At 55.5% G+C, this 271,440-nt stretch overlaps 4 protein-coding genes across 12 annotated transcripts; 1 reads left to right on the top strand and 3 right to left on the bottom strand.

Annotated features, from left to right (window-relative positions):
* Window positions 1-22,115: 22,115 nt before the first annotated feature.
* STMN4 (stathmin 4) lies at window positions 22,116-44,662 on the bottom strand. 4 transcript variants are annotated; one of them, XM_045008524.1, is made up of 6 exons: window positions 44,566-44,662; window positions 34,010-34,080; window positions 32,872-32,967; window positions 28,206-28,411; window positions 26,392-26,583; window positions 22,116-22,352 (listed from the first exon to the last, which is right to left on the bottom strand). In XM_045008524.1, the coding sequence occupies exons 1-6, from the start codon at window positions 44,607-44,609 to the stop codon at window positions 22,293-22,295; spliced, it is 669 nt and encodes a 222-aa protein (XP_044864459.1). In that variant the 5' UTR covers window positions 44,610-44,662; the 3' UTR covers window positions 22,116-22,292. The 4 variants fall into 4 exon arrangements, with proteins under 4 accessions (XP_044864459.1, XP_044864458.1, XP_044864461.1 ...); XM_045008523.1 differs by having other exon boundaries at window positions 22,117-22,352; window positions 28,206-28,414; XM_045008526.1 differs by lacking the exon at window positions 44,566-44,662 and adding an exon at window positions 43,665-43,734 and having other exon boundaries at window positions 22,117-22,352; window positions 28,206-28,414.
* Window positions 44,663-67,964: 23,302 nt separating this feature from the next.
* Window positions 67,965-90,873, bottom strand: TRIM35 (tripartite motif containing 35). 3 transcript variants are annotated; one of them, XM_045010931.1, is made up of 7 exons: window positions 90,461-90,873; window positions 82,863-83,301; window positions 80,523-80,618; window positions 78,499-78,729; window positions 76,669-76,691; window positions 75,665-75,786; window positions 67,965-68,781 (listed from the first exon to the last, which is right to left on the bottom strand). In XM_045010931.1, the coding sequence occupies exons 2-7, from the start codon at window positions 83,295-83,297 to the stop codon at window positions 68,216-68,218; spliced, it is 1,473 nt and encodes a 490-aa protein (XP_044866866.1). In that variant the 5' UTR covers window positions 83,298-83,301; window positions 90,461-90,873; the 3' UTR covers window positions 67,965-68,215. The 3 variants fall into 3 exon arrangements, with proteins under 3 accessions (XP_044866866.1, XP_044866865.1, XP_044866867.1); XM_045010930.1 differs by lacking the exon at window positions 90,461-90,873 and adding an exon at window positions 83,733-84,020; XM_045010932.1 differs by lacking the exons at window positions 78,499-78,729; window positions 90,461-90,873 and adding an exon at window positions 83,733-84,025.
* A 9,261-nt stretch (window positions 90,874-100,134) lies between these two features.
* PTK2B (protein tyrosine kinase 2 beta) lies at window positions 100,135-223,845 on the top strand. Of its 4 annotated transcripts, none has more exons than XM_045009035.1 (31): window positions 100,136-100,288; window positions 163,694-163,941; window positions 178,756-178,934; window positions 179,226-179,313; window positions 180,400-180,479; window positions 182,361-182,423; window positions 183,425-183,479; window positions 190,783-190,923; window positions 196,005-196,079; window positions 196,352-196,453; window positions 198,619-198,736; window positions 199,495-199,534; window positions 199,856-199,902; window positions 200,497-200,550; window positions 201,348-201,445; window positions 202,108-202,192; window positions 202,779-202,879; window positions 203,480-203,595; window positions 206,218-206,318; window positions 206,627-206,716; window positions 207,568-207,772; window positions 208,368-208,476; window positions 210,240-210,305; window positions 212,032-212,157; window positions 213,447-213,593; window positions 216,067-216,102; window positions 218,690-218,717; window positions 219,273-219,319; window positions 219,799-219,942; window positions 221,294-221,374; window positions 222,672-223,845. In XM_045009035.1, exons 2-31 carry the CDS (start codon window positions 163,735-163,737, stop codon window positions 222,885-222,887), a joined length of 3,045 nt encoding a protein of 1,014 aa, XP_044864970.1. In that variant the 5' UTR covers window positions 100,136-100,288; window positions 163,694-163,734; the 3' UTR covers window positions 222,888-223,845. The 4 variants fall into 4 exon arrangements, with proteins under 4 accessions (XP_044864973.1, XP_044864972.1, XP_044864970.1 ...); XM_045009036.1 differs by lacking the exon at window positions 100,136-100,288 and adding an exon at window positions 104,619-104,808; XM_045009038.1 differs by lacking the exon at window positions 212,032-212,157 and having other exon boundaries at window positions 100,135-100,288.
* Window positions 223,846-226,086: 2,241 nt separating this feature from the next.
* On the bottom strand, window positions 226,087-248,822 carry CHRNA2 (cholinergic receptor nicotinic alpha 2 subunit). Its single transcript, XM_045010653.1, has 6 exons — window positions 248,750-248,822; window positions 240,788-240,939; window positions 237,299-237,343; window positions 236,310-236,419; window positions 233,452-234,520; window positions 226,087-226,279 (listed from the first exon to the last, which is right to left on the bottom strand). Exons 1-6 carry the CDS (start codon window positions 248,820-248,822, stop codon window positions 226,154-226,156), a joined length of 1,575 nt encoding a protein of 524 aa, XP_044866588.1. The 3' UTR covers window positions 226,087-226,153.
* Window positions 248,823-271,440: the final 22,618 nt, after the last annotated feature.

Raw genomic sequence — 271,440 nt, 5'->3', positions numbered from 1 at the left:
AGCTCCGCTATTCCCTTATGGAAGAGAGACTTGCATGGATTTGGAGTTGAAAGTCCATCATGCATCCCACTGCCTCCGTAATGCATGGGGCTATGCTTTCATCTCCCCTGGGGAGAGCTGGGACGGCTGCCTCCTGGGGCCCGGGTCCTGCCTCACACATGTTTGTTTGTACACAGCACGCAGAGAACTGTATGTTAGATGGGGTGGGGGGAAGTTTTGCTACTGTGCCCCCCAGCCAGCGCTGCCCTCGGTGTCTGGCACCCTGACATTCTGTAGCTGAGTTTCCTCAGGGATTTGCACCACAAATAAAACAGACGTCAAAAGCCTCCCAGTGCTGCCATTTCAGTCCCATTTTCACTGTGGCTGTCCCTTCTCGGGGAAGAGAACGTGTCGTGTGGTAAGGTGGGTTTCTGTTTTCCTCAAAGGCAGCCTGCCGGGGATGGGAGCGGGGGGATTGGGTTTGTGCTCACTCTCATAATTTGGTGGTGGGTAAAGAAGGGGGCACAGGGAGATTGGCCCTTTAATTACCTGCGGGCCAGCGGGGGCTTAAGGGAAAGCCCCTGGGCTTTATAAAAGAGGGAATCCTGCAGGGGGCTGCTCCCTGTGGACCATGCGCCCAGCCCTGAGAGGTAAGGGAAAGGATTCCCCGGGACCTGCTGTGAGCTGGTGTTACGCAAGTCTCCTGCAAGACCCATAACCATGGAGAAGAGTTTTGGCCTGAAAGCCAGAGCGTCCCCTCTTGAGAAGAGTGCGCTGAGATTTGTATTTACTTAATAACAGAGTCTGGCTGGCAGGTATCTGTTGAGGTGTGTATGGGGGAAGCTGTTACCCCTTAGGCGTATGGGGTGAAGGCTGGAAGTGATTTCTGGGTGGCTTTTCCTTGGGCCGATGTTGGCCCAGGGTTCAGGCATTTGGCTGATGCAACCGTTTCCACCACAGGAAATGCAGTAAGGCTGGGTGCATTGGGAAGGAAAGGGCAGGGTGGGGTTAAACAGAAGGGGGAGGGAGGGTGACAGGAAAGAAGGGGTTAACAAAGAAGGGGGGTTGTGGACCCACATGATGACAGAGGCTCCTAGGTAAAGTGCCTCAGAGCTCGCCTGTTTCCCACTCCCCCGTTCAACGACGCTCTCCCCCACGGCTGCCCGACCTGCCTGCACCCCTGTCAAAGCTACACCCACACCCTTCTGACCCCCCTGAATCCTCCCAGCTATCACCTGACACCCCCTCAATGAGGAGCAGCCCCAGCTGAGCCCCCTGCCAGCTGCCAATCCCTCTACCATCCCCGCAAGACAACTGGCTGTGATGTACGACCCCCCAGAATGTCCCGCCCCCCCCCCCGCAAAAGGTTCTTGCCATTTTGGCATGTGATGACTAGAGCTACTGGCCATCTATTAATAAATAGCCAGAGACAGGGGAGCGGGACCGTACCCAGTAGAATATAGGATACCCTGTGGACTGGCTTTGGGGTGAGCTGGCTTGGGGGCGTTTAAATAACACCTGGCTCTTTCCATCCGTAGATCGCCAGGTTCTTGGCGAGGGTGGTAAATATTATCCCCATTTTACAGAGGGCAAAGGTGAGGCAAAGAGCGGACTGACCGGTCCCAGGGTGAGACAGCGGCTCTGCTGATTCCTGGTCCACTGCTCTGTCCGCTCCACCCCGCGCTCTCCCCCTTGGCACCAGCCTGCTCCAGGGTCACTGAGCTCGGTCTGCCGCTCTGCAGTCCATTGATCGGGATGAGGGCCTGGGAGGGCTGGAGAATTTGGAGCATCAGCAAAGAGGAGTGTGATGGAGGGGGGGAAATGTTCAATCCCCTGAACTGGAGGTGTTGGGGGTTGTAGCGAGGCGGCATGGCCCCCCTCAGATGCAGACATGGAGGGATCGCCGCAGGCCGCCTGGTGGGAGAAGCCAGGAGAGCCCACCCCATACGATGGAAGCAGAGGGGTGGGGCAGGAAGGGGGATTATAAAAGGCCGGCCCAGCTGCTCAGTTGGGAAGAAGCCGCCGGAGGCAATAGACCCTTCTTCCCCGCTGCTAGAGGTGAGCACCAAGGGGAACTGCTGATGCCCCAGGGACCAGCAGAAGCTTCCAGAGAGCCCCGACACTCGATGCAGAGGAGCTGCTACCGCTACCCTTGGCAGTGTACCCAGAGGAGATTGAGGACAACCCCTGGATCCAGGTATGCCGGAGGGGGAGAGAAGGAAGCAACCCAGGAGAACCAGGCAGTAGTCTGGTGGAGAAAGAGCCTGAAACCAGGTCAGCGTATTGTGGGCGGACCCCCACTGACCCAGTGGCGGGCTGCTCCACCATAGATAGGGCCCTGGGTTGGGACGCAGTGGAGTTGGGTGGGCCCATGTGCCCCTGCCACCTCACCCCTCGAGTGGCAGTACTCCCCCTCCATAGGCCAGGAGGCCTGTGCTCCTCAGCTCAACCCCAGGCAGCCTCTTCACCTCGGAGTCTCTCCTGCTTGCCCGGGAGCCGCTCCTCCTTTCAGGCTTCCCGGCCGTGGCTGCCGCGGCCACGCAGGAGGACATGGGTGGGTGGTGCCGCCGCGGAGGAGACTCAAGGGGCCGGGCTCGGCTGGGGCCCCGCACCTGCCGGCCGAGAGCAGCTGGAACCGGGCGCCACTGAAGGGGAGCCGGGTGGCCTGAGCCCAGGGCGGCGGCAGCCTCCACGGCAGCAGGGGCAGGTGGGGAGTGTAGCCCGCCATGGGGCAGGAGAGGCCACGCTGCTGCTGCTGCTTCCCACCTACAGTCGTCCTTTGCGCTGCGCGGCAGGGCCGGGAAATAGCAGCAGCAGCACGGCCTCTCCTGCCCCATGGCGGGCTGTGCTCCCCACCTGCCCCTGCCTGGGCTCGGGCCGCCCAGCTCCCCTCGAGCGGCGCCCAGTTCCTGCTGCCCTTGGCCTGGATCCCTGCCATGAATTTCCCTGCTTCTTCCATGGGTGGGACAAAACCCTCTCCCCATGATGGAAGAATTCAGAAAAAACTTGGCCAGGGGAACCGCGGAGTTCCTGCTCCCCCTCCCCACCCCCACAAACCAGCCTCCTCCCCACCTTTTTGGCACGGCTCTTCTCTCATTCTTTAGTACCACTAGAATCCCTGTCTCCTTGTTTCCCCTTCTCCTCTTGTTTATTCATCAGCCAAAGCCTTATTCCTCCCTTGCTGTGGCATGGTTGTCCCCAGAGCAATTGGCTGGGATGTTGCAAGCAGGGGGTTGTGTCTCCAGGTGCTGGAGGAGCAGGCAGACTCCTAATAAACACAGACACTGCTTAGGACAGCGTAGTCAAAAGACGAGGCTCCTGGTCTCTGCCCCTCAGTCATTATAATCCCCGTGACAATTCCTGTTAGTAGCCATGTCTGTTACCCGGGGTTTTCAAAACCAACAGCAGTGGTAACGTAACCGTTTCACTCCAGGCGGTGTCAGCAATAAATCAATGGGAGCACAGCACTTCTGGCTGATGAACGATTAACACAAGGAAGTGTGCTCTTATCTAAAGCTACAATTTATTGGATGTAAGCGCACATGGACATAAGCAATAGGTTTAGAACATCCCACATATTTACCTAACATCTGGGACAGTATTGAGTAAATTGTGGTAGTTCAGCAAGGGGCAGTTGCTTCCTCGCTGCGGAGTAAGATTTCAGGAAAAACGCCTCTCAAGCTAGCTTCCAAGAACTGCTCCAAAGTGCCCTTTATTATCTAGTCCTTTTTATAACTAACTTTTACAAATCACGCAGCTCATAGTGACCCCTGCTGGGTCATCACTTCTCCTACTATCAACAATCATTCCTAGTCATAATAAACTTCTCCATCAAAGGCGCCCAAAACTCCATGTTCCAGTCCACTTATCTTCTTTCGGTCTCAAATTGTTGATTCTTTTTCTCCCATTCTGAGGCGCAGAGACTGCCAGCCTGCAAATGTACTTCACCTTGCCTCCAGAAGCTCTGCTTGTTCAAATTAACCCTTAACTCGGTGGTGGTCTATTTTATTCATTCATGGTGGCTGAATGCATATAAGATGGTTGCAATTAGCTTAATCAAAATCTGCACACACCCAGGGGCGGCTCTAGGATTTGCGCCGCCCCAAGCACGGCGGCACGCCGCGGGGGGCGCTATGGCGGTCGCCGGTCCCGTGGCTCCGGTGGACCTCCTGCAGATGTGCCTGCGGAGGGTCCACTGGTCCCGCGGCTCCGGTGGGCCTCCCGCAGGCACGACTGCGGAGGCTCCACCGAAGCCGCTGGACCAGCGGACCCTCCGCAGGCACGTCTGTGGGAGGTCCACCGGAGCTGCCTGCCTCCCTCCCCGCGGGACGCCGCCCCAAGCGCGCGCTTGGCGCGCTGGGGTCTGGAGCCGACCCTGCACACACCGCTCAAATCCAGGGCAACATGTCCTGGGAGTCGCATTGTGAGTCGGGTGAGCACAGCAAGAAAGAGTCTGGAGATGAGTACAGCCCTGGGATCCTTTGGCATGAGGGTCAGACAGGACAGCTGGCAAGAGGGAGGTGATTGTCAAGCCTAACAAGCTAGCCATGTTCTTAATGTGTTAGTCTGCTCTGAAGCAGGAGAGGCAAAACCAGCTCCCTCTCCTTCTATCACTCAGAGCTGCTGGCTTAACCATTTAGCCTGCTGCAAACCAAGAGGAAGGCAACAGAGCTGCCCAGGTGTGACTGAGGGCAGAATTTTCCCTGCAGCAGCTGGTGCTGAGGCAGAAGTGAGAAAGAGCCCAGCTTGACTCTCAGATCCCAGGGGGAGTTTCATGGTCGGCGAGTAGCCCATTTGATCTGGTGTCACGGAGACACATTAGCCAGGATGCCCACGCTGCTGTCTCACAGCCGTCTTTCAGAGCCGAGCTGCATTTTAAAGCTAGCGGCCAAAAATCACCCAAGTGCTGTAAAACGCAGGTAAAGAACATATTTGATACACAATGCTGTTACCCAGAATCAGTGACTCATTTCCAGACACCTAATGCCTCCGCTGTACAATTCTAACTCTAAAAATACACTGTGGGCCAGATTTTTCGCTGCTGTAATTTGGCTTCACTCCACTGAGGCCAGTGGGGTTACCCGGATTTCCACCGGCTGAGAAAATGGCCCATCCAGCAGTAAGGTGCAAAGAGCACCTTGCAGCTGAAATGAGCTTAGCACAGCTACAGATGCGGGGCCCCACAGAGAGCAGGGACTGCGTTTGTATCTGGTCTGTCAATAGGCCGGGCAGAGATGGCTTTTTGAACTCTCCCCCGCTGTGCACCTGCGTAAGGACCAGCCCCATTCCCGCCCTGTGCTTTGATAATCGAGGATGCTTTAAAATGGGCCCTCACCTCCTGGGCCGATTTGAAAAGTGCATTGACAGGCCCTATAAATTTGGGCCCAATAGAACAAGGTGAAATGGTATGTTTGGAATGTGGGAACCAGGTGGCTCCTAGGGTAAAGCCTCTGCCATTATTAGGGGTGTCTGGTCTCCCCCACTTTCTCTCTGCTGGCACCGGCCTATTTCTCTTTGGAAAATTTCCGCCCTACTAAGCCTACCTCCCCCTTCCCGCCCCACTCATTTGTCCTTCACTTGGAGAACAACATCGGTCGCTATTACATCCCCTGCGCTGTGGCTAGTGGCTGGACGAGGCCTGAGGTCCCCTGGGTCCTGGCTCCGGCAGACGAGGCCGGTTAGAAGAGGGACCGTGAGCGTCAGGCCCTTGGGGTCCTTTTTTCAGCACCGTGGCTGAGTGGCGGGAGTGGGGGCTCCTGGATTTTGCAACCAGCCTGAGCCTCTGTTCTTCCCACCTGTAAAGGGGAATTCAATTCTACTCGCCCCCCTCACAGGGGAGGTATGGGAAGGAACTGCAAAGCGCCGAGATCTCCTTGGATGAAAGGGGATCTGTTGCTGGGCCCAGCATGGCAATGAGGTTCTGCGAGGGTGGGTGCTGTGAGGCAGTGGGGGAGCCCTGGGGGGCTGCAGGGGTGGGAGCTTGCCTGTTCGCCATGCACCCCTCTTGGGCTGATCTGTCCTGAGCCTTTCTCCAAGCAGCAGTGGGACGTCTCATCAAATGTTTCGCAGCTCCCTGGTAATTAGCACCCGTCAGCACATCAGCAGGGAGGGAAGAACAGTTATAATGTTAGTGCACTTTGGGCTTCGCTTTTCCTGACACCGCAGAGACGTGATCGGGGCTAAAGATAGCTCCTCGCTGGGCCAACCGGGGCTCTGCTGCCAGTCACGGAGCGGCTTGCCGGCTCCTGCTCATCCCTCCAGTGAACCGCCCCCGGGCTGTCGGCGTGACACAGAGCTGCAGGGCTGGAACGAGGTGGGTAGCTAGGGGCTGGAGGTTTGTACACACTGGCCCATCTGTCGCCCAGCACCTGCAGCATCCCTGTCATCTCCCCAGCTACCCTGCAATTACACCCACTGGGATGATCGCTGCCACAGCAGGCATGATTAAAACAGACCCAGCAACAGTGGAGGAAACCTTCCCTGGCTGGGAAGTCTGTAAGACTGTCCCATGAGTTCCCAAGGGAAGGAGTGGAAATTCCATCGCTGGAGCCTTTTTGAAACTAGCCAGGACAAAGCCCTGGATAATATCCCATAGGAGCCAACCCTGCACTGGCTGGGGAAATGGAGCAGGTTCCCTAATGGGTCTTTTCACAGTGATGCATGAGGATTGAGAGCTCTCTTTTCTCCACGTGCAGCAGCTTCCATTCCTGCACCGATAAATGTCTAATCCAGTCCTGAGTCTTAAGCTATTTGCCTCAGTAACACCCTGCAGCAGGAAGTTCCACAGGCTAACAATGTAGGCCTGATATACACTTAAAAGTTAGGTCAACCTAACTGCATCACTCGAGGTTGTGAAAAATTTCACACCCTGAGTGCCATAGATAGGTTGACTTAACGTGAATGTAGATGCGGTTAGGTTGACAGAATAATTATTCTGTCAACCGAGCCGCCAGCTCTCGGAACAGTTGATTCACTGCAGGGACAGAAATTCCCATAGTTGTGCCGCTCTACTGTGAACATTGCCATAGTCAGCTTTATATATATGTCCAGCAGGTTTCCCCTTGACCGTGTCAGCGGGCGGCCAAGGACTGGCAGACCATAGAGAGCTAATTCACCTCTTTCCCTGGAGGCTCTCCCGGCAGGTCTGTACTGAGGCATGTTGTGTCCTCAGCTCCATGGATAAACAGAGAGCTTCCATCTTCGGGGAGTCATTCTGCACCAGCTCCTGAGTCATGCATGCTTTACCCCTTTCAATCGATGGAGAAGTCTGTTGTCTTGGAATCGACCACCCCAGTGTCCTGGTATTTTCTGAGATGGGGTAAATCAGAGAAGCCACTTGGCTTTCTTAAGACCATCCACACTGGGTCAGACCAGTGGTCCACCTAGCCCAGTATCCTGTGATCTGACAGCGGCTGCTGCCAGGTGCTTCAGAGGGAATGAACAGAACAGGGCACTTATTGAGTGATCCATCCCGTCGTCCGGCCCCACCATATGTCAGTTGGAGGTTGCATCCCTGACCATCTTGGCTAATAGCCGTCGATGGACGTGTCCTCCATGAACTTCTCTAAGTCTTTTTTGAGCCCAGTTATACTTTTTTCCTTCACAATATCTCCCGGCAACAAGTTCCACAGGTTGACTGTGTGGTGTGTGAAGAAATACTGCTTTCTGTTTGTTTTAAAACTGCTGCCTATTCATTTCATCAGATGACTCCTGGTTCTTGTGTTATGTGAAGGGGTAAATACCACTTCCCTATCCATTTTCTCTGCACCATTCATGATTTTAATGGCCTCTATCACATCCACCCTTAATCATCGCTTTTCTAACCTGAACTGTCCCAGTCTTTTAAATCTCTTCTCATATGGAAGCTGTTCCATACCCCAATCATTTTAATTCCCCTTCTCTGCACCTTTTCCAATTCAATCTTTTTTGAGATGGGGTGACCAGAACTGCACACAATATTCTAGATGTGAGATACCATGGATTTGATTATATTCTCTGTTTTATTATCTATCCTTTCCCTAATGGTTCTCAACATTCTCTTAGCTGTTATGACGCCACGGCACAGACTCCAAGATCTTTCTTGAGTAGTAACAGCTAATTTAGACCCCATAATTTTGTATGTATAGTTGGGATTATTTTTTCCAATGTGCACTCCTTTGGATTTAGCAACATTGAATTTCATCTGCCATTTTGTTGCCCACTCACCCAGTTTTGTGAGATCCCTTTGTAACTCTTTGTAGTCAGCTTTGGACTTAACTATTTTGAGTAATTTTGTATCATCTGCAAATGTTGCTGCCTCACTGGCCACTCACTTTTTCCAGATCATTTATGAATATGTTGAATAGCACCGCTCCCAGCACAGATCTTTGGGGGACCCCGTTATTTACCTCTCTCCACTGTGAAAACTGACCAGTTATTCCCATCCTTTGTTTCCAATCTATTAATCAGTTATTGATCCATGAGAGGAACTTTGCTCTTATCCCATGACTGCTTATGAGTCTTTGGGCAGGAACTTTGTCAAAGGCTTTCTGAATGTCCAAGTGCACTAAATCCACTGGTTCACTCTCAGCCACATGTTTGTTGACCCCCGAAAAGTTTTCTAATAGAATCATAGACTCACAGAAGATTAGGGTTGGAAGAGACCTCAGGAGATCATCTAGTCTAACCCCCTGCTCAAAGCAGGACCAACCCCAACTAAAGGGAGGTAGTGGAATCTCCTTCCTTAGAGGTTTTTAAGGTCAGGCTTGACAAAGCCCTGGCTGGGATGACTTAGTTAGGTTTGGTCCTGCTTTGAGCAGGGGGTTGGACTAGATACCTCCTGAGGTCCCTTCCAACCCTGAGATTCTATGATTCTATGAAATCATCCCAGCCAGGGCTTTGTCAAGCTGGGCCCTAAAAACCTCTAAGGAAGGAGATTCCACCATCTCCTTATGTAACCCATTCCAGGGCTTCACCACCCTCCTAGTGATATAGTTTTTCCTAATATCCAACCTAGACCTCCCCAACTGCAACTTGCTCCTTGTTCTGTCGTCTGCCACCACTGAGAACAGCCGAGCTCCATCCTCTTTGGAACCCCCCTTCAGGTAGTTGAAGGCTGCTATCAAATCCCCCCTCGGTCTTCTCTTCTGCAGACTAAATAATCCGTTCCCTCAATCTCTCCTCATAAATCATGTGTTCCAACTCCCTACTCATTTTCGTTGCCCTCTGCTGGATTCTCTCCAATTTATCCACATCCCTTCTGTAGTAGGGGGACCTAAGCTGGACACAATACTTCAGATGTGGCCTCACCAGTGCCGAATAGAGGGGAATAATCACTTCCCTCAATCTGCTGGCAATGATCCTACTAATGCAGCCCAATATGCCTGTTGTGTATTTGGTTGTCATGGTTTTTGTTGCTATGGCAACTGAGTTAGATTATTATGGGTTAGCTCAGCCAGCTTCAGCCGGCTGAGTGAGCTCTCTGTCTCTATAAATAAAATGGTGGTTTTGTTAGCTGTCAGCTCTCTGGCCTCAACTGATTTCTTCCTAAACCAGCTCCCCCCAAGGATATAACAAGTGACGACGAGGGTGGGATTCCGGTGCTGCTCCAGTAACAGAAGGAAGTAGAAGTCAAGGTAAAGAACAAACAAACAAAAAAGCTGCTTGTTTGCACTGACTGTGAAAGTGAAACTAAAATCATGGCTACTCTGACCAGGCCACTGGAACCTTTTGATGAGAATCTGGAGCAGTGGCATGTGTATACTGAGCGTTTTGAGCTTTTTGTTATTGCAAATGACATTACAGAAGCGAAGAAGGTGCCAATATTCTTAAGTGTTGTAGGGGCTAAAACCTACTCCCTGCTACGCAGCTTACTACACCCTGTTAAGCCAGCAACTAAATCTTACAGTGACATTGTGGAAATCCTGGGGTCCCATTTTTCCCCAAAACCACTGGTAATTGCTGAAAGATATAGGTTCCACAAAAGAGACCAAAAGGAAGATGAAACAGTTATACAATTTGTAGCCATTTAAAAAAAAGCTAGCAGAACACTGTGAATTTAAAGAAATGTTAAATGATGCCCTGCGTGACAGGTTAGTGTGTGGCCTCTACAGTGAAGCTATACGGAAGCGCCTACTGATAGAGGCTCAGCTTACCTTACAGAAGGCTGTTGATATTGCTGTCTCCATGGAACTGGCTACAAGGGAGGCGCAATACATCGGTGCATCCCCTAGGGTGCAAAAAGTGTCACAAGAACCGACCCACAAAACTGTGCAGAGTCAAGAATGTTACCGCTGTGGTAAGCCGGGTCACCAGGCATCGGAATGCTGGTGTAAGGACCTGGTGTGTCGACACTGTGGCAAAAAGGGACACATTGAGTGTGCCTGTAAACAAAAGAAAAAAAGGCCTGTGGTCTGGCCGACAAAAAGAGGAACCCTGCATACCCTAGAGCAGACCCAGGATGATCAAGGTGACACCTCATCGCAAGAGGAAGTGCTACTGCATGTTTTGTCTTTGGCAATGGGCTCACATGAATACTGGGTAACCCCGTTATTGGATGGCAAACCTATACGCATGGAACTGGACACCGGTGCAGCCGTCTCGCTGGTCTCAGAGACTGTGTATAAAGAAAAGCTACAGCATCTTCCACTTAAGGCAACAAAAACTGTTCTGAAGACGTATACGGGAGAAGCTGTGCCCATGTTGGGCACTATTGATGTTAAGGTGGAGCTCAATGGACAGGCTGCTAAATTGCCACTGTTTGTGGTGAGAGGTAACTACCCAGCCCTAATGGGTAGGTCTTGGCTTGGGAAGATTCAACTGAACTGGGCAGAAGTGCACCGGATGACTAAAGAAGAAACCAGTCTAACCCCTATACTAAGGAAACATGCTGCTGTTTTTGGAGATGATTTGGGAAGTATGAAGGGAATCACTGTGACATTGAACATTAAACCTGACAGTCCACCAAAATATCTGAAAGCCCGAACTGTGCCATATGCCATCAGGCCAAAAGTTGAAGCAGACCTGGAGCGCCTGGTCACCAATGGAGTCCTAATACCAGTTACCCATAGCTCATGGGCCACTCCTATCGTTCCAATCGTGAAGAAAGATGGCTCTCTCTGGATTTGCGGTGATTTTAAAGTCACTGTCAACCCAGTGTTGTGTGCAGAGCAATACCCGCTTCCCCGCATCGATGACCTCTTCGCAGGCCTGGCTGGGGGACAAAAGTTCAGTAAGATTGATCTGAGTCAAGCATATTTACAGATGCACGTCGATGAAAAGTCCCAAGAGCTGTTGACTATTGCGACTCATAAGGGGCTTTATCGATACTGTCGCCTACCCTTCGGAATAACATCTGCTCCCGCCCTGTTCCAGAGGGCTATGGACCAGATCTTGTGTGGCTTGTCAGGAGTTCAGTGCTATCTGGATGATATCCTGGTCACTGGAAGAAATGAAGAGGATCACTTAAAGAATTTAGAGGCTACCCTTCAAAGACTGGAAGAGTATGGCCTACAAGTTCGCAAAGACAAGTGTGAATTCTTCAAGCCCTCTGTTGAATATTTGGGACACATCATTGATTCTGCAGGTCTTCATAAGGCCCCTGCAAAAGTTAAAGCTATTGTGGAGGCTCCCCCACCTCGAAATGTAAGCCAGCTGCGCTCGTTTCTAGGACTCCTGAACTATTATGGAAAGTTCATCTCACAGTTAGCCACACTGCTAAAACCACTTCATGAGCTCCTTGGGCAGAACAAGGCCTGGAAGTGGACTGAAGCCTGTGATGTTGCATTTAACAAAGCTAAGGATGCATTGCTAAATTCTGAAGTTCTAACGCACTTTGATCCATCCTTACCCCTGCAATTGGCCTGCGACGCCTCCCCTTATGGAGTGGGAGCAGTCGTGTCACATATTATGCCTTCAGGAGAAGAGAGACCTATTGCTTTTGCTTCATGCACTCTAAGCAAAGCAGAAACTAACTACGCCCAAATCGAACGTGAGGCATTAGGAATTGTTTTTGGAATTCGGAAGTTTCATCAGTACCTGTTTGGGCGAAAGTTTACTCTTCTCACAGACCATCGACCTCTGACATAAATTTTTGGACCCTACACAGGCATTCCCCCATTAGCTGCTAGTCGTATGCAACGTTGGGCATTGTTACTTTCAGCACACACATATGAAATCAAATATCGGAAAGCCACTCTGCACGGCAATGCAGATGGCCTCTCAAGGTTGCCTTTGCCGGTCAAACACCAAGATAGTGCCCAAAAGGAAATCTTCTACTTTGAACAGGTAGAGAATACACCCATCACTGCTACTCAGATAAAGAAGGCAACTCGCGTTGACCCAGTATTGTCCCAAGTTATGGACCTGGTGATGCATGGAAAATCTCGACAAACCTCTCCGGTCTCATCCGACCTTGTTCCCTACATGTCCAAGCGGACGGAGTTATCGGTCCAATCTGGTTGTTTGTTGTGGGGGAGACGTGTCATTATTCCACCACCACTGAGATCACAGATGTTAGAACAGCTACATTCCGGTCACTGTGGAATAATGCGCATGAAGGAAATTGCACGAAGCTATTTTTGGTGGCCTGGATTGGACAGCGCTATTGAAGAGAAGGCAAAAGCTTGTATGTCATGTCAGGGTGTGAGGAATGCACCCCAGTGGGCACCCCTACACCCAGGGGACTGGCCTGAAAACCCGTGGCAACGTATTCACGTTGACTTTGCTGGCCCCCTTGAAGGAAGCATGTTCTTGGTGGCAATAGATGCCCATTCTAAATGGCCAGAAGTCTCTATAATGCAGTCCACTTCTGCAGAGAGTACTATCCAAAAACTACGAGGACTCTTTAGTCGTTTTGGTCTGCCAGAACAACTTGTGAGCGACAACGGACCGCAGTTCGTTTCTCAGGAGTTTCAAAATTTTATGAAGGCAAATGGGATACACCACATCACGTCAGCACCATATCATCCGTCCACCAACGGATTAGCTGAAAGATTTGTGCAGACAATGAAAAACGCTTTGAAATCAGCAAGGGGACAACACTCCATTCAAAAGCGTCTGGATACCTTTTTACTTTCCTACAGAAACACACCTCATGCTACGACCCACGCATCTCCAGCCTTTCTAATGATGGGACGACAGCTGCGCACTTGCTTTGATCTGCTGAAACCTTCTGAACCCCGACAAATTGTGCAACATCAGCAGCAATATCAAGTCATCAGACGGGCACCCAGAGCAAAAGACCGAACCTTTAGCCCGGGACAGCCAGTTTTGGCTCGGAATTATACTTCCAGAGCTAAATGGGTCCCAGCCACAGTCATCACTCAAACAGGACCTGTTTCCTACACAGTCCGGACTGCAGAGAATCTTACCTGGCGGCGACATGTAGATCAGCTGTTGCCAGGTCATGCCAGTCCTCAGGACCCATCTGCAGTTGAGGGGTCTGACTTCACCCCTCCTGGTGAGACACCGAATCACGAGTCACCTGTTCCTGACTGTTCTCCTCCATTACTGCCGGCGGCTGAGATACCCCTTTGCCCAGCACGAGCTGATACCACCTCCTCACCCGTTCGTGCTGCGGACCCTGAGCCCCTAGTGCTTTCGGGTGCAATAACACCAGAAGTTCGCCGTAATCCGCCTAGAGACAGAAGGCCTCCTCATCGGCTGGATCTTTAGCTAGGGCAAACCCACGGTTATGGGGCAAAATAATCCCCAGGGTTTAGCCGGGAATGGAGGCAGTCTACCCTCCTTCTCTAGTCTAGTGTGTGTTTTATTTAGGGGATGTTCTTATTAGGGGGGGAGGAATATGTTGTGTATTTGGTTGTCATGGTTTTTGTTGCTATGGCAACTGAGTTAGATTATTATGGGTTAGCTCAGCCAGCTTCAGCCGGCTGAGTGAGCTCTCTGTCTCTGTAAATAAAATGGTGGTTTTGTTAGCTGTCAGCTCTCTGGCCTCAACTGATTTCTTCCTAAACCGGCTCCCCCCCCCAAGGATATAACAATGCCGTTAGCCTTCTTGGCAACAAGGGCACACTGTTGACTCATAGATTGATGATGCATGACTTCCCTTTACAAAAGCCATGTTGACTCTTCCCCAACAAATCGTGTTCATCTCTGTGTCTGATAATTCTGTTCTTTACTACAGTTTTAACCAATTTGCCTGGTACTGAAGTTTAAGCTTATTGGTCTGTAATTGCCAGGATCACCTTTGGAGCCTTTTAAAAAATCGTTACAATCGCTACCCTCCAGTCTTCTGGTACAGAGGCTGATTTAAGCGACAGGTTACATTCCACAGTTAGTAGTTCTGCAATTTCATACTTCTTATTTTCTAGCCCTCTGATCCTATTAATCTCTGCACTCTCTGGCTAGACATTTGTACTTCTGGGACTAGAGTGCCAAAGCTTCTCCCACTCTTCTCTTACAGCCCAAGTCTTGCTGAGTTCAATGACTCATTACCCTGCTGTATAAAGGGACAACTGAGAGCAAATTGTACTGACAGGTCCTTATTGCCTGTAATCACTAGACAGAAGCTGTGTCACTATCCGCCTTCGATTGTTGCAGCAGGAATTTTATTTCTGACGGTTTGCCCGATTTTCCTGCCTTGGTGTATTACTGTTGTCAAAGGCGCGCGCTTCGCTCCAATGACTGAAATAAGTGCTCAGCCTTACGTGGGTTAGTGAAGGCGATTGAACATGCCTTGAGCCTGCAAAATACCTCACAAGACCTGGCCTGGGGCCTAGTGAAATTGTATGTTGCTGTGTCATAAATGACACGTGGGGCCAGGAGAACACCTGTGTCTGTCTCATGTCATGGGCTCTCTGGCAGCTCATTGTAGCGTCGGTGAATCCGTGGCAGGTATCATTGGACAAGGTCTGTTAGCTCCTCCAGTCCATTCCCAGGCCTTGTGCGGCCCATTCACAAGGCACTAGCCTGCCTCGTTCCCACTTGCTGCCCCAGACGCTGTCCCACCCACACAAGTGGTACCCAGCTGTTAGCAGTTGCTAGGTAACAGTGTCCCAGCCTCTGGATATATTCAGCCACTCGGCTCTGATTGGGTGAGGTGATTCTGTTAGGCTGTGATTTATTAACTGGGACGTGTGTGTGTGTGTGTGTGTGTGTGTGTGTGTGGTTTTCTGTGCAGCCTAGCGAGCGAGAGCCTCCATCTCGAGTTGGGGTTTAAATTCATCTCTCTTAATAAGCAGGGTGATTATTTTTCCCCGACTTCCCTTCCTGCTCTTCAATGCTGTTATTCCAAACAGCCCGCATGTGGCAGAGGGATCGGAGAGGGGCAACCCATGCCCAAGGCTTCCCGTCCGTCAGCTTGGCGCGCCCCCCTGGCCCTGCTGAAGGCAATGCTGATCAGACCCCCATTCCCGTTCCCACGAGCACCTTCTCTCCATTGCACAGGTGTATCTTCAGTAACGCTGCCTTGCCAGCTCCCTTGGGAGATTAGCCAACAACCCTGTTGCTTTTACAGTCAAGAACTGTGTGTTGCTTAAACATTCCCTTCCTTAGAGTCCAGCCTCTGCGCCTCCGTTTTACCATCTTCTGAGTCTGCCACTAATCTCCTTCCTTGATTTCTGCTTCCTTGCAGGTCTTTATGGATGTGATCTTCCTCCCCCGCTCCTGGGGCCTTCCCTTTTCCAGGCTCTATGAAATTAGCTTGCGCAGTCCTTCCTCACCTGCTTTGTCCCTCTGTCCTTGGATCAGTTTTGTTGCCCAGCTTTGGGGACCAGAACTGTGCACACTAGTATGGCACCAGGGCTCAGCAGCATGGCACAGTGACCTCCCTGGATTTAGAGGCCCTCTCTGTGCATACGTACCTGAGAAGACCATTGGGCTCTGCTTTGCAGTGGTGCTGTCCTGCCACCTCGTTCTTAGTTTGCTGATGATGGACCCCAAGACTCTCACTCCAGAGAAGTATGGCTCAGTGTAAACCTGGGCTGGGTTTTTGCCCTGGGGCAGGGGAGTACAGAATGGCCAAAAATTTAAAGGGACAGGACATCACATTCCTTCACCCTGTTTTAAAAGACTTTCCATGATATACAGATAAATACAGTAAAAGCCTTTTTATCTGGCATGTTGGAGGAACGGGGGGTGGGTGCCAGTAAGTGGAAAAATTCCGGTTCACTAAGAGGAAGGGAGATTGGGTGCGGGAGGGGGCTTGGGGGCAGGGGTGCAGGATGGGTTTTGGGGTGCTGGATCCGGGGGGCACTCACCTCAGGTGGCTCCCTACAAGTGTTGACCTGTCCCTGCTGCTCCTAGGCGGAGGTGTGGCTAGGCGGCTCTGCGCGCTGCCCCTGCCCTGGCCCAATCCAGCACCCTGTGTCCCAGCTCCCTGACCTGAGCCCCCTCCTGCACTCCGAACCCCTCATGGCTGTCCTCTGCCTAGGAGCAGCAGGGACATGTCACCGGTTCCAGGAAGCCACACAGAGCCAGGTAGGGAGCCTGCCGGCCCTGCACCAACTGGACTATAAACCGGACTTTCTATGAAGATTAGAAAAGCCGGTTTACAGAGTTTTCTGGTTGGCACAGGGCTGGATAAAACAGCTTGTACTGTATATACACATTGCCGTTTACATGACTACCCTAAAACACTGTGTAACCTAACTAAAAGTTGTGGGTGGACTACCGCGGACTTTAAAATTGCAAGGGATTATTCTGCCCTGGAAAAGCAACTCACTAACTAAAGAATTTATAAATCCAGGTGCACCCCTAGTTTTCTCACTCTCTGGATGATGGCGGTACAGCCCGGCCATGAACAACAGCACCAATCAGTGGTAAGGAATCGGCTAGATCTGGTATCAACATTTCCTCCCTCAAATCATTGAAATTAGGAGTTGTAATGGGAGGAGGAACAGAAAGTCCGACTGGAATATCCACTGGGCTTGTGACAAAGTCTGGTGGTAGGTAGATGCAGGAATCAGTGAGATGGCAGCTCTAGTATCAAACTCCATTCTTGTAGGAACTGCTTCAGTCAAAGGTGGGATCCGAATGCCGTCTGTGAGTCCAGTTCTGATAACACATGCAGCGCCAGGTCTGGGTCAGTGTCTTTTTCCATATTACGAATTCCTGACTTCCATCCTTTTTTTAGGGTCAATCTTCATAGGTGTCTTCTTGGCTGGATGTTGGACTGTGTGACAGGGCAGGGCAATGTGTCCTTTCTTCTGGACCTTTCTGCAAAAAAACCCCCGGTGTGTCCAGCAATCCTTAGCGACAGTCACAGGGAAATTCCTTATGTTCCCATGGTTCTCGCCAATTCAGGAGGTGAACGTCTTGGCTCACACTAAATTCCAGAGACTCCTTCTCCGCCATTTCCATGGCAGTTTCCACGTCGGCAGCCTTCTTGAATGCAAAAGCTGATCCAGTCTGTAGCTATACCCAGATCTGGTCAGTGCATATTCCCGGGACAAACTGATCGTGTGGCCCATCCCTTGATGTTTGTCTGAATGGACAATGCTCTGGCAACTCCCTTAGAGCAGAAGGAGCGGTGCTACCGAGTCTCTGCTCCCTTGCTGCCGTGATGGAACCGGTACCGTTCGGCTGCTGTTGATGGCGTGGGAGAAAAATGCCTGGGAATGTGGCGTACGTGGCAGTTCTGGGCACAGTTAGAGGCAACAGGCCACACGGCAGCAGTCTGTGGGCCTTCTCGCCCAGCACGGCCAGCAAAGTTGAAATCTGTCTGGAATGGAATCGCAAGTGACAAATGGTTCAAAATGGTTGAGGGACGTTGGATCTAGACTGTTCTCAGTGGTACCTGATGATAGAACAAGGAGTAATGGTCTCAAGTTGCAGTGGGGGAGGTTTAGGTTGGATATTAGGAAAAACTTTTTCACTCAGAGAGTGGTGAAGCACTGGAATGGGTTCCCTAGGGATGTGGTGGAATCTCCATCCTTAGAGGTTTTTAAGACCCGGCTTGACAAAGCCCTGGCTGGGATGATTTAGTTGGGACTGGTCCTGCTTTGAGCAGGGGGTGGGACTAGATACCTCTTGAGGTCCCTTCCAACCCTGACATTCTATGATTCTATGACGTTGCCCATGACACGATTTCCATCGCACTCACCACCATGGCCCACGGAAGTTGCCATTTCTCTGCTCTCCTTTTCGATATCACCCCCCCTTACGCCTCTCTCGATCTCTGGCATGTCCAAGCGTGGTGTTTGACAGCGGTCTCCTGTGTGGTGCACTCATGTTTATTGGAACTCCAGCCGTTGTGAAGTCGAATCGAATCCCTTGACTGCTTCCCTGGATTCGAAAGGGGCTTTCATTCCGCAAGCCTTGGGGTAACAAGTGGTGTTCCCCAAGGGTCAGTCCTAGGACCAATCCTATTCAGCTTATTCATAAATGAGCTGGAGAAAGGGGTAAAAAGTGAGGTGGCAAAGTTTGCAGATGATACTAAACTGCTCAAGATAGTTAAGACCAAAGCAGACTGTGAAGAACTTCAAAAAGATCTCACAAAACTAAGTGATTGGGCAACAAAATGGCAAATGAAATTTAATGTGGATAAATGTAAAGTAATGCACATTGGAAGGAATAACCCCAACTATACATACAATATGATGGGGCCTAATTTAGCTACAACGAGTCAGGAAAAAGCTCTTGGAGTCATCGTGGACAGTTCTCTGAAGATGTCTACGCAGTGTGCAGAGGAGGTCAAAAAATCAAACAGGATGTTAGGAATCATTAAAAAGGGGATAGAAAATAAGATGGAGAGTATCTTATTGCCCTTATATGAATCCATGGTACGCCCACAGCTTGAATACTGTGTACAGATGTGGTCTCCTCATCTCAAAAAAGATATACTGGCACTAGAAAAGGTTCAGAGAAGGGCAACTAAAATGATTAGGGGTTTGGAACGGGTCCCATATGAGGAGAGATTAAAGAGGCTAGGACTTTCCAGCTTGGAAAAGAGGAGACTGGGGTGGGCGGGGGACATGATAGAGGTATATAAAATCATGAGTGATGTTGAGAAAGTGAATAAGGAAAAGTTATTTACTTGTTCCCATAATATAAGAACTAGGGGCCACCAAATGAAATTGTTGCAACCATGCCAACGTGTCCATGATACACGTCTGACTCGGGTCCGTGGCTTGACCTGCGTCCATGCTGCAAGATGGCAGAGCTTAGACCTGCATCACAGCGGGACTTAGACTCTGACCTCCCTTCACCCTCCCATTCCCCAAACAGGGTCCTTGGACCCCACTCCTGAGCGTTTGCTGAGCTGTGTCAGACCGATTTGTGTATAGATGGAAAAGGGGCTTGGGCTCAAACCGGACTGACGGGCCTTTGAAGTCTCATGCACGGCACAGCTACCCGTCCCTCACAGCAGCGGCAAGCAATGAAGCCCTGGCCCCAGCACTGGGGTGATAGGTTGGGGAAGGGGCACTTTACCCACGCAGGCCTTCACCAGGGATAGGGAAGCTGTGTAGGATAAACGCCAAGAGCACTTCCCCCAGGGGAAGGCAGGCAGCCCCATCCGCTGGCTCCCTTGGTCTTTAGTGACACACGGTCAGTAGGGCTTTGAACCCACAGCTCCTGAGGCGAGGGACCATGGCTCAGGGCATAGGCCCCTGAAGCCAGTCAGTTCTCTGCCTCCTGCCTTTTCCTAGTCACCACCCGCTGATGGGCTCGGCGGATGCCGCAGCCAGGGGGGTCTCCTGATGCGTTAGCAGGGAGCTGCTCCAGTGTCTGAATGTGGGATTGCAGGGGCGGGTACCAGGAAGGGCAGGTGACCTTCAAAGAACCCTGTGGTTCTGTCCTCACGTTTTGTGGGTGGATGCAGACTATGGCCCCGGTTTTGAATTCCAGTCACCACCGGCTGCCAACCGTCCTCTCCTGAATCACACTGGGAACTGCCACAAGAGCAACTTGCTGTCCCTTTGGTGACGTGTATGGGCTTTAAGCTGCCTACAGCTCCATGCTGAACAGCTACGGCTGTTTGGTGGGGGGGTCTGGGCTTTGCACCGCCTTGAATGCACAGTAGGAGGGGTCTGGGTCGTAGCCCATGGGCAACTCAGGCCAGGCCCCAGGGGTCCCAGAAAGAAAGAGGTTCCACTAACAGCTGGCTTTGAGTGATGTCACAGGCAGCCAGATACCGGCAACAGCCCCTGTGCAAGTGAAAAACCTCACGGCCACAGAGCTGGGACAGCTCCACTGGCCGACTCATTGATCTGGCCATGAGCTCTTTAAACACCCACGCCCCACTCACTCACTGCACGGGTATGTATGTGTACACACACACACACACACACACACACACACACACACACACACACACACACACAATCTCTCCCTTTGAACGGACACACACACACACACAATCTCTCCCCTTGGACACATACACACACACACACACACACACTATCTCTCCCTTTGAACGGACACACACACACACACACAATCTCTCCCCTTGGACACACACACACACACACACACACACATCCCTCTCTCTCTCTCTCTACCTGCAGGAGAGCCAGAAGGCCATGGCACAAAATGCACCCGAGACACTGCACAGATCACGAGAAAGGAAAGAAATGCCAAGGCAGTTTATTTACAATGGTTGTATACAAAAAGACAGCTGGTGCCACAACTGGAACAGACCCTCTTCCCCACCCCCTCCCACCAGCTCCCACAGCCAGGTCCTGTGCCGAGCTGTTCTCTGAAGAGATGGGCCCTGATTAATTGCTCTCATCCTAAAAGCTCCAGAGAGGCCATTTTATCAAGGCCTCTCAGTTAATCAATGCCCTAAAAGCCTTATCCGGCTGTAGTGGCCAGCGAGACCTCACTTGCTGGAAATCGATGTGGTGTGTAGGGCTCGGTCTAGCTGGAAGGCTCTGTCTGCAGGCCAGCCGCTCCAGCTCTCTGCCTTCTGGCTCAGAGCTGGATGGACTGCACCTCAGCCTTTCTGCTTTTTCCAGGAGTGAGAGGGCAGCTCAACCCCACACATGGGGCCGTGAACACCAGCATTGGCTGGTCTTTCAGTGCAACCCGACCCAGGGATCTGGCGGTCGCTCCTTTCCACTATCTTCCTTCCTAATGTGCCCTTGGAACTCTGTAACAAGGAGGCTTCCGCCATCGCCTCCGGGAGCCCACTCCACCGCCCAGCTGGGACAAAACCATTCTGAATATCTAGCTTCAGTTTTTCCTCACTTCCCTTCGGGACGTCACTCCTTGTCCTGCTGGCCTTAGCGATAATTCACCTCTCCATGGGCACAGCTAGCTTGAAGCTAGTTATAACCTGTGATCGGATACCCTCCCCCGTCTTCCCTGGCTCTATCATCCGGGCTCCCTCAGCCCCTCCTCTTCTCTACTCCTTGCATCATCATCACTTCCGCTGCCCTGCACTGGACTCTCTGTGGCTCACCACAGAGCTGAACGTCTCTTCTCCCAGAAATCCCAGCCACAGGTGCCTTCTGCCCTCCCACCGCTTTCCTCACTCCAAACTGCAGCAAGATTTTCTGCTGCTCCATACCTAGAAAAAGGGATCTCTCATTAGAAGAGACATCCCGGGCTTTATCTGACAAATCCTCACTCTTAGGGAGATCAGAGGGATTTTGAACTTCACTTCACTGCAGCCAAACAAGTGTCTCCTACAATCAGATAACACCAGCCTAGGAAGCTATTGTTTCTCATCGATGGGGGGAGAGGGTGGGAAACCTGTTAATTAATGTCTGACAATACTGAATTGCTGGCCAAGCATTATTTCCAAAAGACTGCAAGAGCTTCTGGGAAGAACAAAGCCAAACAGCGCCAGGCCCCCAACAGGCCTGCCGTTAGAGACAGAAAGAAGAATAAGACCGAGACACCGAGAGGAGATGTTTCATTTGTATTAATGACCAAAGTTCATGGCAAACACAGAACAGGCTACACGCACCCCCGAGAGACGACTTTCCTGCCCACAGTTACAGAGAGATGCAGACAGGGCAGCCCCGTCCGCTCAGCCCTGATCCCCAAATTAAAGTCACCCACGCTGTGCATCCCTCTCCCACCCCGTCGTGTCACCTCCCCTAACAGCCAGCGTCACCGACCCTTTGTTCGTTTGGACTCTTTCTTGGACACTAATGATGAGGAAGTAAAAATGAAACCGTGGAGAGGATTGTAGACTTCCCAAATGGGGTGTGTCTATTCCCCCCCAGCCCTCCCCATCCTCCCTCCAACAAACACCTCCCTGCCCCATCTCTCTCCTCCCCATCTCCCCTCCCTCCCCCAAAACAAATAGGATGGCTTCACTGGTCAATTCTTTACATTCACAAACAAAGCAAGCAGAGGAACTCCCCATCATCGGTCGCAAAGCTTCACCGGCGCTGTCAGTCCAAACCGCCACCGTCCTGGCCTCTCTACCTGGAGGCTTCTTCCTTGAGCTCCTTGTTTTTCCGCACCTCTTCCGCATGTTTGTCCTGGGGGGAGGTGGAAGGGGGACCCTGTTAGTGTGCTGGGCTTCAGGACTCAAGGATGGGTAGCGACAAGGGGACTACGGAGGGGTTTGACTGAGAGGCAAGGACAGAAAGAGTGTGGTGGCCCAGGTTCCTCCCTGGCGTAACAACACCAAAGCCACCGGTGTCATACCGGGGGTGTGATTATTAAGGTCTGCAATGGTGCCCAGACACAGATAGTCCTTGGCCCCGATCTAGAAAGGCAGAGCCGATCAGACAAGACCACACTGAGTGTCCCAGAGACTGCCGTGAACGTAGGGCATGTCCACACTGCATTTAAAAATCCATGGCTGGCCCGTGCCAGCTGATTCAGGTGCGCGGAGATCAGGTTCCAGGACTGTTTAATTGCAGTGTAGACATCCAGGCTTGTACTGAAGGCCGGGCTCTAGGAGCCTGCAAGGTGGGAGGGTCCCAGAGTTCAGGCTGCAGCCTGAGACAAAACATCTACACAGCAATTAAACAACCCTGTGAGCCCGCGTCAGCTGGCATGGGCCAGCCGTGGGTTTCTCACTGCATTGTAGGCCTGTTCTTAGATTGGCCTTCTTTGTCTCACTCTCTTGGTCTCTGATACAAGGTGAAGGTTGCAGAAGGTGTTTGGAGGAGGCTAGTGAGGAGGGGAGTTGGTGGAGGAGCAGGACCAGTTTCACCGGCGTTGGAATGGATTTATTTATATATCTTCCAGGAGATATAAGAGGCCTAATAATGTTCAACAGGTGTGGCCCACGGGGGAGTGTGTCTGCCAAGGCCTCCTCGCTGGGTTGTACCAAAGTGCTGTCCTCTGTGGATGGCGCCCGGAGGGGGCGCTGTAACCCAGGAGGCAGGGGAACTGCATATAGGGGAGCCCAAGGCACTGGGCTTAGGAGACAGGAGATGAAACTGAGGAAATGAACTTTAGAATGAGCCAGTTCCCAGGCCGTGGAATCTCCCTAGGAAAGGGCTGGGCACTGCTTTGCTCGGGTCCTTACAAACTGGCCTGGACAAAGCAGCGGGCAAGATTCTAAGGAGGGACCCGTGGTGAGGGTGCTCCTCTGAGCCTCGGGAGACCTGGGTTCAAATCCCTGCTCTGCTCCAGCCGCTCTGTGCCTCAGTTCCCCCATCGGGACAATGGGGCTCATTGCACTGCCCTGCTGCCCAAAGGGAAAGGCAGTAAAGACTGTGATGTGCTCAGATATGGGGCCGTCGAGGTACCTTAAACCGAGGAAACGGGGGTCAGCAGCTGCCCTTGTGAGCTAGCCGACAAGCCCAGCTGTTTGTCCGTCCGCCTGGCCTGGTCTCTGACTCCTGTCCGGAACCTCCTGCCTGTCCCCCAGGGTCACCCTACTCTGCCAGCCTATTCTGAGCCCAAAGCCTTTCAGAGAGGGATGGGAACCGCCATTTGGAGAGCCCCATCCCAGTGGTGGGTTTCTGGGCCTGGAGTCTCCCTCCCGGGAAGGAAAGGAGAGAGATGGTGGGGTTACCAAGGACCCCTCCCTTTCCACGGGGACAGGGGCAATTACTTCACACCAGCCCAAGTCAGATTAACAGGCAGGCAGGCGGTGGAGGGAAATGATCATCACTGAACAAAGGCAGCTGCCTTCGCCGGCCCTCTACAGCGCAGACCCCGAAATCTGTGCTACCGTAGTGACAGGAGTCAGGATCCCAGGCAGCTCCCCCAACACCCCAATTCCTGCCTCAGTCCGTGATTATCTTGCTGCTACCCAGCAGCTGGAGGTGCTGATTGGGCCCAATGAGTCACGTGATGCAGCCTCCCACAAAAAACACACCCCATAACCAGCAGCTGGAGCTGGCCCCCTTGCAATTAAGAATAAAGCTGCCGAGATTAAAGAGAGCTCGGAGGGAACCAGCCCCAAGGGGAGCCAGGGGAGCAGGGGCCGGCCTGGCGAGGGCGGGGGGCAATGCACTGGGCTGGGTCTCAGGAGAGCAGGATACACTTCCCAGTTCTGCCACAGACTTGGCCTCAAGCAAATCACCCTGGGCCAGCTTTGGAAAGGGGGTTAGGTATTGCCCGGCAGAGCAGAACAAGGCCCAGCCCCTGGGTGACCCGTTGTCTCGCAGAACTTTCGGCCCTGATTTCAGGGCCCCAGGGGATCGTTAGGCCCCTAAAAAGGGGATTTTCTGAAGCAGGCCAGCCAGGAGTGCAATGCGGAGGAGGGGGCGGGCAGGGGTAGGGGCTGAGCTGCTGTGCCTGGCGGATGGGACCAAGGTAGCCACCTCCGGGTGGGATCCTCATCCGTGCACTCTCTCCCAGAGTCAGGTGCCTGAGCCAGCTTGGCGGCGTAGATAGGGGCCCTGGCAGCTGAAAATCCACCCCTCCTCCGCCTGTCTCCCGCTCACACGCTCGGCCTGCATTTCCCTGAGCGGCTGTCCTTCCTCCGGGTCATTCCCACCTTAGCTCTGGGCGGCCTGGCTAAGGCCCTCCTGCTGCGGGGTCCGACGGGTACCCGGTCTCAGGCCTGGTGGACCAGGCCCTGCTGGCGAGCCAGGCAGGCCCCTGCCTCCTCGGGGAATCCCGCTCCGGGGCTGCAGCGGGCCCCTGCCTCCTCGGGGAATCCCGCTCCGGGGCTGCAGCGGGCCCCTGCCTCCTCCGGGAATCCCGCTCCGGGGCTGCAGCGGGCCCCTGCCTCCTCGGGGAATCCCGCTCCGGGGCTGCAGCGGGCCCCTGCCTCCTCCGAGAATCCCGCTCCGGGGCTGCAGCGGGCCCCTGCCTCCTCGGGGAATCCCGCTCCGGGGCTGCAGCGGGCCCCTGCCTCCTCGGGGAATCCCGCTCCGGGGCTGCAGCGGGCCCCTGCCTCCTCCGGGAATCCCGCTCCGGGGCTGCAGCGGGCCCCTGCCTCCTCCGGGAATCCCGCTCCGGGGCTGCAGCGGGCCCCTGCCTCCTCCGGGAATCCCGCTCCGGGGCTGCAGCGGGCCCCTGCCTCCTCGGGGAATCCCGCTCCGGGGCTGCAGCGGGCCCCTGCCTCCTCCGGGAATCCCGCTCCGGGGCTGCAGCGGGCCCCTGCCTCCTCGGGGAATCCCGCTCCGGGGCTGCAGCGGGCCCCTGCCTCCTCGGGGAATCCCGCTCCGGGGCTGCAGCGGGCCCCTGCCTCCTCCGAGAATCCCGCTCCGGGGCTGCAGCGGGCCCCTGCCTCCTCCGGGAATCCCGCTCCGGGGCTGCAGCGGGCCCCTGCCTCCTCGGGGAATCCCGCTCCGGGGCTGCAGCGGGCCCCTGCCTCCTCGGGGAATCCCGCTCCGGGGCTGCAGTGGGCCCCTGCCTCCTCGGGGAATCCCGCTCCGGGGCTGCAGTGGGCCCCTGCCTCCTCCGGGAATCCCGCTCCGGGGCTGCAGTGGGCCCCTGCCTCCTCCGGGAATCCCGCTCCGGGGCTGCAGCGGGCCCCTGCCTCCTCCGGGAATCCCGCTCCGGGGCTGCAGCGGGCCCCTGCCTCCTCCGGGAATCCTGCTCCGGGGCTGCAGCGGGCCCCTGCCTCCTCCGGGAATCCCGCTCCGGGGCTGCAGCGGGCCCCTGCCTCCTCCGGGAATCCCGCTCCGGGGCTGCAGCGGGCCCCTGCCTCCTCCGGGAATCCCGCTCCGGGGATGCAGCTCGGGCTTGGTCTCCGAGCAGCTCGTTAGCTGCAGGGTGGCGCTTTGAAACTTCGGCACCCGGCGGGGGTGGAGGGGGTTAGGCGGGACCTGAGCTGTAGCTCTGACCAGGTCAGTGGCACCGGTTTGATGGACTCGAGTGCCCATTTGCCTGTTTCGGTACCTACATCCCTTTAAAAATCTGGCCTGTCATCACTTTGGGCCTCAGTGTCCCCTTCTGTCCAATAACCCTGCCTCTGACTTTACAGTCTGAATAGACAGGGCCTGCCTCGTATTAAGTGTTTGTGCCGCACACATGGGGCCTTGACCTTGGCTCCTCTGGGTGCTGCTGAGATATACGGGACACCCCAGGGCACCTGTTGGGTGCATCGATGGCCTCTTGCCCTGCCCTTTCCTCACAGCCCCGGGTCCGGCGGCCGGCACTCACCTTCTCCTGCAGGCGTTCCAGCATGGCGGCTAAGTGGGCCTCCCGGTTCTCCTTGTTGGACTCCATCCTCTGCGCCAGCTTCAACTTGGCCGCCTTGATGAAGTTGTTGTTCTCCTCGATGGCTTTCTGGATGACCTCCCGCCCGTGCTCCCGCTTCTCCGCCAGGTGCTTCAGGAGCTCCGCTTCCTGGTACTGCATCCACAAAGCAAACAGGACAAGCCGGCTGAGCGCCGGGCGAGAGCCACGCAGAGTCCCGGGCCCGCTGGGGGCAGGGAGGTGCCTGAGTCACGAGTGGAACCAGCTGTTCAGCTTGCGATACATAACCCCCGCTCCACCCCAGCCACAGCTGCTGCCTAGGAGATTGAGGCCCACAGCGTCAAAGGTATTTAGGCACCTAACTCCCTAGTGGTTTGAGCATTGGCCTGCTAAACCCAGGGTTGTGAGTTCAATCCTTGAGGGGGCCACTTAGGGATCTGGGGCAAAAATTGGTCCTGCTAGTGAAGGCAGGGGGCTGGACTCGATGATCTTTCAAGGGCCCTTCCAGTTCTAGGAGATTGGTATATCTCCAATTATTATTATTATTATAAGTACCTTCGAGGATCTTGGCCTAGTTCTTTAGCTCAAGCTGCGGAGAGTCAGGCTCTTAGCTCCGACGGTTCAAAGCCCAGTGATGGCTAAGGAGCCAGTGATTCCACAAGCCCATGCTATGTGCTAATGTGTTTTCCTGCCTCCAGCTTTTCACTACAGCCCCGTTCTTGGGTTGGCCCATGCCAAGCGACGGGGGGAGCTTGCAGTTTTGGCTAGAAAGAATCAGTGCAAATTCTTCCCCCTGCCACTGCCCCCAATCCCGGTGCACCCATGGGGCCCCGCCGGACTCAGTGGAGTCGCCAAGGGGTGCTGAGGGCAGAGCTTGGCATGGAGTTAAGCCATGCGAAGGGAGATTCAATCCGCTGCCCGGCAGAGCTCCTGGTGGCTGGGTCAGCGGTGGGTAGGGCTGGTAATATTTAAAAACCGGACACTCCTGCCGGAGCCACCCCTGTCCCACCACGTCCCCCTGAGGCCCCACCCCTGCCCTGCCTATTCCCCCCACCCGCAAAGCCCTGCTCCTGCCCCGCCTCTTCCCCTGAGGCCCCGCCCCCATCCACTCCTCCTCCCCCTCTCCCTGTTGCTTGCTGCTTTCCCCCTCCCCCAGGGATTCCTCTGCAGAGCCAGGGCTGGGAGCTGCAGCCGCCCGACGCAGGTAGGAGGAGGTCCCGGCTGAGTAGGGGCCGGCGCAGGTGATGACCTGGCGCCTCCCCGCCTCCCCCGCCTGCAGTAACCGGACTTTGAGTGTCCGGTCAGTAGAGCTGACTGGACACTGTCAGGTCCCCTTTTCGACCATCGAAAACTGGGCACATGGCCACCGTAATGGTGGGGGATGCTGAAGGCTGATCAATAATTCACACGCCGGCAAACCACACGAGGTAGCCAGGTGGCAAACGCCCACTCCGGGATGCCTGCCCGGGCTGGACGAGTGCCCTCAGCAGAGCGGCCCTGGAGATGGCGGACGGCGCTTGGCCGTGGCTTTGCGCGGAGCCTGCCCTTTCCATCCTACAGCCTGGGCCGTCCGGAGGAGGACGCGGGGCCGGGCGTCGTGAGTCTTCACCCCGTGAGCTCACTGCATTCAACTGCTTCTCCATAAACCTCTCAGATACCTCCCAGAATCTCCTGCACCTGTTCCCACGCCATGACGCACCAGCGCCCCAATGTGCTACGTTTCCCCGGGGGTGTCTCCAGCCACACGCAGCGTGAGCCCCGGGAACCCGTCTGCCTACCTTCCGCCGCTCCTCAGCCGCCTCCAGCTTCTTCTGGATCTCCTCCAGGGAGGGGTCGCGTCGCCGGGGCAGGGAGGCGTTGAACTCGGGGATCCCGTCGAAGGACGGCGGCTTTAGGATCACCTCGAAGGACTGGCCTGAGGTGCGCTTGTTCAGCTCGATGACTTCCATGTCCGAAATGACGCACCAGGTGAGGTCGACGGTGTCTGCTGGGAGAGCGAGCGAGCAAAGGAGGAGTTACCGCTCGCACACTCACACTGCCCCCTGCAGCCACTCACACCCGCTCGCACACTCACACTGCCCCATGCAGCCAAGCACACCCGATCACACACTCAACCCCCCACCTGCTTGTATATTCACACTGCCCCCTGCAGCCACTCACACCCACTTGCACACTCACACTGCCCCCTGCAGCCACTCACACACTCACTCTCCACAGCTACTCACACCCGCTCACACACTCACACTGCCCCCTGCAGCCACTCACACCCACTTGCACACTCACACTGCCCCCTGCAACCACTCACACCTGCTCACACACTCACCTTCCACTGCTACTCACACCTGCTCACACACTCACACTGCCCCCTGCAGCCACTCACACTTGCTCACACACTCACCCTCCATTGCTACTCACACCGCTCCCTGCAGCCACTCACACCTGCTCACACACCCACCCTCCACAGCTACTCACACCCACTCACACACTCACACTGCTCCCTGCAGCCACTCACACCTGCTCTCACACTCACCCTCCTCAGCTACTCACACCCACTTACACACACACTTGCCCACTCACACCCCTGCAGCTACTCTCACCCACTCACACTCACATTGCCCCCTGCAGCCACTCACACCCACTCACACACTCACAGCATCCCCTGCAGCCACTCAGTCACACCTGCTCACACTCACCCACTCACATGCACATCCACTTGCACACTTACTCCAGCTACTCACACAACTCACACTCTGCCCCCACCGCCATGCAGTCGCATTGGCTCACACACTCACACCCACTTGCACACTCCCACTCAACCCCTCTGCATCTACACACAGACAATCCCCCACAGCCACTCACACCTTCTTGCATACTCACACCCACTTACACACACACTTGCCCACTCACACCCCTGCAGCTACTCTCACCCACTCACACTCACGTTGCCCCCTGCAGCCACTCACACCCACTCACACACTCACAGCATCCCCTGCAGCCACTCAGTCACACCTGCTCACACTCACCCACTCACATGCACATCCACTTGCACACTTACTCCAGCTACTCACACAACTCACACTCTGCCCCCACCGCCATGCAGTCGCATTGGCTCACACACTCACACCCACTTGCACACTCCCACTCAACCCCTCTGCATCTACACACAGACAATCCCCCACAGCCACTCACACCTTCTTGCATACTCACACCCACTTGCACATTCACAGTCTGCCACCCTTAGCCACTCACTCACACTCAGTTCCCCACCAGCCGCTCACACTCACATCCGCTCATGCTTAATCCTCTGCCATCCGCTCACACCAACACACACATACTCAGTCCCCCAGCAGCCATTCACACCTTCAGTTCCCCTGTATTAACACACACACGTGCTCACGCACCCTGCATTCAGTCACCCAGGTTCACACTTCTCCTGGTTTACTCACTCCCCATTCACCACTCTTTTTCTCAGGCATTCTCCCACGCTTCCCCCAGCATTCACACACACGCCCCCTTGCACCAACGGTCACTCATCCATTTCCTCACCCCTTATCTTCTCATTCTCGCTCACATGCCCGCGCGTCTCAGGCTCCATCACCCGCTCTGAGCTGACCCCCACCCCTCCGCCAGTCCATTGTTCAAAGCACAAAACACAGCAGGGGTTACGGCTTGTCCCTGGCAAGGAAGCTGCGGCTGGACTGGCTTACGATGGGCAGTGTGAACTCAGAGCGGGCCTGGCTGGGGGTACCAGGAGAGTGCTTAGCCTGCCCGGATACAGGCAATGCTCTGCTGAGACATGGCCCTTCAGGGGCCAGGTTCAGCTTAGAGCAGATAGAAGTGAATCGTGGATTATTTGGTGGGGCGACTGGAGGCTGAATGGAAAAATCTGGGGAGAAAACTTGGTTTGGTTCAAACTGAAGCTGAATTATTTTGGTTTTTCTTGCTGAAATGAAGAACCGGGAAAAAAATAATTGAGTCACACAAAATGTTAAGTTTGACCCAAAAATGAAATGAGTTTTGTTTTGTTTCAGGTGTGTTTTGGGGGAGGTGTTTTTCATCTCTCTCTCTCTCTCTCTCTCTCTCTCTCTCTCATTAGCTAAATAACTAACCATTCCAACCTTTCAGAAAAGCTTTTTTCTGGCAGAAACTATTTGCTGAATCCAACCCAAATTCACTAGCCATTTCATTGACCTGAAAAATGTATTTTTGATGAATTTGCTGTGAATGACACAGTGGCTAAGGGGGTGATGTCCCATTCCAGGGACTGATTCCCCCTGGAGAATAACAGCCTACTACTGCTATTTGCCACACACACAAAATGCGCCCAGCTCTGGGAGTTGTGGTGGATCAGTCCCTCAACATGCGATGCTGTTGCCAAAAAAGCAAATGCAATTTTAAGTTGCATTAACAGAGGCATAACATGCAAGTCACGGGCAGTGATAGTACTGCTCTACTCAGCACTGGTCAGGCCTCAGCTGGAGAACTGGGTCCAGTTTTGGTCACCACAGCATAGAAAGGGTGTAGAGACATGGGAAGGAGCCGGCGGCGAGCGACAAAGACGATCAGAGGAACAGAAGGCCAGGCAGGTGAGCAAAGGCTGAAGGATCTGGGGATGTTTAGTTTGGAAAAGAGGAGATTGCGGGGGGGACATGATAGCGGTCTTCAAATACTAGAAAGGCTGCCATAGAAAAGCTGGAGAAAAGCTGTTCTCTCTTGCCACAGAGGGCAGGGCAAGAGGCAGTGGGGTCAAACTCCAGCATAGCAGGTTTAGATTAAATCTCAGGAAAAACGTCCTCGTTATAAGAACAGCAGGACGATGGAGCAGACGCCTGGGGAGGTTGTGGCAGCTCCTTCGCTGGAGATTTTCAGAAGGAGGCTGGGATAGCATCTGTCTGGGATGGTTTAGACACAACAAATCCTGCGTCTTGGCAGGGGATTACACTCGATGACCCTGGCGGTCCCTTCTAGCCCTGTGGTTCTATGACTCCATGCTTTGGAAACAGAAGATGAAACCAGGCAGGCTACAATGCAGCCAAGAACCCAGTTTTCAGTATGAGCCAATCCTCGTGGCAATCCGGAAAGCCAGGCTCTCTGCCGCTTGAGACCAGCGCCTTCCAGAGTGACGTAACACTGTGTGCCAACACAAGAACAGAAGGTGCAGGGGACATGGCTATTTGGGGGGGGGGGAGCCGGCCACTCCGAGGGCGGTGATGCCCGATTCCTGCGGATCCTTGCTGTCGAGCATGACTGGGTCTGCCGACGCGAGTCACCTGGAGTGACCCATCTAGTTGTGGCTTCCCTGAAATCAATCTGTGCAAACGCCCACCGTCTGCGCCTTGCGTTTCTGACTCCCCTGCCGGTGGGAGCTGGAGCCAACGTTATTATTATCCTCTAGCATCAGCCGAGCGCCTCAGGGAGCACAGTGCTATAGAAAGTAGCTAGGAAATCATGTGCCCTGCCTCTAGATCCTAACAATACAAATAAGATGAAGGGAGACTCAAGGAAGTTAGCTGCTGTCAGACAGGAAGAGACCAATGGGCTACCTGTTCCGGTAGCTTGTCTTTGACAATGGCCAATGCTTCATGCTTCTGACGCAGTGAAATTCCTTTGTACCTGAGGGAGGGGAAGGTGAATTTCTTCCTGATCCCATGTGGTGATCCGGCTGTACCAAGAAGCATGAGGGTGGATGGCCCTGATCATTGTTATCCTAGCCAGAGGCTGTTCTTCATCATGTAAATGCCCAGTGGATTTTTTTAAAACTGTGCTAAGCTAATAGCAATTAGCGAGAGTGGGCTCTGCAGGCTAATTATATACCAAGAAAGAAAGGCGTCTGAGGAAATAACAGCAGATCCGACTAATATCACTGATGTTAGTAATACACTAGCTAAAGGGATGATGTCCCATTCCAGGCACTGGCCTGCCTAGAGGATAACAGCCTCCTACTGCTACCAGCTCATGGAGTCTCTCCCTTAGCTGAAGCGGCTTTTGGAGCAGAAGGTGTGGAATTCAATCACCGCCCTGATCCGGGGTGCGGGTTGTGACGAGCCAGTTTGCTTTCCAGATGAGCTCAGTCTAGTTGATCTCCTGCCTCTGCTCTCGTTATTAAGGGATTTCCCAGCGGTTCCCATGAGAGTCTAGTGAATTCCTCTGGTGCTCAATGTTGTGGTGTAATCCTCCCAGCTGCCAGCAGGTGGCCCGCACCAGCTGCACGGCCCCAACCAGGTGTGGATCCTTCTGGGTCAGCAGGTGTGAACCTCGCCCTTCCTGATCCAGCCTGATGTTTGCTGTGTGGGATCCAGCCATGCAGGGTTCCAGGACGGGGGGGACCCCAGCTGTTTCCCCCACAGCAGGCCCTTGGTAATACCGGAAGGAATTAATGTGCACTGCTCCCCCAACACCGCCCCATCTCCTAACAGGAGCGAGCGTTGTGGGGGAGTGACCTACCTTCGTATTTATACGCTGGTTTGTTCAAGGGGTCGGCCAGAAAGCAGGAGCAGAACAAGGACACGAGGGGGAGCTCCTTCATCTTCTCTTTGTACGCTGCGAAAACACCATTGGGAGCGTCAGTCTCCGCAGCCCTGGCTGATGGCCAGAGACTCCTACCTGCTCTGAGTCGCCTCTGGGATGGAGCAGCTGCGGCTCGCTGATGCGTAGCAGCACTGCGGGGCAGCGGGGAAGTTTGCCGGGAAGGCCCCCAGAGCCAAACGCTCCTTGTCTGTCTCAAGGGGATGAACAAGTCCATCTGAGGGCAGGGATTCCAAACCCGCCACGCCAAACCCTCCCCTCCAGCAGTAAAGTGGGGGGGATGGTGGCTGAGACAGGTCATGGGCTGCTGAGTTTGGTAAACTTCTTTTATACCAATCGCTCCTCACTTTTCACGCCACTTGCCACGGCGATCACACCTGTTAGCCACTGGACCTACAGGCAGGCAAGTGTTGCTCTCCCAGGAGAAACTGAGGCACAGCATGGCCCAGGAACGGAGCCCCAGGAAGCCAGCACCCTACTCACTAGGCTGCCCTGCCCCCTGTTGGAGTTGTAGCAGCAAGGCTGGGTCTGCTGGGCTCTGCTGGGGTGCACCCCAGAACCAGGGGAAGCTGTGACCTGATCCCAGAGTGGTGGCAGCGGTGGGGAAAGGAGGAGGTGGGAGAGCGAAGCGGCACGCCTGGCAAGCTGGACTGCGTTGCGACACCCAGCCCTCCCCACGGCAGCCCCCCAGGAGCACGCTGGGAGCGTGGGCATTGCCCAGGGGGGCGCCCGTCCAGGTGGGTATGCTCAGGGCGGGAGGTTGGGCCCATCTCTATCTGGGCCATCTCCTGCATCTTATGAGCTGCAGGGGCCAAGTTAACCAGGTGACTCTCCCAGGGACCTCAAAGGAACAGGGGCAGGAGCAATTCTGGGCACCTGCCGGGGCTAGGGACGCCTCATCCCCCCACCCTGCCCCGCACATGGCTGATGGAGACGAAGGCCACTGCCTGTCCCGCAGGAAAGGGGTCGGGGCTAGATGCCAGCTGCGCTCTCCCCTCCGTGCTAGCGGGTGGAGCGAGGTGCCATGGGCTGGGGAGATCTCACGGCGCGTCCGTACCGGCCAGAGTCATGGCGCTCGGTTCCTTCTGCAGGCTGGGAATCAAGTGTGGCCAGAAGCTTTCTCGGGGCCTGGAGGAGCAAAGAGACGAGATGGTTAGTGCTCAGCAGGGCTCCCGTTAGCCCTTCGGGGGAGGCGCTCCAGGCAAGCAGGGTGCGCGCACGCACACACACACACAGAGCCACACACACACAGCCACGCAAGCCAGGCCATACGCACCCTTATGAACACAGATCCCACGCATTGCCACTCATAGGCACACAGCACCCACACATGATCCATGGACACACAATCACACGCAGTCACACCCGTCTGGCCAAAATAGACACTGACCCACAAGCGCACACAAACCCCTCAGCCCTGACTTGCAGCCCCCTGGAGCCCCACACCCCGCTGGGCCAGCGCCCCTCGGTCCTGATGTGCAGCTTGTGGGGCTATGCCGGTCCCCACCGCCGCTCCTTTTGCTGATGCACCTGACACGTGCCCTGGCCGAGCTGAGCGTGGGGAGCCCAGCGCTGCCATAACAGGGGCCATTGTAGGCCAGGCTTGAGGAGCGTCAGCGGAGCTGGGGCGGGGGGCCATCAGGACAATGCAAACGGTTCTTTCGGAAGCCAAACAAAACAAAGGAAAGAAAAAAATGGCCACTGGAGCAGACAAAGCTGCTTTTCTTCCCTCCCTGCAGCACAGGAGCCGCTGAAACAGGGCACAGGCCCCACAGCCAGAGCGTTACAGACGCCCGGCGCCCCGCGGCGACCACGCGCGTTCAGCGCGGCAGGGCCTAGACGGGTCTGGGGGTCACGCATTCCAGCTTCACTGGCCCCCTGCTTGAGACCAGTTCTCCCAGGTGGGGGGTGCCCAGCCAGGCCCCTTGTCCATTGTCCTGCCCGGCGCCCATCCCTGCAGGATCACAGCGCCGCGGGTGACCATGGGCCGGAGAGTCTAATACTCATGTCCCAGCTAACGCTCCTCGGTGAGATGTAGCCATCACACAAAGGATCCCTCAGACCAGTGCCCGGGAGCTGGGAGCCTGGCCTGGAAAGACCCACTCGACTACTGGGGCATGTGCCTCTGAAGTCATGTACCAGTGAAGTCAGCTCTCCTACAGGTCCTAGGGGCCCAGCAGGCGTCTCCTGGCCATTCAGCCCTGTGTGCGTGGCCCGCGAATCCCCGCCACGTTACACAGCTGGCGCCTCTTGTGTCTGGACTCAGCGCCCTTTCAGAGCCCAATTTCTTTTCCTTGTGATACAGCAGGAAGTGCCCCAATTAGTTCCCAAGGCCAAGAGACCCCTGGGGGCGAATTGGCTCAGGCCCTGAAAGGAAAAGGGGATTGATGATGGGACATGCTGAGGACGCCGCCTGAACCCGTCTGCCCGGGTTCTGGGGTGACAAGGGACGTAAACGAGCCTCCGTCGATAGCCCGAGGTAGAAACAGACGCACAGACAGAGCCCAGCTACCACAGGCATTGTGCAGTCATGGTCCAACCCGCTGCACCTTGCAGTTGGGACACTGTATTGTATGGGGCCGTGACTCTACTAAATAACCCAGTACACGGCCCTTTCCAGCTCTCTGCAAAGGTGGGTAAGTCGGATTATCGCCACATTACAGATGGGGAAACTGAGGCACCGGGCGGTGACCTGATGTGCCAAAGGTCCCACACAGTCAGGGGCAGAGCTAGGAGTTAAGCTGAGGTCCCCTGTGTCCTATCCCCACCCTTCCTACAGGCTCATTTATCACTGGTTGCACATTTTTCCTCAAAACAGTTTTCTGTCAGAAAATGGCATTTTGATTCACCTGAAATCGTATCGATTTTGACAACCTTTCGTTTTGAAAACACGACCCGTCCTGTTTTGGAAATGTTGCTGCAGCCCATTCTGACCTTTTCAGAATGGAAAGCTTTGCTTTTTCGTTTGGAAACGGCTTTGTGTCTCGAAATTTGCTTTAATTTATATTTTGAAAAAGAATAAATTAAAAAGGGTCAAAACTGAAACAAAATGTTTGAAATGTGCCGGAGACGAGATGTTTTGATTGACTAGAGTTTAAACGAAACTTCAGAATTTTGTTGTGTGAACATTTTCGATCTTTAGTCCTGATTCAGACTGAAGTGTTTGTTTCTTCAGTATTGCAGTGGTCTTCACAGAAAGGACGTCTGATTTCTGACAAGCTCTGAGGTGCCTCACAGCACAGACAGACAATACTTGGTCCCTCTCCCCGCTTATGTAACAAGCTGCACTGACATCATGTCCCGGTCTGATAAAAGATAGCAGCCTACTACCTCTACCTGCTATTGGAGTTACTCCCTTAGCTCAGTTGGTAGAGGCCTGTCCTGAGGTTCAAGCCCATCTGATGACCCCAAACTAGGATTCTGCCCCCCTTCCCCAGCACCAGTGCTTTCCCCGACCCCTAGTCTGTGACTGTGGATTGGATCCCGCAGGTTCTCTCTGCACAGGGGTTGCTTAAGCGGCCATGGCAAAGGTTGGGAAGAAGTGGTATGATTTCCCACCAAGAGCCTCACCCCGGAGCTCTTTAGATCAACTCTTTTCATTTTCAAAGCAAACACTTTCATACCTTTCTCCACCCTGCACATCAAAACAATTAGCGGCTGCGGCATCACACAGGCAACCCTACAGTGACAAACCAGCATGGAAAGCTCAGCCCTCACGAACAACCCTCTGATAAATAAATCAGCGAGGTCCACTCAGTAGATGACCCTACAATAATAACCCAGCAGGTGCAGCCCACCACTCATGAGCAGCCCTACCATAATAAATCAGCGTGAGCAACCCAATAGCAAACCAGTGTATGGAGTCCAACACTCGCAAGCAACCCTACAATAACAAAGCAGCAGGCACAGCCCAGCACTCTCACAGCAGCCCTACAATACCAGACCAAAGGTCAAATGTGAGTCTTGCTTACGGACAACCCTACAACAACAAAGCAGGGTGCAAAAGCACAGCAGGAGGGACTAGCTTTCCCCCAGGGAACTAGGTTTTGGTATTGATTGGCAACAGAAAGAGGGTTTTCAGCTATGAAAAATACCTCCTCCCTCTTCCGCCTGGAGCCTTTACACTCAAGAGCAGCTGCTTAGCCAGCTCAGCCCAGGGTGGAGTCTGATCTCCGGGTGCAGTTCTGTCTGTGCCCTGGGGTCTCCAGGAGGGCAGACGAGTCCCGTCTGGCCTTTAATCCGTGTTCTCGCACTGAGCAGATCTCCACAACAGCTGCTTCTCTGCCTGCCCGGCTCTGAGCTGTGACCCGCCCAACCCCCCTGATGGGAGGCCGGGCTGGCAGAATGGGAAGTGTCCTGTACTATCCCTGCCCAGGCACAGTGGATAAAATCAGGCGCTGGCCTCTCTTTAAATGGAACAGAGCTGGAAAAGGCGCCACAATTAAAATTCTTCCCAGTGGCCCCGGTTCATTCCCCAGCGCACAGGCCTTCATTCATCTACTCATCCCGCTGCCCCGCTCTCCCCAGCTCCGGCTGGTCTCTGACCCCAAAGTGGGGGGTGTTGGACTAGCACGTAGCCCTGCTGCAGATCCTTTTGAGGAGCTCAAAGCCTCTTGGATTGAATCAGCCCAGAGAGGTGGGGAAAGCGTTTCAGCGCCATCGTACACATAAGGGAAACTGAGGCACGGAGCAGTGACGGGTGGGTTTTCAATGTTAACCCAACGCCGTTCCCATTGAGGTCAGTTGTAAACATCCCGCTGGCTGCAATGATAAAACATCCATTGACTTGGGTGGGAGCGGTGCACGGCCAACGCTGAGCGTCGCTGGAAAGCCCCCGCCATGGCTAAGGAGTGGGGCCAGGACTTGAATTCCAAAGGAGGGTGCCCCATGGCTGTGCATGAAAAGCCCCGGCTCAGCAGCCTGGCACAGGCCGTTCCACCCAAGACAGGGCAGTGCAGCCAGCGGTCCCTTCCATGACTGGCCAGGTGGGAGGGAGGCGCTAGGCAGCACAGGCTGTGAATCAGCTGGGAGCCAGCGAGAACCACATGGTCTGTCTGTGTCCAGCAGCCTCCATAGAGAATCCCCATCAGAATCATTCCAGCCCATTCCCGTGTCTCTCTCTCTCCCAGGGGACGCCCAGGCTGTTCGGGCCGGGACAGCACCAGCGCCCCCCAGTACAGGCCCCCTGGTGTTTCTGGGGCTCCCACACTAGGGCTGGTGCAGCTTCCAAGTGCAGGGTGGCGAAAGGGTGGCTCACTTGGACGCATGGCCAGGGAAGAGCCTTTCGGGGTCAGGATGCTGCCCCCTGCTGGAGCGTCTCACCAGAAGCCGTTCAGGGCACGTGGCGGGCACCCAGGTGCTGCTCCGTTTAGCCAGCTGAGATCCCAGCAGCCGGCCCGGCGCACCCTACGCCTGGCAAACGCCAGCTGCCTTCCTTTGGTCGCAGCGTCACTGAGTTCAGGCATACAAGGGCTGTCAAGGGCTCCACCTGGGAGGACCCAACTAAGGGATTGAAGCGCCACTGTGATCCAGAGCAGCCGAATGCCAAAGGGCAGCCAGACCACGGGACCCCCGACCCCTGAGCTAAAGCCCCCGGTGGCTGGGCACCTGCTGTCTCCCCATTGTGGTAGGCGATTGCTAAGGGCAGTGCCACAGATCCACAGCCGCTTCCCCCATTCTAGCCCGTCCCTAGGTATCAACACGCATTTCTCTGCCTAGCTACGAGAGCCCTTCCGGGGGGGTTGGGTTTGACGCAGGAATCTCTTGGGGAGGGAGAGCACAGGCCGGACGAGATGGGCGTAAATGGTCCCTTCCGGCTGTGGATTCTAGGCTCGGGGTTCCATCCCTACCTCTGCCACTGAGTGCGCTCTGCCGCATTGGGCAGGCTGCGTGCCTCAGTTTACCCAGCTCTGAAAAGGAAGTAATGATCGTTACCTACCCAGAAGGGAGGCTAATAATAGATTGACTCTTATAGATCTCCAGCTCCTTGGGGCGGGGGCTAGACCATATGCTTGTAAAGCATCCGGCATAGTGAGGGCCCAGGCTTGCTGCGCTCTCTAGGCGCTACCCAGGAAGGCTAACAACAGTGTATAGTCAGCTAGTGTCTTTTGTGCAAAGTTCCCAAAGTGCTTTGCAAAGCAGGGTAAAGCTCCTCACCATCGTTGTTACAAATGGGGAAACTAAGGCAGGGAGCTGTTAAGCCTCTGGTGCCAGCTTACACAGAAAGGCCATGGCAGAGGCAGGCCAGGAGCCCCACCCTTCACCTTGCCAGGGCCAGGGCTGGACAAGACTTTCATAATAAGGACTAACTCAACCCCTAAGGGACAATCAAAGCCAGGGCTTGGCCCGGGCTCGGTGAAAGGTCCAGCAAGGTCTGCAAGCGCTGCCTGAGTGCCCGGCAAGGCTGGCTCAAGAGCTGGCTACTGAAATTCTACGGACGGAGTGAAGCCCTTGACAAAGCCCTGGCTGGGATGATTTAGTGGGGTTGGTCCTGCTTTGAGCAGGGGGTGGGACTAGATACCTCCTGAGGTCCCTTCCAACCCTGAGATTCTATGAGTTTATGACTCTAACCTGCTTTCCAAGAGCTGTCAAGCCAGGGATGGGCAGGCAATGCAATTCCCAGCCAGGTCTGCTGTGCCCTATTGAACTGACCTGCTCCAGTGTGTGCGACCAGGGTACCGGGGAGTCGCAGAGAAGTGCTGAGCCTCTGCAGCACATGGGAGCATGGAGGGGGCTGGTGCCGAATGGCCTGGAGCCTGGCCCAGTGGCACGCAGGGGTGTGCTGTATTTGACAACACCCATGTGTGTGTGGGCTGCAGAGGAGAAATCCATTGCAGTGGGCCGGATAGGGGGTCAGGTGAGGTGCCTGGGTCTGTTGATGGAGGACGGGGTGTCAGTCGCTGGGCAGGCGGTGGGGGGGGGGGAGGTTGCAGGAGAGATGGGGGCTGCAGATACATGTAGGCATTGCTCCAGGGTGTTAGCGGTTAAAGCAGCATCCTTGGTGCCACCCTCCTCTTGGCATGCAAAGTGCAGTAGCTAAGGTCACTGAGCTGGGATTGGCACAGGGATGGGATTGGCCCAGGGCCCCCGGTGGAGCCAGCTGTGGGCCCCCGGGTACCTCCTGGCATCCAGAACCAGCTCTAAGAACCAGCAGGTCCTGGGTCAACACTGTGCCACATAAACAAGCCCCGCAGCGGAGCGAAAGAGGAACCCAAACAATGGGCACTGCCTCGTGCCAGGCCCAGGGAGCCGGCCGTGACCTGGCGTGCTGACAATGGATGGATTGTTTCCTCCAGCTGGGGGAATGGCTGGGTTTGGAGCTGTGGCGGAATCACTGGGCCCCATCTGATCCCGCCCCTCGCCTGGGTCTGGGGCCGCACCTACCAGGCAGGTCCAGAAGCAGGGCCCAGATGGGGACAACTTTCCTCCTGACTAGCGAGGTACGGCCAGGAGGTGACAGGCCCGGCGGGAGAGGCTTTGAGCAGTGGCCTGTTCGGATCACGAGAGAACGTGGCAGGCGGGGAGCTAAGAACCTGCCTGCCAGATGCCAGCTGTTACCTGGGGAAGCAGCAGAACCCAAGTGGATCTGCCCCAGCAAATCTCCAGGAGTCACCCGACCTCCTTGCTATGGGTTGGGGTGAGGGGCTGTGGTGGTGTGGGGGGGAGGGAGGTCTCAGAGGAAGGGGTTTCCTCCCTGTTGCGAGGGCTCCTATCTTCCTTGGCCTTGTGGGTGGCACGTCCCGGTCACTAAGGGCCCTGCACATTGTCAGAGCGAGAGGACTAGGAAAGGACAGTAACCCTGCTGGCCACGCCGGGCTGGCTTCTAGCCATTAATGCCCAGAGATAGAGGATAAATGAGGTCACCTCCGTGCATCTCAGAGCAGGCCTGCAGCTGCCCCGCCCCCTGCTATCCCAGTCCTGGGATATCCCATTCCTCACACAGCCCTGACCAGGTCCCTCCCTCCTGACCTGCAGCCCCCCGGCTATCCCAGTCCTGGGCTCTCCACACAGCTCTGCTGAGGCATCGCAATCCTGACCTGCAACCCCTCCACCCCCCCACTATCCCTGTCCTGAGATCCCCCACTGAAGCTCCTCAGTCCTAGCCCGCAGCACCCCTTGCTATCCCAGTCCCCTCAGCCCCGCTGAGGGCCTTCAATCCTGAGCCACAGATGAGCGCCACCGATTCTCCATATTGCTCAGATCCCCATCGCCTTGTCTCAGGGGAAGCCCAATGGCCCAGAGCGATAGAGACCTAGTCACATCACACAGGAGCACTGGAACCTCGGTAGAAATGGGAGGGGGGGTCACTGGTGCTAGAATTGTGGCACTGCCCCCTGCTCCTACTCTCCTCCCCCCAGGCCCCACCCCCTGGCCAGGCCGGAAGCTGGAGCAGAGCCATGATAAGAGCTGCCCAGGGAGCCCCCGACCATTGTGGGGAGCCCCAGACCCCCCACGTGCCCTGGGTGGCGTGCCCCAGAGGGTAGGGACACAGGCCAAGGGCTGCTCTCAGCTACTACACCCATGTTAAAAAGTGGGTGGGCCATGGCCCCTAGGACCCCTCCCTTGGTTCCGGCACCCCTGACATCCCAGCAGGAGGAGAGTTTGCCTAACTGTTCTTTGATCCTCTGGGACTGGAGATCACAGCGGGCCCTGGGGCCACCGTCACCACGTCTGGCCCTCTCGCTCTCCCATCAGAACCCACAAGTACATGAGAAACCAATGGACTGTCCTAGGCTCCAATGGCAGGCGAGGCGGAGCGGCCAACACCTGACTCATCCAAGGTTCTTTGGGGGGAAGGTCCCTCTCTTTTGGAAGCACCTGGCCTCTCTCCATGGAAACCCCTTGTTAAAACGCTGTTATTTCCTGGACAGCCACCCAGCCAGGGCTTAGCAAAGAGCGCCCCTATCCGGGGATGTCACACTCACCGCGATAGGCTGGGCCACATGGGAAAGGGGTTAATGGTGGGGAGCGGGTTGTGCTGGTGTCTGAACACCAAACGGGTGTCATTGCTGGACTGAATCCTGCTGCTATTGCGACAGGTACTCTGGACAAACCTAGCCTAGCGAAATAGGTCAGAAGTTATTAACCCATCGTTCCCCCAACTCCCCGGCACCAAGCTAAGCCATCGTTCCCCCCAACTCCCCGGCACCAAGCTAAGCCATCGTTCCCCCAACTCCCCGGCACCAAGCTAAGCCATCGTTCCCCCAACTCCCCGGCACCAAGCTAAGCCATCGTTCCCCCAACTCCCCGGCACCAAGCTAAGCCATCGATCCCCCAACTCCCCGGCACCAAGCTAAGCCATCGTCCCCCCAACTCCCCGGCGCCAAGCTAAGCCATCGTCCCCCCAACTCCCCGGCACCAAGCTAAGCCATCGTTCCCCCCAACTCCCCGGCACCAAGCTAAGCCATCGTTCCCCCCAACTCCCTGGCACCAAGCTAAGCCACATGCTGCGGCAGCGTGGACTTCACAGTTACCAGACCTCCTGCCCCCCAACCCAGCCTGCTGCCTTTTCAGCTAAGGGGGAATTTCCCCCGCTGCAGCTGTGCGCAGGCTGATCCCACGGGTGGCTGTTGCCACTAGAGGCCGACATAGTTACAAGACGCGGGAGGGGCTCTGCCATGCCATGCAGCGTGGGGACAGCCTGGCCAAGCATGCATGGCCCGGCCACCTTGATTGCAACCCCTCTGCTCCGACTGAAACGCACGTTCCTCAGCTGCTAATGAAGTGTGCTGCAGGGGCCGCGGGCTGGCCCTTCTGAAGGCCTGATTGAAGTGAAACAATTCCTCCCAGTGGCTGTTTGTCCATCTCTCAGCACTGCCACACAAAGCTCCACATTGTACCTCTTTACTCAAGAGAGGCTAAGAACTGGGATAGCCGGGGGGCTGCAGGTCAGGAGTGAGGGGCACCAGCATCCCGGCTGGAAACAGCCCGTAGGCCAGGCAGGCTGCGGGGCAGGGAGCCCATCGGGACTGTGGAAGCAGGCGCTGGAGGTTAAAACAAGCCCATTTAGTTTTGCTGTGAGTGCTGCTGTTCGCTAGACAGAGGCAGCAGCCGCCCTGCATAATGCCAGATGAGCTCATCTGGGCTGAACAATGAGGCGCCCGTGCGTCTGGCAGGGCAGGTGCGATTTGCCAGCACAGCCCTCCCCAGGCGGGGACACCTCCACCCTCCCAGGGCTGGTTCAGCTTTTAAAAGCTCAATGCATTTCTGGGCCCTCCAGCCGCTGCCCAGTTCTTCTCTCGCTCACCTGCCCCTCCCCCATCTGAAATAAATATTTAAAGACATCACAAGGAACGAACGTTTCCTGCCTCCATCAATAAGGCAGACTCCCCCCACCCCGCTTTCCAGCACTGATAGCACCCACCCCCCATCCCCTGGCTGCTTCCTCACCTCTCGCTGCTTTCGTGCCTGCTGGTCCCATCTAGCAAGCCAGGGGACGCCTCTTTGGAACGCTCCGTCTCCGGGACGTCCCACCTGGGAACCCCCGGGCCAGACCCCTACAATCCCGCCCCACCCCAGCTGGCTGTCAGGTGGGGCTGCCCCCAAAGGCGACATCCTCGGGGCATGTTCCGGAACAGGGAGTGACCCTAACTCACCCCACTCGGGGCTAATGGAGTTTTCCGCCCAAAGGTTGGGTGGGATGCGTGGACAGGGAGGCAGGGATTTGCAACCCTCCTCTCTGCCAGATGGGAAGTGGAATCAGACAGACCCACCTGTGCTCTGGGTACAGCCGGCGAGCCTTGAACTCAACGGGCCTGATCCTGATCCCACGTACACTGACTACCCCATGTGAACTCACTTCAGTGGGGCGACTCCTTATTTACACCAGCTGGAGATCAGAATCAGGCCCAATGCACCTATTGTGGGGTTGAGAAGGAAAGAAAGAGAGAGAGATAAAACCCCATGCGGTCCAGGCTATGGCTAGCCACATTAGTATGAAAGAAAATGTCAAACACAGAGGATCCTGCCCCAGAGTAAAGACTGGCACCCACTTCTGACAGGAGAACCAACCAGTGCATTTAGATTTGGACTCACTGCACTTTCTCCCTGCCTGGGTGGATGCAACCCCAGCTGAGCAAAGGCAGCCCTGCTCTAAGCACAGATGAGCTCTGGGATGAGGAGGAGGAGGAGGAAGGAGCTGGCACCCAGCTGTTGGGGTGGAGCTGGGCGTCTCTCTCTTGGAGTGGTCCAGTGGCTACCAATCCTGGATGTGGCTACCTCACCTGCATGCTGCTACAGGCACCGGAGCCTGCGCCTCACCAAGAAGCAAAGCAAAGTGGGCCCTCCCGAGGCATGAGAGCGAGCCAGCAAGTGGGAGACAGACAGACAAAGAGGGAGCCTGCAGCTGGTCCAGTGACGGGGAGCCACTCTGCATGGGGGGATCGCGGCGCTTTCAGACCCAGCCCGGGCTTTTCGCAGACACGGACTAGAAAGACGGCAAACGGTGCCACTGGGTTTTGTAAAACTCCCTCGTGCCACTTCCTCCCCATGGGATTGTCCTGCCAACCCAATGCCAGGCACAATCCACCTGGGATCCCAGGGTTCAACCCCACCAGAGCAACAGACCCCCACGCTGGCCTCCCTCCCTGAGCTCCTCGCTGCTTTGCCACTTACCCCCAGCACCTGCTCTGGCTGCCGCTCCTCCCGGTGCTGCTCATTCACTTAATGCTGCTAAGGGCTCCTGCCAGCATCAGCCCTGCTTGCCAGCCTCTCACCATGACATCACCTCCCAGCCAGCCGATTGGCCGAGCCCAGGGCCGCTGCTGATTGGGCAGCCTCTTGTCAGGGAAGCAGGGATTGCCTGAGTAACTCCTTGCAGGCCAGGTACCCAGAGGATGATGTCACACAAAGAAGCTATTTTCAGCAGGGGGGGAGCAAAGCTGGCCGGAGGGATCCAGGGAGCTTTGGAGAACCCTATTAACGGCCATTACAGGGATGCCCAAATGCACCAGCCAGGATCCTGCCCGCACTGCGCCACGCAATGAACTCGCACCTCCAGCGAGACACTAGGGTGACCAGACAGCAAGTGAAAAATCGGGACGCGGGTGGAGGGTAATAGGAGCCTTATAAGAAAAAGACCCAAAAATCGGGACTTCCCTATAAAATCAGGACATCTGGTCACCCTAGGAGACATGATCCCTGCCCTGAAGAGACTCCAATGTCCATTAAACAAACAAAGAGACAGAGGATGAAAAATCAGCCACGTCTCACTCAGTCCGTCACACACCCAACAGCAGGGTCAGATTCTCAGCTGGTTTAATTCCCTTGCTGCCCTCAGGGGAATCTCACCCATACATGATGGAAAAGCCTATTTTGTCCAGGCTAGTTTTAAAAGTCTGAAACAACGAACCTTCCCCACTAGCCTACAGCCCCTACCACATCTCCCCAGGCGTTTTTCCTGCTGCGCAGGGTAAATCGTCCTTTTCTGAATTTCACCCCAGCCCTCCTAGTTATACCCTCCACTCTCCATCCTAAATCATTATTATTATTTGCATTCCTGTAGCCCTAGGAGCCCGCCCATTGTGCTCGGTGCTGTACTAACACAGGACAAAAAGACGGTTATTCCCCACAGTGTTCATAATCTCAGGATCAGGCAAGAGACCACAGACGGATGGAGACGGGCAGCTGGGGAGTACAGGGAAATGATGAGACAATACCTGGCAGGCCGTGGTGTCAGTGCACCAGCAGCCTGATTGTTCTCACTTGTTTTCCGCAGGCATCGCAGCACAGGAGCGTTCTGAGGGTGGATAATGAGTTCGTTTTGCAGGCGTTTATGAGGAGCTCCTCCCAAGAGGGAGGGGCCACACATATTTAGAACCCCTTGGGTTCCTTCACTGTCCTGCCAACACAGAGAGACGCGGTGCAGATTTTAAAGGGCTCAGCCTCCACCATCAGGGCCAGAAATTCAAAGGTGCTCAGCACCCAACATGCCAACCGCTTTGAAACTCTGGCCCTGGGTCATTTGCTTAGCTAAGGCCTGCCTGGTTCGCGCTCAGTCTCTGCGTCTGTGAGCCATTCCTCCTCCTAGTTCACAAAGCTGGACAGGAAACTTTGTGATCCTTTTTGACCAATCCCAGCACTGAAACGAGCAAGGATAGACAGCGCATACAGTTTTTACCAGGCCAAGCCAGTGCTGACTAAATGAGGCCGGAGCTCCCAAACTGCCCTGGCCTTGCTGAGCTAGCACCTATTCCCACATGGCCCAGCCAAATAGCTCCAAATCCTGGCATTTATTTTAAATAAACCTCAGAAATTCCACTGAAAACCACATGAAGGGACCGTTCCAGTCACGCAGTTAAGCACTCCAGAGTCAGATGCTGCTGGTTTTCTTACAGTTCTAGGTAAAGTTTGGGGTGGCTGCCTATTATTAATATTACAGTAGCACCGAGAGGCCATGACAGAGATTGGGCCCCCACCGTGCAAGGAGCTGTACAAATACAGAGTGAGAGATAATCCCAGGTCTGAAGAGTTTACAATCCAAATAGGACGTAAAGGAAGGATCATTATCCCCATTTTACAGCTGGGGAATGAAAGCACAGAAAGACCGTGTGAGCTGCTCAAGGTCACGCAGGGGGTTTGGAGCAGATCTAGGAACTGACCCTAGATCTCCTGAGTCCCTACCCAGTGCACTAACCACAGGCATCTCCTTCTCCTAGACCCAATCCACCCCGTCCTAACTGCAATCCATTATAGTCAGCCATGCTGAACAATGATCCCCAGCCCCACATCTCCAGGGGACTGTGTGTACTGCACAGAGCGCATCAGACCAGATTAAGTATCTTGTTCCCTCTGAATAGCGGAGGAGCTGCTTCTTTCCCTCCTCAAGGGCTGCATTTCTGGAGCTCGGGGTCATGGCTCCCATTTCCGATTGCCAGAGGTAAGTGGTTGGCTAACGAGTGTGATGCCTGTGTATCCATCCATGGAACATTGTGAATGGATCTGCAGAGCAGTGGGTTCAAGAGGAACTTGATTAATGGCAGGAAAATGCCAAACAGTCTAAAAACAATCAAATTGATAAACCCTGGGATGAAATGTAGCAAAAGCCATTCCTATCTGCTCCAGATTTCTGTTTGGAGAGTCAGAGGACCAGACAATGTAAGTGGGTGATTTAAATTATCTGCAGTGAATTTAACTCCATAGTTAATCCATGGACCACAAATCTTCAATTACGGGAAGAAACTCTTCCACTCAAGGGAGAAAAGTGAATGACGTGGGTGGAACTGAGACTGGATTGATTATAGCCTGATCAGGCGTATGTGTGACTTGGGTTTGAGGGCAACAGTCCTGAGGTTAGTTCTCATCAAAAAAATACCAGGCAATTTGGCAAGGTGATCCGTCCCCTGCGCAGGTCTAGAGTAGAAATAGGTGCTGCAGAGCAGAGCAGAGCAGGATGCAGCAGCAGAGCTCAGCAGAGACGGGCAGAGGAAAGGGCAGTGGCACGTCAGGAATGAGAGTTGTGTGTCCAAGCCCATCACCATCCAGGTGCATTGTCTGGGCTGGACTAGCAGGGGTGTGGCAGGCCACGGAGGATGGGTGATGCTTTGACACAGACCTGTGTTGACTGTGCCTGCCTGCACCACTCGTGCGCTGGTCAATATCATCCATCGCTCATTTCCATCAGCAGCGCCATGTCTGGTGCGGTTCTGTTGCAGAAAATGTGGTAGCAGGAGCCAGAGCAGGACGGGCATCTCCAGGCCCCGTGAGAACACAGCAAGCGCAGGAGTGGGGAGTCCCCGGAACGGCAGCCTCCTTCCCTGGCCTCTGCCTCCTCTGAGCTGATCACCCAGGCGGGCTCCTGGAGATGCTGGGCGAGGTCGCCCCATCTGCACCAAGAGCACCGGAGAAGGTCTCCACAGAACCACGGATGCCAAACCCATCTCCCCCTCCCCACCACCCGCCTTGATGGAGCTTGGGCTGGTTCCCACAGGTTCTGTCTGTAGAACAGCCCCCAGCCCCGCCTGGCTGGTGATTGCTGGAAAAGAACAGCCTCCCTGTGTGACTGTGTGCAAATCAGTCCATCTCTCCTTGCCTCCGTTCCCCACCTGTAAAGTCGGGTAGGAGTCCTGGGCCTCTCTTGTCTAGTTAGATTGGAAACTCTTCAGTGTCTTGTCTGGGCTCTCCATGGCTTTCCTTTCCACCTGCAACGGATCCCCCCAAAGCAATCCGCAGCCTCGCTTCACCAAACTCACGCCCAGCACAGATCCTCGACCGAGACCCCCCCGTGTCGGTCACAGTCACATTCCCAGATCAGCACATCTGGCTGGCCACAATCCGTGCTTCTGGGGAGTGATTTTCCTTTAACGTGGCTGTGAGCGCTGCTGAACCAGGGCAGAATTGTCCTCAAACACAGCCCGGGACGCAAGCCTGCAGCTAACGCGTTGGAAAAGTGCTCCCGGGACAAACAGCACCACGCTGTGCGCTGCAGTCCGAGCGGAGTTCAAGTCAGCCTCGTGCTACTGTCCCTGAACGCATGGGAAGAGCCAGTCACTCTGTCCACCCTTCTACTTTGAAAGGTCTCAAATCCAACAGCCCCTTTGATTGTCTTCTCCGTATCGCGTGTCCAGCTCTTTGTACAACCCCCTCTCACAGCTCCTACGGCTTGGACGGGACTCTGCAGCTCAAGGAATTCAACAACCTTCTGTCCCTGGAGCACCCGTCATCCTCAAGAACCACACAGAGCCGTGCTGAGGCCAAACTCTGGTGCTCTTGACATCAATGAGAATGTTGCCACTGACTTCAATGGAACCAGGATCTGGTTCTCTGTATCTCTAAAGTGCAGCCACCTCTGGGGTAGGGAGCATCAGTTGGGTGAATAAGTGGCATGTAACCATGGCAGGGGAGGTGAAGAGACCATGCAGACCAGCCAGGCTCTTGGAAAGACGGGCCAACCCTGCCAGAATTCAATACATGGGCTGTAGGGAGTTCAGAGGCTACAAAGCCATCCCCTCTGACACATGCCCTCCATGGACACGCAGGCCAGGGCGGTGCGACAGTAACAGATAGGGATGCTGCTGCCCTGGACCAGAGCAAACGGTGTTTGAATGTCACAGCTTGGCTGAGTGTCTGTTGCATCCACAGGTCCGGCACGCTCTCTCGCTGGGGTCAGCCCCTTGGCCTCACCACCTCCTAGGACCAAACCTCCGAGCCTTCAGCACCCCAGCTTCACGCCACGAGCTCCCAGCAGCGAGTCCACCTGGATCGGACACCTGGGGAAGACTTACACACCCAAAGGGAGCCAGGCACCCCCAGTTTAATCTGGCTCTGGGGTGACTCGCAGCCAGCGCTGTAACAGCAGCAGGGTGTATCAGATGTCTGGAACGTGGCGTATAAATACTTAGCTATCACAGAGAACAGAAAGTTACAGCGTAAGTCCACCTGCCTCAGTTCAGAACCCAGAGCTCCCTCTGACCCCTCCTGAGTCCCAGCCTACTTCCAGCAGCCCACACTTAACAACCGCAAGGGCCCCCCCTAGTCCTTTGTTCAAGGTCACCTGGCCTCCTTTTCAAGCCTTTGTTCTCCAGCTGGTCACCCCTGGCCGGCTTCCAGAGAGGGTGGGCCGCCTGGGTCGTTAGTCGCTCAGTACCCGATGTCGGGCAATTGTCTTCTGGGACTTTCCATAGGCAAGAGGCACCCAGACCCAGGCAGCCAGGCATCAGTCTCACCTGCAAAGATTAAACACCTTTCCCCCCGACCTTGTTAACCAGGCAGCTCACAGGGGAAACCGAGGCACACACAGTCGTCATCCAAAATGTTATGAAAAATTCCCAATCCATCACAGCTAGCAACCGAGACAGTGTCGTTACAGCATAGCATGGCTCGGCAGCAGGTTTGAACACGGGACCTTCAGCAGACCTGTCGCTTGCTCCAGCTAAAGGGATGACGTCCATTAGCTTTCAGCAGTAGGGGGCCTGTTCTACCAAGGTCTAACCAAGCCTGCAAGAAGAGAGGCCTACGTAACACAGGCCAGGCTGTTTCCATGGGATTCCTGGCCAGTTCACAAACTGGGAATCGGTTCTGGATTTTTCCGGTCTGTCTGGAAGCCTGAAGGACCAGAAATCATGAGAGAGAACAAGTTCCCATGACTCTTCCCACCCAGCGTTAGAAGTGCAAGACGTCTGGTGAGTCAGAGACAGAGCCCAACCGATCAAACGCTGAGCCTTCCGGTAAGAAGTGCCCATCCCATCTGCTCAGGCCCCAATCCAGCAAGCCATTAAATACAAGCGTCATTTCAAGCGAGTGAATAGTCCCGTTACTTTAATGACCCATGTACTTAAAATCAAGCCCATAGCTGGCCTGCTGGGGGCCTAAAGTCATGGAGAAGATGAGACAACCTTTCCCATCCCTGTCTTCACCCTGTGGCTCACAAAGCTCAGCTTAAGGGGGGAGGGCTAGCTCAGTGGTTTGCACATTGGCCTGCTAAATCCAGGGTTGTGAGTTCAATCCTTGAGAAGGCCACTCAGGGATCAGGGGCAAAAATTGGTCCTGCTAGTGAAGGCAGGGGGCTGGACTCAATGACCTTTTAAGGTCCCTTCCAGTTCTAGGAGATTGGTATATCTCCTATTATTATTATATTATACCTGTCCAACACCTCCGAGGAGCTCAGCCTAACCAACCAAGCCTGTCATCCCATGTGATGTGGAATGCCTGGCTGATTTCCTTGCAGGGGGAAAAGCCACAGGGACATATTTCTAATGAACCAAAGCTTCATTCCAGGACCTTCGTCATCTCCTGCCCAGCTGTCCCACGGACACCTGCATTGCATCAGTCTAGTCAACTGAGGTCCCATGGTCTAACTGGGTGACTCAGGCCTAGGATCGCAGGAAGCCTCCCACTGGACCAGCTCCCAGCAGGATCCCCTGGAGAAACAGAGAGGACAATGCCATGTAGGGGGAGGAGGGAACTGCCATGCTCTCCTGAGACAATACCCCGGAGCCAATCTCTTGGCAGAGGCCGGCAGGGGTGAGCCGCGAGGGAACCCGTAGAGGCTGGCCCTGGTCCCCATTGCTATGGCAACGAGATGTGAGTGATGAACAGAGGGAGAGGGAGGGAGCCTAGTTCATTGAAATTGACCATGGTACCTGAGCTGGCAATATTGCTCTAAAGGGGGAGGGGCAATAGATGGTTGATGCTGCCTCGTTCCTTAAAGGCTTTTAGCCTCATTCCAGTGGGGGCGTAACAGCTACACGGGGACGGGACGGCAGCAAAGCACCAAGCCCGCGCAGCGCTACACCACCCCTTGATATACACACACACACACACACACACACCCTGCCGCCCTAGTTCCACGCCCTCAGGACCTGAGCACCTCCCAAATCTTTGGAAAGGGACCAGCAATCCCAGTCTCTCTGCCCAGCCTGTAGGGGGAATGGGTTGACCAGTCGATAGGGCTGGTGCGTGTATGTGGGAGAACTAAGTCCAAGAGATGAGTTTTACATTTGGGTCCCGATGTGACGAGGCCCAGGCTCGCCCCCCTAGCTCTTGTGGCAGTGAGTTCCACAGTCCAGATCCATCCCCTGCGGCACGTCTACTTCCGGCACTCATGGGCCCAAAGGCAATATGTGTGTGGGTGTGGGGGGGCATATTCACATGGAGGGGCTCAGGAACATCTGCTGAAGCCACTGCCCTCACTCTGCCCCCACACTGTCGGCAGGGTCGTTTCTGCCTGGACCTCCCCCTCCTGGTGGCTAGTTTGAGGGTTCTGGTGGAACATAGGCTGTGGTGGGAGGTGATGGGTGCAGCAAGAGAAGTGATCTCTTTGGTAGCAGAGTCCGAGGCCCCCGCGCGCTAGGCGCTGTACATACACGTAGTAACGGACAAGCCAGACAAAGGCTGGCCAAGGGAAGGTTTGTTCTTCACATTTTACCGCTGGGGAACCGAGGCACAGAGCGACTGAGCGACACGCCCGAGGTCTGTGGCAAAGCCAGGAACCACAGGCAGATTTCCTGAGTCCCCACCCAGGGCGCACCTGGGCTGAGTCCCAGGCGCCCGTCTGAGGGCTGGTCCTACACAGGTGCAGCCTCGTCAGCTTTGCAACCCAGACAGATGCTCTTTTTCCTATTGCTCGGCGCTGAACAACCAGCTCCATTTCCCCGGCTGGTCCCCCAACGCCCCCCAATTCCCAAACAAGTTGCACAGAAGTGACCTTCCGAGAGCAGTATTTTTCAACCGCAAACACCCCATCAGAGCCTGGGAAATGGAGGGTGGGGGGTGGCTCGGGTGCAGTCTTGGATTCGCTAGGCTAGTTGGCACTGATGGTAAATGCCCATAAGCCGCCAGGCACATGGGCACTGCCACCCCTCCCCCCGGGGCCTGTACCATCCTTTCCTTCCCCTGGGAAGTGTCCCAGCCCTGGTGGTGATGTCCTGCCAGCAGAGTGGGAGCGGGAGGCATTGTCATGGGGGCGTCTCTTCCCGGCACACTGAACTCCACAAGGGGTTAATTCCTGCCAGACTCTTCTCACACTCCTGGATGAAGAGGAGTGGGGGGGGGGAGACAGAAAGGGAGCGGTCTGTCTCCTGATTGGATGGCAATGACATCATGCCGCCAACAGCGGCCAATAGGAAACCACCCTGCCTGTTTAAAGCTTCCCAGCTCTGTAACTCTCCAGCTGCGGGTGCTGCAGGGGGAGGAGGCTGAGCTGCCTTTAATTACAGCCTCATTAGCATCCGGGCCATGGGCCTAGGGGAGGACAAGAGGGATGGGGAAGTGATGGCTTTGTTCCAGATGGTGCTGGAGCAGCCCGCTCCGCCCACCCACCGGTGCTGGGGACTCCCGCATTCAGCTCACGGCCTGGCCCCATCATGTGCTCCAGCGGGGTGGTGGGGTGACATCACGGCAAGCGGGGCGTGATATGGCTGGGAACGAGCAAGGCCCCGTGCACGCTGACCCCGGCTCCCCGGGTGCGGCTGGGCCACCCCAACCTGCCCCAGGTGGGCCACCCGGCCTGGCTGCATGGGTGAACCCCAGCCCGGCCGGGCAACCCGTGGAAAGGGCAGGCAGGCCAGCGGGTCTGGCACAGCCAGAGCAGAGAAGCGAGACGAGATCATTAAAGCACAAAGGGGTCCCTAGCAGTCGGTAGGGGCTTGAGAGAAGGCGTCTCGTGCTGTTGGGCAGAATGTTCTCTGAACCTGGCCCTGACACGGGGGGAGAAGGGAGGGACAGGAGCAGGGGGGAAGCCCCGTGGGATCGGAGACTCTTGGCTCCTGGCTTCGCTGTCATTGGCACGTGCGTAACCTCCCTTCTCCCGTCACCGCGTTGAATAAGCCCTGCTGAGAGCACGTGGCTTCAGCAGAACAAGACGCTTTGGAGAGCAGGGAGAGGTTGTGGATGGGAATAACTGAGCCCAGGACAGACAGACAGACAGACGCCAGCCAAACGCGCTGCCTGATGCCTTTTGAAGAGAGACGCTCAGGTGGGTGAAGGCCTGTTGGGCCTGTGACAAGCAAACCCCGATCCAGGCCCCTTCCACGTGATTCCACGGTGACAGTCAGCCACACCGCGAGTGCACTGTGCGTGGGACATCCAGCAGCACAGCAGGTGCATTCGGCCTGGGCACTAAGCTCACCTGGGGTGCTCAGCCACGTCACAGCTAACTTGAGCCTTGGCTGCAGCAACACGCAGGCCCCAGGACCACAAAGCAGGTCTGGCCAGCGGCCGGGGGTCCTGACTGGGCCAATCCAATCTAGCGCATGGCTTCCCTCTGGAGCACCTGCAGCGTCAGTCACCGGGAGCTGGTCCGGGCAACTGGGAGCTGAGATGTCCACCTGCCAAGGAGCCGGTGCCTGGCTGGCGAGATGCAAAGATGCCGCTGTTGGCCTTAGCCGAGCGTATGGGTTGGCAAAGGGAGCTGCTGCTCAGCGGCAGCTGGCATCACCGTGCAGTGCCAGGCAGGAGAGGAGGGAGGGAAGACGATTGGTGCCCACCCCCTCCCTCCTGCTTCGGGGCAGGGCAGAGCTCAGGCCCAATGAAAATCCAACACCAAATCGCAGCAGAGAGGGAAAGTTCCTTGCCGCCTTCCTGAGCCCAGTGTCAATATCCTGAAATACACTGGCATAGCCGGTGGCATCACAGCTCCCTCTAGTGGCTGACCCCCATAACTACAACAGCCTAGTACTAATGCCCAGCTCCCGGAGTTGCTCTGTTAGCTCGGGTGGTAGAAGTGCCAGGGGCATAGGCGCCGACTCCATGGGTGCTCCAGGGCTGGAGCACCCACGGGGAAAAATTAGTGGGTCCTCTGCACCCACCACCGGCCAAGCTCCCCCTCCCGTGCCCCACCCCCTCCCCTGAGCGCACGCATCCCTGCTCCTCCGCCTACCTCCCAGTGCTTCCCGCCCAGCTGCCACCAAACAGCTGTTTGGCAGAGTGCTGGGAGGGAGGGGGAGGAGCAGGAACATGGCACGCTCAGGGGAGGAGGCAGGGCCGTGGCGGGGATTTGGGGAAGGAGTCGGAATAGGGGCGGGGAGTGGAGTTTGGGTACGGACTTTGGGGAAGGGGTTGGAATGGGGGGGGGCAGGGGTGGAGTCGGGGTGAGGGTAGAGGGGGGCCAAGCACCCACTGGCAGGAGCAGCAGTCGGTGCCTATGGCCAGGGGCTCTGAATTTGATGCCCACTGATGACAACGGTGTCCATTTAATGTGGGTCATTAAAACACTTTGTAGGGCACAGAGTGGTGCAGTCAGAACTGGGGCTATTCTGTGAATATCAGGACAGCTCACAACCCTGCCCACATGCTCTAATTCCTGCCGCTACTTCACTGGCTCGGGAAAAAGAAACGCTACGCAGAGAGACTCATTTCTCCAGATAAATCCGTGAATCCTCTGAGCTACTCCTATAAAAAAAAAAGAAGACCCTCCAATTAGTGGAAGTAGTAACATGTATTAGCTCCAGAAAGGTCAGGCCAGTAATTGGAGTTTCTGAGGGTTGGGGGTTTTTAAAAAATTTGATCAACCCGTTCAGATCCTAGCAGGGTGAGCAAGACCTGGGGTGGGGTGGGGGGTGGCCAAGTACCTCCCAGAACACCTGGCATGAACACCACAGGCAGGGCCCTACAGTAAACCACCCCTTCCCCAGAGATGTCTCCCAAGCTCAGACTGGACTTTGTGCATCAGTGAGGGTCGCACTATGGTGTAGACGCACTGACCTGGAACACCCCCTAGTGACGTGGCCTGGCATTTCAGTGACTCAACTTGGCTCTCTCCCTCTGGGCTGCAGTGGCCTGGCGAGGGTCACCAGGTGTCCAGTTTTCCACCGAACACCTGTTCAAAAAGGGATCCTCCCCAGCCCGGTGAAAATGAGCAAGTGAGTGAGGGTGGAGGAGAGCGAGCGGGGGATGGAGGGAGGGGGTGGGGCCTTAGAGAAGGGGCGGGTTTTGTTCGGTCAGAAAGTTGGCAACTTTAGCGAGGACATGGCCTTCCACCCGGGCCACCCTAGGGTTCCACCCCTTCTGGGCAATCGCCACATCTCTCGTGCTGCCTGGGCTGCTCTTCCACCTCACTCTGCCCTCAGAGCAGCGGCTCCCAGGGCTCCTCAGCAGATCCCAAGCACTGGACGAAATACCAACTAAACCACTTCCCGCCACCCCAGGCTTGAACCTTCAGTCCCTCTTTGGTGCTCCCCAGGTCTCTGCTCGTTACAGAACACTCGTCAGCAGGGCTGTCTTCATGGGCTTTTCCAAGGCGCCCCACAGGACTTGACTCCGCTCCGGGAGCTTCCCCATGGTTCTCTCTCCATGTGGCTCCTCTCAGGCCCTCTCCACAGAGGGACCTCCAGACCACCCCTCTCCTGGGTCTCCTCCTCCCAGCTGCTCTGAGCTCCTTCCTTTTAACTCCTCCTTGAGCCCAGCACACTCTCCAGGTGTAACCAGGTGGGGAGCTCTCAGTCTCCCGTTAACCCCTTCTTGGCAGGTGTTGGGTCAATACACCCCATTGCATGCTAATTCTGCATTTTCAACTGGAAGAGAACTTTTTTTTTTCCTAAATAGTACATTAATCACAAGTAAATATCAGCCTTGCTGGACCACAGAAGCCACCGAAGTGTTAACTCATTTTGGCATGCCTTCCGTTGAGAGGTAGCAGATGCAGGGGGCTTACAGGTCACTTTCCTGGTGGAAGAGAATCAATGATGTGGAATTTGTATCCTTTTTTGGTGTAACTTATCAAGCCTGAAACAGAGGTCAGTCAAACAACATGCAGGTAAACCCTCACTTCAGGATACTGAGCCCAAATACCACTGTATGGTTCCCAGGAAGCAACACTGCACTGAGAATTGACTCTAGTGAGAGAAATTAAGGCAGAGAGCAAACTCTCCTGGCTGTTTGCAACAGCTCCCCCAAAGATGCTATATCATAACACTAACAGCACTACAGCATGTCTGCAAAGAATGAGCGTTTCAAAAGAACTGGAAAGTCTGTGTGTAACAGCGCCATCTGGTGGCTCCTGCTAGGACACTACTTTTGTAACTCCACATCCAGACTCAATGGCCACATGCATTTAATCAATTAAAAAACTCTTGCTGCATGGACTTCCTAGTCAAGCACAAGAATCAAGGTAGGAAATGTTTGCTCCAGAAATACAGCCCTACTCCCACCCCTGTAACCAAATGGAAATCTTTGTTAGCAGTGGACGCCTTAGAGTTTATATTCTCATATGCTTACAAATACACGCCTGACATTCCGTCCCACAGAGGGCAGCAGTACCCCTACATGCCTGCCATTGCACCTACATCACACGCCTTTTAACAAACCGTGTACAATTCAACTTCCCTTTGTAATCACATCAAAGATCTAACTCTGCCTGGCTCTCTGATCAGTTCTTCTAGCAGAAGTGCTCCATGGAAACGAGGCATTGGGGTTGGGATAAGATTCCTGGAAGAAGGGATAGCCTTCATGTTGTTTATGACCACCTCTGTTCCATGACTGGTGTATCTGTGTAAATAAAAAAGTTACATGTAGAATATACCCTGGCTCCATGTCATTGATTTCTCCTCCAATGGAAAGCTGACCTTCTAATGCCCCAGATCTCTGCTATCACTCAGAGGGGTATCACTGTTGTCAGAACAGGACATTCAGTTGGCAGAAGGGGCAACAAATGGGAAATCAAAATAAAGAAATCACAAAGGATGCCAGAGTAATTATACTGTACTGGGCTGGGAAGAGTGGAATACCATACAGATCAGGGTTTGGGCTTGATGCAGGAATCATTGGGTGGATTCTCTGGTGTGTGTTATGCAGGACAAGATGACCATAATTGTCCCTTCTGATCTGAAAATCTGAACATACAGTGTTTTAAGAGTTGCCAGCTCTTGTGATTTTATCACAAGTCTTGGAATATATGAAGTTTTCCTTAAAGCCCCAGCTCCTGGGGGCATGAGATTATGTGGGAATCTCAGTTTTCACTGAAGAAAAGGTAAATTTCTGCCCTTTCAGTGATGGAGAAAAACCTGAGAACATGATCCCCTTGAAGGCTCAAAACTAGAGCGGGTCGGGAATTTTTACAATGGGGAGGGTGGGGCATCAAAAATGCTGATTCATCAAAACGGAAACGTTTCGCGAGAAAGGGTAGGGTTAGACAAATGTCTTGGCGCAACAAAATTTTGAGAAAAAGTTTCAGAATGGTTGAAATGTTTTGTTTTGACTTTTTAAAAAAATGATTCTCTAGTTCAAAACAATTGTTTGTTTCAAAATTTAAGCTAATTAGAAAGCCCAAGCTAATTAGAGTCAAACAAAAAAAAATAATTCAAACAAAATTCAATGGACTCAACATGGTTTTTTTTTTCCTCCAGATTTTGAGCTTGTGAAAATTTTGAAGATTTTTGACTTTTTGTCCCAATTCAGGACAGGAAAAAGATTTGAACTCTTGAAGGTTTTCACAGAATGGGACAAAATGTTTCCTGCTGAGCATTCCTCCTAACCTAACCCATAAGTTAAATAAGAAGCAGCCAGCACTTACTATTTTAAAATCTTATGATTCGGGGGGCCTGAGTCGTGGTTTTTTGAATGATTGGGATTGATAACACTGGAATCATTTAGGTCATATGCATCATGCAGGGCATCAGGATTTGATACCAATGTACTATCCTGCATCAGAAGGGAGCCAGACTGGCTATTTCATAGGTCTTTTCCATTGCTAACATCTATGATGCCCCATGACTGGGGTTCACCTGCTTTGATGGGAAGCCTTTAAGACACCCGCACAACCCCCTCAATTTGCTTCATTAAATGCTGCATTGTGTGTGTGTGTGTGTGTTCGTGTGTGAATCCAAGCTTAACAGCAATCTTCCAGGCTGCATTCTGCATCACCCTTTGTACTCCCCACTGAATCAGTGGCCTTGTCCAACCCTCTGGAGGAGCTTCCTCGTCCCCCTTAACGCTGCTCAACACCCACTTAATGCAGCTTCAACATCCTCCTTTTGTATTTTGGCTGGTGATTCCTGGGTTCCTGTTCCTAAGGAGAATCCTATGCAAATAGAGCAGGCGAAACCATGGAAACCAATTGTTAGTATCTTCCTCTTGTGAGCCCGTTCTTCTTGGCCAGCAGGAAGACTGTGCAATTGCACAGCAAACTATAATATGTTATGTGTTAGATCCGAATCAACTAGAACATGTTTCTCTCCAGATCATCATGTTTAAAAAATTCACAGGAGCAGAGAGACAAGATTTCAGCTGGTAAATACAAGGGTTAAGATCAATGGCAATTTGGTAACACGAGTGGAAATGGCTTATGTTTGCAGATCCCTTTGCAGAGAGACAGACTGGAATCCTGGCTTAACTGGCGTAAAGGCAGAATAACTCCCCTGAAGCCAAGACAGTTATGTTGATGTTTCAGTGGGATCTATACTGTAAGTGCTAAATATTAACATCTTTAGCTTAAAGGAACACAACATAGTTTAAGCCCCAAGTTCCAGCTTCCAGTGGGGTCTGTTTTAATAAAACCCACTATGAATAGAAATATTTTAAACAATACTAAAACAAACAAAAGGAAGTATTTAAAGTATTTAAAACAAATAAAAGGAAGTATTTTTCCCACACAACACACAGTTAACCTGTGGAACTCCTTGCCAGAGGATGTTGTGAAGGGCAAAACTATAAAGTTCAAAAAAGAACTAGATAAGTTCATGGAGGATAGGTCCATCAGTGGCTATTAGCCAGGATGGGCAGGGATGGTGTCCCTGGCTTCTGTTTGCCAGAAGCTGGGAATGGGTGACAGGGGATGGATCACTTGATGATTCCCTGTTCTGTTCATTCCCTCTGGGGCACCTGGCATTGGCCACTGTTGGTAGATAGGATACTGGGCTAGGTGGACCTTTGGTCTGACCCAGTATGGCTGCTCTTATGTTTTCATTTAGGGGAAAAAAACAAATGCAAGCAGTTGTGTGCCTTAGGCGGAGGGATTGGAAACATTCCCCTCCATTACTGGCAACTCAAACACAACAGTGCCTAAGAACCAGAAAGGAAATTGACTAGAAACAGAAAGCGAAACTGACTAAGGGAAGCAAAATGCAAAAAGCAAATAGTAAGTGATAGTAAATAACAAACAACACCCAGCACTTTCCCTCCATAGCGCTCAAAGCAGGTAACAAGGGAAGGATCAGCATCTCCATTCGACAGAGAGACAGGAAATGAGTTGCAGAGAGGCATGACAGAACCGAGGGTGCCTGATGCTTGGTCCAGGGCCGTATCCACTGGTAGCAGCAAACTCACAGAAACTTAAAAACTTTTTATAAAATCATGAGTGATGTGGAGAAAGTGAATAAGGAAAAGTTATTTACTTGTTCCCATAACATAAGAACTAGGGGCCACCAAATGAAATTAATGGGCAGCAGGTTTAAAACAAATAAAAGGAAGTTCTTCTTCACGCAGTGCACAGTCAACCTGTGGAACTCCTTGCCTGAGGAGGTTGTGAAGGCCAGGGCTATAACAGGGTTTAAGAGAGAACTGGATGAATTCATGGAGGTTAAGTCCATAAATGGCTATTAGCCAGGATGGGTAAGAATGGTGTCCCTAGCCTCTGTTTGTCAGAGGGTGGAGATAGATGGCAGGAGAGAGATCACTTGATCATTGCCTGTTAGGTTCACTCCCCCTGGGGCACCTGGCATTGGCCACTGTTGGGAGACAGGCTACTGTGCTGGATGGACCTTTGGTCTGACCCGGTATGGCCGTTCTTATGTTCCTCTTCTTATGTTCTTAATACTTGAAGCAGAGAGAAGAAACGTTTTTTAAGATCCACTGAAATCCACTTTCATGCCACTGACCGCACAGCAGCTACAACGAGCTGTTGCTCACCACGTGTTAAGATTAAATTATTTTTTGCTTTAGGATTTAGAAAGGAAACTCAGCTCTTAAAGAGCCGGTAGGTCAATGAATGACACCCCAGACAAGGAAAGTTTAGGACTAACGACTGCCTCAGCTATGGCAAATCCATGGAGCGATGACGATTTACACCAGGGGACGATCTGGCCCTTACGCTGTGTTCTATTAGATAAAAGTTCTGAAATGGATTTGAGGGGGTTAGATGCATATTTTTTATTTCTAGCGTGAGGATAAAATTTAAAATGGAAGGGCTAATCACTGCTTAAAGCCAGTTACAGACTTTGCTGTAACGTGTTTGGCTTCTCATCATGTGTCACATCACTTTCACTTTCTCTGGCCCACCCCCTGCTCCTCCCATTTTTTTTAAAGTGCTAATTGCATCCAATCTATCCGCCTCCTTTTAAGCAGGTACCATAAAGGCTCCTTGTAAACCGAGTCCCTTTCTGGAGTGACGGCCATATCGGAGTCAGACCTAGACCTGCTCTGTCTAAAAGGCGGCGGGCAGCTGTCATTAAACAATCTGACGGCGGCCTGAGAACCATTTCCATATTTCCCAGAGCGCGGCCTTGTCAAGCCTGGTGGATGATGCTCGGAGCTAATAAAAGCAGCCTGTCAGATTTTGAAACCCGCTCTGGGGTGATTTACTGTTCAGAGGTGGCGGCGGGGAGTGCAGGGCATCTGGCTGAAGAGGAATTAAGCATGGGAGCCCGCCATAGACGTTATTATTCAATAATAGCACCTGGCTGAGATCAAAGCCCTGCTGCCCCAGGTCCTGAACACAGAGATATTCCCCACCCCCAAAGAGCTTCCAATCCACCCAGACAAAGGAAACACCATCCCCATTCTGCCGGCAGGGAACTGAGGCACAGCCAGATTAAGGTCACACAGGGACGCTGTCGCAGATCTGGGAAGAGAACCCAGCTCACCTGGCTCCCCATTTAGTGCGTTACCCGCAGGACCAGCCGGCTGCTGAATCAGTTTGTGTAACGTGGGAAATCATCATGATTAAAATGATTAGGGAGTTGGAACAGGTGCCATATGAGGAGAGATTAAAGAGGCTAGGACGCTTCAGCTTGGAAAAGAGGAGACTAAGGGGGGATAGGATAGAGGTTTATAAAATCATGAGTGATGTTGTGAAAGTGAATAAGGAAAAGTTATTTACTTATTCCCATAATACAAGAACTAGGGGTCACCAAATGAAATTAATAGGCAGCAGGTTTAAAACAAATAAAAGGAAGTTCTTCTTCACGCAGCACACAGTCAACTTGTGGAACTCCTTACCTGAGGTTGTGAAGGCTAGGACTATAAGAGGGTTTAAAAGAGAACTGGATAAATTCATGGAGGTTAAGTCCATAAATGGCTATTAGCCAGGATGGGTAAGGAATGGTGTCCCTAGCCTCTGTTTGTCAGAGGACGGAGATGGATGGCAGGAGAGAGATCACTTGATCATTGCCTGTTAGGTTCACTCCCTCTGGGGCACCTGGCATTGGCCACTGTCGGTAGACAGGATACTGGGCTGGATGGACCTTTGGTCTGACCCGGTACGGCCGTTCTTATGATGTAACTAATGCCAGCTGCAGGGTGCCCCTTTGGTGAATGTAACAACGCTGCGCGGGACGGGCTTCCCAGGGACTGACACCCTGTTGAAGCTTTCCTCTGGCCTATATTCTTAGCGGTTTAGGGCAATAAACCTCACTGACCCTGGTTATTTGGGCACTTGAGTAGATTTCATAATGAACTGAAGTGTAATCAACCCACTCACTACACAATGGCTCAGCAAACCCCCGAGTTCACACATCTCCAGCGCTTCCTCAGCTCACTGCTAAGCCTCCTGCCTCTGGCGTTCAGTCTCTGCTACCCTCTCCACACCTGTCCCCCTTAGGCGCATCCCAGGGCAAGTGCTACCTGAAAGATTGTTTTCCCTCTCGCTTTCCCCCCACCCCGGTGTTGCTGGTGGCTTATTCCACTCCGCAGAAGCGCAGCTTTCCAGCCCAGGCTTCCTTCTCTGCCCACACGTACCCTGTTCTGCGAGGGGAGGCAGTAAATATACTGCCCTCCTTCCCAAAGCTTCCCCTGATTGGCCCAGGGAGCGGGACGTTCTGCCCCATCCTACCCTACAGGGCTCCTGATCCCGGGCCCTTAAAGTGACAGTGACCTGGAATCTTCCCACCCCCCCGGACCAGTTCCTCTCTTCCAGTTTCCACTGCATTGTGAGCCTGTGCTCGTGTTAACGTTGCTGGAACAGAGTCTCCTGCGGCCCTCCCCTCCGCCCCGGCTGAATGGGCCAGTACATCCCGTTACATTCCTGAACGGGAGGGAAATAAGCTATACCAGTCTAAGTCACCTTTATACCCGTATAACTGAGTCCGCAGTAGAGGGATCGTATGGCTGTGGCACTCTGTACCTCAAAGCAGACCCTTGGAGCCCCCATATTCTCCCTGTCATAATTATGATCTATTCCATACAACGCAGACCCTGTAAGAGATCACATGAAACATCACGATCTGCCCAAACCCATCGTTCTGTCCCAATACCTATATTGTTAGTGTGTATGCAGTTCTGAGATTTTACTGCATGGTTGTTACTGAAAAGTGTTGCCTGTCTGAGAGTCTTTACGGTTAGTTTCCCACTGATAACACAGGACGTGAGCCACTCCCTGGAGGGTGTTAAGCGACCATCAGGGGCAGCTCTAAGGATTTTGCCACCCCAAGCATGGCAGGCAGGCTGCCTCCGGCGGTTTGCCTGCGGGAGGTCCTCCGAAGCCGCGGGACCAGCGGACCCTCTGCAGGCAAACCGCCGGAGGCAGCCTGCCTGCCACCCTCACGGCGCCGGCAGAGCACCCCCCGCGACATGCCACCCCAAGCACACACTTGGCGTGCTGGGGCCTGGAGCCGCCCCTGGTGACCATTAGTCAGCAGGGGAGTTGTAAACCAGGGATTTACAAGGCTGTAAGAGAAGCACCGTACAGTGGGGCACTGCTCAAGTCTGTGACTCAGCAAAGCCCACCAGGACATATCTGAGTTAGTGTTTTCCAGGCACATGGACGGACGATATAAAATAGGCCACAGCCTGATGCCTCTGTCCCCTTGCTCCTCCCCCACCTACGCAGGAAGCAACAGGGACGCTGGGAACTCGACTTGAACTGAAGAGACTGGTCCCCGGCTCAAGGGGGAAGCCTGTGTATTAAGAATTATAACCAACCTGCAACATCTGGTGGAGTGAGAAAGTTGCTTGATCTGAATACTGCCTCGTCTAACAAGGGTTAAGATTTAGACTGGGCACCTGCCTTTTATTTTCTTTGGTAACTAGCACTGACCTTTTGTGCCAACTACTTAAAATCGATCTTTCTGTAGTTAATAAACCTGTTTTATATTTTACCTAAAACAGTGTGTTTTGGCTGAAGGGCTCGAAAAATCTCAGCTCAGTTTACAAAGGCTGGTGCGTGTCCTCTCCACATCGAGGGAGGGGTGCGCTGGGTAATAAATAAGGCTGCGATTCTGTCACAGAGATTGCGAAAGTCACAGATTCCAGGACTTTCTGCGACCTCCGTGACTTCCGCAGCTGCAGTGGCCAGCGTGGCTGGCCACCGGGTGCCCAAGCAGCTGGTCCCAGCAGCGGCTGGTGCAGCTGGCCCCCAAGGACCAGCCGAGCAGCAGCGGTCCTGGGGGCAGCCGGAGCAGCAGCCCCGAGGAGCTTCCCAGCATCAGTCCTGGGGGCCGCCCCAGTGACCACCGGAGAAACAGCAGCCCTGGGGGTGGCCCTGGAGGCCATCATGAGAATGGTCCCTGGAGGCCTCTGTGCAGGGGGCCCCCCAGAGCAGTGGGGCCCAGGAGCAGAGATTTAGTCATGGGTATTTATTGTCCAAGTCACGGACAGGCCGTGATTATTGTTTATTGTGACCTGTCCAAGACTTGGACTATAAATACCCATGACTAAATCTTAGCCTTAGTAATAAACTTACACTGGTCCAGCTTGTGACCAGGGCAGGATGGTACATTCCTGGGGTGCAAAGCTGGGGGCTTGGGAGATTTGCTGGTGACTGTGCGATTTGTGAGTGGCTCTGGGAGCATTCATGCCATCTAGCTGGCTGTGCGGCTCCACGTGCTCTTGTGCTGAGTGATCACAGCACCTGGAGGGGTTTGCTGCTTGTCACTAGCAAAGCATCGTGAGAGCCAGCCCAAGCTGGACAATTAAGGGGGCACAGTGTACCCCAATTCTAGGTTGCACCCCAGGGATCCCATCACAACTGTTATAACTATATAGGTAACAAAATCACACCCCTAACTGAAATAGTTCTACTGGTACACAGAATGAGTGCAGACCAGGCCTTTAAGATAAGTGTGGATGGAAAGACCGAGAGCCCAAAGCATTCAGAGGCACATAACGGATTTCAGGGGGATTCTTAACATCCCAAGCTACAGGAAAGCAACCAGCAATTCTTACCTTTAAATGCTTAATCCACCTCTTCTGTCTTGTCTCTTGGACTGAAAGCTCTCTGGGCCAGGAAGGGTCATAGGCTGTGTAAGTTCACAGCCCTGAGTTCTGCAGGTCGTCAGACTAGATGCTCTTTTGACCATGCACCCGATGAAGTGGGTATTCACCCACGAAAGCTCATGCTCCAAAACGTCTGAGTCTATAAGGTGCCACAGGACTCTTTGCCTCTTTTGACCTGGAAATCTATTAAACGTTGGGAAAGTTTGTACAGCACCTGACACCGCGGGGCCCAGACTTGGTCGGCCTCTAGATGCCACCACATTATACATGTTACATAATAAGAGAGAGCTCTTCAGGCTATTACTGTCCAGGCAGTAATTCTAGATGCTGCTAAAGTTATATAATAGGCAACACATATAAGATGCACCATGCGTTGTATCTTACCCAGGGACATAATGCAGTTTGAATCGGTGTCAATTTCAATTCAAATTCACCTCCACTCTCCTGATTCTCCCCAGGAATTAATGGACAGGCAGGAAAGGGCAGAGCTGGATTCAAATAGCTTATCATAGAGAGGAGGGTGGGTGTGTCTGATGTGGGCTCCACGGAGGAGCAGCCCCATTGCCCAGGAACGTGTATGTTTGTTGGGGGCGTGGAGGGGGAGGAAGGCTGGTTGAAGAATGGAAAAAATCCCCCCCGCCCCCATTCTTAACATACTTCCCTACTTTTCTCCACCAAAATCCGCTCACCTTGGCACTCAAGGGGTGGTGTGAAGGCGATTTGGAGTCTTGTCCTTCACGCGGCCGAAGGGAAATACCCGATTCGCGATTAACTCCTCCCCATCCCCTCCTTCCCACACACACACTTAACACCGGAGATTTCAGGCTGTAAATTAGGTGCCTGAGACCATGGTGAACATGAAAGTGGGACTCTTGGAATCAGCTCTCACGACTCACCGCATGGAGTCCCGCAGTCACACCCAGTTCCTCTGTCATTGTGGAGGTCTGGTTTCGGCTCCCAAACGGACTGTGACCTCTCAGACTGGAGAAGAGGCGTTAGAGCAGCTCGAGGCAGCTTTCATGACGCGAGAGGCTTAAAAATCGGTTCTGGGCGGTTAGAAAGGGGGCGCTGATGAGTTGTTCTCCATGGCCACGGAAGGCAGGACAAGCCGTAATGGGATCTGCCAATCAGGTGCGTTTCCTGAGTTCTCCACCAGCTGACCTGCATTCCCGGCCGTATCCAGTAGATAGGGACATCTTCCAAAGGCTGCTTAGCCCAGTTTGGGGGCTCAGAGGGAGGCAGTTCTGATTCCAAGAACATACTGGCCTAGATCTCCCCATGGCTGCTTACAAGAGCTCCAAACCACCTTTGAATCTTGGTAGGGTGACCAGACAGCAAATGTGAAAATTGGGGACGGGGGTGAGGGGTAATAGGAGCCTATATAAGAAAAAGATGCAAAAATCAGGACTGTCCCTATAAAATCAGGACATCTGGTCACCATAAATCTTGGGCACATTCCTCTCATGTCTTTGATTTAATACAGTTCATGTTACCCTCTTATACAGAGGGCCTGATTCTGATCTCAGGTACCCTGGGGGGAAACCAGGAGTAACTCCAATGAAAGCAACAGGGCTACACCAATCTAAAGCCTGTGTGAGGTCAGACTCAGAGCCACAGGCTCCAGAAGTGAACAGTCCATCAGAACTCTTCGAGGTTCGACAAGGCAGGGGTGAAAAGCCACTCGTCTCAGTCTGAGGTCCTTCTAGCGCCCAGAAGCGTCTGGGTCTGCGTTTTGTACACCTGGGCTCCCTGCTACAGCACAAGGCTCGAACACGCTCAGATGAAACACCGGAGTCATGCAGGACACAAGACATTGCGGGTTGTGGAAGTCCTGGCTGGAGCTCTGTGATCACGGGTGAGTTGAATTTTACACTTTATATAAAAATGGGAAGTGATCAGTTATCTAGGCGGAGTCTGGCTGGGGCACTTTGGGTTGAAAACGCGCCAAAGCCCTGCCATGCAGATCAGGTTTGGCTTACGGCCAACAGAGCCAGTTTGAGGAATCTCCCAGTCTTTTCGATTCAGTCACGTTCTGCACAGCCACTACTGCAGGTAGCCAGGTGGGTTAGGTGCGGTCTTACTTTCTCTCTCATCCACAGAAGACAACTCCCGGGGAGCACAGGCTAGTGGAGATCTCTGGAGACCTGCGTCCTATTCCCGGCACCGCCACTGCGTGCAAGTCAAAGTCAGCTCTGTGCCTCAGCTTCCAGATCTGTAAAATGGAGGCGACACGGACCTCCTCTGTGAAGCGCTTTAAGATCCACTGAGGAAAAATGTTTTGATTAGATGGCCTCATGTCAGCCTGGGTAGAGGTATCCAGTCATTTAGGACACAGAGCAGCTGGGGCCAGGGAGATGATGGGTTACTCAGAAGTTAACACTAAAGAAAAGGTGCAAAGTTGATCACCCGTTGATGATACTCAGTCAGGGATTATTCTCACCGTGAAGAGGATGGACAAGGGGAGTTCAGAGCCCCTGGCTACTGTGACATGCAGGAGTCTGAGATCAGGAACATTCGCTCATTTCCCCGCGGCCGCACAACCAGAACACAGGACGGGCTGCTGAGCTCTATTGACTTGGCCTGAATTTGAGCCTATTACCTTGGACGAAGAGGCTTTGTAGGTTATGACCAATCCCCTGAGGCTCTCAGTGCCCCCATTTTCATATCGGAAAAACAGCTACAGCCCTTCTGTCTTTCAAACTCATGAAACTATCTGTGCGAGAGCTAGGGGTTACTTTTATAGCAGCCGAGGGTAGAGTGAAGAAGAGGATCTATACATTGCACTGTAATGGACCAGGGATCTTGTCTCACCTGTGGTCTACACTAGCTACTCAAGGAGGAAGGTGCAAGAAACCTTACGCAGGGATAATTCTGAAATACCCCCTGCCCTGAGGGAGGGTCTTGAGTACCTGCTACCCTGCCCTCTGGTAGCTGGTTTATGTGCTGGGGGAGGAGGGGTTTAATAACAATAGTCTCATGAGCCACAGGCCCACGCCCATTTTTTGACTCCTGAGAAGCTCTTGGCCTCAGCATCATGTGACTATGAGTTCCACAGGCTCAGCCTGTAAAGGAAATGCTTTCCCAACTCAGCAGTGATTTTTTTCCCCAAAAAGGATGGGGAGGGGGATTCAGCAGCTAACTGAACCTTTGACGAAAATTCGAAGGGAGATGCTTGGAATTTGTGACCCAAAACACAATCCACACGAGACCACTGCTGTGTCCTGCCACCACCGACGTTTATTAAAAAGAAGGAAAAAAAAGCCACAATCTGTTACGGAGGCAAACAGTAGAAAATAAAAACCCACCAGTAACAGCTTCCCGTGAGAAACCCCAAGCAAGAAACCAGGGGTTGGAGGGGGTTAGTCCATTGGAGCACAGCCTGATGGCAGACACTGTCGAAAGGCTCTTGGAAGATGGGAAACGGGCAAGGCAGGAGGGGGAGCCTTTACCGGTTGTGTTGAGCAGCCTAGAGTGGAAGGTCCTCCTTGATCAGGACGCGCAGAGGGCAGATCCTGAGGGACCCGGGCGGCGTATCAGGCTTTGGGTTGCCCACGTAGAAATAGGGGAAAACCTCGCCACTGAACTGCTCATGGAAGGTGTAGATGTGGCTATTCTGGTCGGCGTCGTAGAAGGAGAGCTCGCCCTCGTCGCAGTCCAGTTCCACCCGGATCCGCTTGAGGTCCCGGAGCGCCGTCTCCGACCTGGCCGAGTTGGAGGCCCGGCACATCTCGCTGTCCGCGCCCTGCAGGCGGTAGATGTACCAGAAGCCCGAGCGGGCGTCGTGGTGGAAGTTCCACCGGCGGCTGCCGCGCTCCTTGGCCACGCCCACGCGCCAGTTCGTGAGCCCGCCCAGGTCCACCTCCCACGCGTGGGAGCCCTTGGAGAAGCCCCGGGAGCCCAGGATGCAGGGGGCCGAGGAGAAGCGCTCCGGGTTGTCCACCAGTAGCTTGTAGCTGCCGTTGGTGATGCTGGTGAGGTTGCTGGAGACGGAGAGCCAGCCCGCGGCAGAGTTGGGGTCAAAGCTGAAGGGAACTGAGAAAGGAGATTTGTCAGGTGCCAAGAGTGGCCTTCGGAGCTAGCATCGTGCTGGTGCGAGGCACAGCCCAGGGCAAACACCCCAGCTGCCAGCCTCCACCACCCAACCTCTCCCCCAGCCCACCCCTAGTGTCTGGGGAAAGCCCCAGTCCAGACTCGTAACCCCCACCAACACACCTTCAAGTCCCTCCTCAGAACAACCCCTAGTGGAGCGTCCACAGGGAACACCAGGTGTCACGTGGTTTGCGCTGCTCCCAACTGGCTGGGCACCACGCACCTCCTATTGTCTGCACGACTCCGGCTCTCCAGCCCGTCTTTAAGATTGTCAGGCCTTTGGGGCGGGGGCTCTCCTTGGCTGGGCGTTTGTACAGCCCCTAGCACGGCACCGCTGTGGACGGCCAGGCATTATGGCAATGGAAGTATTTGCCATGCCTAGGCCCTGCAAGGAATGGTCCCACCTAAGTATGTCTGATCTCCCTAGCACCTCAGAGCATTACTACAGGGTACCCTGCCTCGTTTCCCAGCCGAGCCAGACAGCTGGAAGGGACACAGCGCAGTCATGCGGGGAATCTGTAGCAGAGCTGAGAACGTGACCCTGATCCCCAAGTCCCAGAGCAGCGCCTAAGCCAGAGGCCATCTTCACGCCCTCCCTCCTTTCCGGCTCTAAACCCACGCCAGTGATAAGATTTCTAGGGCCTGTCCAAATGAGACCCCCCCCCACCCCCGTGTTTTTTTCCTATTAAGTGTTTCAAAGGGCAACACAGTCTCCGCCTTAATTCTATTTTACCCGTTTGGGGCATGGGAATGGCCGTCATTTATTTTAGAAACTGGCCAAGTGTTGGGCCCTCCCCCCTGCAGCGGCAGTGACGTCCGCGCACCATCGGCGCTGCTGGAGAGTTACCCGCTATGCCAATGGCGCCCGTGCAGAGCAACGGTTACAGCCCGTGGCTGGTGTGATCAGACCCTGGGAGGTCCCGTTCGAGTCCCGCCGAGTGAACTTGGAGCTGCACCGAACTCAATGTTTCTGAGGCCGGGATTGTCACCCTCCACGTCCCGGACAGCATGGGCCACGTGGCGTCGGCACTGGACAAGCCTTGAGCAGGGGCCTCTCCCCAGCGGCAGAGGGCTCCCTCCCTCCGTGTGACTCCTGGAGTCAGCGGGTTACACCCAGGATGAATCTGGCCCGTAGGGATTTTGACATGCTCTTATCACCCCTTCACCCGCCACCACCACCATCCCCGCTGTGACTGGACTCCAGCCGGCTCTGGCTGTTCACCCCCTTGCCCAGACAATCTGATCCTACTGGGCTAACAGGAGCTGTCTCCCCTCTCTCCGCCCTGCACCGCCCGATGCCACCAGCTGGTTGCAGGGCGTGGATCGGCCAGACGGCCCCCTCCTGCACCCAGCGCTACCCTGCGTGCGGTCGGGGGTGAGATCTGAGCAGGGGCCTTGCCCCTCCCAGCCCAGATTCACCATGACTGGCAGGCTCCTCCCCTGCTTATCATGACAGGCGCATGGGTGCAGCGTGCAGAACCGGCCACGCATGGTTAACCCCTTATGTGCCAAAGCAAGAACGGACCTGAGCCTGAAGTTGTGGGCAAGGTCCCCCACCCCAGCGCTCTCCTTGGGCATCCCCAGCTCAGCCCCTGCCGCTGCAGGCCTCAACCCGCTGATGAGCTCTGCCAATACATCTCGGTCCTGAGCAGCAGCACCCCCTGGTGGAAACCCCTGATATAACCCTGTGGTTATCCCATTTCCTCTTCAGCTGCAGCACCCCCGGCTAGCCTAGAGTGTCCCTAGCCTGTCCCTCCATCTCTGCCATTGCACCTGTCAAACCCACAGCATCCCCACCTCCTATGCCGGTTCTGAGCCCCACACATCACACCCCCCCCCAATATACTCAGTAAAAGGCAGAGCTAAGCTGCTGTGCAGAGAAGAAAGCCTCTCTGGGACGGACTGATGGGTGCACGGGGTAAGAGATTTAAGTCCAGGACCTCCATGGGAGCATTCTCTGAAGTGCTTCCAGATCCACGCGCAGGGCCAGTTAGACAGGCAGAAGTGCAGGGCCTCATGGGTGGATGAAATGATGGTGTTTGGAAGAGGGATTCGGGTTTAGTAAGCACAGGGGGACCTTTGGGAACAGAAGGAGCTGATACAGGAGGGATGGGCTTTGCCTAAGTCAAAATGGACCCAGATTTCTGGCACATAAAATTTAAAAAAAAGTCAGGGGAGTTTTTAAACTTAGGGCTGGGGGAAGCCAACAGACGCCACTCTTAGGGGAGGATTTATTAAAGGCGATTCTTCTCCTCTTGACTAGGATATAAAGTGAGAAGATGACAATACTGGTAGGAACGGAAGAGAAACAGTCAAAAGGAAAAAAAGTCCCATTCAATTACATCACATAAAGGCCGACAACTAAATATTGACAAATGTTATAAGTGCTTGTATACAAATACAAGAAGTCTAAATCCTAAGATAGGTGAACTTGAGGGCCTAGTATTAAAGGAGGATATTGATATAAGCAGCATCGCAGAAACTTGAATGGAATAACACTATTCCACTCAACATGGGGATACTAGGGTACAAAATGTAGAGCGGGAGTCTCAAAGTCCCAGCCGCCTTCAGTCCGAAATCCTCCCCACTGCAGCCTGTGGAGAGATGCAGGCAGCCATGCTGCTGGCAATGTCTGCTGCAGGCGATGCCCCCCACAGCTCCCATTGGCTGGGGGAGAGGGACAGAGACACCATCACTAGTATCTGACGTAGGAATGACAGAGGAGGTAACGCTGATGCGGGAGTGGCACTGTAGGTGAAAGAATCTACCATGTGAAAGAAACAGTACCATAGACTCTACAGACAGAAATTCCATGTCTGAATAATAAAGAGTCTAGCAGTAGGAATATACGACTGACCCAGACGCAGGATGGGGCAGTGATTGTGAAATAGTCAGGGAGATTAGAGAGGCTACAAAAAAACAAAAACAAAAACCAGAAAACCCAATAATGGGGGATTTCAACTATCCCCATATTGACTGGGTACATGTCACCTCAGGACAGGATGCAAAGATGCAGTCCTTGATAGTGTGTAGAAATTGTTTCTGGAAGCGGTTAGTCCCGGAAATCGCAAGGGGAGAGGCAATTCTTGATTTAGTCCTAAGTGGCACACAGGGTCTGGTGCAAGACAGAAACAGCTGAACCATGAAGTGATAGCAACCATAATGTAATTACATTTAAACAGCCTTGTAGGGTTGAAGAGACCACAGAAGCATTTAACTCCCAAAAGGGGAACTAGACAACATGAGGAAGCTAGTTAGAAATTAAAAGGCACAGCCACAAGAGTGAAATGCCTGCAAGCCGCATGGAAACTTCAAAACCACCAAACTACACCACGCAAAACTAATAAGAGGACCAAAAAAATAAAAATGCCACCATGGCTAAACAACAGAGTAGAAAAGGAGGTTAGAAGGAAAAAGGGATCCTTTAACAATTGGAAGTCAAATCCTGCGATAACAAAGAGAGGGGAGGGGACTCCCTTTTACGGACACCCAGCCAGTTAGCTATAAAGTCCCTCTTGGTGGCTGCTTGCTTTATCTGTAAAGGGCTAAAAAATCCTGCAGGTAAAAGGAAGGGAGTGGGCACCTGACCGAAAAAGCCAATGGGAAGGCTAGAACTTTTTCAAATGGGAAAAAAGCTTTTCTTGTGTGTCTCTGTTGTTCTCTCTGGGCTGGAGAGACGGGAGCAGCTGGAAAGCTGGGTGAAGTTTGGACCAGGTATGAAAATTCATCGCCCAGAAGGATTCATTGAGACCAGGAATGTTTAGATAGACGGGATTAGATTTATTTTATTTACTGTGAGGCTTGCGGACTCCTCGGTGCTAACCCCAGATGCTTTTGTTTGCTTTACGCTGAACCCCCAAGAAAGCTAGTTTGGATGCTTAATTTTTGGAATTGCTCTTTTAAAATCTAGCAAAAGCCGACGTTCCAGATGTATTTTCTTTTTGTTTTAATAAAATTTACCTTTAAGAACAGGATTGGATTTTTGCTGTATTTAAATTTTTAGAATCCTTGGGGGCTCCCACCTTCTGCACTTGAAGTGCCCAAGTGGGGAATCAGCCTTGACAAATCCCAACTGAGGAAAACAGAAAGGAGCATAAACTCTGGCAAGTCAAGTGTAAAAGTATAATTAGATAAGCCAAAAAAAGAATGTGTCTTTTGCTAGTTCTTGTCAAACTAAACAGCAAAAAAGTTAAGTACATCAGCAGGAGGAAGCTTGCCAAACAAGCAGTGGGGCCACTGGATGACTGAAATGCTAAAGGAGCACTCAAGGAAGACAAGACCAGTGCGGAGAAGCTAAACAAATTATTTGCATCGGTCTTCACTGCAGAGGACATGAGGGACATTCCCCCACCTGAGCCCTTCTTTTTAGGTGACAGATCTGAGGAACTGTCCCTGACGGAGGTGTCAATAGGGGAGGTTTTGGAACAAATCAATACATTACACAGTTATAAGTCACCAGGACCAGATCTGAATGAACTCAGATATGAAATTGCAGAACTACTATCTGTGGTATTTAATCTATCGCTTAAATCAGTCGGTGTCAGGTAACTGGAGGGTAGCTAATGTAATGCCAGTTTAAAAAAAAAAAAAGTTTCCAGAAGTGATCCTGGCAATTACAAGCCAGTGAGCCTAACTTCAGTACCAGGCAAATTGGCTGAAACTAGAATAAAGAATAGAGGAGGTCATGCTGACACAGAGATGAACACGATTTGGGATGGAAGAGTCAACACTGCTTTTGTAAAGGGAAATCATGCCTCAATCTATTAGAATTCTTTGCGAGTGCCAATAAACATGTGAACAAGGGTGATCCAGTGGATATAGTGTACTTGGACTTTCAGAAAGCCTTTGACAAGGTCCCTCACCAAAGGCTCTTTGCAAACTAAGCAGGCATGGGGTAAGAAGGAAGGTTCTCTCATGGATCAGTAACTGGTTAAAAGAGAACACGTAGGAATGAAAGGTCAGTTTTGACAGTGGAGAGAGGTAAATAGCAGGTTCCCCCTAGGATCTGTACTGGGGCCAGTGCTGTTCAACATATTCATAAATGATCTGGAACAAGGGGTAAACAGGTGGCAAAGTTTGCAGATGATACAAAATTACTCAGGACAGAGTTAAATCCAAAGCTGACTGAGAAGAGTTACAAAGGGATCTCACTAAACTGAGTGACTGGGCAACAAAATAGCAGATGAAATGCAATGTTGATGAATGGTAACAGCTAATTTACATTCCATCAGTTTCTGTGTATTATTTTTTCCAATGTGCATTATTTTGCATTTAAGAAAGACCTTCAAGTCATCCTGGACAGTTCTCTGAAAACATCCACTCAATGTGCAGCAACAGTCAAAAAAATGAACAGAATGTTAGGAATCATTAGGAAAGGGCTAGATAATAAGACTCATAATATCATGCTGCCACTATATAAATGCACAGTACGCCCACACCTTGAATACTGCGTGCTGATCTGGTCGCCCCATCTCAAAAAAAGATATATTAGAATTGGAAAAAGTACAGAGAAGGGCAACAAATAAGGAGATTGAAGAGACTGGGACTATTCAGCTTAGAAAAAGAGACGAGTAAGGAGGGATATGAGAGAGGTCTGTAAAATCATGACTGATGGAGAAAGTAAGTGTTATTTACTCTCTCTCAACACACAAGAACCAGGGGTCATCCAATTAAATTAATAGGCAGCAGGTTTAAAAGAAACAGAGGAAGTATTTCTTCACACAATGCACAGTTAACCTGTGGAACTGGTTGCCAGGGGATGTTGTGAAGGCCAAAAGTATAACTGGGTTCAAAAAAAAAAAAAAAGAGAACTAGAGGATTGGTCCGTCAGTGGCTATTAGCCAAGATGGTCAGGGGCACAACGCCATGCCCTGGGTGTCCCTAAGCCTCTGACTGCCAGAAGCTGGAACTGGCCAAAGTGGGATGGATCACTAGAGAGCAAACCTTGTTCTGTTCATTCCCTCTGAAGCACCTGGCATTGGCCACCGTCAGAAGACAGGACACTGGGCTAGACGGACCATTGGTCTGATCCAGTGTGGTCATTGTGTGTCCCACTGCCCTCTAGTGGATAAAATGAGGATCTGCGTGTGTGTAAGTCTCGAGATGGGACTTACTCTCTAGCTCAAACATAAGAGCGGAGAGTCGAGCTCTCTTCTCCACCAGTTTACAGTTCAGTTCAGCAGCACCTGGAGTCTGTTTATGCAGCACCTATGGCTGCTACCTGTAACCCGCTGTTCAAGGCGTGTTATTCTCTGCAGACCGGGGACAGAGGAGGAATCCGTTATAGCTCCCAGCCAGCGGGTTTGGTCAGGCTCTTAGCGCTGCGTCCTAAGACACAAACCGGCCTGAGTTCCATGTGCCAGCGTAACAACCCCACATCCAGGGCATCAGCGGGGTTTGAACCCACAGCCTTCAATGCCACAGGCCCCTAGCACCTGAGCGAAACAAGTAAGCGCATTAGCAGCAGTAGGCTGTTAGCCTCCAGGTGGACCAGCCCCAGTAGCTTTGAAGGCACGCCAAGCTCCACGGTGCTCCCAGCCTGGAAGTCTGAGCAGCCCTGTGGCTCTAAGTCAGTGGTCTCCAAAGTGGGGTGCGCGCATCCCAGGGGGTGCGCAAGAGGATCCTTTGGGGTGCGCGGCAGCAGGAGCAGCGCCGCTTTTATTTTTCCCCTTCAGCAGTTCGACAGTTCGGAGCAGGGGGTGTGTGCTCAAAAATTTTTTACTGATGGGGTGCGTGATCAAAAAAGTTTGGCCCTGCTCTAAGTTACCTGGTGCATTGGCCACCACTCGCCCACCCCACTCACTGCCCCGTGTCCGCACTGCCTTACCTACTGTAATGATGTCCAGCATCTTCTTCCACACGTCATACTGCAGGGACCCCAGGAACTTGGGGACATCAACCAGCATTCCCGGCGGGATGGCTTCCGGCTCCTCTGCCGTGCAGGCAATTCTGGGGAGATGCAGGAGAAGGTTACACAGAACCGGTCAGGAGAGGCCATGTTCCAGGGGGTTACTGCAAAGGATGGCTTAAGTCGGGGAGGAGGTTCTGTTCTGCCTGCAGGTGACAGCCACAGTCCAACATCCCACCACTGAGGCCAGGCCAGGGATGGAGATCTCCAAGGCACTGCTGAGTCAGGACAGCCCTCCGTTTTCAGGGTCAGCCCAGCATGAGACTGGGGGGCACTGTGCTGAGGGAGGGGAGCGTCTTTCCAACGGGGCTTTGAAACCAAATCCTCAGGGATTCCACAGCACTTTCCCTGGTTAGATTCCAGCTTGGGTGGTTACAGCCTGTCTGCAACCGTCCTTCGTTAATTTGGAGACGGGGCCCTTCATTTCCAGGCCTGAACAGCTGCCTAGGGTCATTCCCAGGAGGCGGGGGGAGCGGAGCTGCAATTCCTGCCTTGGGTACTGGAGATTAGTCCTGGACCAGACCTTCAGGGCCCAACGTGGAGCTTCGGAGAGTGAGATCAGAATGGTTTCAACCCCGATTTCGCACCTCAGGCTCCTCTTTACCACGTGTGATTTGTAAATTGCTCTGGGCCCCGAGGGATCACGAGTTGCATTGTCAGAGCTGCTTGGCACCGGCAGGAATTGCTGGTACTCTGCACCCTCTCTACCAAAGTACCACCTCCACCTATTCGTAGCCGCAGCCATACGTATCCTGCAGCGTTTTCATGTCCCCCCGCAGGAAGGTTTCGAGGTGGGGTCTGTGTTATGGACAAAGCCATTGCACTCAGGATTGGTAGCGCCGCGGGACTTGGCGTAAGAGGGCCACATTTGAGCCAATAAACCCCGGCTGCACATTCAAGATTTCAAACGCTCAGGAACCTACCTGCGCTTGCGGTTCTTGTGTTTCTGAAAGAGAGAGAGACGTCGCACGTTAAACCGGCACAAGGCGCTTTTGTAACGATCAAAGGAACTGACAACGGTGGGCGGGCAGAAATGTGCCCTGGAGACCAGGCTGTTATGCACTGGAGCATCTGACTGCACGATCCGGGGGGCAGGGGTTGCTATTCTCATGCCCAGGTTTGGGGCAATCCAGAGTGCAACCCCCCCCAACCAAGCCGCATGCTTCTGAGCAGGTTTCAGAGAGAATTTACATTGAACATGTGATTGTTTTGCCCACACAGCCTGGAAGAGGCAGGAGACAGGTAAGGTCTCCTTTCCTGGCTGCATCCCATTCCCTTCTAGTTATTCCCTCCCCTCCCAGTCCCTTCTGTAGCACACTAAGGGCTTGTCTACATAGGCACCCACTGGGGGTGCTCTGGGACTGGAGCACCCATGGGGAAAAAATAGTGGGTGCAGAGCATCCACTGGCAGCCCAGCTCCCCTCAACCCCCCCACCCGCCCCGAGCACGCTGCATCCCTGCTCCTACGCCTACCTCCCAGCGCTTCCCACAGCTGTTTGGCGGCACTTAGGACTTTCCAGGAGGGAGGGGAGAGAAGCAGGAACTCGGCACGCTCAGGGGAGGAGGCGGGGCCGGGGCTTGGAGGAAGCGGGTGGAACGGGGGCAGGAAAGGAGCGTGGACTTTGGGGAAGGGATGGAATGGGGGCAGTGCAGGGGCGGGGTCGAGCAGCCAGGAACAATGGAAGCCGGTGCCTATGCTTGGCTACACGTGAACCACTCCAGCAGCGCAGCTGCAGCTTCAGGGTAGACACTCGGGGGTTCGCCCATTGGCGTAGGCGATCCAGCTCCCAGAGAGGCGGTAGCGAGGTCGATGGAAGAATTCTTCCATCAGCTCAGCGCTGTCCACACGGGACTCGGGCTGGCTCGCCGCCGTCGCTCGGGCGGGGGATTTTTCTCACCCCGAGTGATGAAACTGGGTCGCTCTCATATTCTAGTGCAGACCAGCCCTAATGGGTTTGCTTTCAGCCCAAGCGATTAATCCTTCAAATACAGGGACAGATCCTCAGCTGGTGTCAATCAGGGGAGCACCACTGAAGACCATGGCGCTAGGCCGGTTTACCCCACCCGGGGGGGGAGGGGAGGGGACTGGCTCACAGGTTATAACACCCCTTAGCTGAGCAGCATGTATCTAGCTCTGGGAACCCTCTCGCTTGCTGCAAGCCAAGCCCCCAGCCCTTGGTCCTTTGTGGCTCTGGGCATCTTGTGTCCAAACCCTCTCGGATGCGCCAGCGTCCCTGGTGGAGCCGTGCTTGGAACGGATGCCGGCTACCCAGAGCCACGTGGAGAGGGACCCACCGCTCCTTACTACGAGAGGCTTCTGCCCAGCAAAGCCATTCTTCACTGCCACCTCACCCCAGCGCTGGGTCTCCCTGCCCCGCCCCCACCCAATTAATCACCATTTCAGATAATTGTTCCCAGACAGATTGCAGCCTGTGTCCTGCCTTGGTCTCTAGATCCTCCGTTACTTCTCTGGGGGGGTAACAGAGGCCCCCAGAGGCTCTGGAAACCTGTGGTTATTTGGTCCCAGGAGAGGCAGGCGGCTGCGTTAGTTGTAGCTGAAGACCAACGACGGCCATGTGTTAACCGCTGCACTGCTGATCATTTGAGCAGAAACCTCTAGCTCCCCTGGGGTGTGGGCGGAGCTTTGACAGTGGGCGGAGCTAGGATGTAGTTCGACCACTCCCCCAACCCCCCCATCTGAGTCAGGGGGGCGCAGGTGAGCACTGCAAGCCTAAGGGGGAGGGTGGCACTACCTTGAGGAAGGAGACATCGTCCTCCGTCAGGTCAGCCTGCAGCTGGTTGGCCTCGTGCAGCAGGGCATCGCTGTCCTCCGACAGCTTCGTGATCTTGCCGTCGATCAGGCCCCGCTTGTGCCGGGCCTCCTCGTGCAGCTCCGCCAGCACGGCCTTCTCCTCGCCCCGCAGGAACTCGTGCAGCTTCTCGAACTCCTTCCTGATCTGATCCTCCAGCCTGGCCACCTCCACCTGCCCGGCGGGAGGAAGGGCAGGACCATGGCAGCGACCGAGCTAGCCCTGGCCCTTCCCACCTCCAAGGGGTCCCTGCACCCAACAGCTACCCACAGGGCGACAAGACCCCACTCTAGGGCAGGAAGGGAAGAATGTTATTTGTATGGCAGTGGCACCTAGCTGGGGGGCCCTGCCCCAAAGAGTTTACAATCTAAAGAGAGACTCCTCAGAGTTTGTCCAATGACTCATTAAAAAGAGTCTGTTGTGTCCAAATCTTGGTTGCACAAAAAAACATCCGAGGCCGAAGAATCTTTTGATTTTTCAACACAAAAAACTGAAAGCAAAAAATGTGAGTTGTGTGTTTCCCAGATGGAAAACATTTTGGGTTTCGGGCATAGGCACCGACTTCCCCGCTGCCTGGTGGGTGCTCAACCCCCACCCCGCCCCCGCCCCACCTCCTCCCACCCTCACTCCACCCCTTCCCTTAAAATCCTTAGAGGTTTTTAAGGCCCGGCTTGACAAAGCCCTGGCTGGGATGATTTAGTTGGGGTTGGTCCTGCTTTAAAGCAGGGGGTTGGACTAGATACCTCCTGAGGTCCCTTCCAACCCGGATATTCTATGATTCCCCAGAGTGCCCACCCCATTCCTGCCCCCATTCCACCCCCTTCCCCGCCTCTTCTCCACCTCCTCCCCTGAGCATGCTGTGTCCCCGCTCCTCCCACTCCTCCCAGAAAGTGCTAAGCATTGCCCCACAGCTGTTAGGCGGTGACGGGGGTGCGTAGGGGGGGCAGGAAGTGCTGGGAGGGAGGGGGAGGAACGGGGAGGCAGTGAGGAGGGGGGAGCTTGGCTGCTGGTGGGTGGGGAGCACCCGCTAATTTTTCCCTGTGGATGCTCCAGCCCTGGAGTACCCATGGAGTCAACGCCTATGGAAAAAATGAAAAGGGAAGGGGAGAGCTGAAAACCCAAACAGGGGGAAGGGAGTTGAAAGCCCAAATCAAAACGTTGCCATTCAAAATGAAAATGTATCTAATTTTTTTCCTGAAGAAAGAAAAAAAAAAGGGGGGGGGGGGCTATTTTGACCAGCTCTGCTAAATAGGGCACAGGGCAGGAGCCCGTTGGGCTGGCGGGAAATGAACGCAGAAGTGGGGAAATGGCTTAACTAAGTTCCCCCAGAGTCTGCCTGAACCCAGATCCTGAGCCCAAGGGCATCCCTCTGATGACTGCCACATTATCGCTTGGTTCTTTGGACACCAGCAGAACCTCACTGGCCACCATCACCGGGAAGGGCCAGTGTCCCTCGGGTGTCCCAGCAGCAAGCCAGAGCTCTAGAGACCGGCCAGCACTTCCCATCCAGTACCAGCCTCCTGCATGCAAAGCGGCCTCCCTCCTGTGACCCCGGCCTGCCTCCCCACCACACTCCTGCCGTTATGTGGGATTGCTGGCACGGGATGGGGCCGCGTTCCACCGCAGAGGTGGCTGCATTGCTGCCATGGGAGTGGGATCCGCTAGGTACAGTTTGCAAAGGGCCTTGGATCCTGCGGGATGAAAGGCTCCATTGAGAGACGTTTTCAAACAAGGCCCAGCCTCAGGCACTGGTCACACAGGGAGAATAGGTGGCCCTGGGCTATGGCACCAACTCTAACTTGTGACTCAGCTCAGCCCCGCCCAGCAGCAGCGAGAAAGCCTCAGCAGCCAATTCCCTGTGGGTTGGGCCCCACAGCCGCCAGCTGCAGGCTTGCGATCAGCCAGCGCCTGTAGGACGATCTCCCCGGCTGTCCAATCCGCCAGCCCACTTCAAACTGGCCGTTTACCTGGTTGTGCTTGGAGATTGACTCGTACGACCGCCGGACTGCCCCGAAATCCTTCACCTTGTCCCGCAGGGAGTTCTCCATGTTCCTCCATTTGGCCTGCAAGAAGGAGATGCTCCTTATATAGCACGTTCCACAATGGCAGGCCTCTGTCAGGGACCACTTTTATTTTTATACATATACATACATCCATATATACACACACACATATATATTCACACATGCATACACATATACGTGTGTAATTTATTTTATATATACATACACACACACCCCCATCTACACACACACACTCTCTCTCTCGCCCACCCCCCCACATGAAGGCACATCAGCTCATGAACTGTTCCCTCTATTTTTCCCCCCAAGCATGTGTGGAATGAATTTTGTCATGTGCATCAATATGGAGCTGATTTGTGACATGAGGTAGGAGTGAGGCCGAGGGGTTTGGAGTGTGGGACGAGGCTCAGGGCTGGGGCAGAAGGTTGAGGTGCGGAGGGGGGAAGAGGGGGAGGACTCTGGCTGGGGGTGCAGGCTCTGGGATAGGGCCAAGGATGAGGGGCTCAGGGCTGGGGGCTCTGGCTGGGGGTGCACGCTCTGGGGCTACAACAGGGAGACAGGACTCCCCCCAGCTCTCTCCCTGCGCAGCAGCACCTGGGCAGGGGCAGAGAGGCACCTCTCTCCCAGCCGCGGCAGGGCCAGGCGGGGGCTGGGTTGGTGCCGGCAGGGAGAGGCATCTCTCCCCACCGCAGCTCTGAGCGCCTGCGTGGTGCTTAAGAGGCTGCTGCACGGCCGCGTGGCTTAGAGGGAACTTAGCTCATTAACAATAACAAGTTGCATTTCGCTCGCCCTTCCCCTCTGGGGACCTCCCGGCACCTTACAAACAGCAGTCTAGCCTCACGACTCTCAGGAATCGAAACGCTCCTGCTTCAGCGTGTAAGACAACCCCTAAGACACTGCCCCTGGGGGCAGGGGAGCCAGTGAACGCCTCTTGCAGGGTTTTTCCACCCCTTCCTCTGACGCATCTGGTCCTGGCCCCTGTCCGAGACAGGACCCTGGGCTAGAGGAGCCCTAGGCTTGATCCTGCCTGGAAATCCCCATGTTCCCAATGCTGATTCTCCCTGTTTTGCAGACAGGAAGCGTCCAACGAGAGGGTGAGTGATTCACGCCCGCTCACAGCACGGCTGGGATCAGAGCACAGGAGGCCTGACTGCCAGGGCTGTGTCTCAACCACTAGGCCATGCTACTCCCCCCCCCCCACCACCACCACCACCGCACACAGTCAGTTGGGGTTATAAACAGATTTCAGAGCCGGCCCCAAGGGCTGCTGCCATGTTTGAATTAAAGCACGGCCCCCTCCCAAGTGACTCACTCAGCCAGTGCCGACAGCAGCTCCAATTTCCCTTTTCCGGCTGCAAGAGCAAAACCACTGTCTGGAGATCGGCCCTGCTGCCCTGTTCCCTGGCTCGTGACTGGGGAGAGGCTCGGAGCATCACTGCTCTGCCACAGTGTGTCATCCTTCCCCCATGCCGGCGCGAAGCACACTTCACTGCCCTGGCTCCAGGCGTGGGGCCATGGCAGGATCATTGCTGAGACGGGGCCATTCACCGTCCAAGGACACACAAACGGTCTCCAGGCTGGAGATAGCGCGGGCCGGATGTCCCGGTCCAGAGCTCTCTCCAGCTCCTGCCATACTGCTAACAGGGCAAGCGACCGCCCCGGGTCTCCTGCCTGGGGACTGAGCAGGCAAGCCGCACGGCACACCAGCTTTTCAATGCATCCCAGCAACCAGGCGGTGCTGAGAGGAGAGGGGCTGACTCAGGCCTGCCCCCCCAAACACACAGTCACGCTACAGCCGGCTGCCTGCTTACAGCTGCCCCTACTTCCTGCTAGTTATTAATCCCAGTCCCAGGAGCCTCAGGCAGTTACCATGAAAGGCAGGGCTGCACATGCATGATATTCTGCAAGGGGTGGGGGGAAGCTCTGTGCACGCCCCCCATCTGAGGCCCCCCCTTCCCGCAGCAAGATACACCTCCCTCTGGGCGATCCGAGGTGCAGGCCACTCTTTGTGGAAGTGCCACTGGGTGCATCCCCGTATCCCAGCTGTGCACATCCCTGTATCCCACGTACAACCGGACCCACACCACGCGTGCGCCCCCAGGCCATAGGGTGCCCACCGAGGGCAAATCCCTCGTGCACGCAGTGCAGGGTCGCCAGGCACGCCAGATGTCCATGCTGCCGTGCACACACCCTCCCCGTCACCACACTCCCGCCCTCGCACGTGCCTCTCTTGCACGTCTGTGCCCGCGTGTTGCACGGGGGTGCATTCCGCCCCTGGCCACTCACCCTGTAGTCCTTGGCCGTCTCCGCCACCGGCCGCACCTTGTGGCCCTGGTGCTGCTTGGCGCTCTGGCACAGGGCGCACACCAGCTCCTTGTCGTCGTGGCAGAAGAGCTTGGCCTCCTCGCGGTGCAGGGCGCACAGGGCGGGCCCGGCCGGGGCGCCCCTCCGGCTCTCCTCCCGCAGGAGCATCTCCACCAGGTTGTTGAGCGTGTGGTTGACCCGCAGCTCGCCCAGGGGGGCCAGCTCCTTGCACACGGGGCACGCGTGGCGGGGCTGGTGCTCCCACGAGCGGCTCACGCAGGCCCGGCAGAAGTTGTGGCCGCAGCCCAGGGTCACGGCCTCGCGGAAGGGGTCGTAGCAGATGGGGCAGAGCAGCTCCTCTTTGAAGGTGGCCCCGGGGCGGGAGGAGGCGGCGGCAGAAGCGGCGTCGGTCTCCATGGCCCTGCGGCGGGGGGAAGGGGAGTCAAACCGGCGCAGAGAGAAACACCCTGATTGGGAAAACCACCGCGGCGGCTGCTGCTGCTGCTGCTGCGATCCCGGCCTCTGACTCACGGCGGGGGGAAGCTAAGCCCAGCCCAGCCCGGCCGGCGCTGAGTGACGCGGCGTCAGGCCAGTGGGAGCCGCCGCAGCGCCGCGGTGGTGGGCGCGGCCGGGAAGGGGCCGCTGCTCCGGGGGGATCGGACTGTCTCTGCCCCGCTGCTGCCCGGGGAGGGAGGGAACGATCTGCCTCTGCCCCGCTGCTGCCCGGGGCTCGCTCCCTCCTGCCAGCTGGGGGTCCGGGAAGATCCGCCCCCGCGTAACGCCCGCCCCCGGGTGGCGGGCGCCCGCCCCGGCTGCAGAGCGGCCCGCGCCCCTTGCCGGGCTGGGTTTTACCTGGGCTCGGTGCAGGCGGCGGGGCCCCAGGCCGGGAGGCACCGTTTGCAGCAGACCCGGGCTCGGCGCTGCCTGCGCGGGGTTCGGGCGGAGTCTCCGGGCATCGCTGGGGCGATCGCACCCCGGGAGAGAGGAGCCGCCGGAGCCGGGTCTTTCCTTTTATGTCCCTGGGCTGGAGCCAGGCTCCACCCCCGGCCGGCCCCTCCGGGCAGGGGCGGCTCTGGGCACCGGCTTAGGGCGGCATAAGGCTGCGGCCGCAGCTCATCCCGCCGCCGCTGCGAGCCGAGGAGCGGCCCGTCCCCTGCAGCCGGGGCAGGGTCGCGCTCCCGGCTCCGCTCGGGGGAGAGGGCTGCCCCTGACCGGGAGCGCGGCCCCGCCTGGCTGCAGAGGACGGGCCGCTCCGCCGCCGCTTGTTCGCGCCCGGGTCCTGCACAGCGCGGCGGCCGCGTGGTCAGGGGGCGGGGCGGGGCTGCGGGCCCCGGGCCGAGCGGCGCCTCCCCTGAGCACGCGGCTCGGAGCGGGGCGGAGCTCGGCCCCCCCGGAGCCCGGCGGCTGCAGCGCGGTGCAGGGCCGCCCCTCGAGGCGCGCGGGGAGAGAGCCGGGGGTGAGCGGCTGGGCCGGGGGGCTGGCTAAGGGGCAGGGAGTCCTGGGGACACTCAGGGGGCACAGGGTCTGTGGGAGGGGGCGGTCAGGGGCCAGGGAAGGGGGGTTGGATTGGGGGGGGTCTCAGGGAGGTGGTTGTCAGGCCCCCCCCCAACCCCATTACCCCCCCAGGCCCAGCCCTGACCCCCAGCTTATGCCCAGCCCCTCTGAGCCGGACACGCCCCTGACCCCATTACCCCCCAGGCCCAGCCCTGACCCCCAGCTCCGAGCCCAGCCCCTCTGATCCGGACACCCCCCTGACCCCATTACCCCCCAGGCCCAGCCCTGACCCCCCAGCTCGGAGCCCAGCCCCTCTGATCCGGACACCCCCCTGACCCCATTACCCCCCAGGCCCAGTCCTGACCCCCAGCTTCGAGTCCATTTATCAAATCAGATATTAGGAATGGCAATATACAAAAACCTGTAGGAGAACACGTCAGCCTCCCTGGCCACACAATAGCAGATCTTAAGGTGGCCATCCTCCAGCAAAAAAACTTTAGGACCAGACTTCTAAGAGAAACTGCTGAGCTTCAGTTCATCTGCAAATTTGATACCATCAGCTCAGGATTAAACAAAGACTGTGAATGGCTTGCCAACTACAAAACCAGTTTCTCCTCCCTTGGTTTTCACACCTCAACTGCTAGAACAGGGCCTCATCCTCCCTGATTGATCTAACCTCGTTATCTCTAGCTTGCTTCTTGCTTGCTTATATTTACCTGCCCCTGGAAATTTCCACTCTTGCATCCGACGAAGTGGGTATTCACCCACGAAAGCTCATGCTGCAAAACGTCTGTTAGTCTATAAGGTGCCACAGGATTCTTTGCTGCTTTTACAGAACCAGACTAACACGGCTACCTCTCTGATACCTACCCAGTGTGTGTGAGGAGCCGGGGAGGGAGGGAAACGGGGTCCCCTGGAGTCGAGCCCGGGCTGCGATGGCGGCGAGGGGCTCCTGGAGTGTGTGAGGAGGTGAGCGGCCGGCTGGGTTCGTCGGTGCTGAGCAGGTAGCCCCACAGCCGGAGATCCTCGCCTTCCCTCCCGCCGGGGCTGGGCCAGGGCACCGTGAGGCTGAAGAGCAGCAGGTCCGGGGGGCTCTCCAGGTCCTTGGCCGCCAGCATGTCGGGGGTGAGGGCGGTGAGCGCGAACTGATCCACCTCGGCCACCAGCAGTGCTGCGAAGCCCAGGGAGGGGGCCGTGTTCTTTGCGCCACCCCGTAGCCGTGCCGCCACCTGGAAGTACTCCCGCTCCGTGCTGCCCAGCAGCTCCACCCGCATGGGGACAGAGTCACAGCTGGGCCAGGGCTCGGCTGCAGTGTGCTGGTAGCGGATCCCACGTTTGGGGGGGAGCCCAGTGCTGGGGCAACAGGGGGTGTGAGTGGGGGGCACTGGTGGACGGGGGGGGCTCATGTCTGGGGGGTGGGGGCAGCCAACATTTTTTTTGCTTGGGGCGGCAAAAAACCTAGAGCCGGCCCTGCCTCCGGGGCTGGGGAGCGGCTCCCGCAGCCCACGCCAGGGTGCGGGGTGCGGCCGGGGAGCGGGGCGGGCTGTGGCTCGGAAGGGGGCGGAGGATGAGACAGAGAGTCGCTTTCTTCCAACCCTGAACAAGGAGATTGCTCGGGAGCGGGAAAGTGGCTTCGCTTTGCAGCAGCTCTGCAGCCACCCCGGGCTGAGACACACGGCACAGATCCCCAGAGAGACCCCACGGGGCTTGTCGCACTGTGATCCGGGGCGGAGGGGGGTAGTCTAGTCTTTGTCCCTGGGCCTGTGTCTGTTGCCCTTTGCACTGGCCCTGAGAGGGGGCGGAGTTGGGGTCATTAGTGCAATAAATTAATGATTGTCCAGCCCTTTGTTACCTACCTAAAATCCACGCTACAGGGGCTGGCTGGCTGTGGAGCTCCTGGAAGCAGCAGCACGTCCCCATTCTGGCCAGGCAGCTCTGCATGCTGCCCCGTCCACAGGCACTGCCTCTGCAGCTCCCATTGGCCCTGGTTCCGGGCCAATGAGAGCTGCTGTGGTTCCCAGCCAATGAGAGCTGCAGGGGTGGCGTGCGGAGCCCCCTGGCTGTCCCTACGCATAGGAGCCGGAGTCGGGACATGCCGGCTGCTTCTGGGAGCTGTGCGGAGCCACAGCACACATGGAATGGGGCAAGCCCTGGACCCCAGTCCTCAGCGGGAACTTGAAGGCCAGATTACAATGTCTGAAGAGCTGGATGTGGCCCACAGGCTGTAGTTTGCCCAGCCCTGTGCTAGCCACATCGCTCCCTAGCAAATTGATTCCTAAACAGGAATTACTCATTGAACTCACCCTGTGATTATTTTCAAAACAGGGATACATTTGTGTACCCTGTAAGCTTCTTACAGAGAATTTGTGAAGAGGAGAACGGGATACATTCACAGCCTAAATTATTCCCCATGAATTATTTGCTTGGCTGTAAAGATAAGTGCTTCCATATCCCCCACATATCGGCAAGTACTGCCGACCCAATACATTCAAACATTGTGAGTCAGGCCCGCAAAATCATGAGATTTTAAAATAATCTGGGGGATTCTTTTTATTTGCCTTATAGTTTTTGAACCGTTAGCGGGTCCATTTTCAAGCAGGAAGGGCTAGACATTTACTATTTTTAAAATGAAAGCGGAGAGTGTCGTGTGCTCACATGACTCCAGGAGCTGGGGCATTAAGAAAAGCCCCAAACATCACGAGACTTGTGATAAAATTGCGAGAGTAGAAAACACTGTGTTGGGCCTGATTCTCCATCGTCTTGCACTGTGTGTTCTCATTTGTGGCTGTGGAAAGTGAGTAAGAAGATTTTACACCCATGTGACCCTGGTGTAAATGACAATCCAAAGTGCAAGGTGGTGGAGAATCAGACCCTTGTTTTTACCTCTCTTGGCTTCCCAGTGCATCAGGTCTCATCTGTATTTTTCTAATTCAGACTGTAAACTCTTCAGGGCAGAGACTTATGGATCTTCTACACTGCCGAGTGCATTGCTGGTGCTTAATAAATATAATTAGCTGCTGGTGCTACGTGGAGCCCACCCAGCATGATGCCAGCAGGGTATGTGGTTGCATTTTGTGTGTGAGAGAAGCAGATGTGTGTCTACTAGGAACTGGATTTACTCATTTCACCTCTACCATGGGAGGGTAGCATCCTTCTATCACTCCCCAGCCAAGCCATGTACTGAGCAGGGAAGTTCTGGATCCTAGGGTCACTCCATTTCCTACGTGATTTGTTTGCGGAGTGCCCAACACCTGGATGGAACAGCAGTGGCTAGCACGGGGTACAGATGGGCAGAAGACAGTTTGCCTTTTCGCACGCTGTGTGTCGTATGCTGCAGCTTCCGTCAGCAGGGGTTGGGAGTGGCTAACATCTGGCAGCAGCGAGGTGGCCACTGTGCTGGTGTCACTAAGCACTGATCAGTGGGGTATTTTTGCAAATCCACAGCTCTGGTGTCCCATACTCAAATCTATATGCAGGTTGGTGTGACTCTGCATTGGGTTCTCGGTGTTTGTACATCACTGGCCACAATGGCGCCAGATCCTCGATTCCATGGCAGAGTGAATGAGGCCTTTTACCTCCTCTTGGGGGCCAATGGCCAAGCCTGAGAACCACCAAGGGTACAAACTGATGTTGGGAACCCCAGAGACTTCCAAGAGAGCTGCCCTTCATGGTAGCACCTAGAGACCCAGGCCTGGTCTAGACAGCACAGTTAAATCCACGTAGGACCGTTTATGTCAGTGTCTACACTACAGCCTTGCGCCCCGTGATGTAAGTGCCCTACTCCACTGACATCATAACTCCGCCTCCACGAGAGACGTGGGGCTTGTCGGTGTAGCTAAGGCGATGCAGTGTCTGTGTAGACACTGCGGGTCTTACAGCTGCTGTTGGCAGGAGCTGTGAAATGGACAAGAAAGCCGGGCAGCTAGAGTCAGCTGCCCCCTGCTACCCTGGCGAGCTGGGTGGCTGGCCCCTGCTCCCAGCTGGGCAAGAGGCCAGAATGGCTTCCCCCTCCCAGCTCCGGCTGGGAATGTTGACTGCCTTGTCAGTTTCACAGCTGAGCCATGAAATTGACAAGTCTGCCAAGAGTGTGTGTGTGGAATGGGGGGGAGCGAGAACTCAGGGCAGCTGGACCCTGCTCTGGGCACTAGGCGGCTTCCCCTGCTCCTAGCGGGTAGCGGATGTGGGGGCAGCCCACCGAGAGCGCAGGAGCCTGTGGGGCAGCCAGCCTGCCAGCGGAGCTGAGGGACCGGGCTCTCAGCTCCCCACACTGCCTCTCTTGGGCCGGTGGGAGCGCTCCTGGGGCAGACACTTACCACCGACCCAAGAAGGGTAGTGTGAACATGCACCTCCGCAGGCTGTAAGTGTAGACATACCCGCCAGGCCTGATTGTGCTGGGCACAGTCCAAATGAACTGGAAGAGGGGGCAGGGCCGGCTCCAGACCCCAGCATGCCAAGCGTGTGCTTGGGGCGGCATGCCGCGGGGGGCGCTCTGCCTGTCGCCGGGAGGGCGGCAGGCGGCTTCAGTGGACCTCCCGCAGGCATGCCTGCGGAGAGTCCGCTGGTCCTGCGCGGCTTTGGTGGAGCATCCACAGGCGTGCTTGCGGGAGGTTCACCAGAGCCGCAGGACCAGTGGACCCTCCGCAGGCACGTCTGCGGGAGGTCCACCGGAGCCGCGGGACCAGCGACCGCCAGAGCGCCACCCGCGGCGTGCCGCCCTGCTTGGGGCAGCGCAATTCCTAGAGCCGCCCCTGGGAGGGGGAGGAAATAGCCCTGTTCCCAAAGACCTTACAATCTAAGTAGGCATCACTAACCTCATTGAACAGATGGAGAACTGCAGCCCAGAGAGGCCCAGTTCCACAAAGCTACTTAAGATCCTAATTTCCAGAGTCCCAGGTCCAGGTCCATCCTGGGATGGGGCAAGTGGAGCAATTTGCCCTGGCCCCCGCAGGGGACCCCATGAGAGTTTTTGGGGCTCCTGGAGCAGGGTCCTTCACTCACTCTGGGGGCCCCGAAAAACTCTTGTGGGGCCCGGGGCCCCGGGAGCTTCTTCCGCTCTGGGTCTTTGGCGGTAATTCGGCAGCAGGCGGTCCTTCCGCCCCGGGACCCACCACCGAAGAGCTGGGTCTTCGGCAGTAATTTGACAGCAGGGCCCCCGCCGCAGATCTTTGCGGCACTTCGGCGGTGGGTCCTGGAGCGGAAGGACCCCCCTCTGCCGAATTACTGCCAATGTGGGGGCACCCCACTGCCGAGGACCTTAGGCCCCCTGAATCCTCTGGGCGGCCCTGCCCAGGTCAGTGACTTAACCACGGGGTTACCCCCATTCCCATTGCTCTGGTCTCTGGCTTGCTTGCCCCCACGCCGCACATGTCCATCGATGCTTGCGTTGAGTGGCTGCTGTCTTGAGAATGCTCACAGACTCATAGACTTTTAAGGCCAGAAGGGACCAGCGTGATCATCTAATCTGACCTGCATACTGCAGGCCACAGAGCCTCACCCACCCACTCCAGTAAGAGACCCCTCACCTCTGGCTGAGTCACTGACATCCTCAAATCCTGATTAAAAGGCTTCAAGTTACAGAGAATCCACCGTTTGCACTAGTTTAAACCTGCAAGTGACTCGGCCCCGTGCTGTAGGGGAAGGTGAAAACCCCCCAGGGCCTCTGCTAATCTGACCTGGAGGGAAAATCCTTCCCAACCCCAAATGCAGCGATGAGTTAGACCCTGAGCATGTGAGCAAGACCCACCAACCGGACAGCTGGGAAAGAATTCCCTGCGGTGACTCAGAGCCCTCCCCATCTAGTGTCCCACCACCGGCCGTTGGGGATATTTGCTACCTGGCGATGAGACATGGCCACCCTGCCCCTGTGCTTACATTGCGAACCCTCCGGCCTGGCCCTGGGCGACTCGCTCATTTCTTGGTACCGAGCTCCTTCCTCACCATAGCAACCCACAAACAAAAGTACCGCAGCGTTCCACAACCCTGTGGCTTCCGCCAGCCAGGAGACCAGTGCGCGTTGGCCCACGCCCTGCAGCCAGGGGCCTGCTGCTCAGTAGTGACTGGGCCTGACCCTGCCGACCCGTACTCACGGGAGTGATGCTCACTCATGGGAATAGTCCCGCGAGGCCTGCACGGTTATTCCGAGACCGCCTTTAAGTGGGAAGACAACTGAGCGCGTTCTCGTCCCTCCGCCCTCCTGTCCCGTCCGCCAGCTGCAGCCCCTCCCCGGCTGTCACAGGCCAAGCAAAGGATCAGCAGCAACTCCCTGGTATTTCCACACGTCGGCCAGGCCCTTCTGCACAGCCCGTGGGCTCTCGCTGGATCTCTTCAGGCAGATTCCTCCCGCTGCTCTTCTCTCGCTGCTCCACCCTCGGTTCTCACTTCCTTCCTTTGCTCCATCGCTGGGATCCCTTGTCCTTGCCAATCATCCCCTCGGCCCTGTCGCACGATCCAGCCCTCTCCTGCGAGTCCCTCCAGCCGGTTCAAACTGCAAAGAACCCCCAGCCTCCAGTGTTCCTCCCCGTCTCTTAAAGGGGCTGTGACAGGGTGCTGGGAATCGGCAGCTGAACCAGAACTCTGATCACTGGTTAACCAATTAGGCACCTGGGGGCTAGTCCGAGCTCCTGTCTTTATCCGTGCGGATGGAGAACCTGAAAGGGGAGTCGGTGTAAAGGTTCGGCAGGCTCAGAGATGGGGGAGATGTTACGGCAGCTGGCCGAGCAACAGAAGGAAATGCAGAAGACCTTGCAGACCTTCCAGTCATCCCACCTCTTGGAGAGACAGGCCTTGCTCACCTGGCAGGCTGAGCAACAAACACGCCCACGGGAATTGATAAGGGATCAAACCCAGGTGCAGCAAGAGCTGCTACACAGCATGGTGAGTCCGCGGTGGGGATCGGCAGTTGGCCTCAGGGGCTATGCCGCAGCCTTGGCAAAAGGGGCCCCACAGATGACCCATTTCTGGTCGCCTTTGAGAGAGTGGCTGTTGGGGGCAGGATCAGGGCTGGTTCTAGGTTTTTTGCCGCCCAAGCAAAAAACATTTTGGCTGCCCCCCGTCCCAGCCCTGGGCTCCCCCCCCCGCACCCCCTGCCGCCCCAGCCCTGGGCTATCCCCTTCCCCCCCACCAGTGCCTCCCACACACACCTCCTGTCGCTCCAGCCCTGGGCTCTCCCCCCCACCACACCTGCACCCTCTTCCGCCGCAGCCCTGGGTCACTGGTAACTCGCTCCCAGGGGGTCATTCAGCAGGAATTTTGGATGTGCACAAAACACAGACAAGATTGGTTCCCATATGGTTACAGAGCTGCAGTAAAGTGGAACAATTTTCAGCTTGGGTGATTGGAGGAGATCTGGATGCATATTATAAGACTGGCCTCCATAAATGAGGAAAAGTTGAGGTGCCTTTATTATTCTTTTGTTCCACTCTTTCTTTCTATGGGGAATTTGCCAATGCAATATCACTGTCTTCCTTTTAAACAAACAAACAAAAGGCAATGGCTGTTGAAAATAGCAATTCCAGTCCTAATAACTACTGGGGAGCATTTCTTGCTCAATTTTATCCAACTTTTTCTACAGCAAGTTACAGTGGATCAGTATATTTGATTTGGGAGAAATGAAGTAACAGCTGCCCAAACTGAGCTTGAGCCCTCCTGAATTCTGAGGTGTTCAAATCTGGAAGGCAGGTGCTGGGTGTGTGGGGGCGGGGGGGGGCTGTGGGCTCCGCGGGGGAGCACGGCAGCATGTATGCAGCAGTGTGTCTGGCGCTGTGCGGAGCCAGACACGCTGGTCTGAGTGGCACGGTAAGGGGGATGGGGGGGTTGGAGAAGGGGTAGGAGGTTCCAGGGGGCAGTCAAGGGACAGGGAGCAGGGTGGGTTGGATGGGGCAGAGGTTCGGGGGGCAGTCAAAGGACAGGCAGAGGTTGGATAGGCATGGGAGTCCCAGGGGTTTGTCAGCGGACAGGTAGGGGGAGGGGCCCTAGGGGGGGCGTTGGGGGGGTCTCAGGAGGGGGCAGTTGGGGACAAGGAGAAGGGAGGCTTAGATGGGGCTGGGGTTCCGGGAGGGGGCAATCAGGGGACAAGGAGCAGCAGCGCTTAGATTGGGGGTGGGGTCCTGGGGGGCAATTAGGGGCAGGGGTCCTGGGAGGGGGTGATCAGGGGACAGGGAGTGGGGGGGGTTTGGATGGGTTGGGGTTTCTGTGGGGGCAGTCGGAGGGAGTGGATGGTGGTGGGGGGGCTTCCCTCCCCGTGGAGTGTCCTGTTTTTTGAATGATAAAATATGGTCTCCCTACCATCCACAGTGCAGCTCTCCACTCACAGCAGGCTGCCACATGAGGTCCCCCTCCTTCATTTCCAGTTGGTAGTGGCCAAGGGAATGCTGGGAAATGTAGTTCTTTCCCTGCTCCAGGGCTGGCTCTATAGGCAGGGAGCTAACCAAGGAACTACAGCTCCCAGAGCCCCCTGTTGGTTCCTGCCACCCTTGCAAATGGGCTGCCCCAAGCAGGTGCTTGCTTTGCTGGTGCCTGGAGCCGGCTTTGGGCAGGATGGGATGGGGCAGCTGGGACCTGGGGCTGATATGCTGTTTAACAGGAGAAGATCATGTGGCCAATGTGGCTCTCAGCAATGAGCAAACATGGGACTATGAAACGGTTCAGGCGGCCATCCTAGACTGGGTGGGCCCTTTGATGGAAAAATATCAGCAAAAACTTCGAGCCGCAAGATGGACTGGGGGATTATGGTCCCAGGCATTTGCCCCAAAACTGCCAGGCTGGGCCACTCGTCGGCTGAGGCCAGACGCCCAAGTCGTGGCCGATATTATGCACACTGTCATTTTGGAACAATTCCTGCAGCGCCTCCCCAAGAATACCCGGTATGGGTAAGGCAGCATCAATCCGTCACCTAGAGGGCAGCTAAAGGACCAGAGAAGTTTGTGGAGACATTCCCAGAGGGGGTTTGGATTCAGGGAGGAAGACTGGTGCACGAGTGAAGCTTGAACGTATACATGGGGATAAGAACCTCTGCCCTGTGGTGCAGGTGCCCCGAGAAGTTCAGGAGAAGTTTAAATGGAAGTGGGTTGGCGTAGTGGCAGGGATGGCCTCAGGGAATATGATGCCCTGGGTGAATTTGGTTTTGGTGCCTGCAGGCCCCCCCCCCCCATCATCCCTGCACCCCATGGTCTCCACCCCACCTTGCCCATGGCCACCCTGGGCTCCCCACCCGATCTCCCCTGGCATCCATGGTGTAACCAGAGTCCCAGGGGAGCCAACTGAGGTCAGTGAATGAGGGTGAACTGCAAAGAATGGGACAGACAATCTCCAAAGCTGGTGGCTATTCCAATGCTTAGATTTACCAACCAGCACAAAACTGCTTCTGTAGGACCTCACTGGTTACCCAGAAGCCAACAACACAGTTCCCTTAAAGTAACCCACCCTCAGGCTCCAGCTAGGCACCCAAGTCAGATATGACGAGGATTACTGAAAATCTTATTCGTCATATAAAAAGGTTCTACCAATCCCAAAGGATTGGACACATTACCTCCCAGGTTAATGAATATTCCAAATCTTACCCAAATACACACTTACAGCCAATTCTTATTAAACTAAAATGTATTAAAAAAGAAAAGAGCGAGTTGGTGAAAAGATCAGCACACGTACAGACATGAGTACAATTCTTGAGACTCAGATTCATAGCAGAGATGGTGAGCTTGGAGATGCAAAGAGTTATTTTAGAAATAGTTCATAGGTTATAGTCCCATGTTTATATTCAGGGTGGTCCAGTCAGGACTGGGATTCAGTCCTCATGGCTTAGGCTTCCCCGGCATGAAACCTCAAGCAGATCTGAGATAAAAAGGATCGGGACCCAAACATCTTTGTACAGTTTCAGGCCTTCTTGTGACAGCTCGGAGTCCTTCGGTGAACAATAGGCACTTATGGGGACTTTTGAAGTAGATCCATTTCCTAGGCATCAATGGTAATTATCTACACAGATTAACATAAGGCAATTGCCTGTTTTTCCACCATTTCAAAGAGAGATGAATACAGCGATAGCCCATGTTTACGGTTCACCTCAATGTTAAGATGTCCTTTTGATCTCTGCATGAACAGAATACAGCACAGACAGGGGCTGTTTGATTACATTGTTAACCTTTAACACTAGATATGTAAATACACAAAAACACAAACATTATCTACCAAAATGTCTTTAGGGGTTGAATTTGAGTCATTTATCCTGCAGGATGCTTAACTTCCTAGGCATGCATCACACAGGGGCTCCTCGCCCATCGTCTGCGGGAAGGGTAGCATGGTGGGAGTTTCTGAGCCAGGGGACCCCCCGCCCCATACCACTGTGCCCGCGGGAAGCACGGGACACAGGGCTGTCTCTCTGGCTCTGCAGACACAAACCCTGCTGCCTGCACCTCCCCGCCAGGCTGGCAGCTCTGGGTGGTATCACCTGCCCCCTGCCCAGAGGCTCCAGCCCTGGGCTCCCCGCACTCACCTCTGCTCTGGCAGCCCAGGCCCGCTAGCTTGCGGCACTTGGATGGTGACCCCCCCCGACCACGGCGCCCTGGGCAGTCACCCATGTCACCCACCCCTAAGGTTGGCTCTGGGTAGTGGATGGGTGGCCCCGCCCCCTCTTGTTAGATGCAGACTGGAATCCCTTCCCATTAGGGAAGCAAAGGGGTGTCCAGAAACCCCAGAGGGAAGGAATGAAACCCACAGGGACGGGAAAAGAGCTGTTAAACTTAGAAGCACTGGGAAACGTAGACAGGAGAACCCAGGCCCTTGAGGACACAAACAAAGGGGAGCACCCCGAGAGCTGAAGATACGGAAATAGTCTCAGGGGGATAAAAATAACCTGAGCTCGTTAACAGCAGTCGAGAAGTTATCAGAGCTCCTATCTCTGGAAAGCCGGGGTGGGGGAGGGGGAAAGCCCGAGAGCAGTTGGAGAGTTGGGGTCACCAGGAGGACCCCTGCACCAGCAGACCCCCCCCCCAAAGCAAAGAGGGCGAGAACGAGGAGTGTGGAACCCCAGGGTGCCCGGGGTGAGGACCTGCGTGGGTGGAGAATGGACGGACCCTACCAAGGGATCCTAGCGGGCTGAAGGTGAGTTGTGGGTCCAGCAGCCTGGAGACAGAAACACCTGGGCGGGAGGTGGGTGGCAGAGTGCTGCGAATCAGCGGCTGAACCAGCGCTCGGATCACTGTTTAACCAGGGGCCTGGTCAAGGAGAGGGGCTCCTGATGGGCAGGTCAGATGGGGGCTGGGTAGCTACCCAGCTCATTAGCCCATTACCAAGGAGGCTGGACAAAGGGGCAGAGGCAGGAAGCGTGGGGGAGGAGCAGAAGAGAGAGAGAGGCCAGTGGGGCCTGAGACAAGGGAATTCTCTTGGAGGAGACACCTTTGGAGGAGGGGTCGTAAAGCTGAAGGATCCTGCAACTGCCGTAGTAGGTAGGTGGTGGAGTGACACACTAGATTAATGGCACTGACGGTGGCATCTATGCAAGAGAAGGTCTCTGGGCGGGTCTGGGCGAGGCCAGGAGAATGGAGCAAAGGATGCCCCATCACAGGGCCAAAATCTCCTTCTTGGTCTTTGGACAGCAATTCGGGGGAAAAGAACATGTCACCGTATGGACGCTGGAAGTCTCTTCGAGGTGCCCCTAGTGGCCCTCCGAAGCAATGCAGCTGCCATCCCGGCCTCCACACCAGCCATCGCCCCAGAACACTGTGGTGGAGTTGCTGTCACGTTTCAGGCCAATCACGTTCACGCCTTTTCTGCACACATTCGTGCAAGTGGAGCTCTGTTCCTCGGAACGCTCACAGGAAGCACATGTCCAGCCCACACACTAAGAAAAAGGGCCACGTTTCTGAAGAAATTGCTCATAATGTATTAGGCTCGAATCTCTGGGTTTTTTAGTCAACAGATCTAGCCCCGTCTTTCCCTTTTATCACCAGAGCGGGCTTTTTATGAATTCATTATTATAGAATCATAGAATCATAGACTATCAGGGTTGGAAGGGACCTCAGGAGGTATCTAGTCCAACCCCCTGCTCAAAGCAGGATCAGTTCCCAACTAAATCATCCCAGCCAGGGCTTTGTCAAGCCGGCCTTAAAAACCTCTAAGGAAGGAGATTCCACCACCTCCCTCGGTAATCTAGTCCAGTGCTTCACCACCCTCCTAGTGAAAAAGTTTTTCCTAATATCCAACCTAAACCTCCCCTACTTCAACACTGCAACACGGTTATGTACATGGCAGTATTACTGAGAGGTCCCATTGTACTGGGTCCCAGACACACACATGGCCAAAGACAGGCAATCTAACTACACAAGCCACACAAAGGAAGTGTTAGTATCCATAGTTTACAGGTGGGAAACTGAGGCACAGAGCGAACAAGTAACTTGTTTGATTCCATGCTGGGGGCAAAGGGCAGGGAGAGACCTGGCAGTTGCAAATGTGCTCTCTAGGCCTTTGACAAAAGTGCAGTGGTGCAAAATCCAGAGCTAGACACTGGACGTGTCAATTTGATTTGAAAGCAAACAAAACAAAGCCAACTATCCAGTCTCTGATGAAATGTGGCCTCTGATTGCCAGAGCACCAGCTCAGGATGAGAACCTGCAGAAAGCAGCTAATCCTTATTAGCACAGGGTGGCCGGAGCAGCATCTTCTCAGCCCCTATCACCAATTCAGCGGGGAGCTCTCAGTCCTAGGTGGGATTTTGTTTAAAGACATCAGGGTGACGATTCCTTAAAACGCTACAAAGGAATATGTTACAAAGGATACAGGAAGGACATTGAGGGACTGAAAAATCTAAGAGAAGGGCCAGAGATGTTTTATACTGAGCACAAATGAATAGCGACATTGAGGAAGTTGTCAAAGGCAAGTGAAAGTGACCACGCTGCTGATGGCTCAGGAAAAAAAATTGTCCCCGGAGCAAAACAGGCATAGACTGGGGGGAAAATGATGTACTTGTTCTAAACAATTATTCTCACTTCCCCTAGAGAGCCTTATTAGCAGTTACTACAGCCAAACAGGTGATTGTGCACGTCAGATCTGTTTTTGCTAGATGTTGTGTGCCTGACAAAGTAATGGCTGACGATGGGCTGCAGTGTAGCGGGCATGTGTTTAAGCAGCTTGCTGTGAAGTTTGGGTTTCCACGTCACCTCAAGTTGCCATTGTCCCCAGACCCATGGGCTGGTGGGAAACGGAGTTAGAATAAGAAAGCGGCTACAGGAAAAGGCTACAGTGTGAGACCGAGCTGTACTCCACCATGTTAAATTACAGAGCAGCACCAGTGAAATGTGGTTTGTCACCTTCCGACACTTTGTTTAATAGAAAACTTGAGAACAATGATGCCTGTAATCATAGAATATCAGGGTGGGAAGGGACCTCAGGAGGTCATCTAGTCCAACCCACTTGCAGGGTGCCAGGGTTGGGGAGGCACAGAGCAGGGCAGGCCTGGGGGGCAAGGGAGTTTGGGATAATGGGAGGTATTAGGGCCCAGGGGAGATGAGTGGGGAGCCCAGAGAGGCAACAGGGGCCTCAGACAGATTTTTGCTACAGATCCCTAAGTGGCCCCCTCAAGGATTGAATTTATAACCTTGGGTTGAGCAGGCCAATGCTCAAACCACTGAGCTATAATGCAGAAAGCTGATGATCAGAGGAATTGTGCCGATGTAGAAAGAGACAGACAATATGATTTGGAGTGACGCAGTGTGTGTCGGCCAGGAATCAACAGTTGCAAACAGCAGTGGGGTCACAAGAGAGGTAGACACGCCCTGAGAATATTGAGACTATAAAGAATAATAATGAAGGCAGAGAGATTTTTTTGGTTCTATGCAAAGTTGGTTTGTTCCTCTTTCCACACGGGGCAGCTGGTCTCTGATAAGCCAGGGGTGACTGGCTTTGCCTGCCCTCGTCAGAATGCACCGGCCCATGGAGTCGCTCGCCTGTGATCGCAGGAGAAGCCGCTAGATGGCATAGGAGCAGAGCCAGCAGTGAAAATGGACAGGGCCAGTCTTAGGGAAAAAGATGCTCTGGGCAAACTTGCCTTTTGGTGCCCCTGGCCTCTGCTGTCTCCCCAGACTCCCCCGCCCCGATCGCCCAGGCCCCTGTTGCCTCTCTGGGCTCCCCACTCATCTCCCCTGGGCCCCGATGCCTCCCCTCCCCCATTATCCCAAGCTCCATTTACTCTGTGTAATGTATATACACACAGCTAAATCCTGAAAAGACGACCCTCTGATCTGGGCCACAGCGGAGAGGGAAGCTGCGATACAGGAAAAGGTAAGGAGACATTTTGCCTAAGCGCGCAGGGCTTTCCCCAAGCCAGTTACGCAAACACTGGGCCAAGCCGTTCGGGTTTGCAGGACTGGGTTTGGTACATTGAGTTATGCAGAATGCGGAGCGGAGCTCATTATCAGTAATTCAGTATTGCCAAGCCAGAACATTCACAAATCGTGAGACTGGCCTAAAAAAGGCGCATTTTATGTTAAATAACTAACGTTGGGGCTTTTTTCTCTGCCTCCCACCGTTGAGCCCTCAGGATTTGCCTCTCAAGCTTTTCCCTGCAGCAGTGAGAGCAAGAAGCATACTGAAAAGACAGCTGAGCTCTCAGATGATCTCATGACTCCAGCAGCTGGGTCTTTAGGAGACTCACTAAAGATCCTGAGAGTTGCTCTAGGACTGGCAACCCTGAGCAGCAGTGTGACAGTAGCACTTGGAGAGCAGGACCCCACACCCCTAGCGAGAGACCCTCCCAGCCCGAAGAGCTTACCACGTAAATAGACAAGACGGGATGGGAAATAGAGGCACCGAGAGGGAAAGTGGCTTGCTCGAGGTCACTCAGCTGGTCAGAGGCCAAGCCAGGAACAGAACCCAGGTGTCCTGGCTCTCAGGCCATTTTTTTTTTTTACTAGTGTTCTCTATAGTTTTTTCTTTGATAAGATAAGCACAGCGCTTGGTGCTTCTGGGGGGAACAGACAAACCCAGACACACATTAGCGCCCCCCGGAGGCCAGGGGCACCTTAGTGCCTTTGACTTGCATCAGTGGACAGTGTGGACGTGATTGGGCAAAGCACACTTCAAAAGTGGGTGCGACTGGGCAGCAGTTTGTGCCCTCTTCGTGCTGGGGTTCACAAGGGCACCAGGTGCGGCTGGGGACGCATCAGGCCCCCGCCTCTGCCATGTTATCTTCGCCTTCCTCGTCCATTGTTTTACCGCCATCCCCTGAGGCCAGAGCCGCTCGCTTCATTTGTGACACCCAGCGCCCTGGGCTCTCAAACCCTCCAGCCCAGCAGGCCGCCCCAGGTTTGTGGATGGGCCGGACGGAGCTGGCCCTGGGCACTGCACAACGCCTGGTGTCACGGGGCCTCAGCGGACGGGGTGCGTTTGATGATCTGATGGGGTCAGCGTGGACACAATCCTCTTTGCTCCTGCAGCCACCTGCTGCACGGGCTGTAGGGTGACCCGATGTCCTGGTTTTATAGGGACAGCCCCGCTATTTGGGGCTTTGCCTTATACAGGTGCCTATTCCCCCGCCCCGATTTTTCACACTTGCTGTCTAATCACCGGAGCGGCCACACCGGATTGAACCAGAGCCTGGCACTCAGGCAGCTGCTGCACCGCTTGGCGTCCCCGCCGCGGGCCAGCCACTAGGTGGCGCAGCGCCCCCCACCTGCTGCCTTGGCCCCGGGCCGCCCCGCACCACGCAGCGCGCGCACAGAGCCACACGGGGGCAGCACCAACGTGCCTGAACCTCCCCGCACCTGCGGAGCCGGCTCCAGACACGCTCCGGCTCTGCCGCTGCACGGACACCCCGGGTCGGACACGTGTGTTCCGCGGCCGAGACCCCTTTCGGAGCGGGGCCAACAGCTGCTCCTGGCCCGGCCGCACCGGCGCTGGCTCGGCCGCACGGGGCGCTCTGCTTCGGAGTAAGTTGGGGTGGGTGTAAATGGGACCGGGGTCTATCCTGCCCGCTGGGGCTTGAAGCCATTGCTCTGGGGTGGGGGGTGAGGGGCTGTGGCATCCTTCCCCTGGCCTGGCCGGTAGCTTCTCCCAGCGAGGGGCAGGATTGGGTGGCTGGTGAGTGGTTTGGAGACACCAGGGCTGGAGGGCTGCTCGAAGGGGCTACCAGCCCCTGTCCCGTCTAAGTCCCAAGCCCCCCCCCGAGGCGGATCAAACGCTGCTGCCCTCTGTGGGGAGGTGCCCAGGTTTCTGGTGAAGCAAGTGGCTGGTTCCCCCGTCTTAGCCGTCCAGCGCGGATGGCGCCGGGGTGAGCTACCGTCCTGCGGGCGGGCATCGGGCAGTTCTGGGCGTGGGGGGAAGTTGGCACTGGCGGGACTGAGGCCAGCTTCCCGGGCTTGGATGGGTCTGTGGAAGGGGGCACGAGGTGGGGATGGTCTGCCTCGGGGGAGCGTGGCTGCGGGCAGGCTGTAAGCTGGCATCATAGAATCCTAGACTATCAGGGTTGGAAGGGACCTCAGGAGGTATCCAGTCCAACCCCCTGCTCAAAGCAGGACCAACCCCAACTCAATCATCCTGTCTGATGGTCTGTCTTCCGCCTCAAACCGCCCCGCGCGGCCCAGGGAGTTTGGCCAGGCGAGGGTGTCCCCCACGGATGGTTTGCCAGGTTCCCCAGCCACTCCCTTCTTGCTGGAGCCTCGACCGGAGGCCCTGGCTGCTGATCTCCTCCCGCAGCAGAGTGTGTGTGTGTGGGATGCTCTACGGGCTGGGGGCCAGAGCAGGTTTGGGCTGAGATGGAGAGGCAAATATGGCTCCGAGTCTCCCTCCCCCTCAATTCCACAGTGCTCTGCCCTGCAGGCTGGAATGCGCTGGGCACTGCCACGATCCCCAGTCTGTGCCTGGAGCTCCCTGATTCCTCCCCTCGGTAGGAAGGTCCCACTCCCCCATGGCTGACCTGGCAATGTGTACGGCGCCTGTGGTACCATAATGGCCGCTCTGCTATTATTACGCTTGCAGCGAGGTCCTGCCAGCCCAACGGCAGCGCAGGGAGCTGTACGTGAGCCCCCTGTAAGGATACGGGTGTATCGCAGAACTGTTGCCTTGTGGTGGGACAGGCAGCATGGCCAGGGGAGAACTGGGGGCGTTGGTCCTGCCCCTGACTCACTCTGGCACTAGGCAAGTCACTTAACTGCTCTGTGCCTCAGTTTCCCCCTCTCTGAAATAGGCCCCTCCCCTCCCCGTTGTGATGTGTGGTTGAAAAGCGCTAGGGGTGATGACCAAGGGGTTGGACAGTTTGCACCATCAAGGCGCTCTGCAAACGGTGCCAACGCCGTGATGGCGCATCCCCTGCGGAGGGGAGTGTAATTGGCCCTGTCCAGGGGCGGGGAAAGGTGTGAGACCCACCAGTCTCAGGGCTAGTGGCTGCTAAACCAGCCCTGATCACGGTGTAGCCAAGGCACCTGTGCTGGTTCATTGCACCCCCCCACCCACTGGGACTATCGTGTCGTCAGCAAGCTCGTTTCCGGGCAGTTGTGCCCTTTGTCTTAGCGGCTTTAACGGCAGGACGCATCTGCCGTGGATTCTCTGACACGCCCCGGCCACCACCTAAGCCGTGAGCAATGGGATTCAGACCCTTCTGCTGCAGAAACACAGCTCCACAGGCACCTGTCCCCTGCACCTTGCCAAAGTGTCTCGTTTAAATAGCGCCGTAGGCGGGTGGGTCAGTCTTTGGCCCCTTAATCTACCCCCTCCTCTGTCCCAGGGACAGGAAGATATCGTCTCTCTCCATCCCCAGTGTGCACACTCCGTCTTCCTCCTCTTCTTCCTCTCCCTAGCCTGCTTGCAGGGCTTCAGCGGCTGGGCTCCCCGTGGCACCGGACAGAGTTTTCCCCAGGGCTGCTAGCTGGCTTCTTAAATCTTCTAGGACACCCCGTGGCCTTCCCAAGAGAGGGGAACTCTGATTTCAGTGAGGGGGGTGGCGCCATGGCTGAAGGTAGATCCAGCTGTGGGGTTTGGGCAAGTTGCTTCACCTGCCCGTGCCTCAGTTTCCCTATTGGCAAACTAGGGCTGCTGATGCTTGCCGCCCTTCGTAGAGCGAGTTGAAGAGCTGCAGATGAGAAGCGTCGTTATTTATTAAGTGGAGCTTATGGAGCTTATGAAGTGCCAGCACATTGGACAAGAACGGATCACAGGCTGAACGTGATTCGAGGATTTACAGTAGCTGCAATAAGTCAATGTAATAGCGAGCTCGGTTATGCTGGAGCCTTTGCACCCTCGGGGTGTACGGCGCGGGAGCAAAAAGCCAGTGCCGACACAGGCCGAAGAAAGGTGATTGCCTCTGTCTATGGTGACTTCCTGAGTGCGAATTGTTGCTTGTACCCACTGTTAACAAATGTGGCTAACAGGTTGCAACATGCATGATTGCATCCCCTGGGCTGTTGAAAGCTTAACCCGGAGGTGGAAGGGCAGGATGGTTTTGTAGTTAAAGAACTGGCTTGACTGTGCTGAAGTAGGAGTTCAGTTCCCGTCCTGCCCCATGCCCACTCTGCACTGCCTGTAAAATGGTAATACCGTAGTTATATAGACTGTTAGTTCTTTGGGGCAGGTGCTGTCTCTTGTCATATGTCTGCGCAGCACCTACCACTGGCTACTACAGAATCAGTCTCTCTTTTGCCTCTGCCTCTTATTTAATACCGAGGACTAGCTAGAGACTGATTCTATAGCCAGTGGTGAGGGAAGTCCCTGGGGGCACTGGAGACTCACATTTGAGCCATGTGAATGCCCTGGCCTCCTGACTATTTTCTTCTTGCCCAGAAATTCCCCCTGGACCTGAGACACCTTCCCAGGGAAAGTCTTGTGGCCAGCGACAGGTTTTTACGACAAGTTTTGACTTTGACAAATAGTCATTTTCTGTCCAGTAATTCCAGACTGCCTGTGCATTTCCCAGGGGCTGTGGGCTTAGCTCTGGGGTCTGGCCACCTTCCAGCTAAGGAATGGTCTATCTCCCCAACTGGCCCCCATTTCAGCTGGACGCAAAGTCCTTCAGCATTTACTTGACCAAAACTGTTGTGGAGCATTGCTGGCTGTTGTGAAGTAGCTGCTGAATCATACCCCAGAAGAGGTGGCTGAAGAGATCGCTATATATACCCATTACCTTCTTCACAGGGAGGTGCTGTGAGTAATGGAGAGCAGCCCTGAGGCTGCTCTCAGCTATGTAGAGGGACTGGCCTGGTGCAGAGCTGGCCCGAGATCAGGGAAGCACATCGGTGGCCTATAGCAGTGGTTCTCAACCTTTCCAGATGACTGTCCCCCTTTCAGGAGTCTGATTTGTCTTGTGTACCCCCAAGTTTCACCTCACTTAGAAAAGACTTGTTTACAAAATCGGACATAAAATACAGAAGGGTCACAGCCCACTCTTATTGACAAATTGCGGACTTTGTCCTTTTTACCGTATCATTATAAAATAAATTGATTGGAATATAGCTATTGTACTTACGTTGCAGTGTATAGTATGTAGAGCAATATAAACAACTCATTGTCTGTATGAAATTTTAGTTTGTCCTGACTTCGCTAGTGCTTTTTATGTAGCCTGTTGTAAAACTGGGCAAATATCTGGATGAGTTGACGTGGCCCCTCTGTGTACCTCAAGGGGGACACGTACCCCAGGTTGAGCACCCTTGGCACCATGCTCTGTGGTCCTTGAGTGCAGCTGAGGATCCAGGCCTGGCTCTCCATGTGACCGGTTGGGGGGTCAGACCCCCGCACCCGAGTTCTGAGTAAGATGGAGGTGGGTTGCCGTGTTTGTGGAGCCCTTTCCCGGAGAGGGGCACGGGGCGGTCTGCTCTCTCTCTCGCCTGGCACGCTAGTCACGGAAGTGTAGGCTTGAGGATTCATGCCACCGGCACCCACCCCGAGCCCGTCCAGGAAGTGGGCCTCTGGGGTGTGGTTTCAGTAGTAGTAAGAATGATGCCCTTCCCCTTAGCACAAACTCCCCCGCGGGTCCCAGATCCAGTTCCTCGGTCCTGTTCTTGCCTGGCGAGCCAGACACCTGCACAGAGGAGGAGCAAAGGATCACACCGCAGGTCCCCGAGCTCCGGCACCAGCTCCCCCCTCGCATAGGTGAGTCCCTCAGGCTCTTGGGAGGCGGCAGGGGGCCGCAGGCAGAGCTGTCAGCCCCCTGGGAGGAACAGGGCAGGCTCTGCACCCCAGGGACCTGCTGGGGCTGGCAGGAGATGCAGGCAGGGAGAGAGGGAGGGCGGTGCTCGGAGGAATGCAGGGCAGCCCAGACCAGGAAGTGAGCGCACCGAGGGTGTGTAACTGCCAGGGTGTTTTCTCTGGGCCTTGGGGGAAGGAAGATCTCATTTTCCATACCTCCGTCCCTACCCCCGTGCCCCAGCTTGGGGTGCAGTCACGGGGCTGGAGGAGGGGGGACCTGCGGACCCACGTGTATTTCTCTCGCACCCTGGGAGCCTCGGAGGTGGGTGAAAAGGTAGGAGAGAGCTGAGGTTACCCTCTTGAAGACCCTTCAGGTGGGGGGTGATGGCCAGGGCCTGGGTGCCGAAGGTGTCCCGTTGTGTAGCACCCGAGGGAGCACTCTGGCTTGCGTGGGGGTGACGATCGGCCCCCTGGTCGCAGGGGGAATCGCTGTGACTGAGGCCGGGTGCCTGGCCCCACTGGTGTGAACGTGCCAGGCTAGGACATGCTCCTGTGGACACACGCGTGTGTTCCGGCTCCGTGCAAAATCTTCCCCCTCCCCTCTCTGGTGCGAGGCCACTGCAGCTTGTGAGCTGGGATTGAACCCCGAGGTGTACGGTGCCAGGCTCCGGGCTGGATCCCCCGTGTGACGGCACGTCCCTCCCCGCGCCGCTGGTATGCCGATCGCTGTGTCAGTATTTGCTGTGGCTGGGCCAAATCCGTCCCCGGCGTAACTGTACTGGAGGAGCGTGGCTCCTTGTGTTCACTCGTCGGAATGCCCCAGAGAGGGGTGGAGACGGGCCCGGCCGTACAGCTCCCGGGCCAGGAGAGCTGGGGATGGTGGCATGCTCCGAGGGGACAGCAGGTTGGGCTGTTTGCTAAGGGAAGGGGCACGTGTCTCGTGAGGGCTGATGCCAAGAGCATCATGTGTCCGAGACGAGCTGGGGCCTAGCCCTGGATTGGGTGTTGAGTTTCTGCCTATGGATATCCTGGCTCCAGTCTGCCACAGGCAAGGAGAGACGCCCCGCTAAATGAGCCCAGCCCAGCCACTGGCTGGGTGACTCGCTGGCCAAGTCCGTCCCTGTGGCTGGCCACCAGCCGGCAAACACACCGCGCCACAAGGTCCCAGCGGCCTGTGGAGGCTGCCCCCGGGGCGAGACCTGCGGGACTCTCCTCTGGAACGGATCTTAGAGGACACGGGTGAAAGCTTAGTCAGAGCGGGGTCTCGGTGAGCACCAAGGAGGGGATGGGCCGAGCAGGGCTGGAAGCAAAGGGAGCGCGCAGGCCGGGTATCAGACCGATCCTCCCTGCCAGAGGGATGGGGATGAGGGTCTGCCGGGGAAGGGGTGGATGCTCCAGCCAGCCGTGCTGGCCGAAGCCCTGGAGAACAGGCAGCGGGGAATGATCCTGCCCCAGGCGCTGGGGGTGGATCCTGCCCTAGTTGGGTTGCTGTCCGCTTTGTAGGGGCAGAGGGTCAAATGCCGCCTGAAGCTGCAGAGATAGAAACTGGAAACTTTCCAGGAAACTTCCCTGAGCCTGAGCCAGATCCGCCTGTGAGCTGGCAAGTCCCAGAATGCAATTCTACCCACCTCGGCTCAGCTGGGCCCAGACCTCGGCGCTCTGCACGGGGCTCCCCGGCTCTCAGGGGCTCTTGAGCGAGCATGTGGCTTTGTCTGGAGTTCCCCTGTGCTCTGAGAGCGAGGGGGAAATCACACAGGCTGCTGGCCTTTCATGCACCAGCGGTTTCCTCCCCTGTTTCTTATTCCTTCCCTGCTTCGCCCCTTCCTCTCTGTTCCCTAAAGGCCGCAGAAGCTAAGGTGAGGGGGATTTACAGAACTCGGATGGCAACGGAGATAAGTCTCCTTAAAACGCTTGCTGGCCTCTTCCCCAGCTCCCCGCCCCCCCCCCCCGAAATGTGGTCCCTGGGAAAGCCCCGTCCACGGAGCTGAAAAGCTGCTGCTCTTTCCTGCAGCGAAAGCGCGCCTGGCCTTCCCCCTTGCTCCCGAGGCCGCTGGCTCCAGCCCAGTGCATGCCATTCATAGCAGGAACACGCAGCCTCGGGCTTCGTCATCCGGGGCCACAGCCTCCGCGGGCGTAAACCAGCCTCACTCCACTGCCATCAGGGGAGCCCGTTTACACCCAGGAAGCATCTGGTCCCAGGGAGCTGCCCGCAGACCGCAGAGGCATGACAGAACGGGAAACAAAGGCCTGGCTTGAGCTGTCCCAGGATGCCGCAGAATCCTTGGGTGCTCGGAGCTGGGGGAAGTTTCCTTGCGGGCGGCCCCAGGGGATGGCGGGCCTGGCTTTTCCCATGCCGTGCGGTAGGAGCCATGCAAGTGTCACCCCTCAGAGAGCGTGTGCTGAACCGCAGGAGATGCGAGACTGTTACAGCCCCGGCTAGAGAGTCTGTGTGTGTTAGCCCACATGGCTAAGGTAATAATTGGAGATATACCAATCTCCTAGAACTGGAAGGGACCTCGAAAGGTCATCGAGTCCAGCCCTCTGCTTTCACTAGCAGGACCAATTTTTGCCCCAGATCCCTAAGTGGCCTCCTCAAGGATTGAACTCACAACCCTGGGTTTAGCAGGCCAATGCTCAAACCACTGAGCTATCCCTCCCCCCTGTGAGGCAGGGCAGGGCTAGTATCCCCACTGAACAAAGGGGAAACTGAGGCATGGGGCAGCTAAGTGATGCACCCAAGGGTGCACAGGAAATCGGTGCCAGGTCCCAGGCTAGTGCCTTAACCACTGGGCCATCCTTCCTCTTTATCCTGCAATCCTGGGCCTCAGTTTCCCCTTTGTACGCAGAGCCGGGAGCGAAGAGTTTGTTTTCACTGCCCCATGAGTTGGGTTATTAAAAGCAACACAGAGTTCTTGGCTGGGTGCATGTCGAGGCCCTGTTTGCGCAGAGACTCATGGCTGTTCAGGCTTATCTATCTCTGCATCTGTGAGAGCTATGGTCATCTCAGAACTGTGGGCAAGTCCCATGACAAGGTGTGAATCGGCCTCTGTGTTTCAGTGAGCAAGAGATTCTTATGACAGGCTTGAATCAGTTCCCCCCTCCCCCATCTGCACAGCTCGGTACCCTCTTTGCAGCAAGTCCCTAGCCCAAAATCGGGTGGGGGGGGGCGGGAGGGGGCGTTAACACCTTTAAACTTGGGATCTGGGGTTAAAACTTGCAGCTGATAGGTCTATAGCATGTGTCTGAAGGAGCTTCAGAGGGAGAGGAACATTGTGCATCTTTAGCGGTGTCCATGGGACAGACCCACGTTCTGTGGGTCGTTCATTGGGTGTGTGTGAAAAAGACAGACGCGGTGTATAAGTGTGTGTGTGAGAGAGAGACTCTGGATTTCCGCGTGTGTGCGGGGGAGAGAAGGGAAAGAGACAGCTTCTCTGAGATCCCCAGGCGCTCCCTGGGTCATGGTGCAGATGGGCATGTGAATGGCTTTTCTGGAGCCGCTGGGACTCTGGCAAGCTCTGGAGAGCAGCACTTTGCTGGGCCTGAGCGTCTTTCCCCCTCTTCTCTCCCCAGTGCATTTGCTGAATAAAACGTTCGGGCTTTTTCTGCATCCCCTTGAGTGGAAAAGCCTCCCCCGCCGTTGCTCCTGCTTGCTCCGAAAGCTCTCCGGCTCCGGGTTTGTAATTTTTACCTTGCACCCTGTGCTGTGGAGCCCATGCGCTCCTCCGAGTTCTGCTTTTCCATTGCCTTCACGTTTGGGCTATTATTAACATTCACCGTGCAAACTCCTCGGGGTGACGGGGGCAGGGACGGCAATGTCTTCTGAATCACTTTGCTTTTCCCTCGGCATCATTGTTACTCACGCTGGGTTGACCCAGGAGCGAGGCCTTTTGTACCGAGCGTTGCTTATATTTAAAATTATAATGCCGGCAGGGCCCGTGGAATGTCCCAGTGTTGGAGCCGTACAGACAGCGCGGTTATGGCAGGAATTGAGTAGACCCTATGTTGCTTGTGATAAAGCAGTAATTCCCTGAGCTGATGGAAGAACTAGCTGGAAAAAATGTCGTGTTCCCCCCTGCCCTCCGAAAATTTTGACAACCATGCAGAGGTGAAAGTACACCGTGCCGGACCGCACCGGCTTCCGCGGCAGGGATTTAAAAGGCCCTTTGAATCCCACCCGCGGCTCCGGCGGCCGGACTGAGGCCAGATTTAAAGGGCTCAGAGCTCCCGCGGCTGCAGGCAGCCCAGAGCCCTTTGAATCGCTCCGGCGGCCGGGCCGGGGCTGGATTTAAAGGGCTCAGAGCTCCCGCGGCTGCGGCCAGCCCAGAGCCCTTTAAATCCCGCCCGCGGCTCCAGCAGCCAGAGCTGCAGGGTGGATTTAAAGGGCCCGGAGCTCCGCAGCAGCCGGAGCCCCTGAGCCCTGGGGGCTCCCAGCCACAGCCATGCCCCAGGGCCTTTAAATCTCGAGAGGCCCCGCCTCTTCGGGTTGAGGACACGCCTCTTCCGGTTGAGGCCACGCCCCCTCAGGACTTCAGCAGTACCGGTGAGGCCTGTAAGTTACTTTCACCCCTGCAACCATGGAAAAACTTTCAATGAAAAATCAAAAACTGAAATATTTCAATTTGGAAATGCGACCGTGGTGACTCATAGGAATTATAGTTCTGGAGTCTCATGCTCCCAATTCCCCTCTACAGGCTGGACTTCCCAGTCAGACTACAATCCCCCATGATACACTCTGATCTCGCCTCTTGGTGAAAGAAGCCAGTGCATCCTGGGAGATGAAGTCCAGCTGGAGAGCCCAGGCCACAGAGGAGAATGAAGCTCTGAACTAGATCCCCCATGAAGCACCACGGCGGCATGTCAGAACTGACATTTTTGATTTGTCAGGAATTCAGCAACCGGGGTAGTGACGCCTGCTATAACACTGTCTTGGGCTTTTGAAATGAATGAGACTCCTCATTTGACAAGGAGCAATGGTCTCAAGTTGCAGAGGGGGAGGTTTAGGCTGGATATTAGGAAAAACTTTTTCAAGGGCAGGGTGGTGAAGCACTGGAATGGGTTCCCTAGGGAGGTGGTGGAATCTCCTTCCTTAGAGGTTTTTAAGGTCAGGCTTGACAAAGCCCTGGCTGGGATGATTTAGTTGGGAATTGGTCCTGCTTTGAGCAGGGGGTTGGACTAGATACCTCCTGAGGTCCCTTCCAACCCTGAGATTCTATGATTCTATTCTATGTGAGCAGGGGCGTCTCCGGTAAGGAAAGGCTGCGGGATCGGGACCCCAAAACCCGTATCTGTAACACGCTGGCTAAATGTGTTTGACATGAAGAGGAAGAGCTCACCCCGCCGTCAGAGGAGGCAGCTGCTCTTTTAGCTGAAACGATAGAGGCCTGTTCTGGTGCTGGAGGTCCCCGGTTTGATGCTTCCTGACTTCCCCTGGTGGGGGTGAGTTTCCCATGGAACAGTCTAAGTGCCTGAAGCACGTGGAGCAGCCTGGGTGAACCTTCAAACCTTGGGAGGCCTCTGTCTATGCAGTGTCTAGATTGGGGTGGCCAACCAGTGGCTCCGGAGCCACATGCGGCTCTTCAGAAGTTAACATGCAGCTCCTTGTACAGGCACCGACTCCAGGGCTGGAGCTACAGGCGCCAACTTTCAAGGTGCAGGGGGGGCTCACTGCTCAGCCCCTGGCTCTGCCACAGGCCCTGCCCTCACTCCTAGGGTGACCAGACAGCAAGTATGAAAAATCGGGACTGGGGATGGGAGGTAATAGGATCCTATATAAGAAAAAGACCCCAAAGTTGAGACTGTCCCTATAAAATCGGGACATCTGGTCACCCTACCCACTCCACCCCTTCTTGCCCCCGCCCCTGCAGTGCCCTCACTTCTCCCCCCCCCCACCCGAGCCTCCTGCACGCCATGAAACAGCTGAGGGGGAGGCGCTGATCGGTGGGGCTACCGGTGAGTGGGAGGTGTTGGGAGCACCTCGGGAGTGGGGGATGGAGCTGAATGGGGTGCGGGGGCAGGAGAGGAGCTGCTGACGTATTATTGTGGCTCTTTGGCAATGTCCGTTGGTAAATTCTGGCTCCTTCTCAGGCTCAGGTTGGCCACCCCTGGTCTAGATGTTGTGCTGATTGATCGAATCAAAGTTTCGCTTGCAGATAGATAACTAGTAGCCACCTGGTGTCCACACAGAGCTGCTGGAACTTGGCCATCTTGCTTTCATTTAGTGCCTCGCCCCGTCCCAAGAGATGCTGAGGTTCTTTCGGGAATCGGAGGCAGGTAATCAGGGAAGCAGCGCGGCCTGGAGATCTGAGGGTGGAGTTGGGAGCTAAGAACACATGGGTGCTAATTCTGGCACGGATGCTCACGTCTTCTGTGACCTCGGGGAAGCCGCTTCCCCTGTGTGTGCCTTGGTTTTCCCCCTCTGTGAAGTAGGTCAGGATCCTTAACACCATCTCCGGGGTAGTTAATTCACTTCCAAGGATGCATCCTGTATTATTATTTCTCGGAGAGATCGCTGGGACCTCACATTAGTCTCACCCGCTATTATGAAAGCGAGCGCTGATCTTCCTTGATTTACCCTGCTCCTGCCGTGGCACCGATCTGCTTTGTGTTGTGCTTTCACAGTACAGCCGTAGCTGCTGGGAGATAACCGTGCAGTGAGCCAGCTAGCATCTGCAAACGCCCACTTAGCGTGCTGGCCCTGCCGCTGGCAGATTCCTAGCTCTGGAAGCCTGGCCTCTCGTGCGACCTCTGCCCGGCTGCTCCTTTGACTGCATCCCGGCAAGCGGTGCCTGCAGCCTTTCTACTTACCGGGCCTGTACACGTTCTGCCTGGAGGGATCTGTTCTCCGTGCTGCAGCGTGCAGAGAGCTGCGGCCTCAGCAGCAGAGGTGCCTGCTTGCTGCAAGACGGGATTGTACCTTGCGCCGGGTTCACCATCACCAAGTCTCCTCTGTTGGCCGGTCACCACTCAGCAAGTGTGCTGGGCCTCAGTTTCCCCTCTCATTGCCAGTCTGTCCTGCCTCCCTGGCCCGTAAGGACAGACGCCACCTCTCAAGTCTTGCTGGATGCCTTTTTCTCAGTCGGTCGCTTCACTGTCCAATGCAAAACAGAGCGAGTTCGGCTACCTGGCATAGGCCTTTCCCTCCCTTTCAATCGATCTGTTAGGACCCCTCCTCCTCTGCTGGGAGCTTTCTTGCCTTCCTTTTAGTAGTGTCAACTGATCTCCATCAAGCCCAACAGGCAGGATTGTATCCTTCACAGGGGAACTGGGCATGTTCCCTTAAAGAGGCCATGCCAGAGACGGGCCTGCTGAGGAAGAGTCCATCCCGATCTCTGGCCCGAACTCCACCCTCCAGACCTGTCTCTACGACAGGTCAGACTGCAAAAGCGACTCTGACCCTTTGAATGCATGTCCGATTGTCATGACTCGAGCTGGCCGAGAATTGTCCGACGGATCCGTTTCCCCGTCTTTCATCTTTCATTATCAGCAGGTAAGTATGCCCAGTGGTCTGGGATGGGACACTAGATAGGGTGGGATCTGAGTTACTACAGAGAATTCTTTCCTGGGTGCTGGCTGGTGAGTCTTGCCCACATGCTCAGGGTTTAGCTGATTGCCATATTTGGGGTCGGGAAGGAATTTTCCTCCAGGGCAGATTGGCAGAGGCCCTGGAGGTTTTTCGCCTTCCTCTGCAGCGTGGGGCACGGGTCACTTGCTGGAGGATTCTCTGCACCTTGAGGGGCCTTCAAACCACAATTTGAGGACTTCAATAGCTCAGACACAGGTTAGGGGTTTGTTACAGGAGTGGGTGGGTGAGATTCTGTGGCCTGCGTTGTGCAGGAGGTCAGACTAGATGATCATAATGGTCCCTTCTGACCTTAAAGTCTATGAGACAGAACACATTTATTCGGTGCCATTGAACAATGCTGTGGGAAGGTGTCAATTTCAACAACATTTCCTGGGGACAAAAAAAAAATCAAACGGTTTCGTTTCAACGTGTTTCCAAACGCCGTTTGCACAGAGTTTTATATGTTCTATTATCAATTATCATGGAATGTAAAAGTGTGAAACAAAACGTTTGGATTTTATCAAAATGTTTCTACTGATCCAAACTGAAATGTTTTGTTTTCTGGTGACGTTAGCTTTTCTCCCAGCTCCAGTCTTGCCACAGGCCCAGCTCTGCTGAAAAGTAGGGACTCGCTGCCCTCGTGTCTTGGGTTGGATGCTCTCATTTATATGCTACTGTTTCCCTCATCTTTCCGCAGCGGGAATCCCACTATATGCAGCTCATGTACCCCTGCAACAGGAGGGTTGTAGGGAGTTCGTGTGTTACAGACTCCAGGCAGATTTACCCCACTGGAGAGATGATCCTTCTCCGTCATCTTCCAAAGCCTGCACCTCTGCTACATGAGCCGAGGGAGCAAAGCCATCACTCATTGCTAGCATTTGGTATTTTGCCTTTCTGTGGGCTAGCTGCTGCTGTGTGTTACGATCTGACTTACAAAGGGCAAAGTTTGCCCCTGAATGGAGGAGTGTCAGCACAAATGCACCGTTTAAAGCCCACGTATGCCCCAAAATAGGTCTTAAGTGGGGTCTGGGTGAGGCCTAAAGGGTCGCTCGGAGAGCAGCGGGAAATTCAGCATTTCCATCCCATGGGAAATTCCAACTTTTGTTTTCATCCCGAATCGGGAGGAAAAGTTGAAGTTTTGAACTGTTGTGTGGAACGGCAGTTCCACAACCTCTCAATCTGGAAATAGGGAAACATTTTGTTTCAACGTTTTCAATCAAAAGAAGACGTTTGACAATCCTGGAATGGATGTGTTTCCTTTGGGTTTATTGGACCGGCACAAAATGCTTGTTTTCAAGTCAGTTCAATCTTAAACTGCATTTTCCCCGTGCTGGTGCACTGCCTTATGGGAGATATAATTTGGGAGACTGAGGCCCTCATTTGCCCTATGGACCGGACACCCTGGCTGGACCAATAGTGCATCCAGGGTCATTGGACTTCCGTGATGCACCAGGCAGCTCGGTCAGAGGGAAATCTGCATTGCATTCTGGGCACGTTTTAAGCTATCCAGCGATGACGTCATGGCCTTGCACGTGTTCTCCTGTGGCTGTATGGTCAGATCCTTGAGCAGCAGGATTGCGAACAGCTGTCACATAGGAATGTGCAGGCTCCCACGGAAGCCTTGGCGTGATGGTTGGCCCTTTTTTCAGTTAGTTTTCCATGTCGGGCTTCCTCAGAGTGTTTACAGCCTTTATTGCTACTTGCTCTCCGTTCAGATCTGTCCGTGGCTGCCTCTTTGATGTTGTCAGTATCTGTGCTGCGGGAGGTGCTGTTCTGCCTAAGGGTGCCTCTCGGGGGGTTTCGCTGACCGCCCCCCTACACTTTCTGAGTTTCAGTTCACCATCGAAAACCTTTTCCTGGCATCTGCCATCGCCCATTCTGATAATGTGCTCTGTCCATGTCAGCTGAGCGTTCATGATCATTGCTTTGACGCTGGTTATTTTTGTTCTTTCAAGTCATTTGGGGAGCCCGTCCCGCAGGAGAGAATGGGGGTCTGAACTACAACTCCCATAAAGCAGCCCACTGCTGGGGAAATATGGACTGTGGGGCTGATTCACTCGGGTGGGTGCCGTGTTCCCTGCGGGGATACGGAGAAAACCATTTGTTTTTTAACTTAAGGAAGAGACAGAGCAATGCGCTGCTTGAAGCTATCAGCTCTCTAGGACAGGAATGTCTTATATATTTGGGAGGCACGTACATATTGAGGATGCTACCAGAACCATGTAATAACCACTTAAGGGGGTCTCAACTCGCCCAGCCAAACCTTTCAAACAAGGGAACAACTATGCAAGGGAACCTTCGTTCCCTGCATCCCATTGACCGTTCTTGTTGGTGGACTCCTCACCTGCCTAGCAAACCCCCTTCCGCTTTGCAGCTGTGCAACACACACACACAACCCCTGCAGCTCACCGTGTAATGCAAAACATGGGCTCTGATTTGAGTGACAGCTGCAGGCCTAGCTCACGTGCATAAGGGCAGCGGAGAGGGTTCGGTTGCATGAGGTTGGGCTTAGGGTTCTGCCCTAGAGGAGCTGGAGGGATTTCGGGTGCACACATTATGGGTCTATGCAACTCACCACTTCGTGCTAACAGTTTAGCATACCTTGATAGTTAGAGGCCCTGTTCCATCCTCATGCTTCAGGGTAAAAGCTGTCAGCAGCTGGGGTCAGGAAGAATTTGTCCTGCACCCAGCCTGATATGGCTAGTATAGAGCATCTAAAGCATGGCCCACTGCCGAGGACTCAGGACTGGGAGACAGGAGACACGGGGTGTCTTAGTGAATGTAATAGTGCTGCCTTCCCTAAGGCACAGGACACGCCGTTACACGGATTACTTAGTATTTGCTGTGCCTCACTTTCTCCACCTTTAAATTGCGGAGGATGATGCTCACTGTGATGAAGTGGGGCTGTTCTGAATGTTTCCTCTGAATACTGTGTGGGTGCCTCAGTTTCTGGCCGACACTCTGTCTCCGTGGCAACTAATGGCCCAGGCCCTTCCCCCCTGCAAGGGGATGCTAAAGGTGGGGGAGAACAAAGTGATCAGGTGACCTCCTGGCCCGGGAAAGAGACAAAGGCCAGAAAGGAGGGGCTGGAGGGGGTTTCAGTCTGGAGCTGACTGGGGACGGGAAATAAGGGCAGACGTGGGTCTGGCTCACTGGGCCCCAGAATGGACCCAGCTGAGGTATCCTGTTCTCTGTACCTACAAGCTCTGTTTCAGATCCTGTTCCTATCATCGAATAAACCTCTGTGTTACTGGCTGGCTGAGAGTCACGTCTGACTGCGAAGTGGGGGTGCAGGACCCTCTGGCTTCCCCAGGACCCCGCCTGGGTGGACTCGCTGTGGGAAGCGCACGGAGGGGCAGAGGATGCTGAATGCTCCAAGGTCAGATCCAGGAAGGCGAAGCCGTGTGAGCTTCTTGCCCTGGAGACAGTCTGCTCCAAGGGAGAGGAGGCTCCCCAGAGTCCTGCCTGGCTTGGTGGGGAGCAGTTCCAGAGCATCGCCCGGGGACTCCGTGACACTCACCCACCTGTGTAATGTGCTCTGAGAGCTATACGTGCTGTATAAGCGCCCAAAGTTATTACGGGACATCCCGGGGGCTTTGCCATTGGCTCCTGAAGGATACCAGGCTAGATGGACCCTGGGGGGATGCTGGTTGGGAAGCGCCCTGCGTTGTGCCCATGATGCGGTGGGTTTGCAGGATAGTCACAGGAAAGTTGCCAAGCCAGGCTGCACTCGGGTGGGATCCGCAGGTGCGTCCCGTGGATGTCACATCTCGCCAGCTTCTTCCCTCCACCCCAGCCTGCCTCTTGCTGCTATTGGTGTTTTGTCAGAAGCAGCCGAATACGGAAAACAGACCCTTTTATTTTCCTTTTCCCCCAAAATGAGGCAGCAGCATCACATGTGGGTTCACTTTGGTTGCTTAGCGACCAACATGCTTAGTGACCAATGAGAGCCCCGTGATCACACCTCCCAGAGTTTCCCAAGCGCTCCTCTGCTTGCTTCCTTGGCGCAGATAAAGGTTACCGGGAAACACGCCCACCCTGCTCCTGGGAAGTGGGGTCCCCTCCCCAAGGGGAGGTTTCACTGCGGAGTTGGATTTATTTTTAGTATTTCAGCATTTGTTAGATTCTTGGTTTTGATTCTCAAGAAAGTGACGAGCTAATAACATGGTTATAACTTCCTGCCACGGCTACGCTGATGCCCCTCAATCCCGACCCGCAGCCCCCTGCCATCCCAGCCCTGGGCTCCCACCCCCACACCTCTGCCGATGCCCCTCAATCCCGACCCGCAGCCCCCTGCCATCCCAGCCCTGGGCTCCCACCCCCACACCTCTGCCGACGCCCCTCAATCCCGAACCGCAGCCCCTGCTATCCCAGCCCTGGGCTCCCACCCACACCTCTGCCGACGCCCCTCAATCCCGACCCGCAGCCCCCTGCCATCCCAGCCCTGGGCTCCCACCCCCACAGCTCTGCCGATGCCCCTCAATCCCGACCCACAACCCCCTGCTATCCCAGCCCTGGGCTCCCACCCCCACACCTCTGCCGATGCCCCTCAATCCCGACCCACAACCCCCTGCCATCCCAGCCCTGGGCTCCCACCCCCACACCTCTGCCGACGCCCCTCAATCCCGAACCGCAGCCCCCTGCTAGCCCAGCCCTGGGCTCCCACCCCCACAGATCTGCCGATGCCCCTCAATCCCGACCCACAGCCCCCTGCCATCCCAGCCCTGGGCTCCCACCCCCACACCTCTGCCGATGCCCCTCAATCCCTAACCGCAGCCCCCTGCCATCCCAGCCCTGGGCTCCCACCCCCACACCTCTGCCGATGCCCCTCAATCCCGAACCGCAGCCCCCTGCCATCCCAGCCCTGGGCTCCCACCCACACACCTCTGCCGATGCCCCTCAATCCCGAACCGCAGGCCCCTGCTAGCCCAGCCCTGGGCTCCCCCCAGCTCTGCCAGTGCCCCTCAATCCCGACCCACAGCTCCCTGGTAGCCCAGCCCTGGGCTTCCACCCACAGCTCTGCCGATGCCCCTCACTCCTGACCCACAGCCCCCTGCTATCCCAGCCCTGGGCTCCCACCCCCACACCTCTGCCGATGCCCCTCAATCCCGACCCGCAGCCCCCTGCCATCCCAGCCCTGGGCTCCCACCCCCACACCTCTGCCGACGCCCCTCAATCCCGAACCGCAGCCCCTGCTATCCCAGCCCTGGGCTCCCACCCACACCTCTGCCGATGCCCCTCAATCCCGACCCGCAGCCCCCTGCCATCCCAGCCCTGGGCTCCCACCCCCACAGCTCTGCCGATGCCCCTCAATCCCGACCCACAACCCCCTGCCATCCCAGCCCTGGGCTCCCACCCCCACACCTCTGCCGATGCCCCTCAATCCCGACCCACAACCCCCTGCCATCCCAGCCCTGGGCTCCCACCCCCACACCTCTGCCGACGCCCCTCAATCCCGAACCGCAGCCCCCTGCTAGCCCAGCCCTGGGCTCCCACCCCCACAGATCTGCCGATGCCCCTCAATCCCGACCCACAGCCCCCTGCCATCCCAGCCCTGGGCTCCCACCCCCACACCTCTGCCGATGCCCCTCAATCCCGATCCGCAGCCCCCTGCCATCCCAGCCCTGGGCTCCCACCCCCACACCTCTGCCGATGCCCCTCAATCCCGAACCGCAGCCCCCTGCCATCCCAGCCCTGGGCTCCCACCCACACACCTCTGCCGATGCCCCTCAATCCCGAACCGCAGGCCCCTGCTAGCCCAGCCCTGGGCTCCCCCCAGCTCTGCCAGTGCCCCTCAATCCCGACCCACAGCTCCCTGGTAGCCCAGCCCTGGGCTTCCACCCACAGCTCTGCCGATGCCCCTCACTCCTGACCCACAGCCCCCTGCTATCCCAGCCCTGGGCTCCCACCCCCACACCTCTGCCGACGCCCCTCAATCCCGAACCGCAGCCCCCTGCTATCCCAGCCCTGGGCTCCCACCCACACCTCTGCCGACGCCCCTCAATCCCGACCCACAACCCCCTGCCATCCCAGCCCTGGGCTCCCACCCCCACACCTCTGCCGATGCCCCTCAATCCCGAACCGCAGCCCCCTGCCAGCCCAGCCCTGGGCTCCCACCCACACAGCTCTGCCGATGCCCCTCAATCCCGAACCGCAGCCCCCTGCCAGCCCAGCCCTGGGCTCCCACCCACACACCTCTGCCGACGCCCCTCAATCCCGACCCACAACCCCCTGCCATCCCAGCCCTGGGCTCCCACCCCCACACCTCTGCCGATGCCCCTCAATCCCGACCCACAACCCCCTGCCATCCCAGCCCTGGGCTCCCACCCCCACACCTCTGCCGATGCCCCTCAATCCCGAACCGCAGCCCCCTGCTATCCCAGCCCTGGGCTCCCACCCCCACACCTCTGCCGATGCCCCTCAATCCCGAACCGCAGCCCCCTGCTATCCCAGCCCTGGGCTCCCACCCCCACACCTCTGCCGATGCCCCTCAATCCCGACCCACAACCCCCTGCCATCCCAGCCCTGGGCTCCCACCCCCACACCTCTGCCGATGCCCCTCAATCCCGAACCGCAGCCCCCTGCTATCCCAGCCCTGGGCTCCCACCCCCACACCTCTGCCGATGCCCCTCAATCCCGACCCACAGCTCCCTGCCATCCCAGCCCTGGGCTCCCACCCCCACACCTCTGCCGATGCCCCTCAATCCCGAACCGCAGCCCCCTGCTATCCCAGCCCTGGGCTCCCACCCCCACACCTCTGCCGATGCCCCTCAATCCCGACCCGCAGCCCCCTGCTATCCCAGCCCTGGGCTCCCACCCCCACACCTCTGCCGATGCCCCTCAATCCCGACCCACAGCTCCCTGCCATCCCAGCCCTGGGCTCCCACCCCCACACCTCTGCCGATGCCCCTCAATCCCGAACCGCAGCCCTGGGCTCCCACCCCCACACCTCTGCCGATGCCCCTCAATCCCGACCCGCAGCCCCCTGCTATCCCAGCCCTGGGCTCCCACCCACACCTCTGCCGATGCCCCTCAATCCCGACCCGCAGCCCCCTGCTATCTGAGCCCTGGGCTCCCCCAAGCTCTGCCAATGCCCCTCAATCCCGACCCACAACCCCCTGCTATCCCAGCCCTGGGCTCCCACCCCCACAGCTCTGCCGATGCCCCTCACTCCTGACCCACAGCCCCCTGCTATCCCAGCCCTGGGCTCCCACCCCCACACCTCTGCCGATGCCCCTCAATCCCGAACCGCAGCCCCCTGCTAGCCCAGCCCTGGGCTCCCCCCAGCTCTGCCAGTGCCCCTCAATCCCGACCCACAGCTCCCTGCTAGCCCAGCCCTGGGCTCCCACCCCCACACCTCTGCCAATGCCCCTCAATCCCGAACCGCAGCTCCCTGCTAGCCCAGCCCTGGGCTCCCCCCAGCTCTGCCGATGCCCCTCACTCCTGACCCACAACCCCCTGCTATCCCAGCCCTGGGCTCCCCCCGACAGCTCTGCCAGTGCCCCTCAATCCCGACCCACAGCTCCCTGCTAGCCCAGCCCTGGGCTCCCACCCCCACACCTCTGCCGATGCCCCTCAATCCCGAACCGCAGCTCCCTGCTAGCCCAGCCCTGGGCTCCCCCCAGCTCTGCCGATGCCCCTCACTCCTGACCCACAACCCCCTGCTATCCCAGCCCTGGGCTCCCCCCGACAGCTCTGCCAGTGCCCCTCAATCCTGACCCGCAACCCCTGCCATCCCAGCCCTGGGCTCCCCCCGACAGCTCTGCCCGGAACCCCGGATCAGTACTCATGGGGCTAGCCCATGCTGCTGTGCTTCACAGCTTTGGTACCTGAACTGGCTAGATCCGAGCTAGCTCGCGGATGTCGATGTGAGCGGCAGTCACACCCTGCGCTTGCAGTGTCCAGTAGATGAGCTCAGAACATGCACAGGATCTGCGATTGCTGCAACCAGCCCTGCTTGCTCAAGCCTGTGGTGGCCTCTCCCTCCCGTACGCTGAGCGGTTCTGGGTCAGATACTAGCTCTGTGCAGTGGTGTTTATGGGGCTCACTTACAGACCTCATCAGCCTCCATCAATTCCCCCCGCCCCACCAGGTTCCAGTGGGAGTCAGGGGCCTACATACCTTTGAGCGTCTGGGCTGGAGTAGGCACCCCTGGTTGCCCATCCCTGGGCTGCACCTGTCAGGGTTTGACCCTTTGACGGGAGGCTCATTCAGACAGGGACCCTTTGTCTGCACAGCAGCTCCCAGGCTGGTAGCGCTGTGTCAGTAACGGTGCCAGCCCGGGGGGTTGGGATTGTGGGCAAATGCCCACCAGGGACTGGGAGTGAGGCCTGCCAAACGCCAGGAGCAGGTGTGTGGAGCCTGGAGCCCACAGCTCACGTTGGCAAAAGCATCAAAGGGAATTATTTCCCGGGTGTCTGGTGCTGGGTCTTGCTCACATGCTCAGGGTCTAACCCGATCGCCATATTTGGGGTCGGGAAGGAATTTTCTCCCACGTCGGATTGGCAGAGACGCTGGGGGGCGGGGGGGTTTCACCTTCCTCTGCAGCGTGGGGCACAGGTCACTTGCTCCTTTAACAGGGCCGCCCAGAGGATTCGGGGGGCCTGTGGCAAAGTGGGGGAGCTGCGGCGCCTGTACTCACCCAGCGGCGGTCCGGGTCTTTGGCAGCATTTCGGCGGCTTACGGCCCTTCAGTTGCTCCACGTCTTTGGCGGCACTGAAGGTCCTGCCGCCGCCGAAATGCCACCGAAGACCCGGACCATCACTGGGCCAGGGATCGCGGGGCCCCTATGGGGCCTGGAGCAAATTGCCCCACTTGCCCCCCACCCCCGGGCAGCCCTGTCCTTTAGACTAGTGTAAATGGTGGATTCTGCATAACTTGAAGTCTTTAAATCAGGATTTGAGGATGTCAGTGACTCAGCCAGAGGTTCTGGGTCTATCACAGGAGTGGGTGGGTGAGGTTCTCTGGCCTGCGTTGTGCAGGAGGTCAGACGAGATGATCATAATGGTCCCTTCTGGCCTTAAAGTCTGTGACACTTGGGAACCAAGTCCCATTTTCAAAAGCTCCTTAGTGACTTAGGCACTTACACCATTTAAAGCCCGATCACCAAAGGGGTCCGGCTCATTAATTGATGAGTTCTCTGCGTCAACACTGCGTTGGGGATGGTTTAATTTGTGAGTGCTGGGGATGGACAAAGGTCGAGACCAGGGATCGGTAACCTTTGGCATGCGGCCCCCCTGGCGGGCCAGGCCGGTTTGTTTACCTGCCGCGTTCGCAGGTTCAGCCGATCACGGCTCGCACTGGCCGCGGTTCGCTGCTCCAGGCCAATGGGGGCTGCTGGAAGTGGCGTGGGCCAGGGGAGCCCCCATTGGCCTGAAGCCCCCATTGGCCTGGAGCGGCAAACCAGGGCTAGTGGGAGCCACGATCGGCTGAACCTGCGAACGCGGCCGGTAAACGCACCGGCCCGGCCCGCCAGGGTGCTTACTGTGGCGGGCCGTGTGCCAAAGGTTGCCGATCCCTGGTGTAGAAAACGTAAGGGGACATTTGTAAATTACATTATTAACAAAGGGTAGCAAATATGGATGGATTGAGCCCTGCACCATTCCTGTGGAGGGAGGAATTGTAACAAATCTGGGCACTGGAGGACTTTGCTGTTCCTAGAATGGGTTGGAACTCACATATGATTTTCCGGGACATTTTCAGATAAAATACGATCCCTTTAACAGCTGAACTTTCATTGAAATTGCTTATTTCCGAGCAGCTCCAGTAGTTACTCTGCTGCGCACCATGACGGGAGCAAAGGTAGAACTCCAGTTTTCCTGCCTACTGGCTTAGCTAAATCATTGTCAGCTATTAGCAGTGTAGGGCCCAGGACACGCTTTTGAGACATTCCAGTTCCATCCAGTACAGGGCAGTGGTGCATGGAGAGGTTCATTACACTCTACAGGCGGAAGGAATAGAGACCGAGAGAGGGGAGGTACGAAGTTAGACTCCTAAAATCAGGCACACACGGGATTAGAGACACAGAGAGATGATGTACAAAATTGGCCGCCTAAAATCAGGCCTAGCCAAGTTGGAAAATTTGCCCTCGTGAATTTGTCCGAGGCCAGTCAGTGGCAGACCCAGAAATAGAACCCAGGAGTCCTGAGTGCTGGGCTGATGCCTCCTGTCATGATAACGCTGCGGAAGCAAAGCGTTCATGACATGGGGTTGTAGGTCTCTCCAGAGAGCATCTTGTTCTGCACAGGTATTTTGTCTTGTGGGTAGGCTCCAGTTGCAAACCCAACAATTGATGCTAACATGCAAACACACCAGTGGCTGGTGGTGAGTCACCGCCGCCTGCTGTCAGTTGGGGGCTGGCGGGTGCGTTCTGTTCCCCTCTCAGTGTGCTGTGCTGGAATTCAGGAGTGCGGCAAAAGCAACGTTCCACTCTTCAGCTCCAACGCTGTTGTTGGTTTTTTTTTTAAATTGAATTCGCTGGGAGTTTCTTTGACAGTTTCCCTGGGTACGGAGGCTGCTGTTCCAGGTGTGGGGGCGGAGATGGGAGGAGGGGAGCGCCGCTTGCTCTGCTGCCTAATTTCTCCTGTGTGTGCTGAGCAGCGGTTACAAGCGATTGTATTTCTGAGCTTCAGAACAGATGGTTAAACAAAGAGCTTTAAGCAGGGAGCAAAATGCTGGAAGGGGTCTGTACGCGACTGAGAAGCCAGATCTGTGGGCCTGCTATTCTGGCATGATCTTGTGGGCTGTGTGAACAGGAACATAGGAAATGCCGTACCACATTGGTGGCCTATCCAGTATCCTGTTTCTGACAGTGGCCGGTACCAGCTGCTTCAGATGTAGGTGTAAGAAACCTCAGGAGCTAGTGTTTGGCTTTGTTACACTACTGTCTAACATGACAGTGGATGCTCTTATGGCCCATATAAATGTCTGATCCTTTCCTGACTCCAGCTCGGGTGTCGGCCTCCAGAATACTTGTGGCAGTGAGTTCCGCAGGTGAATATTGTGTACCACGGTATGGGTCATGTGGTCCGTCTTCCATTTCATAACCCCTGTTGCTTGTATTCTAAGAATGGCCGTGCTGGGTCAGACCAGTGGTCCACCGAGCCCATGATGGAAAAAGAGTCAATAGCAGCAGAGTCCTGTGGCACCTTATAGACTAACAGACGTATTGGAGCATGAGCTTTCGTGGGTGAATCCCCACTTCGTCGGATGCACGTAGTGGAAATTTCCAGAGGCAAGTATAAATATAAATTTCCACTACATGCATCCAACAAAGTGGGTATAGAAATTTCTACTACATGCACCTGACGAAGTGGGTATTCACCCACGAGAGCTCATGCTCCAATACGTCTGTTAATCTATAAGGTGCCACAGGACTCTGCCGCTTTTACAGATCCAGACTAACACGGCCACCCCTCTGCTAACGGTCAGTCGGAGAGCATCGTAATCTTACATGCCTCTGCAGCTGTAGAGAGGCTGCTCCCCCAAGCAGGCAGAGCTATGGGACATAAGGAGAATCCTCCAGAGCTCAGTTCAGCCCCAGCCTCCTAGCAGCACAAACCGGTTTTGCGTTACCAGGTACGAAGGGCTCGCTCTCAAGGCAGTGGAACGTCTCCCATTGACTTTGGCGGGGTCGGGCTCAGGCTCTCTGCCACAGCGGCAAGCCCCTTGTCAGCAGATAGCACAGCAGTGGTGCTTTGACCTTGCCTAGGGCCCCCTTTCCCAGGGGTGAATTTCACCCCCCTCTGTGGTGGGAGCTCCCTCCCGGCGTCGCTCACGCAGCGATTCCAGAACTCAAGGGTCCTGGCAATTTCCTACAAGCAAAGAGTCGCGAAACATCCTGGTGTTTTCCAGCAGGGCCCTGCTGAAGGCATTGATTAGCAGCCCCAGGGAAATCGTGGGACCCCCACCCAGCTGATCCTCAGGAGATCTCAGACTGCTTCACAAAGGAGGGCAGGATCCCCATTGTGTATAGATGGGGAAACTGAGGCACATCCAAGGGGTGTGGTCCCCTGAACCCCAGCGCAGGGCTCTGTGCACAAGCCCATGCTCCTTCATGCTGATACTAGCACTGGAAGGGAGAGAGAGCCGCATGTTTCAAGGCTGAGCCCAGTCTATAAGTATTGGTGACTAGGGTGAGGCCCTCCTGAGGGGCAGGTCACCCCACGTCTGCCTGCTGAAGCAACTCGTGAGGAAGGATGGTCCCGTGGCTAGGCTGCTCCCCTGAGACTTGGGAGACCTGGGTCATGTCACGTAGCTGCTCGGTGCCATGGGGCTAATAGCCCTGCCCTGCCTCAAGGGGGTTGGTGAGGACAAGTGTATTAAAGACTAGGGCACGCAGGGCCCTATTTTGAAGTATTGAGGTGCTGAGCTCCAACTGATTTCATTGGGAGTCAGGTACCTAACTAGGCACTGTGGTAAAGGGGGCTTTGATCTGGTGCTGGGGGCAGGAGAGACATTGAGTCTGATCCAGGATAGTGATTCCTAGGGCCCTGGGCAATTCGGGAGAGTCTGGCGAAGTGTAGGGCAGGGCGGCGCTGCTCCCGCCAGCCCTGAGTGTGGGGACGCCACGCGCCTGCTGTGACCAGCTGGGATCCTCACAAGACCTGCAGCTGCCCCTCTGGCACAGGGGCGAAGGCGCTGAACCTGTCTAAGCCGCTCTCGTTTGGACGGGGGGTGCCGGCCACTCCTCTCACGGGGACGGCAGCGGGGCTGTTGTGGAGGCCGCTGTGTGTGTGTGTGGGGGGGAGGAGGGATGGGACCAATAACACCTTCCTCCCAGCCAGTGCAAAGGGGAGCCCTGGCTGATGGGGGGACCAGGGCAGTCTGGTGGATCCGTCTTCCCTTTGGGAGGGTGCCGGGAGCGTGTACTGGGCGGGTGTGTATCTAGAGGGGTCTGTTGGGGTGTGTATGTATCTAGATGGGTGTGTATCTAGATAGGTGTACACTGTGTGTGTTTGTGTAACTAGATGAATGTGTATGTGTTTCTAGAGGGGTGTGTGTGTGTGTGTATCTAGATGGATGTACTCTGCGTGTATGCATTTAGGTGTGTGTGTGTGTGTGTGTGTGTATCTAGATTTGTGTGTGTGGCTAGATGAGTGTACTCTGTGTGCGTATAGATGGGTGTGCATGTGTGTATGTATTGCCAGGGACTCTAACCCCGACAGCGAAATTCGTTGTCTGTTCACAGAGAGACAGTCAACACCAGCAAGGTCCGATCAAAAGCCCTTTATTGACAAGTGCACGCATCAAAACAGTATCTAGATAGGTATGTGCGTGTATCTAGATGGGTGTACTCTCTGTGTGTATGTATTTAGATGAGTGTGTGTATCTAGATGGGTGTACTCTCTGTGTGTATGTATTTAGATGAGTGTGTGTATCTAGATGGGTGTACTCTCTGTGTGTATGTATTTAGATGAGTGTGTGTATCTAGATGGGTGTGCGTGTGTGTGTAACTAGATGGCTGTGTGTTTAGCTAGGTGTTCTGTGTGCATGCATGGGGCTGTCTGTCTGTGTGTGTACATGGGAAGCTGGCTGGATCTGTGTAGGGGCGGGTGGTGGTGTGAATGGATGTGTGGCTGGCTTGGTGGTTTCTGTGAGCACCCAGCACCGCCTGTATTCAGTCCCCAAGTGGTTGTCGTGCTACAGGACTAGACTGTAGCCAGGGCCGGCTCCAGGCACCAGCTGAGCAAGCTGGTGCTTGGGGCGGCAGATTCTATGGGGCGGCTTCCGCCCAATCCTAGGGCAGCACTGATGCTTTTTGTTTGTTTGTTTGCTGCTCTGGCCGCCCTGTAGGGGGCGGAGGAGGGCAGCGCCCTGCAGCACATTTGGCAGGGCAGCCCGCGTCCTTCCCTCCCTGCCGACCGGAGCAGCTCGGAGCCTCCCGGCAGGCGGCGCAGAGGTCGGGGCCGCGGGGTGAGCGCCCTGCTGAAGCCCTGGCTGCTCCCTCCCCTCTCCGCCATTAGACCGGGCGCGCACTCTGCAGCACAGGGAGTCCCCTGGCTCCGGCCGCCCTGTGGGGTTTTTTTGTTTTGTTCCCCCTGCTTTGCCGGCTGCGCCATTCCCCCACCCCCGCTTTGCCGCTCCCGCCGCGCCGCAGGTTGTTCTTTTTCACCTGCTTTGCTGCTCCGGCGGCCCCTGCCCCCCCCCCCTTTTTTTTTTTTGCTTGGGGCTGCAAAAAAGCCAGAGCCGGCCCTGACTGTAGCAGTAGCCACCGCCCTGCGTCAGGCGTTGTGTGGAGCTGCATTTCCCCAGCAGGAGCTCTGGGAGGGACTGTGCCTAGGAGGCAGCTGCTGGCTTACCTGCAACGAGTGTGATAGGTGTCAGGCCGGTTCCCTTCAGCCGAGGTGTGTCCACATCTCACTACGGGCCTGATCCCGATCGGGGGAGTCTTACCATTGATTTCAGTGGGGTTTGGACCTGCCCCTACATCACAGGCGTACCTCAACCCTGGCCTGGAGGGGGCACTCCCAGGGGGCTCTGCCTCCTTGGCCTCTCTCAGCTGGGACGGTGATACAAGGGAGACTGCTGTGATCATCCCCTTGGTGGGGTGCGGTCCCCGTCCAGTGAGAGACAAACCAACCCCCAGCACTGGACCCCAAAATCCCTCCCGGCTGAAGGAAAGTGCTGAGCATAAGGGTCAGGGTGGGGTGAACTCGGGCCGAATTCCACGCCCCCGCCAGCAGGGGGGCACCAATGTTACGCATATGGGAAAGGCAAGATAAGTCAGTGCGGTGGGCTGATCCTGAGATCGCTCAGCCCCTGGTGTAAATACAAAGCGAGCCGCCCCATTAAACCGTAGAGGCCTGATCTGGTCTCACTCCCAGCAGTGTAAACGCAGAGTGACCCCATTGGTATCTGCAAGACCGAGTCTGAAGTCTGTGGGCCTGGCTCTGCTCTCACTCCCCCTTCGCCCAGGCTGTCTGAGTAGCCCTCTTGAAATCGGTGGGGCTGATCGTGGAGTGGGGGGTCCGGCTCCAGAGGAGCAATCTGGTCCTGTGAATCTGGGGTTCCCAGTGTGAACCTTTAGAGGGCCGTGCAGTTCCTCAGATGCCTGCAGCCTGCCTGCTGATCTGCAAGCAGCTGCCTCCTGGGATGCTGTCTTCACCAGCTCGTGATAAATTCCTTCCCAGATGGTCCCTGCTTTGTCCTCTCACCGTCTCCAAATAAACACGAGCACGCTGCGCCCGGTACAAGAAGATCTGTTTTCACCCATTCTTGGCTCCAGTGCAGAGCGTGGGTTTGACGGGAGCTGTTGGGGGTGGGGGGAAGTTCGAGTTTTGCATCACCTGGAGTCCTGAGGCTCTTTAGAACGCCCCTGGCATTTATTATTAACTCCCAGGCGAGGCCTGTTTAAATAAACGGGTTAATAAGTGACCTTGTAAGAGATCCGTGGTTTAGTGGTGAGAGTCCGGGAACCAGAGGACAGAAGTCCTGGCTTTGGGCTAACCACAGCCCTGGATCTGAACACAGCTGAATTCTGTGGTGTGTGCAGCTCAGATCGCCAGATGAGCCTATTCCTTCTTTGCCGCTTCGTGCCTCAGTTTCCCTGCCTGGGGATGATAGTTCACCGCTTCGCTGGGCACAGCCATGAACTGGAGTTAGTTCATATTTGTCAGGTGCCAGAGTGGACTGAAAGCCGAGGGTTCTGTGTTTGCTCCTGGCTCCGGCCCCAGTGCAATAATTAACCCCCGTGCTATGGGGAGGTTTGCAGTGTACGAACCAGAATCGAATGGATTAGAGCAGAAGAGAATAGAAAAGGGAAGGGAAGTTGGTTCTGGTCCTTAGGCGATGCTGATTTCAGTCACTGCATCGGGGAAGCACGGAGCCTATAGTGACGAGTGGGGTTATAAAAACCTAGATGATAGGTGAGATAGGGAAGGGGCGGGGGCTGGATTTACAGAGCCCCGAATGGGGTCGTGGCTGGTGATGAAAGGACGAATGGATTAACGCCCACGGGCTTTGTCTAAGATTGCGGGTGTTTGGAAATGGGAAGGACACAGATGTGCTGAGGGCGACCACCTTTTCAAACCGCAAAAAGGGGACACGTGCAGGAGCCCCGCCCCCTCCGTGGCCCCACCCCCGGCTCCTCCTCTTTCCCCCGAGGCCCTGCCCCTGGCCAGGCCAGAAGCCAGAGCCGGGCAGTGATAAGAGCCGCCTGGGCTGCTGCGGGGAGTCCCTAGGGTGACCAGATCGGATGAAGAAAATATCAGGACACTGGGGGGGTGGGAGGAAGTCCAAAAAAAGCCGAAGTGCGAAATATCAGGACAAATTGCGTCCCCGACCCGACCAGACATCGGTCGGGACGCAGGACGAATGCATAAATATCCGGACAGTCCCGATTTTATCGGGACGTCTGGTCACCCTAGGAGTCCCAGACCCTCCACCTGTCCTGGGCAGGGGGCTGGAGTGCCTGAGAGCAGCCCCGGCCCGTGTCCCTACCTCCCAGGGCAGGTGGAGTGTCTGGGACTCCGGGGCTCCCCACAGCGGCCCTGACTCCTGCTTGGCTCTGGCTTCTGGCCTGGGCGGGGCCGCGGGGAAGAGGAGGAGCAGGGGGGTCTCATGACGATGGGGGGGCTGAGGCCCACCGCAGTGCCCCCAGTGGGAAGGGGCTGCGTGGAGACCCTGGTTCCAGCTGTCGCAGGGATAGCCCCTGGGAGCCAGCCCGGTCCAAATCATAGAATATCAGGGTTGGAAGGGACCTCAGGAGGTATCTAGTCCAACCCCCTGCTCAAAGCAGGACCAACCCCAACTCAATCATCCCAGCCAGAGGTCTCTCAAGCCTGACCTTAAAAACCTCTAAGGAAGGAGATTCCACCACCTCCCTAGGGAACCCATTCCAGTGCTTCACCACCCTCCTAGTGAAATAGTTTTTCCTAATATTCCAAATCTGGGGAGGACGAGAGGCCCAGCCGAACTTCAATGGCCTGGCCAATACTGGGGGATCTAGGGGGATGGGGAAGGTCCCACGGGCTGGTGTCTCCCTGCACCTGCCATCAGAGGCCTCCTCCAGCCCCCACCCCGGGTGAATCATCCCCTACAGACTGGAGCGTGTGTCATTTCCTCTGGTCTGTAGAAGCCAGACTTCCTGTGAGGGAGTCACGTGATTAACTGCTGCGGGCTGGCATCTGTGACGTTACACAGCGACTAGAGAGCTCTGTGCTTTAGCAGCCTGGTGTCGAAGCGCTTCATGATACAGTTTCATGGGAAGCCGCTGCAGGTGGTCTCCATTTCCCCTTTTCACAGCTCTGCCTACGCCCCTCAGTCCTGACCCACAAACTCCCCCGCCCCCCAGTCCTGGTCTCCTCCATCGGGAGTCCTGCCGCTTTCCCCATCCATGCTGCCTCCCTGTGCCCTCCCTCATCTGGCCCTGAAGTAGCGTGGTGACCCCCAGTTTGGGAAGCACCCATCTGTTCTGTGTATCTAGCTTGGAGCTCTCCGTGAAAGGCACCCGGAGCATCGCTGCTTCCTTCCCGCCCCGGGATTCCTGGCTCCCTCACTGCCGTTTGAGCGCTCCGTCCCTTCCCGTGGGAGGCTGTCCCCCCCCTTCCCTTCCCTGCTGACCAGGGACTGGACTGGTGGGAATCGGCAGGTGACCTCTCCCTGGCCTCCGACGTCTTCCCCACGCTCCCTCACTCCTGCCCCCAACCACGCTCCGTGCGTCGCCCCCTGGCCCTCCCTGAACCCAGGATGGTGAGCGGCAGGTGTGCAGAGGGCCAGGAGTGTAGACACCTAGGAGCGCCCGGAAAACCCGCCTGCTTGGCCAGCCTGCACTTCCAGCCAAAATGTTCCCCATTTCATTTCATCCCATTGCTCCTGTCCCCCCACTTCGACCACCAGAAACAACCACCTTGGCATTCACATTCCTCAGATGCCTTAGCCACGCTAGACAAATTGGGAAGCTCTTTCAGTCCTTCTCCGTTAGTCAGTCCGTCCCACCCCTGCCCCTGATCATTTTCCCTTTCCTGAACTCCCTTTCCTGAACTCCCTCTAATCTGCCAGCACCTGGGTATCAAGACATCAATGTGCTTGCCCTGCTGGGTGATAATTAGGGCCCTATCAAATTTGCGTTCCAGTTTGGTCAATTTCATGGTCATAGGATTTTAAAAATGATAAATTTCATGATTTCAGCTATTTAAACCTGAAATGTCAGTGTTGTAGTTGTGGGGGTCCTGACCCCAAAAGGAGTTGTGTGTAAGTGTGAGGGGGGTTGTGGTACTGCTACCCTTACTTCTGCGCTGCTCCTGCTGGTGGCAGCGCTGCCTTCAGAGCTGGGCAGCTGGAAAGCGGCGGCTGCTGGCCGGGAGCCCAGCTCTGAAGGCAGAGCCGCCGCAGCAGCAGCGCCGAAGTAAGGATGGCATGGTATGGTATGGTATTGCCATCTTTACTTCTGCGCTGCTGCCTGCAGAGCTGGGCCCTCAGTCAGCAACCTCCACTCTCCAGCTGCCCAGATCTGAATGCAGTGCAGAAGTAAGGGTGGCAATACCGCGAGCCCCCTAAAATAACCTTGCAACCCCCCTGCAACTCTCTTTTGGGTCAGGACCCTCAATTTGGGAAACGCTGATCTCCCCCGTGAAATCTGTATAGTATAGGGTAAAGCACACAAAAGACCAGATTTCATGGGGGGAGACCAGATTTCATGGTCCGTGACGCGTTTTTCATAGCTGTGAATTTGGTAGGGCCCTAGTGATATTGTCATATCAAGGTGGAGCAACGCAACGTCTTCATGTGCTTCTGACGCTCAGGGCTCCCTGGACTCTCCGGCCCTGCTAGAGAACCGCAGAGATGGATCTGGAACGAGCCCCCAGATCAGGCATGTGGAGTGAAAGAGGCGATGGCCTTTGGAACCGTGGAGGATCTTGTGATCAAGACACACAATGTGGCTAAATATAAATGTGTACACCGCAGAACAAAGACTGCAGGCCATACTTACGGGATGGGGGACTCTGACTCTGACAAAGATTTGTAGGTCCTGGTGGATATTCAGCTGAACGGGAGCTCCCAGTGCGACGTTGTGACCAAAAGGACTACTGTGACCCTGGGATGCATAAACGGGGGGATCTCGAATAGGAGTAAAGAGATTATTTTACCTTTGTGTTTGGCGCTGGTGCGACCGTTGCTGGAATCCTGTGCCTGTTCTGGGCGCCACAATTCAAGAAGGATGTTGATGAATTGGAAAGGGGTCAGGGAAGCGCCATGAGAATGATTGAAGGATTAGAAAACCTGCCTTAGACTCAGGGATCCCAGTTTATGTAGCTTATCAAAGAGAAGGTTAAGGGGTGACTTGATCACAGTCTAGAAGTACCACCAGAAGAACGGCCACACTGGTCAGACCAATGGTCCATCTAGCCCAGTGTCCTGTCTTCCGACAGTGACCAATGCCAGCTGCTTCAGAGGGAATGAACAGACCAGGGCAATTATCAAGTGATCCGTCCAGTGTCATCTGCTCCCAACTTCTGGCAGTCAGAGGCTTAGGACACCCAGCACAGAGATTTGCATCCCTGCCCATCCTGGCTAATAGCCATTGACAGACCCATGAACTTATCTAGTTCTTTTTTGACCCCTGTTATATTTTTAGCCTTTGCAACATCCCACAGGTTGACTGTGCATTGTGTGAAGAAATACTTCCTTTTGTTTGTTTTAAACCTGTTGCATTATCATTTGGTGACCCCTAATTCTTGTGTTATGTGAAGGGATAAATAATACTTCCTTATTTACTTTCTCCAGACGAGTCATGATTTTATAGACCTCTATCATATCCCCCCTTAGTCGTCTCTTCTCCAAGCTGAAAAGTCCCAGTCTTATTAATCTGTCCTCATATGGAAGCTGTTCCATACCCCTCATCATTTTTGCTGCTCTTCTCTGCACCTTTTCCAATTCTAACAAATATTTTTGAGATGGGGCAACCAGATCTGCACACAGTATTCAAGATGCGAACATACTATGGATTTCTATAGAGGCAATGTGATATATTCTGTCTGATTATCTATCCCTTTCCTAGTGGTTTCAAACATTCTCTTAGCTTTTTTAACTGGCAGTGCACATGGAGTGGATGTTTTCAGAGCACTATTCACAATGACTCCAAGGTCTCTTTCTGGAGTGGTTACAGCTAATTTAGACCTCATCATTTTGTATGTATAGTTGGGTTATGTTTTCCAATGTGCATTACTTTGCATTGATTGACATTGAATTTTATCTGCCATTTTCTTGCTCAGTCACCCGGTTTTGTGAGATCCCTTTGTAATGCTTCACGGCCAGTTTTGGATTTAGTAATTTTGTGTCGTCTGGAAATTTTGCCGCCTCACCGTTCAACCCCTTTTCCAGATCATTTATTACTCTGTTGAACAGCACTGGTCCCCATATAGATCCTTGAGGCACTCCTCTATTTACCTCCCTTCATTCTGAAAACTGACCATTTATTCCTACCCTTTGTTTCCTGTCTTTTAACCAGTTATTGATCCAGGAGAGGATCTTCCCCCTGATCCCATGACAGTTCACTTTGCTTAAGAGCCTTTGGTGAGGGACCTTGTCAGAGGCTTTCTGAAAGTCCAAGTACACTATATCCAGTGGATCATCCTCATCCACATGTATGTTGACCTTGTTAGAGAATTCTGATTGACTGGTGAGGCATGATTTCCCTTTACAAAAGCCATGTTGACTCTTCCCCAACAAATCATGTTCATCTATGTGTCTGTTAATTCTGTTCTTTACTAGAGTTTTCAATCAATACACCTGGTACTGAAGTTAGGCTTACCCCTGACCTTTAATTGCCAGGATCACCTCTGGGATCTTTTTTTAAAAAATTGGTGTCACGTTAGTTCTCCAGTCATCTGGTACAGATGCTGATTTAAGTAATAGGCTACATACCACAGTTAGTAGTTCTGCAGTTTCACATTTGAGTTCCTTCAGAACTCTTGGGTGATACCATCTGGTCCTGGTGACTTACTACTGTTTAATTTACCAATTTGTTCCAAAACCTCCTCTATTGACACCTCAGTCTGGGACAGTTCCTCCGGTCTGTCACCTAATAAGAATAACTCAGTGTGGGAGTCTCCCTCACATCCTCTGCAGTGAAGACCAATGGAAAGAATTCATTTAGCTTCTCTGCAATGGCCTTATCATCCTTGAGTGTTCCTTTACCTCCTTGATTGTCCAGTGACCCCACTGATTGTTTGGTAGGGTTCCTGTACCATCATTGATGTATTTATCCTCTCAGCATCATTATCCCCCAGTACTGATGGGGAACTGAGTCACAGAGAAATGGAGCAACTCACCCAAGGTCATACTTGAAAGTTGCAGCAAGCAGGGACTTGAACCCAGATCTACAGAAATGTAGACTAACCCCCCTCCCTCAACTACTGGGCTAACCTTTCTGCAGGAAAGCTGTTGGAACTGTTCTAGCATCACTGCGGGTCCGTCTCATGTCCCAGGAGCCTGGCTGAATCTCAGCCCGATTTCAAGCCTTGCAGATCCATGGCAGCGGTAGCATCTTCATGACGCTGAGTGGAGGGCCGGTAGCAGGAGGTAGCTGAACAGGTTTCAGGCCTCGTTTGGCCAGCCTGTGTGAACCGGGGTTAAAGACGTGGCCTAACCCTGGCCAAGATGCAGCTAGCCGCCCACGTGCCCAGCTAGGCTCTGGTGGGGCTGGAGGCACAGGTGAACTGAATGGAAACCTGTCTGCTTTGCCCACAACATGGGCAGGCCGAAGGCAGATAGAAGCCGGACTGGTGTGTGTTTGTGTGTGTGGGGCAGTTTCCCTCCAAGAATGCTGGAGAAGGGGAAGCCGGGGTGAGCCGCCCGGGAAGAGAAAAGGAAGTGCCGAAGGAAAGGGGGATAAAGAAAGACTCGAGGAACGGCCCATTCAGGGAGCGTCTGGCTCCCCGCAATGCAGGCCCGCCTGGCTGAGGTAGGGGAGCAGGTTTTGCAGCTGTCAGGCTTATCTCCTTCCCCCCTTCCCCTCATGCAGGGAGGTTTTCCTCGTGCGTCGGATGCTGCGGCTGCACCGGCCGCCTTTGCAATATGCAAACTCCTCTGCACGCTTGTGCGAGAAGGAAGGAAGGAAGTGTCTGTTCGATCAGAGCAGGCTTGGCAGAGGGAGAGGCAGCGAGGCGAGCGGAGACAGCCGCCTCGACAGTAAGTGGCACTTTTCTCAGGCTGCCCTGGACTCTGGGGCCCTTTGCCAGACGTGTGCATGAGCTCGACTGGCCACTCCGGTGCCACTAGGACAGCGGGAGGACAGACTGGGGCGAGTCAGACTCTGCCACGGGGGTGCAAACAGTGATGGGCCAGGGTCAGCCCCCAGGACAAGAGGGTGCTGTCAGTGGAGTACCAGCCGGGCTGGCTTTGACCCTGGGTGTGTCCAGAGCTGGATTTAATGCTAGTGAGAGGAGCCCTCGGCAGTGAAATCTTCTGGGTATCCGCAGACCAGGGCACGGGCAGCCGCAGGGTAAGCTTCCTGCTCTGTGACTTAGCCCTGAGGGGGACTGGATGCTGCCGGGGCAGCCTTCAGCACAGGCCCCATGGGTGCCCCCGGCCCTGGGACAGGCGTGGGGACTCCCCAAATGGCCCTTCTCTGGATCCAGGGTTTCCGCCAGGGTGGGCCCCCTCTGTACCAGCGGTGGGGCTTAGGTGCATCCCAGAATCCTTTGCGCCACTGCCTCAGCTAGCCCCAGGGATTGTGCGAGGGGGCCCTGGAAGGCCAGAGCAGGAGGAGGGACACCGCTGTGGGGGCAGAAATATACATAGGATGGGGGCGGGTTGCAGGGTGAATGCGGCCGGGGCTGAGCCCGTCAGGGGGAGCAATCCATGGTGATGGGTATTGAGGTGCCCACCAGGGGTTGGGTTGGGGTCCAGCACAATCATTGTGCTGCCCCGTACAGCCACCCCACAGGAACTGTTGGTCAGCGCCGGAGTCAAACTGGAGCCGGGGGGTTCGGCTTCCCAGTGGTCAGCCGGTTCCCCGGGGTGACGGGGAGAGCAGGTGGGGATGTGCAGGGCATTTCAAGGGATGAAGGGGAAAGCAGGGGCGTTCCTAGCCCCATGCTCACAAGCCCCGGGTCACCCTGCTAGCCAGACAGTCACTGGGAGATAGCCCAGCCCGGCAAATGGACAGGGCCTATGCAGCGGGAGAGCCAGGCTCAGCGGATGAGGAGGGATGTGTAGGGAGAGCCTTGGCCTGCTGGGCGGGGATTAGACCCAGGCCCTCACGTCCTCTTATGCTGCCCTGGCAATGAAAGGGGGCAGAAATGGCCTGAACGGGGGTGTCCCCAGCCCTCTGTGGATGGGGTACGGCTGGAGAGCATTGTCGCAGGAAGTCACGTGTAGGCTCCAGGGTATGGGGACCGTGGAGGTTGCTGAAAGGCCCCTCCCCCCCCATCACTAGCTCAAGTGCAGAAAAGGGGTGACTGAAATCAGGGCTGTTATATTTCAAGAGACCAGCTTCCCTAGGGGGAGGGAAAGTATCTTCCACCCTGGGATTTTCAGCTTCCACGTCTGGTCCCTGTAGCTGATCCCCGCCCATCCTTCTCCCTCCTTCAGAGTCAGGGGTTCCCCAGGGAAGCGATGCATCGAAGGGCGTCCATAATAGATAATAGTGCCTAGCTCTGACCATCAGCACATCTCAAAGCGCTTTACAAAGGTCAGTGTCATTTCCCGCCTCTTACTGATGGGGAAACAGGCATAAAGAAGGGACGAAACGAGGTCACCCAGCAGGCCAGTGGCCGAGACCAGAATAAAACCCAGGTCTCCTGAGTCCCAGTCCAGTGCTCTAGCCTGGATGAGGGGAGATGACTCTATAAATGGGTTGGGTCTGCTCCAGCCTTTGGCTGGTAGCCATCAGACATGCTACCCAGCACAGCCCTCATCCCGGGGAGGCAGGAGCACGCCAGGGAGCTCAGTGTCGCTAGGACCCACAAGAAGCTACCTCCAGCTCCCCTGGGCCGGTCAGACAAGCAGGGCAGCGTGACACGGAGCCTGGCCTGGGGGGAGAAGAGGAAGGAGAACCCAGCCCACACCTCGGATCTGGGCACAACGGCTCAGCAGCCTTCGCTCCAATTCCCAGCGTTTATTTTAGAGATGCAGCCCAAAATAACCGGAGCTGTGAGATTGGGAGGGAAGGAGGATGAGCTCTCTCTTGGAGCTGAAATGCAGCCGAGGAGAATTTAGGCTGAACATCAGGAAACCCTTCCTAGCTGTGAAATCTACGGGGATGTGGAATAAACTCCCAGTATAAGTGGTGGAGGAGCCTCTTGCAGCTGGACTGGCCAGAGAGCGCAGAGGGAAGGGAACCAGCTTGCCTTGGGGCGAAGGGGCTGGACTAGCTGGGCGTTCTAGATTATCCGTCTCTGGATCTTACGCTGCATCTCACCCTGCTGTGACAGCCGGTGAGCTAAGGGAGCGGTATGCAGAAAGGATCTTGTGGGGAAGAGGCGTCTGATGGGGAGCTGCTGGGGTAGGTGTTGGGTCTGCTCTTATTTTGTCTTCGGCTGTCAATTTAACACTTTCCCGTTCCCGGGAGAGGGAATGACTAGCATGATGAAATGCACCAGTTATTCGAGGCTGGGTGGTGGTCTGAGCTGCAGTGAGGGGAGAGATGTGATGGGAAGGGGGCCAGGGCGATTGGACAGGTTACGTGTGTGTATAAGGAGCATGTCACCGTGTCATGGCGTGAGTTGTGTTAATATGCCACATTGGAAGAGCTAAACCCTTCACCCTGCAGCTGTATAGACCAGTGGTTCTCAACAGAGGTCTTCCAGGGGGCACATCAACTCCTGTAGATATTTGCCTAGTTTTACAACAGGCTACATAAAAAGCACTAGCGAAGTCCGTACAAACTCAAATTCCATGCAGACAGTGACTTGTTCATACTGCTCTATATGCTTTACGCTGAAATGTAAGTACAGTATTTATAATCTAATTGCTTCATTTTATGTTTATACGGTAAAAAGGAGAAAGCCAGCAATTGTGCAGTCACAGTGTGCTGCGACACTTCTGTCTTTTTATGTCAGATTTTGCAAGCGGGCTGGTTTTAAGTGAGGTGAAACCTGAGGTATGCAAGTCAAGGGTCCAGTAGGTATAGAAACACTGGTATAGGCCATGGATACGCCCTGGCCTGGGGAGCCGGTTGACCCTAGCAGTGGGAAGCCTGGATAACAATATGCCTCAGCCCCATCAAGACAGGGCTTCCAGCGCTCACGGGGGAGGGGAGGGCTTTGTAGAGCATTTCACCTGGGTGTCGACTAGCAGCCGCACAGCGGTAGGAGCGTACGGGGTGATCGTCTGCCCCCAGTCCACTCCGCTCGGAAGGTGGGCAGCTGCAGTCTGCACTAGCCTGAGCTTCTGGGGGGCTTTTGTGGTCAGTCCCAGCTAGCGCCCGCTGCCCCAGTCAAACCTAGGGGTCAGGAACGGCAGAGGCAGGGACACAGGAACTGAATTGGGGGTGGGGGGAGTCGCGGTACCGTCCAAGCTCCGCCCACAAACCAGGCTCCAGCCTCGTGAGACGCCCTGTTGTGCAGATGTTCAAAATATGCTCTTGGGCGCCCTGCGGATCCGTCTGGGTGTGGATCCCCCGACTGTGCGACTGGGATGTCCCACTTCAGTCCCTGGTCTTGGCTGCCCCCCTGTGGGGCTTCCGTACCCTGCTAGGCTCCTGGGGCGTCCCTCCTCCTCGAGGGAAGGTGGGGGTGGGGGAAAGTCGTTGCGTCTCCTAAATAACCACCCCCTCGGAGGGCCAAAGTGAGATGCTGCGTGTGTAGATCCTCAACCACCACCCGCCCTCTCGTCTTGTACCTGCTTTGATCAGCTGGGAAATAGCTAACGGAGGTGATATGTTTTAAAACAATCGCTATAAACAGCTCCCTCTGCTGACCAGGTGTGATTCTGCCACGGGCCTGCCTCTGTTCCCCCTTCTCCCCCCACCTCATTGGGCTCCTTCAATAAACTGCCCGCAGGCTTTATTTGCCCAGTAATGCCCAGGGTCTTATTTACTGGCATCTAATATAACCAATGCTCAGTCCTGAGGCTTCTCTGCTCCGCCTCTGTGCCTGGTCTCTCCATCTCTTCCCTGCCTTGGCTCTCCACCCTCAGCTCTTCCCCTCTGAAGTCTTTCCCGCCACCGTGGAGTCTGCTCTCCCTGGCCCCCAGTCTTTTCCAGCTCTCCGGCTTTTGGGACCAAACCCTTCCCCTGGCCCAGGACTTTGCAGGAGGCCTGTGTAGCTCCTGCTCAGAGCTGCTCTTCTAACCCCCTTCCCAGCAGTTCTCTGGTTAATCCTTGCTCGGACCTCGCATCGTTCTGTGTCGGCAGCCCTCCGCCTGATTCCCTCTTTTATAAGGCCCTTCCCTTTCAATCCTCAGCAGATCCCAGGTGCCTTCCCTTGCAGTCAGTCGGGCATTAGGCAATCAGTCACGGGTGCCTTCCCTTTCACACTGTGACCATCGCCGTTGGGCATCTGCGCTGCCGCCCCTCCGTAATGAACAGGGGCAGTTGTCCCCTCTCAGAGCTATTGCTTCAGGCTGCCTGCAGACTCAGGCAGGCATCACCGCGTTGGTTACACTCAGGTCAGACTCCGAAGGTTTAGTTCGTAACCATGAGGACCAGAGAATGAAAGCTGAGATTCCGGAGAACAAATGGGCACCTCAGAGAGGAGGTGGTGGTGGGCGGCCACCCAGATTCAAACCTTGAAAAGTGTGCATCTCAGAGGAGGGGCTGACCTATTTTGAGAGGCGTGGAGCAGCACTGACTGTAGGAGGACCCTGAGTTTGCAATCCACAGTGATCAGGCAGGTGCCTTCGGTTGCTGGGAGCAACGATAGATTTAGCCACTTCCTCTAAGCACTCCCCCTGGCTGACAAGCATCATCTCCATCTTTAGTTTAGCTTCAGTTAACTGGCCGTCATGGGTAGGAAACAGGCATTGATATAGAGCTACTCTGGCTAATACATCTGGGGCAGTGGCCAGTAACCAGCAGCACACAGGCCAGAGAGCGGTGTTGGTGACTGAGGCCTCTGGGTAAGCGCTGAAGGCACATTAGATTAGGAGCCTGTCCCTCCTGACTCCCTGGCCTGCACACTGACCACTAGTCCACACGTCTTCCAGCCAGCAGTACAAGGAGGAAACTAGGAGGAAATTGAGCAAAGGAAGATTTAGGTTGAGTATCGGGGGAACATCCTGACGTTCTGTTCTGTGTAGACTCTTAGAGCCCTCATCACTATGGCATCTGAGCTTCTTCATTTAAGTACTGCACTTAAAAAGGAAAATATCAAATGCACAACTCCGAATTGGGGAATAACTGCCTAGGCGGCCGTACAGCTGAGAAGGATCTGGGGGTTGCAGTGGGTCACAAACTGAATATGAGTCAACAGTGTGATGCAGTTGCTAAAAGGGCTAGTATCATTCTGGGGTGTATGAACAAGAGTGTCGTATGTAAGACATGGGAGGTAACTGGCCCTCTCTACTCAGCACTGATGAGGCCTTGGCTGGCGAATCTGGCCAGTCTGGCCTAGCAGCCACAGCTGGGCTGTTGTCCACAAGTCAAGGACAGCCACAAGGCAGCAGCCAGCAAGCCAGGATCGTGGTTATTGCTAGAGCCAGGATCAATAGGCAGGAAACCGGATCAGAGGCAGGCTGGGCTCAGAGACTGGGGATCAGAAAGCCAGGTGAGACCTGGCATCACAACAGGCCCCAAGTCTATGGGGTTGCATAGACAACTGCCCGGGCCACTCTCCAGGGTGAAATAGTGAGCATGGGCCAATCAGAAGGCTGCAGGGCGCTGCCACTCTGGATCCTTTGGGCGGTACTTCCTGCAGTGCCTCATCTCCACAGGGCTCCGTGGAGGTAACTATATATGGCCTCTTGGTGGTGATGTGGGAACATCCGCTGTCCCAGGTGGTATGGGCCTGGCTTCTAGGCCCATGGATTCTGACAGATCTTAGGAAACACTTTCTAACTCTAAGAGTAGCTAAACTCTGGAACAGGCTTTCAAGGGAGGCTGTGCAATCCTCATCACTAGAGGTTTCTAAGAACAGGTTGGACAAACACTTGTCAAGGATGGACTAGGTTTACTTGGGCCTGCCTCAGCACAGGGGCTGGACTTGTGACCTCAAGGTCTCTTCCAGCCCGACACATCTATGATTCTCCCAGTCATGTGTAATCCACGCACCTCCTGGTGTGGTGTTCTGTCCCATCTAGTGGCGCCAAGACCCCTTAGAGAGAGAGAGTTAAATGAGTCTGCGCTACAGCCTTAGCTAACAGCCAGTTGGCTTTTAACTCACATGGAAGAGGCTCATGCACTAAGCTCCAGAGGTCCCCGGTTCGATCTTGCCCACCAACGACCGGGGTCTGTCAGCATTACACGTTCATGAAGCCACATGACTATATTCTGTCCTCTTCTCCCAGTGAAGGGTCTTGGTTTGGAATATGTACACACACACATACGTTTCCTTGAGTTTGTATTAGAGAAGGCAGGTCGAAGAAATGCGCCTTCCACTTGGAGTGGAAAGTGGCGGAGTGGGGATGGTCCTCGGTTCCTGGGGGAGTTCATTGCAGTCCCAGATCACCCTCGGGAAAAGTTCTCTCTCCTGCCCAGATGAGCTTTTCACCCTCAGTGTTGAGAGCTCCATGGTGCCGGAGGAGCAGTCTCATCTCAGAGCTTTGTTAGATCTTTTACATACTCTGGATCCAGGCCATGGATAAGGACCAAGCCTTTGGACTTGATTGGCTATTCTGTGGGAAGCCGGTGGAGGGGGCAGAGTAGCCTGGGTTGTTGAGGAGACACACGCTGCAGCGTTCTGTACAAGTCGGAGTTGCCCAAGCGCCGATGGCTTCCTGGCCAGATGTACTGCCTTGCTGTGGTCCAGCCGAGAAGTGACAAAGGTGTGAATCACTGAGGCCAGGTCTTCATCCGCCCGCGGGAGCCAGACACTGAGATCTGAACTCGAGGCAGGCTCTGTGCCAAGGCAAGGCTGCTGTCATGCATTTTTAAAGCCATTGATGAGGGATGTTTTTTCCTGTCAACTGCAGGTAAATTCTCACACTGGTATTTACCTCCTCCAGGCAGCTCTGGGGGCTGATGGTCCCACGGCTTCGGTGGAGCCACGGGACCAGCGGACCCTCCGCAGGCATGCCGCCGAAGGCACCCTGCCTGCCGCCCTCCCGGCGACCGGCAGAGCCCCCCCGCTGCTTGCCGCCCCAAGCATGCGCTTAGCGTGCTGGGGCCTGGAGCCGCCCCTGGTGGGGAGGGAGGGGAGAGATTGACTAAGGGAACCGGATTGGTGCTTTGGAAGCCATTGGGTGTGGTAGCTCGGCTCTGCAAAATCTCATTGGCTCTTGGAGTTAGGGGTAAAGCAGAGCAGCCAATCAGATTGGACTTAGATGATTAGTTCCGTTAGAACTGAGAACTGGAGGAAGGTGAGCACCAGACACGGGGGTTGGGGTAGGCGGAGCCTGTGGGCTGCACTATGAGAACTCCCTGCCGCAGGCTAACCTGCAGGCTGCTGCCCCAGGGGAACATCTGCAGATGGGGCCCTGTAGTGACAGGGAGCAGCAGGGAGTGTGTCCCTCACAGCAGCCAGCCCCGTGCTGCAGACGGCGCAGGGAAGCATGTCCGCGCTGCCTGCCGGGCCGCTCCCCCAGCCCGCTGCTACCCAGGTGCCCTCTCCCGGCTGCAGGAAGCCACCCATCTCCTTCCTGCGATGGCAGCTCTGATGGAAGTGCGCCAGCCGCAGAGCTCACGATGTTCTGTAGCGCACCTTGCTGTGCAGAGACAGATGGGGAGAAGCAGCCAGGCCGACAAGGCATTAGAGCTGACCCAGGCCTGCGTCACATCCTGATGCTGAGTCCTCCGCAGTTCAGGGCTGGCTCACCTCTCCGACACCCACTCCCCAGGCTGACACACGGCATCAGTGGGGATTTTAAACAGCAGCATTCCCCAGCTCCAGCCTCCAGGAGTGACTAACATATGGAGCCTGAAGGCCAGGGGGCGTTACAGTGGGGGCTGTTGCATTAATTTAGATGGAACCGACTGGCCCAAAGCGTTAAGGGCTCTGAAACGATCCAACATGGAGCAGTTTGAAGCAGTTCAGGGTTTGGCAAACAGAGACCTCAGCCTGCTTAGCGCCATAGCAAACGCAGCATTCTCCCTCCTTTTAACCTTTTATTAAAGAGACAGAACAGAAGGAAAAGGATTAAAGCCTTTGGCATGCAGCGTCTGAAGGGAGGCTTTCATTTCAACGACCGCCCTCACTCCCGTTAGCTGGAGAGAGTTTTTAGCAGGAAAAACCAGTCCTGGTTTGACAGTCTCTTCGATGGTATTGTGTATGGGGATGACTGTGCTTTGCAGGCACAGAGAGGTCAGCTGAAGTGGGCTGGAGCCGGGTTGTTGCTGAGGTTGTTAAAAGTCTAACCCCGTTTCCTAAGAAGCCAAACACAAAAGGGGAAAGATATGAACAGGCAAGACAGAAAATGCAGCTTCTGTCTGCACAAGTTTGACCCTGGGCCCATAGGGGCAGCCTGCCGACAGTTGCTTACCTGGGACGCACGAACCCCAGCCCCAGGGGTTCTGCCCCTGAGGTCCGAGTGGCAGAGTCCCAGAGCAGCTGATCAGCCCGCTGGCCCTATTTAAGCCAGCAGCAGGTGTAACCCACACACCTCCTGGGTGTGGTGTTCTGTCCCATCTAGTGGCACCGCAACCACTTATTTCAGAGGGGTAGCTGTGTTAGTCTGTATCAGCAAAAACAACGAGGAGTCCTTGCGGCATCTTAGAGACTAACCCATTTATGTGGGCAATACTGTATTGTCCACTCCATGCATCCGATGAAGTGAGTTTTGGCCCACAAAAGCTTATGCCCAAATACATTTTAGTCATTGTTTTTGCTAAGACCACTTAGAGAGAGATTAACGAGTCTGCTCTGCAGCCTTAGCTAGGGGCAGGAGGCTTTTCGCTTATGCAGGAGAGGGTCATGGATTTAGCTCCAGAGGTTCCCAGGTTCAATCCCACCCGCCACTGGTTTTACAAGTGGGGGCTCGTCTGGGATTTCAACCGGGAAGTCTCTGAGCTTGGGATGTGCTTCCTCAGCAAGGGGAAGTATGTAACCCACACATCTCCTGGGTGTGGTGTTCTGTCCTATCTAGTAGAACTGAGACCACTGAGAGAGAGAGATTAATGAGTCTGCTCTACAGCCTTAGCGAAGAGCGATGTGGCTTTTAGCTCATGCGGTAGAGACTCATGCATTTAGCTTCAGAGGTCCCAGGTTCGATCCCGCCTGCTGACGACTGGGGTCTGTCAGTGTTACAGAGGAAGATATCTGAACAGGGCTTTATCCTGCTCTTGGTGAACTGTGTGCACCCCACTCCAATGGCATGTGGCTCCTGATTTCCAATCTGACTCCTGGTAGCCTGACCCTGGGGGCTGACTCATGGTTCTGATCTCCAGTTTATCTACTGCTTCTGACCCAGCCGGCTCGTGACTCTGGCTCTGACTTCAATGTCTGGCCACGATGCTGTAGTGTTGACCCTCACTTGCATTCTCACTGTTGGAAAAAACCACAGGCCCAGCACATGGCTTTTTTATCAGCCACTCCAAGACCTGGCAAACTTGTCCCAGCATCGGGCCGGGTGGGGCATTGCTTTTAGCTGCCGCTTTCTGGTCATGTTGCAAAATGCGCTGGCTCAGCTGGCTAAGCCAGACCCTTGATAGAAGGAAAAATGAGAGAGAAAGGAAAGAAGAGGGGTGAGTGTGAGTGTGTGAGAGAGAGAGAGTTTAACATCCCAGGTGGAGGTTGGGATTTGGCTGCTAGAGCCAGGGATTGAGCAGTGGGGGTGGTAGTGGGTTCCTCTCTCTGTCCTGGCCTGGAAATCTCTCCAGGTTAGGATGGAGGTCCAGGGTCCCAGGAGATGGTGGGAGTGGCAGCCATGATGGTGAAACTTCCTTCAGTAGCCAATTTTTCTCTTTCTTTAAGGACCCACAAAGGGAGTGGTGGGCCGAATAGCCCCTCCCCTCAGCATTTTGTCCACCCATTAGGCCTAATTTGTGACACATCCGCTTTGGCTCACTGATTTCCAGTCCCACACTTTTCATGTTCACCAGCCACCACCTTAACACCGTCCTTGACTGACAGCAGGAGGCCTTTGTGTTTGGACTCATTGAGTCTGTCTCACTTTTTCACCTGTTACTGTTGATATATGTAATTGTAAAAGCAGCAAAGAGTCCTGTGGCACCTTATAAACTAACAGACGTTTTGGAGCATGAGCTTTCGTGGGTGAATACCCACATGCATCCGTCACATGCATCCGACGAAGTGGGTATTCACCCACGAAAGCTCATGCTCCAAAACGTCTGTTAGTCTATAAGGTGCCACAGGACTCTTTGCTGCTTTTAAAAGATCCAGACTAACACGGCTACCCCTCTGATATGTAATTGTGACATTTCATTAACTTTTCACAATTGAGCTCAGCACTAGGGTAAATTTGAAGGCCCAATTATCACAACAGGGGGCAGGGTGGGAAGAACACCTGATATTTTTAATGCAAATCTGGGAGAATCATGTATGTTGCCAAACAGTGTGGGTAACTTCAGAATTCACCCTGCTTTGCCCTGGTGCTGCAGGATTACAAAGGAGCAGGAGAAGTTGGGGGCGAGAGGGGAGGTAGCCAGCTAACCCTGTAACACTTTGGCAGAGTGTGTGCTGTGTTCCCCTTTAGCGGCTGGCCTTTAGTAGATAACAGCCTGTTACTGCTACTTACTAATGGAGCAACTCCTTTAGCTTAAGTGGTCACGCTCTGTGTTGCAATACTTGAAGATTTTGGGATCAAATCCTGCTGATGACATATGCTGGGGTCATTATTCTACTCCATAATCATGGTGGCTCTGACTTTCCACACCCAGATAGGGAAAATTCTCACTTAGAGAAATCTGAAAAACAGAGGCCTGTCCCTTTAAAGCCCATGCAGGGTGAGGAACACTGAGTTCCTGTACGACAGGAGGGATCTTAAAGGGCCAGACCTGTAATTATGTATTCTTAGGACAATGATTACGTCGAGTTACTTTAAAAAGCAGAGCCTTGCAGCATGGAGGAGCCGGCGCGCAGCATCCTGGATGAGTTCAGATGCACAGAGAGCAGCGAGCCCTCAGGAGTCTTTCTGTACAATACAGCAGCACAATGCAGGCTGTAATTAGACAGTGGCACCTCGCAGATCAAAGCTGTCTCTAAGTGCTGGGCAAATTATAACACATATCACAACACCAGAGAGTAAACCGGAGGATGGGAAAGTCAGAAACTGCCTCTTAGTGGCAGCTCAATTTAGAGCATTTTGAACAAACAACTTTCACCCAGCCAGGTTAGCCCAGTGGCTTTTTACAGACAACTCCCTGCCACTGAATGGCTTTATACAGACAACTTCCTACCACCGAGTTGCTTTATATAGACAACTTCCTGCCACCGTGCTCCTTTTATCTCTTCCCAGTAACCAGGCCTTGCTTTGTGCGATCACACAGCTTTTCTAGTCCAGGTGTGTGGGAGAGCAGAGAACTCCAATGCACCATGGTCATTAACAACACAGGCCAGAGTCTCCCTCTCAACTGTAGGCATTCAGCATCAGACAGTCCATCCAGCACAGAACAGCTGTGACGCTCGGGGTGTGTCTACACTACAATCCCATCTCATGTAGACATACCTGCACTAGGACTGCTAAAAATTGCAGTGTGGATGTCATAGTTTCAGGCAACTGCATCTGTATTCCCCCTTGTGGCCCCTCCAGGGCCCTGCTCTAGACTCTGAGCTGTCACCTCTCTTGGGCAGAGACTCGCATCTTATTCCCTCCTGACCGGGGGTTTTCAAGGCTACACAGTTCCCTGGCTACATCGTGGTATCCCCAGCAAGCCAGACTGCCAAAAAGGCCAGTGTCTGCACTTTGCTTTCTCTGCAGGAGCTATGCCCAGTGTACGAGTTACCATCCAACTCTTTCTAAGCAAGCACATTTATTCTTATGCTGAAAGCATAACAGAGCAAACATATTCAACAATAACAGAATCTACTCACATGCTAAAACGCTTGCCAGATGTCACCCCAGCTCCAGCTTCAGGCTCTAGCAGATGTCAGTCCTTCAAAACCCACAGCTGGGTTTTCCCCATGGTTATAAGTTCATAAGTGTCTCAGAGTCAGAACCGGAATGCCAGCTGAGCAGAGCAGCCATTTCTTTATCCAGCTTGGGCCTTTGGTAACAGGTGATCAGCAGACAAAAGACCCTCTCCTCCAGACATCGCGTCAAAAGGCTGGGTTTTGGCACAACTGGAGTTGGGTAAACTGAGTCATACAGTCCTTGGAATTCCCAGGTCTCACTTTGTCACATCTCCCCCTGAGAGGTGACCTACAGCCCCGGCCCACAATAATACATAAACCATTCACTGAATTCACTAGATCCCAAAGGTACTGTCTCCCAAGGATGTGGCAGCCCATTCCCATCTCTGTCACAGTACCTGCAGCACCTCTGGCTTTAGCAGCATGAGCAGGTACCCAGGGTCTCTGGCCCATTTGTACAGCCTGCCCTGCCACATCTGTTGCATGCCACATACCTGGGCAGAGAGCCCCTTCCCGTGTGCTGATTGTGTCCTCTTCAGGACCGGAACAAGGTCAGAAACAAACCAAACCATTGGTTTGTTCAAAGTTTTCCACGGAATTTTTCAGTTTTTCTTCCAGATGAAAATGTTTGTTTTTTGGGGGTTTTATTACCCATTTCTCTGCCTCCCCTCTGCCCACCCTCTTTTTTTTTTTTTTTTACAAACGGAAAAGCAGGTGAAAGGGAGAGAGAGGGGGAACAAACCCCTCAAACACAGAACACTGAAGCCCGACCATTTTTGTTTCAACTCACATTAAAATGAAACATTTTGTTCTGACCAAAAAAAATTGAAAAATTTCCAGTGAGATGCAAAATTTCTTGGAAGTTTTTTGTATAATTGGGAAATATTTTTTTTACCAAAAATCCCCCTTTCCCTCCCTCACACAATGTCGACTGGACCTAGTCCCTCCTTTGTTCCCTGGTATCTGTCCTTCTGAGATCATAGTCTGAACAGTTAGCATAGAACTTACTGATGGAAAAGACCCATCCAGTCCGTTCCCTTTCACCTTTCCTGCATGGCAGAGCTGGATAGTTCCCTAGTAGATAGTCTTCATGGCTTTGTCCACTCTAGCTTTAAATGTCCTAAGCAATCAGATTCCACCGCTCTCGTTACTGGATCTTACTGTTAGCACGTGCTGCCTGATACCCCACCTACATTCTCCTTGGCTCATCACGTCCATGCTGCTGTTTTTAGCACACTAGCTTGATTTTTGGTCCATGGATTCCCAAAAGGTTCATGGGCCAAATCCGCTGCGTTGGAATCAAATGTTAAAAGACACAATCCACTGAGATCCTTCTCCTCCACTGCAGGCCATGGGAGTGTGGGGTGTGCAAAGAAAGAACCACAGGGTGCTAAAGAGGACGTTTACATGGGGAAAGGGTCACTACAATTTCAATCTCACATGGATTTTTGCCAGTCAGGATCAGGCCCTTTTGGGCTAACTGCTGCGCAAAGCCAGAGTCCAAGGACCATCCCTGTCCCACTCCCCGCTCCTCCCATTTGAAAATGAAAGAGCTCTGGTTGGTTAATGCCACCTCCTGCTGCAGCCTGGAACAAAGGTCCCATGCATGGAGCTGGACGCTTTCTGGCCACTGCTGTGTCAGCCAAAGCGGCCTTCCTCGAAGCAAAGCATATACCCAGAACAGGAGAAGGAGAACCTAGGAACTGCCATAGACCAAGGTCCATGCTCTCCAGTATCTTGTCTCCAGCTGCCGCCCATACCATTGCTTCAGAGAGAGATGGGGGGGCTCTACCCGTGTCCTCTGTCCAGCCCCTGTGGCCTGCAATCACAAGGAATTGGTCCTCGTATGGGAACGAGCCATTTGATCCTGATGGATGATCCTCACTCCATGCTCTGGGGAAAGACAGTCCACCATCACTCCAAGAACCCCACCAGTCTGCCCAGAGGAAGAGTTTTTCCTATCCCCAAATTAATGAGGAGCAAGAATCCGCCAGGTTGAGCACCTGTTCCCATGTGTGAGCCAAGACACATGTGATAGCCAAGTAACCATCCTTCCTCCATCCACCCAGTCTGTCTACCTCACGTCCATCACCGTGGCATCTGTCCTCTACTGCTCGTTAGTCGTCTTGAGTTCTCAGTGCTAAATTGCACCAAGTTCTTAAGCCTCAAACCTGCCATTGAAACAACCCTCAGCTGAACCACAGAAAAGCTCCCGCTTGGTCTACTGGTTTATTCCCCATACATCCTGGGGCTTAACACCTCTCTCAGTCTGCACCAGTTGCTGATCTGTGATTAGTCTTCCTGTGCACTAATTAGGTCTCTTCACGCTTGTTAGTTGCATTAGCTGAGCGTGGGAGGTGCCTGTGCATCTACCAGCATCCGGCTGGGGAACTGTCAGCGCCTGCCTAATGCGATTTAGAGGCGGCAAAGTGCATGAGGGCTGGAGTTGAGATCGGAGAGGGGCTCATTCACTTCTCTCTCACATTGCTCGTTCCCCAAGAGAGAACTGAGAGGAGACACAAGGAGGTCTCCTTCTCCCAGTCTTCTCCTGCGAGCCTCACCTGGGCTATATTTCCCCATACACACCCTCTCTGTGTTTTCCCCTTGCAGCTGGCCTGTTCCCCGGGAGTAGTTACAGCCCTTTGCTCTAGTCTTTGCTGGCCCATGTCTCATGATCATGCCCTGCTGTGGACGTCGCAGACCATGGGTTGCAGCAGGCTCATGTTGGCCTAAGCCGTTCTCGTCTCTCCCTAGATGTGGTGCTGGGAGGAGCAGAGGGGTTGTTCACAGAGCCGATGAAGAGCAGGTTGTAGCTTTACAAGCTTCCCTCCCATCACCCCACCAATATGCTTCAGCCACGACATGGGGGGACCACGTCAGCGGCTGGTAGCTCATCCCCTAAGCCCACTCAGTCCCTGCGTTCTCCACCGAGGGGAGTAATCAGGGCCAATGGCTAGAGTGGTTTTTGTGCTGTGGACGTCCATGTCACTAAGAACTGGACTGATCTAAGAATCAGATAAAAGTATAACTGGGCTCAGAAAAGAACTAGATACGTTCCTGGAGGACAGGTCCATCAATGGCTACTAGCCAGGATGGGCCGGGATACAACCTCATGCTTTGGGTCAGAGGCGGATCACCGTTTTGTGGAGCCTGGGGGCAGGGCTAGTAGGGGCCTCTCCCCACCCCTTCTGCCTGCAGTCCCCCCTGCCCCACCCCCTGGTGCTCCTGCTGGGGAAATGGGGTCAGAGCATGAGGGCTTGCCGCACCCTGGTTTCCCCCTGGCTCTCCTGCTGGGGAGCGGGGTCTGGGCGTGGGGGCTTCCCCCACTCCCCGGCAGGAGCGCTGGGCAGGTGGGCGGAGCAGGTCGAGATGTGGGGGTGCCCATTTTTCCAGGACCCCCAAATTGGCTGGGGATCCTGGGCATGGGGCCCAGTGGCTAATCTGCCCGATGCTCTGGTTATCCCTAAACCTCTGACTGCCAGAAGCTGGGCCTGGACAACACGGGATGGATCACTAGATAACTGCCCTGTTCTGTTCACTCCCTCTGAAGCACCTGGCACGGGCCACTGTCAGAAGACCCTTGCTCTGACCCAGTGTGGCCGTTCTTATATTCTAATGGCTGACGCTCACCAATCCCATTTCATATCAGCCCTAACAGGCTTCGCAAGGCAACACCCTCTGACCATAGCGAATGTGATCTGTTTTCAGCTCCACCTCTGAGAGGTGAAAGGTTGTGTCTCCGCCCGATCTCCCCGAACAGGTTTAATATTTAACCACAGCAGCAAGTTCAGTTACAAAACACAGAGGGCCAGATTCTGGCTTAGGGTAACTGCACCCAAGCCACTGGCTTTACGCGGGGGATAGATTTGGCCAAGGCTGAGGGACAGGGAAACGGAATTGTGTTTATTTCACACTTCCCCAGAATGAAAGTTCCCTTTCCCACTGAGTTTATAGCCCTATTCCTGTCCTGGCACTGGCTGTGGGAATCAGACTCCAACGCCAGCAGGGACCATTGTGATCATCTGGTCTGACCAGTATAACAGAGGCCAGAGACCTGCCCCCCGATAATTCCTAGAGCAGAGCTTTCAGAACAACCTCCACTCTCGATTTGGAAATTGTCCGTGATGGGGAATCCACCACGACCCCTGGTAAATTGTTCCAGTGGTTAATTACTTTCACTGTTAAAAATCGATACCTTATTTCCAGTCTGAATTTGTCTAGCTTCACCTTCCTGCCACTGGAGCGTGTTAGGCCTTTCTCTGTGAGCTTGAAGAGCTAGGGTTGCCAGGGGCCCGGTTTTCGACCTGGGAAGTCCAGTCGAAAAGGGGATCTGGCAGTGCCTGGTCAGATGTACTGAGCGGACACCAAAAGTCCAGTTACAGTGGGTGGGGCGTGGAGAAGGCGCTGGGTCATCACCCTGCACCAGCTACTGCTCAGCCAGGGCCGCCTCCTACCTGCATTTCATAGCCAGGCAGGCGGGGGCCGCATCAGGCTGCAGAGAGCCCAGCTGGTCGGGGGGGAGGGAAGTGGAGAGGATCCGGCTGAGGAAGGGGGCGGGGGGAGAGGAGTAAGCCGGGGATGGGGCCTGGAGGAAGAGGTGGAGGAGGGGCAGGGCCTCAGGGGAAGAGGCAGGGGCGGGGGGGCCTAGGGGGAAGAGGTGGGGGCGGGGCCTCAGGGGAAGAGGCAGAGCAGGGGCGGGGCCTCAGGGGAAGGGGCGGGGCCTAGGGGGAAGAGGCGGAGCAGGGGCGGGGCCTAGGGGAAGAGGCGGGGCCTAGGGGAAGAGGCGGGGCCTCGGGGGAAGAGGCGGGGTGGGGCAGGGCGTTCCAGTTGTCAGCAATTAGAAAGTTGGCAACCCTATGAAGAGCCCGTTATTAACTATTTGCTCCCCACGTAGGTACTTCTACACTGTGATCTCATCACCCTGTAACCTTCTGTCAAGGTAAAGATACGGCGCTCCGGGAGCCCGGCACGATAAGACATATTTTCAAATCCTTTAGTCATTCTCTGGGCTCTTCTGCGGTCGCCTTGATAGTACAATTAGTGCTGTGGGGGAGACGTTTCAAAGGCACAGATGGCAGCGAGGCACCTAATGCGTAGACAGTCAACGGGATTCGAACACCTAAATGCAAAACAAGCGAGTCTCAGAGGGGGATTTGAAGAAGGGAGGGGGGGTAGTGGGTTAGTGGAGCAGAGCTGGGAGGGCGAACTGGGCATTGTGGAGACAAGGAAAAGGACCTGAAGATTTGTGGGAGAAGTGGGCCCCAGGGCACGCTGGGATCACGGACAAGCAGAGGAGTGACGCCATACGGGACTGCGCCGGAGCTAGAGGCACGTAGTGATGGGTACGAACCAAACTTTGCGTCTAGATTAGAACTTGGTGCCTATGGCTGAAAAGTTCTTTCGGTGCCGTAGCCTGTGCCAGGCCGCTGGGGAGAGAAGACGCAGGGAACCGGGGGAAGGGACGGAACGATGCTATGTATGAACCTGGAGCGCTGGGGAGGCGATACTGCTGGAGAGATCAAATTCCAGGAATTAAATAGCATTCCCAAATCCTTGGCGCTGGGAGAGGGAGCCAGCTGAGCTAAAGACGTAGGAGGAGACTCAGGTGGACAAAAGCCAGGGCCTGGGGTGAGCAGATTTGTTTAAAACCAGGCACTGTGTGAAATAATGTACCCCTGACTCACGCTGCACCTAATGACTCAGTGAGGGCTCTGGCACGGGCACTCAGGCATTGACTCTGCTAGCGTATGTCGTCAGCAGATGGGAGGGCAGCCCAATTAGGGGCAGTGGGGGGTGGGGTTTGCATTATTCCGCCTTGAAAGCTAAAAAGAGCCCGCACTGCACAGAAAGAAAAATAAAAACAGACCTCGGAGCAGGCAGGCTGCCGGGGGACGCATTCTTCTGCTGCACTGAATGGAGCTGGTGTCAACTGTTCCGATTGCCTGCTGACTGGCAGGGCTAGGAAAATAGCTCATTCATCAAAGTTAGCAAAACGTTTAGCCCCTTCCTTCCTCCTCCACTGGCCTGCTGCTGTGACCACAATGCTTTCTGAGTGCATGGGGCACATGAGGTGGCATAAAGGCACTGCTTTCAAAGGTGGGCAAGGATTATTGTTTCCCCAGTGGGGAAACTGAGGCACAAAGCCAGGGAGGGGTTTGTTTCAGGCCCCCTTCCTTCAGTGGCAGGACTGGGACCATAAACACAAGACCCCAATAAAGCAGGAAGCATCGGCTCATACTTCAGACCAGAAGATGCGCAGTCTGTCATAGAGGACTGGTGAACAGTGGGCTAGAGAGGCTTTTGTTTCTAGGCTGCTGGTTCAAATACAGCCAAGGCTACTTGAGAATGATTGAAGGCATGGAAAAATATCTCATCGAAAGGGAGATAGAGGAGGTGTACCGGGAGTTTCTGTGTGCCCTGTCTCAGAATGTAAGAGCAAAGGTGCGTTCAGTGAAACAGAAAGGTGGCAAAATCAAGAGTGAGAAAAAGGACATACTGTTTCATACAGTGTGCAGTCAGCCTGTGGAACTCATTGCCACAAGATATAACTGAAGCCTAGTAGGATTCAAAGAGGGGTCGGACATTTCCATGGATAACAAGGTGATCCAGAGTTAGAATAATGATTAAAAAAAAACAAAAAACTATCCAAGGGTTGGGAAGGGAATCTGACCCTTCCTGCAACAGGCCCTAACTATTAGGAGTAAAGAAGCATCTTCCCCTGTGTGCAGGTTATCTCAGCTGCCCACGGTAGGGCTTCTCCTACCTTCCTCTGACGCAGCTGGTGCTGACCCCTGCCGGAGACAGGATACCGGGCTAGATGAGCTGTGATCCGGTCTACCCATGGCTATGTTCTTAAGATCAATGGTGATCCAAACTTGCTGGCAAAGTGGCTGCTTGGTGGCTTAGTGAAATGAGTTTGATGGGTCTCAGTCCAGTTCCAGGTAGAGTGGCATCCACATCCTCAGTGTAACAGTCACCTCGGGTATTAATTGGGAGTGTCTGTGGAGAGGCCAATCAGTGATGAGGCTCTGGAAGTTGAACCCTTTAAAAGTGGTCTCTCTGTGTGAGAGTTGGGAGCTGCCAGGGAGACGATACAAAGGTGGTTGTGGATGAAGAAGTGGATGATAGTTAGCAGGACTGATGATCCACCGTGTGTGCTGGTGGCATGGGTGGGGATTCCAGTGTCGTGGGCTGCTAATCTGGCCGATTTTGCCAGTTTTAAGTTGCCTTTGTCCGTGTGGATTGTGGAGGGAGCAGCTGCATTGTTGTGGTTGTATGTGCTTATAATAAAAATAGTTTAATCCTATTTTGTCAGACCTGTTAGCAGAAATGAAAGGAGAACTGTGTTCATGATGCATGCATGCTCCCCAGCGTCTCGCCTCCGTCGGGCCTTCTCTGCATCCTTATAATTAGCAAAGACCACACCTGCCAGTGCGTCACTGCGTCCGTTATGACAGCCTATTTTTTTTCCCATCTGCAGATTGTTTTTATTTATCATGAGTTATTAAAATCTATCCAGCTATTAAATAGTGGGGAAAATTTACAGGGAATTAGCTGAGCTGTTTCCCCATGGTACGTTCACTGCTTAATGCAATGGATGTGTTTTCAAATCCTTATCCTGGCCTGCAGTCAAATGAGTTATTTTTCTGTCTTTGTGGCAGTTAGGGGTTAATAGGGCTGCTTTGAACCAGGCATGGTGCAGGCAAGTAAAAATAATAAATCCAGCTCTTTGGTAGCACTTTTGATCAGTGGATTTCAAAGTGCTTTACAAAGGCTGCCAGCGTCATGATCCCTGTGTTACAGATGGGGAAACTGAGGCACAGAGTGGCGCAGTGACTCGCCCAAGGTCACCCAGCAGGCAGAGCGGGAAATAAAACCCCGTTGTCCGAGTCTGAGACCAGTGCTCCATCTGCTAGGCTACACTGCCTCTCAGCTGTGTATGTTTGTTTCCTTTGCTGTGCTCTGCTGATGCTGCTCAAGGCTGACTTGAATCACCATCCATCCAGGGGACCCCACACTCACCTCTGCCAATGCGTCTCTATCCTAACCGCCAGCTCCTCTCCCCCAGCCCTGGGCTCCCCATGCAGCTCTCCTAGTGCGCCCCACTCTTGGTCTGCAGTCCTACACACCTCCTCTTCTATTCCGGGCTAGCTGGTGTTATGTGGATCTAGGCAGAACAGCCGAGGGAACACTCCCTGGAAAACAGCCTTGCCTTGGCGAGGGGAGAGAGGCTCCGGTGGCCTGACAGATCTAAATCCACCTCACATTTCAGCTCACGTTATAGGAAGATCGACACTCTTCCAGACCACCTGGCTCCCCGACTCCTGGCTCCCTGAGCGTGGCACTCCGTCTCCCTCGGTGGGGGCATTACACCAGCTGCTGTGCAAGAAACCTGCACAGCTCACACACAACGAGGCGTGCTCCTCAGCCTGCCAGTCTTCCAGGGCTGGGCTGGGAAAAGCCGGGAAGGCCTCTCCCTCAGCAGTTTGATCCCACCAGCTGCTGAACGCTTCCAAGCTCCCGGGAGTTGAGGGTGCTCAGCACTTGGCAGGATTGGGGCCTTTTCTACCCAGGCCTGTCCCTGTAAGGTGGTTCTTAGGATTGTCACACAGACCTCTGCCACTTGAGCTCAAGATGAACCCACCAGCAGTAGTAGGCTTTTATCCTCTAGTGGACCAGCCACTGGACAGGGACACAAAACACACTGCCACCATGTTACACCTTGCATTGATCCCATCTTCAGCTCTAGCTATGTGAGATGGGGACTAACGCTTTTGCCTTTCCCACGTTCCCCCACTAATGATGGCTCAATCCACCAAGCGTGAGTAGATTTCCTGCCGTTGCTTGAATTTATGCAAGCCAACCACAGGTGCAATTCCCTTTTGAGCTCCCTTATCCTGACCAGGGACACCAGCCTTGAGGCTCAAGTTAGATTTCAGTGGCCGGGTTCTCTGTTTCACTAATTTTGGTCTGAAATTCCACACTGATTATTGCTCTTTTGCTAATTTCTTTTTAATTAACCCATGTCGCTGTGGTTGTTCCAATATGTAGATCTCGTGAAAACGTGAGGCCATGACGCTATCTCAGCAGAGATCCAGCCTCAGATTTACAAAGTAGAAAAGCAAGAGGGGGAAAAAAAGAGACTAAATAGAAGGGTTTCTGTGTCATTTCCCAGACACAATTGTTTGCAAACAATGAAACATTCTCTTGGAATGTTTGCAGCCCAAACATGGGTGGCTGATCAGTTGACTGTGTAGTTGACTATGAACTCAACTTATCTGCAGTGTTGTTATAACCCTGTTGGTCCTGGGATATTAGAGAGACAAAGTGGGTGAGGTAATATCTTAACTTCTGGAAGAAGTTGGTCCAATAAAAGCTATTATAACCCCCACCGTGTGTCCCCATGAACCTAAGTGATACTCACTTCGTTAATTCCCAAGCTGATGGACAAGCAGAGTGTTAAAGAATCAACAGCAAACTGGATGATTAAAAGAGAGAGAATTTTAACCATCCATGGTTATTGTTATTGGTAACACTGGCAAGAAAATAGGTTTAACAATATGCTGTAATGAAAAGTAAGTGTGTGTTATTATTGATCTCTGCTGGATGAGGTAAGAACTGCACAACTGTGTCTCCTATGCCCTGTACTGCCAATTGATAATGGAGATTCTCTTTTTGCTTGAGCAGGAGGCTCCAACTTCTATCCCTACTGCTGGTGTTAGATTCCAAGTGGTAGCAGAATACAGCATGGAGACAAATCCCTATTTATATGTTGGCATTGTCTCTTTAAGTGCAGACAATTAAAACAGAACAAAACCCAACCTCCAAAACACAAAAGCCGGTCCAGTGCTAAACAGTATAAACACACCTTGCCTCTCAGCCTGAAGGCCACCCGCTGGGCTCTGCCAGGCGGTCGAGGGGAGAGGAATCCAAAAAGAAGGAGCTGTCAGTTAGCGTGGGTGAGCCTAGCTCTTGTGTTGGGAGACATTTAAGTTGGTATGGGAGCATGGCGAGAGCATCTTCGTTAGTGGATGGTCCCCACGGGGAGGTGGCTGCACAGGTACTGGAGGGACGGGGGTGGGCAGGATACAGAGGTTTAGGAAGTAATTCCAGAGGGCACACGTAGGTCAATGGTTAATGCTCTGTTACTAACGGAGTCCCTGCTGCACTGGCTTTCGTAGGTTGCTGTACTGGGGGGGTGTTGCCACAGGGGTCCGTGCTGGCATGTGAGGACTGGGCTGTGCTGGCTTGTGACAGTTCAGTGGGACTGGGATTAGGCTCTCCCTGAATGTCAGTGTAAACCAGAGGCCTCGGGGCAGGCTTGCAAGTGGCTGCTTGCCTCAGTTTCCCTTTTAGCGCCCCCCTGTAACTCCATGGAAGCTTCTCCCCGAGTCCATTTTCATGGTTTATGAACAAAACCGAGTCCAAAAGTCCCAAAGTGTAGCCCCCTATCCCCCTTGTTGCCCTTAAAAATCGCATCGTTTGCCCATTGACATAACACATGCAGCATTCGGGCACCCTCCACTACCTCCGGCCTCTCTGTCCGTCCTCCACCCTCCCTCTGCCCAGACAGCCGCCCTGCCCTGCCTTCTGGGGTGGGAGTCCCACAGCCTCTCTGCTGGGAGCGTCCTAGCCAGGGGAGCACCCCTCACTCCGCCGGGCCCTTTCACAGGCCTGGGCCCAGCTGTGACAAGGAGACATCAGTGGTGGCTGCTTCCCTTCTTTCAGCCCTCCAGAGCCCTTGGCTCTGGCTTAGAACCAGCGGGCAGCTGCTCCCTGGCCTGCAGCCTTCTCCAGCTGACCGGGCGCTGGGCCTGTTCGCCCTTCTCGCCCACCTGGGCAGGGCTGAGGCCCGTGGGAGGCTGGCGGCATCAGGGAAACTTGCCCCCGGGCCGTGCCCATTCTGGGACAAGCAGGGGCCATCCCCCGGCACCCTGCTGAGTCATTGGGGATTTCAAAGGAGCCTTTTTGAAAAGAGGAACGTGCTGAAGGCAGAATGGAGGCTCCCCCCCCCCAGCTCTGCACCCTGAAAAGCAGGCAGCAGAAGGAAGCGTTTCGAGGAACAGATGGAGACATTTCACTGGCACGAAACGGAAAAGCGGGAGGATGGCTCCAGCCCACTGCGGCTCTTGGGAAGCGGCTGTACTTGTTAGGAACGGGCTCGGAGATGAGCGAATGTCTCCGTCTGCCGGGACGTGCTGTCGCGGGTCGGCCTAGTTCGCGTGGCTGGGTGTCCCCCTTGTGCCCAGCCTCAGGCAACGGGGCTAGTGGCCTGGCTTCTCCCCTCGCCTCATGCCTGGCCCGGCACTCGGGCCCACCCTGCCTCATCCCCCCAAACGCTGCTCCCTCGGTCGTGTTCCCTGTGACCAGCACTGCCCCCTCGCCGCCTTCAGCATCTCCCACGTGCGCCCAGCGCCTGGCCCTCCGTCTCCAGCCCACTGACGCGTCTCTTGCCCTCCTCCACTGACTCACCTGGCGATTCCCTCCATGACTGGCTGCTCCTGGCCCCTCGGCAAAGTACGTCCCTCCATCAGCCAGCCCTGGCTCATCCCTCACGGGCCTTTTCTCCTCCACCGCCGGCAAACACCCCCCGCCCCATGCGCCTGTCGGCTTCCTCCATTGCAGGTGCCTCTCCTCCTCCTTCAGCTCTGCCCCGGTCCTGGCCAAACAGCAGCTTCCTGCAGGTCTGGGCGATTCCTACGCCCCCAATCCCAGCCGATCGCTTGCTGCTTTTGACTCCCTCTAACACTTTCCTTTGTCTTGACTCCCTCCTGCTTCTCCACTTCCTGTCCCGTCTCCCTTCTCCAGGTCCCCCTCCTCAGTATACCCGGCTGAGCCCATGACACCCCATGGGCAGGTGGAACTAGCTGGCACTGGCTCGGAATAGTTATCATTCTGAGAGAGAGAGAAAGAAAAGAGAAATTGCCGTTGCATCTATGCATGAAGGCTGGATCCTCAGCTGGTGTAGATCCATTGACAGTGACAGAACTACACTGATTTACACCGGCGGAGAAACTCTCTCTGATTGTATCCCACTCTTTCAGCCCTTGCATGTCACTTATCTTCCTCTGGGACAGGGGCCGTGTCCGTTCAACATTCAGCACAATGGGGGATCCGATCCCAACACGGGCCGCTGGGTGCTACCGTAATACACATAATAAATACTAATAAATAATAGTAGTATCCCCTGCTACACGACACGCCTGTGACCTGACCTTTCGGCCAGCCACGCTTTGTATCAGTGCTGTCGCCTGCTCTTTTGCTGTTGTGTTGCCGATAACAGCTGAGCACTCTGCAAACGTCGGCATCACACTCCAGGCTGTGGATTGCTGCCCAGCGATAGCTACCCGATGGCGGGGCCTTTCGTCCCTGTAGGGCAGGGATCTCAGACTCAAATCACCACGAGGGCCACATGAGGACTAGTACATTGGCCCGAGGGCTGCATCCCTGACACCTTTTCATAGAAAGGTACAAAAGCCCCGCCCCCACTCTACCTCTTCGATGAGGCCCCGCCTTTCCCCACCCCCATTCCAACCCCTTTCCCAAAGTCTCCACCCCAACTCCACCCCCTCCCCGGCCCTATTCCAACCCCTTCCCCAAATCCCCACCTCTGCCCCGCCTCTTCTCTGCCTCCTCCCCTAACTGCACGGCTCCCTGCTCCTCCCCCGCACTAAGCACCGCCCAACAGCTGTTTGGAGGCAGGAAGTGCCTGGAGGTAGGCAGAGGAGCGGGGATGTGGCGTGTTGGGGGGGAGGGGCGCTTGGCGGCCGCAGGAAATCACTCGGTGCAGGGAGCTTGGCGGGCTGCATGCAGCCCGCGTGTTTGAGACCCCTGCTGTATGGGAAATAGCTGGCAACTAGCCACATGCCAGCAGCCCTGCCTTTGAGGTCCAGAGAACACACCACCTTCACTCCGGCTGGTGTTTCTTGGCCCAGGAGTCCTGCTTCCCATGGTTTCCTCTGTGTGAGGCTCCACTTTGCCTGCGGTGATGTGTCCTTTTCGGAGAGCTCCTTCATGCCTCACGCATGCGTCCAGGGTGAACAGTGTCAGGGTATAAACAGCAACAACCAGCTGGGTTTGGCGTGGCAGGTAGGACAGCGGCTGTGCACTGGAGTGTAATGTTGTTATAAAAACTAGAGGTGGAAAAGACCTAGGAGTTTGCCCAGTCCATCTCCCCCAGCCAGGGTGGGGGTGCAGTGGAGCTATTTCAGTGGCACAGAACATGCTCCGTGAGGTTTCTGTGGACAGGGGCTCGCACAGAGGTACATATCCACAGGTTTGGTAGCTTCAGCAATGCACCAAGTGTGCTAGCCAGAGCACTCGGACACATCAGAACCCAGAAGTCTCATGTGCCCAGGCTTCACTTGGAATGATGCCGTATTCAAGATGGAGAAGATCTGTTCGGTCACCTGTAGCCCCAGGGCTGCCCAGAGGATTCAGTGGGCCTGAGGCAAAGCAATTTTGGGGGCCCCTTCCATAAAAACCTTGCAATACTATAGAATTCTATATTCTCGTGGGGGCCCCTGTGGGGCCCAGGGCCTGGGGAAAATTGCCCCACTTGCCCCCCCCTGGGCAGCCCTGTGTAGTCCCTCCCCTTGGCCCCCTTTGGTAGCTGGAATCCAGCTACTCCCTTGCAGAACATGCACCTTAGCTGAAATTCAGCCATCCTCTTGCAGAGAAATGCAGTGCATGCACTTTAGCTAGGAACCAGCCATCCTCTTGCAGAACAATTGAATGCATATACCTGCTGGGATTCAGCCATCCTCTTGCAGAACAATGCAATGCACGTGTCTTAGTGGAGATCCAGCCTCACTCTTTCAAAAGGTGGCTCGATTGTGAGCGATATTAGAATTTTCAGTATTTAAACTCTTGTGATTGGTCAGCAGAGTCGCATGGTATTTTTTCTGTCTCTCAGCTGGATAAGGGCACAAATTCTCCTGTGTGCAAAAGAATTTGAGATTTGGTTTGAATGACTCCTCCTGAGGGTGACGTCGGCAGGGACACACCCAACAGTGAATACAAACTGGAGTGGATGGTGGGGCATCATTTTTCAGTAGCACTGGCCCAATTCTGCTTTAATTCCTGCTTCTGCACTGGCCTCCAAATAATCCAGTCTTGGCAGGAATCCCCGTCTGTCACTGAGCCCTCTCCCTGCTGTGCGTCAGGGGGAATGGCGACCATCAACCATTTAGAATCATAGAATCATAGAATATCAGGGTTGGAAGAGATCTCAGGAGGTATCTAGTCCAACCCCCTGCTCAGAGCAGGATCAACACCAACTAAATCATCCCAGCCAGGGCTTTGTCAAGCCGGGCCTTAAAAACCTCTAAGGATGGAGACTCCACCACCTCCCTAGGTAACCCATTCCAGTGCTTCACCACCCTCTTAGTGAAATAGTTTTTCCTAATATCCAACCTAGACCTCCCACACTGCAACTTGAGACCATTGCTCCTTGTTCTGTCATCTGCCACCACTGAGAACAGCCGAGCTCCATCCTCTTTGGAACCCCACTTCAGGTAGTTGAAGGCTGCCATCAAATCCCTCCTCATTCTTCTCTTCTGCAGACTAAAAAACCCCAGTTCCCTCAGCCTCTCCTCATAAGTCCTTATTGTGCTCCAGGGCGTTCTCTCCCTAGGCTGATTGATCCTTCTTTTCCCACCTCATTATCGGAGGTGATTTACATTTCAGGCCGAGACATTTGGCTTTAATTCAAACTAGGACAAGTGAGAGCTGGTCGCTGGTTGTCAGCCTGGGTTGTTTCCCTTAACGCTGGTGAAAGGTCATGGGTCGGCTGTCCCAGCGACTGAGCGTGTGCAGTTGTAGGACAAGCATTCCACACTTCCGTGTGCTTCAGCTTCACCCCGAATGGACGGCTATAGGGTCATTTGGTCTCCAGGGCCTCTCTGGGATTGTCAGTGTCTTGAATTTAGTAAGGCTTTTTACACAATCATTCCTGACATTCTCATAAGCAAACTAGGGAAATGCGATCTAGGTGAAATTACTATGATGTGGGTGCACAACTGGTTGGAAGACTGTTCTCAAAGAGTAGTGATCAGTGGTTCACTGTCAAACCGGGAGGGCTTATCTTGTGAGGACCGACAGGGGTCTATCCTGGGTCTGGTACTACTTAATATTTTCATGAATGATTTGGATAATGCAGTGGAGAGTAGGTTTATAAAATTGGCAGATGATACCTGGCCGGGAGAGGTTGCACACACTTTGGCAGACAGGATTAGAATTTGAAACAACCTTGACAAATTGAAGAATTGGTCTGAAGTCACCAAGATGAAATTCAGTAAAGACAGGTGCAAAGTGCCGTACTTACAAAGAAAACATCAAATGCACAACTCCAAACGGGGCAGTACTGGCTAGGAGGTCATATTGCTGCAAAGGGCTGAGGGGTTATAGTGGGTCACAAATTGCGTATGAGCCAACAATGTGATGCAGTTGTGAAAAAGGCTAATATACTTCTGGGGCGTATTAACAGAAATGTCACGTGTAAGACATGGGAGGTAATTGTCCCGCTCTGCTCGGCACTGGGGAGGCCTCAGCTGGAGCACTGTGTCCAATCCTGGGTGCGACCCTGTAAGAAAGAAGTGGACAAATTGGAGAGAGTCCAGAGAAGAGCAACAGAAATGATCCAGGGTTTAGAAAACCTGACCTGTGAGGCAAAGGTTAAAAAAAAGGACATGTTTTGCCTTGAGGAAAGACGACTGAGCGGGAGACCTGATAACAATCTTCAAATACGTAAAAGGCTGTTCTAGGGAGGGCGGTGAACAATTGTTCTCTGTGTCCACTGAAGGCAGGACAAGAAATAATGGACTTAATCTGCACCAAGGGACGTTTAGCTTAGACATCAAGAGAAAACTTGCTAACTCTCAGGGGAGTTAAGCTCTGGAACAGGCTTCCAAGGGAGGTTGTGGAATCCCCGTCATGGGAGGTTTTTAAGAACAGGCTGGACAAACTCCTAGTCTGGGTTTACTTGGTCCTGTCTCAGCACAGGGGGCTGCGTTAGATAACCTCTCCAAGTCCCTTGCAGCCCTGCCTTTCTGTGATTCCATGAAAACACTTCCCTCTGCTGGCCTGGGAAAACATTTCCTCTTGGGCAGCTGCTGTGTGAGTTAGCTGCTACCCTCCACCCCAGAGGTGGCTGCATCTCAGTGGTCTAGTTAGTGAATCATTTTGAGATGAGAGAGATTGTTCATCTGTGTGTGCTTCCTGGTTCTGCCGGGCCCCGTCATAAGAAATCAAGGCAGCTGTGACTCACAATCGACTTTGGCATTGCGGGGGTTTGTTATAAAGGGGAGCTGCAAAGATTTTGTTCAGGGGAACAGGAGGGCCAGATGGTAAAGCCCATGAACTGGCACGCAGGATCCGTCTGTAGGATTGATTGCAAGAGCATAGCTGTCCGCACTGCCTTGTTATTGTAGGGTTGCTTGTGAGCGCCAGGCCGTGCCCATTGGCTTGTTTCCTGTAGGGTTGCTGAAGAAGGCTGGGAAATGCACCATTCTGTCCTTCTGCATAAAACCCCAAATCCAAAGCCATAGCCGGGGGCTTGGGCTGGACTGACTAAAAAGAAGAGGGGAGAAAAACAAGGTTGGGAGGATCACAGTGGGTCAGGCTTTCGGCCGTAGTTTCCCAGCGCCGGAAGGATCCGGCCTGGGGCAGGTGGAGAGGGTGGGGGGAGCTGGGTGTGTAGGTCCAAGGTGGAAAGTAATGAGCAGATCAGAAAGCCCAGGGTGGGGGAGATCTGATCCTGTATGAACAAGAATGCTGCAGAGCAGCCATCAGGTCACATCGGCCTGGCAGCCCCCGGAACGGTGAGCGTAGCAGATCACGATTGCGCCTATATCTCTGCCCACCTGCCGTGTGCTGGAGGGTGCAGGCCCAGCGGGCTTGCGCCGCTCCCGTTCAGGAGCCCCAGGCTGGGGGTCAGGTCAGGTCGCAGCCCAGGCCCGGGGGGAGAGGGAGCCGGGACCTTTACACTGCACCGGTGAAGCCGCAGCGTTTCTGGGCTACGGCCGGCAGCAGCGTCTCAGGGGAGCGGCGCCCTGCCGGCTGAGTGAGCCCACGTCATGCCCGCCTGCCCTGACAGGCCCGTGTGGAGCACACGCCTGCTTCCCAGGCTGGCCTGCCCATGCCACTGTCCCAGGCTCCCGGCGCGGGGCGGAATTGCGGAGCCTCTCCCCGGTGGGCTGAAGCGCAGGCCTGGGGCGGGGGTTCAAATTCCCACCGGTAAACATGGCACGGGAGCAGGATTCCTGCTTGGGGGGGAGGGGAGCTCCGGGGCTCTCCTGTATGCCGGCTTCCCCACCCTACCCATGCTGGATGCCGTCTCCCTTCCCTGCCCCTCCACCATCCCACCCCATCTCATGTGCTTTTTCCCTGCCTCTCTCCCACTGGCCCCAGGCCAGGTCCCCCCCCCCACAAATCAATTCATATAATGTGGGGGTCCTGGGCCCTGGGGTGATTGCTGAGAGCCCAGCTGTCTTTTGCTGTGCTGTCGGCTGCCCTGCGCCAAGCCGGAGCCATGCAGCCTGAGCCAGGGTTGTTCCTTCTTCATTCATCCACCCGTGTCTTTGTCCCTGCAGGAGAGTGATGCTGAGCTCTTAGCAGCGCCGTGCCCATCAGGATGTCGGGAATCCCGGAGACCCTGACCCGGCTGCGCGGGAGCTCGCTCCGGAGCCTGGGTGGGACCCTGGACCCCACCATGGTGTCAGTGCCAATCGACATGGAGAAGGAGGAAGTGAGGATCCTCAAAGTGTGTTTTCACAGCAACAGCTTCAACATGGGGAAGAACTTCAAGCTGGTGAAATGCTCCGTCTTGACGGAGATCCGGGTAAGTGGGGCGCGATGCAGGGTCATGACAGAGATCCGCGTCAGTGGGGCGGGATGCAGTATTGTGATGGAGATCTGGGTCAGTGGGGTGGGATGCAGTGTTGCGACGGAGATCCGGGTCAGCGGGGCTGGATGCAGTGTTGCGACGGAGATCTGGGTCAGGGGAGCCGGGATGCAGTGTTGCGATGGAGATCCGGGTCAGTGGGGTGGGATGCAGTGTTGCGATGGAGATCCGGGTCAGCGGGGTGGGATGCAGTGTTGCGACGGAGATCTGGGTCAGTGAGGCTGGATGCAGTGTTGCGATGGAGATCCGGGTCAGTGGGGTGGGATGCAGTGTTGCGATGGAGATCCGGGTCAGCGGGGCGGGATGCAGTGTTGCGATGGAGATCTGGGTCAGTGGGGTGGGATGCAGTGTTGCGATGGAGATCTGGGTCAGTGGGGTGGGATGCACTGTTGCGATGGAGATGTGGGTCAGTGGGGTGGGATGCAGTGTTGCGATGGAGATCTGGGTCAGCGGGGCGGGATGCAGTGTTGCGATGGAGATCTGGGTCAGTGGGGTGGGATGCAGTGTTGCGATGGAGATCTGGGTCAGTGGGGTGGGATGCACTGTTGCGATGGAGATCTGGGTCAGCGGGGTGGGATGCAGTGTTGCAATGGAGATCCGGGTCAGCGGGGCGGGATGCAGTGTTGCGACGGGTATCTGGGTCAGTGAGGCGGGATGCAGTGTTGCGACGGAGATCCAGGTCAGCGGGGTGGGATGCAGTGTTGCGATGGAGATCCGGGTCAGTGGGGTGGGATGCAGTGTTGAGATGGAGATCCGGGTCAGTGGGGTGGGATGCAGTGTTGCGATGGAGATCCGGGTCAGTGAGGCGGGATGCAGTGTTGCGATGGAGATCTGGGTCAGTGGGGTGGGATGCAGTGTTGCAATGGAGATCCGGGTCAGCGGGGTGGGATGGAGTGTTGAGACGGGGATCTGGGTCAGCGGGGTGGGATGCAGTGTTGCGATGGAGATCCGGGTCAGCGGGGTGGGATGCAGTGTTGCGATGGAGATCCGGGTAAGCGGGGTGGGATGCAGTGTTGCGACAGAGATCTGGGTCAGTGAGGCTGGATGCAGTGTTGCGATGGAGATCTGGGTCAGTGGGGTGGGATGCAGTGTTGCGATGGAGATCTGGGTCAGTGGGGTGGGATGCAGTGTTGCGATGGAGATCCGGGTCAGCGGGCCGGGATGCAGTGTTGCGACGGAGATCTGGGTCAGTGGGGCGGGATGCAGTGTTGCGATGGAGATCTGGGTCAGTGGGGTGGGATGCAGTGTTGCGATGGAGATCCGGGTCAGCGGGGTGGGATGCAGTGTTGCGATGGAGATCCGGGTCAGTGGGGTGGGATGCAGTGTTGCGATGGAGATCCGGGTCAGCGGGCCGGGGTGCAGTGTTGCGACGGAGATCCGGGTCAGTGGGGCGGGATGCAGTGTTGCGATGGAGATCCGGGTCAGTGGGGTGGGATGCAGTGTTGCGATGGAGATCCGGGTCAGCGGGCCGGGATGCAGTGTTGCGATGGAGATCCGGGTCAGCGGGGTGGGATGCAGTGTTGCGATGGAGATCCGGGTCAGCGGGCCGGGATGCAGTGTTGCGATGGAGATCCGGGTCAGCGGGCCGGGATGCAGTGTTGCGATGGAGATCCGGGTCAGTGGGCCGGGATGCAGTGTTGCGATGGAGATCCGGGTCAGTGGGTTGGGATGCAGTGTTGCGATGGAGATCCGGGTCAGTGGGTTGGGATGCAGTGTTGCGATGGAGATCCGGGTCAGTGGGGCGGGATGCAGTGTTGCGATGGAGATCTGGGTCAGTGGGGCGGGATGCAGTGTTGCGATGGAGATCTGGGTCAGTGGGGTGGGATGCAGTGTTGCGATGGAGATCTGGGTCAGTGGGGCGGGATGCAGTGTTGCGATGGAGATCTGGGTCAGTGGGGTGGGATGCAGTGTTGCGATGGAGATCCGGGTCAGCGGGGTGGGATGCAGTGTTGCGATGGAGATCCAGGTCAGCGGGGTGGGATGCAGTGTTGCGATGGAGATCCGGGTCAGTGGGTTGGGATGCAGTGTTGCGATGGAGATCTGGGTCAGTGGGGTGGGATGCAGTGTTGCGATGGAGATCCGGGTCAGTGGGGTGGGATGCAGTGTTGCGATGGAGATCCAGGTCAGTGGGGCGAGATGCAGTGTTGCGATGGAGATCCGGGTCAGCGGGGTGGGATGCAGTGTTGCGATGGAGATCCGGGTCAGCGGGTGGGATGCAGTGTTGCGATGGAGATCTGGGTCAGTGGGGTGGGATGCAGTGTTGCGATGGAGATCCGGGTCAGTGGGGTGGGATGCAGTGTTGCGATGGAGATCTGGGTCAGTGAGGCGGGATGCAGTGTTGCGACGGAGATCTGGGTCAGTGGGGTGGGATGCAGTGTTGCGACGGAGATCTGGGTCAGTGGGGTGGGATGCAGTGTCGTGACAGATCTGGGTCAGCGGGCGGAAGCTCCCTCATCTGGATTTCCTCAAGCATGGCCCTGGGACACGCTGCTGTGCCCTGTTGCTACCTGACGTAACCGACGGTGGCTGCATATCCACAGGCAGCCTGGATTGAGCCTGGGACCTTCAGTCCCAAAGCCAGAGGCTTCGGCCACGTGGGCTACAGGACCAACCGGCTGCAGCCTGAGCCACAGGCCGGTCTAGGTACTGAGGCTCACGCACGGAGCGGTGCATTGCACGGAGGCTGGGTGTGCAATAGGGCGGGGTGTCCCCAATGGTCTCCCCAATTGGCGTCCGAGTCGGCTCCCTGGCTGATGGCCGTGGTGAGACTACAGCTACGGCGTGGCCCGCTGGGAGCATGTGGTGGGGGCAGCCAGGAGCTGGGCCTGGTTCCTTTCTTGTGGTTCAGTGGGTTGTTCTGTGTGCGACTCTGGAGTGCGTCGCCGAGATTCTGCTGGGCTTTCGGTTCCCTTTTTCGGGCTGTTCTAGGAGAGAGCTGTCACGCCAGGGCCAGCCATGTAGCCATTCCAGGGAACGCTGGGGCTGCGGCTCCTCTTGGGCATGTCCTTGTGCTCTGCGCCGCAGACACGTCCTTCGCGTTGCTCCGGAGGGATTAACGCTTGGTGTCCTTTGCTGCTGCCGGCTCTAAGGCCAGGCTGGGTGAGGAGTGTGGACACGCGGCTGTGGCCAGGTCTGTGGCGTTAACTCTTTCCCTGCTAAAGCCTGCTGGGAGGCAGCATTGGGAAGCGTTGTGCCCTGTGTACCTGGCAGTGCTGAAGCGGCTGAGGCAGAAAAGCCAAGTGATCATGGGCTCGTCACTGTACCGTGCTCCGCACTGAGTAGCGGTTGACCCCATGGCTGCTGGCTGGTTTACAGAGACAGGTAATTGTGACGGAGCCGAGCTCAAACCCAGGCTGCAAGTCCGAGGTCTTAGGGACGTACAGTAGAACCTCAGTGTTACAAGCACCTGAGGAATTGGGAATCTCAGCGTTACGAATTGACCAGTCAACCACACACCAGTGTGCAACCACAGTACGCAATGAGGCAGCAACACAGACCCAAAACAAGCAAATCCAGGACAGTCCTCTGTTAAACCTAAACTGCTAACGAAAAAAGGGAACGTTTAAAAAAAAAAAAAAAAGGAAGGAAGGAAACTGTTTCTTTGCTTGTTTCCTTTAAATTAAGATGGTTAAAAGCAGCATTTTTTTTCTGCACAGTAAAGTTTCAAAGCTGCACTAAGTCAGTGTTCAGCTGTAAACTTTTGAAAGAACCAGGTTTGTTCAGAGTTACGAACATTTCGGAGTTACAAACACCCTCCCTTCCCGAGGTGTGTCTAATGCTGAGGTTCTACAGTAGTTCACGGGACTATACTGTCTGTGGGGGCTTTTGGGGCTCTGCTGCTGCCTGATTGTGTTTGTGTGCTTCCAGTTCCAGAAGGCGGTGGCGGTGGCTCACCGGTCAGTTTGTAACTCTGGCGTTGGTCACTCTGAGGGGCTACTGTAGTTGGGTGGCTGGCCCGTCCCTCTGCCGCCACGGAACATTGCTAGTTTTCGCATGCTCGCTCCACCACAGCCAGTGCGGGTCCATCTACTCGAGCTGGCCAGCACATCTCCCAGCTGCAGGGTAGATGGACCCTCAAAGCCCGGGGAGCCCTGTGGCTGAGGAATCCTTTGGACCTCTAAGGACCCATCTGCCTCTGCCGTGCTGGTAACGCAATGCACCAAGGCAGCTTTGGTAGAAGGCAGGGGAGGCAGGGCTGAAGAGTCAGGGGTGGGGATCATGGGCTGAGCACTCTCCCATCCCTTTGAAGTCCATGGGAGCTTCAGGGGCTCAGTACCTCTGCGAATCAGGCGAATGGCCCCCTAGAAGTCAGTGGAAGCTGCGGGTGCTCAGACCCGCTGCTGATCGGGCCGTTAGCGCTTCCTGCTTAGTTTGACTCCACAGGGGCTTTGCCCCGGAGCCGCTTTGCAGACCTCCAGAGCCAGCGCTGACCTGGCATCTCATCCCTCGCGGTGTTGGGACATGCTGGGAATTCCATGAGCTGGGCCCTCTTAGGCAACCTGGGGTGTGCAGCTGTGCTTAATACCAGCCCTGGAGGCCGCTTGGTGAAGCAACACAGACCCTTAGATCTCCAGGTCAGCAGTTCAAATCCTGCCGTGGATCAGCAGCGAGAGGCAGTCGCTATTGTGATGTCCCCACCCACTGACTGGCCTCTCCTCGGCAGCCTGGGCAAAGCCTGGCTAAATCAGGAAGGTGGAGCTCAGCTCTCCAGATGAGGCAGGTGGGTGAAACTGGCTGTTCTGTACCTGTCCTGCCGTCGGTTCCCTAGGGCTGTGAGCCCGTCAGTCAGAAATCCACTTAACGCTTCCACCAGCCCACTTCCTGACCGAGAGGGACGGTTGAGGCATTTGTAGATCTTTGGGCTCATAGCGAGCAGTGGCTCAGGACTGATGATTATTATTTATCTCTGCCCAGTGTCCTGGCCACTTCCCAAACACTGAGGCTTTGTCTACACTGCCAATTGAATGACAAAACTTTCGTTGCTCACAGGTGCTTCAAAAAGTTTTGCCACAGCAAGTGGCCGTGTAAACAGCTCGTGGTCGGGAGGAGCATTCTCCTGTCGACAACGCGAATCCCGCTCGTAGGGGGTGGAAGGGTTTTGTCGGCAAACAGCATTTACACTGCCCGACTTCAGCGACAGGGCCGTGTGGCCAAAAGCCATGTCATGTGGACAAAGCCTTAGGCTCCGTCCCTGCTCTGAGGGGCTCTCAGGCTGAGGACAGTGACCAGCGGGATGACAATAGGCAATTTACCTACAATTGCGATGCAGACCCACAAGCTGCGCTGTGGCAGCGGGGCAGGGGCTGGCTTTCAGAAGGACGTACTCTGGGCAGGCTGGGGGCCTGGCAGATGAGCGCAGGGAGTCGTGCGGAGCACAGTGGCTGTGTGGAAGAAGGCAGGGGGGTGACTGTGTACCGGGGCGGGCGAGATTGGGGGCACTGGCCGAGTTGGGGGGATGGGCAGCAGCGTGAAGCTTGGCTCGAGAGAGGCTGCTCAGGGAAGAGAAACGTTCCCACATCTCGTGCAGAGACGAGGCCACGAAGCCCAGAGTGAGCTAGAGTAACATTCGCGGCTATTGGCTGTTTGGCCGGTGGTGGAAGCAGCCGCCTGTTGGAATAGATGAGGACTGGCCTAATACACACAGAGAAGGTGAGAGCATCTGAGACCCCTTGGCCTTTTGAGGGTCCTCAGGGTGATCCCGGCCCCGCCCTTGGCAGTCGTTCATGGGTGGGTTTCCCCTGGTGCTGGCACAGAGTGACCATCGTGTTGCTCCCTTGTCTCCGAGCTGCTCTGTCTGCTGTGCACCCCTCAGCGCGGCACCCTAGGCCTCACCACCGCCAGCCCGAAGGAGCAGACCCAGCGGGGGGCCCCGGGGACCCAGGAGATGAGCCTGGAAGGCAGCGAGACACAGACTCTGCCTCTGGGAGAGGCTCGTCCCACATCCGAGGGGAGTGGGGGGCCCATCAGTCTGGGTGCAATGCCAGGGTGTTACAGGGTGGTCTGGCCCCTTTAAGAGTCGTAGTGGCGGGGCAGAGCTCCCCTCTCTCCCAGCCAGCAGGGATGAGCCCTGGGACCAAGGATGGCTCCTAATGTGTCTCTGTTCCCAAGAGGAGAGAGATCAGCAGGGAAAAAGCTGCCTCTGCCCTCCCCCAGCCCAGGGAGGGGAAGACAAGTTGGCGTGAGGCTGCAGCCCCAGACCGCAGGAAGGAGGGCGGCTGGACGCCTGCCCCGGTGAGATGAAGGGCTGGGACTGTGGGGCTAGACAGTCTGCAGTTGGTCAGGTGCTGAATAAACAAGACTCCGCGAAAGGGGAATCTTATTGCAAGGATGCTAGTCCTGATGTCAATTACTGCAAAGCACCTGGGAGGGAAACTGAGGCAGAGCTGCTGTGGCGCCATCCCTGGCCATGAAGGGGTGCCCTGGAGGCAGCAGCCTGGCCACGCAGGGTCTGGGGAGAGCCGACTCCCGGCCTGTTTAGGTGTTTGTGGAGGAGGGCTGGGCCATTGACTTGACCTTAGAACTGGCGTGGTTGGCGGTGACGATCAGGACGCACTGGGGAAACATCCCCTGCTTAGCAGAGCGGCTGCAATGCGCTATGCCTCCAGGGGGCACCATCTGGGTCAGCACCCTGCGCAGCACCTCGCAACAATCCCATCTAGAGGTGACCAACCCCCGGCTTGGTCCTCCTCATCCCACAGGAAAGGGCAGAGGCTCTGAGACGTGGGAGGACAAGGACAGTCTGCAGGGCTGTCGGTGGCTAGACAAAGAGATTACGTGACTTGCCAGCGAGAGGTTCACACAGCTGGCTGTGGATCCCAGGAGTCCTGGTGCACGGTCCCGTGTCTTACCGACAAGGCAACAAGCTGTGGTTACACCTCAGGTGTCCTGACCTTCAGCCTGTCGCTCTAATCCGCCGTCCTGCTGCCTTCCTGCTCTTGGGATAGGCCCCAGGAGACCTGATTCCCAGGCCACTGCTCGGGCCAGCAGCCTGCGCACTGAGCTGTGGGCTCTGGTGTCCTGCACGGGGAGAGGATACAGGAGTCTTTTAAAAAAGGGCTGCTGGCGCAGTGAAAAACGTTGCCAGCTTCATCCTCCCACAAGCAGACCTGGGAGGCTGGCCGGGAGAAATGTAGCAAGCCAGAAAGCAGCAGGGTGTGATGAATCCAGGGAACAGAGTGTTGCTGGAAGGGGCTGGTGCGTAGCACAGGACGTACTCGGGAACAGAAACGCAGAGGCTGCCGCGCTTTCCCTGGAAAACAGAGGCCGCAGTGAGCCCTGGGGGACTGGGGAAGAGGCGCCTTCAAATGAAAAAACCGGGGGGATGGAGAGAAACAGGGAAATCTCTGCAGATGTCCCAGCTGCTGGGGGACAGGGAGTCTGAGCTGTCACACTGTTGACTGCTCTGTCAGTGGCTGATCCGGGACCGGGTTCTCTGCCCACACCCCTGAGATTCAGCCTGGCTCCAGTGTTCCCAGCTGGCGTGGGAGGGGAACCAGGCCTCTGGATTTTCCTTCTTCCCCAGGATCCGCCAGGTAGCTCGGACGAGGCCTTTCGAGGCTGGGGGTTGCCGGTGAACCGTTCGCTGAGGGTGTGGTTGCACCGCATTGTAAACCTGGGCTAGTGGATTGGGTGTTTCCCAGGCCACACTGCCTGGGCTTACAATTGCTGGACCCCAGTCCAGGCATGCTGGAACCGGGGAGGCCATGGTCCCCCCACTTTTTAGCATGGGTGTAGTTTGGGGGGCAGGGGCTCCTTTGCCCCCCCCAACTGCAAGCCTTGGGCAGGTGCGGAGTGACGCTGGCAGGGGCTGAGCTTTGTGGCAAGGGAGGTGCTCAGTCCCTCGCCGCGAAGCAGAGCCCCCGCCAGTGGGCCTTAGGCACCTCCTCAGGATGAGTCCCTGCCTCTCTCTGTAGCCTGGCCCCTGCGCCTCCTCTCCCCCCCAAAGCCCCGCCTAGACCATGGTAAGAGCTGCCCTGGGAGCCTGCGGGGAGCCCCAAACCCTCCATCTGCACTGGTCAGCGTGCCCTGGGGGGGCAGGGACGTGAGCCAGGGGCCGCTTTCTGGTATCCTGGCCTCCTGCTCAGGGCAGGTGGAGGATCCGGGGATCCCCACAGCGGCCCCGGCTCCCTGGGAGGCTCTTACAATGGCCTGGCTGGGGGCAGGGATTCGGGGGGAAGAGGAGAAGTAGGGGTCAGGGCCCTGGAGAGGTGCAGGGCCTCATGGCACTCCTGCCGCAGTCTCACAGCCATGCTAATGCGTCCACACTGTGCTACACTGACCTTCTGACTCGGCTCTGCAGCTCAAGTTGCGTCCATACTGCAAAATGACAAGGCTTGGGCTTGGACCCGAATCACAGCAGGACTCAGGCTCTGAACCTGAGGATCTGGGTCCTGAGCTTGCTGATTTGTGGGTGGACACCAAGGGGGCTTGGGGTCAAATCTGAGTCAGAGCCCAGCACTCAGAGGGTGAAACTTCCCCCAGCACTAGGGTGACCAGGTGTCCAGTTTTCAACAGGCTCACCTGATTGATCACCAGGATCACTTGGTGGCTCCGGTCAGGCAGTTGCCTGTCTGGCTGGCGACTCCGCTCTGCCAGGCTGGCAGGCTCCCTGTTAGCCTCCTCACCGCATGGCTCCCGGGAAGCAGCCGGCATGTCCCCCCCTCCGGCTCCTACGCGTAGGCGCAACCGGGGGGCTCTGTATGCTGCCCCCGATCCAAGCACCACCCCTGCAGCTCCCATTGGCTGGGAACCGTGGCCTGCCTGCGTCTCGTCATAGGAGCCGGGGGTTGGGGGTGGGGACATGCTGCTGCGTCTGGAAGCTGCTTGAGATAAGCGTCGTTCGGAGTCTGCATCTCTGACCCCTTCCTGGCCCCCAACCTCCTGTCCCAGCCCTGATCCCCCTCTTCCTACCAGTCAGGCAGCTTTCCTGAGGGGCTGGGGGCATGATGGAAGGCTGGGGAGCCAGCCTTGTAGGCGTGTTACTGAGGGGTTTGATGCGTTTGCCGCCATCGTTCGACTTTCTCGGCCACTCAGACCCTCTGTCTGCTTGCAGCACAACTTTTCAGCCAGCTCAAGCGTGCTCTAAGAACCGGTTAAACCAGGCAGCCTTCGAGAAGCTGATAAGGCAGAAGAGGTTCGGTCTGAACTGGTTTAATGCCAGTGTGAATGCGTGGATCCTCCCAGCGCATGCCAGAGGCCTTGCGAAACCTCCCAGGATGCACTGCTTCTGGGAGCAGAACCAGGGCTTGTGCCCGGGAGGCACTGCAGCTGAATTCCCAATTGGATGCAAGTGCATTGCGAATTCAGTGTCGCCGGTCCCATTGCCACGCACTGCATCCCTCCTGTAACGCACCAGGCTTTGGGTGGCTGTTGTGGCCATGACAGCAGGAAACCCCCCAGAAGCGGGGTGACCCCGTTTCACTCAGCGAGCGTGGCGTCTGCGCTTACCCTTCCGCGTCGGGCTCCTTGTCCGGGGACGGAGCCGGGGGCCAGCCGTCCCATGTGCCCTGTCGCCATGGCGACGCCTGTCTGGTGGGATCTGCGTTAAAGCTGCCAGCCTGTCTCACGCAGGCCACGGGGCTTTGGGGGCCTCCCTGGGCAGGATGGGCTCCAGAGCAGTGACCCAGCGCTCTAGCCCCATGAGATTCCCCGATCTACCACCCCACCCGAGAGCAGCAGCTTTCAGCCACGGGGCTGCAGATGAATGTTGCCATGCAGGGCTGCCCAGAGGGGGCGGGGGCAAGTGGGGCAATTTGCCCCAGGCCCTGGGCCCTGCAGGGACCCCCATGAGAGTTTTTCAGGGCCCCTGGAGCAGGGTCCTTCACTTGCTCCGGGGGCCCTGGAAAACTCTCGCAGGGCCTGGGCCCTCGGAGCTTCTTCCACTCCGGGTCTTCAGCAGCAGGGGGATCCTTCCACCGCGGGGCGGAAGGACCCCCCCGCCGCCAAATTACCGCCGAAGTGGGACCTGCCGCCGAAGTGCCGGGTCTTCAGCGGTAATTCGGCAGCGGGGGGTCCCCGGCGCAGGTCTTCGGGGCACTTCGGCGGCGGGTCCCAGAGCAGAAGGATGCCCCACCTCCGAATTACCGCCGAAGCGGGGGCCCCCCGCCGCCGAGGCCCCCAGGTCCCCTGAATCCTTTGGGCGGCCCTGTTGCCATGGGATGAAGAAGAGGAAGAACACACGAGGAGAGGGGCACTCGGGGAACAGTGTGGTTTAGTGGATAGTGTGCTGGCCTGGACCTTAGGACACCTGGGTTCTCGTCCTAGCTTTGCCCCCAGGCTGCTGGGTGACACGTTGGATAACACTGACCTCCTGGTAGAGCGCTCTGAGCTCTCTAGATGCCCAGTGGTATATAAGAGCGAGGTGTTCTCGTGGGACGGGAAGGGCTCTCGAGAGGTCATCTAGTCCAGTGCCCCATTCGGAGACAGGACTCGGTATTATCTAGACCAATGTTTTTCAACCTATGGGTTGTTCCCCCTCCTCCCTTCGGGAAGGGTCATGGGACAGGGTTAGTGGCGTCACAAGGGCAGGACCGGCGTTAGGGGGTGGCAAGCAGGACAATTGCCCAGAGGCCCCATGAAGCTAAGTTACATACTTCAGCCCCGGGCGGTGGGGAGATTCCTGGAGGCTTCATCACACCACATAATCATTAATTCCTGGAGACTCCAGGAGAGTCCTGAAGTATTGGCAGCCGGTGTTGGCCCTGAGCCACCGGGGACTGAAGTCCAAGCCCAAGCTTAAGGTAGGGAGTTGCAAATTCTTTTTAAGTCCATGGAGGGAAGCCAGCACAAAAAGGTTCAGAAACACTGATCTAGACCATCCCTGACAGGTGTTTGTCTGAGCTGTTCTTAAAAACTTCCAGTGACAGAGATTCCACAACCTGCCTGGGTAATTTGTTCCAGTTCTTAACTACCCTGACAGTGAGGAAGTTTTTCCCAATGTCCTTGCTGCAATTTAAGCCCATTGCTTCCTGTCCTGTCCACAGTGAATAAGGAGAACAATTTTCCCCTCTCCTCTTTATAACAACTTTTTATGTATTAAGACTATCATGTCCCCTCTCAGTCTTCTCTTCTGACCCAGTTTTTTCAATCTTTCCTGGTAGGCCGTTTTCTAGAACTTTAATCATTTTTGTTGCTCTTCTCTGGACTTTCTCCAGTTTGTCCACATCTTTCCTGAAACGTGGCGCCCAGAACTGGACACAATACTCCAGCTGAGGCCTAGTCAGCGCGGAGTAGAGTGGAAGAATTACTGCTCATGTCTTGTTTACAACAGTCCTGCTAAAACACCCCAGAATGATGTTGACTCCTATTTCGCTTGTGATCCACTATGACCCTCAGATCCCTTTCCGCCATGATCCTACCTAGGCAGTTGTTTAGATTTTCAGAAAGCCTCTGACAAGGTCCCTCACCAAAGGCTCTTAAGCAAAGTTAGCTGTCATGGGATAAGAGGAAGGTGCTCTCATGGATCGGTAACTGGTTAAAAGATAGGAAGCAAAGGGTAGGAATAAATGGTCAGGTTTCAGAATGGAGAGAGGTAACTAGTGGTGTCCCCCAGGGGTCTGTACTGGGCCCAGTCCTATTCAACATATTCATAAATGACCTGGAAAAAGGGATAAGCAGTGAGGTGGCAAAATTTGCAGATGATACAAAACGACTCAAGATAGTTAAGTCCAAAGCAGACTGCGAAGAGCTACAAAAGGATCTCTCAAAACTGGGTGACTGGGCAACAAAATGGCAGATGAAATTGAATGTTGATAAATGCAAAGTAATGCACGTTGGAAAACATAATCCCAAGTACACATATAAAATGATGGGGTTCAAATTAGCTGTTACCACTCCAGAAAGAGACCTTGGCGTCACTGTGGATAGTTCTCTGAAAACATCCACTCAATGTGCAGCGGCGGTCAAAGCAAACAGAATGCTGAGAATCATTAAGAAAGGGATAGATAATAGGACAGAAAATATCATGTTGCCTCTATATCAGGGGTCGGCAACCTTTCAGAAGTGGGGTGCCGAGTCTTCATTTATTCACTCTAATTTAAGGTTTCGCGTGCCAGTGATACATGTTAACGTTTTTAGAAGGTCTCTCTCTATAAGTCTATAATATATAACTAAACTGTTGTTGTATGTACAGTAAATAAGGTTTTTAAATGTTTAAGAAGCTTTATTTAAAATTAAATTAAAATGCAGAGCCCCCCGGACCAGTGGCCAGGACCCGGGCAGTGTGAGTGCCACTGAAAATCAGCTTGCGTGCCGCCTTTGGCCCGTGTGCCATAGGTTGCCTACCCCTGCTCTATATAAATCCATGGTATGCCCATATCTTGAATACTGCATGCAGATGGGGTCGCCCCATCTCAAAAAAGATATCTTGGAATTGGAAAAGGTTCAGAAAAGGGCAACAAAAATGATTAGGGGCATGGAACGGCTTCCGTATGAGGAGAGATTAATAAGACTGGGACTTTTCAGCTTGGAAAAGAGACGGCTAAGGGGTGATACGTTAGAGGTCTATTAAATCATGACTGGTGTAGAGAGAGTAGATAAGGAAGTGTTATTTACTCCTCCTCATAACACAAGAACTAGGGGTCACCACATGAAATGAATAGGCAGGAGGTTTAAAACAAATAAAAGGCAGTATTTCTTCACACAACGCACAGTCAACCTGTAGAACTCTTTGCCGGAGGATGTTGTGAAGGCCAAGACCATAACAGGGTTAAAATAAGAACTAGATAAGTTCATGGAGGATAGGTCTATCAATAGCTATTAGCCAGGCTAGGCAGGGATGGTGTCCCTAGCCTCTGTTTGCTAGAAGCTGGGAATGGGCGACAGGAGATGGATCACTTGGTGATTCCCTGTTCTGTTCATTCCCTCTGGGGCACCTGGCACTGGCCACTGTCAGGAGACAGGATACTGGGCTAGATGGACCTTTGGTCTGACGCAGTCTGGCCGTTCTTATGATGATCGCCAAACGGATTTACAAACTACATACAGCCTCTGGGGATTGCTTCACCTAGCATTGCCGTGCAGCCACCTCTGGGGCAGAACGTGACAGCTAACAGGACCCAGTGACGCAAGAGTGGAAGGTGAAGAATGTTACCGTACCAAAGCGGGTGGGGATTAGTTAGGCAGGATGTAATGATTTGAGCTTGCATTTGGCCAAAGCACTGGGGTTAATACTCCTCGTCTTGCAGAAGTGTGTATGGGAATCTTTAATGCCTGGGAGTGGTTAAGGGTTGTGCTGTATATCTCAGCTGAGTCCCTCACTGTTATGGCAGAGGTAGGCAACCCTGCGTGGCCAGGAAGCTGTTAAAACTGGTGACAGCAGAAGCATTTCTTGGCCTAGTTCTTCCTGCTGCATGTGCTCCTGTTCCTATCAAACCTCACACTGGGTGGCTGGAAGGAGGAGTCCAAGGAGGCCAGAAGTGCAGAGCCGGTAACAGTTTTCCAGGGGGAAGGTCAGAGCAGCCAGGCTGCTGATGTGATGAAAGGGGCAGGGCCAGGCAGGTGGCATTCACACAGATAGTCAGCTGGCGTCAATTGGCAAGAGCGCCACTAAAGTCAACAGAGAGCTGCTGCCTGACACCAGTGGGGATCTCGCCCTGTTGTACCATAAGCCAAGCGAGGAAAAGAAAAACATGGCAAATGTCCCGTATTTAGCTGCAAACCGATTTCTGCTGGTTTTCCAAGGTTGGAGTGATAAACTGTCAACAAAAGATGTCTGCAGTGTAACCCTGAGGAGCAGTGTATAGCCGGTCTGTACCTAAACAAACTAGTCTGGCATGACACCAACTGTGCAAACAACGCAACCACTAACAACCTCGTGTGCGGCTCTTTCTTTCTTTCTTTCTTTCTTTCTTTCTTTCTTTCTTTCTATAAATTGTTGCACTCAGAGAACACTGTTTCACTAAAAAGCCTTGCTGGCTAACACTGCAAATGTTCACGTTCAGTGATTTCAGTGTTGGGGTGGAGGGAGGGGGTCTCTACGTTTTAGGGTGACCAGATGTCCTGATTTTATAGGTACAGTCCTGATTTTTGGGTCTTTTGCTTATATAGGATCCTATTACTCCCCCACCCACCTCCCGATTTTTCACACTTGCTGTCTGGTCCCCCTACTAAGTTTTAACAGGAAAAACAGCAGCATTTGAAATAAATTAATTCCTTAACCTCCCGTCACCGGGCCAGATTTTCAGGTGCTGGGCTAGATCGTCTGGGGCAACACCACCCGGCACCAGCTCAGCATCAGGCCCATTGCATTTAGCTGAACGTACAGGCTGGTATCACACCACTGCCTTGTAACCCCCCCCGAAATGAACAGCGGGCTGAGCGCCCCAGAGCCACTGTGCCTGGTGGCCGTAGCCAGTCTGAAAGCTGTGTCGCAGCACCCTCTAGTGGGAATAGTTAAAATGACACTGATGTTTTTTCTTGGTGCTTATCGCATGTCCTGGGGTGCTGGGACAGCGTGTACAGTGGGGGGGCTCAGAGCCATTGAACCAAACTGGAAACCGCTTCAAGCCAGAGGGTGCAGCGGCTCCCCCAGCTGGCCAAGTTCCAGCACCTCTGGCCCTGGCCCAGCACAAGACACAAACTACCTACAGGCAGCTCCTGCGCCAGAGAATCTAATACAGGAGACGCGCTGGGAAGCCCAGCACCCCAGGCTGTCCGTGCCAAGTTACTGCTTGTGCTGGGGGAAGGGGTGATGCCACGGGGGAAGGGGCGTCTGGGTTCTCACTCTATCTCTCTCCCCGCCCCCGGTTGCAGGAGGTCATCCACTCCATCCTGCTGAGCGGCAGGATCGGGCCCGACATCCAGCTGGCCGAGTGCTACGGCCTGCGCCTCAAGCACGTGAAGTCCGACGAGATCCACTGGCTGCACCCGGACCTGACGGTGGGCGAGGTGCAGGACAAGTACGAGTGCCTGCACCTGGAGGCGGAGTGGAGGTACGGAGATCGGAGCAGAGATCGCCCTCCGGCACACCCTGCCCCCGCCTAACGGGCGGGTTCACCCAGAACAGGCGGCCGCGCGGGAGGTCGCCATGGCGGGAGGGCAATCGGGGGCTGTAGGGTCTGCACGGACATGGATCTTGGGGGGCTCAGCTGAGTCTCCCCGAGTGCACAGCAGGGGCCAGGGGCGTCGGCAGATAGCAGTAGGGATTGGGCGCTTTGCAGAAAGAAAGACCCTCCCTCGGAAGAGCGGATGCCCCAAAGAGCTGGCTTTTTGTTTGCTTGAAGGTACGACCTCCAACTCCGCTACCTCCCTGAGGACTACATGGAGCGCTTCCTAGAGGACAGGACCACCTTACTGTACTTCTACCAGCAGGTCAGAGTATTTGCAACACGCTCTCCGGGGCCGTAAGTGGGCTCGACTCCGCTGACTCCTGTGGCATTGTGCCCCCTTGCACCAGTGTTGAATCTGGCCTCCCGTCCGCACCCACCTGTGATCCTCCTGGATTCACACCTCTCCCGGGGATCTCTCTCCCCGGCTTGCTCTCACCACTCCGGGGCCTGATTGAAAAACGTTCTGAGCACCCAGAGAAGTGGCTGGGAACTGCGGGGGCCCAGCGCTTGCCAGGACCTTGCCAGCAGTCTCCGTGCGGGTGGGGTTGACCAGCAGCAGCGATGGTTAGAACGGGGACGTGTCTGAAGAAGTGAGCGTCAGGGGCCGGCCCCTCTCTCATCTCAGTGCAGAATGAGGCCAAGGGGGTGGATGCCGAAGCTAGAGAAATTCAGAGGAGCTAAAGCACATGTTTGATCAGGGAGGGTAATTCAATTGGAGCCAGTTACTAGGGACGGGTGGCGCCTCCATCCCGGGTGGTTTTTAAGTCACGACCAGGTGTCTCTTTCGTAACTCACCCCAAAGCTGTGGGCGACAGGCAGGAATCGCTGGGCCAGGCTCTATGCCCTGTGTTCTGCGGGAGGCCAGACCAGTGCTTCTCAAACTTCGCTGCGCCGGGACCCCGTTCAGACAACAGAATTACGACATGACCCCGGGGGCGGGGGGAGAGCCCACGTCCCGGTGCCCTGGGTGGGGGGAGAGGGGGGGGCTGGAGCCCAAGCCCCCCAGGAGTGTGGCACTTGGGCTTCAGCTTGAGTGCCAGGTCCCAGCAAGTCTAACGCTGGCCCTGGCAGCCCCATGAAAATGGGGCCCTGAGCCGCGGTTTGAGAACCGCAGTGCCCCCTTAGCCGCTGGGAATCCCCAGGGACAATCCTTTTGCCTGGAGACCTAACAGCGCCGGTTCCTGAAATAAGGCTCTCTGCCCTGCACCTGCCCCAGCGGCATTCGCACTCGGGCCTGCAGCCTCGTCGCTGCAGCAAAGGGGAGAGGCAAGGAGGGATGGGGGGGGGCGGGGCGGGGGAAATGCCGGACACCGAACTGGGCTCCTGATCTCTGGCTCTGGCCTTGCAGCTCCGGACCGACTACATGCAGCACTACGCCAGCAAGGTGAGCGAGGGCATGGCCCTGCAGCTGGGCTGCCTGGAGCTCCGGTACGTACCTTGCACAGCAGGCGCTGAGCGCTAGGGGGTCGTCCCCGGGGACCCTTCTTAACCGTGCACCCCGGCCACAAACATCTCCGGCCTAGCTGGATCCAGAGAGCTTTGGGAGGAAGCGCTGGCTAGTGGCTAAAACAGCAGAGGGCCAAGGAGCCGGGGAATCCTGTCCCCGCCACCGGCTCACTGTCTCCAGCCATTGCCCCTCTCCGTGCCTCAGTTTCCCCCTCTGCAAAATGGGCTCATGCTTTGTAAAGGGCTTGGACAATAGGGCCCATTTAGTGCAGAGCATTTCCCTACTGTGGTTCCCTTTGCCCCAAGACAGAAGCTCGCCTGGAGCAAGCCCCCAGCAAAGGGACCGGGGAGAAGTTCCAGGTTTTGTTAGGGACGGGAGGGCAGCTCCTTTAGACCGAGGTGGTGGGTTGGGAAGCTCAAGCCGGATTCCAGTGGGATTGCATCGCACGAAGGGGGGTGTCAGGAGGAGGGAGAAGAGAGAAAGCTGAGGATGAAGAAACTGGCGCAGCTGAGCTGTGGGTTTTAGTGCCCCGCGGCACCCAGGGGCGCTGGGGAATGGCGCGCTCATGCCCTACAGCTAGAAGAACATGGCGGGAGGTGGGGGCGTTCCGGCTGAATCACTCCAGTGGGCCAGATGGAGTCGAGCAGCAAGACGTTAGATAGGTCCTGAAAATAACCAGAGAGATTCAACCCCAGGAGGCTCCTCTGCTCTCTGTGCCCACGGTCGTCTGAAGTTGGCAGAGAGCAGTGCCAAGGCGGGTGGCAGTGGCATGTAGGTATGTCGCCTGGCAGGCTTGAATGCAGTCGCCATTAGCCCCGGTGAGACGCAGGCACCTGGGCCGTGCCTGCTTAACGTGCCGGTGTGAGTTGGGAAGGGCAGGAAACACTCCTGCTGCAAGGCAGTGGGGACTTTGCTGATTTACACCAGCTGAGGATTTGGCCCGGGGTTTTTCTGCTCGAGTTAGCAACAGAGCAAGCCGTGCTGCTGTGACAGAGCTAGCCGGATCCTGTTCTCCTCGTGCATTGTCAGCCAGGCTGCAAGGCAAAGCCCAGGCCTCTTGAAATCCATCAGAGTTTTGCAGTGAGTTTGTTGCTCATAAGAGGCAGGAGGACCCCAGCTGGACTAGAACTGCCAAGGCTGGTGGTTAGCAAAAGTCTGGAGCTGAGCATGTTTGATCTGAAAGTCACGGACCGGGGAAGAACCCCAGAGCCACCTGCTTTTCTGACTGTCGCTCTTTATAGTCCAGCTGGGCTCAAGATGCAAAGTCTCAATCCAGAACCAGACACCCCAACAGCTTGCGATTGTTCGGGTCCTGCCCGTTACGCCGAGAGAGGACCACACTGTGCTCAGTTTCAGTGGGAACGTCACATGTCTGATTCACAGCAGAATTTAGCCCAGGGGCTATTTGCAGATTTAGCTCCAGACCTGGGTTTGGAGTATAAAGCGCTCCAGAGTTGTGTAACACCGTGGCTACCACATGTAAGCAGCAGATACAGAACCCTGGGCTTCCTGCTCTAAGCTACAGGCCTCTGCCACATGAGCTAAAGGAGTAACTCCGTTAGCTAGTAGCAGTGGTAGGCTGGTATCCTCTCTGAGAATGAGCCCCTAAAGGGAGCGGTGGCACACTTAGCTAACTTGTTACCTTTGCATCTGCGGTTCTTACCTGGGCCCATCTGTTTAATGGTCCCTTTCCCGACTCTCTCGTTCTGCATACTGAATGTTCGAATGAGCCACCAGAGGAGCTGCTGGCTAATCGGCTCCCCTGGCATGTGGAGCCTGCTTGCCTGCACCCCCCGCCTGGTGTAGGATGCGCGCGTGTGAGGTCGGTTATGTTGATGCCTGACGTCTCCCTCTTCTTGCAGGAGGTTCTACAAGGACATGCCGCACAATGCCCTGGATAAGAAATCCAACTTTGAGTTCCTGGAGTAAGTGGCCGGATTCTATTTCTTCTCGACTCCTCCACCCCCCGCCCCCCACTCCTTGGAGTTCCCCAGTCCTCACAAATAACAGGGTGTCCAATCCCATGTGATCTCTTAATCAAGGCAAGAAAATCTCCTCCTATACATTATGGCCCCGGGGATTGGGTGGATCCCTAGATCCCAGCACAGAGGGAGACTCACCAGTTAAGTACCTAACCACCAGCATCGCTGATTGTGTCCACACACAGCCTCATCCCCCAGATCCCATCCCTGCAGAGTCCCCTGGGCTCAGTGTAAAGCCTGGAATGGACTTTCTAGGGTTGGGGGCTCTTCGATGGTTATTCCAAAATCCTGGCCAGGGTCCTGGAGTGAGCTGCTCTGGAGACATTGCAGAAACGTGTGTGTGTCTGTCTGTCTGTCTGTCTCCGTGTGTGTGCGCGCGCCCCTCGAAGCATCATAGCCCGACTGCAGGGAATAAACCCAGAGTAGGGGAAGCTGGGATCATCATAAGTGCAGGAAGCCTGAAATGCCATGAGATGAACCTCCTCATATCATCCCCTCCCACGTCAGGTGCACGAGGCAGCCTTACTGATCACAGCAATAGACGGGGATCAAAGTGGGGTGGTCCCAGAGTCCCTGTCCTGAGGGCAGGGATCGCGGAGAGGTGGGCCGTCTCTGGGGCCCTTGGCATCTCTGCTGGGCTGGCCGCTGCAGTGCGGACGGTCCTCAAGCAGGGACCGGACCGGGAGCACCGCTTTAGGGGCCACCAGTCGCCCATCAGGTGGCGCTGAGCTCCAGTCATCCCTGATCAGAGACCCATCCAAGCCACTGACCCGGGGGACTCAGGCTGCATGGCACACGTCCCCTGGCACCCCTCCATGCGCCACGCAGGGTATTTTAAAGAGGGTCTAAACGCCGCTGAAATGCAGATGGAAGGAGTGGGTTTTGCAGAGTCCCTGTGGGATCGTTAACCTGTGTGCGCGTCTCTTGTTCTCTCTCCCTTTCAGAAAGGAAGTAGGGCTGGACCTGTTCTTCCCCAAGCAGATGCAGGAGAATTTGAAGGTGAGGTGCTGCAGAGCCCGGCCTGGGGGAGTTATGGACAAAGGACACTTGTGGCCAGTGCAGGAGGCCAGGACTGCTTCAGAGAACAGCTCAGTGCAGCTGGGATAAGCCGTTAGGGTGAAATCCAGCCCCTGTGCAGAGGGATGAGACTTAGGTGCCGCTCTAGGCCTAGGGCCTAAGCCAACCCTACGAGCGTATGTGGACTTGAGCGTCACCTAGGACGTGGGCTGGGAAATTCAGCCTTCGTCAAGGAACGACAATGCTGGGAAACTGTCCTGGGGAAGGGGTAGGCCGGGAGCGGAACAGCAGGGACTCACCTAAATCTAGGAGCTCCTCGGCAGAGCTCTCCGGCGCCCCCCACTGGATTGTCAGGTGCTCTCAGTCAAGGAGCGGAGTTGGGGGAGCCACTCACAGGAGTTCTCAGGGGTTACTGGAAGCCAGGACTGAGAGCTGTTGGCAGAGCTGTGTATGGGGAGCCCAGGGTTCGAATAGCAGGGTGTGTGGGGGGGTTGTAGGTCAGGGTTGAGGGGTGCTGGCAGAGCTGTGTATGGGGAGCCCAGGGATCGAATAGCAGGGTGTGGGGGGGTTGTAGGTCAGGGTTAAGGGGTGCTGGCAGAGCTGTGTATGGGGAGCCCAGGGTTCGAATAGCAGGGTGTGTGTGGGGGGTTGTAGGTCAGGGTTAAGGGGTGCTGGCAGAGCTGTGTATGGGGAACCCAGGGTTCGAATAGCAGGGTGGGGGGGGGGGTTGTAGGTCAGGGTTGAGGGGTGCTGGCAGAGCTGTGTATGGGGAGCCCAGGGTTCGAATAGCAGGGTGTGGGGGGGTTGTAGGTCAGGGTTGAGGGGTGCTGGCAGAGCTGTGTATGGGGAGCCCAGGGTTCGAATAGCAGGGTGTTGGGGGGGGTTGTAGGTCAGGGTTGAGGGGTGCTGGCAGAGCTGTGTATGGGAAGCCCAGGGTTTGAATAGCAGGGTGTGGGGGGGTTGTAGGTCAGGGTTAAGGGGTGCTGGCAGAGCTGTGTATGGGAAGCCCAGGGTTCGAATAGCAGGGTGTTAGGGGGGGTTGTAGGTCAGGGTTGAGGGGTGCTGGCAGAGCTGTGTATGGGGAGCCCAGGGTTCGAATAGCAGGGTGTGGGGGGGTTGTAGGTCAGGGTTGAGGGGTGCTGGCAGAGCTGTGTATGGGGAGCCCAGGGTTCGAATAGCAGGGTGTGGGGGGGTTGTAGGTCAGGGTTGAGGGGTGCTGGCAGAGCTGTGTATGGGGAGCCCAGGGTTCGAATAGCAGGGTGTTGGGGGGGGTTGTAGGTCAGGGTTGAGGGGTGCTGGCAGAGCTGTGTATGGGGAGCCCAGGGTTCGAATAGCAGGGTGTGGGGGGGTTGTAGGTCAGGGTTTAGGGGTGCTGGCAGAGCTGTGTATGGGGAGCCCAGGGTTCGAATAGCAGGGTGGGGGGGGTTGTAGGTCAGGGTTGAGGGGTGCTGGCAGAGCTGTGTATGGGGAGCCCAGGGTTCGAATAGCAGGGTGTGGGGGGGGTTGTAGGTCAGGGTTGAGGGGTGCTGGCAGAGCTGTGTATGGGGAGCCCAGGGTTCGAATAGCAGGGTGGGGGGGGGGTTGTAGGTCAGGGTTGAGGGGTGCTGGCAGAGCTGTGTATGGGGAGCCCAGGGTTCGAATAGCAGGGTGGGGGGGGTTGTAGGTCAGGGTTGAGGGGTGCTGGCAGAGCTGTGTACGGGGAGCCCAGGGTTCGAATAGCAGGGTGGGGGGGTTGTAGGTCAGGGTTGAGGGGTGCTGGCAGAGCTGTGTATGGGGAGCCCAGGGTTCGAATAGCAGGGTGTGGGGGGTTGTAGGTCAGGGTTGAGGGGTGCTGGCAGAGCTGTGTATGGGGAGCCCAGCGTTCGAATAGCAGGGTGGGGGGGTTGTAGGTCAGGGTTAAGGGGTGCTGGCAGAGCTGTGTATGGGGAACCCAGGGTTCGAATAGCAGGGTGGGGGGGTTGTAGGTCAGGATTGAGGGGTGCTGGCAGAGCTGTGTATGGGGAGCCCAGGGTTCGAATAGCAGGGTGTGGGGGGGGGGTTGTAGGTCAGGGTTAAGGGGTGCTGGCAGAGCTGTGTATGGGGAGCCCAGGGTTCGAATAGCAGGGTGTGGGGGGGGTTGTAGGTCAGGGTTAAGGGGTGCTGGCAGAGCTGTGTATGGGGAACCCAGGGTTCGAATAGCAGGGTGTGGGGGGGTTGTAGGTCAGGGTTGAGGGGTGCTGGCAGAGCTGTGTATGGGGAGCCCAGGGTTCGAATAGCAGGGTGTGGGGGGGTTGTAGGTCAGGGTTGAGGGGTGCTGGCAGAGCTGTGTATGGGGAGCCCAGGGTTCGAATAGCAGGGTGGGGTGGGGGTTGTAGGTCAGGGTTGAGGGGTGCTGGCAGACCTGTGTATGGGGAGCCCAGGGTTCGAATAGCAGGGTGTGTGGGGGGGTTGTAGGTCAGGGTTGAGGGGTGCTGGCAGAGCTGTGTATGGGGAGCCCAGGGTTCGAATAGCAGGGTGGGGGGGGGTTGTAGGTCAGGGTTGAGGGCTGTTGGCAGAGCTGAGTATGGGGAGCCCAGGGTTCGAATAGCAGGGTGTGTGGGGGGGTTGTAGGTCAGGGTTGAGGGGTGCTGGCAGAGCTGTGTATGGGGAGCCCAGGGTTCGAATAGCAGGGTGTGGGGGGGTTGTAGGTCAGGGTTGAGGGGTGCTGGCAGAGCTGTGTATGGGGAGCCCAGGGTTCGAATAGCAGGGTGTGTGGGGGGGTTGTAGGTCAGGGTTGAGGGGTGCTGGCAGAGCTGTGTATGGGGAGCCCAGGGTTCGAATAGCAGGGTGTGGGGGGGTTGTAGGTCAGGATTGAGGGGTGCTGGCAGAGCTGTGTATGGGGAGCCCAGGGTTCGAATAGCAGGGTGTGGGGGGGTTGTAGGTCAGGGTTGAGGGGTGCTGGCAGAGCTGTGTATGGGGAGCCCAGGGTTCGAATAGCAGGGTGTGTGGGTGGGGTTGTAGGTCAGGGTTAAGGGGTGCTGGCAGAGCTGTGTATGGGGAGCCCAGGGTTCGAATAGCAGGGTGGGGGGGTTGTAGGTCAGGGTTAAGGGGTGCTGGCAGAGCTGTGTATGGGGAGCCCAGGGTTCGAATAGCAGGGTGGGGGGGGGGTTGTAGGTCAGGTTTGAGGGGTGCTGGCAGAGCTGTGTATGGGGAGCCCAGGGTTCGAATAGCAGGGTGTGGGGGGGTTGTAGGTCAGGGTTAAGGGGTGCTGGCAGAACTGTGTATGGGGAGCCCAGGGTTCGAATAGCAGGGTGTGGGGGGGTTGTAGGTCAGGGTTGAGGGGTGCTGGCAGACCTGTGTATGGGGAGCCCAGGGTTCGAATAGCAGGGTGTGGGGGGGGTTGTAGGTCAGGGTTAAGGGGTGCTGGCAGAGCTGTGTATGGGGAGCCCAGGGTTCGAATAGCAGGGTGTGGGGGGGTTGTAGGTCAGGGTTGAGGGGTGCTGGCAGAGCTGTGTATGGGGAGCCCAGGGTTCGAATAGCAGGGTGTGGGGGGGTTGTAGGTCAGGGTTGAGGGGTGCTGGCAGATCTGTGTATGGGGAGCCCAGGTTTCGAATAGCAGGGTGTGGGGGTTGTAGGTCAGGGTTAAGGGGTGCTGGCAGAACTGTGTATGGGGAGCCCAGGGTTCGAATAGCAGGGTGTGGGGGGTTGTAGGTCAGGGTTGAGGGGTGCTGGCAGAGCTGTGTATGGGGAGCCCAGGGTTCGAATAGCAGGGTGTGGGGGGGGGTTGTAGGTCAGGGTTAAGGGGTGCTGGCAGAGCTGTGTATGGGGAACCCAGGGTTCGAATAGCAGGGTGTGTGGGGGGGGTTGTAGGTCAGGGTTAAGGGGTGCTGGCAGAACTGTGTATGGGGAGCCCAGGGTTCGAATAGCAGGGTGTGGGTGGGGTTGTAGGTCAGGGTTAAGGGGTGCTGGCAGAGCTGTGTATGGGGAGCCCAGGGTTCGAATAGCAGGGTGTGGGGGGGTTGTAGGTCAGGATTGAGGGGTGCTGGCAGAACTGTGTATGGGGAGCCCAGGGTTCGAATAGCAGGGTGTGGGGGGGGGGTTGTAGGTCAGGGTTGAGGGGTGCTGGCAGAGCTGTGTATGGGGAGCCCAGGGTTCGAATAGCAGGGTGTGGGGGGGGTTGTAGGTCAGGGTTGAGGGGTGCTGGCAGAGCTGTGTATGGGGAGCCCAGGGTTCGAATAGCAGGGTGTGGGGGGGTTGTAGGTCAGGGTTGAGGGGTGCTGGCAGAGCTGTGTATGGGGAGCCCAGGGTTCGAATAGCAGGGTGTGGGGGGGTTGTAGGTCAGGGTTGAGGGGTGCTGGCAGAGCTGTGTATGGGGAGCCCAGGGTTCGAATAGCAGGGTGAGGGGGGTTGTAGGTCAGGGTTGAGGGGTGCTGGCAGAGCTGTGTATGGGGAGCCCAGGGTTCGAATAGCAGGGTGAGGGGGGTTGTAGGTCAGGGTTGAGGGGTGCTGGCAGAGCTGTGTATGGGGAGCCCAGGGTTCGAATAGCAGGGTGGGGGGGGTTGTAGGTCAGGGTTGAGGGGTGCTGGCAGAGCTGTGTATGGGGAGCCCAGGGTTCGAATAGCAGGGTGTGGGGGGGTTGTAGGTCAGGATTGAGGGGTGCTGGCAGAGCTGTGTATGGGGAGCCCAGGGTTCGAATAGCAGGGTGGGGGGGGTTGTAGGTCAGGGTTGAGGGGTGCTGGCAGAGCTGTGTATGGGGAGCCCAGGGTTCGAATAGCAGGGTGTGGGGGGGTTGTAGGTCAGGGTTAAGGGGTGCTGGCAGAACTGTGTATGGGGAGCCCAGGGTTCGAATAGCAGGGTGTGGGGGGTTGTAGGTCAGGGTTGAGGGGTGCTGGCAGAGCTGTGTATGGGGAGCCCAGGGTTCGAATAGCAGGGTGTGGGGGGGTTGTAGGTCAGGGTTGAGGGGTGCTGGCAGAGCTGTGTATGGGGAGCCCAGGGTTCGAATAGCAGGGTGAGGGGGGTTGTAGGTCAGGGTTGAGGGGTGCTGGCAGAGCTGTGTATGGGGAGCCCAGGGTTCGAATAGCAGGGTGTGGGGGGGGTTGTAGGTCAGGGTTAAGGGGTGCTGGCAGAGCTGTGTATGGGGAGCCCAGGGTTCGAATAGCAGGGTGTGTGGGTGGGGTTGTAGGTCAGGGTTAAGGGGTGCTGGCAGAACTGTGTATGGGGAGCCCAGGGTTCGAATAGCAGGGTGTGGGTGGGGTTGTAGGTCAGGGTTAAGGGGTGCTGGCAGAGCTGTGTATGGGGAGCCCAGGGTTCGAATAGCAGGGTGTGGGGGGGTTGTAGGTCAGGATTGAGGGGTGCTGGCAGAACTGTGTATGGGGAGCCCAGGGTTCGAATAGCAGGGTGTTGGGGGGGGTTGTAGGTCAGGGTTGAGGGGTGCTGGCAGAGCTGTGTATGGGGAGCCCAGGGTTCGAATAGCAGGGTGTGGGGGGGTTGTAGGTCAGGGTTGAGGGGTGCTGGCAGACCTGTGTATGGGGAGCCCAGGGTTCGAATAGCAGGGTGTGGGGGGGTTGTAGGTCAGGGTTGAGGGGTGCTGGCAGAGCTGTGTATGGGGAGCCCAGGGTTCGAATAGCAGGGTGTGGGGGGGTTGTAGGTCAGGATTGAGGGGTGCTGGCAGAACTGTGTATGGGGAGCCCAGGGTTCGAATAGCAGGGTGTGGGGGGGTTGTAGGTCAGGGTTGAGGGGTGCTGGCAGAGCTGTGTATGGGGAGCCCAGGGTTCGAATAGCAGGGTGTGGGGGGGGTTGTAGGTCAGGGTTAAGGGGTGCTGGCAGAGCTGTGTATGGGGAGCCCAGGGTTCGAATAGCAGGGTGTGGGGGGGTTGTAGGTCAGGGTTGAGGGGTGCTGGCAGAGCTGTGTATGGGGAGCCCAGGGTTCGAATAGCAGGGTGGGGGGGTTGTAGGTCAGGGTTGAGGGGTGCTGGCAGAGCTGTGTATGGGGAGCCCAGGGTTCGAATAGCAGGGTGTGGGGGGTTGTAGGTCAGGGTTAAGGGGTGCTGGCAGAGCTGTGTATGGGGAGCCCAGGGTTCGAATAGCAGGGTGTGGGGGGGGGTTGTAGGTCAGGGTTGAGGGGTGCTGGCAGAGCTGTGTATGGGGAGCCCAGGGTTCGAATAGCAGGGTGTGGGGGGTTGTAGGTCAGGGTTGAGGGGTGCTGGCAGAGCTGTGTATGGGGAGCCCAGGGTTCGAATAGCAGGGTGTGGGGGGGTTGTAGGTCAGGGTTGAGGGGTGCTGGCAGAGCTGTGTATGGGGAGCCCAGGGTTCGAATAGCAGGGTGTGGGGGGGGTTGTAGGTCAGGGTTGAGGGGTGCTGGCAGAGCTGTGTATGGGGAGCCCAGGGTTCGAATAGCAGGGTGTGGGGGGGTTGTAGGTCAGGGTTGAGGGGTGCTGGCAGAGCTGTGTATGGGGAGCCCAGGGTTCGAATAGCAGGGTGAGGGGGGTTGTAGGTCAGGGTTGAGGGGTGCTGGCAGAGCTGTGTATGGGGAGCCCAGGGTTCGAATAGCAGGGTGTGGGGGGGGGGTTGTAGGTCAGGGTTGAGGGGTGCTGGCAGAGCTGTGTATGGGGAGCCCAGGGTTCGAATAGCAGGGTGTGGGGGGGTTGTAGGTCAGGGTTGAGGGGTGCTGGCAGAGCTGTGTATGGGGAGCCCAGGGTTCGAATAGCAGGGTGTGGGGGGTTGTAGGTCAGGGTTGAGGGGTGCTGGCAGAGCTGTGTAGGGGGCGCCCGGGGTTCTAATAGCAGGGTGAGGGGGGTTGTAGGTCAGGGTTGAGGGGTGCTGGCAGAGCTGTGTATGGGGAGCCCAGGGTTCGAATAGCAGGGTGGGGGGGGGGTTGTAGGTCAGGGTTGAGGGGTGCTGGCAGAGCTGTGTATGGGGAGCCCAGGGTTCGAATAGCAGGGTGTGGGGGGGTTGTAGGTCAGGGTTGAGGGGTGCTGGCAGAGCTGTGTATGGGGAGCCCAGGGTTCGAATAGCAGGGTGTGGGGGGGTTGTAGGTCAGGGTTGAGGGGTGCTGGCAGAGCTGTGTATGGGGAGCCCAGGGTTCGACTAGCAGGGTGTGGGGGGGTTGTAGGTCAGGGTTGAGGGGTGCTGGCAGAGCTGTGTGTGTGGAATAGCTGGGGGGGGTCAGGACCCAAGTGCATTGGCAGAGACACTGTGCGTGTGGAGAGGGAAGCGTTTGGCTATGCTGATGCCTCCCAGACCGGGTTGCTTCTGGCTGTCGGGTCTTTACGCCCAGCCAGCGGGACCCGTCGCTGACTCTCCGGCGCTGGCGCCGTCCCCTCCTCAGCCCAAGCAGTTCCGGAAGATGATCCAGCAGACGTTCCAGCAGTACGCCCTGCTGCGGGAGGAGGAGTGCATCGTCAAGTTCCTGCACACCCTCGCCTCCTTCGCCAACATCGACCAGGAGAGCTACCGCTGCGAGCTGATCGTGAGTGCCTGCGTGGGGAAGATGGGGCGCTGCGGCCGGGGCTGGGGTCTATACGGTTCTGTCACACGCCTCCAGCCGGCACCTGTCTAGAGCCTGATAATCCAGCCTCTGCTGGCGAATAGCACATCACTCCATGGCCAGCGTCGGGAGGAGGGCTGGGGATCCGTGCTCGGATATAGGGGGAAATACGGTATTCCCAAATCTCCTGCTGGCCTGGGGTTTAGGGCCGGTATATGGCAGGATATACGGTATGCCCAGCCCCAGGGCTCTGAGTGCGAAATTCGCCCTGTGCGGAGGAGCTGGTGCAAAGTCTAGGCACCGGACTCTCTGCCCAGGCTGCATTTCACCTTACCAAAGGCCTGATTCTGCTCCCTCTGACACCATTTCAGTGCAGTTACTTCTAATTTACACCAGCGGGAGAGCAGGCTCAGGCCCCCAGTCGGGGCAGACCCAGCAGAGGAGGCCTGAGTGGGGGTGGAGAGTTGGACTTCAGCGCTAGCGTGGCATCCGGAGACCCACTCGCTGCCCTGCGGCCCAGGCGCTATGTGGCAGGCTTCTTTCCAGTTGTCTTGCTGTGAGTGAACGGGAGCCGGCCGAGGAGCAGAGCCGAGTTGCCGTGTTCCAGCTGCGAATGCCTAGTCGGATCCCTGGGCGGGCCGTGACTGAGCCCTGGGAGGTACCTGCCAGGAATTGCCAAAGGAGGGGAAAAGTTCCCCGAGGGAAACCCCGGAACACACAACAGGACCCTGCGGGGGATTCCTGATCTCTTGGAAATACCCCGCAGCTGTCCCCTAATGGGACCCCGCGGTGGTGAAAGGGATATTTATACACACTGCCGGCTTCTCCCTTCACTGTACCGCCCGGGGCGGGGTGGGCGGGGAGATCCGGGCAGCTCAGTATGAAACCTTCTGCTCCAAGTGCAGCGATGAAAGCGTCGGTGCGTACAGAAGAGGGCAGAGGCTGGCGCTGGCCCTGGGCCCGGGCGGTTAGCCGGAGTTGCACAGTCTTGCAGGATTGTTTGCGTCAGGATGAGAAATCAGGGCCGTGAGACCAGGCCGTTCTTGGGCGCCGTCCCGTTTATTCACAAAGAATGGACGCAGAGGCCTGTTCCCTGAACGTGGGTGGAAACAAACAGCAGGCAGCTTCCGGGCTCAGAAATCCCCATGCTCGTGCCCCTCTGCTTCCCAGGGTCACGCTTGCAGCGCCTCCTGCTGACTTTTTTCTGCCTCCGACGCGCACAGGCTGCGAACCCTGCCCTGCGTTCACAACCCGGGAAAGCTCTTATTCCACCTGCACTTGCCACGTGGCCCCGGTGCCCCGGGCAGTCGCTGCAAGGCCCCAGCTGTTGGTAGCATATACAGGGGCTGCAGGGTCGGCTCTAGGTTTTTTGCTGCCCCAAGCAAAAAAAAGTTTGGCTGCCCCCCATCCCAGCCCTGGGTTCCCCCCCACACACCCCTGTGGCTCCAGCCCTGGGCTCTCCCCCCCACACCCACACCCCCTGCCACCCCAGCGCTGGGCTTCCCCCTTTCCCCCCCACCAGTGCCCTCACCCCACCCCGCTGCTGCCCCACCCCTGGGCTCCCCCCTTCCCTCCCACCAGTGCCCCCCCACGCCTCCTGCTGCCCCAGCCCTGGGCTCTGCCCCCCCCCACCTGCACCCTCCTTCCGCCGTAGCCCTGGGTCACTGGTAACTCACTCCCAGGGCAGGTCATTCAGCAGGAATTTTGGATGTGCACAAAACACAGACAGGACTGGTTCCCATATGGTTACAGAGCTGCAGTAAAGTGCAACAATTTTCAGCTGGTGTGATTGGAGGAGATCTGGATGCATATTATAAGACTGTCCTCCATAAATGAGGAAAAGTTGAGGTGCCTTTATTATTCTTTTGTTCCACTCTTTCTTTCTATGGGGAATTTGCCAATGCAATATCACTGTCTTCCTTTTAAACAAACAAACAAAAAAAAGGCAATGGCTGTTGAAAATAGCAATTCCAGTCCTGATAACCACTGGGGAGCATTTCTTGCTCAATTTTATCCTACTTTTTCTACAGCAAGTTACAGTGGATCAGTATATTTGATTTGGGAGAAATGAAGTAACAGCTGCCCAAACTGAGCTTGAGCACTCCTGAATTTTGAGGTGTTCAAATCTGGAAGGCAGGTGCTGGGGGTGTGTGTGGCGGGGGGGGGCTGTGGGCTCCGCGGGGGAGCACGGCAGCATGTATGCAGCAGTGTGTCTGGAGCTGTGTGGAGCCAGACACGCTGGTCTGAGTGGCACAGTAAGGGGGCTGGAGGATTGGAGAAGGGGTGCCGTGGGGGGCAGTCAAGGGACAGGGATCGGGGGGCGGTTGGGTGGGGTGGAGGTTCGGGGGGGGCAGTCAGGGGACAGGCAGTGGTTGGATAGGCATGGGAGTCCCAGGGGTTTGTCAGGGGACAGGTAGGAGGTGGGGTCCTGGGGGGAAGTGGGGGGAGGTCTCAGGAGGGGACAGTTGGGGACAAGGAGAAGGGAGGCTTAGATGGGGGTGGGGTTCCGGGAGGGGGCACTCAGGGGACAAGGACCAGCAGCGCTTAGATAGGGGGTGGGGTCCTGGGGGGCAGTTAGGGGCAGGGGTCCCGGGAGGGGGCAATCAGGGGACAGGGAGCGGGGGAGGGGGTTGGATGGGTTGGGGTTTCTGTGGGGGGCAGTCGGAGGGAGTGGATGGTGGTGGGGGGGCTTCCCTCCCCGTGAAGTGTCCTGTTTTTTGAATGTTAAAATATGGTCTCCCTACCACTCTCCACTCACAACACGCTGCCGCATGAGGTCCCCCTCCTTCCTTTCCAGTTGGTAGTGGCCAAGGGAATGCTGGGAAATGTAGTTCTTTCCCTGCTCCAGGGCTGGCTTTATAGGCAGGGAGCTAACCAATGAACTACAGCTCCCAGAGCCCCCTGTTGGTTCTCAGCTCCCATGCTGGATCCCTGCCGCCCCTGCAAATGGGCTGCCCCAAGCAGGTGCTTGCTTTGCTGGTGCCTAGAGCCGCCCCTGAGGGGCTGGATCGCTCTTCCCGACGGAGAGTGGTGGGCACACGTTGGCTTTAAGGAGGTCTGCGATCGTCTTTAGGTCCAAGACCGCCCCCTGCTGGCAGCCGTGAGCGCCTTCCCGCATAACAGAAACACGGAAGGTATTATAGGGGCCATTGTATAAATCAGTGGCGTAGCCTCCTAGGAATACTGGGCCGGATCCTCAGCGTAGCTCCGCCAACTACACCCCAGCTGGGGATCTGGCTCCCTGTGCTCGGTCCTGGGAGTATGTAATGAGAGTGGAAGGCAGCCAATTTCAAACTGATACAATGAAATACTTTTTTACACAATCAGCCTGTGGAACTCACCACCACTAGCTATCCGTGAGGGCAAAGTATCAGCAGGATTCCAAAAAGGACTAGGCATTGGTAGAGTCATAGATTATAAGGCCAGAAGGGACCGTTGTGGTTATCTAGTCTGACCTGCATAACACAGGCACCGATAGGGATAAAAACATCCTGAATTACAAGTCCATTAGCTAGGACATAAAATGTAGTAGGGTTATAAACCCTCGCCCATCAGGGACTAAACCAATCACTGATGGGGGTTAGGTAGGACTTTCCCTTCGGGGTAGGTTGTTCCATTACAGGGTGTCTTGCACCTTCATCTGGAGCAACAGGGCCTGGCCACTCTCGTAGACGGGATGCTGGGCTAGGGGAACCTCAGGTCTGATTTGAGACAGGCCATTCCGATGTTCCCATTTCAGAAAGTGACCCCCAGATTAACTCCCGGAAATCTCTGCACCCCATAGCGCAACCCCAAGTAGCTCCCCTGCTGGGGACCCCTGCCCTGGCCATACACAGTAACATGGCTTTGGTTTCAACTGCTCCCGGCTTTCAACTCTCTGGCTCCAGCCCATCATAAACACGGCCCCAGACTCTGTCTCCCAGGCAGAGGTTGTCCATCACAGAACTTCTCAAGCAGCTGGAGGTAGCTCAAGCCACTAGCCGCCACCAATACCCTGCCACTGGTCCCGGTGGCTTTCCCGTCGCTTCGGGGGGGGGCTGGCTGGGCCAGATCCGGAGGGGCTCAGGAGCCGCTGATGCTGCGGGGAGCTCGATGGTTTCAGCTCTCTGGGAGTTGTGCAAGTTCCGCAGTTGCACCACTCAGCTTTGTGCCCTCAAGTTTTAGAGAGTTTCCACCCGGCATTTGGACCCAGGCCCATCCCCAAACCTGATTCGGGCTCCCCAGCTCAGCTTGAGTGTCCCACTGGGTACCAAGGGGCTTCCCCACAGCTCCACTCACAGCTGCTGCAGTATGCACCAGCTGAACAGCAGGGAGGGAGGGAGCCGTTTGAAGTCTTCATTGCCGCGCAGCGTCCCAGGGATCCCCCAGCACTCCAAGCACTGTTACCATTAGCGAGATCTAGCAGGGACTTATTATGGGGCCTGGGTTCGAATCCTGTGTTTTTGGCTGAGTTTCTGCGGTCGGTGCACATCTCTGAATGGCCGGCAGTCGCGGCCCCCGAGAGGCCTAGCAGGGGGATGTTGGCAGGGGACGGCTCACAGCTCCCCATCCCGTGGGATGCCGCGGGCGGGAACTGAGATGGGCAGCAGAGCCACGGGTGTGCAAAGCTAGCAGAGCCGCTGTCTGCGCTGCCCCCGGCGCTAGACAGGGCGGTCGGCTTCTCGGTTACAGTCCCTACATGGAGGGTAAAGGCCACTCAGCCCCCCGGGAATTACGGGGTGAGTCTCAGCCCAGTTCTCGGGCAAGCGTCCACCTCCCCCTGCCTCCTTCCCTTGCTGGCGCTCTGATTGGCCTCAGCGGAGAAGCCAAGGACTGGATGGGCGATGGAGACTGAACTGCCGGTGCTCTCCGCAGGCCAGGGCTCCGGCACGCTGGGCCGGACTGTGTGGGGACGCTCCCCGGGCTGCCGCTTGGGCTCCCCTTTTGGGGTCCATTCTCCTGCCCCCTTGACCAGTGCTGGGTGCTCCAGCAAACCCCTGGCCGAGAAGCCCTTGGGAAGGGGGACGGGGCTGTTTCGGAAGCAGAGTAGAGACTGTGCCCGTGTCCTTCTCTCTCCCTTCCAGCAAGGGTGGAACATCACAGTGGACCTGGTGATCGGGCCCAAGGGCATCCGGCAGATGACGAGCAAGGAAGCAAAGGTATGGGGGTGGGGGGCAGGGCTAAAGCCCCAAAAGATGAAAGGGCTTAGTCCCCCCGCACCCGCCAAGGGCGGGGCTGGGACCCAGAGCATGTTCCTCTGGTGGCAATGGAGGGAGGTGGAGCTGCTTATGGAATGAGGGAGATGCAACGGGTATCCCAGAATAGAGAGAGAGAGAGTGTGTGTGTGTGTGTGTGTGAGTGACGTCCTTGCTGAGCTGTCTCCCAGCCCCTGCCGGCGTTATGATCACACTGGGGTTTCGGTGCATTGCAGCCCACCTGCCTGGCGGATTTCAAGCAGATCAAATCCATCAAGTGTTGCAGCGTGGAGGAGGGCAGAGCCATGCTGCAGCTGATGCTCACCGGGACCCCCCAGGTAAAGGGAGGAGATGGGCAGTGCTGCGGTGTCTCTTGCCGTCCCAGAGCCACATAAAGTCCAAGGCTGAAAGGGACCACTCTGATCATCTGCTCTGCCCTCCTGTACCGCACTGGCCACAGAACTTCTCTGAGTTAATGCCCGTTTGAACTAGAGCAGATCTCTTAGAAAAAAACATCCAGGCTGGATTTTAAAATTGCCCGTGCTGGAGAATCCACCACGACCCATGGTAAAATGTTCCAGTGGTTAATTACCCTCCTCGTTAAAAAATGACACCTTGTTTCCAGGTTGAATTTGTCTAGCTCCAACTCCCAGCCATTGGCTGTTGTCTGCTAGCCTGAAGAGCCCATGATTATCAAATAGTTGTTCCCCCTGGTGCCAAGAAAAGAGAAAGGAGAGGAGGAAAAGGGGAGACAGAAAACTATTTTGAAGTGTTTGGGGAGATGACTGTTCTAAAAATAGCTGCAAAGAAAAGTGTCGCATGGTTTTAGTAGTAACAGAAATAAGGTCACAGGGTCACATATACTGATCAAATCTGCAGATAACACAACTGTGAGGGGTTGCCAACACTCGGGAGGATAGAACTCAAAATCAGAGGGTTTTTGATAAATTGGAAAACTGGGCTCTGAACAACAAAATGAAATTCAACCAAGACAAATGGCAGATGGTACACTTAGTGAAGAAAAAACAGCAGCACAAATACAGGATGGGGGATAACTGGCTTGGCAGCAACATTGCTGAGAAGGGCTGTTGTGGTGGATCACAACCTCAAGATGGGTCAGCAGTGCGATGCTGTTGCAAAAAAAGCAAATGCAGTTTTAGGTTGTATGAACAGAGGCATAACATGCAAGTCACGGGCGGTGATAGTACCACTCTACTCGGCGCTGGGTAGACCTCAGCTGGAGAACTGTGTCCAGTTTTGGTCACCACTGTATAGAAAGGGTGTAGAGACATGGGAAGGAACCAGCGGCGAGTGACAAAGACAATCAGAGGGACAGAAGGCAGGTGAGCAAAGGCTGAAGGATTTGGGTATGTTTAGTTTGGAAAAGAGGAGATTGCGGGGGGGACATGATAGTGGTCTTCAAATACTAGAAAGGCTGCCATAGAAAAGCTGGAGAAAAGCTGTTCTCTCTTGCCACACAGGCCAGGGCGAGAGGCAATGGGGTCAAACTCCGGCATAGCAGCTTTAGATTCAATCTCAGGAAAAACTCCCTCACTGTGAGACCAGCAGGACGATGGAGCAGACACCTGGGGAGGTTGTGGAAGCTCCTTCACTGGAGGGTTTCAGAAGGAGGCGGGAGGCATCTGCCTTGGATGGTGCAGACACAGCACATCCTGTGTCTCGGCAGAGGGTTACACTGGATGGCCCCGCGGTCCCTTCTAACCCTCTGGGTCGATGTTTCTATAACAGTCACATGTTACTAGGGTGACCAGATGTTATAGGGACAGTCCCGATGTTTGGAGCTTTTTTTAATATGGGCTCCTATTACCCCCCCCCCATCCCGATTTTTCACACTTGCTGTCTGGTCACCCTACATGTTACCACCAGAAAGACAAGGGCGGGGGGGGGGAATATCTTTTATTGGACAAAGTTCTGTTTGTTTAATATCCTGGGACCGACAGGGCTGCAAGGACACTGCGCCAGCTGTTCTTAGCACAGAGTGTGAGTGCAGGCCAAGAGCTGTAGATGGCGCCAGACCAATACATTAGGGGCCCGATTTGTCCCCATCTGAACTCAATGGGCTTGCCCGGGTGTGCTTTAAAGACATTAATGCATCGGGCCAGATACAGGGGTGCATCTGGGAGGGCGTAACATGGGTTAATCCTGCACCTCCGGCTGTCCCTTCAGCGTGGACGTGACCCCAGCTCCAGCCTGTAATGGGGACGGTTAGACGCACACCCTGGCACCGGTGTGTCATGTACACCCCTTTACCCGTCGATTGTGGTTTGGGGTTGCTGGACCCCAGTGTCCCAGAAGGGAGAGGGGTGGGCTCAGTACGGCAGTGCATCTCAACACTAGCCCCTGGAGCCTCGAGAGGCTCCATCTCTAGGCAGCGTCCACCTGTTGCCCGTCCAGCTGGGAGGGTGCAGATCTGGGTGCTGGTTGCAAACGTTCACCTGGGTTTCACCCCCCACAACCCAACCCCACCTTTCATGTTTCACAGTCCCTGGCTATTAAAACCTCCTCCCTGGCCGAGGCGGAGAACATGGCAGATCTGATAGACGGTTACTGCCGGCTGCAGGGGGACCAGGAAACATCCCTCATCGTCCGTCCCAAGAAAGGTGAGCGACTCTCTGTGAGCACAGGCGCTGGCCAGGCCAGACGGGGAGCAGATGCCGCGGGATTGTGATGCCCATGAACATCAAGGGCTGAGGTCCCAAACTGGAGCCAGGCTTAGTGCAGGGAATTTTCTTACCCCCCTGTTCCCAGCACCCATCAGCCCCGATTTACAGCCCCCAAACTCGCCGCACTGGTGATCCAGCTGGCGTTGAACCCCAGATGGCATCTTGAGGTGCAGGGGCGGCTCTAAGAATTTGGCCGCCCCAAGCACGGCGGCACGCTGCAGGGGGTGCGCTGCCGGTCGCCGGTCCCGCGGCTCCGGGGGACCTCTTGCAGACATGCCTGCAGAGGGTCCGCCGGTCCCGCGGCTCCGGTGGACCTCCCGCAGTCATGGCTGCGGAAGATCCGCCGGAGCCGCCTGCTGCCCTCCCGGCAAAATGCCGCCCCAAGTGCGTGCTTGGCGCGCTGGGCTCTGGAGCTGGCCCTGCCGAGGTGAAAGGCAGGTGCAGTGGCAGTTTCGGGTTGTCTCGGCTTGATAGTCATATGCAGGTTGCTGGGTGTGTGGGGAAGAGGTGGTCTCTTCGTCCCCTCCGACTGCACTCTGCCTTCTGTCCCATATCTTCCTCGGAGGCTCGGCAGAATGGCCAGGGATGGGAGACTGGAGGCTAAGATGTCCCCAGAGTCTGGCAGCAAAACCGGGGGGAGGAGGGCGGGCGACAGGAGATGTCCAATAAAGACCCTTTTCCCCCTTTCCCCACAGAGAATGAGAAGAGGGTGAGCCTGCCGCAGATCCCCGCACAGTAAGTAGAAAATAACCGCTCGAGGCACCTCTGTTGGCACTGGGCAGAGGGACCACAAATGCGGGATGGCCAGGTTGGAAGGAAGGGCCATAAAACCAAAGCCCTGACCATGTGTGGTCCTCAGAGATCCCACGAACACCTGGCTTCAGAGCGGGGCTTAGATAGCCTGGGGATAGGAACTTTGGAAATAATGGAGCTGGGGGGATGGCTGGAAGAATGAGGAGATGGATGGACAGGCGGATGGATGGATGGATGGATGGATAGGACAACCGGTGTCTGAGCTTGTCTCTTGCGCGTTTTCACCCATGCTTTCTCCTGTAGGCACATAGACGAGAGAAGACCCACGTTAACTGAGAGCTTCAGTGTGGGTGAGTTTCATTCACCCCTCTCGCCAGCCGGCCACGGCTGGGACCTGGAGAGAAAGCCAGCCAGTGCCACGGTGCAGCTGGGAGAAGGAGAAAACAGGGATGGGAGTGTTTGGGGAAGGGGAGAGGGAATCTCGGCTCCCTGTTATTAGCGATGGGCCCGAGGCAAAGCCCTAGATCCAGCCTCCCTCTACCTCCTGCCCCCGCCCCCTGACTGGGGGACCCCACGCTTCTTTTTCCTTTCTGCCCCGCGGCCACAGAGTCGGGTGGAACCAAGCTGTTAGTGCAGCCCCAATGTGGGTCCTTCCTGCCTCCTTGGCAGCCGCTGGTGCTGGCCACTGTCAGGCAGGACGCTGCCCTGGACGGACCCCTGGGCTGATTCACCGCAGTGGTTCCCATGCCCAACTTCGGAAAGTGCAGCATGGCCAGCAGCCAGGGGGTGGTGCGGAGGGGCTGTGTGGGCGGAGGCCCCGGGCTTGCCACACTGTCCCAGGATAAGGGACAGCTCGTAGGGGGTCTCAGACCCACTGGTTTACTAAAAGAAACACCCCAGGCCGGGCGCTGTGGCCGCTTTTACTGCTGCATTTCTTGCCCTAGATTCGGATATTTATGCTGAAATCCCCGATGAGGCCTCGAGACCCAAGTCCGGAGGTAGGTGCCCCGCCTGGCCCCTCCAGCTTTGCTTCGTCTGGAGACGCTTCTCCTTGAAGACGTGAGAACCCACCGGCTGGAGGAAGGGACGCCAGCTCCAGGGCAAAGGAGCTGGCCGATCGGCCAGGGCCCTGGAGATGGGATGGGTAGAGCTGAGCTGCGCGGGGAGGAGCTAGGGGTCAATCAGCCCCTCCCACTAGGTGCTCCTTCAGAGCATGGTCTGAAGGGTGTTAGAGAGACCGGGGGGCTCCATCCGTCACTGGCGTAAATCGGCATCGCTCCATTAGGGGAGCAGGAGCGGCCGTGATTCACACCAGCACTGGATGTGGCCTATTCTCCGCAAAGCTCGGGCTCTGGCTTCCCCCAACTCACTGTGGGTGGAAAGGTTCATGCGTTTGTCCTCCCCTTGGTTAGCTCCGACCCACCCCGTGCTTTATAGACTCGCTCCCTCAGAGACCGTCATCATTCTGCGCCGAACAGGCCCCATGCATTAGCCCCGGAGACTCTGCTTTCCCTGCAGGAGATGAGCGAGGGCTCTGTCTATATCGAGGGCAGTCCCCTCCCCTGGGAGCCCCCGGGGCTGGGAACGGGGGTGCGGCTGGCCACAGGATCAGTCACGCTCAGTGGACTCTGGTTTTGCACACCTGGTGGAGCAGCTGGCTTTACAGGGGCTGCACCGAATGTACCAGCCCCGTGGAGCCGTCGCTCACTGGGGAATCTCCACGCAGGGACTCCCAGGGATGAGCTGGTGGCACCAATGAACCTTGTCCCTCTGGTTTCTCTGTTTCTCCCTCCAGCCCAGCAGTACGGGGTCTCCCGAGAGGACGTGACTCTGGGCAGGATCCTGGGGGAAGGTTTCTTTGGGGAGGTGTACGAGGGCATTTACACCAACCAGGTGAGTTCGCTTTCTCTTTGCTGCTGCCGCCGCCCATCCCCTCACAACCACCGATCCTCACCATGGGTCTGGCAGGGGTGGGCGCAGCAGGGCAGATGCCACAGACAAGGGCTGTGGCAAAGTGCCAGTTCCACAGCGCCCCCTTGTGGCGGTGTGGGGACACCCCTGTGATAGGCCAGGCCCCTCTAATGTGCAGCCCTTTCTGAGGCTCAGTCTTTTCAGTCTATTACCTCCTCAGTCCAGTGATACCCCACGCACCAGCCATCAGCCACTGGGCAGCTGGGCTCACTGGATCATGTCCTCTTCGCCCAGCCCCCTTGTCCCCTCTCAGCTTTTGTCCTCTCTTCTGGGCCCATGAGACCCCAGAGCCTGATTACCCTTAATCCTGACCTGTTCCCATCAGGGCCAGCTGCACAGGGATGTGGATTTCCCCTGCTACGCAGCTCCCCTTTCATCCTGGCTCTTCTCAGCCCAGGGCCTGTTCCATCCCCCCTTCGGATGCACTTCCTACCTGCGCTCTCCTCCCGAGAAACCCCCTCAGCTGCTCCTCAGGCCCCACTGCTTAGCCCCACGCTGTGCTAATTCCCCCCCCCCCCCCCGGACGTCGCCCCGTGATCAAGGCCGAGGGTGAAAGCCCCTCCTGCGCCTTCTTCTCCTTCCAGAAGGGGGAGCGGATCAACGTGGCTGTGAAGACCTGCAAGAAGGACTGCGCCCCCGAGAACAAGGAGAAGTTCATGAGCGAAGCCGGTACGTAGCTCCCGGTTGCCCCTCGCCCGGGGGTGCCTCTGGCCATGTCCTGCATTGCTCTGGTGGGGATCCACTGGGCTGCCAGGCCCATGGGGTGCTGGGGCAACAGGGGGCCAGAGATAGCTCAGGGAGAGGGAGCCTGATGGGGTCACCGGGAGAGGGAACAAGAGCCCGTTGGAGAGCTCTGAGATGAGGGCAGTAATTGTCACCTGCTCTGAGGGTGGGGGGGGTGCTGATCTCTGACCTACTCCGAGGCCTGTGTAGCCCACCCACATTCTGGGTGTGTCCCAGCCAGCGGCACCGAGTCTGCTCTGCAGCCTTAGCTAAGAGCCACGTGGCTTTTAGCTTGTGCATTACCAGCTCCTGCACTCAGCTCCAGCAGCCCCAGGTTTGAACCTGCCCGCCGACGACCGGGGTCTGTCGGTGTTACACCTGGGCCTCCTAAGACGGTCATGAATCAGCTGCTTCTTTCGCTCCGGTGGAGGAGGCTCACGTTCCCATTGCTGCCGGTCCCCGGTTCAGCCCGCCCCCATCGGCCGTGCCGTCTCGGTGCCTGAGCCGTCCTTGGTGTCTCTCTCACTCACAGTGCTGATGAAGAAGCTGGACCACCCCCACATCGTGAAGCTCATTGGCATCACAGAGGAGGAGCCGACCTGGATCATCATGGAGCTGTACCCCTATGGGGAGGTGAGGGGGGAAATGAACCCGGGGGGGCGTACACTAGCGGGAGGGCATAGGAGCGGGGGGATGGTCTTCGCGGCAGGACTCCTCGCTCCTCATTAGATAGTGAAGCCACTGGAAATGGCATCAGACATGGAAATCTTGCTGCTGTAAAGAATGCCCCTCACCCACTGGCCCCTACCAGAGGGAGTGTGGGCTAGTGGTTAGAACGGGGGACTGGTTTCCGGGGAACCCGGGTTCCACCCTTAGTGCTGCCAATAACCTTGGGGGCAAGTCACGTCACCGCTCTGTGCCTCAGTTTCCCCACCCGAGAATAAAAATGATTCCTGGCTGCTCCGGAATGGGTGGCCCTGACAGTTATGGCCCCCCCAGTCTCAAGATTTGGATGGCACTGAAAGGCATTGGGACTCCTGGGTGGTCATCTCAATAGACCCCCGACCCGCTCCAGCTTCTCTGATATCTGCCCGTCGTGGCCGCCTGTGACTCCCGTCTCTTTCCTCGTGTGGCTGCTCCTCCCCCACAGCCGGGTTTCTTTGGTTTGCACTGCCTGGGTCCCCCCCGGCTGCTGGGTTTGCCCCTAACCGCAGGTCTCTCGCCTCCGTGCAGCTGGGCCATTACCTCGAGCAGAACAAGAACTCCCTCAGGGTGCTGACCCTCATCCTGTACGCGCTGCAGATCGGCAAAGCCCTGGCGTACCTGGAGGCCATCAGCTGTGTGCACAGGTAGAGCGGGGAAAGGGCGATCTAAGGGTGTTGCCAAGGTGACGGGCATTAGCCGACACATTGGCAGAGAGCTGCAGAACCGGTGACACACGCAAGCGCTGGAGCCGGGCACAGTTTTTTGCCCTTTTGGTTCAGCGACCAGACCAAAAAAATCAGTGATTCGCTGTATGCACGGTTAGAGCCTGGGAGGGACTGCAGTGACGACGGCAAATTACGGGGCACTGGCTTGTTCTCGGGGTACCCAGGACCGAGTCACCTGCTACCCCCTGCCTCTAGCAAGAGGGTGTCTTTCAGTGGTAGCGAGGTGTCAGCTGCCTGCCACCACCAGCCGTTCAGCCAAATGTCCCTCCTCTGCACTACGCCAGCCCTGTTGTCACCTTGCAGGTTAACAAGACTCCTTTGAAATCGTACCCCTGTGATACCCAGCCCCTCACGCTGGCTCCACACAGAAGTTCCAATTCCTCTGCACCCAGCGGTGCGGTGTACCCCAGTTTTCCTTTAAACCACCGCTCCTGTAAACCACACAGCGCTTAGAACAACCCACAAGTAGGTTTGTGTGAGTGAGAACAAAGATTTAACAGGAAGCGAGAGACAGAGATGGAAACAGCCGGTTACAACACGAAATAAAACCGGAAACTGTGGAATCGGCGTCTTAACAAGAGCTACCTGTCCTGGGTAATAAATTCGGCTCCCCCCGCAAAGTGCAGCGCGTTGCAGAGCTGGCTGGCTTCACCAAAACCAGGATCCAAATGTCCATGCACGTTCCCCGCTCCCAAAGGGGATTCCTCTGTGGATGCAGGCAGAGTGCCTGGCCGCACTCTGTTCTACTGAAAATGGCCGTTTGTTTCTGCTCACAGGCAGGGTGACCCGCCGGTAAGCGGTCTCCATTGTTTGTCCTGGTCTGTGATGGTTTTCCATTGACCGTGGCAAGAGTAGACAATGGAACCTTGAGTGACCTCGCTGGCCGACTGGGGAGATGACAACTTCCTCTTGCTTGAATGGCGGGTCACAGAGACGCATTATGCCCTGGGGACTAATTTCTACACCAAATCAGACTTTCAGTATAAATACATTATTCCTTAAATATTACCCGTCCATTCACCCTGTAATGGTTATGAGTCTTGACAGATTCTGAGCTTTCTGGATGTATCTTACATGGTACTTTATAGGGATGAACATCCTGTAAGACGTGTGTTGGGTGTAGTAAGTCGGTCAGGTGTTAGGAAAGAGCTGAACGGGGCCACTTTGCTGCAGGGTCTCTGTGTCACGCGGCCAGTGTGTTTTTGATGGCTGGGGCCCTGCTTGATGAAGCCAGGGGAGCAGGCTCCCCCATCCCGTACCGGAGCACTGCTACAGAGGCAGTTAAATGAGGAGAGAGGGTTGAGAACTCACCGTTCCTGCCTTGCCCACAGTTCGATGGTGGGATTGTGATGAGAGATGTTACATTACCTTTAGGGTGTATCTACGTTACAGAGCCCATGCCAGCTTAGGCCCCGAGTGTAGAGGCAGCGTACACAGAGAGAAGGGGGTTTTCTGCCCCTGTAGGAACACTGTCTCCCCGAATGATGTTAGCTATGTAGCTGCGTCTACACTAGGGATGTTGCCGGCATAGCAATGTCAGGGGAGGGTGTAGCCCGATGCAGCTATGCCGATATATGTGTTAAACATAGACCTGGAGAGTCAAACCCAGTGGGCTTTTAAGCCCCACTCCTGAGGATAAGAGCGATGCTCGTCCAATCAGGGAGCGGAAACAATGCCACATGACTGCCGCCAAGCGCTAGCAGCTCAGAATTCTTCCTTTGTTCCGCCCTGAGGTGGGGCGACGACTCACTGGTGCGGCGCCTCCTGCTGGTCGTCCTGGGAATTAGCTCTTCCAGCCCAGAGCACCCTCTGCAGGCTGGTGTCTCGTCTGCCGCTGGCCCCCCGTGTCCCTCCTGGACCCCGGTGCCCCTCAACGTCAGGGCTCTGCCCCAGCAGTAACCCACAGTCTGGGTCTCCCCACCTAGGGGAACCCCCAACCCTCTATCCCCACCTCACCTCAGTGGCTACTGCCAGTCCCCATCTAGCCCCCGCTCCGTGGGGCAGACGGCAGTTTGTAAACCGCTCCTCATCGGCAAGGGGGTTGGACCAGCCGCCTCTGCCTGTCTCTGGGCTGCCTCTCTGCAGCCCCGGTACCCTTTGTGGGCCCTTAACTCAGCCTGCAGCCTGGGGGTTTGCCTGGCTGGAGCTCCCCAGCTCCCTCTGCCCTTCCCCAGCCCTGCTCCACCTCAGGCACCCTGCTCAGCCCCTAGGCAGCCAGGTCCTTCTCTCTCAAGAAGCTAGAGAGCGAGTGTCTTACAGCTCCTGGTCCTCAGCCCTCTTATAGGGCCAGCTGTGGCGGCTCCCCCAGTCAGCCTGGCTTTTCCCCGCCACAGCCCTCTCCCAGGGCTGGTTTAAGCCCTTCAGGGCAGGGGCGGGGTGACCACCCTGCTACACGCCCCTTCTGCACAACTAGGTGCGAGGCGATGGAGAAGTGGGTCCCCAGAGCTCACCCATTGCCTGGTCACCGCAGGCGGGGCTCTCGCCAGAGCCGACGCCCAACACGCCCCCGCGGGACTGACTTGCTGTCCCTGGTCTCCGCAGGGACATTGCTGTGAGGAACATCCTGGTGGCTTCTTCCGAGTGTGTGAAGCTGGGGGATTTCGGTCTCTCCCGCTACATAGAAGACGACGAGTATTACAAAGGTAAGGGGCAGCTCGCGTCTGCAGCGACCTGGCCCCAAGCTGGGGGACATTTCTCCATAGCCGAAAGCTACCGTGCACCCTTAGCAGTGTCAGGTCAAGTGGTTGGAACAGCAGTGGGGGGCTGCAGGTCAGGACTGAAGGGCATTGATAGAGCTGTGTGCGTATGCGGGGGAGCTCAGGACTGGGAGGGAGAACGGGGGGCTCTGGACTGGGATTGCGGGACACGGGCAGAGCTGGGGAGGTGGGAAGCCCAAAGCTGGAAGAGCAGGGGGGCCGCACAACCGTGACCATCTTCTCTGCTCCCCAAGCTTCCGTGACTCGCCTCCCAATCAAGTGGATGTCGCCAGAGTCTATCAACTTCCGTCGCTTCACGTCCGCCAGTGACGTGTGGATGTTTGGTGAGCGGGACTGCGCATTACGAGCAGGGTGCGGCGTGGGGCAAGGAAGGGTCCAGGGCAGTATATGGATCTCAGGCCAGTGTCTTTCTTAATCCCCAGGGCTAATTCCTGCTCTCCGTTCCCCTGGGGTAAATCCAGAGCCATCTCAGTGCCGTTATCCTGGAGTTATGCCAGCAGATCGTGTAGCAGGAGCTGGGCAGGGAGCAGAGATGTCCTTTTGGGGGAGTTATATCGTAGGTCCCTGCAGATTCGGCACAAGAGAAAAGATCCTGTCTGTGGGGCTACTCCAAGCACAGGGAGACAGCAGGGAAGTAGATTGAACGAGGAGAGCTAATTGCACCCCCAGCAACCCCCTCCCCCGCTGGCATCTCAGCATGCACTGTGGCTGCCAGCTGATCGGAGTTTTGGGGCGGCTCAGGGCAGTTCGTAGTGACTAGGAATCCCCATGACACAGACTCATTGGGCTGCAGAGCCTGAGCTGGACAGCGGACGGGCTCTGTCTAAACTACTTGTCTGGCCCCGTTGCTGTAGTATCTCGCACCTCCCAATCTTTAATGCGGTTTTCCTCCCACCCCCCTGTGAGGCAGGGCAGGGCTAGTACCCATGGTTCAGATGGCAAACTGAGCCACAGCGAGGCTAAGTGACTCGCCCAAGGTCACACATGGCGTCTGTGGCAGAGCAGGGATTTGAACTCAGCTCCCCCAGATCGGGGTCTAATCACTGGCCCGTCAGCACAGCACGGGGGGAGCCTGCGGCACTGCTGCCCGTGCCTTGCCCAACCCGCCTGGCGAGTGCTTCCCATCTCCTTGCCACCCCTGAGACGCGGTGCTTTGTGTCCCCTGCCCGCCCAGCCGTGTGCATGTGGGAGATCCTGAGCTACGGCAAGCAGCCCTTCTTCTGGCTGGAGAACAAAGACGTGATCGGGGTGCTGGAGAAGGGGGACCGCCTCCCCAAGCCCGACCTCTGCCCTCCCGTCCTCTACACCCTCATGACGCGCTGCTGGGACTACGACCCCAACGACAGGCCCAAGTTCAAGGAGCTGGTCTGCAGCTTGAGGTAGGTGGCTGGGGGGAATCACGCGATGCTAATGGGCTGGGGCACCAGATGGATCAGTCAGGAGGGTCTAGCGATTCTGGTAACTCGGGGAGCTGTGGAGGTTCGTTGCGAGCGGCTGCAGTATTGTAGGACCCGTTACCAGCTAGCCAGAGCCCTGCGGTGACTGCTGCCTGCCAGCATGGGTGGGGGGAACTCTCCAGAGCTCTGGTTCTACCCACAGACTTCAGTCACCCTGAACCCACCATAGGCACTGACGCCACAGGTGCTCCGGGGCTGGAGCACCCACGGAAAAAAAATAGTGGGTGCTCAGCACCCACCAGCAGGCCCCACCAATCAGCTCCACCCCCAGTGCCTCCCGCCCGCCGCTGATCAGCTGTTCAGTGGCGGGCAGGAGGCCCTGGGAGGGAGAGGGAGGAGCGAGGGTGGGACGTGCTCACAACCACTTTCCCCAGCTTTTCCCGTTTCCGCTGAGACTGTAGCTAGCAGGAACCTTGTCAGGGATGCTGGCATAAGCAAGTCCCCGCAGGGCTGACAGCCTGGTGCCGAGGAAGCTGTACTGCTGAACTCTTTCCTTTCCCTTTGCTACTGCCTGTAGTGACATTTATCTGATGGAGAAGGACATCGCCAGGGAGCAGGAGAGGAACAATCGCCACCGGCCTCCCAAAATCATGGAGCCAATGTCTTTCCAGGAGCCCCCTCCAAAGGTCAGAAGGGAGCCGAGCAGCGTGTCTATAACCCCACCACAATCATGGAGCATACGTCCCTCACAGGAGGAGAACGGGGTCTCCTGTAGTGGCTGCCCTGCGTAAGAGGATAATAGTCCACTACACCTGTTACCTAGTGGAATCTCTCCTTTAGCTCAAGAGGCAGAAGCTTGTGTTTTTAGACTTGAAGTCCATGGGTTCTGATCCCCCTAATGCACATACATGGGGATCGGTTTTTCATAGATTCCAAGGCCAGAAGGGACCATTGGGATCATCTATATATGCCGTAGAATTTCCCCAAAATGTTTCCTACAGCTGATCTTTTAGAAAACCATCCAATCTTGATTTAAAACTTGTCACTGATGGAGAATCCACCCTTGTGGTCCATCCCTGCCGTCCACCGTCTTTTGAGTTTCCTGCCTTCCCTAGCCAGCAAGCTGTTTGGGGCAGAGCTTGTGTTTTCTTATCGGGGTGCGAAGTGACAAGTGTGCTTGTGGCTTCAGCTAAACAATACAGCCTGTTTGCTCGGAGAGAATCCCAGCCGAGGTTAGTAACAGAGAGGAGAAATTCTTTTTTAAAATAAATGCACGATTTTTAAGCGGACACTGTCCCTTTAAATATGAAGTCTAGCATGTTATGGGTAAGGCTGCAAGGCTGTCACGGAAGTCCCGTGACCTCCGTGACTGCAGCGGCCGGTGCGACTGACCCCAGGGTAGGGTGACCAGATGTCCCGATTTTGTAGGGAGTCTCAATTTTTGGGTCTTTTTCTTATATAGGCTCCTATTACCCCCCACCCCGTCCTGATTTTTCACACTTGCTGTCTGGTCACCCTACCCCAGGGCCACCCAAGCAGCTTGAGTGGCTCCCGGGCCAGCCGCACTGGCCGCTGCTGGGGTAGTCGTGGGACACCGCGTGCCCTCCCGCAAGCACCAGCGGCAGTCTCGGGCTGAGTGTCGCCAGCCCGCCCCCAGCATCAGCAAGAGTCCCGGGCTGCATGCCGCCATCCGCCCCCCAGCACTAGTGGCAATCCCCTGCTGCCCCCTGCCTCAGAACATCAGCAGCGGTCACTGGCCCCAGAGCCCCCCCGGTACCCCCTCTCCAGAGCACCCAAGATGTAGTCAGGGCTATATAGTACAAGCCATGGACAGGTCACGGGCCGTGAATTTTTGTTTACTGCCTGTGACCTGTCCATGACTTTTACTAAAAATATCAGTGACTAAAATGTAGCCTTAGTAATGACATAGAGACTCACAGACCTGTAGGGTTAGAAGGGACTGCAAGGTCGTCTCGTCTAACCCCCTGCCAAGGTGCTGGATTTGCTGTGTCTCGAATACAGGTAAAACCCCGCATCTTGCTATCTTAGAGGCAACAGCTGTAGAGGTAATCTGGATACCTGCATGATTCAGGGAGCAGTAACGTGGGACAGACCTCAAGTGCAATCACGTTATGCCAGATACACCCGTCACAGAGCCAGGCCGAAGCAATGCGTTGCACTCGTGTGCCGGGTATCCGTCCACCTGGTTGGGTTGTGAGACACACGGACGAAGGACGGGTACCGTCCTGGTTGGTTTTCATGACCTGCCTCTCGCTACGTTCGCAACGGCTGGCTGGTGGGTCCCAACCTGCGAGTTTGCAGCGGGTAACGCCCGGGGCTGCGGCCTGCATCGGCCGACCCTGCTCCTCCTCTCGCTGCCAGTGGCCGAACGCTGTTAACGCGGCACTCGCTTCACCCTGTGCCTTTCCGTGTCCTTGTCTTCCCACAGCCCAGCAGGCCGAAATACAAGCCGCCTCCCCAGACCAACTTACTAGCTCCCAAGCTGCAGTTCCAGGTAAGGCCCCATGGCTGTTACCGGCCAGCCCGCAAGCAGCAAGGTATTGGCTAGCAGAGAGCTCCCGGTGCTTGACGGGATGAGACCATTGCATTTCAGGGGGTGGGGGGTAGAGCTGCTGTATGTCGCTTCCTCTGAGCCAACTCCTTACAGCTGCGGAGCGCCCGCGGCTCCCCCCGACGTCCGAGCAGGCGCCCGGCGCCTCCTGGGGCTTGGCCCTGTGCACTTCAGAAGGGCCGAGCAGCTCGAACAGGGTGTCTGTTTGTGCCCTGAAACGGAAAGAGAGACTTCCGCCCCGGGGAGCGGCATTGACGTCGACTGGCTCCCAGCACACGCGGATTTTTACTCGGGGGCTAGAAGGGAAAATCGGTTTCCAGCCGTCCTCCTCCTTTGCTGCTTGCTGAAGGTCTTGGAATTCTGCTCTGCTTCGCACCGTGCGGGCCCGCTGAATTGGGGCCCGAATTGGCTCTCTGCACCTCGGTCCACCTCTCCCAGCAGTGAAGTACAGCGGGTGACGTCTTAGCACAAACAGAGTGCGGTATGGGCCTGATTCTGATCCCACGCTGGGTTTACACCAGCAGCGCTCCGCTGATTTCCGTGGCGTTGCCTCTGACTTACCCCAGTGTAAGTGAGATCAGGACCAGAACCAGATAGCTCAGTGGTTTGAGCATTGGCCTGCTGAGCCCAGGGTTGTGAGTTCAATCCTTGAAGGGGCCATTTAGGGATCTGGGACAAAAATCTGTCAGGGGCAGTCCGTGGTCCTGCTGTGAAGATAGGGGCCTGGGCTTGACTCAACTCAATGACCTTGCAAGGTCTCTTCCAGCTCTATAAGATAAGGTGTATATCTCCCTATGTTATTAATCAGGTGTAAGGCACTTTATGAGAAATGGGGGCTGGTGGTTCCAGTACAGCATTTGGAGATAGGAGCTTGACATGTTCTGCTGCAGACACACTGTGTGACCTTGGTGAAGTCACTTTACCGCCCCATGCCTCAGTTTCCCCATCTGGGAAATGATGAGCCTGACCTACCTTGCAGGGGGTAGGAATAGGCGAATTAATTTGCTAATGTGTGTGTGTAAAGCCCTCATAGAGCCTAAGAAAGAAGGGGCAGGAGAAGGACAAAGCTTCATTGTCCTGGGAGAGAGGGAATATTATTCCCATTTTACAGATGGGGAAACTGAGGCCGGAAGAGGTTTCGCCTACATTTTCAAATTTTGGTGGCCTGTTTTTCTGGGGCTCAATTCTAGGCCTCAGAGGCCCTGATTGTCAGAGGGAGCTGGACACCCATAGTCAGTGGGAGAACTGTGGATGTTCAGGACCCCGGAAAGTTAGGCCAAAATATTCAGGTGTGGCCAGTCCTGTTGGGACCCTCAATGTTCTGAATGCCTGGCGCCTAGCTGACTTGCCCAAGGTCTTGGCAGACAGCAGAGTAAAGGCCTGGCGTTCCTGGCTCCCAGATCTGCGCTCAGACCACTAGGCCAGACTGCCCCTTGTCACTTCACTGCGGGATGAGGCCAGGGAGATACCGAGCTGGCAGGAGGAGAAGGGAATCTCCTGTTGAAGGACCACCAGCAGCCACCCTCCTCACACGCCTGCCCCAGTGCGAAGGTCCCGCTCTGAAGCGCTGCCTGCTCTGTTCACTGGCTCTGTTCGCCCCTCTCTGTCTGTTGCTGCTAATTGTCCGTGTCTGGCTCTGGGCCCGGTGCCTCTTGCTCCCCCCGAACAGGTGCCCGAGGGTCTGTGCGCCAGCTCACCTACGCTCACTAGCCCCATAGAGTACCAGTCGCCAGTCAACTCCCTGCACACCCCGCCTCTCAACCGGCACAACGTCTTCAAGCGCCACAGCATGAGGGTAAGACGGGCCGGCTTGCTCGCCACCTTGCTTGATCCAAAGGGAGCGTTAAGCGGAGCACTTCAGGGTGAGGTGCAGTGCAAGCCAGCAGGGGGCGCTCTCCCCTCCGTGGCACTAGGGGGCACTGTGTTGCAGGCAGCCGAGTGGGGGGCTCACTGGGGGGGGCTGCTGTCTCGTGTGACTTTGTTCTTCGCTGTGCTGTGGTGTCTGCTGCTTCTGCAAAAACAATTCCTGACCCGTCTATGACATCGACCCCTTCAGTGCCGGTCTTGCCTGCGGCCCACGTGTGTCGCCGTACGCTGGACCCAGGCAAGCCTGCTGGAAGGCCTGGACAGCATCGTCTCACCGGCCTGGTGGGCCACCCACTGGGGAAACGTTAGCTGCAGCGACACGGGCCCCAGACACACGGGCAGCAGCAGCCAGGGACTTGGGACCGAACTTCCGATGAGCTCAGAAAAGCACAGTGGCTAAATGTTCCTTGGGCCCTGGTGGCCCTTCTCTGATAGGCTGCATTCGTTTCATTAAAGGGACTTTCCACAAACGAGCCAAGATGGGCACGGATGCAGCCCTCTGCTCTGGGTGTCCCTAAACTTCTGACTGCCGGAAGCTGGGACTGGGTGACAGGGGATGGATCACTTGATGATTCCCTGTTCTGTTCACTCCCGACAGCGGCTGGTGCCAGGTGCCCCAGAGGAAGATAGGATACTGGGCTAGCTGGACCTCTGGTCTGACACAGTCTGGCCATTATGATGCTATATTCTAATGTTAGGGACTGTGTCTTCCATACGCATGTGTCCGCACAGAGCCTAGCACTGACTGGTGCCTTTGTGACCTACCGCAATACACATAAATACAGTAACCTATTAGAGTGCATAGCCCACCACTCGTGAGCAACCCTACCATAAAAAACCAGCCTGGGCCCTGATCTCCCGCTGAGTAACTCTCCATAACAAACCAGCCTGGGCCATCCAGATCTCCCACTGAGTAACTCTCCATAACAAACCAGCCTGGGCCATCCAGATCTCCCGCTGAGTAACCCTCCGTAACAAACCAGCATGGGAAGCCCTGCAATAACTAACCAGTGTCTACACATACAATGAAGGAAAATATATTTAAAGAAAGAACCATGGTCTTGGTTTCAAGCTTCCAATGGTCTGTCAATATGGACAGAGGGTGGCCTGTTGCCTTGGGTTCTGGGTTGAGTTCTCCAGCGGTGCCTGGCTCGCGCGGGAGGTGGGCAGTCCCCGAGCCGTGACTGCCACAGTCACAGCCCACCCTCTGTCTCCAAGGAGGAGGACTTCCTCAGGCCCACCAGCAGGGAGGAGGCACAGAAGCTGTGGGAGATGGAGCGGGCCAAGATGCGGCAAACACTCGACAAGCAGCAGAAGCAGATGGCGGAGGATTATCAGTGGCTGAGGCAAGAAGAGAAATCCCTGGTGAGTGGGCCCAGCGGGTTCAGCCGGAGAGCCGGCCAGACGTTTTGCGATGGAACATTTGTCCATCGGAAAATGACAATTCGTCAAAAGCAAAACGTTGCCCAGGAATGTGTCAAGTTTGTGGAAATTTTGTTTTGGGGATAACCCCGGATCGGAGCGTTCCACTGAGGTCAGAGCCTTCCCTTTGGTATTCTTGGAAGGGAACGTTTCACTTTTCTGTTCTGAACTGACTTTTCCTTTCAGGCTTTAAAATTGTATTTAGTATAATATAAAAGGTTTTAAAAAGTCAAAAACCAAACAAAACTTTTGGATCGACCCCAAACAGGTTTTGGGTTTTTTTTTCAGAATTTCATTCCACGGGCAATGTCGTCTCTGTTTTTGTTCTGTATCGGAACAGAAAAGTTTTTGAAATCACGGAATTTCTGGCAACGTGGAAAATACGGCTCCAGCCCAGCTCTGGTCACTATTAGACCAGCGTATTGCTCTGCTAGGGTGGTCCAGTTGTCAGGGCTGTGGGCTGGGACTCTGGAGACCGAGGCACAGCTCCTGCTTTGCAACATACTTCCTTTGGCAATTCACTTAGCTCCTCTGTGCTGTGCCTCAGTTTCCCATATGTACAATGAAGATACCAGCATTGCACTATCTCCTGGGGTGCTGTGAGGACAAATACATCAAAGACTGAAATATTCTGATACTACCGTAATGAGGGCCATAGAAGTACCTCAGATAGAGTTATGGGGTTAAATACATTTTAAAAATACTAATGATCCAATAGACTACGCCAGTAACAGAGCTAATCTGGAGGTTGGGCTGGTGCCAGAGAATATCGTACTATGGTGTCTATAGGTGGTGGAATTTCTCATGCACCTTTTTTTTTCAAAACCCAAAACTTCTCACGAAAGGTTGTCAAAACTATGGACATTTTCTGTCCTTTACTAAATTTTCCACGACATGCCTTTTAATCAAAATATTTACCAAAATAGTTATAGAAATGTTGAGTGTGTGGAAACCCCAGTTTTTGGAATGAAAATCTGGTTTGTGCAGGGGCGGCTCTAGGCACCAGCAAACCAAGCTGTTGCCTAGGGCGGCCAAATCTAGGGGGCGGCAGGCTGGGCCGGTGGACCTGCCGCAGTCATGCCTGCGGGAGGTCCACCGGAGCCGCGGACGAGCGGACCTGCCGCAGGCATGACTGCGGAGGGGGCGCTCGCCCCGCGGCTCGGCTGGACCTCCCGCAGGCATGACTGCGGCAGCTCAAGCGGAGCCGCCGGACCCGCGAACCGTCCGCAGCCGTGCCCGCGGGAGGTCCGCTCGTCCCGGGGCTCCGGTGGACCTGCCGCGGGAGCTCAACCGGAGCCGCGGGAAGAGGGGACCCGCCGCGGGACCGAGGAAGGGCGGCGCAGCACACCGCGCTGCTTGGGGCAGCCTATTTTCTAGAGCCGCCCCTGGGTTTGTGGGAGATGAAAAATGTCTGTAATGGTTTCGATATGAATCTTGGTTAAAAATATTATGGAAAATTTCCTGGAAAAGTTTTTGACCCCTGGAGTATGGAACAACAGTGAATTTTGAAAATGCTTGGAATAGTATTTTAATCAGCAGTAGAAGTATAGTTGTAAAGTAGATACAATGGTTGCATTGGCTAATGTGTAGCAGTCTAGGTCTGTGAACATGATAAAAACAGGGTTAGCTTTGGTTTCCTCTACTGTGAAACTGGCTGCTTAACACGCTATGTTATGGAGCACTCAGTATAATCACTAAATGGCTAATGTGTAGTGCTGATCAGGAAGTGGTTTTCCTGTCCTCAGAATATGTTCGAGATTTTGAAACTACTTCTTCTCCTGACTTGGGAGGAAAAATTGAAACCTCAAAATTGCTCATGAACCAAAAATCCAGAAAAAAAATCAGTTTGGGTAAATCAAAATGTTTCATTTCAATTTCAACTATTTTTAATTAAAAACATTTTTTTACTATAATTTAACTTAAATTTCTAAGCAAAAAGTCATTTTGAACCAAAAATAGAACTTTGCGTTTTGAAAAATGTCGAAACGGGACAATTTGTCAATTTTGAAACTTTTTTTCCCAACAATTTTTGAAAAGGAAATTTGTCAAAGCCAGCTCTTTCCTGCTAAAAATTTTGTTTTAGATTAATCTGCCTTTTTTGGCAAAAAATTCCTTAGTCAAAAAATTCCAGACCCGCTCTATTAATATGTTTGTCTGCACTCTGCTGGGCAGCACTGGAACTGCTCAACTGTGTGTCATATGCCTTATACTGGTAATGGCTAAAGGAGAGTCTCTCTCAGCTCGGGGGCCAGGGAAGATATTAGTTTATCCATGAAGTAGATGAGCAGCAAAATGATAACAGCTCTCAAGTTCCTCGGGGGCCACATGTCTGTGACAGTCCAATAGCTATAGCGTATAAAGATAATTGTTTCACTGGTTCTGTGCTATTCATATTTCTTGTTCTTCTCCATTACAGGACCCTATGGTCTATATGAACAACAATTCTCCTCCAGTGAGTAACACAAAGCTAACTCTGATAGGAGCCAAACTGTCTTCCAGTTATTACTAGGGTTGTCAATTAATCGCAGTTAACTCACCCAATTAACTCAAAAAATTAATCGCAATTAATTGCACTGTTAAACAATAGAATACCAATTGAAATGTATTAACTATTTTTGGATGTTTTTCTACATTTTCAAATATATTGATTTAAATTGCAACACAGAATACAAAGTGTACAGTGCTCACTTTATATTATTATTTTATTACAAATATTTGCACTGTAAAAATCATAAACAAAAGAAATAGTATTTTTCAATTCACCTCATACAGGTACCGTAGTGCAATCTCTTTATCCTGAAAGTCCAACTTACAAATGTAGATTTTTTTGTTACATAACTGCACTCAAAAATACAATGTAAAACTTTAGTGCCTACAAGTCCACTCAGTCCTACTTCTTGTTCAGCCAATCGCCCATACAAACAAGTTTGTTTACATTTACGGGAGATAATGCTGCCCGCTTCTTATTTACATCACCTGAAAGTGAGAACAGGCATTCGCATGGCACTGTTATAGCTGGCGTTGCAAGGTATTTATGTGCCAGGTATGCTAAACATTCATATGCGTCTTCATGCTTCAGCCACCATTCCAGAGGACATGCTTCCATGCTGATGAGGCTCATTAAAAAATGTGTTAATTTTTGACTGAACTCCTTGTGGGAGAATAGTATGTCTGCTGTTCTGTTTTACCCGCATTCTGCCATATATCTCATGTTATAGCAGTCTCGGATGATGACCCAGCTCATGTTCATCTTAAGAACACTTTCACAGCAGATTTGACAAAATGCAAAGAAGGTACCGATGTGAGATTTCTAAAGATAGTTACAGCACTCGCCCCAAGGTTTAAGAATCTGAAGTTCCTTCCAAAATCTGAGAGGAACGAGGTGTGGAGCACGCTTTCAGGTATCTTAAAAGAGCAACACTCTGATGGGGAAACTACAGAACCCGAACCACCAAAAAGAAAATCGACCTCCTGCTGGTGGCATCTGACTCAGATGATGAAAATGAACATGCATCAGTCTCTGCTATGCTTTGGATCGTTATCAAGCAGAACCCATCATCAGCATGTATGTGTGTCCTCTGGAATGGTGGTTGAAGATGAAGGCGCATATGAATGTTTAGCATATCTGGCACATAAATACCTTGCAATGCTGGCTACAATAGTGCCATGCAAACATCACTTTCGGGTGACATTGTAAACAAGAAGCAGGCAGCATTATTTCCTGCAAATGTAAACAAACTTGTTTGTCTTAGTGATTGGCTGAACAGGAAGTAGGACTGAGTGGACTGGTAGGCTCTAAAGTTTTACATTGTTTTATTTTTGAATGCAGTGATCTTTTTGTACATAATTCTACATTTGTAAGTTCAATTTTCATGACAAAGAGATTGGACTACAGTACTTGTATGAAGTGAATCGAAAAGACAGCACAAATATTTGTAATAAAAAATAAACATAAAGTGAGCACTGTACACTTTGTATTCTGTGCTGTAATTGAAATCAATATATTTGAAAATGTAGAAAACATCCAAAATATTTAAATACATGATATTCTATTATTGTTTAATAGTGTGATTAATCATAATTAATTTTTTCAGTCATGCGAGTAATTGCGATTCTTTTTTGTAATCACTTGACAGCCCTAGTTATTACCTGTCTCACTGGGTTATCGAAATACCTTTTTAATCCTTGTTTGTAACAAAGAACCTGGGATGAAAGGTGCTTTCAGAGACTCAGAAGTGTGAGCGGGACTTGGCTGGCCCATGCTTTGGACTAGATGGGACATCTCTTTGTTCCAGTGGTTAGGGCACCAGTCTATGATCTGGTAGGTCTTTGTTCATTTTCCTGCTCTGCCACAGACTTCCTGTGTGACCTTTGGCAGGCCACTTAGCCTCCCATGCCTCAGTTCCCATCTGTACAATAGGGATAATTGTAGACTCATAGACACATAGGTCTGGAAGGGACCTCGAGAGGTTATCTAGTCCAGTCCCTGCACTCATGGCAGAACTAAGTATTCTCTAGACCATCCCTGACAGGTGGATAGGACAACAGCCCTTCTCCCATCCCTAACCATGTCTCCCTGTCCTTGGTGTTTACATCCTTGCCGTGCTCCTAGACAGCCACCCTCTCCCCCCCGCTCCCCAGTCACGGTTCAGCCAAGCTAGCCATACCTCCCTCGTAGGCCTTTCCCTGGTAAGCAAGTTCCTCCAGCCCCTTAACCATTACAACTGATCTTCTCTCACTTGCTTCCCCAACCGAACAATGCAAATTACAGTAAAACCGCCACTAGCTGAGCCTCAGTTCTCTGAAACGCTGGCCTGGCTCGTCGCACCCAGCACTGTGCGAACTGGGGCTTGGAACCGCGGGGAGCTGGATGAACCGGGGGCCCGCCTGATACTCCAACCATGGAGATTGTGTCTATGCCTTGCTGTTGCTGGGACTCGCTTGGTGCCAGGCAGGAGAGGTGGCTCCAACTCGCGCCCGCCCTCAGTTCAGGTTTTCAGGACCTAGGTTTATTGATGCTGTTTCTCTTTTCTTTGCAGCTGCTCCCGGAGAAGGAGACTGACTACAGTGAGTGCCCATTCAGACTGTCCCATCCTCCTCCAACATAGGGGTGGGGTTTCTGGCAGCAGCTGTTCCGGCTGCACATGCAGCTCTCATTCAGACACATGGTTTAATCTTTTAATCGAGGTGGGGGGAGCTTTCTAAGTTGTTTGCCTATATAATATCCTGAGCCAGGGAGTTCCACGGGTTAACACCTGGTGCAAAACCAGTGCTGGGGATTGAACCTATTTAAAGGTCTAGACAACAGTGCCTGTTAACCCAGACTGTGAGCTCTTAGGGGGTGGGGAGGACGTACCTGTCCAAGACGCTAGGTGCGTACTCGGGTGGCTAGCCCTTCCCGCCGCTCGCACCCCTGCGGCTGCGCTCTGTTTTTAGCACACGAGCTCTCATGGGCACGTCTCCTTGAGCTGGCAGTTACCCCGGGAAGCTCGAAGTGTAGACAGGCCCCACGGGTGCCCGCAGGGCATGGCACGGTGAGGCCTGCCGGGGGTCTCCCAGGGCGACGGCAACAGAAATAACAAACAGAACAACGATTCTTCTTTTCTTTCACGCCCGGTTCAGCCGAGTTTACAGGCCCACCCCAGAAGCCTCCAAGGCAGGGAGCTCAGGTATGTGTGAAAACGACCCAGGCTGGGTTTCTCCCTCCCGGCCTGCATCTGTCCCTTCTCTTCCGCTTTGAAACCAGCCTCAGCCCCCCCACCTTGGCCCTAGCTACTCAGGGCCCCCAGGAGGGAGGGATGGTCCGTGGCCACTGAACTCTGCCCAGCGTCCCCTTAGTACGTACCTGAGCCTGGAGTGGGAGGCAGCGCTCAGAGGTCTGATGCTGCACCCCCTGCCTCGCTTTGGCAATGGAAGCATTGACCCGCCGCTCAGCTGTTGGTGGGTCTGCAGGCACCATGCTGCTAACAGCTGCCTGAGCGCTAGGTGGGGAGTCCACCCCGGGGCAGCCAAACCCAGCCCATGGGCGCAGAAGGGCCTGCATCGTGCGCAGCTGCTGTCCTTTCTCCTCGGGGCTTCCTTCTGAAGCCTTTGGTGAGCCGGCCCGGCAGGCAAGCAGATCATATGTCCCCTCCTGGTCTCTGGGCAGCCGATCCAGCCGGCCCCCACCGCCAACCTGGACCGGACGGATGACACGGTGTACAGTAACGTCATGGAGCTGGTGAAGGCGGTGCTGCAGCTCAAGAACGAGATCTGCCAGCTGCCCCCAGAGGGGTACATCATTGTGGTGAAGGTAAAGCACCCGGGAAGGAGGGAGGCATCCAAGGCTGCCTTCTGGGAAGACTGGCAAGGACTAAGACAGATCCTAGATTCAGAGATCCTAAAGCCAGAAGGGACCATTGTGATCATCTAGTCCCGGGGTCAGCAAACTACAGCCCGGGGGCCGCATCCGGCCTTCAGACGTTTTAATCTGGCCCTCAAGCTCCAGCCAGGGAGCGGGGTCGGGGGCTTGCCCTGCTCTGCACGTGCCATGGCTCCGCATATTTCCCGGAAGCAGCAGCATGTCCCTTCTCTGGCTCCTCCGCGTAGGGGCAGCCAGGAGGCTCTGCACACTGCTCCTGCCCCAAGCACCGCTCCCGCAGCTCCCATTGGCTGAGAACCGAGGCCAATGGGAGCTGCAGGGGCGGCGCCTGCAGACAGGGCGTCGCGCAGAAGAGCCACCTGGCCGCACTTCCGCATAGGAGCCAGAGGAGGGACATGCTGCTGCTTCCAGGAGCTGCTTGAGGTAAGCGCGGCCCGGAGCCTGCACCCCTGACCCTGTCCCGTGCCCCAATCCCCTGCTCCAGCCCTGATCCCCCTCCCAACCTCCAAACCCCTCGGTCCCAGCCCAGAACACCCTCCTACACCCCACACCTCTCACCCCAGCCCCAGCCAGAGCCCTCATCCGCTCCCACACCCCAACTCCCAATTTCATGAGCATTCATGGCCCGCCATACAGTTTTCATACCCAGATGTGGCCTTGGGGCCAAAAGTTTGCCCACCCTTGATCTAGTCTGACCTGCTGTATAACACAGGCAGGAGACCTGCCCCACAGTAACTCCCAGGGCAGAACTTGAGTTAAAAAAACAGCCAGTCTTGAGTTAAACACTGCCAGTGACAGAGAATCCACCACGACCCTTGGGAAACTGCTCCAGTGGTTAATTACTCTCATTAGTACAAACTGACACCTCGTTTCCAATCTGAATCTGTCTGGTTTCAACATCCTGCCATTGGATCATGTTAGCCCTTTCTCTGCTCATGTCATATTTCCCAAGATGCACCTCTCCCCAGTGGTGGCCTTGACCCAAGAGCAGGGAATATTTCCCAAGATGCACCTCTCCCCAGTGGTGGCCTTGACCGAAGAGCAGGGAACATTTCCCAAGATGCACCTCTCTCCAGTAGTGGTCTTGACCCAAGAGCGGGGAACATTTCCCAAGATGCACCTCTCCCTGGTGGTGGTCTTGACCCAAGAGCGGGGGACATTTCCCAGAGTGCATCTCTCTGCAGCGGCCCTCCCGAGCCAAGACAGGCCCAGGTCATTACTAAGAACGAAGCCTTTTGCCGAAGCCGGAGACGCCTTTCACGCTGCCTTTCCCCCTTCACAGAACGTGGGCCTGTCCCTTCGGAAACTGATCAGCAGCGTGGACGAGATCCTGCCAGCTCTGCCCATGGCATCGCGCACTGAGGTAAGAGCTCCTGCACCCCCTACTGCTGGGGAGAGCCGTCGGGTGGGACATCCCCTGCCTTTGGGGTAATGGGTGATCCCAGCACATGGTCTCTCCCCACCCCCAGCTCCCTGCCCGCACGTCCTGGGAGCAGATCCCAGTCTGCAGATGTTAGTGCTTTCAGAGTTCGCACAGCACAAGGCACCTTCCCCGAGGGGCCTTAGTTCTCGCAGGAGTCGGTCCCCTGCACTGTACGTCTACCAGCCAGGGTGACATACAGGCCTGGCTCTTAAAGAAACCGCACCCCAGTGACACCCACGAGGGCTTGCAAGGGGCCATACAGAGTTGATTAGAGAATTCCTTGAGCCGCTATTTATAAGTGCCAGGTGACAGCTCATCCCACATGGATGGAGGTGGGTTTTTAATTTATTTCTAGCTTCCCTTGCAATGCTCTGAATGTGCCAAAATCATGAGTCAGGCCACCCCAAGTCATGGGACCAGCAGCACAAAGGGTTTCTTTTTATTTGGCTTCTGCTCTCTGAGCCATAAGGAGGCGCATTTTCCAAAAAAATTTCCCGGAAAAGCTGGAAATGCAGTATTTTTTGTCAAGGAAAGCTGAGAGGCCTGGCCAATCACATGACTCAAGGAGCTGGGGCTTTAAGAAAATCATCAAACATTTCAAGGCTCGTGATTAAAATTGGGAGAGTTGGCGACACACAGTAGCAGCATTAGCCAGCAGTGAATCAGGCCCTCTTAGCGGATTTCACTGTCCAAAGGGAGTGGATTGCAAACTGAAGGCCTGGTTGGTGGAGCGGGCATTAGATTTCAGCCTGGCATCATGCTCAGGACCAATGATAAATCCAAGGATGCAGCTTCAACAGGGAGCACTTACGTTTTGGTGGTAAATCCCCCATGCGTCTTCCCCCAGCAAGGCAGGGTAGAGAAGAGACGGGGCTTGGGTGTAATGAATATAAAGGTGATTCTTGACTGAGGCTGTTGGATATAGACAGACCCTGTGGTTGTCTCTCGCTCTCAGAGTGACTTGCGCAGGCTTTGCTGCCTAATGACATCACAGGGTCTTCCTAAATCCTGGCCTGGATGAAGCTGTCTTGGAAGGAACTACTGACCGCACCGACTGCAGTCATCCCTGAGTGTGCACATAGCTGAGTAACTCCGTTAGCTGGCAGCAGTGGTAGGCTGTTATCCCCTACGTGGTCCAGCCACTAGAGGGCCTCCAGCTTTGGGAATGTCCTTCACGCTCTTCTTCCGCTGCTGCCCCTAACGCTCCCAGCCACGTGTGTGTGTTTTGCGTTGGCAGATCGAGGGCACCCAGAAACTGCTCAACAAGGACCTGGCCGAGCTGATCAACAAGATGCGCCTAGCGCAGCAGAACGCCGTCACCTCGCTGAGCGAGGCGTGCAAGCGCCAGATGCTGACGGCCTCCCACACCCTGGCCGTGGACGCCAAGAACCTGCTGGACGCTGTGGACCAGGCTAAGGTCCAAGCCAACCTGGTGAAGCTCGCTCTGGAGTGAGATTGAGAGAGAGAGAAAGACACGCTGCTGGTGGAGATGGGAGAGGAATCTGCTCCAGAAGGCCCGGCTTTAAATATCTCCTCCAGCCTCGATGTTCTGCCCCCATCCCTGCAATCGCTCGTGTCTTGTATATTGTCGTGTCAGTCTTCTGAGAACAGGGCGGAGACTCTCCTGGCTCCTCCCCTTTACAGGGCATGCTTGCGGGGAACTCGCTGTCTTCCTGTGTCCCATAGAATGTGCTGCTGGGGCTGATTCTGTACACACAAGACACTGGAGGGGTGGGGAGCGTGGGGTGGGGTGGGGTGGGGATAGACAGGCGGAATCACCCAGCCACCTGCCAGTCCCAGCCCTGCCAGGGAGCTTTCATATCAATTCTACTTCCATAGTACCCTCTGAGTTGACAGGAGGCTGGTGACTTTCACAGGTGCAGGTGGCTTTCAGGTTCCCTCTTTCCCTTGTTACACTTGTAGGCATTGGGAGACGAGGGCGTTTGGACGTTGCTGGCTGAGACCCGGGTGTTAGACACCCGGTGCTCTGGAAATGTTCCACTGAGCCATGAAGAGACTGTTTATTTTCTTGTACATTGTATAGAAGAGTTTATTTAATGACCGTGCGTGATCTGTGTGCATCTCTGGAACCTATCCGCTCACCCCGCTCCCCGTCTGCAGCTGGAATGCACCGATCCCAGAGCATGGACAGCGCCGAACTGTAGCCTTTGTTCTGACGTTTAAAAAACACAAACCAGCCCCGAGGACGGTATTTCTGATCTTTGCTTCTCTGTAAGACTCGGTGTGGGGGGAAAAAACTAAAACGAAACAAAAAAACAGCAAAGCAACAACGACGGCGAAAATCTTTCTATTTGGTTTGTGGTTGAATTCAAAATTGTACGGTTTGGCTGTGGCCATTAATTCTCATGAAGCTGTTTATTCTGGTTGAGATAAATGATGTACAAAGTTTGTGCCTTTGCTTTTCTGTGGTGTGTGAGTAAGGGACTCTGTATGGCTGAGGGTGGGGCTCACAAGATCCCTTGTGTTTCCCTCCTTCCTCTCAAATGGCCCCTTGTGGCTGCAAAAGCTCGCGGGGTGTTAGACACAAGATCAAGGGTGTTCTTTATGGGCAGGCGTCAAAGGCCCTGGAGCATGAGGGTTATTTGAAGCTCGAGGCTCAGCCTGGGCTGGACATCTCCCAGGTTTTCTTGCAATGTTTCTCCTGCTCTGGTGGACCTGTGAGGACAGGTCAGCTAGAACTCGAAGTCCGAGGACTCAGGAAAACGGAGAACACTCCAGTACCAAAATCGGTTCTGTTTGTCTCTAAAGGCTAAACAGGAGGCCAGTTACATCTGCTGCGGGGTTTGCACCTTGTAGTGACGTCACTGGTGCAAAACATTCTATTTGATACACCCACAAACCCCCATCCACACACACTTCTCCTATATACGCCAGACTTACAAAGCTATACCTGAGTGTAAACACATTCAAACCCAGACCCACCTACCCCTCTACCTGGCCGCCTATGCACATCCAGTCAGATGCATCCACACACACACACATCTTTATACTCCTATCCGGAATACAAATGTCCCCCTCAGACTCCTGTATGCCATACGGCCCTGCCAGTATAAATGCTAAAGCCGGTGTTTGAAAACTGTATTCCAGCTTGCTATTCCACTCCTGTGCCCGGGCTCCATGTCTCCGATCATTCTGCATCCTGCTCCCTTCATTCAAAGCGTCCGGGATGAAAAGGGCCTCGGGCACTTCTCCTCGCTAGGCCAGCCCCCAGGGCCATCCCACATTTCAGCAGTAGCAGGTGCATGTTGGAAAGCTGTTGTTTGTAAGGGTACTTTATACATAGGTGGCCGGGCTGGATCGACTGTAGGCCAGAACAGACACGTTGGAATGAGGGGGAGGGAGGCGTGTTTGAGTGACAATCCAGCCTCCCCAGAAGATCTCTGGGATGTCACCTTGACCTTAGAGCAGCATGGATTCGTAAGGCCTTACGGGACCATTATTACTTATTATGTATCATAGAATCATAGAATCTCAGGGTTGGAAGGGACCTCAGGAGGTATCTAGTCCAACCCCCTGCTCAAAGCAGGACCAATTCCCGATTAAATCATCCCAGCCAGGGCTTTGTCAAGCCTGACCGTAAAAAACTCTAAGGAAGGAGATTCCACCATCTCCCCAGGGAACCCATTCACTGCAGGATCCCCAGGACCTTACGGTGCGAGGTGCCATCCAAACACCGAACGCCTGGTCGATGTCTTGCAGAACTCGGGCAGTATTTGCCAGCCCTCAGGCATTCCAAATCCTATCCCTGCCCGCAATCCTGAGATCGGTTTGACAATTACGAGATTGTTTTTTAAAAGATAATAAATGGGGGAGGGGAGTTCTTTTTTTTTGCCTTCAGGTAGCACTTGCTTCGCAATTTCAAGCCCTCTAGGAGGGCTGGAAACGTCCTTTAGTTTTGGATAGAAAGCTGGGCGTCTCCCACAGCCTCTTGTGTCCAGCAGCTGAGGATTACACAGAACCCCAAATACCCCAATAACTGGCGGCACTGGGGATTCAAGTCCTTCCTGCATCCAGCCCATATCTTACCGTTGGGCTAGAATGTAGCTATATAGAGAGTAAAAAACCCCAGCCATCCAAATGTAAGGTCCTGTTGTTTATACGTCCACAACCAGGGCTTTTCTGGGATTGGAAGCTTGGACCCTTAGCACCACACGCCAGGATCATGCCACTCAGTCACCATACTAACGCCTGCCCAGTGATCATCCCTTCTACAGTGAAACTGGCCCCTGGGCAGAGGCCAAGATACGAGTCCCACTTCCACCGGGTGCACTAGCCCCGACACATGTCAGTCAATGACCCTACCAGCTGCAAGGATAAAATCAGAGCAGCTTTCTTTGATTTTTCTCTGGTGCTTCCAAAAAGACAGGAAATGATGTTTGCCTTCCCTCCTGTGTTACCAGGCTTCACCGTAGGGTTCTCCCACCCCAACTCCCCTACACCGTTCACTTGTGGGTACAAACCCGACGCGTGTGAGCATCTACACGGCTGGAGCTGGGCCCTGCTGACGCGTGGCTTCGGCACTGGCGCTGCGCTGGTACTAACCGGGACGAGTGGGAGTTCAAAGGGGGTCGCGGCTTGACAATGTTCCTCCAGTGTGGACAAGCCCGAGGGGGCTCCACGGTCAGGGTGGGTTTGTCCTTTCGCCAGCCCTGGGCACAGGTCTGGGAGCAGGACCCCTTTCCGGGCCGGGCACAGAGCCTATATCATCCCAGCCAGGAAGGGAGGGAGGAAGAGGCCGACGGTCCCCAGCAAACAGACGATGATAAACACCCAGAGGAATATCCGGTCTATGACCATAGCGACGTACTTCCAGTCCTCCTTCACCTGCAGGCAGACAAGAGTCAGAGTGAGCTGTGAGGCCCGAGAGCAGCACGGGGCCACGGGAGGCCCCGGCAGGGAGGCTGTTGTGTTGTGGGAGAGATGCTGGCCATGCAGGTGTAGCCTGCGGCCGGACCGGGGAGCTGGGGTGGGCAGGGAAGGGTTCTTCCGTCCCATAAGAAGTTTTGACATTTTTCCCCATCTCAAATCACGACAAAAAGTAAAAAAAAATCTCAAAATCTTCCCAAACTGAAACCCCCCCAAGCAAACTCTAATCTGGTTCAGGTCTATTGAAACATTATATAAGCCGGGTCTGAATGAGCTCTCCCCTGACATCTAGTGGTGAGCCGGGGAAGAGGACCTGCATGGGCACACCCACCCTGCCTGGGAGCGCAGCATGATGGGGCTGCTTGGCCCAAATGATCCCTTTTGGCTAGCGTTGGGTCCCCAGTCACTTTGTTATGGGGGCAAGGGGCACTCAAGGGTGGTTGTCCTTGTAGTGTGAACCAGGGGCAGCAGAACTGTGCTTGGCAGACCCCGACTGACGGACTCACCCTCATTCAAACCGCACTTGCTAGGCAGGGGGTGAGGACGCCAAAGCCCAGTGAGGTGGGAGAGGGTGGGTATAGGTATGTGTGCTCAGTGGTGTGGGGACCATCTAAGGGTCTTAGGCAATACCTGACCCTTCCTCTGTCCAGTGTGTAGTAACAGAGCTGGTAAAGACTGAACTGAAAATTCTAGTCATAGAATATCAGGGTTGGAAGGGACTTCAGGAGGTATCTAGTCCAATCCCCTGCTCAAAGCAGGACCAACCCCAACTCAGTCATCCCAGCCAGGGCTTTGTCAAGTCTGACCTTAAAAACCTCTAAGGAAGGAGATTCCACCACCTCCCTGGTAACCCATTCCAGTGCTTCACCACCCTCCTACTGAAAACGTTTTTCCTAATATCCAACCTAGACCTCCTCCATTGCAACTTGAGACCATTGCTCCTTGTTCTGTCATCTGCTACCACTGAGAACAGTCTAGATCCATCCTCTTTGGAACCTCCTTTCAGGTAGTTGAAAGCAGCTATCGAATCCCCCCTCATTCTTCTTTTCTGCATACTAAACAATCCCAGTCCCTTCAGCCTCTCCTCATAAGTCACGTGCTCCAGCCCTCTAATAATTTTTGTTGCCCTTGGCTGGACTCTTTCCAATTTTTCCACATCCTTCTTGTAGTGTGGGGCCCAAAACTGGACACAGTACTCCAGATGAGGCCTCACCAATGCCGAATAGAGGGGAATGATCACATCCCTCGATCTGCTGGCAATGCCCCTACTTATACAGCCCAAAATGCCATTAGCCTTCTTGGCAACAAGGGCACACTGCTGACTCATATCCAGCTTCTCGTCCACTGTAACCCTTAGGTCCTTTTCTACAGAACTGCTGCCTAGCCATTTGGTCCCTAGTCTGTAGCAGTCCATGGGATTCTTCCGTCCTAAGTGCAGGACTCCGCACTTGTCCTTGTTGAACCTCATCAGATTTCTTTTGGCCCAGTCCTCTAATTTCTCTAGGTTACTCTGTATCCTATCCCTACCCTCCAGCGTATCTACCACCACAGTCAACCTGTGGAACTCCTTGCCTGAGGAGGTTGTGAAGGCTAGGACTATAACAGGGTTCAAAAGAGAACTGGATAAATTCATGGAGGTTATGTCCATTAATGGCTATTAGCCAGGATGGGTAAGGAATGGTGTCCCTAGCCTCTGTTTGTCAGAGTGTGGAGATAGGTGGCAGGAGAGAGATCACTTGATCATTGCCTGTTAGGTTCACTCTCTCTGGGGCACCTGGCATTGGCCACTGTCGGCAGACAGGATACTGGGCTGGATGGACCTTTGGTCTGACCCAGTATGGCCGTTCTGATGTTCTTATGTTCACTCCTCCCAGTTTAGTGTCATCAGCAAACTTGCTGAGGGCGCAATCCACCCTATTGTTTGCTAATAGAGCTGAAATCACTGGTAACCAGGCCTAACCATTAGATCTGCTTTGGGATGGTGTCTGTGATGCAAGAAACCACCCAGTGTGGATTAGCAGTGAGGATCCACTGCTAACAGCTGAGATCACAGAAAGCTGTGTTACGGGAGGGGACCTCAGGACAGCGGAGCAGGGTGGCTGGCAGAGTGTGAGCCAGGACAGCAGTGTTAGCCAGGTGCCCTCCCCTCCAGGGTGGGAGGTGAACTCACACAGATGCACCTCTGAACTCTGGGTCTTCCCTGACCAAGGACAACAACTGTGAGTGGGGAGCGGCGGAGAGAGAAAGGAGGGGCACGTTCAAGGAACTTTTGGTGGTAGAACTCACAAATCTGAGGCAAAAGACACGGCCCCACGGATTCGGGGGTGGGTGTTTTGCTCACGATTTTCTGTCTATGAATCCTGCTTGCGGCGTTTTCCCAAGTTAATGTTGGGTGACTTCCCTCCTTTCATTAGGAGTTTCTTTTCTACACTCGGACTCGGTGCTTGTGAGGAGGAAGTATTGCCTCTCAGAGGTGCCCGGGGTAGGGTGTAATTGTCCCACGTTCCCGAGTGAGGGCTCGAACCGGTCCTGTGTTGTATTGTTGAACGGGAACCCCGAGATATTGAACCTGGCCCTGGTTTCTGCTGACTACAACTGGCAGAAGGGTTCTAGTTATTTCACGTTTTATTCCATTTTTAGTCTAACTTTACTCACATTTCTAACTAAAAAGTCATTTGGACTCAAAAGTTCCAGTTCGAAAATGTCAAAGTGGGACACTGGGACAGGTTTGAAACGTCTTTTCCCCCAAATGTTCCGAGTCAGAAGCTCTGTCAGCACCGACCCTGTGACGTGAAGTTTGGGTTTTGATGAATTGGTACTGGTGGAGGGCGGGAGAGGAGGATGGCTGGTGAAAAAATTCCCGTTCTCCTTGGAAGCCTTTCAATTCCTGCCCCTGCTACAGGCTACTTGGGCAAGTCACCTGTCTCTCTCCCTGCGCCTTAGTTCCCTGGGGCTAACAACCTCCCCTGCATCGTGGGAGAGGATAAATACCCTGAAGGAAGTAGTGTGAGAACAGAGCAACGCTCCCCTCCTAAGACCGCTGTTCAGGGGCAAATAAAGCCGGCTCTGAGGGGGAAACCGAGCCTTACACTGGCCCAGCCGGCTGGAAATGCAGGAGCAAGGACTGAGGCCCCGCAGAACTGGTCTATCCAGGCCACACGTCGCTTTAATCCAGCGCTGAGAAGACCCAAGCTAGGGGTGCATGTGTCCCCCTCGCTGCAGAGCTCAGCCTGGGTGTCTGCTAATTCAGAGTCCCCCAGGGCGCAATGCCACCCGAGGAGCATCAATCGTGTTCAAGCCGTGGCCGGCGGCTCTGCTTTGCAGCAGATGCTTGTCCTGCCCCCTGGCGTTTGGGCCTCAGTGGAGTCCCATCACCTGTTCGTTACTGCGCAGGCCTCTCCCGTCAGCCAGTCGCTGGCCTGGGAATAGTTAATTTGTTTTTACCCCCACCTGTTCCGAGCTGATCCCTGGCAAGGAGACAACTGACCAAGAGGTCACCGAACAGCCGCAGACAATGACTGTAGGGGACCACAGAGCCGGATGGACAGCCCCCTTCACCCTGCCCGAGCGACGGGCCTGCCCCCAGCCCCGGATCCTGGACCCCGCTGGGGCAAGAGGAGGAAAGCCAGTTCCCCCTGCCCATCGCTGCCTGGTCCTCTCCGCCGGGACCGCTCCCCGGGGGGCAATGCAGGGGCTGCCTCTCCGCCGGGACCGCTCCCCGGGGCGGCAACGCAGGGGCTGCCTCTCCACTGGGACTGCTCCCCGGGGGGCAATGCAGGGGCTGCCTCTCCACTGGGACTGCTCCCCGGGGGCAATGCAGGGGCTGCCTCTCCGCCGGGACTGCTCCCCGGGGGGCAATGCAGGGGCTGCCTCTCCGCTGGGACTGCTCCCCGGGGGGCAACGCAGGGGCTGCCTCTCCGCCGGAACTGCTCCCCGGGGGCAATGCAGGGGCTGCCTCTCCACTGGGACCGCTCCCCGGGGAGCAATGCAGGGGCTGCCTCTCCGCTGGGACTGCTCCCCGGGGAGCAATGCAGGGGCTGCCTCTCCGCTGGGACTGCTCCCCGGGGGCAACGCAGGGGCTGCCTCTCCGCCGGGACCGCTCCCCGGGGGGGCAATGCAGGGGCTGCCTCTCCGCCGGGACCGCTCCCCGGGGGTCAATGCAGGGGCTGCCTCTCCGCCGGGACTGCTCCCCGGGGGGCAACGCAGGGGCTGCCTCTCCGCCGCTCCCCGGGGGGCTACGCAGGGGCTGCCTCTCTGCTGGGACCGCTCCCCGGGGGGCAACGCAGGGGCTGCCTCTCCGCCGGGACCGCTCCCCGGGGGGCAACGCAGGGGCTGCCTCTCCGCCGAGACTGCTCCCCGGGGGGCAACGCAGGGGCTGCCTCTCCACTGGGACCGCTCCCCGGGGGGCAACGCAGGGGCTGCCTCTCCGCCGGGACCGCTCCCCGGGGGACTACGCAGGGGCTGCCTCTCCGCCGGGACTGCTCCCCGGGGGGCAATGCAGGGGCTGCCTCTCCGCGGGGACTGCTCCCTGGGGGGGCAATGCAGGGGCTGCCTCTCCGCCGGGACTGCTCCCCGGGGGGGGCAATGCAGGGGCTGCCTTTCCGCTGGGACTGCTCCCTGGGGCGGCAACGCAGGGGCTGCCTCTTCGCTGGGACTGCTCCCCGGAGCGGCAACGCAGGGGCTGCCTCTCCGCTGGGACTGCTCCCCGGGGGGCAACGCAGGGGCTGCCTCCGCCGGGACCGCTCCCCGGGGGGCAATGCAGGGGCTGCCTCTCCGCTGGGACCGCTCCCCGGGGGGCAACGCAGGGGCTGCCTCTCCGCTGGGACTGCTCCCCGGGGGCAACGCAGGGGCTGCCTCTCCGCCGGGTCTGCTCCCCGGGGGCAATGCAGGGGCTGCCTCTCCGCCGGGTCTGCTCCCCGGGGGGCAACGCAGGGGCTGCCTCTCCGCTGGGACCGCTCCCCGGGGGGCAACGCAGGGGCTGCCTCTCCGCTGGGACCGCTCCCCGGGGGGGCAATGCAGGGGCTGCCTCTCCGCCGGGACCGCTCCCCGGGGGGCAACGCAGGGGCTGCCTCTCCGCCGGGACCGCTCCCCGGGGGGCAACGCAGGGGCTGCCTCTCCGCCGGGACCGCTCCCCGGGGGGCAACGCAGGGGCTGCCTCTCCGCCGGGACCGCTCCCCGGGGGGCAACGCAGGGGCTGCCTCTCCGCCGGGACCGCTCCCCGGGGGCAACGCAGGGGCTGCCTCTCCGCCGGGACTGCTCCCCGGGGGGCAACGCAGGGGCTGCCTCTCCGCCGGGACCGCTCCCCGGGGCGGCAACGCAGGGGCTGCCTCTCCGCCGGGACTGCTCCCCGGGGGGCAACGCAGGGGCTGCCTCTCCGCTGGGACTGCTCCCCGGGAGGCAACGCAGGGGCTGCCTCTCCGCCGGGACCGCTCCCCGGGGGGCCACGCAGGGGCTGCCTCTTCGCTGGGACTGCTCCCCGGGGGGCAATGCAGGGGCTGCCTCTCCGCTGGGACTGCTCCCCGGGGGGCCACGCAGGGGCTGCCTCTCCGCCGGGACCTTGCCCCCCGGGGGGCAATGCAGGGGCTGCCTCTCCGCTGGGACTGCTCCCCGGGGGGCCACGCAGGGGCTGCCTCTCCGCCGGGACCGCTCCCCGGGGGGCAACGCAGGGGCTGCCTCTCCGCCGGGACCGCTCCCCGGGGGCAACGCAGGGGCTGCCTCTTCGCTGGGACTGCTCCCCGGGGGCAACGCAGGGGCTGCCTCTCCGCTGGGACTGCTCCCCGGGGGGCAACGCAGGGGCTGCCTCTCCGCTGGGACTGCTCCCCGGGGGGCAACGCAGGGGCTGCCTCTCCGCTGGGACTGCTCCCCGGGGGGCAACGCAGGGGCTGCCTCTCCGCTGGGGCTGCTCCCCGGGGGGCAATGCAGGGGCTGCCTCTCCGCCGGGACTGCTCCCCAGGGGGGCAATGCAGGGGCTGCCTCTCCGCCGGGTCTGCTCCCCGGGGGGCAACGCAGGGGCTGCCTCTCCGCCGGGACTGCTCCCCGGGGGGGGCAATGCAGGGGCTGCCTCTCCGCCGGGACCGCTCCCGGGGGGGCAATGCAGGGGCTGCCTCTCCGCCGGGACTGCTCCCCGGAGCGGCAACGCAGGGGCTGCCTCCGCCGGGACCGCTCCCCGGGGGGCAACGCAGGGGCTGCCTCTCTGCTGGGACCGCTCCCCGGGGGCAATGCAGGGGCTGCCTCTCCGCTGGGACCGCTCCCCGGGGGGCAACGCAGGGGCTGCCTCTCCGCCGGGTCTGCTCCCTGGGGGCAATGCAGGGGCTGCCTCTCCGCCGGGACCGCTCCCCGGGGGCAATGCAGGGGCTGCCTCTCCACTGGGACTGCTCCCCGGGGGGCAACGCAGGGGCTGCCTCTCCGCCGGGACCGCTCCCCGGGGGGCAACGCAGGGGCTGCCTCTCCGCCGGGACCGCTCCCCGGGGGGCAACGCAGGGGCTGCCTCTCCGCTGGGACTGCTCCCCAGGGCGGCAACGCAGGGGCTGCCTCTCCGCTGGGACTGCTCCCCGGGGGGCAATGCAGGGGCTGCCTCTCCGCCGGGACTGCTCCCCAGGGGGGCAATGCAGGGGCTGCCTCTCCGCCGGGACTGCTCCCCGGGGGGCAACGCAGGGGCTGCCTCTCCGCTGGGACTGCTCCCCGGGGCGGCAACGCAGGGGCTGCCTCTCCGCTGGGACTGCTCCCCGGGGTGGCAACGCAGGGGCTGCCTCTCCGCCGGGACCGCTCCCCGGGGGGCAATGCAGGGGCTGCCTCTCCGCTGGGACCGCTCCCCGGGGGGCAATGCAGGGGCTGCCTCTCCGCCGGGACCGCTCCCCGGGGGCAACACAGGGGCTGCCTCTCCACTGGGACCGCTCCCCGGGGGGCAACGCAGGGGCTGCCTCTCCGCCGGGACCGCTCCCCGGGGGCAATGCAGGGGCTGCCTCTCCGCTGGGAGCTAGGCTGACTCCTGCCCACTTGGCCAACCAGGCCCCTGAAGAGCCATCAGATGATGGCGCCTGAAATGGGCCAGACTCCACCCGATGGCAAGAGGGGGAAAAGGCCCAAGGTGCCAGGACCCGGCCCTCCCGAGCCAGCAGGGCCAGACTCACCGAGAAATCAGCATCCTCGGCCCGCAGGTGGTCTGCGATGTAGTGCACCCCCTCCAAGGCCTTCAGGATCCTGGGGGACAGCAGCAGGCTGGGATCCGACCCCAAGGTGTCCCCTTTGGCAGGCGGGCGCGGTGCCCGGGCCCCCCGCACCCTGCCCAGGCGGCGGCCGCAGCCGGAGCGGTACTGGACGCTTTGTTTATGGGAGCCTGTCTTGAGGGACGCACGTCCGGGGTGCCTCCTCGCCTTTTCCTCCTCCTCCTCCTCCCATGTGTCATCAACGTCTGTTTCCAGCCAGCCCCCGGAGGTGCTGAGCCTGACGCCAGGCGGGTCAGACTCCCCGCTCAGCCTCTCCCGGGGGGTTAGCACTGGAGGCCGCCTCATGAAAAGCCAGCGGGGGATGAAGTCCAAGAAGGCGGCACGCACCCAGCGGGGCATCTTGTGGGTGCTGGGCGAGCGGTGGTGGACGTTGAGGACAAAGACGGTGATGACGATGGAGAGGGTGACGAAGATCATGGTGAAGAGGAGGTACTCGCCGATCAGGGGGATGACCAGCGAGGTGGAAGGGATGATCTCGGTGATGAGCAGCAGGAAGACAGTGAGGGAGAGCAGCACGGAGATGCAGAGGGTGATCTTCTCCCCGCAGTCGGAGGGCAGGTAGAAGACCAGCACGGTCAGGCAGGAGATGAGCAGGCAGGGGATGATGAGGTTGATGGTGTAGAAAAGGGGCAAGCGCCGGATGATGAAGCAGTAGGTGATGTCGGGGTAGATCTCCACGCAGCAGTCATATTTCTTGGTGTTGTAGGTGCCCACGGCGTTGACGATGGCCCATTCCCCGCTCTCCCAGTAGTCTTTCAGGTCCACGTCGCGCTCCATGCTCTCCAGGTCGATCTTGGCCTTGTCGTACGTCCACGAGCCAAACTTCATCTTGCAGTTCTGCTGGTCGAAGGGGAAGAAGGTCACGTCGATGCTGCACGAGCTCTTGTAGATGGCCGGCGGCACCCACTTCACCTTGCCGTTGGAGAAGAGGTGGGCTTTGGTCATGTGCGTCACTGCGAACTCCCCGTCGGCGCTGCAGGACAGAGGAGCAGGGGTCAGAGTGGCGAGCGCCTCGGAGAAAGTGAGGGGCAGGGAGGAGGGAAGACCAAATCCACCAGGAGCGGTAAAAGAGGAGAAAGGGCTTGTGAATAGCTCGGCTCTGGGACTCGGAAGATCTCGGTTTGAGTTCCTGGCCTTGCTACAGCCCCCCCGTGCAAATCACTCCACCCCATGCGGCCAGCCAGTGCCAAGGCACCAGTGTGAGGGAGAAAGTGAACCCTTTGCACGGGGGTGAATTTCACCGCTAACTCCTCTGGGTCACAGTGCCCCCATCTGCGAAATGGGGGGATTGGGTCCTTGGGAGCTGAGATGTGTGATGAAGGGGGCCACGTAAGTGCCTAGGTGGGTAGAAACAGGGGCTCGGTGACCCAGCACAACCCTGCGGCAGGTGCTCGGATACTGTGGGGATGAGCGTGGCTGGATGGACAGATCAGGCAGAAGTCAGTGGGGCTGCCCCAGATGCCAAGGGAGAACGCCGAGCGTGCGGCACGAAACCCGCCGGGCCCGGGGCCGATGAAGACCCCGTCTGTGAAGGCAGCTGGTCATGAAATGACGCGGGGCAGGCTTGGAACCCAGGAACCCAGCTCCGACCCAATTCCCCAGGATGCGGTTGCTCTGTGACTGATTCTGTTAACGAGGCTGGACGTTAATTAACTTCCCAGGTCAAGAATAACATTTCCTTTAGTGACCGAGAGGCACCAGCAGGTGGCAGCAAGACACAAATTTGAACTGGAAGCATTGTGAAGCATAGGGGCCCGCCTGGTGGTAACAGCCTGGGAGACTGGGCTGTATGGCCTAGTGTGACCAGATGTCCCGATAAAATTGGGACTGTCCCGATATTTAACCCTTTGTCCCGCGCCCCGATCAATGTACGATCAGGACGCCATTTGTCCCGATATTTGGGTAAGGAGGCGAGCGGGAGGGAGGCCCTGACCCTGCGGGTGCTCCGGGGCTGGAGCACCCGTGGGGAAAAATTGCAGCCAAGCTCCCCCCTCCTCGCCTCCTTCTCTCCCCCTCCCCCCAGCGCGCCACATCCCCGCTCCTCCCCCACTCCCAGCGCTTCCTGCGGCCTAACAGGCGCTTAGCGCTTTCCGGGAGGGAGGGGGGAAGACCGGGGATGCGGCGCGCTCAGGGGAGGAGGCGGAGAAGAGGTAGGGCAAGGGCGGGAAGGGGGTGGAATGGGGGCGGGGCGAGAGCGGGACGAGGTGGGGGGTGGGCGAGCACCCACCCGGCAGAGGTGGGCGGGGGGGGGTGAAGAGGCGAGCGGTGGGGGACTGAGGAGGGACGCAGCAAGCCAGTGGCGGGCCAGGGGATGAGGAAGGCCGCGGTGGGGGTGGCCGAGCAGGAAGGGGGCGGGACATGGGGCAGAGTGGGGGTGGAGCCTGGGAGGAGCCGGGGGTGGACTGTGGGCAGGGCTGATGGCACCCCAATCGGTCCAGATATTTTAGTGTGGTGATCTGGTCACCCTAGTAATGCCTGGGAAGGGGATCTGTTGCTCAGGCTGCTGGACACAGACAAACCATGTGGTTCATTCTGGCTCCCTGCGACCATGCGCCTGATTCTGTTCCCAGATACACCAGTGTAAACCCATCGACGTCAGTGGAGTTACTCCTGATTTCAATTGGTGCAATTGCAAGTGGGATCTGTCTCCGTAAGACCTGGAATGGATGCTGCCAACCCTATACTGCCCAGTGTGACCTCTGGATCCTCTCTCCATCCCTAAGGGCTTTGCCTTGCTGTACCTGCGCAGTGGCGCCACCTACTTGTTATACAGCACAATGTCAGGGATCCAGATCATCTCAGAGGGCACCCGGATGGAGGTGACGTTATCGAAGTCCGCCGGGTTCCAGCGCAGCTTGTAGTCACTCCACTCCTGGGGGAGGAAAGAGCAAGGAGGGTCTGAGATGGACGTGCTGCCCAGCGAGGGCCGGGGATCCAGCCGTCAGAGGGAGCGGGGTGACCATTGCTGCACGGAGAGGTACAGCGTCCTCTTGTAACAACTTATCATGGGTCCCCTCGGATGTTTAGTGCCCGAAGCATGGGCCCCTCCTACATGAGCTAAAGGGGTCCTGGGTCACTGCTCAGTTTACAGAGGTTCCTCCTGAGCTGATTTTCTCTTTTCAAATATGTCTTCATTATTAGTAGGCACTTTGCTAAAGTGCCCATCCCCACGGCATCTGGGCACTGGTGGGAATTCAGTGCTGGTGAAAGGTCCCAGGCGGCAGTCCTGCCGAGTGAAAGTCTCTCTGTATAGGGCAGGTATAGCCCAGGCTGAACCACCATCCGCTCCCGATGGACTGTCTCATCAACATGCTTTAAATCCTGCCCTGGCAGAGCCGCTTCAGAGACCTGTCACTGGGGTCCTTTCAGTGCCCATCACTGGGGACCTGGGCTGAGACTCACCAACCCAGTTCACAAAGTCTGAGCAGCTGTGGGACAGGAACAGCTTCCAGCCGCTTCTCACATGGGCTAGATTTCAGCCATGTCCACATGGGTAAAGTCACCATGCACCAGTGCTAAGCCCCTGGGGCATCCTATCTCTCGGGTTTCACCCAGATCAGGGAGACGAGGCTGAAATCCAGCATCAAAGGCTCTTCTCATGAAGTTTCCAACCCCAAGAAGTGTGGCTAGACTAGAGCCACCAGGCTGGTCGGGACTTCTCTGAACTAAACTCCTAAGCCCTGGGGAGTTCCTTGTGACTTGGGAAACCCACCTCCCCTCCCAGCAACCCCAATGGGAAATGATCCCTCACCTGTTTCAGCCAGACGTTTGTGGTCATCATTTGGTTCTTCTCATCCTGTTCCGGGCATGGTGGGGAGGGGAGAAAGGAGAGAGAAGAGTTTGTTTGATCATAATGGGAGAAAACCACCGTCAGACCTGAAACCAGCTGCTTCCACTGGGCCAGTTCAGCACAAGACCCAACTGTTACCTTTCCCGCCCTCCTCCAGAGCTCGGGGATGGGTAGGAATTATTCACCTATGGAGAAAGGGAGATTTTTATCTCCTTTAGGTGTGTGGCCACTAGCTGGCAATGGCGTCCCATTAGTAGTTACAGATTATGGGCATTACATAAGAATGGCCCTACTGGGTCAGACCAAGGGTCCATCTAGCTCAGTGTCCTGTCTTCCGACAGTGGCCAGTGCCAGGTGCCCCAGAGGAAATGAACAGAACAGGGAATCATCAAGTGATCCACCCCCTGTCGCCCATTCCCAGCTTCTGGCAAACAGAGGCCAGGGACACCATCCCTGCCCATCCTGGCTAATAGCCATTGATGGACCTGTCCTCCATGAATTTATCTAGTTCTTTTTTGAACCCGGTTATAGTCTTGGCCTTCACAACATCCCCAGGCAAGGAGTTCCACAGGTTGACTGTGTGTTGTGTGAAAAAAAAAGTCCTTTTGTTTGTTTTAAACCTGCTGCCTATTAATTCCATCAGGTGACCCCTAGTTCTTGTGTTATGTGAAGTGCTAAATAACACTTCCTTATTCCCTTTCTCCACACCAGTCATGATTTTATAGACTTCTGTCATATCCCCCTCAGTCGTCTCTTTTCCTAGCTGAAAAGTCCCAGTTTTTTCAATCTCTCCTCATATGGAAGCTGTTCCATACCCCTCATCATTTTTGTTGCCTTTCTCTGCACCTTTTCCAGTTCTAATATATCTTTTGAGATGGAGGCGCCAGGTCTGCATGCAGTATTCAAGATGTGGGCGTACTGTGGATTTATGTAGTGGGATTATGATACTTTCTGTTTTATTATCTGTTCCTGTCCTAATGGTTCCTAACACTGTTCTCTTTTTTGACAGCCGCTGCACATTGAGAGTTTGTTTTCAGAGAATTATCTACAATGACACCAAGATCTTTCCTGAGTGGTAACAGCTCATTTAGACCCCAGCATTTTGTGTGGATAGTTGGGGTTCTGCTTTCCAAATCCATTACTGTGCATTTGTGAACACTGCATTTCATTTGCTATTTTGTTGCCCAGTCACCCAATCTTGGGAGATCCCTCTGAAACTCGTTGCAATCAGCTTTGGATTTAACTAGCTTGAGTAATTTTGTATCGTCTGCAAATGTTGCCATCTCATTGTTTACCCCTTTTTCCAGGGGTAACAGTGCTTTAATAGCACGGTGATTAATGTGGAATGGGTAGATTTATAGATAGGTCGTGGAAAGACTATTTGAGAGACTTCCTAGTGGAAGTGCGTAGAGCTAACTCAGAGGGGCTCAAATGCTTCAGTGAAAAAAGGGAACAGCTTCCAGATGAAGTGACTAGCTCCCCGCCAGGCTGAGGAGCCTGGTGTTGCGGATGTAAACCTGAGCTCCTGACCCCTCGTGGTTCTTGGAAAGATCCCAGGGCACTTGATGGAAAAGGAATGACCTTAGCCCCAGAATGCGGGAATCCCCCTGCACTGTCAGTGTCACGTCAGTTACTGCTGGTTTCAGAGGGATCATCTTGGTGTGCAGAATTTGGCCCAGTTAACAGTAATTTCTTTCCCCCTGTCACTAGCCACCCCTGAGATTATCACGGTTCGAAGGGCTTTACAAACCAGAGATACTTTGTTTTCACTCTTCCGGCTGTTCGGTTTTGACTGCGGTTTCTTTGGAGTCATTTCAGAGCAACAGAAAGCCCGTTATATGGAAGTTGAAGCCAGACAAACTCAGGGACAATTTTTAATGAACCACTGGAGCAATTTGGCACAGGCTGGGAGGGGCGGGGCGGGGAGGAGGTTGGTGGGAATTCTCCATCCCTGGCCATTTTAAAATCAAGACTGGATGTTTTTCTAGTTCAGTCAGTGAATTCAGGGACTTCTTCTGGCCTGTGCTCTGCTGGAGGGCGGACAAGATGATCACAGTGGTCCTTTTGGCCTTAAACATCTATTAAGCTGAATCACTTTCTGCTGCACCTCTGGGGTGGAGTGCAACAGCTGTTTAACAGCCAACAGCAACACCGGACAACAGTTTAGGACAGGAAGTAAAGAAGAATACTGCCACCAGCTGGAATCGCAGGGGCAGTTTAGTTAAGTGGAAGATAATGATCCACATTGGAATTTGGCCAGGGCACGGGGGCTAACAACCTGCCGGCTCCCATCCTGTGAACACTTCATCAGCCGTAATAAGCCAAGGTTGGCATGATGTGGCTGAGGCCTGAGATCTTGTCTGGAAGAGGGGATACTAAATAAAACCCATCCCAATGCATTTTATCTCTGTCCCTGTGTTTTCTTGTCACTCCTTTTATAGACAAGAGGCCCCTTTATCGTAAGTGCCGTTACATGTAAAGTACTTCATGGCGGCCTGGCTCCTATTTCATCTTGTGTCAGCCAGCGCTGACTGGCTGTGCTAAACGTCCCTGGCTGAGCTCATTTATCTTCGTGTCCAGAAAGCAAGAGAGAGAAATTACGTGACGAGCGGACCAGAGGAATCGTTGCAGTGAACAGATCAATGGTCCCTCTAGTTCAATTTCATGTCTCCAGCTGTGGCCAATTCTATAGAATTTATTATTACTAAATATTGGGTCTCGAGAAGCACCAGGAGGCCTGGGGCCCGTTGTGCTGAGTCCTTCCTGGACCCCGTGTGACAGGCAGTCTCTATGCGGCCTGCAGCCAGTGAGTATCAAAGCCCACGGCGACAGAGTGGGGCCCACAGGACGGCGTTAAAACCAGCTGTGTAGGCATGTGGCTCAGGCCGGAGCTCGAGCCCTGAAGCCCACCTCCATCCTAGCTCCAGCCCAAGCCTGAATGTCTCCCCAGCTCCTTTCGGCACCGGCGGAGTGTGAGCCTGAATCTGTTAAACCTGGCTCAAGACTTGCACTCGCGGGCTGCCGCTCGCTGTGTAGATGCACCCAAAGCATTTGCACCCTACATAGCCAAGGCAGACAAAGGAAGCGTCATTGTTCCCATTCTGCAACTGGGGAAGTGAGGCACGAAGTCCCATAGTGAGTCTATGGCAGAGCAAGGAAGAGGAGCCAGCGCTCCTGAACTGCAATTCAGTGCCGTAATGCCAAGGATAAGAGGATAAAAGCTTTTACAGCCCTTAAATGTGCAATATACTACCTGGCGGGGGGTGGGGGGGGAGGGGGAGTTCCTTCCTGACCCCAGCTGGTGATGCACATGTGACCTGAAGCATGAGGGCTGATGCAGCCCTTGCTATGCTTAAGTTGCCCGCTGTAACCCCAGCTGCTAGTATAAATGTCCCGCCCTTCTGTGGAGGGTTTTAGAAGCAGAATTAGAGTCCGGCTTTGCACACATACCACGTCGATCAGCTGAGCGATGGACAGCCCAAATCTGACGATGACGACGTCGGAGATGTTGGGGACTGGCCGGGACCACCGGTTGTAGCTGGTGAACAGGTACTTGAAGAGGCGCTCCTCGGCATGGGTGTGAGTCCGGTCCTGGATGGCCACTGAGCCAATGGGAGACAGAAAAAGCCATACGCACGCGCTAGTTTGCTTTCGGCCTGGGTACTTCAGCCAGGGCCGCCCAGAGGGGGGAGCAAGTGGGGCAATTTACCCCAGGCCCCGGGCCCAGCAGGGGCCCCCACGAGAGTTTTTCAGGACCCCTGGAGCGGGGTCCTTCTCTCGCTCCGGGGGCCCCGGAAAACTCTCGCGAGGCCCGGGCCCCCGGAGCTTCTTCGCTCCCGGTCTTCGCTGGCGGGGGGGTCCTTCCTCTCCGGGATAGAAGGACCCCCCTGCTGCCGAATTACCGCCGAAGCGGGACCCGGTGGGGGCTGCACTTCGGCGGCGGGTCCCGCTTCGGCGGTAATTCGGCGGAGGGGAGTCCCCGCCGTGGGTCTTTGGAGCACTTCGGCAGCGGGTCCTGGAACGGAAGGACCCCCCGCCGCCGACTTACTGCCGAAGCGGGGCCCCCCGCCGCCGAAGAGCCCGGGCCCCCGGAATCCTCTGGGCGGCCCTGACTTCAGCACTTCCTCTAATGCTGGGTTAATACAGCGAGATTGTCTGGGCCAAAGGTGTTAGCATGAGCCTATCACTGTCCATCATTAAACGAGGTTCAGGGTGTGGTATGCAGAGACCTCAGCCTGCTTAGCTCCATGGCAAACACACCATTAAACATCCTTTTAACCTTGTATTAACGAGACAGAAAAGAATCAAAACAGAGTTAAAGCATTTGGAATGTACAGTATTAAATGAGGTTTTCATTTTAACCACATCCCTTGTCCCCTTTCGCTGGAGAGCGATTTTAGAAAGAACCTCTTCCCCACCCCCCAGTCCAACAGTCTCATAGCGAATGTCACAGGTGGCAACAATGGTCCTTTTGGGGAACAGAGAAGAAGTTAGGGGAAGTTGGCTGGCACAGCTGTTACTGCTGGTGTTAATGTCCAATCCGATTTCCTAGAAGGCAGAACAGGATGAACAGACACCAGCAAGGAAAGAAAAGAGCAGCAAAGCTAGAAAATGTAGCTTTATAGACTCATCGATTCATAGACTTTAAGGCCAGAAGGGACCATCATGATCATCTGGTCTGACCTCCAGCACCATCGCAGGCCACAGAGCCTCACCCACCCACTCCTGTAACAGACCCTGTTACCTCTGGCCGAGTCACTGAAATCCTCAAATCCTGATTTAAAGTCTTCGAGGACCTTGGCCTGAGTGAGTTGCTCAAGGTCACACAGAGAGTCTGTGGCAGAGGAGGGGACCGAATCTAGGGCTCTAACCACTGGGCTCCCCTTCCTTTCCCCACTGGACCTTCTCTTCGCTCCCTGTCTGTCTGCAGAGAACCCAGAACCTTTCCCGGAGAGGCTTTGTGCAGACAGCCCCCAGTCGCCGCTCCCATTCCCTTCACACCACAGCCGCTAATAAGAGCTGGCACGTCCCTCCCCGGCCTTTGCGCCCGCGTAGCTCCCAGCCATGCGTATTTGCTTTCATCCTCTCTGATGGGCGTGGGCCCGTGGGAATAACATGACGGCACGTCACCACAATCGGATCCGGCTGCATGAGTGAGGAGCAGGGGCAGCTCCCCGCCATCCTTGCTTAGATCAGTGTCAGGGAGATGGGGCGTTGTAGAAGCACTGGGTGTAGCCTGTGTGTGAAGGAGTGTCTGCCCATCCCTCCGTCTGTCCATCCCGCTGCTCTTTTCAGAGTGAAATTCAGCCCTGGGCCCAGGAACGAGACATCACTTGAGTCCTGTTGAACACACAGGGTGACGTACAGGGCAATGGCAGGGGGTTACCCCATTCTGGCCAGACACTGGGAGAGTTTCTCACTTTGCACCAGCACCATGGAAGGACCCTTCTCAGGGAGAATCGGGGAGTGCAGGCTCCGTCCCGTCCTCACCATCTCTGCTGAGATTGCAGCCAGGGGAGTCAGTGACGTCCAGCTGGGGTGATGGCTTTAGTTACCGAGCACCCCGACGCTGGACAGAGTCACCCCCAACTCCATTCCCCCTGGGGTCACCTGGCGGTTCCAAGGTTCAGTCACTGCTGCCTTCAGAGCACGTGGAGGTGGCAGGTTCCTTGCTTCTCTCTTGGCACCAGGGCAGACGTGGCCTTGCGGTCGTGAAGGTCAGTCAGGTTTTGCTTTTTAAAGAGCCATGAATCTTGGAGACAACTGCATGGAGGCTCACGTTGGTTATATGGAGTCCCTCAAGTCAGTCAGCGACGATGATTGTTCCTGTCTATACAGGAGCACACTGAGCGGGGATTGTGGGATTTGAGGGATGGGGGAAAACCAGGTATGTGTTGCCCAGTGGCTAAGGGCATTGGGAGACCTGGGACCCAGGGTCTAATCCCAGTTCTGCCATTCACTCACTATAGGCCCTTTTGCCTTCCGGTGCCTCGGTTTCCCCATCAGCCTGCTGCATCGGGCTGGGGTTGAGGGACATTGGCAGGGCTGGGGAGGCGGGAAGTTTGCATTGCTGTATGTCTTCAGAGCTGTCAGTCCAGCCCCTTTCCCACCCTCAATTTCACAAACCACCTGCAGCATCCTGCTTTTGTGTGGCATTGTTCAGGTGTCCCATACGTACAGCGGAGCTCTGTAAACAGCAGAACAGATCAGTACCTGCGCGGGCATGCCATGAAACCTGGTGGGGGGGGGAGGAAATGGAAGGAATGTTTTGCACAATTATTTCTAGCCAGCTACAACATAACGGCTGAAATTCCAGGAGGTTGGGACCCTCTGCTCCAGTTAAAATGCAGCTTTGCTCTGAAAAGTGGCCAGGGAACAGCCCCGTCTCACTCAGCAGATCTGCCCCATGTGTATCAGAGTCAGCACTGCCCCATAGCGTGATCACCATACGTTTTACCCCAGTTAGCCCTGCCGGAGGCAACCCAGCTGGGGGACAATCAGCTGGAATCGTTTTTTTTTATATGCACCATCAGTAGAGTTGCCTACTGCATTGCAATCAGTGCGTGCAAACCCAAGGCAAAGTGATGCACATAGAAAACATAATCCCAACTCCATAGATACAATGATGGGGTCTAAATTAGCTGTTTCCACTCCGGAAAGAGATCTTGGCGTCATTGCCGATAGTTCTCTGAAAACATCCACTCAATGTGCAGCGGCAGCCAAAAAAGTGAACAGAATGTTGGGAATCATTAGGAAAGGGATCGATAATAAGACAGAAAATAGTATATTGCCTCTATATAAACTCATGGTACACCCAGATCTTGAATCCAGTGTGCAGAACTGGTTGCTCCATCTCAAAAAAGATGTATTGGAAAAGGTACAGAAAATGGCAACAAAAATGATTAGGGGTATGGAACAGCTTCTGTATGAGGAGAGATTAATAAGACTGAGACTTAGCTTGGAAAAGAGACGACTAAGGGGGGATATGATAGAGGTCTATAAAATCATGACGGGTCTGGAGAAAGGGAATAAGGAAGTGTTATTTACGCCTTCTCATAACACAAGAATTAGGGGTCACCACATGAAATGAATAGGCAGCAGGTTGAAAAGAAACAAAGGGCAGTATTTCTTCACACAATGCACAGTCAACCTGTGGAACTCTTTGCCAGAGGATGTTGGGAAGGCCAAGACTATAACAGGGTTCAGAAAAGAACTAGATACATTCATAGAGGGTAGGTCAATCAATGGCTATTAGCCAGGCTGGGCAGGGATGCAAAATCATACTGAAGTGTCCTTAGCCTCTGTTTGCCAGGGGCAGGGGGTGGATCACTTGATGATTCTCTGTTCTGTTCATTCTCTCTGAAACACCTGGCATTGGCCGCTGTCGGAAGACCAGATACTAGGCTGGATGGACCTTTGGTCTGACCCAGTCTGGCTGTTCTTATGTTCTTATAGAGGCAGCATGGGGGTTAGCCTAGCCTTGACTTTCCTGCCCACTCTTGCTGATGAGACACAAGCAGGAAAATGCCCAGCATGGTGCTCAGATGCTGGGGTAAGTCTGCAGGGCTGGCAGTTAGAAGAAATGGCCAATGGCCTCCAGGTGGTTGTACTGCAGCTGTACATCCTATGCACAAGTGCTGGGGGGCAGGGGGAGGGCAGGTTTGGGTTTCACTCCTTTCCCCCTCTCCACCCCGAAGTCCCTCTGTCTTTGTGCAGGGGAGCACGTGCTTTCAGCGGAGCGCAGATGCAGGGCATGTGCACTTTGTCTCTTCCCTCCTGTTCTCATCGCACGGCTCACAGGGGCTTTGTGCCTAAGTCAAAGATGGTCCCGTTCCTCAGGGGTGGCAGCCTGATGCGGTGAGTGTGGAGAAATCTTTTCATCTGACTGAGAGAACTGATGCAGAGTGACCCTGCCTCCGCAGAATGAATTTTAATCATTTATCACTAACTCTCTCCGGGCGCAACCTGGTCTCGCTCGTGGCGGAGGCCAGCAGGAGTAACATGACTGAACTCGATGGGGCGCCACTGACGTGGGTGAGAAGAGAATCAGGTTTTCAGAACGCACAGCAGCCTACAGCTTCCTCCACTCTCACTATTAGCAATATTCCTGTAGCACCCGGGATCTCCAATCAAGATCGGGGCCCCGTTGTGCTGGGTGCTGGTTAGACATATGGCGAGAGACAGTCCCTGCCCCAGAGGGCTTGCAATCTACATAGATATGACAAAGGAAGTATCATTATCCCCTTTTTTATATCGAGAGAAACTGAGGCACAGAGAGATTGAGGTGACGTGGGTGTCTGCTGCAGAGCCAGGGATTGGCTCCTGACTGTAATCACAAGACTAGCATTGGTCTCGAGGGCAGGGCCGGCTCCAGACCCCAGCGCGCCAAGCGCGTGCTTGGGGCGGCGTGCCGCGGGAGGGCGGCAGGCGGCTCCGGTGGACCTCCCGCAGGCGTGCCTGCGGATGCTTCACCGAAGCTGCCGGACCAGCGGACCCTCCGCAGGCACGCCTGTGGGAGGTCCACCGGAACCGCGGGACCAGCGACTGCCAGAGCACCCCCCGCGGCATGCCGCCCTGCTTGGGGCGGCGCAATTCCTAGAGCCGCCCCTGCTCGAGGGGCATCTCCAAAGGAAACCTGGTTGCTGTAGATGTGATGGTGACGATTCAGAAGGTGGCACTTGCCAGTCCAGGTTAAGAGTGAGCCGATTAGCCCCCGATGGGAGGTGAGGCAAGGGCTGTCTCTCTGAGAAGAGCGATCGCATTTCTGGTCCTGGCATTGGCTGGCCACAAAAGATCACACGTGGCTTTCAAGAATCAGCAAGTTGCGCAGTGTCAGCTCCTACTGAAATCAATCGCCTGATTGCTTCGTTCTCCTCTCAGCCCTGCAGGAGCCAGCCCCACTACAGGAGAAGGAGATGCTCTGTCCCTTCTTGTGCAGCATCAACATGACGGGAACTCCTCACTAAGTGCTGCAAAGCCACTGATGCGAATGGATTTACACAGCCGTCACTGAGGGCCAAATGTGAAGGTAATGGAGATATCACAAGTGTCACCCTGGGCAGAATTTTCCCTGCAGAATCTGTATTGCTAGTGATGCTGCATGAGAGGGACAGGACCCAGCTTCACTCCAGATCCCCGGGAGAGTTTGGAGGGTCTGAGGTTTTACATGCAAACAGAGCATATATGATCTGGAAATGGCTGAGAGACAATGACCATGAAGCCCCACAGTGCCGTTTGTGGAGCCATGGTTGGAAACCTTCCTGCCGTTTCCGTTGCCTTCTGAATTATTTCCTGTTCTAACTGTTGGGAGCATTACTGCTTGCTGGTAAACAGCTGCTGCGTCCCACTCTAGAGCTGGCTGCATTTCACCAGTGGGTGAAATGATACCCCTGACCACAGCTTATTCTTTGCAAAGTTTGGTAGAAATGTCGGGCTGGAAGAGACCTCAAGAAGTCAAGTCCAGCCCCGTGCACTGAGGTAGGACCAAGTAAATGTAGACCACCCATGACAGCGGTTTGTTTAATCCGTTATTTAAAACCTCTAGTGATGGAGATTCCACAACTTCCTTGGAAGCCTGTTCCAGAGCTTAACTCCCCTGAGAGCTAGAGAGTTTTTCTGAATATCTAACCTAACTCTCCCTTGCTGCAGATTAAGCCCATTCCTTCTTGCCCTGCCTTCCATGGCCATGGAGAACAACTGATCACCTCCTCTTTATAACGGCCCTTAACATATTTGAAGACCGTCATCAGGTCCCCCGTCAGTCTTCCTTCCTCCGGACTAAACATGTCCAGTTTCTTTAACCGTTCCTCATCCATCAAGTTTTTGAAACCTTTGATCAGTAGAGCAGGACAATTGTCTCCCGTAGGACGCTTCTGCTCATTACAACCCAGAATGATATTTGCTGGTTTTGCAGTTGCATCACTTTTTTGGCTCTCATCCAATTTGTGACCCACTGTAACCCCCAGATCCTTCTCAGCAGTCCGCCCCCCAGCCGGTTATTCCCCAGTTTGTAGCTGTGCATTTGACGTTTTCTGTTTAAGTTTAGCACCTGACTTTATTGAATTTCATCTGCTTGACTTCAGACCAATTCTTCAATTTGTCACGGCCGTTTTGAATTCTAATCCTGTCCCCCAACGTCCTTGCAACCCCTCCCAGCTTGGTGTCGCTGCAAATGCTATAAACATATCTCCACTCTGCTTTCCAAGTTGTCAGTGAAACTATTGAGTAGTACCAGACCTAGGACTGGCCCCTGTTGGACCCCACTAGATACTCCCTCCCACTTTGATATCAAATGGTTTGACCGTTTGCAAAACTGCTTTGGGCTCCTTCAGGACCATCCTAGTATGGTGTGGCTCTCTGGCCCCCACAGTGGCTGCTTGTAGCAGGGTGGACCCCGACCCCGACCCTGACCCCTGCTCCTGCCCTGAGAGGTTTAAAAGTGGCCTGGCAGTGTGAGAGCTGTGGCTCTAAAAGCTGGGCTGATTGGGGAAGTGGGTGCAGCTGGGCCACACCCCAATCAGGCCACAGCTGGCCCCTATAAAAGGCCAGGGAAGCCAGAAGCCCAGTCAGTCTCTCTCTAGCTGTAGAGGGAGAAGGGCCTGGCTGCAGGGAGCTACAGACAAAGTACCTGAGGGGAGCAGGGCTGGGGACAGGCTGGGGAGCTCCAGCCTGGAAAGCCCCAGGCTGCGGCCTAGCATTGGGCTAACAGGTCCTGGGGGTTGCAGAGGGCAGCCCAGGGGTAGGCCAAGGCAGCAGGTCCAAACCCTCCTTGCCAGTGATGAGTTGGCTGATACTGCAGTCTGCCCCAGGGTGTGGGGCTAGACAATGACTGGCAGTGGCCATACACTGAGGCAAGGTGGGGCTAGAGGGTGGGGGTTCCCTGAGAGGGGAGACCCTGAGAGAAAGGGGTTACTGCTGGGGGGGGCAGCACCCCATGTAAAAGGGCACTGGGGTCCAGAGAGGGACTCGGGGCCAGAGAACAGGCGGATCACCAGCCTGCAGAGGGCGCTCCAGAGCTGGAACGAGCTAATTCCCGGAGTCACCAGCAGGAGGCGCCACAGGGGTGAGTCGGCCCGTCTACACTGCTACACAGAACATCCTACTACAGCTGTTAGCTGAAGGAGTTACCCCTTGAACTCAAGGGAAAGACACTCACGCTTTTATTACTAAAGGTCTTGAGTTCAAATGCTGCTGAGAACCGAACGGGAAAGGTTGTTATATGTGGCATTTAAACAGTAGCTTTTAATTTTCAAAGCATTTTTCAGATGGGGAAATAAGCTCCTAGAAGTCAAACAGCCTGGCCAAGGCCCCAGGGGGCAGCGCCGGGATTAGAACACAGGAGTTCCTGGCTCCCCGTCCCGTGGTCCTACCACTGGCCTTTGTCAACGCTCATTATTCACAGCAGTCCCTTACCTGATCGGAGCAGGAGGAAGCACCACACGACCATGTTCCTAAGAGGTGGGAATCCCCTGGCGAATCGATCCATGTTGCGGGAGACCAGAACCACTGCTTCCCACCCTGTCCCCTTACGCTGATCCTCCCCCAGGCAGCAACCCCCAGCACTGCAGCTTTCATTTGCAAAGTCTTCGCCGGGGGCAGAAGAGAGCGGGGTGTGAAGCTGGGTGGACGGTGGCAGCGGATGCAGCTTAGCAGAGCCCTCCCGCTGGGGAGGGGAGGTCCCCTGAGTGTTAACAAGTGGCTCTCCGGTGTCCTTTAGTAAGGAGGTGGGGAGCTGCCGCGTTGGGGGCAGGCAGGGAGAGCCGAGGGGCTGGCTGGAGCGTGGCTGTTACTCAGATGGCTTCCAGTCCCTCTGCACGCTGCGCCTGGGTCCGATTTTTAACCCGCGCTGATCCCAGGGGCTAGTCCACGTGGTGGGGTGAGCTGCATTCCTTCAGGTGTGTTGCATTCGGGCCACCTTGTTCCTAGAAAGCCAGAACGAGAGGACACTGCTGTTAGACACCTGTTCAGAGGCACCCGATGGGGCTTAACCTAGAGCAGGCCCCGGAGACCTTGGTTTTCAGCCAGGTGTTCGCTGGTTTGATCACTGAAGTCAGTGGGGTGGTGCTGGATTTACACTAACTGCAGAGCCGTCCCCAAGGAGTCTACATTGATTTACCCCCGATGCAGCGCAGGCCCCTTATAGCTAAAGAGCAGCAGCATTTCCAGTGCTTTGGGGATCGTACACCTGGGGTTTGGCCCAGCTTTGTGGCAGAGGGCCTCGTGCGCTGCTGCCGAGAGCATGAACTTCCCGAGGGCCCCAGCGCTGCTGGAGGGCTCCTGAGATCTGCTGGGCTTCCCAAGCCCTCGTGCGACATAAGGGGTGTAAAGAGAGCCACGCAGGAAGGGGTTCAGCTACTGTACAGCGCAGGCACTTAGCAAAGCTATTGGGGTTCCCATGGCAAGGCAGGTCCATGGACAAAAAAACAGCCTACTACTGAACCATCGGATGAAGCTAACCTTGAGCTCACGTAGTCGGGGATTGCCCTTGGCGGGGGCAGGGGGGGATTCTACACTGATAAATGCAAAGCACATCGGAACACATAATCCCAACGCTACAGATACAATGATGGGGTGTAAATTAGCTGTTACCACTGCAGAAAGAGACCGTGGAGTCCTTGTGGCTAGTGCTCTGAAAACATCCACTCCATGTGCAGCGGCTGTCAAACAAGCGAACAGCATGTTGGGACTCATTAGGAAAAGGTTAGATAATAAGACAGAAAATATCATATTGCAGCTATATAAACCCATGGTACACCCAGATCCTGAATACTGTGTGCAGAGCTGGTCGCCCCATCTCAAATACATATAGATATATCTAGGAATTAGAAAAGGTACAGAAAAGGGCAACTAATGTGATTCAGGGTCTGGAACAGCTTCTATATGAAGAGAGATTAAAAAGACTGGAACTTTTCAGCTTGGAGAAGAGACGACTGAAAGGGGATATGATCGAGGGCTATAGAATCTTGAGTGGTCTGGAGAAAGGGAATAAGGAAGTGTTATTTACCCCTTCACATAACACAAGAACCAGGGGTCACCAAATGAAATGAATAAGCAGCAGGCTGAAAAGAAACAAAAGGCAGTATTTCTTCACACGATGCACAGTCGAGCTGTGGAACTCTTTGCCAGGGGAAGTTGGGAAGGCCAAGACTATAACAGGGTTAAAAAAAGAACTCGATAAGTTCATGGAGGACAGGTCCATCAATGGCTATTAGCCAGGATGGGCAGAGATGTAAAACTGTCAGGGACTCGAACCCCGACAATCTGCACTGGGACTCTAACCCAGGCAACCTTGACCCTGCTCAACGGGTAGGTGGCTGTTGCTGGATTTCTACGAGCTTCAGCTGGGTCACAGAACTCGCCTTATTGCCGACGCAGAGATCAGATCACCAGGCAAGGCTCCTCTAAACCGGAGGATGCGCGCTGCGTTGCCTCAGAGTCCGATCCCCCGCCAGAGAGTCAGACAAAGTCCCGGCGGAGTCGCCAAAAATGTCAGGGACACGAACCCAGACGGTGAGGTTCGTTGTCTGACCGCAGAGAGACAGGCAACACCAGCAAGCTCCGATCAAAAGCTCTTTATTGACAAGTGCACGCAGCAATAGAGAGCAGCTCGGCTCCAGAGAGAACCAGCCCCCCCTTTACAGCTTAGTATTAGCCTATATAGACAGTTCCATTACGTCATACATCACTCACTTGAGCAAAACCCACCCCCCCTTTTTCTAACAACTAAAAACTAGACATCTTTAATATACACGCATGCCTAGTCCCCTACGTTTACAGCATTAGATTGTTAATAATATCTTAACAAGCACCAAAAGTTAGGAATGTAGGGGAGTTAAAAACAAACCGAAGACTAACCCAGGGAGTGAATACAGGGAGGCTGGCTCCTTATCAGTTCCTCAAAGGAACTGCTCCTAACACAGCACAGCTGGTACTATGCCAGGAATGCAGCTCCTCACTTATCTCACTTTTTCCCAGGGCTTTGTGAGACATGCTGCTTCTTAGTATTTTCCACTCCAGGATTACCCAGAAGCCCTTGTTAGCCTGACTTCGGTCAGGTTGGCATAACTGTTTTGTCTGCTATATCTTTATTCAGGCCTAACAAAACTATGCTCTGAGTGTCCCCAGCCTCTGTTTGCCAGAAGCTGGGAGTGGATGACAGGGGACGGATCATTTGATAATTGCCCTGTTCTGTTCATTCCCTCTGAACCACCTGGCATTGGCCACTGTCAGAAGACAGGACACTGGGCTAGATGGACCATTGGCCTGACCCAGTGGGGCTGTGCTCATATTCTTATGTTAGAGGCTGTGGGGTCAATTCCTGTTGATGGCATCACAGTGGTGGGTGTTATATCCTTGGGGCAGCCGGTGTAGGAAGCAATCACTTGAGGCCAGAGAGCAGGCAGCTAACCAAAACCTCCATTTTATTTACATATCTACAGAGAGCTTCTCAGCCGGTTGAAACCGGTTGAGCTAACCCATAATAATCTAACTCAGTTGCCATAGCAACAAAACCATGACAACCAAATACACAACAGTGGGTTGTTGCAGGATCACAAAAACAAGTGAAGATCTGTAGGTTCCTTCCAGCGTTTCCAGGCCCCGTGGACTCACACACCTGCCTGATTTATCAAGCTGTGCTGCAACTTAGGCCTGGTCTACACTAGGACTTTAAATCGAATTTAGCAGCGTTAATTTGAATTAATCGCTCAACCGTCCACACCAGGAAGCCGTTTAATTCGACCTAGAGGGCTCTTTAGTTCGAAATCAGTACTCCACCCCGACGAGGGGAGTAGCGCTAAATTCGACATGGCTATCTCGAATTAGGCTATGTGTGGATGCAAATCGAACTTAGTAGCTCCGGGAGCTATCCCACAGTGCACCACTCTGTTGACGCTCTGGACAGCAGTCCAAGCTTGGATTCTCTGACCAGCCACACAGGAAACGACCCGGGAAAATTTGAATTCCTTTTCCTGTCTGGGCACTTTGAATCTGATGTCCTGGTTGGACATCGGGGCGAGCTCAGCAGCACCTTCAACGATGCAGAGCTCTCCAGCAGAGGAGTCCATGCAATCTCAGACTAGAAAGAGGTCCCCAGCATTGACAGACCGGGAAGTCCTGGATCTGATCACTGTGTGGGGCGAGGAGTCTGTGCTGTCGGAGCTGCGCTCCAACAAACGGAATGCAAAGACCTACGAGAAGGTCTCCAAAGCCATGGCACTCAGAGCATACAGCCGGGATACAACGCAGTGCCGCGTGAAAATCAAGGACCTGAGACAAGGCTACCAAAAAGTCAGAGCGGCAAACGGACGCTCCGGAGCCCAGCCCCAGACATGCCGCTTCTACGAGGCACTGCATGCCATTCTAGGTGGGTCTGCCACCACTGCCCCACCAGTGACCGTGGACTCTGAGGATGGGATAGTGTCGACGGGCAGTTCCTCGGCGATGTTCGCCGATGGGGAAGATGAGGAAGGGTTTGTGGAGGACGACGCAGGTGACAGCGTTTACAATACCGCTTTCCCTGATAGCCAGGATCTCTTCATCACCCTCACAGAGATCCCCTACCAACCCTCCCCGGCCGTTAACCCGGACTCAGAATCAGGGGAAGGATCAGTCGGTAAGTGCTATAAACATGGAAACATTTATTTTTTAAAAAACAGGAATAAAAAATGTATAAAAACTATATAAAAACTTTTCCCTATAAAACTATATAAAAAGAAGGTCCACACATATAGGGATGGAACAGAAATCCTCCTGGGACACTTCCACGAAGCTCTTGTAGAGCAGCTCGAAAAGTCTCCGCAGGAGGTTCCTGGGGAGAGGTGCCTTATTTGGTGCTCCGTGGAAGCACACTCTTCCGCGCCAGGCCATCCTAATGTACAGCGGAATCATTGCCTCCACCAGCATGGCAGCATACGGTCCTGGTCTGTGCAGGGATTCTCGCAGCATCCTCTCTCTCTCTCTCCGAGTGACCCGCCTCAGGGTAATCTCGTTCGGCGACTGCTGCATCTAATTAGGGCAATTAGTGTACTGTTACTATTGTGAATGCTTGACTTTTACTTTGCATAGCAATGACCTTCGTTTAACAGCCACGTGTTGGAGGCCGCAGAGGAAAAGCATACAGTGATCTTTCCCGGGCACAGCCGCGAGGGGCTGGAACAGGGTCAGACTTTATGCTTTCCAGATTGCCTTCAGCGGGAGGGCACAGCTATCCATTAACTGTTAAGCAGCCTATAGTGTAGTGCTTACCAGGCCTGGCTGCTACACGGATTCAGCTGTACCGCCCCGCTTGTCCGATCTCCTGTGCAAGACCGCAGCCAATGAAAGCGTATTCCGAAATCTCGAACTTGTCCTGAGAGCTTGTGAGACTAGGTGCCCTGTATGGTCTTGTTCACAGAAACTGACTAGACTGTGTTCAGTGTTCGCAAACATGTATCTTTTCAAGGAAATCACTTCCTTTTTCCCATCACACAGCTGCGGCTCTTTCACGAACTGCCCCGGCTTCCCCCTCACAGAGGCTGGCGCAGATTAGGCGGCGAAAGAAAAAGACTAGGGACGACATGTTCTCGGAACTGATGGCCTGCTCCAGAGCCGAGGTGGCCGAGCAGAGACAGTGGAGGGAGACCCTATGTCAGCACCAGCGCTCACACAGCGAACGGGAGGACAGGTGGCGGCAGGAAGACCAGCAGGCGACTCAAACGCTGCTTGGGCTAATGAGGGAGCAAACGGACACACTCCGGCGCCTTGTAGATGTTCTGCAGGACCGCAGGCAGGAGGAGAGAGCCCCCCTGAACTGTATCTGCAACCACCCTCCCCCGCCACAAAGTCCTGTCCCCCCCTCACCCAAAATCACAAGAAGGATGGGCGCTAGGGGCCGTGAAAACTGTCACTGCACCTCAGCAGAGCGCTCATGTACCAAACAGCTCTCATGCCATAAATTTTGAGAAGCGCTTCCCTTCCTGGATCACCCAGTCCCAAATCCAAGTTTCATCCCCCCACTGTGTAGTTGAGTATTAAGAGTAGTTTGTTGTTATTCACTGTTTCCGTCATGTTTTCCTTGTCAGAAGACTTTGTGTGAAGGGGGGGGGAGGGGTTTTTTAATTGCATAGGACAGCCTCCATTACCAGGGTACAGACTTGGGGGCAGGATCAACAGCAGGACACACACAGACTGCAGTCACTAGGCACCAGGGTCAGTCTGGGAGGTGTATGCTGCCCCAGGGTCCTAGCACCTGCCATCCACAAATGGCAAGGCAGGCTGCCCTTACCATGCCCTTCCACCCTAGCCACGAGCCTCTCCGATGCCCTGAGCCCCAGCAAGAGCCCTCATCCACGGACACATACTCACCCTTCCCACACACCCCTCACCCCTTCCTACGCCCCAACCCCCAGCCCAGAGCCTGCATCCAAACTCCGTCCCAAAGACGGCACCCCTCACCCCTTCCTGCAAACCCACCCCTTCCTGCACACCCACCTGCAACCGTCCTCCCCCCAGAGACCGCTGTAGGAGCAGGAGCCTGTCATTCCTCTAGTGTAGAAGCGGTCTGTACATCAGTGCACACCGTACCCACCACAGTCTGCGTCCATGTTTCAACCCTTGAACAGGAATTCATAATTAAAGAAAACTTTGTTAATAATCAGTGTTCCAGTAAATTTATTTTAAAACGTGTGTTGGAAGGGGGGAAACCTGGAGAATGGGGTATGTAACCGCAGATCGAAGTCAACAAGCACTAAAACAGGCTCAGGTTCAGCTTCTCTGTAAATCAACTGGAGAGTCATAGGTTACCCTGCTCTCCGAGGAACCTAGCTTTCAAAGCCTCCCGGATGCACAGCGCTTCCCGCTGGGATCTTCTATCGGCACGGCTGTCTGGCTGAGCGTAATCAGCAGCCAGGCGATTGGCCTCAACCTCCCATCCCGCCATAAAGGTCTCCCCCTTGCTCTCACAGAGATTGTGGAGCACACAGCAAGCAGCAATAACAATGGGGATATTTTTTTCGCTGAGGTCCGAGCGAGTCAGTAAGCTCCGCCATTTCCCCTTGAGACGTCCGAAAGCATACTCCACCACCATTCTGCACTTGCTCAGCCGGTAGTTGAAGAGTTCCTTCTCACTGTCCAAGGCGCCTGTATAGGGCTTCATGAGCCAGGGCATTAGCGGGTAGGCTGGGTCCCCGAGGATCACTGTAGGCATCTGCACATCCCCAACCATTATTTTGTGGTCCGGGAAGAAAATACCTGCCTGGAGGCGTCTAAACAGACCAGAGTTCCTGAACACACGCGCGTCATGAACCTTGCCCGGCCACCCGTTGTAGATGTTGGTAAAACGTCCCCTATGGTCCACCAGTGCTTGCAGCACCATAGAAAAGTAGCCCTTTCGGTTAATGTACTGGCTGGCCTGGTGGGCTGGTCCCAGGATAGGGATGTGAGTCCCATCTATAGCCCCACCGCAGTTTGGGAATCCCATCGTGGCGAAGCCATCTCTGACGACCTGGACGTTTCCTAGAGTCACTACCTTTGAGAGCAGTTGCTCAACGATTGCGTGGGCTACTTGCATCACAGCAACCCCCACGGTAGATTTGCCCACGCCAAAGTGGTTCGCTACTGACCGGTAGCTGTCTGGCGTTGCAAGTTTCCAGAGGGCTATGGCCACTCGCTTCTGCACAGTCAGGGCTGCTCGCATCCGGGTGTCCTGGCGCTTCAGGGCAGGGGACAGCAAGTCACAGAGTTCAAGGAAAGTGTCCTTACGCATCCTGAAGTTTCGCAGCCACTGTGATTCATCCCAGACCTGCAGCACTATGCGGTCCCACCAGTCCGTGCTTGTTTCCCGGGCCCAGAATCGCCGTTCCACACCATGAACTTGACCCATTGCCACCATGATCTCCACTGCACAGCGTACCCTGCTTTGTGAGAGGTCTGCGCCACTCTGTGACTTCCTGTCCTCACCGCGCTGACGGAGCCTCCTCGCCCGATTTCTCAGCAGCTGACTGTGGAAGAGGTGGACGATAAGGTGCGAGGAGTTGACAACGGCCATAAGTGCAGCGATGATCGCAGCGGGCTCCATGCTCGCAGTGCTGTGGCGTCCGAGCTGTAACCGACCAGAGAAGGGCGCGAACAGATTTCCCGCCGGCGCTTTCAAGGAGAGAGGGCGGGAGTGACGGTTCAATAATGACAGTTACCCAAAACCACCCTCGACACATTTTTTCCCCCAGCAGGCATTGGGGGCTCTACCCAGCATTCCAATGGGCAGCGGGGACTGCGGGAACTGTGGGATAGCTTCCCACAGTGCACCGCTTCCAAAGTCGACGCTGGCCCTGTTACTGTGGACTCAGACAGTCGAATTAGTGTATTTAGTGTGGATACACAAATTCGACTTCATAAGGTCGATTCCACAAATTCAAATTAAGTAGATTCGAAATAGTCTTGTAGTGTAGACGTACCCTTAGAGGAAGCAAAATACCCACTTTGCAGGAGGGCGAGAGAGGCAAATTGCAGCCTTCGGCGTGCATGTGATGCGATAATTTCAGCTGTTTCGGAGCAGGGGAGTTTCTGCATCAGAGCAGACCAACGGTCCATCCAACCCAGCCTCTGACAATCTCCAATGCCAGGTGCTTCGGAGGATGGCCCCCCTGATTGTGCCCGTACATAGCAGAGATTTCTTCGTCATCTCAGCTCGCCCTGGGCAGGGATTTCCCTAGGAAATGGGCACCTGGGCACCTTTGAGGGGCTGGGCCCAAGTGCCCAAGATACTGTAAAACAATACCAACGTGCCTACCTCCCTTATGCCCTTTTACTGCTTTACCCAGGACCTTGATGCAAAATCTCTGGGCTCATCCGGGCAAAGGCAGTGACAGCAGCTTCCCAGTTCCTCACCACGCAGCGCCAAGGACCGGGCAGCTCCAGCGGGGAGCCGAGAGCCGCTGGCGCTGCCATTTTTCTAGCAGCGCCACTTCCAGGAGAAGGCGTTGGCACTTCAGGGACCCCATCAAGCCTGGTGCCATTCAGCTGGGAGGCTCGGAGGATGCAGCGGCGTATTAAGCAATACGGGCGACCTATGTTCAGAAGCCCTGACTGGGGACATCCCAGTGGATGGTCTTCCACTCCCCCACTCCGAGGGACCCCTGACACCTCAGAAGCACAGGGAAGCTGCAGAGACCATTGGGTTGTCAGGGCTCCGTGCTACAGAGCCCGGGGAGCCGTGGGGGGAAGGAGGTTGAGGCCGCTGTAGGCACTAATCCAACGGATGTGTTTACAGAGCACTCGTGACCAGAAGCAGCTGCCTGGCACCAGGTGCAATCGCTCAGTGGGTGCAGTTTTGCAAGGCGAAGCCCATGAGTCGGGCAACGACGCAGCCGTCTGAGCACCTCATGGCAATGGGGGGAGGGAGGCAGCCGCTGGAAGAGCTAAGAGACAGAAGGGACACGGGACGGACAGACAACCAGGCCTCACTCCAGCACCGGACATTAAGAACATAAGAACGGCCACACTGGGTCAGACCAAAGGTCCATCTAGCCCAGTATCCTGTCTACCGACAGTGGCCAATGCCAGGTGTTTCAGAGGGAATGAACAGAACAGGGAATCATCAAGTGATCCACCCCCTGTTGCCCATTCCCAGTTTCTGGAAAACAGAGGCTAGGGACACCATCCCTGCCCAGCCTGGCTAATAGCCATTGATGGACCGATCTTCCATGAACTTATCTAGTTCTTTTTTTAATCCTGTTACAGATTTGGCCTTCACGACATCCTCTGGCAAGGAGTTCCACAGGTTGACTGTGCCTTGTGCAAAAAAATACTTCCTTTTGTTTGTTTTAAACCTGCTGCCTATTAAACTGCTGCCGTCCCCACTGCAGAGCAGTCGTTGCTGATAACATCTCTGGCCGGGCCTGGGGAAAGCCCTGTGCAGCAGTTCCCCAGTTCTGAGCGTCCCGTCCAGCTGAAGCCAGGCCCAGGCTGACCCTCAGCTTAGTGTCTGCGGGGAGAACACATGAGGCTTTTCCCCTCCTGGGCACGGATGCAGGAGATGACTGGCAATGTGGCTGCCCTCAGGAGGGCCAGGGCTAGGGGCCATGCAGGAGGGACTGCCCTTTGTTTCCAAGCAGAGTGTGCTGCACTGCAGGAGATGTCAGACCAGTGACAGAGCCGGCGAAATCCCAGTGACTACAACTGCCTTGCCCGGCCCTTCAGAGCAGGGAAAAGACAATCCCAGCGGGGTGGGAAAGGGTTTCATATCATAGGTCTGCAGTACCCAGCTCCGATTGTTGCTTATCGGCCGCATGTTTCCCCAGTGATGTGAGCTTGAGCAGGTGCGGGGGCAGGAGGGAGGCTGATGGGGCAGCGTTGCCTAATGGCTAGAACACAGGGCTGGGCCTTGGAAGACCTGGGCTCAAATACCATCTGTGCCAATGGCTCACTGTGCAATCATGAGCAAGCTGCTTGCCCTCTTGGTGCCCCAGTTTCTCCATTTGCCAGGTGCTATAAATCTGCTAGAGCCTTTGAGAGGGCTGAAAAGGGCTACGAACATGCAAATATTTTCCTAGAACTAATCAGAGCTAACACCCCTGTTCTGAAAAAGCAGAGGGACGTAAGATGGAGCTGGGGGGGGGCTGGATTCTGCCAGTGGGCCCCATCCCAAAGCCCTTTGTCAGGCAGAACGTCCACTGCAACCTGTGGGAGGTTAGCCTGAGGAATGACACCGGCTGGTGCATTTGGACCAGATGGGCCAGATCTTCAGCTGGAACAGGACTGAGGTGCGATGGTGTAGCTGGCTTTCTAGCTTCTTCCAGCTTTCCCTGATCTGCATGACAGGCAGGGCCATATTCACTCCCCAGAACAAATTAGAGCAGCCTTGGGGCTGCTCTAGTGTACACGCCTCCGAGATGGCCATTTCACCAGCTAAGATTATTGGAGTTACATGGCTGTACACCACCTGGGGCATCCCCAGCTGCTTTGCCAGGGCAGCTTTCCATCCCCTTTGCACCAATAGGGCAGCACAAAGGGGATGCAGTGGGTACAGAATCTGGCCTGGTACCTATGAGCTTTTTCCCTGAAGCTTGGAAAACAAATTCATTGGGTGGCTCTCATTTGCTTTGGGTCCTGAACTCAAATTGAGCTGAGAGACACTTGGATTCCTTGTACCTACTGAGATCTCACTCCTTGGGAAGGGCAGGGCCACCCAGAGGATTCAGGAGGCCTGGGGTCTTCAGCGGCGGGGGGGTCCCCGCCGCCGAATTGCCACCGAAGACCCGTCACTTTGGTGGTGGGTCCCGGGGTGGAAGCAGGGGCGGCTCTACCTTTTTGGCCGCCCCAAGCAGTCATGCGCGGGAGGCGCCCCGGAGCCGCGGGAGCAGCGGACCTCCCGCGGGCGTGACTCCGGAGGGTCCGCTGGTCGCGCACCTCGGCTGGACCTCCCGCAGCTGTGGACAGTTCGCAGGTCCGGCAGCTCCGCTTGAGCTGCCGCAGTCATGCCTGCGGGAGGTCCACTGGAGCCGCGGGACGAGCGCCCCCTCTGCAGTCATGCCTGCGGCAGGTCCGGTCGTCCCGGGGCTCCGGTGGACCTCCCGCAGGCATGACTGCGGCAGGTCCGCCGGCCCAGCCTGCCGCCCCCCCGGGAAAGGGCCGCCCCACGCGCGTGCTTGCCGCGCTGGGGTCTGGAGCCGGCCCTGGGTGGAAGGACTCCCCGCCACCGAATTGCCGCTGAATATCCGGAGCGGAAGAAGCTCTGGGGGCCCAGGCCCTGCGAGAGTTTTCCGCAGCCCCTGGAGCAAGTGAAGGACCCCATTCCAGGGGCCCCGAAAAACTCTCATGGGGGCCCCTGTGGGGCCTGGAGCCTGGGGCAAATTGCCCCACTTGCCCCCACCTCTGAGTGGCCCTGGAGAAGGGGGAAAACGGAGTCACTAATATAATTCAGTTCTGAAAGAGAAAGATTCTCTCTAATCTTCTCAACTTCATCATAGGAATCTTTCAATTCCTTTTCCCAGCAGGAAGGATATCTCCTTTGAGGAGGGAAATGATATTGGCAGGGCTTGGAGAAAGACCAGAAGGCAGAATTTGTATGCAGCACAGCTAGAGTCCAGGCTATAGATCATATTAATTGGAAAAGCAGCTGTTGATCAGAGCACAAAAGGGGAAGGGAATACATATCGGATCCTTGCCATGCATCGCCTCTCTCACTGGTTTTAAAATGAGAAGACCCCTGCTCGTGTTCGTAACTGTAATTTGTCCAGATCTGACCCTGAATTCCAAACAGAGCGTTCACTAGATGCCATTCCAAAGACCTAGGCATTTGATCCCTGAAGAGATGGACCCAGCAAAGGTCTCTGATTTTACTCCACGCAGATCTGAAGCGGGATGAGTTTATTTAGTAAATAAGATGCTTCATTGGGCTTAATTTTTACTGACTTGTTTAAGAAAAAAAGAGACCTTGTTAACTCATCATTATCGCTTGAACAGTTGCCAGCTTGCCGCTGCGTAGATTAATGCATTGATGGTAAAAGGGTTTGAAAACAAAAGAAGAAATAATGCTGACTCGTGTGTGTCGAAAAGAAAATTACAGATACTACCCCCCACCCCGGGTATGGAGAAGAAATCTAAATGTAAGTGAAACAATCAGCAATGCATACAACGGACTTTGCCTGCATTTACTCCAGCTCTATGGGCATAATTATACAATGTGATGCAAAAGAAAGTTGCGTATTTTATACACACAATAGCTGAAGACTTTGCAGAGATAAATAGATAAATAATAGCAGAGGGAGAAATACATTGGTGCAGGCAGGGTAAAACCTATGAAACTAAGATTGTGAGTGTGTGTGTGTGTGTGTAGGTAATATGTGTTGTTGTGTGATTGGTATGTGTAATGTGTGCATAGATGGGCATTGTGTGGCTGGTATGTGTCACATCGGTGTTGTGTGACTGTTTTGAGTAATATGTGGGGATGGGTGTTTTGAGCCTGACAGGTGTCGTGTGTGTTGTGTGATGTGTGTATGTGAATGAGGGATGTGTGACTTTGTGATGCACACCATATTTATGTGCGAGAGGTGGAGATTTGACGTACACGCACCTAGCTATACATATGGAAACGTTCCCTAAGGACACCGGTACATTTACTGAACTGAGTAATTCTGCACGTTGCATCACTCGCTTTACCTTCAAGGAATTCCAGCTGAACTGTGCGTAATAAATCAGTGCGTACCTTTCAGCCACATGCCCTGCAGAGATCCTTTTCTTCCCAGCTCGCCTGTAACAGCCAGGGTCCATTTCTCTTGTGTCACTTGTGAGCAGGAACATTTGAGGATCCTTTCTCTGGACACTTGGCTCCTTTCCAGGCAGCAACCCCTTGTCTTACGCAGGCACCTTAAAGCTGCCCAAAGGCTCACAGTCTGGGGCCGTTCTGCTTCACCTATAAATTAGGAGCCACATTTCTTTAGTCACTCACATGTTCATCTACCGGGTGTTTTATCCGAGGAGGGACAGGCTAATCATGGAGCTGGTTAGTTGTTGGATAATTTCTTTGATGACTTTAACAACATTCAACAACATAAATTGTTCACTTTGAATAGTGCGCCCGTCTCTACTTAAGACAGGTTTCAGAGCGTGTGTGTGTGTGTGCGCGTGTGTACAGAAATATGTACCACGAAAGGCTGTGAGCATGTGTATTTCAAGTGCTCCGGTGTAAATCTTATGAATGAAAATGGGAAGATCGCGCATGTTTCCTTTCTGCTAAAGATGAGCTCAAAGGCCTCACAGTACAAACTAACATCTGGGCTGTAAAGTGAAGCGGATAGTTTGCTTCATTCTATAGCTCAATGGATTTTGTGCCTGGATTTCAAAGGCTATAGGAGGGTTTTAAAAGGAACTTCATGCACCAGCAAGAAAACTTCCAGTCCCTTTGCTCTCCTCATCGCTGAGTTTGCTGGCTAAGCTTTGCTCTGCTGCCTTTTGCTGTTAAGCCCATGCATATCACCTCCCTGGGCGCGCTCTTGTGAAAGCAGCTTTCTCCTAGCGAACCTGCCAGGCTCACAAAGCGACCCCTTACCTGTCGGGCGAAGTGCAGGGAGGAGGAAGGGTCGAGGTGGCTAAGGAAGGTGCCAGCTGGAGCCGTGCTCAGTGTTGTCCACCCAAAGTTCCTTCCTGCAATCAGAACTGAAAGCATCTCGCTCTGCCCACAGCCCCACCGCTCCCGCACCGCGCGGCAGGGGCTGATCAACACCCCTGGTGAGCAGATGCACAGGCTCCGGAGCAACCTGCTCTGGTCTCCCCTTATCCACCTCCCTTCTGCTCGCCTGTCTCCAGCATCACTGAGCAGCGCTCCGGGAACGACGTGGTCCTAGCTGTGATCTCTCCAGTCCAGGCGGTTTCACACCTTGGCTGAGTGGCCGCCTTGCTCAGGGATGCTGCATCTCAGCCAGCGCTGGCAGGAGTGATGAAGATCTCCCCAGCGCTCACGCTAGACCCTGATGCCATGAAGGGAGTAGGGGGAGGAGGCACCGGCGGAGCCATCCAGTTAGCGCTGGCTGCAGTGGGGGGCTCGGGGCCTGGGGACGGACGGTTCATTTTACAAATAGATCCGCTAACTCCGGCTTCAGTCGGGCTCCTCTTCTGTGGGGAGTAACGGCGCCACTTCCCCAGCTTGTAAAGCACCGGAGCCTCGTGATTTATTCACCAGCATTTCCAGTGCACAGCTCAGCCGGAGCAGGAGCAGCTGGTGTCTGAGAGAGGCTGCGGGAAGGGAAGCAATTGTCCTGGGGGCTTAAAATAAAGGGGAAGGGGCCACAATGCAGGTACACGCGCGCGCGCACACACACAATCGCTCCCCCTGGACACGCACTGACACACACACACAAATATAATCTGTCCCTGGGGACATACACACATTCTCTCTCTCTCTCTCTCTCTCTCACACACACACACACACACACACACACATAAAATCTCTCTCTGTGGCAATACGCACTCTCATTCTCTCTTTCACACACCCACACAATCTCTCCCTGTGGACACACGCACACATACAATCTCTTCCCCTGGACACGCACACGGACATATGCACACACAGATACAATCTCTCCCTGTGGACATACGCTCTCTCTCTCTCTCTCTCTTACACACACACACACACACACACACACAGAGATACAATCTCTCCCTCTGGACAGATTCCATTTGTCATCCTGGGAGTGAATTCCCTAAGGCTTGGGAGTCCGTCCTGTCCCTCATGATGGCGGTCAGTTGTGTTATTATTTCATGTTTGTATTCAGTGGCTCCCAGCCAGGAATGGGGCTCCCGTTCTTGGTGCTAGGAGCTGTACACACACAGTTAAAGAGACAGCCCCTGCTTCTGTCCCAAGGCGACCGGCCCACACTAAGCCTGTGCATGAAAGAGCCAGAATCGTGCTCCTCATCAGGGACAAATAGCCACAAGGGGCCGTCCCCCAAGCAGCGGGAGGCGGGGCACGAATCTCCCCCTACTCACTCTGGTTTCATCCTCAGCATTGGGGGGGGGGGTCGCTTTTGATTTGCGCTCAGGGTCCGTGCAAGGAGAAATCAGGCTGGGTGCGGGGCAGCCCACTGCTGGGCACATGGTGCCTGTCTCTCTCAGCCCCAGTCTGTCTCTTGTACACTCGGCAGCCCGGGGTCAGCTTGCCATGGCCAGAAGGGGTGTGAGGATGTGTGAGACGTCAGTATCAGATCTATATGGGGGGCAGATGATGTGGGGTTCCCAGGGGCCCGGTTTTCGACTGGAAAGGCTGGTCAAAAAGGGGACCGGGCAGTGTCTGGCCAGATGGACTGACCGGACACCAAGAGTCCGGTTACTGCGGGCAGGGGGGTATGGGAGGCGCCAGGTCATCAGCCCATGTGACCCCCTGCTCAGCCGGGCCCAGCTCCTACCTGCATCTCCTGGGCAGGCCGGCGCCGCGTCATGGGCTGAAGCTCCCGTCCCAGCCCCAGAGCAGAGGGAGCCCAGCTGGTGGCGGGGGGGAGGTGGAGAGGATCCAGTTATGGGGAAGCAGGAAGGAGAGAGTGGGGGGCAGGGCCCAGAGGATGTGGTGGAGCTGGAGGCGGGGCCTTGGGGGAAGAGGCGGAGCAAGGGGCGGAGCCTCGAGGGAAGGGACAGAGCAGCGGGCTGGGCAGGGGGGCTGGTTGTCAGCATTTAGAAAGTTGGTGGCTGACCCTAATTAGGGTGACCAGATGTCCCGATTTTATACGGACCGTCCCAATTTTTGGGTCTTTTTCTTATATAGGATCCTATTACCCCCTCACCCCCTCCTGATTTTTCACACTTGCTGTCTGGTCACCCTAACCCTAATTATCTCCATCTGCTACCGCGGGGTTTCTTACATCTTTCTCTGAGAGATCTGGTGCCAGCCGGTGTCCGAGATGGGCTACTGGGCTAGATGGACCCTGGTTCTGCTCCAGCGTGGGAATTCGTACGTTCCTCTGTGTGTGCGCAGGCCCAGGTCACGTTCTGAAGTTGCTTGGTGGGGATGAGGTTGAAAGTTGCAAAGAAATAGCAGAAGCTTGTCCTGGGGGTGGGGGGTGGGTCGTTAGATCCGATGGTTTAGGACATTTGAGCTTGTAGCAAAGCTGAAGCTACCACAGCCAAGGAGTTGGTGGGGGGAGAATGTGCATCGACCACTAGGGGGCGCATGAGTCAACCGAAAAGCGGGCCTTGGTTAAGGGAAGGGCCAGAGCTCACAAGACGTCCCACGTTCTGTATGGCAGGGAAGAGCGATTCACCCTTCTGGGGCCAGCCGCACCCAGAGGAGGACACAGGAGGGGTTGGAAAGCAACACTGAGCCAGTGAGGCCAGGGGAAGATTGTTTAAAAACCTGCAGTTAATTTTTAGAGCTGTAAAAAACGACTGATTTCTGGCAGGGTCGGAGCTCGAAGGGCTGGATACAGAATTCCAGGGGAGCGGTGAAATGTACAGGGTGTGTGTGTGTGTGTGGGTGTGTGGGTGGGCAAGAGGGGGCGCTCTTTCCGCTGACACTGGGAGCTTTCCTAGCAGGGTTTTGACTGACACTGCAACTTCTGTGTCCTTCAAAAACGACCCTCGCTCCCGCTTGGACCGCGGGAATCCCAGGCTGGAAACTCGAGGCAGGTCTAAAGAACCATGGGCGGGGAATTCACCCCCGTGCAGAGGGACAGGAATAGCCCTGGGCATCCCCCCGGTCCATCTAACGGTCCGATTGGTCCCTAAGGCCTGCCTCCATCGCCGGCGTGTTACGTTTTCCAACGAGCACCTTCCTGCTTTCTCCCCCAGAGCTGCCTCCTTCCCTTGCTTCGGGGCCCTGCTTCAAACTCTCCTCTGCGAGGGTGCCAAGACGAGACTCGACAATGGTCAGGCAGCTGGTGTGCAGAGCAGGGGTGCCGGGGGCGGGGGGGTCATGGGCCCCACACTATTTACCAGCCGTAAGGCTGAGCCGGGGGAAAGGGGGCGGAGAAGACCGAGCGGGGGTGCAGGGTCTTGGGGGGAAGAGGGGCCTCAGGGGAAGCGTGAGGGCGGGGCCTCGGGGAGAAGGGGCGGGGAAGGGGCAGCATGTGGGTGGGGCTTTGAGGAAAGGGGGCAGGAAGAGAGATCACAACTAGGACCCTTAGTTTGGGCAAAGGTGAAACCCCCGGTTTTAGGAAGCATCCCCCACTCCCGGTGCAGAGACCACAGCCTGTCCTACTGGCCAGCCCCGTCTCCTTGTTCCCTTGTCCTCCCCTCTCTGTCTCCATCTGATACGTAGCCTGGCAGCACGTTGGGGCAGGGACTGTCTGTGTGTTCTGTGGTTTGTACAGCACCTAGCACATATAACTCAGCAAGAGCTGCCCCGGGGACTTCCCTGCCTGCCCTCTGCCTGGGGTGAAGGTGACCTGATGGGAACTGACTTAGCTACGCCCTCAAACGGCCCCGCCTCACAGGACCTGAGCAGGTCGCTAACAATAACTGATTTACCCTCGACACCGCCCCAGGGAGGTCAGGCAGGCCCAGCCGGGTGCCATCACCACCGGCCCATCCTCTACTGCATGTGCAGCGTTGCTTGTGGTGCGATGAAGTTTGGTTGCAGGGGGGCGGCAGTCAGGGGGTTAATCACCACTGCAGGAGATGGGGGGGGCCTTCTGGGCCCCTGGGCGTGTAGCTGGTATGGCTGTGGACTCACGTACGCCTGCTCCACACCATTCTCCAGAGCACCTCCGGATGCGGCCCATTATCTCAATGGAGCTCAGATCGCCGGCTCCGATCCTGTGATTGGATCCATGCGGGCAGACCCTTGTGCCCTCACAGAGCCCTGGCACCTTCTCCTGCTTGCCTGGCCCCTGGCCCACTGCCTCTTGGGGTATGTTTACACTGCAAAAAACCGACCCACCCACAGCGGCAAGTCCCAGAGTCCAGGGCTGCAGACTCGACTCGGGCCTGTGTTATGGGGCTAAAGCCAGCAGGGAGTGGAGCTGGGGCTCAGAGACCCTGCCCCTCGTCGGGTTTCCCAGCCCTGGCTCCAGCCCAAGCGCCCTGTGGCGGGAGTCCCAGGCTGCCGACCTGGGGGCTGAGGCTCGCTGCTGCGGGTGTTTCTGGGCAGGGGAGACGCACCATAGCTTGCCCTGCCCGTTCAATGGCTCAGCTCGTCCATAGGGCTGGCAATGCTGGCAGCCTACAGAGCTGCTATGGCTGCTGCAATGTGGGGCAGGTGAGGGGGTGCCCACCCCACACAGGGCTGGTTGGGGGCAGGCCAATGAACTGCCCAGGCTGCACCTGGAGGAGAGGCCAGGGAGCCGGATTCATTAGATGAGACGGGAACAGGAGGGGCCCGTGTAAAGCCCAGGAGCTGGGCGCAGGCAGGGGCTGCAGTCACTGCCTGGGAGCCAGGAGGTGTGGCAGGAACTCCACAGTTACTGCCTGGCAGACGCAGAGAGGGGGGAGCTGGACAGTTAGGAAAGGCTCAGGGGGAAAGCAGGACTCTTGGCTCTGAGCTGGAACCTGGAGTAGAGGGTGGGCCCGGGTTCCCCTCCGCGGCCCCGGGGAAGTGCCACAGAGCAGGCAGTGGAGAGCGGGCGGCCTGCCTGGGAGAGTTTGCCCTGAAAGACGTTGACACCCGGGAAGGGGGAGCCGTAGTGACCCGGCCGGAGGAAGCTCCTGGAGCGAGAGGGGGCCATGGAAGAGGACAGCGGTGGAGAGACGGCCCGAGGAGGGCGCAGCACTGGGAGGCAGCTAATCCCCAGAGCGGCCAGGAGGAGGCGCCCCTAGCGGTGAGTGGACCCATGACAGGCAAATCGGGGTGCAGGCCCCTTTCATCACTGAATTGCCACCAGGGGCCTGAGGGGGAAGCCGGCGTATCCTGCTGCCAGCTCCGGAGCCCTTCCTTGGCTGCTTGAATGAGCTCAGCACAGGGGCTCCCTTTCCCCAGGCTCATTTCGTGCTAGGACCACAGCCGCGCTCTGATTTCCTTGGGAACTGGAGCGCTCACTGGGCCCAGGGGCTCCTCTGGAATGAGGCTGTTCCCTTGCCCAGGGATCAAGGTGGTGTGTGATGGGAATTACGCTCAGGCAGCTTTCGCCCACAGTCACGGCTCCTTGGGGCGTGGCTCCGGTCAGCCCTCACCAGCAGGGCCGGGTCTGTTCTTGGTGGTAAAAGCACCAAGGCCCTGATCCGGGGCAGCGTTTGGTACAAATCAGGCGGGAATGCAAAGCCAGCCAGGCGCTCGTTGGAGCAGCTCCAATTGACAGCTGACTTCTGGGATGGCGACTCTGATTCCCCTTAACCCCTTCCCCACTGCCCGGCCCCTGGCTCCTGGCCAGAGAGGGGAGGGGGCAGCAACGCCATGGAAAGACTCTGAACCAGGCAAAGCAGCAGCCGCCTGGCGAGCCAGGAGTCGCAGAGAAGCCGGACCGAGAGATTAACAAAAACTCATCCCATTTGGGGTGCCTCTTCTTGTCTATTTCCTGCACACCGTGGGGTGGACCCAGCCAACCCTTCACCCCATGGACAAGGTCACGTGAGCCGATCCCACCTCTGAGGCAGCTGGGGCCAGCCTCAGCCACTGGGGTCAGCAGCCGACTGGCGAAAGGCCTGAGGTGGGGTGACCTGGCTGCACTAGACTCTCCGGTTCGAGGTGCTTGAGATCTTCTCCTGGGCAATCACGTCGCTGAGGTTGGGTTTCACAGCCAATGGAGAACTTTGTCCAGGTGCTTTTTCTGAGTGCTTTGAGGTTTATGCCACGGCCACAGTACCCCGTGTCAGTGGGAGAGAGGATCTCAGTCCTCTTTACTAAGGGCTAAGCATGGCCACTTTTTTAATCTTTCCCCAGTTTGACAGCAAACTAGTGATAACTACTCTTTGAATACGGACTTACGCCCCATTGTGCACCCAGTGAGGCCACTTTTCCCTAGCAGGCTTATGAGCATGTCATGTGGGACTGTGTCAGAAGCCTTATTAAAATCAATCCGTATCACATCTTCAGCTTCTCCCTCCCTCACATCCACTAGGCCAGTGACCCTGTCAAAGAAGGAAATTAGCTCGGTGTGGTGTGATTTGTTCCTGACAAATCCACGCTGGCTATTTCTGATAACCCTATTCTCCTCCAGGGGCTGACAAATGGAGTTTGTAATAATTTGTTCCAGTATCTTGCCAGGTACTGAAGTTAGGCTGATTGATCTATAATTCCCCGGGTCCTCTTCGTTCCCCTCTTTCAAGATAGGTAGTAGTTTGCCCTTCTCCAGGCCTCTGGGACCTCACCCGTCCACTAGGTGTTCTCAACGATAATTGCTAATGGTTTCGAGATTTCTTCAGCTAGTTCCTAAGTACCTAGAATGAATTTCATCAGGTCCTGCCAACTTGACTACATCTAATTTACATAAATATTCTTTAACCTGTTCTTTCCCTATTTTGGCTTGTGTTCCTTCTCCCTTATTTTTCGTATTGATTGTATGGAGTGTCTGGTCACTGTTCACCTTCCTTTTTTAACTCTGTGGTTGAAATGGAGCCCTGTTTCGTTGCTGAGTTTTATTCCTCTCTGTCACATGCTCATGCCTGGGGTTTATTTTTGTGAGGTCTCTCGTGAGGGACAGAATTAAAAGAAAACCTTATGATCGCGTTCCCAAAATTGGAAGTGTGTGCATCTGTCTGTGTCTCTGTCCTTGTCTTAGCCCTAACTGTAAAAGACCCCAGTTCAAGTCCCGGCAATCTGATATGGCGTAATTTAGGTTAAAAAAACTCTCTTCTTAATCACACAGAACTGGCAGTTCTCCCATATCCCTAATACCGCCCCACTCACCTAGACAGTCTTTGGAACCTCCCCGCTGAACGGTTTGCGGGAACCAGTATGTCCCCGGGGAACGTTGGGGCTTTGATGAAAAAGCCCGTTTTGCTGAAATGCAATGTTGGTTCCGACCAGCCCCGCGCTAAACATCTCAACAGGAGGGTGTTGCCTTGCAAGTCTGCCAAGAGCTTCAATGTGATTTGCATCTGTAACCCACTGGTCAGTGTGAGTTGTGTGTCCCTGACCCACAGAGAACGTGAGTCTGTTAGAGCTGCAATGATAGAGTCTGCCTCTCTAGCGGAAGCTGTAGGAACATGTGTTCGCTTCTAGTGGCTCCTGGTTCAGTTCCAACCAAGCTGAGGGCTATTTCCCGTCCGTCCTTCTCTTCTCTGCCCCATGGGGCTGGTCAGCTTGTGCAGGTTCTCGGAGAACTCCAGGTTGGGCCCCCTGATAGCCCTCAGTGCTTCAGAAATGAGTTCCTGGTACCTGGGCTTGCTGGCCTCCAGGCTGGCTGTGGTCTGAAGGCTCTTCAGGGTGCTGCTGGTGGCCTGCAGCAGGTTCTTGAGATGGTCCAGCTCTTCCTGTGCAGCTGTTTGATCCACAAGACCACGGGGGGTGAAAAGTGAGGCTGCACAGGGGGCAGGTTTAGGGGGACCAGTCCTAGATTCATCAGGGCTGTGTTCTGCGTTGTCCATCACAAACCCTGAGCCCGTGGCTGAGCTCTCGTCCTCTGCTCTGCTCTGAGCTAAGGAGAAGGGTCCAAGAAAGCCCCATCCGGGGTCCAAACGCAGCGCTGCCCCATTGTGTGCTTGAAGGAAGCAAATGCAGATGAGTCCCCTAGCAAATCGTATCATGCCGTACACATGTCCTGTATGAAATGAGGTCTCTGAGGTGTTTGCTCTGGTGTCTCTGCAGCGGCTGGAACTGGTATTTGTTCCACAGCTTCCTAATGACCAGCATTGTTCCCCACTCGGAGATGGTGTGTGAGCGTGGAGGGTGAGGAGAAGAGATCCGAGTCCCCTTGTTGTAAGATGCTGTGTGAGGGACTCACCTGTTTAGCCCTTTGATCTTTGCATCTCCTCTCACCAAAGGCCAGACAAATCCATTGTCATCTCCAGGGTGCAGCATGTTAGTATTTTAGGAGATGGGCAGGTGGCTGCTGGGTAGGGAGGGAACGTAGCTGAGTTTCCCAGTTTGCTATCTTTGGTCTCTTGGCCTCACCTCCCTTCCATGAGCACCTCATTGTTCAAGAACAGGACCTAGTTCAGACTTGAAGGGCTAACCAGCTTCCTTCAGAAGTAATCGCATCTTGATGGCCCTTGAACGAGTCATTCTTCCAGGGTCACCTGGCAGCTCGAGCTAGTACAGGGGTTGCAGGGAAGGTGAGCAATTCCCCTGGCTCAAATCTACGTGTGTTTCACATCCCCGTGAATTTCACTTTGTTTCGGGTTTGAAGGAACCCAGATGCGCACAGCGAAACTCTGCTGGAACCACGGGGGCGGGGCTTGTTTCTCACCTGGTTTCATTTCGAAATGGCATATTTGACCTGCAACCGGAGCAGCCTCATCCCGAAGCAGAGCTGGACACTGGCCACAAAATTCAGATCCAGGTTGTGATGGTCTCTTTTAGTGATGGGGAAACTGAGGCACGCAGCTGCCTTTGAAAACCCCGCCCTCGGGGAGTTAGGCACCCAATTGCCACTGAATTCCAATAGGAGTGTGACACCTAACTCCCCTGGCTTTCTTTGGAAATGTCAGTCATAGAATTTAAATGCTTTGCCCAGAGTCAGCCACTGAGCAAGTGGGAGACATGCTAATAGCACCCCACTCTGGTAGCTTCCCCCCTGCTCTAACCACTGGACTACACAGCCTGGCTT

Source organism: Mauremys mutica, chromosome 3, assembly GCF_020497125.1.
Source record: "Mauremys mutica isolate MM-2020 ecotype Southern chromosome 3, ASM2049712v1, whole genome shotgun sequence".
NCBI lineage: Eukaryota > Metazoa > Chordata > Testudines > Geoemydidae > Mauremys > Mauremys mutica.
This window is presented reverse-complemented; position numbering and strand designations above follow the sequence as displayed.

Bases quoted from the DNA above. Each gene is read 5' to 3' on its own strand.
- CHRNA2 (XM_045010653.1), bottom strand. From the start codon at position 248,822: ATGGATCGATTCGCCAGGGGATTCCCACCTCTTAGGAACATGGTCGTG. The intron at 237,344-240,787 runs GTATGTGTGCAA...TGCCCGGAACAG, and splicing joins TCGCTCAGCTGATCGACGTG to GATGAGAAGAACCAAATGAT. The intron at 234,521-236,309 runs GTAGGTGGCGCC...TCTGTCCTGCAG, and splicing joins GACATTGTGCTGTATAACAA to CGCCGACGGGGAGTTCGCAG.
- PTK2B (XM_045009035.1), top strand. From the start codon at position 163,735: ATGTCGGGAATCCCGGAGACCCTGACCCGGCTGCGCGGGAGCTCGCTC. The intron at 183,480-190,782 runs GTGAGGTGCTGC...TCCCCTCCTCAG, and splicing joins AGATGCAGGAGAATTTGAAG to CCCAAGCAGTTCCGGAAGAT. The intron at 202,880-203,479 runs GTGAGGGGGGAA...GCCTCCGTGCAG, and splicing joins AGCTGTACCCCTATGGGGAG to CTGGGCCATTACCTCGAGCA.
- TRIM35 (XM_045010930.1), bottom strand. From the start codon at position 83,836: ATGCCCGGAGACTCCGCCCGAACCCCGCGCAGGCAGCGCCGAGCCCGG. The intron at 80,619-82,862 runs GTGAGTGGCCAG...TCCTTCTTGCAG, and splicing joins AGACGGCCAAGGACTACAGG to GCCAAATGGAGGAACATGGA. The intron at 68,782-75,664 runs GTAAGGCAGTGC...CTCCTTTCTCAG, and splicing joins GCTGGACATCATTACAGTAG to TTCCCTTCAGCTTTGACCCC.
- STMN4 (XM_045008523.1), bottom strand. From the start codon at position 44,609: ATGAGCAGCACCGGGAGGAGCGGCAGCCAGAGCAGGTGCTGGGG. The intron at 28,415-32,871 runs GTAGGTCACTCC...TCGCTCTCCCAG, and splicing joins ACCAGCGTATAAATACGAAG to CAGACACCGTCGACCTCACC. The intron at 26,584-28,205 runs GTAGGCAGACGG...TTGTGGATGCAG, and splicing joins CGGCTGAGGAGCGGCGGAAG to TACCAGGAAGCGGAGCTCCT.